At 47.5% G+C, this 288358-nt stretch overlaps 1 protein-coding gene across 1 annotated transcript; it reads left to right on the top strand.

Annotated features, from left to right (window-relative positions):
* Positions 1-111378: 111378 nt before the first annotated feature.
* On the top strand, positions 111379-275673 carry LOC147710180 (E3 ubiquitin-protein ligase TRIM39-like). The gene is made up of 6 exons (XM_086919325.1): positions 111379-111792; positions 173076-173171; positions 222605-222835; positions 240687-240709; positions 264699-264751; positions 274757-275673. The coding sequence occupies exons 1-6, from the start codon at positions 111379-111381 to the stop codon at positions 275266-275268; spliced, it is 1329 nt and encodes a 442-aa protein (XP_086775451.1). The 3' UTR covers positions 275269-275673.
* Positions 275674-288358: the final 12685 nt, after the last annotated feature.

Below are 288358 nucleotides of genomic sequence, written 5' to 3'. Positions count from 1 at the left end.
AGGCATCTCTGTGGGTTAGGCACGAGACCGTGGCGGGTATTTTTTTTTGGGCGTTCCGAGGAGGGTCTGATAAGAGGGTTTCCCTGTTGATTATTTCAAAATCCTGGCACGTCATATTTTGGCACAATAGGCCACATTCCTCTCTGCGAAGGGCGGGCTGCTTGCTCTTTGGAAACGGACAGAATGCAGAAGAGCAGTGAATAGATAGAATTAGGTTTAAAAGATTTGTCCAACTTATGCATTTATTTTTCTTAAAGGGAGACTATTGATTACCCTTGCAAAACTATTTTCTTAGAGACTCATTAAAAGTTTTGTATGACATTCTGCGCCACATTTTTTCTTCCTACATGTAATGCTTATATGCAGACTGTAATAAGTTCTGTACTAATGCTATTTTACCTGTTTTCCAAATTCTGTAACCTGATTGATGTTACTGATGAATAAAGGGTCAGAAAAACCTAACTTTTGATTAGAAAATAAAACCCTTTAAATACTCAACAACTCTCTTTATTGGCTTAAAATAATAATTGCATTTTTGACTGTTCATGATTATTAAAGTCTCCTGAAGGTAATACATGGTGTGAAGGGCCCAACACCTTTTGAGCGGTAAATTAGAGGTAGCATGAGGGTTTTTGCATTGAGAAATTACCAGAAGAAATTACCGCTCCATCAGTTTTTGGTAATCAGAGGATGGTTATTATTGATTAGTTTGGTGATTAATGATTATTGATTTCACCATCAACTACTCAACTAATGGATCATTGACCTTAGAAGGGAAATAAAATAATTACCCAAGTTAGATAAATGTCCAAGTCCTTATTCCTGACTCCAATGCTCAGAACCTGAAGGCTGGCAAAGCAGTACTGGAAGGTGATGCAAGAAGTGGTGTGAGTATCAATAGGGTTGTGAAATGTTGTTAATATGCTAGCATGTATGTATTTTTGAAGTGTTGAAAATAGTAAGGATTTTTACTGTTGGTGACATTTTGCTCATTTTGAATTGATGGTGTTATTGATTATATTGGTAATTTCATAGGACATAATTTTTTGGTTATTGATTACATGTTTTAACTCTTTATGTTAAGTTAGTGTTGTGTTCTTTGTTGTCTGAAACACGCAGGTATGCACACCTGTGGAATCCCGGGAAGGAATAGCGGGTGGTAAATGGAAGCCACACTGCACTGAGGTTACTCGTCTGTTGGAATAACACTGAGAAGCTAGGTAGGGCTGGCAGTGTTAAATTGGGACTATTTTCTGTGTGAGTGATTGTAGCAAAGAGTTCGCTGGTGAAACTTTAGTCTGATATCACCTAGAAAGGGTCACACTGAAGGAGTAGCAGGTTCTTCTGAGCTTGATTGACAGCAAAAGGGTTCGCTGGTGAAACTTTGGCCTAAGATATATCCTGAAGGATAAGTCCAAAGGAGTAGCAGGTTCTTCTGAGCTTGTGTGAAGGGTAAGCGGAAGGAATTTACCTGTAGTGTTTGAAGAGTAAACGGAAGGTCTTACTTTGTGAAGGGTAAGCGGAATGTGTTACTCGCAGTGAATATAAATCTATCCTTTACTTAGCACAACAGACAGAGTAGCGAATGTATTTATGTTGTTACTAACAGAGTTATTGATTAAGAAAATATTGCAGTAAGGTTTTGTGGAGGGTCAGCGGTAGGAGTAAAACTGACTGAAATTGAGACTGACAGCTTTGGAGAAAAGAAATTGCATTGAACTATTGCAAAAATGAAATTGTTTGAAGGCTTAAAGAAGCTGTTAGGAGGTAAAGTGAAAAATTCGTTTTTTATTGGTGATGCTCCTGAAGGAACACCTGTGCATTTTATGTCTACCAATTTGGGACAAAATACATGTATGTGGGTTAACCAATGGTGCAAGATTACTGAAAAAGAGGGTGTTTTGAGGTTTCCAAAACATGGTACTTTTGAATTGCAAATTATTGACAAATTAAGGGAAGTCTTATGTGAAATAAAGACACCATCTAAAGCTGCACAATTTGAGGCCTTAAGCATGTGGGAAAAGACCGCAAGAGAGAAAGCAAGTGAGGATAAAAAGGTGAAGCACCAAATGCAGGAGAAGAGAATTAATGATGATAAAGTGCTTCAAATAAATAATGATTCAGGGGATAAAATAATGGATGCATTGTTAACTGAGTGTCCACCACTTTATGTGGTTCCCATTAAAAATACTGAAAATAGTGTACTAGTAAGCACTACAGTGGCTACTGCTTCTGTTGGACAGAGAAAAACACAGATTGAGAAAAATGTGCAAACATTTCAGATTGACCCATCACCTGTTGATTCAGCACTGACAGTGATACCTCCAGGTGTTACTGCTTCAAATGTGCCTTATTCAGTCCAAGAATTGCTAACTGCAGATGCACAGATAATGCATAGAAAAATTATGACTGTCTCAATTAATATGGTCCCTACTGAAAAGGTTCAAAGAGCTGCAGAAGGAGTGATTATGGCAGGGTTTATTTCAGAAACTCAGAATTCACAGATTATTGACCAGAAATTACCCCAAGCACTGAAAGGTGAGGGAAAAATGGTATTTACAACATCTGCAGCTCAGAATAAAATAAATATATTTGAAAATGTTATTTTTCAAACCTGCTTTGAGGAAGCAGCAGTGATTAAAAAGATTGAAAACATGGGAGAACATAATAACACAGGCCCTGAAAAAGAGAAACAGCTTAGTGTTTTAAATTCAGCACTTGAACATGGAGAAAATAACAGTCCATGCTGTTTAAATCATGAAAATGTGAACCAGTGTCAGGAAAACGAATTAATTTCCCTGAGTAAGGAAACAGTTGCATGTGCATTAACTACACATAATGGCCTGGCAGATTTGGCTTAAAAATATGAAACTGATGTTTCAGGAAATTTTCCTTCTCAGAAAGGTGTTAGGGTACATATGGATGATGACGCAAATGAGAAAATGTGTTCTTCAGGAATGAAATTGCACCTTGAAGAAATAAAATATATTTTTAAATGCAATGGGTTTGAGAAATTAGGAGACAAATGGGCAAGAAAACATGAGAAGAAAAAGAAACTACCAGACCTAGCAAGGAAACTGGAAAAGGAAAAGAACCACCAGATTTAGTTGAGAAAAATAATAAGCAGAATGAGGGAGAAGCTTTTGCTTACTCATTGAGAGAAATAGTGGGAGAAGTGCATGTTCCTATGCCACAGAATAAAAGTGAACTTGCAGCATTTCTGAACACATTCCCACAATTGAGAGACAAGATTGTGCTGTGGTACTCACAAGTTGATGGATTTGATGAAATTTTAAAAGAGTTGTGTATTAATTTGGAAATGTTCTTTTACATTGCCATGCAGAATGAATTGTGGTTTGAATCTAAAGTTTTGCAAAGCTCAGGTGAGGAGACAATGAAATGGGTTTGCATGAATGCACCATCATTTTCTGTTTATATGGAGGAAAACATAGCAGTGATTACTTTCCTGAAGGGTGGAGTGCCAGCAAAGGATGTTGATTGGGTACAGATTAAAAGAACACAGGATGGAAGTAAAGGTGTTTTGGTTTGTGAAAATTCAGGTATGGATGTTGTACTGCTGGAAAATGTGTCCTTTTGCCATCTTTATAGCAGATTTGAGCATTGGAAGAAGAAATATAAATTTAAACTTGATGCAAAAAAACATGGAGAAATGCAGGTGCAAAATATGCAAGCTAAGCAAATGCAAATGTCAGTTCAGAGACAGGTACCTATGGCAGGAATGTTTCAAGCAAAGATACCACAAAATATGGAAAATGCTAAAATTAATTTAAATAAGTTGTCTAGAGCAAATGTGAATTATTTCCAGAGACAAAATCAGAACCCAGTCCAACAGGTTGCTGTGTTTGAAAACGAGAGTTTTAACCCTCACAATTCTGAATTTACCAAGTCCATTGTGAAGGCAGAGGAAAGTCCAGATTTAGTTGCAGGAGTTTTAAACAAAGAAATTATAAACCCAGTTTTAGAAAAATTTGCACCAAAATTAGGCCCATTTGAGGAAGATTGCAAAACTGTTGTCTGTGATTCAGGTCTAGCAGAAAAACAATTGTTTTGCAAATTAAACAGCACAGAATACTGTACACCAGATAATGTTAATTTTCAGATTCCTGATGAGGATGTACATTTTAAAATGGCCCAACAAGAAACAGCTGTAGCATTATTTTCAGAAAAGACAGTTGAAAAATTACCTTCTGATTTTGAAAAAATAATAAACACAGAAATAAGAGAATTCACAGAGAAGGATGCCAGATTAATAAAATGTGCAGAACATATCTTATTAAAATTAGAACCAAGTGACATGTTTTCAGGAACACCATCAGTTGCAGAAATTTTACCAATAAAAGGATTTTTGATGGAATTGATTAGAAGTTTGTGTAACTTTCTGATCACAGGCTCACAGAAAATAAATGAAAAGAACAGAATAGGGCAGGAGATTAAAAGCATAATTTTTCCATGTTGTCCTGTGGTACCGAATCCAGCCAATGTATTTTTTCACATTTCATGTGCTGAAGAATGGCTTATTTTTATTGAGTTTTGCCAAGTTCATTTCACAGTGCCATTGGATGAGAATAGTCAGGAGTACTGTCAAAAAGAAGATGAATACCTGGGACACAAAATTGGAAAGGGAGGTAGAAAGGTGTCACCAGAGAGGGTGGAAATGTTTTCCAAGAAAAATCCACCTCAAATTCAGAAAGAAGTCAGGACATTTTTGGGAGTGGTTAGCTGCTGTAGAGAGTGGTTACTAAACCTTTCCCTAGTGGCTAAGCCTTTACTGAGGCTGACACATGAGGATGTGTCTGATCCGCTTCCATTGGACAACAATTGCACAAAAGCATTCCTAGAGTTGAAAGAGAAAGAATGTTGCGCCCCAGCACTAGGAATGAAAGTTTATTTAAAAGAAAATACACCAATTTGCAGTGAGAGGGAGGGCTGCACTCTCTCATTGCCTATTCAAAAAGATGACTATGTTCAAAGGTCTGTGATGTATTGCCCAATGACCTTTGACCCTAACTTCACAGAAATGTCGGCAAATGAATTGGTTTGTGATGATAATGAATATGAGTGTCTAAATATCATGAAAATATGCATAAAGCCAAAATCAGACTTTAATGATGAATGTCTGAGTCAGCCCAACAATGTCCACTTTGTAGATGGCCCATGTTTGAAAGGTGACACATTAAAAGCAGCACATGCTGTGCTCCTTATGCATTATGTTGTCAAAGCTTCAGGGCTCTCAGTACTTGCCCCAACGCAAAATTCGAAATTGATTGCCCTTACCATAACATGCAGTATATCTGCTCAAATGAGAGTCACTGTTGTCATGGGAGAGAGAAATGCTTATTCAGTTGCACACATTTATGTTCTGTTAGCATGTACATTCTATGGAATCTTCACAGGTGAATTAAAAGAGGCTCAAGAAAATGTATTTGAAGCAGCACAACAGGGTTGCATCAGAACTGTTTTTGAGAAAAGTGACAACTGCATAGTGGCAAAAGTGTTATTGCAAAGACTGATGTCTAGGTATAGATTGCCAGTTTCTCTGAAATCAGATCATAAGGTGGTCACAAAGATAATGAGTGCAGAACAACAGATTGGGCAAGAAATGGATTGCAGCTATCTGCCTGAAGTGTCAAGCATAATAAAGCAACACAATGGCAGCACCGAGTTACCTTTTGCAAAAGACGGTGTCTCACCAACACCAAAGTGGCTTGAAAATGCATATGCAAATGCACTTGTGGAAAACACTGAGGAGAACACTAGCCATGGCTGTGTAGGTCTGGTTGATGTACAGTGTGCAGTTTCTCACCAGATTGGAGCTGCTACACAAGATCTGCATAATGGATGGTGCAACGGCTTTGATTTGAGAGATGCTGTGGTGAATCATCTGAATCTGATCAAAGTGAAGATAAGAGTGAAAGGCATTGATTGAAAAAGTGCCAAGGATTGATGGTGCTCTGTCCGAGTTTCTCAGCACCTAAGTAGTCTAATTTGCATTGAAAAAGGTACAGAATGCCAATGAGCCATTCTGATGGCAAGCTGATGACAAAGAGAAAAGAAATGCTGAAACTGTCCTGTTGAATTCTTTTTTTTTATTTTAGTTACTTGTTTTAAAGAAGACTAACTGTTCCAAGGAGCTACTTACAGAACTCTGCACTAAAACAATTGAGCTTGGCTATATATGATCTGATTACAGATAGACTTGTGTTTGCCTTAGAAATAGATTTAAAATTGTTATATGCTCAGCTTTTGTAATTTTAAAAAATGTCACTTGTGAAAATGAAATATATGTGATGAATTATAAATCATTTTATTATGATTTGAATTATCAGAAGGGTGGATTGATGGAGCAGATTTCATCTGCAGTCAGGCATTGTTTTATTTTTTGTGCTTCAGACAGACTGCATTTAAATTGCCATGCACCTTTTGGTGCAAGTTAAAACCAAAGGCACATGAAAAATATAAAAGTGACACCTAGTCTTTCTGAAATGCTTGTGCTGAATTAACATGTGTTTTTGCAATGTAGAGAAAAGTGGCCTTTTAGCTTTGAAGATTAATAGAATATGTTTCTCTCTTCCCAGCTCATCCCATGCAATCTGAATTCACTATTTCCTGTTTTAAAAGACTTTAGCTTGTTACATATTTAATAAACGTGTTTAGTTTAAAACACCTCTTTTTATAATGTGTGAAAATAATAATGCACCAAACACTACACATGGTGCTAAAATGCTTTGTACATGAAAAGGTATCTAAAACATTTATAACATGTTTCTGTGTGTGTTACATTAACTGTTTGTGCTTTTAAATTTTACACTAAAGCATAATATGCTTTATTATACATTGCACATTTATTTTGCATGTTATTATAAATAATAGAAAAAGCTGCTTTAAAATTAGTAGCTGGGTTAGGTAAACATTATAGTATTAAATGGTATACTTTGTACACATTAGTGCTGTATCTAGAGTATGTCCTCTTTTTATTTTTATTATGTGTTTACATCACATGACCAACCCACGTGACCTAAGAACTGGGCCTTGCAGCATTGGAACCTAGCCAGTTGGCTACCAAAGCTGGAACTCTCCTGGAACGCTCACCTTCGCCCCTGAAAAGATGCTGTTTTTACGTCTAATAATGATACAATGTTGCACTCTTTTGCATGCTCTATTGTCCTTTCCCACACGTATGCCTGGGAACCCAAACTCTAAGGGGAGGGTACTGTCACGTGAACACGTACTATGGGAACGAAGAATTATAGGTGGTGACAATGACTTAACCACCTCCTTTTACCAATCAAAAGATGGGACCTTGTCACTTGCAACATTTGTGGGTGGTCTAGGGGTCCCAGTAGAGTATAAATAGCCTAGCTTAGCTTAAAGAAATTGTCCGCCTGGGCTGACTAGCTGACCAGACACTGACCCACCGCTCTACAATAGGCCCCATAGATAGATGCTGCGAAGCACTCTGTCACCCTGCCAGAGGACCCGGGACGAGATCTCTGAGCCTAAGTGCTGCGGAGCACTCTGCCAAATTTTCTAAGTATAGCACCCAGATAAGGAGAAGTGCTACAAAGCTCTTTGTCATTTTTTCCCCACCGGCTCCTTTTAACCCAGCTGGCACTGGGCACATTAGGGAGGAGGGGGCGTGTGAGCCTTGACAGGAGACGCAGATTAGAACAGGCATCTCTGTGGGTTAGGCACGAGATCGTGGCGGGTATTTTTTTTTGGGCGTTCCGAGGAGGGTCTGATAAGAGGGTTTACCTGTTGATTATTTCAAAATCCTGGCACGTCATATTTTGGCACAATAGGCCACTTTCCTCTCTGCGAAGGGCGGGCTGCTTGCTCTTTGGAAACGGACAGAATGCAGAAGAGCAGTGAATAGATAGAATTAGGTTTAAAAGATTTGTCCAACTTATGCATTTATTTTTCTTAAAGGGAGACTATTGATTACCCTTGCAAAACTATTTTCTTAGAGACTCATTAAAAGTTTTGTATGACATTCTGCGCCACATTTTTCCTTCCTACATGTAATGATTATATGCAGACTGTAATAAGTTCTGTACTAATGCTATTTTACCTGTTTTCCAAATTCTGTAACCTGATTGATGTTACTGATGAATAAAGGGTCAGAAAAACCTAACTTTTGATTAGAAAATAAAACCCTTTAAATACTCAACAACTCTCTTTATTGGCTTAAAATAATAATTGCATTTTTGACTGTTCATGATTATTAAAGTCTCCTCAAGGTAATACATGGTGTGAAGGGCCCAACACCTTTTGAGCGGTAAATTAGAGGTAGCATGAGGGTTTTTGCATTGAGAAATTACCAGAAGAAATTACCGCTCCATCAAGTGAAACTGTCATAAACCTCAGATTTCTAGGTTTTCAACTGAGGTGTTCTAGATTTCATACTAATTACTGCGAACACATATTCTAAAATTATTAACTCGTTTTGTTAACAATAGCGTAGCACTCTGTAGAACTACAGCACTGGAATAAGTTGTAATTATCCAAAGCAATTCTGCTCACATCACCAGCTCCAAATATTGAAAAGTAGAGTTAGCCCGGATGGAACTTGTATCCTATGAGGGGCATGGAGATCACTTCAAAAAGTGTGTGTATCAACATAGCGGTCATAAAATAGTCAAATTCCCCTAAGTACCAAAACATTTAACTTTGCTTTTGTGGGCAGTGGCAAGATTTTCTTGTGTCATGCTCGACAAACATATCTCCTATAACAATAATAAAAAAAATGCCACAGAATATAAAAAACTGCAACTGCTAAATTCCTTTAACTGGTTTTCTTAAGTACTCACACCTGCAAGCCCGGTTGACCAGGATCGTCATGCAAACGTGAAAACAATTTACACAATTGTAATACTTTTAACCCGGGTTTACAATGTCATTTCCATCTACCAATAGGTTATATAGTCGTTGTTTCTATAGGACTGATATATGTTGGCTCAGTATCGCCCAGGCGAAACCAACAAAGGGAAGTGGCTTTGAACAAAATGTAATGCAAGATTCAGGCGACCAGTTTTCAGACGCTAAACACGGAAACCAGAATAAAATTCCTCTCTCCACCTCGGGGTCTTTCAAGACCTGACCATGAACGCCAAAAACCGCTAGACTTTAAACTTGCTACAGTCATTTCTCTGTGGAGTTTTCCCATGCAAACACTGCTAGGTGGAAGCTGATTGAGAGGTGTGTAGATAGTCATAATATACACACAATATCTACTCGACTTCTCAATACAATGTGTGTTCTCCGTGTTTTTATTTTTAGAATTGTCAAGAAAACTTACACATTTTACAGTAGTTCAGAAGAACAGTCAGGTGGATTCCTGGCTATTTTCAAACCGTACATTTTTACTCTTCAGTTTACGGACTTTCATTTGCATTATTAGATCACTGGCGCCAAGGCTATTTCTGTAATTGAGTTACTGTTTTATACTTTGCTACCGCTGCTTGCAGATGTGCCTACACATTACCAGTCCTTCATGCATTCTGTTGTGATTCAAAACTAAGTGTGCCTACCACCACCAAAGGACAGGGGCGCTTCAAAAGAGGACATCCGGAGAGGCTACTTACTTGAAAATCTGTACTCATCCTCCCGTCTTCTGATCTCTAACTCTACAAAGAGAGGATGGAAATAGGATATATATAAATAGAATATATTATTTAGAGTTTAACTACCCAACCTCATGCCCTCTTGAAGAAAGAAGCATGTATATTTAAGCTCCTCCTTTGTCCAGGACTACACTATTTAAAGCTTTTATTAGGCAGCTTCCTTTCGGCTCAATGGCTCAGCTTGAACTCCTCATATTCCTTTTATTTTGGTTCATGCTATCGCAAATCTGTGAATGGTCAAATGTCCCCCCCCCCTCCCCAAAAAAAAACTGTATTCACGTTGCTGAAACTAAGCAGCAGACAGAGCTAAGAGCCACAAAAACAAACAATGCTTGACACGCTACAGAACATCCGTGTATTTTTGTCAAGTGGAAGACTGGACGGGAATAACATTTTAAAAGTAAGTAGAGTGTTAACGATAATGTACTCCTAGTGAGTTTAACATGGATTTCCTCAAAAAATCCATAGGTCAAATGCACTACGAAAGGAGCAACAGTCTTTTTTTTAATTTATTTTTTAACTATAAGCAGCAACTTTCAAATGATCACAGAAAGTAAACTGAATAGGGAAATAGGATCAGTCGGACACGTCGAGTCTGTCGTGGCAAATATGCTAATTAATTTGAGTATACTATTTTAATTTTAAATAGAGGCCTTATGCTTTCTTATTTTTTTTTTGCATTACTAGTGTTTTTACTTTTCTATATGGTTTGCAACGCGATTGATATACTACGTTGCATCCACTACTAGCAAGGAACTTATTTACATTCACTAATTTCACTTCTGAATGAAAATAATGCTATATTCCTAATGAAACTCCCAAAATATTCCTCTAATGTTTATTATTAGATTATTTAAATCAACTATCCTTCTAGAATGATTACAATCCTGAACAAGATCGTTCCTACTGGGGTTGCGGTTGTTACACAGTTCTCGTGAGACTCGATCCACCTCCTTTATTTAGAATGACCCCCCCCCATGTACATGGAGTGCGCCAGCCTTAAAAAAACGGACCTTGAATCCCAACCTGAAGATCTCAAAACGTCAGCCTCGCCCCCCACCCCCGTCCCACTCTGCCCCCGCCCACTCCCACCCCAGTGCTTCTCCTTCCCTCCTTTTACCACTGACTAAAGAAACGAGGGGGCTGGTTGAAATTCTGCACTTGAAACGCCACGTGAGCGCTCGTGCCGATTCAGCCACAGGCACCAGCATCCTTCCACCCACTCCGCACCAGGGCCGCCTCACGCTGCACCCACTGCTTGGTGTAGGCTCCCCTATTCCCACGTGCACCCAATTTATATAACCCCACACGTAAGACGCAGCGGGGCCATAGAGTGCCAACCACACGAGCTCCTGGTGGAGAAGTGTGGCTCAGGGGTTAGAGGCGGCAGACCCGGAAGCTGAGATCGGCCCTGGACCAGGGTTCAATTCCCCGCCTCGACGGGGGTTGGGCTCAATAATTCCACGGACTAGATAATTCTCGCTCCGGTGCCTACTCGACTCACGGGTTCACACTCTGCGACTCTGGGCAATAGCTTGCTTAATCTCCACAACGTCCCCTCGCGGCGGGATGCCTGGCTTTCACCTTGTGGATACCCTGCCGGGGTTATCTCACAGGGGAATACCAGGACGGGTTCCCTAAGCAAGCGCATAGATGCCTGCGATGTGGGCGATTTGCGCTATATAAATACATGTACATTTACATTTACATTTGTCAGGAATCAAAGTTGGTGCCTGTTGTGGGCACGGTGCCAGTTGTAGGTGGCACAGTGCCTGTGCCCACCGCCCTAGTTTCACGTCTGTACTGACACACGAATAAGCAGATGTGCTGCACTGTAATGGCCTTTAATTTAAGAGCGGTACAGATGGCATTAACTCGGGCTCCCTGGCATTAGGAATGAGCCGGCCTGCAGTGAACACACCTCGCTGGACAGTTCAGGTGGCATCACCTCCATGTTATGTAAAGTGCCGAATAAAGGGGCAGGGTGGCACCAGCTCTCTCCGCGTCCTGCTCCCAGCGCACTTATCGCACTACTGAGGGGGCTGAAGGGTTCCTTTTGAACCATTTCACAAGCACTGCAATACATACATTGTCGCCCCTAAGGTGCATGCGGTTGTATGCAGTTTACTCGACATTCTCGAATGCAGTATTTTAAAAAACCATGCTCAAAAACATGTGTCCTACTTAAGGCGAATACCCGATTCTGCCCCAAACTTGCAGTTATTTACTCAACAGAGAACCATTGTTCACATTAGATCATTTAAGCACACCGTGTAATGCATGCATGCGATACACATCATTTTTAACACACAGCACTATACATGCATGGGTTTATACATCATTTGTGCACACAACACTATTCATGCATGGGTTTTTTAGTGTACCACATCCCGCGTAAGCTAAGAAAATGTAATTGTGAATACAGGCACCGAGGATGTGATGAATATTAAATACAGGTCAGCTTGAGCATGCGCCTCACGAGAACGGAAGTGCAGCATGTATGCACTAAACGAGGGGGTGCACGGACGCTCTTACATGGAAGGCCCACACTTAATTTTAATCCGGACACGATAATATGCTATTGGCTGATTAGCGCTGGTGCCTGAACTGCATTCCTCATCAGACGGCTATGTTCAACAATGCTCTCTCTCTTTTAGCCGCCCCCCTCCGTTACACCCGCACAAAAGATCCACAGGAAAATATAATCTCAGAAATCGCTTACTGCCTCCGAATCTCCAAATCCATGCATGTACAAATTATCGTACATGGAGGTTTAACAGCCCAAAACACGGCGCAATGCAAAACCAGTTTAAAGCTACAGCTCCGCTGCCAAATGTCTCCACCCCCTCGAAAAAACTCTTCTGGAAACCTCCTTCCAATTCAACGCACAGCAGCAAGCACGCGCACGTATATTACGAACGCAGGCGAGAGAGGCGGGCTCTGCTTTGAAAGGCAGGAAAGTTCTTTTGAACCTGCGAGGTTCCGGGAGATGCCCCGCCTCTGAGCCAGGCTCGCGTGATGTAGCTTGTCCGGAGCGGGCACCTTAGAGGCAGAGGGGTGTGGGTAGCGGAGAGCCCAGAAGAAAGCAGGGATCCCGGAAGTGCTGGCGTTCTCGGGAGACAGCAGGAGGAGAGAAATCCGGTGATGCGACGGAATGAAGGAGCCAACGACAAAAGAGCCCAGTAAGTGGTGCGGAGTGTGTGTGTGTGTGTGTGTGCCTGTGTGTGTGCACGTGTGGGCGTGTGTGTATGCAGTGTGTGTGTGCCTGTGTGTGTGTGCGCGCGCGCGTGATTGTGAGAGGCTGTGAATGTGGAGAAAGATGTGCACGGCTGGGGGTGGGGGGGGGCTGGGCGTGCGCGGCCACGATGTGCAATCTGCGCTCGTACCCAGATCTAAGTCCCTTGAGGCGCGACTCCACAGCAATAGGTCTCGAGCGAGACCTAAAAAGGACCTTTGTTTGACTGGGAGCCAGTGGAGGGATTCAGAACCATACTCAAGTGGGATACTCCGACCTCGGCTAGCAGGGCGTTGCCATAGTCTAGCCGGCTATTGATTGTCGCTTGGGTAAGCGTCCTTCGATAAGTCATGGGAATAAAGGGGAGTATTTTTCGCAACAACTTTAACCTGAAATACTGTATGTAAACTCGTACACATTCATACACACACCTGTTGATTCATCCATATCTCTCAATATCCATCCGTCTATCTGATCTCACGACCATTCCCCAGTCCCTTGCGCACACATTCAACCTTCGAAGTACTCACTTCACGAGACATCCATTTAGCCGTCCAACTATCTTAAATCAAGTACTCAGCTAACATTAGGTAAAACACTCAGTTCAGTTCAAAAAGCCTCATTCGGTTTGTTTTATACAACCATATAAGCTGAACAGTTTAAAAGAAATCACAGAAATAAAAAATGATCAATATACATTTACAAGATAAACATCACAGGCACAAATACATTACGCTCCACTTGCTCAACAATTTAGAGGAAATTACTCCACGTGCCGACTCTCATAATGACTCTAGTACTGAAAACGGAGAACACCGCTATATAAATATTTAAAAACAGTACTACAACAATCATTTAAAAATTCAACAGAAATTAGTACACCAGATTAAAGTTCGTAGTGCAAAAGATAACATGCGGGAGAGACCAAACGTGCAAAGTCGCAGTCATCAAGCGACTATATTTCCAATCGTTGAAGAGCTGAACTTGTTCTCCTGGAGTTGACAATTACATAATTCAACACAATAAGTTTCAGGATACTCCATTAAAGAACTATTATTCTCTTACTCTATATTCCATTTCATTATAATTTCTACCACATAATAAAACAATAACTTTACAAAACATCAAAGTATTCCTATCCTGGCATAAAGTGACAAGTGCATAAGGTATCCACAGAAAGACTCATTAGCATTGTTTATGAATAATTCCATTTTTATTTTGTTTTAAGTGCATACTGTAGGTGTGCAGGCACGGCGCCCTTTACAATGCAGGGGCCGTGACGTCAGTGTTTATAGAGCGAAGGGAGCAAGCGACATTAGATCTAGAAAGGCAAATAAAAATGTCAAATGAATGGCCAGAATAGATGCAGGTCGTGCAGTGTCGCCAGCACGGTGGCAGCAGTGGCATCAGAAGGAACAGGACTCTACCGTGAATGTAAAGAAGAGGTGAAGGTCGTGGAGGCGACGCAGCACCAGTTGTGGAGGCCGAGGGGCGAGCGCTACATTAGAAGCCAGCAGCAATCTAACATTAGGTACAGACTACATGTAGGTCGTGCAGGCATCATTCGTTGGTGCGCGAGGGGCGAGTGCTACATTAGAAGCCAGCAGCAATCTAACATTAGGTACAGACTACATGTAGGTCGTGCAGGCATCAGTCGTGGAGGCCGAGGGGCGAGCGCTACATTAGAAGCCAGCAGCAATCTAACATTAGGTACAGACTACATGTAGGTCGTGGAGGCGACGTGGAGGCCGAGGGGCGAGCGCCACATTAGAAGCCAGCAGCAATCTAACATTAGGTACAGACTACATGTAGGTCGTGGAGGCGACGTGGAGGCCGAGGGGCGAGCGCCACATTAGAAGCCAGAAGCAATCTAACATTAGGTACAGACTACATGTAGGTCGTGCAGGCATCAGTCGTGGAGGCCGAGGGGCGAGCGCTACATTAGAAGCCAGCAGCAATCTAACATTAGGTACAGACTACATGTAGGTCGTGCAGGCATCATTCGGTGGTGGCCGAGGGGCGAGCGCCACATTAGAAGCCAGCAGCTATCTAACATTAGGTACAGACTACATGTAGGTCGTGCAGGCATCATTCGTGGAGGCCGACGGGCGAGCGCTACATTAGAAGCCAGCAGCAATCTAACATTAGGTACAGACTACATGTAGGTCGTGCAGGCATCATTCGTTGGTGCGCGAGGGCTGCGTGCTACATTAGAAGCCAGCAGCAATCTAACATTAGGTACAGACTACATGTAGGTCGTGCAGGCATCATTCGTTGGTGGCCGAGGGGCGAGTGCTACATTAGAAGCCAGCAGCAATCTAACATTAGGTACAGACTACATGTAGGTCGTGCAGGCATCATTCGTTGGTGGCCGAGGGGCGAGCGCTACATTAGAAGCCAGCAGCAATCTAACATTAGGTACAGACTACATGTAGGTCGTGCAGGCATCATTCGTTGGTGCTCGAGGCTGCGTGCTACATTAGAAGCCAGCAGCAATCTAACATTAGGTACAGACTACATGTAGGTCGTGCAGGCATCATTCGTTGGTGGCCGAGGGGCGAGCGCTACATTAGAAGCCAGCAGCAATCTAACATTAGGTACAGACTACATGTAGGTCGTGCAGGCATCATTCGTTGGTGGCCGAGGGGCGAGCGCTACATTAGAAGCCAGCAGCAATCTAACATTAGGTACAGACTACATGTAGGTCGTGCAGGCATCATTCGTTGGTGGGCGAGGGGCGAGCGCTACATTAGAAGCCAGCAGCAATCTAACATTAGGTACAGACTACATGTAGGTCACGCAGGCATCATTCGTTGGTGGGCGAGGGGCGAGCGCTACATTAGAAGCCAGCAGCAATCTAACATTAGGTACAGACTACATGTAGGTCGTGCAGGCATCATTCGTTGGTGGCCGAGGGGCGAGCGCTACATTAGAAGCCAGCAGCAATCTAACATTAGGTACAGACTACATGTAGGTCGTGCAGGCATCATTCGTTGGTGGGCGAGGGGCGAGCGCTACATTAGAAGCCAGCAGCAATCTAACATTAGGTACAGACTACATGTAGGTCGCGCAGGCATCATTCGTTGGTGGGCGAGGGGCGAGCGCTACATTAGAAGCCAGCAGCAATCTAACATTAGGTACAGACTACATATAGGTGGTGCAGGCATCATTCGTTGGTGGGCGAAGGGCGAGCGCTACATTAGAAGCCAGCAGCAATCTAACATTAGGTACAGACTACATGTAGGTCGTGCAGGCATCATTCGTTGGTGGCCGAGGGGCGAGCGTTACATTAGAAGCCAGAAGCAATCTAACATTAGGTACAGACTACATGTAGGTCGCGCAGGCATCATTCGTTGGTGGGCGAGGGGCGAGCGCCACATTAGAAGCCAGCAGCAATCTAACATTAGGTACAGACTACATGTAGGTCGTGCAGGCATCATTCGTTGGTGGGCGAGGGGCGAGCGCTACATTAGAAGCCAGCAGCAATCTAACATTAGCGTACAGACTACATGTAGGTCGTGCAGGCATCATTCGTTGGAGGCCGAGGGGCGAGCGCTACATTAGAAGCCAGCAGCAATCTAACATTAGGTACAGACTACATGTAGGTCGCGCAGGCATCATTTGGTGGTGGCCGAGGGGCGAGCGCCACATTAGAAGCCAGCAGCTATCTAACATTAGGTACAGACTACATGTAGGTCGTGCAGGCATCATTCGTGGAGGCCGACGGGCGAGCGCTACATTAGAAGCCAGCAGCAATCTAACATTAGGTACAGACTACATGTAGGTCGTGCAGGCATCATTCGTTGGTGCGCGAGGGCTGCGTGCTACATTAGAAGCCAGCAGCAATCTAACATTAGAAGCCAGCAGCAATCTAACATTAGGTACAGACTACATGTAGGTCGTGCAGGCATCATTCGTTGGTGGCCGAGGGGCGAGCGCTACATTAGAAGCCAGAAGCAATCTAACATTAGGTACAGACTACATGTAGGTCGCGCAGGCATCATTCGTTGGTGGGCGAGGGGCGAGCGCCACATTAGAAGCCAGCAGCAATCTAACATTAGGTACAGACTACATGTAGGTCGTGCAGGCATCATTCGTTGGTGGCCGAGGGGCGAGCGCTACATTAAAAGCCAGCAGCAATCTAACATTAGGTACAGACTACATGTAGGTCGTGCAGGCATCATTCATTGGTGGGCGAGGGGCGAGCGCTACATTAGAAGCCAGCAGCAATCTAACATTAGGTAAAGACTACATGTAGGTCGCGCAGGCATCATTCGTTGGTGGGCGAGGGGCGAGCGCCACATTAGAAGCCAGCAGCAATCTAACATTAGGTACAGACTACATGTAGGTCGTGCAGGCATCATTCGTTGGTGGGCGAGGGGCGAGCGCTACATTAGAAGCCAGCAGCAATCTAACATTAGGTACAGACTACATGTAGGTCGTGCAGGCATCATTCGTTGGTGGCCGAGGGGCGAGCGCTACATTAGAAGCCAGCAGCAATCTAACATTAGGTACAGACTACATGTAGGTCGTGCAGGCATCATTCGTTGGTGCGCGAGGCTGCGTGCTACATTAGAAGCCAGCAGCAATCTAACATTAGGTACAGACTACATGTAGGTCGTGCAGGCATCATTCGTTGGTGGCCGAGGGGCGAGCGCTACATTAGAAGCCAGCAGCAATCTAACATTAGGTACAGACTACATGTAGGTCGTGCAGGCATCATTCGTTGGTGGCCGAGGGGCGAGCGCTACATTAGAAGCCAGCAGCAATCTAACATTAGGTACAGACTACATGTAGGTCGTGCAGGCATCATTCGTTGGTGGGCGAGGGGCGAGCGCTACATTAGAAGCCAGCAGCAATCTAACATTAGGTACAGACTACATGTAGGTCGTGCAGGCCTCATTCGTTCGTGCGCGAGGGCTGCGTGATACATTGGATCCCAACAGAATATTCTGGCCTTCCACCAGGGTGACGTCAGTGTTTATAGAGCGCCTAGAACCCAGTAACGTCCAGAACTAATGCGGGTCGTGCAGGAACTGGGGTGTGGAGAGCCCATGTGTGACGGACATACATGTCAAATGATAACACCAATCAGATAGTTATCGAACATTAATATTCAGAATGAGCACAGGTCAAGCTGGCTCACCAGGAGGCATGGGTGTCATCAGCACATATGGGGCGCAGCGAGCACAGTGTACTGTAATCAAACAGAAAGCCTGCATTTCTATCAGCAATGCAGATTATGCATAATGTACATGATAGCCTTGTTTCCATGCGGAAAAAGAGCGCTATGCATGAAGATCAGATAACATTCTAATGTTAATGTGATCCACAAATACAGACGATGCATCCAGACGGCGGGACTCTCTCAGCAGAGTCCCCGCTTCCCTTCCCTCCCTGAAACATAACATGTGTATTTGGTTTTTTTTATTTTTATATTTGTATTGATTTTTACATAGACAGAAGTATGAACATATATAGCTTCACTTGCACATAGAGCACTGCGCCGGTAAATTGCATAGCTTATTTTACGTGGGTGCTCTGTGCGTAGTTCTTCATCCTTGGGTGCTTGGTTCAAGTCCGTTGTGGTGGTTATCATTGTAAACATACCCATGGAATGGCTCTGGTGGCGCTGTGTTGTTCATACACATATAACATAAACCATGTAACATATAGGTGTTGGCGGTTAGTTGGTGATCGGCGTGCTACATCCTGCCTGGTACTTCCCTGCCGTATACGTTGCCTAAGGTGGTTTGAAAGGGTCTAGCGCTTTGTCTAGTGATGCCCACATCTGTCTGGTTGGTTTCCTCCATGGAGTGTTTCTCAGTGCTGTGTTGTCTGCCCCTCTCAGGAATATCACCTAGTTTATCCACCCCTTAAATGTCGCTTTGGCGGTGTTCTTCCATTTGGACAGTATAACCTTTATGGCACTAGTTAGGAGAAAGTCTAGAAGGTTCCTGTCTTGTTGTGTGGTGATCTCGGTGTTAAGGAGGGCTGTTGTTAGCGTGTGGAACTGCCTCTTAAGGTTGCATCCTATTGTTTGATTGGTGAAGTCGAGAACTTTGTCCCAGAATTTCTTGACCTTGCTACACCAGAAGATTAGATGGGCAAGGTCCCCTGTTGCCTTGTAGCAGTTCCAGCACTGGCTGTTTTCTCTGAGGTTCAGCTTTGTTGGGGCCCAGTGTGCTTGGTGCAGTAACCAGAATTTGCTTTGTGCGAGTACTGGTGAAATTATCTTATGCGTGGGGGAGGTCCACATGGTCATTTCTTCTTGTTCTGTGAGGGTTCTGCCTATCTGGGTTTCCCAGTACTTTATGTTTTTGTTGTTGAGTTTTGAGGCCGATGGGCATAGGAGTTTATATATGTGTGATATGTGGTACCCTGTGTTGTTTAGGTTTTCTGTGAATTTGAAAATTGATGGGGTTAGGCTGCTGAGGTTGGCCTTTGTGATCGCTGTTTTAATGGTCAGGAAGTTGTATACTTCCGCTTCTGGGAGTTCAAACCTCCTCTTTAAGGTGTTGAAAGTGAGGGGGTTGACGACTTCTTCTAGGTGTGCTGGGTGTGGGATGCCTAGAGCTCTCCATGTTTTTATTTCTAGAGTTTTCCCTCTGTATCTTATGTTCGGGTTATTCCATAGTGCTATCCACTTCGAGTTTTTTTTAATGCTTACTTCTAGTTTCTGATCTAGCTTGAGGAGGGCCGATCTAGTTGCCTTGAATATCGGGTTACCTTTCTTTGTCAGTTTGTTGGATGTGGAGTCTGAGTTGTATAGGATAGCTTTTTCTAGGGCTAGCCATGTTGTTGTATATTTCTGGTTTTGGGAAGCCCAGTGCAACCCTTGTCTGGCTATGCAGGCTGTCTGAAATGTCTTTAGATCCGGTAAGTTTAGGCCTCCTAGTTCTTTCCTTAGTCTAAGTTTTGATAGGGCTATTCTGGGTTTTTTGTCCCTCCAGATGAATTTGTTTATTGCCTGTCTATCTTCTTGTGGAAGTCGTCAGTCAATGCTAGGGGGAGCATGCTAGCCAGATAGTTAGCTATAGGTGTATCCATTATTTTAACTGTTTCAATTCTTCCCCACCAGGTGATAAATTTGGGTGACCAGTTTTCCAGCATGTCTCTTATCTTTGTCAGTGTCTTCTTTTTGGTTAGGTCTAGGGAGATCTTTAGGTCTGTCCCAAAGTTGATTCCTAGGTATTTGATCGATTGTGTTTGCCACACCAGCCCCGAGTTCCCTAGTACATCTCTGGTCGTGTATATGTTCATGGGCATGCACTCTGACTTGTCTCAGTTTAGTTTGTATCCGGAGTGGGAGGCGTAGGTGTCAATGGTGGTCATGAGTGCGGGTATGGATATTGTAGGGTCTTCTGTTATTATCAGTAAGTCATCTGCGTAGGCCGCTAGTTTGACAGTGGTTTTGTTGATGGAAATGCCTGCTATGCTCTCGTTGGTGAGAATATCTTTGATCAGGGGTTCTAGAACAAGTAGGAACAACAGTGGGGATAGGGGAAACCCTGCCTAGTCCCTCTTTGGAGGTCAAATGGGACTGAGTTTGTGCCGTTAATGGCAATCTGTGCCTTCGGGCTTTTGTACATGGCCATGACTCTCCTGGCAAACGTCTCTCCTAGGTTGTATGCTTGCAGACATTCTTTTAAGAAGTGCCAAGACACCCTGTTGAAGGCTTTTTCTGCATCAAGCATGATTGTGACAGCTGGCTTTTGTGTTTGTAAGCAGTGTCCTACAGAGACGTGCTGGACACTGCTGCAGAGGGCTTATCGTGCCTTTTCTTCCCAGACCACGCGGAACCCGCTTCGCGGGTCCCGCAGCGCTATCTTGGACTGCTGGGAGCTACGGGCTGAGAGAGAGGATCATCACCGAGCAGGCAAGGCTGCGAGCGTCAGGGGCCGGACTTCGTATCCCAGAAGTCTCGGCTACCCTCGCCTCCCGCCATCGGGACGCTCTCCTTGCTTGCCAAGCCCCCCTCCCATTGTAAAAAGGACGCTGCACCTGGACGCAGCGGGACACTCCTACAGAGACGTGCTGGACACTGCTGCAGAGGGCTTATTGTGCCTTTTCTTCCCAGACCTCGCGGAACCCGCTTCGCGGGTCCCGCAGCGCTATCTTGGACTGCTGGGAGCTACGGGCTGAGAGAGAGGATCATCACCGAGCAGGCAAGGCTGCGAGCGTCAGGGGCCGGACTTCGTATCCCAGAAGTCTCGGCTACCCTCGCCTCCCGCCATCGGGCCGCTCTCCTTGCTTGCCACGCCCCTCTCCCATTGTAAAAAGGACGCTGCACCTGGACGCAGCGGGACACTCCTACAGAGACGTGCTGGACACTGCTGCAGAGGGCTTATCGTGCCTTTTCTTCCCAGACCTCGCGAAACCCGCTTCGCGGGTTCCGCAGCGCTATCTTGGACTGCTGGGAGCTACGGGCTGAGAGAGAGGATCATCACCGAGCAAGCAAGGCTGCGAGCGTCAGGGGCCGGACTTCGTATCCCAGAAGTCTCGGCTACCCTCGCCTCCCGCCATCGGGCCGCTCTCCTTGCTTGCCACGCCCCTCTCCCATTGTAAAAAGGACGCTGCACCTGGACGCAGCGGGACACTCCTACAGAGACGTGCTGGACACTGCTGCAGAGGGCTTATCGTGCCTTTTCTTCCCAGACCTCGCGAAACCCGCTTTGCGGGTTCCGCAGCGCTATCTTGGACTGCTGGGAGCTACGGGCTGAGAGAGAGGATCATCAAGGAGCAGGCAAGGCTGCGAGCGTCAGGGGCCGGACTTCGTATCCCAGAAGTCTCGGCTACCCTCGCCTCCCGCCATCGGGCCGCTCTCCTTGCTTGCCACGCCCAATTCTCTTCTCATTGGCCTACATACTTAAGGAAAGACATTCCCCCGCGGCGCGGGAGCGCGCGGGAGCGTCCCGGGAGAAGCCCGGGACAAGGGCGGGACCGTCTGTGGCCGTCAGGGGCCGAAGGAGGCCGGGCTGGGCCACCCCTCTGATAAGTTGACTATTTCTGTGGGATTTTGTTATTATTCTTCGTTACCCTTATTGGTCATTTCTGCTCGGAATAACAGATTGTTATCCTATTAGTATATCTAATTTTAACTTTATTTTGTTCTAAAATGTCTTCCTCAACTCCAAATTCCCTTCCTGACCGTGTGAGTATTTCTATACTCGGCCCTCTTGATAAATTTTTTGCCAAAGCAACTAAGGATATTGATCGTGAATTGTTACTGGCGGAAAGAAGGGCCGAACGGCGCTTATCTGTTGAGGCACTTAAGAGACAGGCTCCTTCCTTTAATAAAGCGACACTTTCCGCATCCACAGCAGAACAGGCATACATGGATGCAGAGCTTTTTAATACAGATAGTATTCCTCTAATTTTCCAGGAAAGTCAGCCACCCCTGGGGGCTCGAGATATGACGGTGGAAAGTTTGAGCGACTTGTCCACGGTAATATCAAACAATCTTATAGACCTTAACACCCCGTTGCCCCCGAAAATCGATACCCATAGTCACAGCAATGTTATTCCGCCCCCCCTGAAGATACAAACAGAGGTTATTACGTTGCTTCCTTCTCCGCCCTCCTCTATAACGACCGATGTACATCATGATCAAAAGCGTAAAAGTGATGTATCTTCCCCAGTTAGGAAAAGAAGGAAGAAGGGAGGGAAAAATAAAAGCAGGTATACCAACCCGTGGAAACCTTCCGAGATGGTAACCCCCCAAACCAACCTTGCCAGCAGATATAAGGCATCAGAGGGGATAGAAGCAACACAAAGGAATGCAGACAGGGAGCACAAAAATATTTCTAATGATGAGCTCCTGGAAGCGGTTGAAAAACTGTTAAAGGTTCTTTTCCTTTCTCTTGTAGAAAGACTAAAAAGGTTGGATAAAAAGCTAGACTGCCTCCTTCCCCAGACTATGCCCCCAGAGAACGTAACACCAATTACCCCAGCTATCATGCCTATGGAAAAAAACACTAATAAGCCATCTAGCCAACATAACTCCCCTAACAAATCAAAAAAGTTATCTACCAATAAAAACCCTGTTCCCTCATCAGATACACCAGTAAATCCAGCTTCAAAAAACACGGCTAAAGAAAAACCTCCTGCTGTGGTCTTGAAGCCTACCCAAACTAATAAAACATCCACCTCACAAACAACTCACACTAATAAAGCTAAATTACACTACAAAAATACGGTACAATTACCGCCAGAGTCCTTTGGCTTTGTTATTGTTTTAACAGGAGTTCCAGTTGTTGTGGAGGGTGAAACTGAATCGAACACAAGTTTAAAAAATAAAGTGATTCATTGGTTGTGCATGAACAGGCCATTACCTGTACATTTGAATGGTGATATTGTATCAGTTAAAAGGTGCTAATGGGTAGGCATACGCCCTAAGGATATAGATGGTGACCTGATTATAGTGAATTTTAAGGACCGTAGGGTGGTATCTTATATAAATGATTGGTTTGTTAGTGGCAATGATGGTGGAGTTTCCACACGAAATCTGACATATTTCTATCCACAAACAAACACCGGCAGAGATATGGTTTAGATTTCATCCATCATCAGAAACCACCCACAAACAACCCAACTTTCAATTATTCTAATAGAAACACTAGATTCTACCCTAGGGTAAACCACCCAAATTTGTACCCTGGTTCAAATAATCACTACCCCACTGATCCTAGGGAATTCTGGAATATCCCATTGTCAAACATGTTCTATCCCTTGACTCCAATGAACTTAAACGATTGACTTCATTTGACTGAACAACAAAATACATTAGATGGGGATAATAGATCAACCTTTTCCCCTCTCATGGAAGAGAATATGTCCATGCAGGCCTCGAACTATCACCATCGTATCCTAGGTAGATATAGGAAACTAACAGCTAATGATGATATTAATTGTATAGAGACTTGTGCAAACTCTCACCTGGACCCAAGATGGGGGGACAATACAGATACTTGTAGAGTTGTAAATATGGGCGATGATGTGGATGTGGGAAATGATGATAAAGATATTCATATATATGAGGCTGTTGATCTGGGAACTAATGACATAGGAAAAAGGGCAGATGAATGTGCCCAACCCCTTCCCCCAGATAGATTGCAAGTGGAAAAAGGGTAACTGTGAGAAGGCTTGCAATTCCTGTGAGAAGGTTAGCAATTTCCGTGTACTTTCTTGGAATATAGCGGGCTTTGGCCAAAGGTTGGAAGATCCGGCCTGGGTAGAATTTGTAGATTCTTTTGACCTAGCCTGCTTACAGGAGACTTGGAGTATTGTGGATTTGAGTTTGGATGGTTTTCAAGCTTTTAACATCCCAGCAATACCATCACAATCTGGGCGAGCTAAGGGTGGGCTTATGACAGCAATTTCGGTAAAACATAATTTAAGAACTGTTAATACAGTGGTGGAAACACCCTGGTACCAATTACTTACCATTAAGAATCTTTTTATAGAAACTGTTCTTCTTATTAATTGGTATTATAACATACTTGATCCTAATGAAACGGAAATTATTGATAATTTACAGGAAGAGATTGCCAATGTGAGAAATAGAGTCTTCCCTCTCCTTATTATATGGTTAGGTGATTTTAATTGTGAGTTGTGTAAGTTTAGTGGGTCCAGAGCCTGTGGCATGATGGACTTAAATGACCATCCTATGGCCCATTTCTCTCACACAAAACAAGGGGAGGCCATAAACAGTATTCTAATAAATAATAATTTATGCATTCTCGATATGATTAGTTTTTCGGGTAATGTGAATATACCCACCTTCCAGGACACGAGGGGCAGAACAAGCACAATTGATTTTGCAATTGTATCTATGGGATTTTTTAACTATTTGAAAGATTTTAAAATTGAGGCCAATCCATCTAGCGACCATAACCCCCTAATTCTGAGTTTTACCATTGTTTCTGACTTAAAACTGCACCAGGAACAACCCATAGTATACACTCAGAGCCAGGGTGTCACTGTAAAGTGGAATAAAGTAGCCGTGAGGAAACTGGAGATGGATATTTTCAAGGAAAATGTGGCCCAGATAGATACCTGCCTATCACTCAATCCTGACCCAGTCCATATAATTACGAGTTTCGAGAAGCTAATGGAAAATGTAGCTACCCATCTACTTGTAAAGGTAGGGGGGAAGAATCAACACCAGGGTCCCAAATGGTTCAACGCTGAATGCTCTGCAGCACAAACTTCCTTAACTAAAGCATTGCGCCAAAACCCAAGAGATAGAAACATGGTTATACTGGCTAGGAAACAATATAGGCAGGCAATTAGAAAAAGGAAAAATGAACTGAAGACCAAAGCATGGGAAGACCTGGACAAAGCAGTTGATTTAAGGGATAATAGACTCTTTTGGGAAGTAATGAATAGGCCCTTTTTAAAATCAGGGGAAGAAAATACTATTTGAGTTCATTTACCAGAGGAAACCTGGGTAACTCATTACAATAAAATCTTTAATCCCAAAGAGATATTACAGATTGCTACCTCGGAGGAGGATGATTCCTGTTATATTAATATGGAATCAGCTAAGAAGCTTAGCGAATCACTAATGCTCTCAGAAGTAGAGCTAGCTTTGACTAAGGGGGCGCCTTCAAAGGCCCCAGGCCCTGATTCAGTACCTTTAGATCTTTTTAAACATAATCGAGAGGTTTGGTCTCCTCTACTTATGAATGTTTTTAAGGCATTAATACTTGGGCCTATTCCGACCTCTTGGAAAGAGGCCGTTTTGGTTCCATTTTTAAAAAGTTTTACAAGTATGATCCACGATGTTATAGGCCAATATCACTAATAGACTCAACATGTAAGCTAATGGGTAGGGTGATATTGGCACGGCTGGAAACATGGGCTGAGTCGTCAGGGGTTATTGTAGACTCTCAATATGGTTTTAGGAAGGGGAAAGGAACTATCGAGCAGTGCCTGAACCTGGCATTGATTATGGGCAAGTACATGGGTGCCAAGAATGGTTCTATACACTTGGCATTCATGGACTTGTCCAGTGCCTTTAACACGGTATGCAGGGACAAATTATGGCGCATGATGGACTCTATGGGTTTTGAAGAACCACTGGTCACCCTGCTCCGCAGGTTACATACCGCCACAACGGTTAGGATTAGATATGGCCGTGGTGGAGAGAAATCAAAACCGATATTATCCACTGAAGGTGTCCGACAAGGATGTATTTTAGCACCTTTTCTATTTTTGGTCTATACGAATGGCTTAGAGGGCTTCTTATTAGAAACGACTGCTGATTTCCCAAAAATAAACGGAAAAAGAATCCCAATGTTGTCTTATGCAGATGACACTGTTTTAATGGCACTTACCCCCAACAGCATGCAGATTTCTCTGAATGCTTTTGATACATTTATGGGCAAACTAGAACTAGGTGTCAATTTTACTAAATCTTTTGCCATGACTTGTGGTCAAAAAAAATTTAAAATACGAAAGTATGTGGTGAAGAACGCTACTATTGAGAAAGTGGATAACTTCTGCTATCTGCGTAACCTTTTTAACAAAAAATTGAATTGGGAACCTTTGTTGACAGCCCGGGTTCAGAAGGTTGCACAGTTAATTGAAGCCCTCTTCCGTTTTGCCAGCAAATTAGGCCAGCGACGTGTAGCGGAAATTACATTGTTATACAAAGCTAAGTGTGTTTCTGCCTTGACCTATGGTGCAGGGGTGTGGGGTTCACAAAACTGTGAAAAAATACAAATTGTGGAAAATAAGTTTGTAAAACGTTTATTATCTGTCCCATTGGGCACATCTAACATATTTTGCCACGGAGAAGTTGGAATTGAGTTTATAAGTGATATTATTCACGTTGCCCCTTTAACATTATGGGCTAAAGTTTGGCGATCTGAAGAATTGAAATTAACAAAAGATATTATTCAAGATTGCCTTAAACTTGAACACTACACCCAATCCCGTGGCTACGATATGTCAGAGAGACTTTTAATAAAATAGGTTTAAGTAAGATGTTTGCAAATCCTGAAATGCTTGGTAAGGATGCTAAGGAGATTATCAAAAATGCCTATAGTGTCAACTTAGGTTCTTTTAAGACAAATGATCATGTACTAAATGTACGGGGAAAACTAGTTCGCCAGTTTTATTTGTCATATATTATGAACACGCAATGGCGTTTTTATCTTACAAGATTTCGCCTTGGCACTTTACACTTTCTGTTTGCATTCCCAAAGCAGGGGGGTTGGTGGGAGAAGCTACCCTGCTGCCCCTGTAACAATAGGGTTTCGCAAAATACTCTTCACCTTCTTCTTTTTTGCACTTTGTATAACGTTTCAAGAAACACTTTCCTCAAACCATTATTAGAATCATTTGGAACGCGTTATTACAAAGAAGCGTATGACCTCTTGTTATCTTTGTCAACTGCACATATTTGTAATGCTGTTTTAAACTTTATCAGATCAGCTTTGGTGATTAGAAATAGATACTGAATCTTGATGGAAATTAGTTTAAAAAAATTGTGTAAACATGTACTGTGATTTTATGGTGGATTAATTGCAATGTCTTTTAAAATTTTCTATGTACACTTTTATGATTTCTATATGGAATCGAAATAAAGTTATTTGACTTGACTTGACTTGGACTTGGCAGAGGAGTCTGGTGTTGTCGCTGGACATCGCCCTTTCATGTACCCTACTTGTGTATTACCTATCAGCTGTGGTAGCAAGCTGCTGAGCCTAATGGCTAATATTTTGGCGTATAGTTTGCAGTCTAGGTTAATGAGTGATATTAGGCGGTAGTTCTTTGGCCATTGTGGGTCTTTATGCTCCTTTGGAATGACTATAATGTTTGCCTGTGCCATTGTGGCGGTCACCTCCCCAGTTCTCCCGCAGAAGTTGAATGTTTTTGTTAGAGTGGGTATTAGTTGCTCTTGGAATGATTTATAGAATGTTGCTGTGTAACCATCTGGTCCTGTGGCTTTGTTATCTTTGAGTGACTTGATGGCTGTCCTGATCTCCAGCGGCTTGAAATCTTGGCCTAACGCCTTTGCTTCCTCTTCTGTGATTTTTGGTAGTTTCAGGTTATCTAGGTAGGCTTTTGCTCGTTCAGTATCTAGTCCCTCCTCTTTTTCGTACAGCTCAACATAGAATTCTCTGAAGGTCCGTACAATGTCTTCGTGACGAGTGTGTGGTTTGCTTGTGGTGTCTGTGATCGATGTGATGTTGTGCTGTCTTTGTTTGCACTTGAGGTATGATGCTAGTGAATTACCAGCCCTGTTTGCTTTGCAGAGATTGATCTCTTTGTATTTTTTATCCAGAGGCCCGCGCGTTCGCGGAGGATTCTATTGAATTCGTATTTCTTTTTTGTGAGTTCCGTTAGTGCGTTTTGGTTGGTGGTATCTCTCATGTGTTGTGTTTCTAGAAATTTGATATCTGCTTTAAGTTGAGCTAGCTGCGCTTTTGTCTCTTTATCCCTTCTCGCCTTTATTTCTATTAGTACCCCTCTTATAGTTGGTTTGAGAGCTTCCCACAGCATGCTTGGGTCTGTGTCTGGTGTCTCATTTTCTGCGATGTATTCTGTGATGGCTTTCTGAATCCTGACTTTGTCTTCCTGCTTTGCTAGGGTTGTGGGGTTGAGACGCCATCTTCGTGTAAGGTGTTCATTGTGTCTTCCTGCTAAGTGTAGGCTGATGCAGGCGTGGTCTGATATAGTACTGGCTGCGATGTCTGTGTGTTTAGTTAGGTGAGTGTGGGATTCTGATTTGAGGATGTAGTCGATTCTGCTATAGGAGTTGTGTAGGTGCGAGTAGAAGGTGTAGTCTTTAGTGTTGGGGTGTTGCAGTTGCCACAGGTCTGCCAGGTCTAGTTTATTACACAGGTTCATTAGCGTCTTGTGCGAGGTCGGCGTTCGTGTCTTGTTTTTGGCTTGCCTGTCTAGCGTTTGGTCTATTGCCATATTGAAATCTCCCGCTACTACCATCATGCCGTGTGACGCGCTGGTTTCCAGGTCTTTGGTTACCCTTTCCCAGAATGGTGTGTCGTCTGTGTTGGGTGCATAGATATTTGCTACTAGTATTGTCTCCTCTCCCCTTTTCATTTGTGTGATCAGTAGTCTGCCCTCCTCATCCTGTTGTACAGTTTCTATGGTTATCTTGGATTTGCTGCTGACCAGGGTGATGACTCCTCTTTTTTTCGCTACAGCTGGTGAGCAGGCAACTTGGCCTATCCATCTAGCCCTACGTTTGTCTGCTTCTTCTGAGGATAGTTTTGTCTCTTGCAATAGTATCATGTCTCCCTTTGTTTTGGCTAGGTAGTCTAGTACTTTCTTCCTTTTGACTGGATGGTTGAGACCCTTTACATAAGTGAGATGACCTTGAGGTCTGTTTGAAGTAGTGTGCTACTCGGCTGTGTCATCATTGGGAGTGCAATGGTGAATGTGTGTTATGGCACTGGATGCCTGCTGTGTGGCTATGCGGTGCTGCCTGCTAACACTGTGGTTAAAATTTAGGAAGTAAAAAGAGAAAGGGGAAAAGGGAAAGAGAGAAGCCTATAAAGTCATATATTCAAAATAAATTTATACAGATTTCAAAAAACATTATAATTTATTACATATTATAGAAAATATAAAGGAACAGTTACGCTCAAGACAGAATGTTGGCATACAAAAAAACACCGACCGACCTCGGTGGGTTTCGGTTTCGTTTTTTTGTTCCGGTGATCTGTGCTGTGCTATTGCACCCTCTTCTCGGAATTTTATCTTTACGCTATTGGCTCCTGCTGCGCATCGTTCTGTTAGTGTTCTGTGCTCGTCGCCAAATTTCCGCTCAATGCTCCTCCCTCAAACTGTACGCCATGTACGCCATGTCTGTGCGTTTTGTTTGCCTCGCTGGATCGGCTGTTGTCTGGCACCTCTCGCTTTGCTGCTTTCGTTCTGATAGGTAATGTCGATATTGCGTCTCATGCGCTTCCTGCCCCCCTCGTTTATCTGCCACCTTTGTTTGTTTGCTCCACTCGGCCGCGCCTTAGTGTTCTTATTCCCGCTCTCAATATGGCCGCGCCCTCTGTGGATTTCGCTTTCGCTTTGCTGCGTTTATCTTTATTGCTTAAACAAAAGGCGCTATCGCATATATTAGGCGGTGGGGTGCAGTTCTGTGTCGGCATTACTGAGCGACTAACCTTCGGTGCTTGGTGCCCTTTGTGGTGCTCTCCGTGGTCCTGCACAACTCCCATAACCGTTGCGCCCTTTGTTGGGTGTCGTGCTGTTCGTTCACGCCGTTAGTTTGGCTGTTTTCCCGGGGTCGGACGGAGCTCCGGATTTAGGCTTCTCTTCCCCTTGCCATCCAAGCCACACCCCTACATAGATATTCCTTTAACATATTTATTGCCTGGCTCTCAGTAATTCTGAGCAGCATTGCTATACTGTACATAGATATTCCTTTAACATATTTACTTCCTGGCTCTCAGTAATTCTGAGCAGCGTTGCTACTCTGTATATAGGTATTCCCTCTATTTGTTACCTTTACTTGCTGTTACAATATAATAATGTAATGCAGTATGTCCTTCCTGTAGAGGTGACCTTAGATGGGAGTTGCATTTGAGGTTTAGCACTTGTGTGCTTGGGGGTTTGCCTTGTTGGTGACATTGTTTTTTACTTAATACATTTGGAGCTATTTCTTCCGATGTTAAGTTTCCGCTTCCATTTATATTATTTGGTGACTATCCTGCTGTCTGGATTAAAAACATTCTGGCAGAGTTCAGAAGTGTGGAGAGTAATGTTCTGGATCCGGCTTCTCCAACTTGGAGCTTGTGAGCTACTGGTAGGTCTCTGTCTACCTGGGACCAGCTCTCTGGCTACCTAGGACCAGCCCTCTATCTCTCTGGCTAGCTGGGACCAGTTCCCTGGCTACCTGGGAGCAGCTCTCTGGCTACCTGGGAGCAGCTCTCTGGCTACCTGGGAGCAGCTCTCTGGCTACCTGGGAGCAGCTCTCTGGCTACCTGGAGCAGCTCTCTGGCTACCTGGGAGCAGCTCTCTGGCTACCTGGCTACCTGGAGCAGCTCTCTGGCTACCTGAGAGCAGCTCTCTGGCTACCTGGAGCAGCTCTCTGGCTACCTGGGAGCAGCTCTCTGGCTACCTAGGACCAGCCCTCTGGCTAGCTGGGACCAGCTCCGTGGCTATCTGGCTACCTGGGACCAGCTCTCTGGCTATGTGGGAGCAGCTCTCTGGCTACCTGGCTACCTGGGACCAGCTCTCTGGCTACCTGGGAGCAGCTCTCTGGCTACCTGGGAGCAGATCTCTGGCTACTTGGGAGAAGCTCTGTGGCTACATGGGGGAAGCTCTCTGGCTACCTAGGACCATCCCCCTGGCTCTCTGGCTAGCTGGGACCAGCTCCCTGGCTACCTGGGACCAGCTCTCTGGCTACCTGGCTACCTGGGACCAGCTCTCTGGCTACCTGGGAGCAGCTCTCTGGCTACCTGGGAGCAGATCTCTGGCTACCTGGGAGCATATCTCTGGCTACCTGGGAGCAGCTCTCTGGCTACCTGGGAGCAGATCTCTGGCTACCTGGGAGCAACTCTCTAGATACCTGGGAGCAGCTCTCTGGCTCTATGGCTACCTGTGCGCAGCTCTCTGGCTACCTGTGCGCAGCTCTCTGGCTACCTGGATGCAGCTCTCTGTCTACCTGTACGCAGCTTTATGGCTACCTGGCAGCAGCTCTCTGGCTACCTGTCAGCAGCTCTCTGGCTACCTGGGCGCAGCTCTCTCTGTACCTGTGCACAGCTCTCTGGCTACCTGTGCACAGCTCTCCTGTGTGAAATAATTAGACGCTTTTACTTGGTTAAATTAATATTTGTATACCAAAATTGAAAAGTGTGTATCGGAGATGATATTTGAATGATAAACCATGCAGCATTGGGTCCTTGGTATTATTACCTCGGTGCCATGGGCACTGAAGCTGGTGCTGTGGTGTATTAGTCAGATTTTGTTACTTTACTGCTGCAATCGTGCACTGTCAAGATCGCGCGCTTGTAATCTTTCATAGCGCCACCACTAATGCAATCTTGCCTGATGTGTACAACCAAATATTAGTAGTTCTGCGTGAGTTTCATCGAACATAAGTAGCTCTTTTAGTAAATAAGATAGAGAGCCCTGTTTTTGGCTATTACCAATAGGATTCTATCTGCTAGAATGATGAAGAAACAGCTATTTGCCCACATATTTTTCAAAAACATTGCACTTTTTGCTTAATTTGATTCATTATCATAATTCATTTGAACAGTTAGTTAATGCAAACCACTCCGCCGTCACATCCTAATCCCCACTCCGCCTCCCACATCACCACCCCCTGCCACCACACCCGCCCCCCCCACATTGCCATCCCGCTCTCCTTCACCCTCACCCCCTGTCCCCATCCGCCCGTAACACCCCTAGCTCCCCCTCCTCTGACTCCCCTTCGAGCCCCCGCCCTCCCTTACAACCCTCCCCTACCTTGTCACTTCCCCCTCACCCCCCCACAATAGTCACCTATCTACCCACTACAGAAACCCCCACCTCACCTCCTCTCCCTCCACCTCCCACCCTAACTTCCTACACACCGTCGCCTAACACATACTCAACATTCTATCAACCTCCCACTCACACTCTCTCCAAGCCCCTCTCAGCTCTCACACCGAACCGAGCCATCTCTCCTCAACCTTTACCTCGTTGTACTACCCCCACTACTACAGTTCCTAACCCCACCCTTGACAAGATTATGACCACCCTTCTCCAAATTAAAGACAAGCTTCAAACTTTCAAAGTACTATTTGCTAGTCAACTTAGACACCCCTCTCCTCCTAGTACCCGCCTATCCCACAAACACTCCACCCCTCCCACGCACTTACACATACACAATCCCCCTCACTGGACTTCTATTCCTGCCCATAACTCTCTCAGCCGCCCTCGCCGATGCACCAATCATCTGACACGGTATGACATACGTGCCCTCCTCCACTCTTATCTTATCTTATCTTAAGTGACATTTGTAGAGCGGGCTGACACCATAAGTTTCCTGGCATTTCCTACGAAACATCTCCCATGACCCACACAGCCAACACACACCTTCCCATCCCCACCATCCATTCCAACCCACACAGGCCCCCCACTCAAAATAATAGAGGCACCATCTCTAACAATCTGGAAAAAGTCACCCTCACCCTGGACCCCTCCGCCTCCCTCACTACCCCATGGCTCAAATGCTCTGTACTCAACTGCAGATCTGCCCCCAGACACGCATCTGACATAGCCGACCTCATTATCGCTCATGACCTAGACCTTACCATAGTTACTGAAACCTGGCTAACAGAATCCTCCTCCCCCGCCTCGACATTCTGGTTCCTCCCAACTACCACATCACCAGACTAGACAGGACTGGCAGGACAGGAGGTGGAATAGCATGCATCCATCTCAGCAACCTTTCAGTAACCAGAGCCATCTCCCCCATATTCTCCTCTTGTGAACACTTTTGCATCGATGTCAACAGTGAAGGCAATCCAGTATGTTCTCTACATATCATTTACCTCCCACCAGGAGACAACCTCACATTTGCTGAACACCTCATGGACTTGATCACAACTAACTTGGGTCGACAAAACACACAAATATTCCTCGGCGACTTCAACCATTACTGGAACGATCACAATGACTCTGTGGTTAATTGTCTCAAAAATGTCCTTAAAACCTTAGACCTCACCGAAATCTGCAACAGTCCCACCCACGACAAAGGCTCTATCCTGGACCTCATTATTTCCAAAGGTGACGCCATCCAACTAGACTCAATCCAACCTTGTGACTGGTCCGACCACCACATTATCATATTTTTCCTCAATGAACATGTGAAACTTTGCCCAGCCCAATCCACCAAACCCAAGGTCTGGAAAACAGACCTGAAGAATCTCAATCCTTGCTCCGCACCCTCTCCCAGCTTTAATCTACTCATACCCCCCATCAGCAACGACGACGTCCAGGCCCTCACTGATCCCTATCTCAACTCAATGGCCACCATAGTCAACGAAGTTGCCCCCCTTCAGTTAAAGAGAGTCTCCTCCAAAAGCTCAAAACCTTGGTACGGCAGTCTGCTTAACAATGATAGACATGAGACTAGCAGAACGTATCTGGAGATCCACCCCATCAGCTATGCACCTCACTACTCTAAAAAAAAAAGAAAAGCTTATTTCAGGAAAATCAACCGATCGAAAGCGGACTTCTGTAGCCATCAACTAAACCAAGCAAAAAAGCGACCAAAAACACTATTCGACCTAATCAAAACTCAATCCAAAGACGTACCACAGCGAATACATAACAGAACCAGCACGCTACCATCCTGTGAAGAATTCGCTACCTTCTTCAATCTAAAAACAGATAACATCAAGAAGGATCTCCTCGCTGATCTAAGCCTACACTCCAACCCCATCAGCAAAGCACCCATCACACTAAAAAACAATGCTCCTTGGGCATCTTTTGATACCTACAGAGAAGAATCTATAGGCAAGATCCTTAGTCCCTGAAGCCCTCCAATTACCTCTCGGACCCTCTACCTGCAAACGCCGTAAAGGACCTAATTCCATGACTTCTCCCACTCTGGATCAAAATCATTAATAGCTCTCTTAAACAAGGATCTATCCCGGACTCCCTCAAAGTGGGACAAGTGTCTCCTATACTAAAGAAACCCACAGCTGACCCTACTGACCTCAATAGCTATCGCCCCATCTCCAATATCCCTACCTTAGCCAAATTGTTAGAGAAATGTGTTCACCTCCAACTGGCAAAACAGACCTCCTCGACCGACACCAATCCGGCTTCCGTGCAGGCCACAGCACTGAATCAGCCATGACGCACATAATTGATAACGCACTCCAAATTCTGGACCAAAACGGTACCTGCCTCCTCATCCTACTCGACCTCTCATCTACGTTCGACACGGTCAAACATGAGAACTTACTCGATCTGCTGAAACTCAGAATGGGTATCTCTGGGACAGTACTCAAATGGTTCACCTCCTTCCTCCAGAACCGGACCCAGAAATTCAAAACTAACAACACCATGTCCACACCCGTGCCTCTAACTCTTGGTGTCCCGCAAGGATCCTCCTTATCCCCAACCCTATTCAACCTAGTCATGGAGCCAATCACCACACTGCTTCATGCATCTAATGTGCAATTCCACATGTATGTGGATGATACCCAACTCTACCTCAAACTACAATCCCCTGAAGACCTCACTCTACTCAACTCTACACTTAAGGACCCACAGACCTGGCTGGCTGAGAACCATCACAAACGTAATGCTCTAAAAACAGAATTCCTCCTAATTGCACCCCCCTCCAAAATCCCCATCGCCAAGGATTGGCTGAAACACCTCACTGCATTCAATGTCCAACCAATCATTGTACACTCAGCAAAATCCTTAGGTATCACCATCGACTCCAATCTGAATATGCAGCGACATATCAGTAATGCAACCTAGGGAGCTAATTTCCAAATCAATACCTTGAGGAAACTGAAACTCTTCCTCCCAGCCAACGATTTCAGAACTGCAGTCCAAGCGCTAGTTATCCCCCAGATTGACTACGAAAGCGCCGCCCTCTGTGGCCTCCCCCTTTCATCAACTACACCATTAAGAGCCTCTATCAATGCTGCAGCAAGGCTCATAACTGGCTCGAAAAAACGCTCACACATCTCTCCTGATTTAAAATCGCTGAACTGGCTACCGTTTGAAGCTAGAATACATCTGAAAATCGCCTCCATCACTCACAAGGCCTTACACCACAGCTCGCCCAGTTACATCGCTCAGAAACTGACAATCTCCGGAGGCTCAAGAGCCACAAGACGCGCAGAAACTCTCCTTTTGAAACCGCAAAGATTCCACAAGAAAAAAACATACAAACGCTCCTTCTCAGGGATGACCCCCAGTATCTAGAACGCCCTCCCTCCAGAAACCAGACTTATCTCATCCGCTGCATCCTTCAAAAATGAAGTCAAAGCGATCCTCCTGGCTAAATTCACTTGAACATAAACTTTGCAAACTCCGTTGGCCTGTTTGTCCCTCCCGTGTTTTACTCTGTTTGTATTATTCTACTTTGCACAAATTGCCTTTTGAAGTGTTCTCTCATTTGGTCCTCTTTGCTTATGTATGTGAAGCGCTCTGATATCTGTTAAGGATCTTGTTCGCGCTATACAAAACCCTGAAAATAAATAATAAATAAATAAGTTTTTAGAATGCACCCTGCTTTTAGATCAACAGTTACTTCTAGCTTAAGTGGGATGAAAAAAGTGGGGTGTCTAAAAGGAGCATGATCTGTGTAATTAAGGCTGTGGCATAAACATGTAGACCATTTCTGTAATTCCCATTGCATATCTCGACTGGTATTTTGGTGCCTCTCTGAGCTGTCTGTTATTGCAGACAGATACATAACCCAACAAATGACACATCTCTGCCCCAGATAGGTGTATCAATTTTTTTTAAAGTTTCCATTCTCCTATTGCTTGCTAACTCTGAAAAGCATCTCCCACTATACGCCTAAATCCTGCATGGAAAATTGACCTCGACTTACTCTTGCTCAAGTCCTCTCATTTCTTTCTTCCTTGTGACCCTCTTGTGTCTTCCCTCCTGTGAACGCATTCTATTTCAGAGTGGAGCCTCCTCTCAGTCTCATGTCTACCCTCTCGTGTCTTTCATCCTCTGATCGCATTCTATATCAGAGTGTAGCCTCCTCGCGGTCTCATGTCTGCCCTCTCGTGTCTTTCATCGTCTGTACGCATTCTATATCAGAGTGGAGTCTCCTCTCAGTCTCGCGTCTGCCGTCTCGTGTCTTCAATCCTCGGAATGCATTCTGTATCAGAGTGGAACCTCATCTCAGTCTCGTGTCCGCCCTCTCGTGTCTTCCATCCTCTGAACGAATGTCTGACAAAATGTAGATATACAAAATATCGACATACAAAAAAATCGCAACAAAAATATCGATGTCAACAATATCGACATCCTATCCCCAACAAGGTAAGTACAAAAATATCGCGAAAAAAAATATCGATGACAAAAATATCGTAATTAAAAAATATTGTTTTTTTATTTAAAAAAAGATGTAAAATACATTAAATAATACTTATAAATGTAATAAACATAGTTAAAAATAAGTTATAATATGTAACATTAATAATTAATATACATAATTTAATAAAAATGAATTAAATATATACATATAATACATAATATATACTTACTAAATAATAACTTTTAATAATTATTTTAATAACATAAATAATTACGAATATAAATTACAAATACATCTATACACATAAAATAATATAAATAAAAATGTAAAACAAAAAGTAAGGAGAATGTTGGATAGCGTAAGGATAAAAATTACTATTCCCACTTCAAAGAGTGCAACAGTAGGGAAAGCGTTGGCTAGCGCTGGGGTAAAAATTACTATTCCCACTCCAGAGAGTGCAACAGTAGGGAAAGCGTTGGATAGCGTAGGGGTAAAAATGACTATTCCCACTCCAGAGAGTGCAACAGTAGCGAAAGCGTTGGATAGCGTAGGGGTAAAAAGGACTATTCCCACTCCAGAGGGTGCAACACTAGGGAAAGCGTTGGATAGCGTAGGGGTAAAAATTACTATTCCAACTCCAGAGAGTGCAACAGTAGGGAAAGCGTTGGACAGCGTAGGGGTAAAAATTACTATTCCAGCTCCAGAGAGTGCAACAGTAGGGAAAGAGTTGGATAGCATAGGGGTTAAAATTACTATTCCCACTCCAGAGAGTGCAACAGTAGGGAAAGTGTTGGATAGCGTAGAAGTTAAAATATAACATACTTTTAAATAAATAAATTAATATTTTAAAATATTTAAAAAATGAATTATTAAATACATCTTAATTATTTACAAATACCAATACATAATTATTAAAAACATTATTACCAATGAATAATTAGGTAACAATAAATTAGTAATAATTACCAATCAATAAAAATAAATTACCAATCAATAATTATTTAACAATAATATAATTAGCAAAAACAATGAATGGAAATAAATTATTACTTAATGACTTCCCACCCTATTCAACTATAAACCCATAACCCGCAACAGAACATAATTATCAATTAATGAATTAATTAAAATTATTACTAATTAATAAAAATGCATTACCAATTAATTAAAATGTATTTATAATTCCTAAAAATTAATCATTAATTGAGTATAATTAAATTACTTCCCACCCTATTCCCCTATAAACCCACAACCCGCTACGGTACTAAAATACAAAATTTACTTAAATTATATTTAAAAAAAACATATTGAATACATAATAATATACATAAAAGTCATAATAAAATAGATATTAGTAACATCGATATTACTAACATTGATATTAGTAACATCGATACTACTTACATTGATATTAACAAAATCGATATTACTTACCTTTTAATTCTATCCGATATTTGAAAAAATCGATATTAGTATTACTTACCTTCTATAGACTGTACCTTTGATATTTAAACATCGATATTATTGTATGCCTACTCCTCTGAACGCATTCTAAATCAGAGTGGCACCTCATCGAAGTCTCTTCTCTTGAGGTTCTGAGATTCTGCACCCGTTTCATAAATGTCGTCGTATCATGGCGATTTTGGTATCAGCGGACCGAAAATGTCGAGTGTTTTCGTCATGTTCGAGTAACGTGATCATCATGAAATCAGGGATTCCGTTCTGAACACTTGGGTTCCATTTTGTGTACGACAGCCATTTTGTGGTTGCCCTCACATAGGCCGATGACTAAGGCCGAACGAGTCCTTGGGACACGTACACCTTTAGCTGACTTCTGTGTGTCCTGGGCAAGCTGACTCCTTTGCTCGAGGCCAAACTTGTTGAGCCAGTTCCTTGTTCGGCAGCTGGTCAAGATTGAGGATCAGGGCACAGGACATCATAAACCTTTTATTGCACACAACTATGCCTAATCTTACTCACACCTGTCTCTGCTCCTTTCTTTATGGTCCGTTTACGATGGGGAGGTGCCCGTTTATATTAGGGATCCGTTCGACTTATCTGATGAAGAGTGTTGGGCCTTCCCGGATAATTGATTGTGGGCCGCACAATGAAATGTGGGTTTGTCATGCAATACTTTTTGTGGTGTACACATGGGATTGGTCAACTGTAAATAAGGAATGTTTGCCTGAAGCACAATATTTGGTATAAAAGGGATGGCTTGCTTTGTAAAATTGAGCAGTCTCCTACGAATATACAGCCATTGTACTTCGTGGACCTCTGTTTCTGGTTGCAGCCAATAAATTCGATCTTTGACGTCACCAAGAAGATTCCGTGTCTCTGTGTTTAGAAGACAGGTGAACTCGGAGACTTTGGGCGTGTCCCCTGATGCCGCTGGGTCTTAAATAACCCGGTTCTTCATTTGGCGCCCAATGTGGGGCGACTTCAGCGGTACCGGTCCAAGCCTGAGGATCGTGAGGAGCTTCGTGTGAAAATTCTGGAGGAAGGCCAACCACTTCATCGACCCCTGTATGTCGTCGTGGTCCGAAAGTCTTTGCTGCGAGGTTCCCCGCTTTCCGACGGCTACAAAGGACTGCTGCCCTGACTGTCGCCCTGTCTTGGAGCCTTTGATGATTTGTAGAGCGAGACGATAGACGGATCTTCTGGCGACGTCATCGATATTTCAGTTAAGTATGAGTGGAGTGTCTCCCAGTCCTTAGTTTTGGGTATCCCTTGGGATCTTTGATTTAGGTTCTTTGATTTGGGACTTGCAAGCTCCAAAGCCGAGGGACTTGTGTATTCACGAGCCTATCGTAATCGATACTCCCTTGAAGTTTGAAGCTAGACTAGAGACCGAAGATGCCTGGTCTTAGCAGACTCGGAAGAATATTTTGTTGTGGTAGAAATAGGGATTCCCGATTGGAGGACTCGTGTCCGGTTCCTCCGATTGGAACTCCAACCTATGAGCTGTATGTGAAACATGGCGTGGGCCCCATCACATATAATGAGGTATGGATCGGGTACACAAGGAAGGACGGTGTCCTCAAATGGTCCCAATACGGTAGTTTTGACACGGAAATCTTAGATAATCTGGAGGTCAGACTTTTTAAGAAGAAAGCCCGGCCGGCGATGTTGGACTCTTTCCGCCTATGGCGAAAGGAAGCCAAACAGAAAGAAATTAAATTAGCGAAGAAAAATAAAAGAGAAAAGGGTATATCGGTAATGCAAGCTGCTATACAGTTTAAAGATAATGAAGAAGAACAAGCGAGTGAGCAGTTGCATAGGCAACGTAAAATGGCGATAGATAAATGCTATCCAGCTTTGCCGTTTCTTCAGCAAGATGCGATGAAGGATCTTGTGAAAGATCCTTTGATGTCGCATTTGTTGACTTCGCCACCCCCTTATGCTCAGAATGCTACAGCACCTCCGCAACCTTTAGTTGCGCAACCACCGGCTGTTTTGCCTCATGCTGTTGTACAACCGCCAGCTCCTCTTCAGTTGGCCCCTACTCCTCTGGTGCAGCCTTCTCAAGGGCTGCCGACTTTGCTACCTGCTCCGCCTTTAATTCCTGCGACCTTTTCGCCTGTTCTCGCTGCCTCCTCTGCTACTGCTCCTACGTTAACCTTTTCTCAATCTACTTTATCTCCTGTTCTGTCAACTTCTCCTTCTGTTCGTCAGAGAATGACGGATACTGTTACTAGTCTTCTGTCCCCTTTCTTTGGGTCATTTAGTACGACCCCCGTTTCAGAGCGTAAACAGTTGCGTAGTCAACTGCCTGATTCCCGTGAGAGGGAAGTATTGGATCATTTGGCGCATAAATGGGTCACTCGTCCTTTGAGATATGATGTAGAGTCTGTTATGGATGTCTTTCGTCAATGGGAAGCGCCGAAGCAGAGATACGTCTTTGATAAGATGTGCACGTTCCTTCGTGAGGAATAGGAAGATGGTGAGCTGGAACGAACTCCGCCAGAGTTGTACAATGTGCAATCCGAGTTTGCAAAAGGCACGATTGTGGGTCCCGACGTCGAAAGAGCGGTAGCGACGCTGCTTTCGTTCAGGAATAAGTCTCCTTCTCGGTCATTGTTTGAACCTGATCCCTCTGTTAGAAGAAAAGTGCGGCAGTGTCCAATGAGAGAGGTTCCTCCTGTATGGAAGGAAGCAGTTCAGGCTGATGCCGCTCATAACATTGATGCCGTACCGGCTCATTTTCAACGTGTTTGGGTACATGTTCCGTGGAAACGTGCTGAAGTTTTGGCCCTTAAGCAGACTTTACCCGACCCCTGTAAAAATCCTGCAAGGTATTATAAGGAATTATCACAGACTGCAGACTCATGTGTTATGAATCTAGCTGATATAGATATGTTGTTTGGAAACGTGGTCCCACAACCTTTATGGGGTTTGATTCGTCATACTGATCATGCGCCGGAGCTAGGTGAAACATGGGCTAATATCGGTGCTGCGGATGTGCGACAAGTTGGTGGTGCTAAACCTGAGCCTTTAGTTGCCCTTTAGTTGCAGACCTTCCTGGTAAGATCATTACCTACATGAAGACTTTAATGCCCGCTATGCGAGTAAACTGGGACAAATTGTCTGCGTGTAAGCAGAAGAAGGATGAAACTGTATCTGACTTCTTCACTAGGTTTGAAGAAACGTTCATTGACCACAGTGGCCAATACATGAGTACCGAGGGTGGTCAACTGTTGTTTGTTGATAAGTTTGTGCATAATTTACTCCCTGAGTTATGTACCAAGTTAAAGGATTCAGAGAGTTCTTGGGCTGTTTCCTCCTCAGCGCAGATATTGGCTGCTGCACAGTACTACGAAAATAGGGATAAGGATGAGAAGGATAGAGCAGACAAAAAGACTAAAGATTTGAAGACAAATGTTCTTTTACAGCAAGCGTACCTGCCTCGTAATAACCAACGTGATTATCAGAAACCCCAGCAGTTTCAGAGAAACTCGCAAAGATTTGAGCCTTCTCAAGCGCGTTTTCCTGTAGGTCCTAATCAATGTGCATATTGCAAAGAAGAGGGTCATTTTAAACATAGTTGCCCTGTTTTGTTACAGCGTATGAATGGTGTCTCTGGTGCAAGAGGTCGAGGTGTTCCGCAAGCTTCTAGAGGTAGGGGACGTGGAGGGTTCCCCCAGAACGCGCGTTCCTTTCCTTCACAAAATTCAATGAATTGTTTCGATCAGCAGAATAATGCGTCTGGTAGGACGACTCAGTACTATGCTGACGACTACTATGTCGAAGGTGAGAATATGGATGGTAATGATTGCTAGGACAGCCATGGACAAAGAGAGGGAGTTGTTTCAGTTCCAGTAGATCAGAGTGGACCTTATGTTGAAGTGATTACATCGGGTGTGTCAGAACCTTTTCTGTTGGATACTGGTGCTACGAAGAGTTCTATTATGCATTCTAAACTCCCTGGCGCACCTTTGTCTGGCTTAACAAATGTTTCAGTAGGTTTTTCTGGCGCCCCAGTTAGAAACCCGATTTTGAATCCTTTGTCTCTTTCTGTTGGACCTCGTGAACTGGAAGCCCCCCTTATTCTGACGACAGGTTGTGGTGAGAACTTATTGGGATTGGATCTGTTGAAAAGATTGTATGCAACGTTGTATTGTTCTCCGTCGAGAGTACAACTTACATTGGGTAAGAAAGTGGTCTCTCCTATGTATTTGTCGAAGGATCAACTTCCGACAGAATTGTCTTCTCTTTCTGATACTATTTGGGCTACTGGTCCTAATGATGTGGGTCTGTTGGAGATACCGCCATATGTTGTGTCACTGAAAGCGAACGTTAAAATGCCACGCATTCCCCAATATAGGATATCTAGTGATGGTGAAAGAGCGTTGCTAGCGATTATTCATGAGTTGATTGAGAAAGAAGTGATTGAGGAAACGAGAGGTAATGTGTGCAACAGTCCTGTTTTGCCTGTCTTGAAACGCACTGACTCTTCTCGGCCACATGTTTACAGGTTTGTGATCGATCTTAGAGAGGTTAACAAGATAGTAGTTCCGCAATTTCCTGTTGTTCCGGATATTACTGCCTTATTGGCCATGATTCCAGCTTCAGCCACTTGGTTTTCGGTGATTGATTTGAAGAATGCTTTCTTCAGCATCCCGATTGCTGAGGAGAGTAGGGATATCTTTGGCTTCTCTTTAGGAGGTTGAAGTTTCCGGTTCAAGCGCGCTCCTCAAGGCTATTGTGAGAGTCCGTCAATCTATAGCCAGGCTTTGAAAACACAGCTTGGTACGATTGTTTTACCTGATGGTGCTGCTCTTCTTCAGTACGTCGACGATTTGTTAGTAGCTGCCGATACTGAGGAGATTTGTAAAGAAGCTACTTTGTCGTTGTTGCGTCATTTGTCTGCCTTCCATCACAAGGTGTCTCTTTCGAAGTTACAATATTGTCGACAAGAAGTGACCTACCTAGGTCATCTCTTATCGAAGGAGGGAAGAAGATTGACCCCAGAACGAATTCAAGCAATTGCGAAAATGAGTGTGCCAATTACACAGAGAGAAGTGCGCGCTTTCTTGGGTATCACGTCATATTGCAGACAATGGATACAACATTTTTCCCTGCTTGCCAAACCTCTGGTGGCATTGACTTGTAAAGATACACCGAGGCCCCTCCTGTGGTCTGAGGATTGTCAGAAAAGTTTTTCCGAATTGCGCGATGCATTGTATTTGGCTCCTGTGTTGGGTACCCCCGACTACAGTAAGCCCTTTACACTTTATGTCCACGAGAGAGAGGGATGTGCGTTGTCAATGTTGACACAATCTTTTGGGGACAAGCAGCGTCCATGTGCGTATTTCTCGTCGACCTTGGATCCGGTAGCTAGAGCGTTGCCGAGTTGTTTGAGAGCCACAGCGGCAGCAGCTGTTACTAATCGACAGTCTGCTGGTTTGGTGATGAATAATGCGCTAATTGTGATGGTTCCACATGCAGTGGATACCTTGTTAAACAGGACCAAGACACAGCACTTAACTAGTGCTCGATTGTCAGGTTATGAGCTGACACTCTTAGCGAGTCATGTGCACATAAAGAGATGCAATACGTTAAATCCAGCTACATTATTGCCAATTTCAGTTGAGACAGACGTTTCTGAACAGCATGATTGCTTTCTCAGGACAGAAGAGGAAACGAAAGGGAGAATAGACCTTAGGGACACCTCTCTTGTGAAGTGTGATGGTACCTTATGGGTGGATGGTTCATGCTTCAAGCTTCCGAATGGTGATACGACTGCGGCATATGCTGTTACGACTTTGCATACGATTTTTGAAGCTGCACGTATCCCACATAATTCAGCTCAAGCAGCAGAGTTGATTGCACTTACGAGAGCGTGTGTGTTATCGAAAGGGAAGAGAGTGACCATATATACCGACAGCCAGTATGCGTTTGGTGTGGCTCATAGTTTTGGACGCCTGTGGAAGGAACGTGGGTTCCTCACGTCTCATGGAGCGAAGATTCAGAATGGTCAGCTGGTGAACGAGCTGCTAGAGTCACTTACCTTGCCATTGCAAGTTGCGATTGTGAAATGCAGTGCACACAAGAAGGTTACCGATGACATTGGTTGTGGTAACGCATTTGCAGATGAAGTCGCGAAAGAAGTGGCGAGGGATGTGATGAGTTGAATGTATGTTTCAGGCCCTGCAAGATGGATTGGTGATGTTGGGATGTGTGAGGATACAATAGAAAGCGTGAAGTCTATTCAAGCTGAAGCTACAGAGAAAGAGTTGAGTGTATGGAGAGGGAGTACGGGTAAATTGGATGCGAATGGTTGTTGGGTTGAGTTGTCAGAGCATCAGCGATGGTTGTTACCCGATGCGTATGTGCTTGCAGTGGTGACGATGGCGCATGGAATGGCTCACATCAGTGTGACAGGGATTTGTAAATTGTTGGCTCCGGTATGGCAAAATGCTGGAATTCCTAAGTGCTTTGTGGATATAGGGAATGTGCACCGCCTTGGCTTTGTCAATGGTTTATACTGTGCTCATGGAAATCACTCCCCTCCTGGAGTGTTAAGAATTAATGCTACCGGTTGCACACCTATAGATCCATAGGTGCATCTCCCATGGCACCAGTGTATTTGCTGTACCAGCTAAAGTTTTGTTTCAAAAAAATTCCAATCAACCGTTATGTCTTTTTAAAGAAGAATTGTATTTCACATTGTTGTATAGTTATCACAATGTTTTTTCATTCGTCATTTGTAGCAACATAATCCAATGCATTTCGGTGAATTGGGTCACCTTCGTCAGGGATTTTCTACAAACAAAAATAAGAATATACATTGTAACTTTCCTTAAATGAACATTAGTTACATTCACATGTTGTTAGGACATTTGTATCTCTCACATAGATATCTGTGTGATTTAAACTAAATATTTGCCTACCACTCGTGTTTGCGCTAATGTGCAATCGGTTACCGTGATGCTGATGCGTTAAAGATTAGCTCTCCGTTAGGCGGCGGCTAGAAAAACAGAATGGACTTTAAAGCTGAAATGCACGCGGTATGAAACTCGCTTCCATTCCGGTTACCCTTAATCTCGCCCTAGCTCACCTTGTGCTACCTCGAAATATCCTTCCGCTCCTGCCTGCGGGTGGGTCTGTTACGGAGTAAGCTCCCTGACTCTGGGTAATAACTCTGACGCTGCGTGAGTCGCGCATGCGCAGTGTGCGAGTTTACCGTGTTTTTTTCTTCAACAAGTGTGAAAATAAAGTTTTCAACTCATATAACTTTAACCAACTAATTCTCATGGGTGCTCCTTTTAGTTACAATGGGTAGAGGTTAATCAACGCGCTCCAATGGTGATGTGGTGTGGTGTTGCTATACTAATTTCTGGTTCTGATGCGTGTGGCATGCTGTGCACAGTCTAGGTTATAAATAGCATAAAAATTCTGTTCGATCATTTAGGCCGTTTGGCTTAAGGCTGTTCAAATAGTAAATCCAGTGATTTTCACGTTTCAGCAAATTCTTTTTGTTCAATGTTCCTTCCTTTTTTGGTACAATTTCCAAAATACAGGCTCTCAATTGGTTTAGGTTGTGTCGTTTTTCTTCAAAATGGATGGCTATTGTGGATTTCGTGGAGTGGGTTCTTATATTGCTCTTGTGTTCTGTCAATCTTACTTTTAGTTTTCTCTCGGTGTGTCCCACGTATACGCTTCCACATGGGCATTTTAAAAGATAAACCACATTCGTGGTGTCGCAAGTAGCGTTGACCCTTAGAGGTATTTTGTGACCTTTCATGGGGTGACTGATGTTCGACCCCTTGATGATGTTGTGACAATTGGTGCAATTTAAGCACGGTACTGTTCCTCTGTATATTTGATGGGGCTTGGTTTGTTTAGGTTTTTTCAACAGTTCACTTAAGTTTTTGCCTCTTGAGTGAGCAAACAAAGGTTCCTGATCAAATATTCCATTGAAATCACTTTCCATTTTAACTATTTGCCAATTCCTGTAAATGATTCTTTTGAATTGGGAGCTTACATTTGAATATTTGCTGACGCATGTTATTCTCTGTGATTTGGTACTGGTCTTGTAAGTTAGTAGTTCAGATCTGGTTTTCATTTGTGCTCTGGCCTGTGATTTACGGATCATGTCTTCTGGATAGCCTCTGTTTGCAAATCTGTGTGCCATGATTTGTAATTGTTCTTGGCATACGTGATCCTCCGAGACCACTCGCCTGACCCTAAGAAATTGTGTATAGGGGAGGTGTGTCTTCAATGTGGGAGGATGATGGCTAGAGAAATGTAGTAAGTTGTTCTTATCGGTGGGTTTCCGATATAAGTTCGTCATGATTGTTCCATTTTTCAATGTGATTTCCACGTCAAGGTATTGGATAGTGGTATCGTTGATATTCCATGTAAATTTGATCCTCTGGTTTTTTTCATCCAATATTTTTAGTTGTTGTTCCAAAGATTCTTGGGTTCCTTTCCATATGATGAGCATATCATCAATGAATCTCATGTAGGCTAACAGGTGTGTAGCCCATTCCTGGTCATTATAAATGTGTTCCTCCTCGAATGCTCCCATGAACAGATTCGCATACGCCGGTGCGGCGCAATTTCCCATGGCGGTTCCATTTAGTTGGATGTACCAGTGTTTCTCATAGGTGAAGTAGCTGTTCATGAGTGTGAATTCCATGAGTTTCAACAAGAAAAGTTGTAGGTCTTGTGAATATGTGCTCTGTAATAATGCTTTCTCGATAGCATCCAGGCCTTCTCTGTGAGGTATGGCTGTGTATAATGTTTTTACATCAATGGTTGCCATGATGCAATCAGGTTCAATTTTGACTGCTTGTAGTTTCACCAAAAAGTCTGTGGTGTCTTTTATGTAGGAGAGGTTCTTGATGACTAAAGGTTGCAAATATCTATCTATGAATTTCCCCACTGGTTCATGGATACTCATCTTGGTGGATACGATGGGTCGGCACGGGGGTTTATGTGGATCTTTATGTACCTTGGGAACCAGATATATGGTTGGACTCTTTGGATTTTCTTGCGTCAGGTATTGTTTAGTTTTGTTCATTGATGGTTCCCTCTTCGGTGGCTTGTTTCAATATGGTTTGTAAGGTTTTTCGTATTTCCAGGGTAGGATCATAATTTATTTCCATGTAGGTGTTCGTGTCTCTTAAATGTGTTTGCATGACTTCCTCATAGAACTCTTTCTCCATAATTACTGTTGCACCTCCCTTATCTGCCTTCTGGCAGATTATTTGAGTGTTGTTAGCTATACTTTCAATGGCTCCGAATTCTTTTTTGGACATGTTTGGATTCTTTAACCTCTTGTTGGTGTTGATTTAGTTGATTTCTTGTTTACATAAGTTTTCAAAAAGGTCTATCATCTTGTGTGATATAGGAGGCATGTAGTTACTTGGAGTTTTCAACCCCTTCAATTCATCTTCTTTTGGTGGTGTTTTATCTGTGATGACGTTTTCAAAAAAATGTCTCAGTCTCATCTTGCGTGTGAGCTTAAAAAGACTGACTTCCAGTTCTAATAGATTTGTGTGACTGGTTGGTACGAACGATAATCCTCTTTGCAGAGTGTTTATTTGTATATCTGTGAGATTTTGGTTTGAAATGTTTAATATTAGATTTTCCTGTGTGGTTAATGTTGTTTCTTTCTCTCTTTCCTGGTTGTAGTATTCCTTGTTTGGGGCGGACTTTTTTCTTTTGTTTTTGTTGCGTCCCCTCCTGGGTCTTCTAGTGCTGTTTGGCCTGCGTCTAAAAAAGGCTCCGATGTTGTTGGTTTGTCTGTTGGTATGTTTTTGGTAGGTGCTTTTCTTTGCTCTGTTCTATCACTGTCTGTGGATGATGTATCTGTTTGGGAGGTATATTGTTTGGTTTGTCGCCTTCTGGCGTATACTTCCGCCCAAGTATAAACTTCCTGTAATTTATAGTCGAGGGTGTCTCTCCTATATTTTCTCAGTTTTCGTTCGTTGACTTCCTGTACATGGTTTGCTAATTGTGCATTAATGTCATCAATAATTTTTTGTAGTTCTTCCTCTGTGGCTCCCTTTTTGAGTTCCTCCGTTACTGTATCAATTTCTGTTTTTAGCTCTTCCAGTATTTTTGCCAATTCCTCTATAATGAGTAAAATCAAATCCAAACTGCATTTATTCAGTATAGCGAACCAGCGTTCGGTAAATGGTTTTGAATTTTTTGCACAAAGATGGTTTTAGGGCTATTCTGAGGCCTCTGGGGATTTGTTGTGCCTTGTGGTATTTAATCATGGTATTAGCATGGAGTCGTTGGTTAATTTCTCTACGTGTAAGGTACATGAGTTGTTTGATTTGTTGTTCCTTATTTCTGATGACTTTTGGTTCTGTGGTCTCCGCTTGTATTAATGAGTATATTTTTTCACTTGCTTCCGCCGTGTAGGCAAAAGTGTCTGCTCGTTGATCAGTAGAATGCATGATTTCTTCATATTGCATGTTTGCTATCGTTGGGCGTGCTACCTCCCTGTGGGGGGTTATGCTTCAAGCTTTGTGGATATAGGGAATGTGCACCGCCTTGGCTTTGTCAATGGTTTATACTGTGCTCATGGAAATCACTCCCCTCCTGGAGTGTTAAGAATTAATGCTACCGGTTGCACACCTATAGATCCATAGGTGCGTCTCCTATGGCACCAGTGTATTTGCTGTACCAGCTAAAGTTTTGTTTCAAAAAAATTCCAATCAACCGTTATGTCTTTTTAAAGAAGAATTGTATTTCACATTGTTTATAGTTATCACAATGTTTTTTCATTCGTCATTTGTAGCAACATAATCCAATGCATTTCGGTGAATTGGTTCACCTTCGTCAGGGATTTTCTACAAACAAAAATAAGAATATACATTGTAACTTTCCTTAAATGAACATTAGTTACATTCACATGTTGTTAGGACATTTGTATCTCTCACATAGATATCTGTGTGATTTAAACTAAATATTTGCCTACCACTCGTGTTTGCGCTAATGTGCAATCGGTTACCGTGATGCTGATGCGTTAAAGATTAGCTCTCCGTTAGGCGGCGGCTAGAAAAACAGAATGGACTTTAAAGCTGAAATGCACGCGGTATGAAACTCGCTTCCATTCCGGTTACCCTTAATCTCGCCCTAGCTCACCTTGTGCTACCTCGAAATATCCTTCCGCTCCTGCCTGCGGGTGGGTCTGTTACGGAGTAAGCTCCCTGACTCTGGGTAATAACTCTGACGCTGCGTGAGTCGCGCATGCGCAGTGTGCGAGTTTACCGTGTTTTTTTCTTCAACAAGTGTGAAAATAAAGTTTTCAACTCATATAACTTTAACCAACTAATTCTCATGGGTGCTCCTTTTAGTTACAATGGGTAGAGGTTAATCAACGCGCTCCAATGGTGATGTGGTGTGGTGTTGCTATACTAATTTCTGGTTCTGATGCGTGTGGCATGCTGTGCACAGTCTAGGTTATAAATAACATAAAAATTCTGTTCGATCATTTAGGCCGTTTGGCTTAAGGCTGTTCAAATAGTAAATCCAGTGATTTTCACGTTTCAGCAAATTCTTTTTGTTCAATGTTCCTTCCTTTTTTGGTACAATTTCCAAAATACAGGCTCTCAATTGGTTTAGGTTGTGTCGTTTTTCTTCAAAATGGATGGCTATTGTGGATTTCGTGGAGTGGGTTCTTATATTGCTCTTGTGTTCTGTCAATCTTACTTTTAGTTTTCTCTCGGTGTGTCCCACGTATACGCTTCCACATGGGCATTTTAAAAGATAAACCACATTCGTGGTGTCGCAAGTTGCGTTGACCCTTAGAGGTATTTTGTGACCTTTCATGGGGTGACTGATGTTCGACCCCTTGATGATGTTGTGACAATTGGTGCAATTTAAGCACGGTACTGTTCCTCTGTATATTTGATGGGGCTTGGTTTGTTTAGGTTTTTTCAACAGTTCACTTAAGTTTTTGCCTCTTGAGTGAGCAAACAAAGGTTCCTGATCAAATATTCCATTGAAATCACTTTCCATTTTAACTATTTGCCACTATTGCACCAATTGTCACAACATCATCAAGGGGTCGAACATCAGTCACCCCATGAAAGGTCACAAAATACCTCTAAGGGTCAACGCAACTTGTGACACCACGAATGTAGTTTATCTTTTAAAATGCCCATGTGGAAGCGTATACGTGGGACACACCGAGAGAAAACTAAAAGTAAGATTGACAGAACACAAGAGCAATATAAGAACCCACTCCACGAAATCCACAATAGCCATCCATTTTGAAGAAAAACGACACAACCTAAACCAATTGAGAGCCTGTATTTTGGAAATTGTACCAAAAAAGGAAGGAACATTGAACAAAAAGAATTTGCTGAAACGTGAAAATCACTGGATTTACTATTTGAACAGCCTTAAGCCAAACGGCCTAAATGATCGAACAGAATTTTTATGTTATTTATAACCTAGACTGTGCACAGCATGCCACACGCATCAGAACCAGAAATTAGTATAGCAACACCACACCACATCACCATTGGAGCGCGTTGATTAACCTCTACCCATTGTAACTAAAAGGAGCACCCATGAGAATTAGTTGGTTAAAGTTATATGAGTTGAAAACTTTATTTTCACACTTGTTGAAGAAATAAACACGGTAAACTCGCACACTGCGCATGCGCGACTCACGCAGCGTCAGAGTTATTACCCAGAGTCAGGGAGCTTACTCCGTAACAGACCCACCCGCAGGCAGGAGCGGAAGGATATTTCGAGGTAGCACAAGGTGAGCTAGGGCGAGATTAAGGGTAACCGGAATGGAAGCGAGTTTCATACCGCGTGCATTTCAGCTTTAAAGTCCATTCTGTTTTTCTAGCCGCCGCCTAACGGAGAGCTAATCTTTAACGCATCAGCATCACGGTAACCGATTGCACATTAGCGCAAACACGAGTGGTAGGCAAATATTTAGTTTAAATCACACAGATATCTCTGTGAGAGATACAAATGTCCTAACAACATGTGAATGTAACTAATGTTCATTTAAGGAAAGTTACAATGTATATTCTTATTTTTGTTTGTAGAAAATCCCTGACGAAGGTGAACCAATTCACCGAAATGCATTGGATTATGTTGCTACAAATGACGAATGAAAAAACATTGTGATAACTATAAACAATGTGAAATACAATTCTTCTTTAAAAAGACATAACGGTTGATTGGAATTTTTTTGAAACAAAACTTTAGCTGGTACAGCAAATACACTGGTGCCATGGGAGACGCACCTATGGATCTATAGGTGTGCAACCGGTAGCATTAATTCTTAACACTCCAGGAGGGGAGTGATTTCCATGAGCACAGTATAAACCATTGACAAAGCCAAGGCGGTGCACATTCCCTATATCCACAAAGCTTGAAGCATAACCCCCCACAGGGAGGTAGCACGCCCAACGATAGCAAACATGCAATATGAAGAAATCACGCATTCTACAGATCAACGAGCAGACACTTTTGCCTACACGGCGGAAGCAAGTGAAAAAATATACTCATTAATACAAGTGGAGACCACAGAACCAAAAGTCATCAGAAATAAGGAACAACAAATCAAACAACTCATGTACCTTACACGTAGAGAAATTAACCAACGACTCCATGCTAATACCATGATTAAATACCACAAGGCACAACGAATCCCCAGAGGCCTCAGAATAGCCCTAAAACCATCTTTGTGCAAAAATTCAAAACCATTTACCGAACGCTGGTTCGCTATACTGAATAAATGCAGTTTGGATTTGATTTTACTCATTATAGAGGAATTGGCAAAAATACTGGAAGAGCTAAAAACAGAAATTGATACAGTAACGGAGGAACTCAAAAAGGGAGCCACAGAGGAAGAACTACAAAAAATTATTGATGACATTAATGCACAATTAGCAAACCATGTACAGGAAGTCAACGAACGAAAACTGAGAAAATATAGGAGAGACACCCTCGACTATAAATTACAGGAAGTTTATACTTGGGCGGAAGTATACGCCAGAAGGCGACAAACCAAACAATATACCTCCCAAACAGATACATCATCCACAGACAGTGATAGAACAGAGCAAAGAAAAGCACCTACCAAAAACATACCAACAGACAAACCAACAACATCGGAGCCTTTTTTAGACGCAGGCCAAACTGCACTAGAAGACCCAGGAGGGGACACAACGAAAACAAAAGAAAAAAGTCCGCCCCAAACAAGGAATACTACAACCAGGAAAGAGAGAAAGAAACAACATTAACCACACAGGAAAATCTAATATTAAACATTTCAAACCAAAATCTCACAGATATACAAATAAACACTCTGCAAAGAGGATTATCGTTCGTACCAACCAGCCACACAAATCTATTAGAACTGGAAGTCAGTCTTTTTAAGCTCACACGCAAGATGAGACTGAGACATTTTTTTGAAAACGTCATCACAGATAAAACACCACCAAAAGAAGATGAATTGAAGGGGTTGAAAACTCCAAGTAACTACATGCCTCCTATATCACACAAGATGATAGACCTTTTTGAAAACTTATGTAAACAAGAAATCAACAAAATCAACACCAACAAGAGGGTAAAGAATCCAAACATGTCCAAAAAAGAATTCGGAGCCATTGAAAGTATAGCTAACAACACTCAAATAATCTGCCAGAAGGCAGATAAGGGAGGTGCAACAGTAATTATGGAGAAAGAGTTCTATGAGGAAGTCATGCAAACACATTTAAGAGACACGAACACCTACATGGAAATAAATTATGATCCTACCATGGAAATACGAAAAACCTTACAAACCATATTGAAACAAGCCACCGAAGAGGGAACCATCAATGAAAAAACTAAACAATACCTGACGCAAGAAAATCCAAAGAGTCCAACCATATATCTGGTTCCCAAGGTACATAAAGATCCACATAAACCCCCGTGCCGACCCATCGTATCCACCAAGATGAGTATCCATGAACCAGTGGGGAAATTCATAGATAGATATTTGCAACCTTTAGTCATCAAGAACCTCTCCTACATAAAAGACACCACAGACTTTTTGGTGAAACTACAAGCAGTCAAAATTGAACCTGATTGCATCATGGCAACCATTGATGTAAAAACATTATACACAGCCATACCTCACAGAGAAGGCCTGGATGCTATCGAGAAAGCATTATTACAGAGCACATATTCACAAGACCTACAACTTTTCTTGTTGAAACTCATGGAATTCACACTCATGAACAGCTACTTCACCTATGAGAAACACTGGTACATCCAACTAAATGGAACCGCTATGGGAAATTGCGCCGCACCGGCGTATGCGAATCTGTTCATGGGAGCATTCGAGGAGGAACACATTTATAATGACCAGGAATGGGCTACACACCTCTTAGCCTACATGAGATTCATTGATGATATGTTCATCATATGGAAAGGAACCCAAGAATCTTTGGAACAACAACTAAAAATATTGGATGAAAAAAACGAGAGGATCAAATTTACATGGAATATCAACGATACCACTATCCAATACCTTGACGTGGAAATCACATTGAAAAATGGAACAATCATGACGAACTTATATCGGAAACCCACCGATAAGAACAACTTACTACATTACTCTAGCCATCATCCTCCCACATTGAAGACACACCTCCCCTATACACAATTTCTTAGGGTCAGGCGAGTGGTCTCGGAGGATCACGTATGCCAAGAACAATTACAAATCATGGCACACAGATTTGCAAACAGAGGCTATCCAGAAGACATGATCCGTAAATCACAGGCCAGAGCACAAATGAAAACCAGATCTGAACTACTAACTTACAAGACCAGTACCAAATCACAGAGAATAACATGCGTCAGCAAATATTCAAATGTAAGCTCCTAATTCAAAAGAATCATTTACAGGAATTGGCAAATAGTTAAAATGGAAAGTGATTTCAATGGAATATTTGATCAGGAACCTTTGTTTGCTCACTCAAGAGGCAAAAACTTAAGGGAACTGTTGAAAAAACCTAAACAAACCAAGCCCCATCAAATATACAGAGGAACAGTACCGTGCTTAAATTGCACCAATTGTCACAACATCATCAAGGGGTCGAGCATCAGTCACCCCATGAAAGGTCACAAAATACCTCTAAGGGTCAACGCAACTTGAGACACCACGAATGTGGTTTATCTTTTAAAATGCCCATGTGGAAGCGTATACGTGGGACACACCGAGAGAAAACTAAAAGTAAGATTGACAGAACACAAGAGCAATATAAGAACCCACTCCACGAAATCCACAATAGCCATCCATTTTGAAGAAAAACGACACAACCTAAACCCCTGATTTCTCGGGCACATGTTTTGTCTCGTTCCTGTTGCCTCCTACCTACACAGCTGCGGCAGATTACCACAAGACGGTATACACCTGTTACAACGCAACTTTTACAACTACCTACCATTACAACGCAACTTTTACAACGCATACCATTACAACGCATTGCGCTGGGGGGCGCTCTAGGATAGGGAATAAGTTTAATTTACTATCCAACACCTTCCCTAGTGTCCACGGGGACTGGAGTTGGAATAGTAAATTATACTTACCACTATCCAGCACCTCTAAGCGCTATGCGTTGTAATGGTATGCGTTGTAGTGGTCGCGTTGTAATGGTAGGTAGTTGTAATGGTATGCGTTGTAACGTCATACATCCCCACAAGACGAGAGTTGTCAGAGGTGTCTTCAGTAAGGAAGATACTGCAGGACAAGAGTTAGAAGATTTCTTGAAGGGTTTTCTTCCGTTTTGGGGACCGATGGTTAACAGCAGGAACATACGGCAATTAACGAGAGTGGTTGAGTCCACCGTAGTTGAAACTGCCGGTGCCCTTAGTAACCTGACTGCTGAGCTCCAGTCGGATCGTCTTATGACTCTCCAGAACAGAGTTGCGTTAGATGTCATACTTGCAGATAGAGGAGGGGAATGTAAACTGATCCAATCGAGCTGCTGTGTTTTCATTCCAGACAATGCTCCGACAGTATACCAGGCCATTTCCAAGTTACACAAGCTCTCTGAATCTATACACATGGATAAAGGAGATTGGTCGTTTATGGGATGGTTCTGGGAACTGATATCCACATGGGGATGGAAGATTCTGATGGTCATTGGGATGATCTTAGCCATCCTTTTCCTGTTCTGTCTTTGTGTACAGTGTGCTCCTGCTATATGTGGTCTCTGTGCTACATCGTGAGTAAGGAGACCTGTATCACGAGACGTGCTAAGTAATAGGATGATGCTACAGCAACATCTTGAAGATCTGATGAGTATAGACCTAGATTCAGACTGACATGGGTTTAGGTTATTGCCTATGTAAGGGCAAAAGGAGGGTCTAAGGTTCTGAGATTCTGAACCCGTTTCATAAATGTCGTCTTATCATGACGATTTTGGTATCAGCGGACCGAAAATGGCGAGCGTAAGATGTACGAGTGTTTTGGTCATGTTCGAGTAACGTGATCATCATGAAATCAGGGATTCCGTTCTGAACCCTTGGGTTCCATTTTGTGTACGGCAGCCATTTTGTGGTTGCCCTCACATAGGCCGATGACTAAGGTCGAACGAGTCCTTGGGACACGTACACCTTTAGCTGACTTCTGTGTGACCTGGGCAAGCTGACTCCGTTGCCCGAGGCCAAACTTGTTGAGCCAGTTCCTTGTTCGGCAGCTGGTCAAGATTGAGGATCAGGGCACAGGACAACATAAACCTTTTATTGCACACAACTATGTCTAATCTTACTCACACCTGTCTCTGCTCCTTTCTTTATGGTCCATTTACGATGGGGAGGTGCCCGTTTTTATTAGGGGTCCGTTCGACTTATCTGATGAAGAGTGTCGGGCCTTCCCGGATAATTGATTGTGGGCCGGACAATGAAGTGTGGGTTTGTCATGCAATACTTTTTGTCGTGTACTCATGGGATTGGTCAACTGTAAATAAGGAATGTTTGCCTGAAGCACAATATTTGGTATAAAAGGGATGGCTTGCTTTGTAAAATTGAGCAGTCTCCTACGAATATACAGCCATTGTACTTCGTGGACCTCTGTTTCTGGTTGCAGCCAATAAATTTGATCTTTGACGTCTCCAAGAAGATTCCGTGTCTCTGTGTTTAGAAGACAGGTGAACTCGGAGACTTTAGGCGTGTGCCCTGACGCCGCTGGGTCTTAAATAACCCGGTTCTTCATTCTGTCCTCTCGTGTCTTTCATCCTCTGATCGCATTCTACATCAGAGTGTAGCCTCCTCTCAGTCCCATGTCTGCCCTCTCGTGTCTTCCATCCTCTGAGCACATTCTATATCACAGTGGAGCCTCCTCTCAGTCCCATGTCTACCCTCTCGTGTCTTTCATCCTCTGAACGCATTCTGTATCAGAGTATATCCTCCTCTAAGTCTTGTGTCTGCCCTCTCGTGTCTTCCATCCTCTGAACGCATTCTGTATCAGAGTATAGCCTCCTCTCAGTCTTATGTCTGCCCTCCTGTGTCTTCCATCCTCTGAACGCTTTCTGTATCAGAGTATATCCTCCTCTCAGTCTCATGTCTGCCCTCCTGTGTCTTCCATCCTCTGAACGCATTCTGTATCAGGGTATATCCTCCTCTCAGTCTCATGTCTGCCCTCCTGTGTCTTCCATCCTCTGAACGCATTCCGTATCAGAGTATATCCTCCTCTCAGTTTCATGTCTGCCCTCTCGTGTCTTCCATCCCCTGAACGCATTTTGTATCAGAGTATATCCTCCTCCCCAGTCTCATGTCCGCCCTCTCGTGTCTTCCATCCTCTGAACGCATTCTATATCAGAGTATAGCCTCCTCTCAGTCTCATGTCTGCCCTCTGCCCTCCTGTGTCTTCCATCCTCTGAACTCATTCTGTCTCAGAGTATATCCTCCTCTCAGTCTGATGTCAGCCCTCTCGGGTCTTCCATTCTCTGAACGCATTCAGTATCAGAATATATTCACCTCTCAGTCTCATGTCTGCCCTTCTGTGTCTTCCTTCTTCCATCCTCTGAATGCATTCTGTATCAGAGTGTAGCCTCCTCTCAGTCCCATGTCTGCCCTCCTGTGTCTTCCATCCTCTGAACGCATTCTGTATCAGAGTATAGCCTCCTCTCAGTCTCATGTCTGCCCTCCTGTGTCTTCCATCCTCTGAACGCATTCTGTATCAGAGTATAGCCTCCTCTCAGTCCCATGTCTACCCTCTCGTGTCTTCCATCCTTTGAACGCATTCTATATCACAGTGGAGCCCCCTCTAAGTCCCATGTCTACCCTCTCGTGTCTTCCATCCTCTGAACACATTCTGTATCAGAGTATAGCCTCCTCTCTGTCTCATGTCTGCCATCCTGTGTCTTCCATCCTCTGAACGCAATCTGTATCAGAGTATATCCTCCTCTCAGTCTCATGTCTGCCCTCCTGTGTCTTCCATTCTCTGAACGCATTCTGTATCAGAATATAGCCTCCTCTCAGTCCCATGTCTACCCTCTCGTGTCTTCCATCCTTTGAACGCATTCTATATCACAGTGGAGCCTCCTCTAAGTCCCATGTCTACCCTCTCGTGTCTTCCATCCTCTGAACGCATTCTGTATCAGAATATATTCTCCTCTCAGTCTCATGTCTGCCCTCCTGTGTCTTCCATCCTCTGAACGCATTCTGTATCAGAATATATTCTCCTCTTAGTCTCATGTCTGCCGTCCTGTGTCTTCCATCCTCTGAACGCATTCTGTATCAGAGTATATCCTCCTCTCAGTCTCATGTCCGCCCTCTCGTGTCTTCCATCCTCTGAACACATCTGTATCAGAGTATAGCCTCCTCTCAGTCTCAAGTCTGCCGTCCTGTGTCTTCCATCCTCTGAACGCATTCTGTATCAGAGTATATCCTCCTCTCAGTCTCATGTCCGCCCTCTCGTGTCTTCCATCCTCTGAACGCATTCTGTATCAGAATATATTCTCCTCTTAGTCTCATGTCTGCCGTCCTGTGTCTTCCATCCTCTGAACACATTCTATATCACAGTGGAGCCTCCTCTCAGTCTTATGTCTGCCCTCTCGTGTCTTCTATCCTCTGAACGCATTCTACATCAGAGTATAGCCTCCTCTCAGTCTCATGTCTGCCCTCTCGTGTCTTACATCCTCTGAACGCATTCTGTATCAGAGTATATCCTCCTCTCAGTCTCATGTCTGGCCTTTCGTGTCTTCCATCCTCTGAACGCATTCTGTATCAGAGTATAGCCTCCTCTTAGTCTCATGTCTGCCCTCCTGTGTCTTCCATCCTCTGAACGCATCCTGTATCAGAGTATATCCTCCTCTCAGTGTCATGTCTGCCCTCTCGTGTCTTCCATCCTCTGAACGCATTCTGTATCAGAGTATATCCTCCTCTCAGTCTCATGTCTGCCCTCCTGTGTCTTCCATCCTCTGAACGCATTCTGTATCAGAGTATATCCTCCTCTCAGTCTCATGTCTGCCCTCCTGTGTCTTCCATCCTCTGAATGCATTCTGTATAAGAGTATATCCTCCTCTCAGTCTCATGTCTGCCCTCGTGTGTCTTCCATCCTTTGAACGCATTATGTATCAGAGTATAGCCTCCTCTCAGTCTCATGTCTGCCCTCCTGTGTCTTCCATCCTCTGAACGCATTCTATATCAGAGTGGAGCCTCCTCTCGGTCTCATATCTGCCCTCCTGAGTATACCATCCTCTGAACGCATTCTATATCAGAGTGTAGCCTCCTCTCAACCTCATGTCTGCCCTCCTGTGTCTTCCATCCTCTGAACGCATTCTATATCAGAATATCAGAGTGTAGCCTCCTCCAAGTCTTGTGTGTGCCCTCTCGTGTCATCCACCCTCTGAACGCATTCTGTATCAGAGTGTAGCCTCCTCTCAGTCTCATGTCTGCCCTCTCGTGTCTTCCATCCTCTGAACGCATTCTATATCAGAGTGTAGCCTCCTGTGAGTCTTGTGTGTTCCCTCTCGTGTCTTCCATCCTCTGAACGCATTCTATATCAGAGTATAGCCTCCTCTAAGTCTTGTGTGTGCCCTCTCGTGACTTGCATCCTCTGATCGCATTCTATATCAGAGTGGAGCCTCCTCTCAGTCTCAGGTCCGCCCTCTCGTGTCTTCCATCCTCTGATCGCATTCTATATCAGAGTGGAGCCTCCTCTCAGTCTCATGTCTGCACTCTCGTGTCTTCCATCCTTTGAACGCATTCTATATCAGAGTATAGCCTCCTCTAAGTCTTGTGTGTGCCCTCCTATGACTTGCATCCTCTGATCGCATTCTATATCACAGTGGAGCCTCCTCGCAGTCTCGTGTCCGCCTTCTCGTGTCTTGCATCCTCTGATCGCATTCTATATCAGAGTGTAGCCTCCTCTCAGTCTCAGGTCTGCCCTCTTGTGTCTTCCATCCTGTGAACGCATTCTGTATCAGAGTATATCCTCCTCTAAGTCTTTTGTCTGCCCTCTCATGTCTTCCATCCTCTGAACGCATTCTATATCAGAGTATAGCCTCCTCTCTGTCTCATGTCTGCCCTCCTGTGTCTTCCATCCTCTAAACGCATTCTGTATCAGAGTATATCCTCCTCTCAGTCTCATGTCTGCCCTCCTGTGTCTTCCATCCTCTAAACGCATTCTTTATCATAGTATATCCTCCTCTCAGTCTCATGTCTGCCCTCTCGTGTCTTCCATCCTCTGAACGCATTCTGTATCAGAGTATATCCTCCTCTCAGTCTCATGTCTGCCCTCCTGTGTCTTCCATCCTCTGAACGCATTCTGTATCAGAGTATATCCTCCTCTCAGTCTCATGTCTGCCCTCCTGTGTCTTCCATCCTCTGAATGCATTCTGTATAAGAGTATATCCTCCTCTCAGTCTCATGTCTGCCCTCGTGTGTCTTCCATCCTTTGAACGCATTATGTATCAGAGTATAGCCTCCTCTCAGTCTCATGTCTGCCCTCCTGTGTCTTCCATCCTCTGAACGCATTCTATATCAGAGTGGAGCCTCCTCTCGGTCTCATATCTGCCCTCCTGAGTATACCATCCTCTGAACGCATTCTATATCAGAGTGTAGCCTCCTCTCAGCCTCATGTCTGCCCTCCTGTGTCTTCCATCCTCTGAACGCATTCTATATCAGAATATCAGAGTGTAGCCTCCTCCAAGTCTTGTGTGTGCCCTCTCGTGTCATCCATCCTCTGAACGCATTCTGTATCAGAGTGTAGCCTCCTCTCAGTCTCATGTCTGCCCTCTCGTGTCTTCCATCCTCTGAACTCATTCTATATCAGAGTGTAGCCTCCTGTGAGTCTTGTGTGTTCCCTCTCGTGTCTTCCATCCTCTGAACGCATTCTATATCAGAGTATAGCCTCCTCTAAGTCTTGTGTGTGCCCTCTCGTGACTTGCATCCTCTGATCGCATTCTATATCAGAGTGGAGCCTCCTCTCAGTCTCAGGTCCGCCCTCTCGTGTCTTCCATCCTCTGATCGCATTCTATATCAGAGTGGAGCCTCCTCTCAGTCTCATGTCTGCACTCTCGTGTCTTCAATCCTTTGAACGCATTCTATATCAGAGTATAGCCTCCTCTAAGTCTTGTGTGTGCCCTCCTATGACTTGCATCCTCTGATCGCATTCTATATCACAGTGGAGCCTCCTCGCAGTCTCGTGTCCGCCTTCTCGTGTCTTGCATCCTCTGATCGCATTCTATATCAGAGTGTAGCCTCCTCTCAGTCTCAGGTCTGCCCTCTTGTGTCTTCCATCCTCTGAACGCATTCTGTATCAGAGTATATCCTCCTCTAAGTCTTTTGTCTGCCCTCTCATGTCTTCCATCCTCTGAACGCATTCTATATCAGAGTATAGCCTCCTCTCTGTCTCATGTCTGCCCTCCTGTGTCTTCCATCCTCTAAACGCATTCTGTATCAGAGTATATCCTCCTCTCAGTCTCATGTCTGCCCTCCTGTGTCTTCCATCCTCTAAACGCATTCTTTATCATAGTATATCCTCCTCTCAGTCTCATGTCTGCCCTCTCGTGTCTTCCATCCTCTGAACGCATTCTGTATCAGAGTATATCCTCCTCTCAGTCTCATGTCTGCCCTCCTGTGTCTTCCATCCTCTGAACGCATTCTGTATCAGAGTATATCCTCCTCTCAGTCTCATGTCTGCCCTCCTGTGTCTCCCATCCTCTGAATGCATTCTGTATAAGAGTATATCCTCCTCTCAGTCTCATGTCTGCCCTCGTGTGTCTTCCATCCTTTGAACGCATTATGTATCAGAGTATAGCCTCCTCTCAGTCTCATGTCTGCCCTCCTGTGTCTTCCATCCTCTGAACGCATTCTATATCAGAGTGGAGCCTCCTCTCGGTCTCATATCTGCCCTCCTGAGTATACCATCCTCTGAACGCATTCTATATCAGAGTGTAGCCTCCTCTCAGCCTCATGTCTGCCCTCCTGTGTCTTCCATCCTCTGAACGCATTCTGTATCAGAGTATATCCTCCTCTCAGTCTCATGTCTGCCCTCCTGTGTCTTCCATCCTCTGAATGCATTCTGTATAAGAGTATATCCTCCTCTCAGTCTCATGTCTGCCCTCGTGTGTCTTCCATCCTTTGAACGCATTATGTATCAGAGTATAGCCTCCTCTCAGTCTCATGTCTGCCCTCCTGTGTCTTCCATCCTCTGAACGCATTCTATATCAGAGTGGAGCCTCCTCTCGGTCTCATATCTGCCCTCCTGAGTATACCATCCTCTGAACGCATTCTATATCAGAGTGTAGCCTCCTCTCAGCCTCATGTCTGCCCTCCTGTGTCTTCCATCCTCTGAACGCATTCTATATCAGAATATCAGAGTGTAGCCTCCTCCAAGTCTTGTGTGTGCCCTCTCGTGTCATCCATCCTCTGAACGCATTCTGTATCAGAGTGTAGCCTCCTCTCAGTCTCATGTCTGCCCTCTCGTGTCTTCCATCCTCTGAACGCATTCTATATCAGAGTGTAGCCTCCTGTGAGTCTTGTGTGTTCCCTCTCGTGTCTTCCATCCTCTGAACGCATTCTATATCAGAGTATAGCCTCCTCTAAGTCTTGTGTGTGCCCTCTCGTGACTTGCATCCTCTGATCGCATTCTATATCAGAGTGGAGCCTCCTCTCAGTCTCAGGTCCGCCCTCTCGTGTCTTCCATCCTCTGATCGCATTCTATATCAGAGTGGAGCCTCCTCTCAGTCTCATGTCTGCACTCTCGTGTCTTCCATCCTTTGAACGCATTCTATATCAGAGTATCGCCTCCTCTAAGTCTTGTGTGTGCCCTCCTATGACTTGCATCCTCTGATCGCATTCTATATCACAGTGGAGCCTCCTCGCAGTCTCGTGTCCGCCTTCTCGTGTCTTGCATCCTCTGATCGCATTCTATATCAGAGTGTAGCCTCCTCTCAGTCTCAGGTCTGCCCTCTTGTGTCTTCCATCCTCTGAACGCATTCTGTATCAGAGTATATCCTCCTCTAAGTCTTTTGTCTGCCCTCTCATGTCTTCCATCCTCTGAACGCATTCTATATCAGAGTATAGCCTCCTCTCTGTCTCATGTCTGCCCTCCTGTGTCTTCCATCCTCTAAACGCATTCTGTATCAGAGTATATCCTCCTCTCAGTCTCATGTCTGCCCTCCTGTGTCTTCCATCCTCTAAACGCATTCTTTATCATAGTATATCCTCCTCTCAGTCTCATGTCTGCCCTCTCGTGTCTTCCATCCTCTGAACGCATTCTATATCAGAGTATAGCCTCCTCTCTGTCTCATGTCTGCCCTCCTGTGACTTCCATCCTCTGAACGCATTCTGTATCAGAGTATATCCTCCGCTCAGTCTCATGCCTGCCCTCTTGTGTCTTACATCCTCTGAACACATTCTGTATCAGAGTATATCCTCCTCTCAGTCTCATGTCTGGCCTTTTGTGTCTTCTATCCTCTGAACACATTCTGTATCAGAGTATAGCCTCCTCTTAGTCTCATGTCTGCCCTCCTGTGTCTTCCATCCTCTGAACGCATTCTGTATCAGAGTATATCCTCCTCTCAGTCTCATGTCTGCCCTCCTGTGTCTTCCATCCTCTGAGCGCATTCTGTATCAGAGTATATCCTCCTCTCAGTCTCATGTCTGCCCTCCGGTGTCTTCCATCCTCTGAACGCATTCTGTATCATAGTATATCCTCCTCTCAGTCTCATGTCTGCCCTCTCGTGTCTTCCATCCTCTGATCGCATTCTATATCAGAGTGGAGCCTCCTCTCAGTCTCATGTCTGCCCTCTCGTGTCTTCCATCCTTTGAACGCATTCTATATCAGAGTGGAGCCTCCTCGCAGTCTCGTGTCCGCCTTCTCGTGTCTTGCATCCTCTGATCGCATTCTATATTAGAGTGTAGCCTCCTCTCAGTCTCAGGTCGGCCCTCTCGTGTCTTCCATCCTCTGAACGCATTCTGTATCAGAGTATATCCTCCTCTAAGTCTTTTGTCTGCCCTCTCGTGTCTTCCATCCTCTGAACGCATTCTATATCAGAGTGTAGCCTCCTCTCAGTCTCATGTCAACCCTCTCGTATCTTCCATCCTCTGAACGCATTCTATATCACAGTGGAGCCTCCTCTCAGTCCCATGTCTGCCCTCTCGTGTCTTCCATCCTCTGAACGCATTCTATATCAGAGTGTAGCCTCCTGTGAGTCTTGTGTGTTCCCTCTCGTGTCTTCCATCCTCTGAACGCATTCTATATCAGAGTATAGCCTCCTCTAAGTCTTGTGTGTGCCCTCTCGTGACTTGCATCCTCTGATCGCATTCTATATCAGAGTGGAGCCTCCTCTCAGTCTCAGGTCCGCCCTCTCGTGTCTTCCATCCTCTGATCGCATTCTATATCAGAGTGGAGCCTCCTCTCAGTCTCATGTCTGCACTCTCGTGTCTTCCATCCTTTGAACGCATTCTATATCAGAGTATAGCCTCCTCTAAGTCTTGTGTGTGCCCTCCTATGACTTGCATCCTCTGATCGCATTCTATATCACAGTGGAGCCTCCTCGCAGTCTCGTGTCCGCCTTCTCGTGTCTTGCATCCTCTGATCGCATTCTATATCAGAGTGTAGCCTCCTCTCAGTCTCAGGTCTGCCCTCTTGTGTCTTCCATCCTCTGAACGCATTCTGTATCAGAGTATATCCTCCTCTAAGTCTTTTGTCTGCCCTCTCATGTCTTCCATCCTCTGAACGCATTCTATATCAGAGTATAGCCTCCTCTCTGTCTCATGTCTGCCCTCCTGTGTCTTCCATCCTCTAAACGCATTCTGTATCAGAGTATATCCTCCTCTCAGTCTCATGTCTGCCCTCCTGTGTCTTCCATCCTCTAAACGCATTCTTTATCATAGTATATCCTCCTCTCAGTCTCATGTCTGCCCTCTCGTGTCTTCCATCCTCTGAACGCATTCTATATCAGAGTATAGCCTCCTCTCTGTCTCATGTCTGCCCTCCTGTGACTTCCATCCTCTGAACGCATTCTGTATCAGAGTATATCCTCCGCTCAGTCTCATGCCTGCCCTCTTGTGTCTTACATCCTCTGAACGCATTCTGTATCAGAGTATATCCTCCTCTCAGTCTCATGTCTGGCCTTTTGTGTCTTCTATCCTCTGAACACATTCTGTATCAGAGTATAGCCTCCTCTTAGTCTCATGTCTGCCCTCCTGTGTCTTCCATCCTCTGAACGCATTCTGTATCAGAGTATATCCTCCTCTCAGTCTCATGTCTGCCCTCCTGTGTCTTCCATCCTCTGAGCGCATTCTGTATCAGAGTATATCCTCCTCTCAGTCTCATGTCTGCCCTCCGGTGTCTTCCATCCTCTGAACGCATTCTGTATCATAGTATATCCTCCTCTCAGTCTCATGTCTGCCCTCTCGTGTCTTCCATCCTCTGATCGCATTCTATATCAGAGTGGAGCCTCCTCTCAGTCTCATGTCTGCCCTCTCGTGTCTTCCATCCTTTGAACGCATTCTATATCAGAGTGGAGCCTCCTCGCAGTCTCGTGTCCGCCTTCTCGTGTCTTGCATCCTCTGATCGCATTCTATATTAGAGTGTAGCCTCCTCTCAGTCTCAGGTCGGCCCTCTCGTGTCTTCCATCCTCTGAACGCATTCTGTATCAGAGTATATCCATCCTCTAAGTCTTTTGTCTGCCCTCTCGTGTCTTCCATCCTCTGAACGCATTCTATATCAGAGTGTAGCCTCCTCTCAGTCTCATGTCAACCCTCTCGTATCTTCCATCCTCTGAACGCATTCTATATCACAGTGGAGCCTCCTCTCAGTCCCATGTCTACCCTCTCGTGTCTTTCATCCTCTGAACGCATTCTATATCACAGTGGAGCCTCTTCTCAGTCCCATGTCTACCCTCTCGTGTCTTCCATCCTCTGAACGCATTCTGTATCACAGTGGAGCCTCCTCTGAGTCCCATGTCTACCCTTTCGTGTCTTCCATCCTCTGAACGCATTCTGTATCAGAGTATAGCCTCCTCCCAGTCCCATGTCAACCCTCTCGTGTCTTCCATCCTCTGAACGCATTCTATATCACAGTGGAGCCTCCTCTCAGTCCCATGTCTACCCTCTTGTGTCTACCATCCTCTGAACGCATTCTGTATCAGAGTATATCCTCCTCTAAGTCTCATGTCTGCCCTCCTGTGTCTTCCATCCTTTGAACGCATTCTGTATCAGAGTGTAGCCTCCTCCCAGTCTCGTGCCCGCCTTCTCGTGTCTTGCATCCTCTGATCGCATTCTATATCAGAGTGTAGCCTCCTCTAAGTCTTGTGTGTGCCCTCTCGTGTCTTGCATCCTCTGAACACATTCTATATCAGAGTGTAGCCTCCTCTCAGTCTCGTGTCTTCCATCCTCTGAACGCATTCTATATCAGAGTGTAGCCTCCTCTCAGTCTTGTGTCCTCCTTCTCGTGTCTTCCATCCTTTGAACGCATTCTATATCAGAGTATATCCTCCTCTCAGTCTCATGTCTGCCTGCTTCAGTTTTTCGTATTGAAAAGTCTGAAATTGGCTCATACCTATGAAATGAGCTCACGTCTCCCCTTTAAAACCCTATCCCTGTAACTTAACATTACCTGATCTCCGCCAGCCTCTCTATCTCACCCACCATTCACCTGAAGCCACATCGCCCTCACTAATTACTACACCCACGTGGTATTAATATATCACCAAGTAGCTGGAGTAAATGCGTGCATTTATACTTGAGCGCCTGAGGAATCGCCTTCATTTCTACAGACGTATTTGTTGAGCGCCCACTTTTAATCCACCTCATGGTCATTTGTTTCTAGTACTCTTACGATACACCACAGTCAACCTGTTGGAACTGGCGCAATATTGAACTGACTCTGAGTTTCAAACCAGGAAATGTTTATTGAAAATAGTATATATTGATCATGCTGTTGACCTGAAAGTTTACTATTGTGCCCCGGGAATCCCTCAATGCCATTATTTAATACGTTTCTCTTTTTGTATCATGAGGGTGACCTGTTCCCAGAATCTGGTGCTTTTTGAAGGTTTCTTCAAATTATTTTTATGTGTTCGCTGCCACTTGCCATGCATGGCTCAACAGCCGGTGCTAGCCCCCCAAAAAATGGTACACTTAGAAAATCTACACTGGCAAATGACAAATCGTACAAGATACACGCAAATTTGCACTGGTACGTGAGATGTTGGACATTGGTTAGCTGAATTTCACTGTGCTGAGTCAAGTACTGAATTGAAGAGGGACAGGATAGATAAAACAGGCATAGACAGTGCCAATCGGTCTGGGATTGACCGCCAGCATTTGACAGTTTTGTTTTGTTTTGTCATAGCTTTTGTAAAACTTTCTTTTTTGGGGGGGAGGTGCTAGACCCTCACATTACATAAAATGGCTAAAAGCTAAAATATTTTTGTCTCAAAGCACTCATTACTGTAGTAGTCCATGGCACGGACATGAAGTCTTTTGCCTGTGGATATCCTCCTTGTGAAAGGGCAGAATGCCTTTTCTCACAGGGATGTCAGCCAATGGTTGAAGCGGGCTGACTCGTCGCTTCATTGATCATGCAGTAGGGGGAAGAAGAAAATGTGAACGATGCAACATCGGACCAGTGGATAAAGAGGGCTACCTGAAAGCGCCTATAGGTATATTATGTATATCATTTTAGTAAAAAAGTTTTGGATAATGTCAGATCCATAAATAGATTATGTTTTTTAGGTCAAGACTGAGCCGCGCACGCGCATGCGCTGCTCTGTGAACCATGCTATATTAGAGTACAGAATAGAGGCCCCGCCCACTCTCAGCCCATATTTGTCATTGTCCTTCGTAAATGCTGGCTTCTGATTCTTTTATTGGCTTGTTAGTCACTCCTTAGTACCGCCTTGTCTTCATTCATTACCTCCCATGAGGGCTGGCGCTTTTAGTTCGGTTTTTACACAGTGAGTCTTTTTAGGTCTCGGTACTATCTGGTTCATCAGAACCGGAAGTAGCGAGATCTTATGATTCTTAGAGGGGCTCTTCATCCCGCCTTTAATTTTGGCTCTCTCCCATTGGCTGGCTTCCTAAATGGAGGCCAGCCATTGGAGGAGAGAGCCTTCACTCCAAATAGGCTCCGTCTTTTTCGGATTTGGAGGTGTGTTCGGTGTTCTTCTTTCCACTTTTTGGCCACGCCTACTTTTGAGCACCGAACACGCCCCAAATCCTAAAAAATCTCGGAGCTTTTTTCTGCCATTTTGCAGCTCGCTTCCCGACATCGGACGTCTCACGAGGTCCGCTTTTTATGTCCCGCCCTCCTCCCGCTAAGTGCCCCCACAACCAGAGCAGAGCACACACGGACAACAGACGAGCCCGCTTTTGGTCCCCTGCATCGTTGAAGGAGGCTGCCGGAATACTTAAAGTAACACCTTGCAGTACCTCCCTTCGTCCCAAGAGGGCCGGGCCGGAGCAGTACATCTACATTGTTATTTAGCCAACCGGGAGTTATGCCACAGTGTTGATAATGTCAGCTGGGAACTGAGACGTTTTTAAAACAAGATCTATTTCGGCAAACGCTGCCAGTTACTACACCTAGTGTGTTATTTAGGCCAGGAACTCACACTATGCCACAGGTGAAGGTGACAGATTAGCTGGCATGGCTTAGTCAGTGGTACAGTCCTATCCACATGTCTCACGAGGTCCGCTTTTCGTGTCCCGCCCTCCTCCCGCTAAGTGCCCCCACAACCCGAGCAGAGCACACACGGACAACAGACGAGCCCGCTTTTGGTCCCCTGCAGCGTTGAAGGAGGCTGCCGGAATACTTAAAGAAACACCTTGCAGTACCTCCCTTCGTCCCAAGAGGGCCGGGCCGGAGCAGTACATCTACATTGTTATTTAACCAACGCGAAGTTATGCCACAGTGTTGATAATGTCAGCTGGGAACTGAGACGTTTTTAAAACAAGATTTATTTCGGCAAACGCTGCCAGTTACTACACCTAGTGTGTTATTTCTACCCTTCTCTTCAAAGCCGCCCTCTCCTACAAACCCTCGGGAACCAATTAGCGAACAGAGCTGCCCTGGGAACTGAGGCTGGAAACGAGCAAATACAGTAAGGCTGGCGAAACCGACCTTCTTTTTCTCATGCCTATTACTGAGGAGTAGTGTTGACAAAGTGAAGGTGGCTCCTTGCATCTCTCTGAGAAGGGGCATGCTGCTTGATTGAGGTGAGGGCAGTCCTTGGATGGAAAGTACAGAGCCCAGTCCTGTATGGTAAGGTGTTCTGCAGGACACTACAGTAACAAGTGGAGACTGCTACTGGCTGGCGGCCGAGTGCATTTCTTCTCGAGGTTTAGCAACGTAACACTGCCATGAACATCTAACTTCAGAGAGGAATGTCCGTGCACTTCTCACTGTGGACGTATGTGGACGTTGCTAAATCTGTTCTTCACAGACAGAACGGGCTCAGGAACGCAAGGCAGCGTGTCATTAATCTGGAACTCAGATCTCTGCAGGATTTCACAAAGAAAGGATGAGCAGCACAGACTATCACCCTGTTCATGTTTGAAATGTGTGGAAGATTTGGAAGCCCAAAGCACCCATCATCATATGCTTTCAATGCCTGGGTTACTCGAAGCCCACTAGAGAGGCAGGCCATCTTACAGGCCAGGAACTCACACTATGCCACAGGTGAAGGTGAGAGATTAGCTGGCATGGCTTAGTCAGTGTTACAGTCCTATCGAGGTTTTGGTTTCTTTCTTGCCGAAAAGAGGTAGTTTGTCAACATGCCTTCTAATTACATTTTGAGAGGGAGAGCGTACTCGCAGATTGGTTCCTTTAAACCGTTATAGGTAATACATGTATAAAAAAAAAGCTCTACACATGTTGATTCAATGTAAGTAAGTTTGTTGCAGCCATAGGGGCACCTGCAGCTACTCTCCAGGTGGACCTCCAAATGCCTGGGTTCAACAAGCAATCTCAAATTTAGAACATAGAACTTTACATCGAGCAAAAGTCATAATACCACCCTAGTCCAACGCAAACACACACCCAGGTCACACAAAACAACCACACACCCTTGAACAAAATGTAAGTTTAACATTAAGGCTAAATCAACGTTTATCTTTGACATAGAGGTTAAAAACAAGAATTGAGCCGGCACTGCACGCTTCCACCAGGCACACACACCTCCAGCCGGCACTGCACGCTTCCACCAAGCACACACACCATCAGCTATCAGTGCACAATTTTTGGAGAGTGAGTGTAGAGTGTATGCAGGTGCAAAGTGAGTGCAGAGTTAGTGCAGGTACAGAGTGAGTGCAGTGAGTGCGAGTGCAGAATGACTGCAGAGTGAGTGTGACTGCAGAGTGACTGCAGCGTGAGTGTGACTGCAGAGTGAATGCAGAGTGACTGCAGAGTGAGTGTGACTGCAGAGCGACTGCAGCGTGAGTGTGACTGCAGAGTGGCTGCAGAGTGAGTGTGACTGCAGGGTAACTAACTGCAGAGTGACAGTGACTGCAGTGTGTGAGTGTGCAAGGTAAACAGTGTGTGAGTATGCAGGGTGAACAGTGTGTAAGTGTGCAGGGTGCACAATGTGTGAGTGTGCAGGATGAACAGTGTGTGACTATGCCGGCTGAACAGTGTGAATGTGCAGGGTGAGCAGTGTATGTGTGTAGGGGCACTGTTTGAGTGTGCAGGAGACAAACACTCAAACTAAGTCCACCACACACATACATAGGACCACACACATAAAACCACACACCACACACATGCACCACACACACATACCACACTCACACACACCACAAACACACCAGCCTCTCACCATTACACACTCATCACCACTCACCCCCACAGACTCACCACAACACACTCACCACTACACACACAACCACACACCACCAGCTGTCAGTGCACGCTTTTACCAGACACAAACACCACCAGCCATCGATGTACGCTTTCACCAAACACAAACACGACCATGCATCAGTGCAGGTTTCCACCACGCACACACACACACACACCACCAGCTGTCAGTGCACACTTTCACAAGTCACACACAACACCAGCCGTCAGTGAACTCTTTCACTAGGCACACTCGCCACCAGCTGTCAGTGCACCCTTTCACCAAGCACACACATTACCAACCATCTCTGTACGCTTGACAGGCACACACACTACCAGCCGTCAGTGCACGCTTCCACCAGGCACACACACCTCAAGCCGGCACTGCACGCTTCTACCAAGCACACACACCACCAGCCATCAGTGCACAATTTCTACAGGCACACACACCACCAACCATCAATGCACGCATCAATTGTTAACGCATCCACAATTAACTATTGTAGCAATCGCACTATGCTGCACTTTACTTTTAAACATATTCATCTAAAGCGCATCATGCCACCGTTCTGTGTGTGTGTGTGTGTGTGTGTGTGTGTGTGTGTAAGTGTGTGTGTAAGTGTGTGTGTGTAAGTGTGTGTGTGTAAGAGTGTGTGTGTGTAAGAGTGTGTGTGTAAGAGTGTGTGTGTAAGAGTGTGTGTGTAAGAGTGTGTGTGTGTAAGAGTGTGTGTGTTTAAGAGTGTGTGTGTTTAAGAGTAAGTGTGTTTAAGAGTAAGTGTGTTTAAGAGTGTGTGTGTTTAAGAGTGTGTGTTTAAGAGTTTGTGTGTTTAAGTGTGTGTGTGTGTTTAAGTGTGTGTGTGTGTGTTTAAGTGTGTGTGTGTGTGTTTAAGTGTGTGTGTGTGTGTGTTTGGGTGTGTGTGTGTGTGTGTGTGTGGATAGTTTTGTTTGTAGGTGGCTCTGTGTGGGTGGCTCTGTGTGAGGGTGGCTCTGTGTAGGGGTGTAGCTATTGGCATTGTAAATGACAATGCCATTTATTTAACGATTAATCTATTGGCAATGTAAATGACAGTGCCATTTATTTATGATTTAAAAAAAAAAGAAATGTCACGAGCAATGCCAATAGCTCTACCTTTAATGATGCCGAGACCATTGCATTGTAAATGCTTGTTTTAGTCTGTAAGCACTATTTTATTTAAAGCGTTTCTCCTACTGCAGGCACAACATGCTTTTCTGCAACATTTACCGCGCCCTGCGCGCTTTCACTTTCTAAGCAGCTAGGGACAATGGTGGCCGCTTCTTTGAACAGGTCTCGCATTTACAAGAGTTTGAGCTATTGGCATTGTACATGACAATGCCTTTTATTGATGTGTTAATTATCAAAACATAAAATAAAAGGAATTGTCATTAACAATGCCAATAGCTTAAACTCTTGCAAATGCGAGACCTATTGCATTGCAAATGCTGGTTTCTTTAGCTATTGTATTTATCATGTATTTGTTTATTGGTTTTCATAATCATGCTACCATGAACGTGTCTTTTAGTTGGTCATGTAGCAATTCTGAAACTTTACACATTGGGGGGCTTCCTTGCTACTTTTAGTAGGATTGTACTACATGTGAAGCCCAAAGTGAATGAAAGGCAATCATGGTTATAACAATTTTGATTATTTTTTTTCCTAGTGGCCAATTGTGTCCTCCATGTAGTAGTTTGTGTAGCTCACTGCTTTCTCACTTTCATTTTGTTGCACAGGAGTGCATAAGTAAGACGTATCTTTGTTGGCTTGCTGGGCAAAGTTTTATTTTGTGAGGCAGAGAGCATGCAGAGAAAACGTATGTAGATTAAGATGGATTGTATTTCTTCAGTATTCGTTTATTGGTTTGCATTAGCATGCAACTGTTAGTACTGAGAAAACAGATGTCAATATGAAAAACAGTACATTTATGTATAAAAACGAAATCGCATTTTTATTAGCAAATTCACCCGTTGTGAATTCTGTCGTGACCTGACAGTGTGGGCGACGGACAGTAGGGCGTTAGGACCCTGTGGGTCCTCAGGCAGAGTGACCAGGACACCGGACACGAGATCCGGTGACGACACAGGAAAGGGGACAGACAAAGACCAGAACAGGGACGAGCAAGGACGTGCTGACGGGACGCTGTACAATATGAAAATAAAGGAAATACCCAACTAACCTGTGTCCAGTGTTTTGGTGTGCCGCCCAGCCAACAGCATGAACACGACAACTGGCGACGAGGGTCAAGAGACGGATTGACGCGTGTCCACCGAGGCGCCATCGGAAATCAAGGAGCACCCCTGGATGCGCAAATAGTGAGATTTAGATGGAGAAGAAGAAGGAACATGGGAGCTCACCTCGACAGCCTCCGAGAGCAGATCCAGCCGACCACGGTAAGCGCTGAAAAGAAGAGCGCGATTAGAAACTACTGGCGCGAGCTCTCGCGAGAGTCTCAGCGGCCATTAAAGAGTCAGGCGGCTGGGCCAATCAGAAGAGAGAACTGGAGTGGCGACCATTTTGGGGACAGGCAGGCGAAACTTCGATCGCGAAATCTCGCGAGAACTACGGCGGCGGCCATTTTAAATGAGACATTGACAAAAGAGGCCATAAGAAACAATAGAGGCAACCATTTCAAGGCCAGGCGAAGAGGAAATCAATTGAAAGAACGCTAAAAAGAGACAATTAAACGACATTTTGAGCTGAGGAAAGAAGGAAATAAAGAGGAAAAGACGAGGAAAGCCCAGGCACAGCGAGATACAGAAGAAAAAGTGCAGAAAAAGGGCAGAACAACACAAGAAAAGACAAAGAAAGCAAGAAAAAGCTGGATAAAAAGGAAAAAGTAGAAAAGAAGAAAGAAGATAAAGAGATAAGAAGAAAATAAAGAGAAAAGAAGAAAGAAGATAAAGAGATAAGAAGAAAATAAAGAGAAAAGAATAGAAAAGAAGAAAGAAGATAAAGAGATAAGAAGAAAATAAAGAGAAAAGAGAAAAGAGAAAGAGAAAGGAAGAAAGAAAAGAGGAAAATAAAGTAAAAAGAGAAAAGAGGATAAAGAGACAGGACAAAAGGAAAACAGAAAAGAAGAAGAAAAGAAGAAAGAATAAAGAGGAAAGAAAAGATAAAGAGATAGTAAAGAAAGAAAGGAAAGGAAAATAAAGACACATAAGAAAAAATAAAGACGATAAAGTGCTGACTAGCACAGGCGATAAAGAGAAGAGGACAAAAGGAAAAGATAACAGAAGAAATAACAAAAGAGTGCCAGGAAGAGCACAGAGAATAGAAGAGTGCCAGAAAGAGCACAGGAAATAACAAAAGAGTGTCAAGAAGAGCACAGAAAAGAAGAAAAGGAGCAGAAAGTGCAGAGTCAAAGGAAAAAGATAACAGAAGAAATAACAAAAGAGTGCCAAGAAGAGCACAGAAAGAAGAAAAGGAGCAGAAAGTGCCGAGGTGAGCACTAATGAGCACTAATAAAGCAGAAGCAATAAAGAACAGAGGACAAAAGGAAAAGATAATGGAAGAAACAACAAAAGAGTGTCAAGAAGAGCACAGGAAAGAAGAAATGACAGACCCCAAGCAAGGAAAGGAAATTGCACAACACAGAAAACCACCACCATTCAACTTGTCGGAGCTACAAGTAGGAACAAGGTGGGAGAATTGGATCAAACATCTGGAGAGATACATGGAAACGATTGATGTGACAGAAGCAAAGAAACTAGGTCTATTAATAAATTTTGGAGGCGATGACATTGAGGACCTGCTAGTGACGCTGGAAGAAGATGATGCTGCCACAAGCACCCCACTGAGGGGGCTAACAAGTAAAAGAAAAAGTTTCACATGGACTGAAGAACACCACAAAGAATTGAGAGAGATCAGATTTGATATGACGACCAAGGACGACCTAGCACATGCTGACCGGAGGCTGCACAGAGAGCCAAAATCAGATGGCAACGAAATGGAACTCGTAGCAAAGGTGACACAACACCAACAAGGAAAAGATCACCGAAGACAGGTGGTGACTGAAGAAAGCAGAAATAGAACGGCGATGAAGGAATCAAGAAGAATGAGACTATCACACACAAAAAAAAAAAAAAAAAAAAAAAAGAGTGGAACAAGACAGGTGACAAAACGGAAAAAGAAAGAAAGGAGGAATCGCGATGGTCAAAGAAGGACAAGCGAGGAAATGTGGCAACGAGATCCCTGGAGGCAAGTGGAGGAGGACAAAAGCAAAAGAACGAATGGCAAAGGCGGCAGTTTGGCCAGTGTCACGTCACAGGGCACCTTTCGCATGTCAGCAAGGCAGAAGCAAGAGAAGCGGAAAGGTCAAAGCAAGAACTTTAGAAAGACACACAAAAGGAAGAAAATCAAGCGGATGTCAGAAAACAGCGATCAAATTAAGAAGGAAAAAGATGGAACCAAAGAGACTAATTGAAGAGGTGTAAATGAAGAAATGTAGAATGACAAATACTCTCTCTCTCTCTCTCTCTCTCTCTCTCTCTCTCTCTCTATCTCTATATCTCTCTCTCTCTCATTCTCATTCGTTCACCTCTATCAATATAACTGTGAATGAGGACTATGGTAAATGTGTCACGAACATTTGTTTGCAACAAGGGGGGAGATGTCGTGACCTGACAGTGTGGGCGACGGACAGTAGGGCGTTAGGACCCTGTGGGTCCTCAGGCAGAGTGACCAGGACACCGGACACGAGATCCGGTGACGACACAGGAAAGGGGACAGACAAAGACCAGAACAGGGACGAGCAAGGACGTGCTGACGGGACGCTGTACAATATGAAAATAAAGGAAATACCCGACTAACCTGTGTCCAGTGTTTTGGTGTGCCGCCCAGCCAACAGCATGAACACGACAAATTCCATGTCAACCTCGACATGAAAATACGTTGTCTGGTAGGCTGTTCGTGATACCTGGTGACAGTGGACTGCCACGAGAACCAGAGGGCACTACACACCCTGTTGGTTAAAAGGATATTTGAAAGAGGCTGATGAAAACTGAAGTATGATGAGAAAAGGACTCTGGAGCAAACCCTGATCAGTTTCCCCAAACTTGAGACTGCCAAATAGCAGATCACAAAGAGAGTACGAAAAAGAGCGGTATACTGTGCTGTAGATGTGCTCAACAATCATTTGATCGACAGAGGAACGTTTCATAAGACTTTAAAAAGTGTACAAAGAGTCATCTGATGTGTGATTGAAGATAAGACTTCCCATAAAAGCAGATGATGCCCTGAAGAAGTCCCACACGAAAAGGGAAGAAACGCGTAGGCTGTTTCAGTTTTTTGGAATTGTCCTGTTTTATCACAAATTCTGCGAAATTAAAGAATAATGAGGATAAAAAACAATCTGATTGAGAATCTAACTTTTGTATTGTAGGACTACTAAAAGTCTTCTGCTGTCAAATGATCTAAATATCAGTAATGTACAAACGTTGTAAATTATAAGAAAATCTTTTCAGATCTTGTAGAGAAAGAACCTTACTGTGCTCCTCAAAATTGTAGACTTAGGCCTAAGGCCATTGTTTTTCTGCGGCTGCGAGCCACCCCACCTGTGACCTGTCAAACACATGAACAGGAAATTCCAGATCAATCCCACAGACATGCGCAGCAACACTTCAATGGTCCAGGGATATAGGCCCAATAAAGCACACACATGGCCAGAGAGGGGTAAGCGAGCTGCTAAAACACCATAAAGTCAGATACCACATAAGTAATGAACATACAGCCCATTAGGACACAGCACATACAGGACACACAGTTATCACACGATCGTCATGCCAGACATCTGGACATGTTACCCACTGGCTATAGTGTCCACGGAAGGTCGAGGCCCACCTGGATTCCCTTTCGAATAAATTAATTTATGACTCCAAAGGCAGCAACATACATTCCTTACCATACAGGATCACCTGAACCGTTTATGGCATTCAATAATGCCGTCTAGGTTCCTCGGTGCCCAGGCCTGGAATGCGCTCCCCGTTTCACTCAGAGCGGTGATGGATTTAGCCACTTTCAGAAAGCGTCTCAAAACTCTGCTTTTTAACCAAAAATTGTGAGTAATCTCCCCTCGCGCTTTCTTTGTTCTGCATCTTTCTGCATTGGTTGAATATAGGAGGGGTCTACTCCAGGGGTCTTTTGATGCGCCGGGACACTCTTCGGAATAGCTGTGAGCTATATAAATGCCTTTATATTCATATATTCATATTCATAAATTGTATATAAACACATCTCAGATCGATTGTAAGTTGACCGTCCTCAGTCCCTCTGCCTATAACTGTTCTCCCTGCTGCATTGTTTAATTAAACAAGCTGTTCCTGTCTTACCAAACTCCTCATCTCTTGCACTTTTTAGTAGGAATGTGCTACACAGCTATCACTACGCTTTTCGGCCTTATAACTTCATAACCAGTTCATAGCACCACTTGCAATAGCAGAAAGGGTAATCTAAACGGTCTAATGTACATTGCTGTGTAATTTCATTACAACCCATTCAGCCATTTTGACGCTATGCCCCATACAACAAGCGTTGGCAAAGCCATTAGGTCTAGCTTATGCAAAAGCTACTGGATTTGCATATGTGTTTTAGTCATGTTGTAAACCAACGTGGCTGTTATTCAGCATGCCTAAAAGTTAGTGGCATCGAGCAGAGGAACTTGGAGTGTCATAAAGTGGATTGGTGAAGAGTTGAGTGTCATAGAGTGTCGTGTATTGGAGTGGAATAGAGTGGAGTTGTGTAGGGTGGCGCATAGTAGAGTGGTGTAGGTTAAGACAGACCGGTGTAGAGTGCATTGGTATTAAGTGTTACAGAGTACATTGGCGTAGAGCGCAGAGGCATAGAATTCAGTGGCATACAATGCAGTAGCATTGATTAGAGTTTTGCATCGTAGAAGTGCAGTCCCGTAGAGAGCTGGAGTGCAGAGTGGCACAGAGTGCAGCAAAGTAAAGCGGTGCAGAATAGAGCATAGTGCAGTAGAGTGCAGTGGCGTAGAAAGGAGTGACACAGAGTAGAGTGGTGTAAACTTCAGTCGGGTAGAGTGCAGTGCATTGGCATAGTGATGCAGAGTATAGTGACGTAGAGTGCAGCGACACAGAATTCAGCAGAATACAATGCAGTGTTGTCGAATGCAGTGGCGCACATTAGAGTGGTACATAGTAGAGTGCAGGGGGTAGAGTGCAGAGAGCTCATTGGCATAGAGTGCTGCAGAGTGCAGTGGAGTGCTGCAGAGTACAGTGGTGTGCTGCAGAGCGGAGTGCTGCAGAACAGAGTGCTGCTGAGCGGAGTGCTGCAGAGAGAAGTGCTGCAGAGCGGAGTGCTGCTGAGCGGAGTGCTGCAGAGAGGAGTGCTGCAGAGCAGAGTGCTGCAAAGCGGAGTGCTGCAGAGTGGAGTGGCATAAAGTGCTTTGGCATAGAATGCAGTAGGGCAGAGTGTCAAAGTATTGTAGAGTGCAGTGGTGTAGAGTAAAGCACCATAGAGAGCAGTGGCATAGAGTACAGTAGTGGCGTGGAGTAAAATGGTTTAGAGTACAGTAGTGCAGAGTAGATTAGAGTGGCGTACAGTGGATTAGTGCAGGGTGCAGGGGCATAGAGTAGAGTGGTACAGAGTAGAGTGGTACAGAGTAGAGTGGTACAGAGTAGAGTGGTACAGAGTGAGTAGAGTGGTACAGAGTGAGTAGAGTGGTACAGAGTGAGTAGAGTGGTACAGAGTAGAGTGGTACAGAGTAGAGTGGTACAGAGTAGAGTGGTACAGAGTGAGTAGAGTGGTACAGAGTAGAGTGGTACAGAGTAGAGTGGTACAGAGTGAGTAGAGTGGTACAGAGTAGAGTGGTACAGAGTAGAGTGGTACAGAGTAGAGTAGAGTGGTATAGAGTGAGTAGAGTGGTACAGAGTAGAGTGGTGCAGAGTAGAGTGGTGCAGAGTCGAGTGATGCAGAGTAGAGTGGTACAGAGTAGAGTGGTAAAGAGTGAGTAGAGTGGTGCAGAGTAGAGTGGTACAGAGTAGAGTGGTACAGAGTAGAATGGTACAGAGTAGAGTGGTACAGAGTAGAATGGTACAGAGTAGAATGGTACAGAGTGAGTAGAGTGGTGCAGAGTAGAGTGGTGCAGAGTAGAGTGGTGCAGAGTAGAGTGGTACAGAGTAGAGTGGTACAGAGTGAGTAGAGTGGTGCAGAGTAAAGTGGTGCAGAGTAGAGTGGTACAGGGTAGGGTGGTACAGAGTAGAGCGGTGCAGAGTAGGGTGGTACAGAGTAGAGTGGTACCGAGCGAGTAGAGTGGTACAGAGTAGAGTGGTGCAGAGTAGGGTGGTACAGAGTAGAGTGGTACAGAGCGAGTAGAGTGGTACAGAGTAGAGTGGTGCAGAGTTAGAGTGGTTCAGAGTAGAGTGGTACAGAGTAGAGTGGTAGAGAGTAGAGTGGTGCAGAGTAGAGTGGTGCAGAGTAGAGTGGTGCAGAGTAGAGTGGTACAGAGTAGAGTGATACAGAGTAGAGTGGTACAGAGTAGAGTGGTACAGAGTGAGTTGAGTGGTACAGAGTAGGGTGGTACAGAGTAGGGTGGTACAGAGTAGAGTGGTATAGAGTGAGTTGAGTGGTACAGAGTAGGGTGGTACAGAGTAGGGTGGTACAGAGTAGAGTGGTATAGAGTGAGTAGAGTGGTGTAGAGTGGAGTGGTGCAGAGTAGAGTGGTGCAGAATGAGTAGAGTGGTACAGAGTAGAGTGGTGCAGAGTAGAGTGGTACAGAGTGAGTAGAGTGGAACAGAGTAGAGTGGTGCAGAGAGAGTGGTGCAGAGTAGAGTGGTCCAGAGTGAGTAGAGTGGTGCAGAGTAGAGTGGTGCAGAGTAGAGTGGTGCAGAGTAGGGTGGTACAGAGTAGGGTGGTACAGAGTAAAGTGGTACAGAGTAGAGTGGTGCAGAGTAGGGTGGTACAGAGAAGGGTGGTACAGAGTAGGGTGGTACAGAGTAGGGTGGTACAGAGTAGCGTGGTACAGAGTAGAGTGGTACAGCGTAGAGTGGACAGAGTGAGTAGAGTGGTGCAGAGTAATGTGGTCCAGAGTAGAGTGGTGCAGAGTAGAGTGGTACAGAGTGAGTAGAGTGGTGCAGAGTAGAGTGGTGCAGAGTAGAGTGGTGCAGAGTAGAGTGGTACAGAGTGAGTAGAGTGGAACAGAGTAGAGTGGTGCAGAGAGAGTGGTGCAGAGTAGAGTGGTGCAGAGTAGAGTGGTGCAGAGTAGAGTGGTGCAGTGTAGAGTGGTCCAGAGTGAATAGAGTGGTGCAGAGTAGAGTGGTGCAGAGTAGAGTGGTGCAGAGTAGGGTGGTACAGAGTAGGGTGGTACAGAGTGAGTACAGTGGTACAGAGTGAGTAGAGTGGTGCAAAGTAGGGTGGTACAGAGTAGGGTGGTACAGAGTAGAGTGGTACAGAGTAGAGTGGTACAGCGTAGAGTGGTACAGAGTGAGTAAATTGGTACAGAGTAGAGTGGTAGAGTAGAGTGGCACAGAGTGCAGCAAAGTAAAGTGGTGCAGAGTACAGTATAGTGCAGTGGCGTAGAAAGGAATGAGACAGAGTAGAGTGGTGTAAACTTCAGTGGTGTAGAGTGGTAGAGTAGTGTGGTACTGAGTTGTGTGGTACAGAGTAGAGTGGTACAGAGTAGAGTGGTACATAGTGAGTAGAGTGGTACAGAGTAGAGTGATGCAGAGTAGAGTAGAGTGGTACATAGTAGAGTGGTGCAGATTAGAGTGGTGCAGAGTAGAGTGGTGCCGAGTAGAGTGGTACAGAGTGAGTAGAGTGGTGCAGAGTAGAGTGGTACAGAGTGAGTTGAGTGGTACAGAGTAGGGTGGTACAGAGTAGGGTGGTACAGAGTAGAGTGGTATAGAGTGAGTTGAGTGGTACAGAGTAGGGTGGTACAGAGTAGGGTGGTACAGAGTAGAGTGGTATAGAGTGAGTAGAGTGGTGTAGAGTGGAGTGGTGCAGAGTAGAGTGGTGCAGAGTAGAGTGGTGCAGAGTAGAGTGGTGCAGAGTAGAGTGGTGCCAAGTAGAGTGGTACAGAGTGAGTAGAGTGGTGCAGAGTAGAGTGGTGCAGAGTAGAGTGGTGCAGAGTGAGTAGAGTGGTACAGAGTAGAGTGGTGCAGAGTAGAGTGGTACAGAGTGAGTAGAGTGGAACAGAGTAGAGTGGTGCAGAGAGAGTGGTGCAGAGTAGAGTGGTCCAGAGTGAGTAGAGTGGTGCAGAGTAGAGTGGTGCAGAGTAGAGTGGTGCAGAGTAGGGTGGTACAGAGTAGGGTGGTACAGAGTGAGTAGAGTGGTACAGAGTAGAGTGGTGCAGAGTAGGGTGGTACAGAGTAGGGTGGTACAGAGTAGAGTGGTACAGAGTGAAGTGGTACAGCGTAGAGTGGTACAGAGTGAGTAGAGTGGTGCAGAGTAGTGTGGTCTAGAGTAGAGTGGTGCAGAGTAGAGTGGTACAGAGTGAGTAGAGTGGTGCAGAGTAGAGTGGTGCAGAGTAGAGTGGTACAGAGTGAGTAGAGTGGAACAGAGCAGAGTGGTGCAGAGAGAGTGGTGCAGAGTAGAGTGGTGCAGTGTAGAGTGGTCCAGAGTGAGTAGAGTGGTGCAGGGTAGAGTGGTGCAGAGTAGAGTGGTGCAGAGTAGGGTGGTACAGAGTAGGGTGGTACAGAGTGAGTACAGTGGTACAGAGTGAGTAGAGTGGTGCAGAGTAGGGTGGTACAGAGTAGGGTGGTGCAGAGTAGAGTGGTGCAGAGTAGAGTGGTGCAGAGTAGAGTGGTGTAGAGTGGTACAGAGTAGAGTGGTGCAGAGTAGAGTGGTGCAGAGTAGAGTGGTGCAGAGTAGAGTGGTGCAGAGTAGAGTGGTGCAGAGTAGAGTGGTGCAGAGTAGAGTGGTACAGAGTAGAGTGGTACAGAGTAGAGTGGTGTAGAGTAGAGTGGTGTAGAGTAGAGTGGTGTGGAGTAGAGTGGTGCAGAGTAGAGTGGTGCAGAGTAGAGTGGTGTAGAGTGGTACAGAGTAGAGTGGTACAGAGTAGAGTGGTACAGAGTAGAGTGGTGCAGAGTAGAGTGGTGCAGAGTAGAGTGGTGTAGAGTGGTACAGAGTAGAGTGGTACAGAGTAATGTGGTGCAGAGTAGAGTAGTGCAGAGTAGAGTGGTGCAGAGTAGGGTGGTACAGAGTAGAGTGGTACAGAGTAGAGTGGTACAGCGTAGAGTGGTACAGAGTGAGTAGATTGGTACAGAGTAGATTGGTAGAGTAGAGTGGCACAGAGTGCAGCAAAGTAAAGTGGTGCAGAGTACAGTATAGTGCAGTGGCGTAGAAAGGAATGAGACAGAGTAGAGTGGTGTAAACTTCAGTGGTGTAGAGTGGTAGAGTAGTGTGGTACTGAGTTGTGTGGTACAGAGTAGAGTTGTGGAAAATAGACAAATTGATGTACATAAGCAGCGTTAATTTCCCTTTTTCCCACTCCTCTCCTTGTATGCACCATGAATACCATAAAATATTGACCGTATCACTCCCCCAGTAAAAGCCCGTGCCCATATGTACATGACAGCCATTTTAGGCACCTTGGCCTCTTGCCCACTCATTAGAATCACTGGCTTCCCTCCTGCGCGCATTTGAGCACCCCCCTCCCACTCTCACATGCATAGACCATGAAACCCAGCACTCTGCGCGACCCTGCTATAAAAGGCAACCCTCCTGCTTGACCCAGGCACCCCCCCCCCCATTTCCCTCTTGAAGAGGCATCCTTCGCCTCAGCTGACATAGCCCCCCAGCTGTATCTGACTGCCCCTGTTCTCTCATGTACGGGTCATAAGACCTCTCTCTCTCTGTGCGACTCTGACCCTGCGCGCACCCTGACCCCCTCCTTCTCCCTCACATGGACAAGTCATAAACCTTCTCCTTCTGCAAGACCCTGTCCTTGGGAGTCACGGCCGCGCCTGACCAACACCTCCTTTCCCTCCATGAATGCCCCTCTGTTGACAAGCCTTCCCTCCGCGCTCGATTGTCCACGCGGCATGAATACCACTCCTTTGATGACCCCTTCCCCCGAGTCCGACTGACCACACATGTCCGAGGCCATCGCCTAAGCCAGGAGATACCATTTACTGCCCTCTTTTGTATGAAGTCACTCCTCTTCAAAGGACCCACTATTGATCCTGGTCTCCCCACCCCCTGGGCTACGATCAGGCGCACACATCCTAATAATCAGCGGAACATTCAGCTGCGTCATTGCCCCCTCTCTTATCAGCAGGTCAAGGGTCCCTATTGTGAACACATGTGGGGTAGGATTGACACGAGGATTATGGGGTTATCTTTTCTTTGTTTCACAATGCTGTGACTGTAATGCCAAGTGTTTTGTAAGGTATAAAAGGCTGAGTCTCAGCTCAGTTGTTAGAGCACCTCGAGACGATACCTTGTTGTCTGATCTGATGTGTTCTGCTCCGTCGGAATAAACTTCTGTTTCCTGCCTTCTGGTCTCCGGCGCCTGCCTCATTGCTTGGTAAACTTGAACGGTACAAGGGCGGTTAGCGCCGGGCAAATCCTGAGAAAGGTCCTAGCCCTACCTTTTTCTACAATTGGCGTCCCAAAGCGTGGGGCCCATCAGCGACACGTGGATCCAGTGGGAGAGGTCCCGACGACAGAGTGAACGACTGCAACGATCGGGAGAGCTTGTGTCCGATAGACCCTCGTCTGACAGCCGATCATCCGACCTTCACTAGTTCTGAACAGACCTCTCTCGAGTGATCTACGGTCCTGACTGGGAACCATCAGGAGTGCCACGGGCATCACGAAGAAGAGAGGACGATCGGGCGCTGGATCCAGAAGACAGGAAACCGTCCATGCAGTCCGGGTAAGGTCGTGTAAACACGACAAATTGAGAAAAGATTGTTTTGTTTGGATAATACTAGTATTACGCTTTGTTGAAACCTCTGGAGATTCACTGTCTGCAAACGGGGAAAAACAAACAGGCTCTCTCTTTGCAAGCAGTGAAGGATAGGTAACGCAGACTTTTGTCCCCGTTGTAATCCGTCGTGCCTATCTTCCTCCCCCACTGTTTCCCGAACTGTCGTTCGTGGATTATTGTCTGGAGATTCTTTGTCTGCAAACAGGGAAGAACAAGGTCTCTCTTTGCAGGTAGAGAAAGAGTGGGTAGCGATAACTTTTCGTGCCCACTTATTCTCCCCACTGAATTGTTTGATTGGCCGATTATTCGGTATTGGTTCGTTTGAGGTATTCACCGCCGGCAAACAACGGAGAATAGAAATATTCTGTCTAGTCTTTGCCCGCCGTGATAAGATAGGTAGTGCAGACTTTTGTCCCCGGTGTAAACCGTCATGCCTATCTTCTCCCCACTGGTTGGTAGCCTGTTTAGCCCGGACCGCTTATTAGAGATGAACCATCCAGCTCCACTGGAGGGCACCCCTAATAAGGACATGTTCACTAAGCATGGACTAGTCGCTATAGCTTATAATAGGTTATGGCATAAAAATACAAGAAAAGGAGTTGAGCGAAATCAGTAGGCCACTGAGGAGTTATCAACTTCGCTAAAAATAAAATAAGAAACGCTAGAAACAACCCGTAATAAGAAACATACAAATGGCGAGGGAAGACAAGTTTGACAGCAGGCAAGCCACGAGGTAGCTAGGTTCCGTTGCCTATTCCTGCCCTAAACATGTCTGCCTCATTGCCCACCACGCCCAAATAACGGTCACGTGAAATAGATACAAATCAATAGGTACCTACCCCCATCCCGGAAACTCCCGAAGTGCCACAGGTCCGCGGTTACGCCCATCCGGTAGGCGAGGCCTCGAGGCATGCGGGGCTCGCCTGGACGCAGTCGGAAGGGGAGGCTGTGGGGCGGACGGCCCAGAAAACCGTGATGGCCTCTCCTTCTCTCCTCCTCTGCTGCCCTGCAGGCCACGGGGGGGGGGGGGCTGTCTTGCCTCAGCCACCGACCACCCCCCCCCCCCCTCTGTCTCTCGCCTGGTCCGACCCGCGAAGAAGGCCGAAGCCAAAAGCGAGAACGGCGGCGCTTGCAAGTAGTCCCGCCACATGTCAAATTCCTGGATAGTTACAGGTAGTCCCGCCACATGTCCACCTCTGGAGAGTTGGAGGTAGTCCCGCCACCTGTCAAAGAGGAAGGGGGGGGGCTGTCTTGCCTCAGCCGCCGACCACCCCCCCCCATCTTCAATAGCCGGCACGGCCAATACCGAAGCGGCGGAGCCGAGGAACGGCGCGGGGTCGCTGGAAGGGGGAGGCGGCGCGAACGAGCCTCCCCCACCTCCCTTCAGGTGGAGGCTTCCAGCGACACCCCAACGCTCTTACTTAATGAGGGTCCACAATGAAAAACGGTCTTTTGCCCAGGACGGGCACACGCCCCATGCCTTCTCTCCTCGACTTTGAAGATTCTATGAGAGCCGGGGGGCCCCCGACCCCTCCGCATGGGTGCCCCCGTCCCCCTCACTGGGAACCGCGACATCGACGCACTCCTGCCGGCGCCAGCCTCAGTTTGGAAATGGCTAAAACACAGCCAAGGTACAGACTTGTTCAGTTCCGGAGGAACACCAGAGTGACCCGGTAGGAAAATTGTTGCCGCCCTCCCCACTCTTTGACTAAATGGTCCATATTGTTAGACTGTTACCACATTGCGAAAAACTTTTTGAACTGCCAACGGAAGGTTCTGGTCCAACCATGAGTCATTGGAGACATTCTGACTATACCGGAACCTGCCTGACCTCGCCCAAAATGGCGCCGATACACGAAACGAAACTTTCGAACTCCCTGTTCACCCGGATTGCTCGAATATTGATGCTCTGAGATATGTATGCATTTTTGGACAATGAAAGTCGATAAGATGGATAGTGATTATGTGCTTAGAGAAGAAAAGCAATACCGATATTGATCATGTGTTTGGACAATGAACTGATTTAGGGTGGGTACTAATTATGAATGGGAACAATGAATTGGTGTAATTTAGACAGTGAACGAGCATCTGGATAATGAATTAATGAACTAATTAAAAACTGAATTCTTGATATGCATCATGCCTGCTTTGTAGTAAAAGTTCGATACGATTTTATTGCACTGCCGCACTTTATGCAATGAACTGCCATCAACTTCTTTCTTCCTATGTACAGTTCCAATCTGCTCCGTGGCTGGTCCACTGGGTTGTAGGCCTGTATTTTATACACCAGCACTTTTTATTAAAAGTATTTTGAAAAAGAAAGCATAGTTGTAGTGGTTGCATTAATGAGTTTTGAATGTATTACTACTGTGAGCAACGAGAAAATATGATGAAGGCTGAAGGTTAAAAAGGACCCGATATTTAGCAGCTACATTATGTGCGACAGACAGCCGGAAAAGTGTTTTAGACGCTTTTAAACGACACCACAGAAATGCCACCTGACCGCCACCCTTGCACGCAACCTAAAGGGGTCGCGACCAAGTAACTCATGTAGATACGCAGATCATCAATGATTATCTATCTGACGCTACGGGTCCCTCTGGGCTTAAACGCCGAGATGGCAAAGAAATGCACTACGTGGAGATAGGTCGAGTATGTGGTAGGTAAAAACATTTCCGGATTACTGCATGCTGATGAGGTTTGAATGCTGCCCCCCACCCCTTCTTTCTCCTCCCTTCTGCAGGTCGCGTTGAAACATCGGCTGAAGTATGGGAGAACGATGATCGAACAACCGACGAAAAAGGGAAGGAGGGAATATGAGCATAGTCCTTATGACGATAAGTTTTTAGAGACATAGACTTAAATATGACTGTTCCCCCATTAGAGCATAGCGACTGAGAAAATGGACTGACATAGAAACTCGACGGGTACTGTATGACGAAAATTGACTTGAGATAACACGTTAAAGAACGTAACTAGACGTTTGACTAGGTAGGGAAAGGACAGAAGAAAAATGCAAGAGTTAGGGTTACCAAGGCTGCTGCCGTCTGGGAAGTTAGAAATGTTGCTGATGTTCAAAAAATACTGCTCCCCCCCCCTTCTCACATTATAGATCTAGCCAAGCTGTCCGACTGTTCTCCCGATCAACACTTGCCGTTGCCTCAGCCTGGAGAACTTCCCACCAAAGGAAGAAACTGAAAAATGATTTAAGATCCAACCATGAGTAAATAGCGCGACCAGGTTAATTTCTGATCAACTAATCGAGGTGTAAGTATTGGCAAATGAGAAGGCTCGAAGAAATAACAAACGAAAAGGGAAATGAGAGGAAAAGGAGGAAAAAGGTAAAAAGAGCTCAGCACGTAGATAAATAGGATACTAAAGATGCGCAGCATGCAGAAGTTCTGTTTGGCCAATAACTGTTTTATGTTTTGTCGTGAACTCTTTTGTATGTAACACATGTACTGTCTTCCCTTGTCTGAGTTTGTGTGTATGTAATGTACGGGTTTATGTCTTCCCTCTGTCTGCGTTTGCGTGTTACCTGACCTCTGTCGTTCTGTGTTGTGAGCACACTAAATGACCTATTTTCGTACACGTCTCTCTCTCTCTCTCTCTCTCTCTCTCTCTCTCTCTCTCTCTCTCTCTCTCTCCCTCTCTCTACATGTCATACGTGTACCGAATGGCTCGTTTAGATTGCGGACGACTCTCACTCTCTGAGAGTCTCCCTATTTCCTCTTCCTTTTTATGGTAAAAACGTGCCTCACTGGCACCAGTCTGATTGGATACTTATTTGAACGCGAAGGTGTTCAGCGAAATTGACCGAAACTAAAATGATTGTATCTCGCCATATTACTACCTCTCCTTTCTACAAAATGAATGAACTCGAATTGGCTGAGAAGGAAAGGACAGGTGAGACGACTAAGGTCCCCTAATCTGGCCCTCTTAAAAAGGGGACTATATGTCAATGGCATCCTAATTTTTATTGTTAGAGACAAGCGCCAAGGTCCAGATTGACCCCCAATGCCCAGATTGCCCCACCCCCTTTGCACCCAAGCGCGAATGCCCGAAGCGTCCCCGCCCCACTTGATTGACCCCAGCTACTGTCCCCGATATATATATCTGATGACCATGAGTAACTGCCGCCCCTCGAGAAAAACCTGTTTGACCCTGTCTTTCAATGATTGCACCCCCGCTCTGTTTGAAAGAGTTTGCCAGCTCTAAAGGGAAATGTAAGACTGTTAAGGCTCGGGTTAGAAGGACGAGTCTCCCCTGAATGTTGTCAATCTTGGGGTTTTTGTTGAAATACGCAGGTGATAAGAGTCTGACCTCTGTCCATATATGTCATGAACGAACGCCGATTAGACTTGGTGCGAACGCAGTAGAAATACCCACCTACTTACTTCATGGTAATAGACTTCTGACTATGACCAATGAGCATAACGCCAGGTGCTAGGATTGCGAGTGGAATTCAATTGTAAAAATCTCTTCTCCTGCCAGGTCTCTAAAACTTGTTTTTACCCATTTAAAGATACTCAATCACCGGAGGAGAAGGGCCGGACGTGACGCACAGCGTGGCTGCAGATCATGAGACACATGCGACCTCGACCAAAGGTGGAGCCGCAGCACAACAAGAAACGAGACGAGGCAGCACTTTCAAAGGCGGTAAAAGAAAGGATGAAGGGCTGTCCTGAAGCTCTCCGTCCGCCAACCCACGTGTGCCTGGAGCCTCCGTCCCCCTTTTCAAGCCCGATTGATGGGCCTGTTTGCTTGTTATCCATTGCTCCCTTGGTCCCTTTGGTGTGTCCCAGGAAATCTGCCCCCACTCCGCCCTCTCACTCCCATCGACTATCGAAACAACACACCCTCTTTTCCATGCGACTCTCTGCTGAAAGGAAGAACAGCATCTAGATGGAAATGGGGTTACGCCACGGAAATATAGGTGCCAAACTTAAGGCGCCACTAAAAGGATTGGTTAGGGAACAGGACTGTGGTCTAACAGCAGAGGACTGACCGCACCCTGCAACGCGTAAGGATAGAACCGAGCTGGACCTATAGCTCCACCGCCGGTGCTCAACAGCGCCAACGAAAGGACACGGACTAGAGCCTACCAGTGATGGCTCACTACTAAAAAGACACTGTGACGAAGAGATCTTATTGGACTGAATTCCTCCCTCAACTACTTGGTCAAAATGTTCATTGGTCACATTCGTTTTTGAAAGTCAGAAGCATTTATGCTATGTAGTACGTTTACAAATGCAATTTCCTATGTACTGCATTTTGCCAATCGCACCAACTGTTCATGATTTTTATGCAATATGTTAGTATTGACAAATGCTATTTTTTCAACCACATGTTTATATGTACGCCCCTTAACTAGGAAGGATAGGAAAATGAACTTCATTGTTTATATGTACCCCCATCAACTACAAAAATGAACTCTGTTATGTAAAAAGGGGCGACTGTGGAAAATAGACAAATTGATGTACATAAGCAGCGTTCATTTCCCTTTTTCCCACTCCTCTCCCTGTATGCACCATGAATACCATAAAATATTGACCGTATCACTCCCCCAGTAAAAGCCCGTGCCCATATGTACATGACAGCCATTTTAGGCACCTTGGCCTCTTGCCCACTCATTAGAATCACTGGCTTCCCTCCTGCGCGCATTTGAGCACCCCCCTCCCACTCTCACATGCATAGACCATGAAACCCAGCACTCTGCGCGACCCTGCTATAAAAGGCAACCCTCCTGCTTGACCCAGGCACCCCCCCCCCATTTCCCTCTTGAAGAGGCATCCTTCGCCTCAGCTGACATAGCCCCCCAGCTGTATCTGACTGCCCCTGTTCTCTCATGTACGGGTCATAAGACCTCTCTCTCTCTCTGTGCGACTCTGACCCTGCGCGCACCCTGACCCCCTCCTTCTCCCTCACATGGACAAGTCATAAACCTTCTCCTTCTGCAAGACCCTGTCCTTGGGAGTCACGGCCGCGCCTGACCAACACCTCCTTTCCTTCCATGAATGCCCCTCTGTTGACAAGCCTTCCCTCCGCGCTCGATTGTCCACGCGGCATGAATACCACTCCTTTGATGACCCCTTCCCCCGAGTCCGACTGACCACACATGTCCGAGGCCATCGCCTAAGCCAGGAGATACCATTTACTGCCCTCTATTGTATGAAGTCACTCCTCTTCAAAGGACCCACTATTGATCCTGGTCTCCCCACCCCCTGGGCTACGATCAGGCGCACACATCCTAATAATCAGCGGAACATTCAGCTGCGTCATTGCCCCCTCTCTTATCAGCAGGTCAAGGGTCCCTATTGTGAACACATGTGGGGTAGGATTGACACGAGGATTATGGGGTTATCTTTTCTTTGTTTCACAATGCTGTGACTGTAATGCCAAGTGTTTTGTAAGGTATAAAAGGCTGAGTCTCAGCTCAGTTGTTAGAGCACCTCGAGACGATACCTTGTTGTCTGATCTGATGTGTTCTGCTCCGTCGGAATAAACTTCTGTTTCCTGCCTTCTGGTCTCCGGCGCCTGCCTCATTGCTTGGTAAACTTGAACGGTACAAGGGCGGTTAGCGCCGGGCAAATCCTGAGAAAGGTCCTAGCCCTACCTTTTTCTACAGAGTGGTACAGAGTAGAGTGGTACATAGTGAGTAGAGTGGTACAGAGTAGAGTGATGCAGAGTAGAGTAGAGTGGTACATAGTAGAGTGGTGCAGAGTAGAGTGGTACAGAGTGAGTAGATTGGCACAGAGTAGAGTGGTAGAGTAGAGTGGCACAGAGTGCAGCAAAGTAAAGTGGTGCAGAGTACAGTATAGTGCAGTGGCGTAGAAAGGAATGAGACAGAGTAGAGTGGTGTAAACTTCAGTGGTGTAGAGTGGTAGAGTAGTGTGGTACTGAGTTGTGTGGTACAGAGTAGAGTGGTACAGAGTAGAGTGGTACATAGTGAGTAGAGTGGTACAGAGTAGAGTGATGCAGAGTAGAGTAGAGTGGTACATAGTAGAGTGGTGCAGATTAGAGTGGTGCAGAGTAGAGTGGTGCCGAGTAGAGTGGTACAGAGTGAGTAGAGTGGTGCAGAGTAGAGTGGTACAGAGTGAGTTGAGTGGTACAGAGTAGAGTGATGCAGAGTAGAGTAATGTGGTACATAGTAGAGTGGTGCAGAGTAGAGTGGTGCCGAGTAGAGTGGTACAGAGTGAGTAGAGTGGTGCAGAGAGAGTGGTGCAGAGTAGAGTGGTCCAGAGTGAGTAGAGTGGTGCAGAGTAGAGTGGTGCAGAGTAGAGTGGTGCAGAGTGAGTAGAGTGGTGCAGAGTAGAGTGGTACAGAGTGAGTAGAGTGGTGCAGAGCAGAGTGGTACAGAGTGAGTAGAGGGGTGCAGAGTAGAGGGGTGCAGAGTAGAGTGGTGCAGAGTAGAGTGGTGCAGAGTAGAGTGGTGCAGAGTAGAGTGGTGCAGAGTAGAGTGGTACAGAGTAGAGTGGTGTAGAGTAGAGTGGTGTAGAGTAGAGTGGTGTAGAGTAGAGTGGTGTGGAGTAGAGTGGTGCAGAGTAGAGTGGTGCAGAGTAGAGTGGTACAGAGTAGAGTGGTACAGAGTAGAGTGGTACAGAGTAGAGTGGTGTAGAGAGTGTGGTGCAGAGTAGAGTGGTGCAGAGTAGAGTGGTGCAGAGTAGGGTGGTCCAGAGTAGAGAGGTACAGAGTAGAGTGGTACAGCGTAGAGTGGTACAGAGTGAGTAGATTGGCACAGAGTAGAGTGGTAGAGTAGAGTGGCACAGAGTGCAGCAAAGTAAAGTGGTGCAGAGTACAGTATAGTGCAGTGGCGTAGAAAGGAATGAGACAGAGTAGAGTGGTGTAAACTTCAGTGGTGTAGAGTGGTAGAGTAGTGTGGTACTGAGTTGTGTGGTACAGAGTAGAGTGGTACAGAGTAGAGTGGTACAGAGTAGAGTGATGCAGAGTAGAGTAGAGTGGTACAGAGTTGTGTGGTACAGAGTAGAGTGGTACAGAGTAGAGTGGTACATAGTGAGTAGAGTGGTACAGAGTAGAGTGATGCAGAGTAGAGTAGAGTGGTACATAGTAGAGTGGTGCAGAGTAGAGTGGTGCAGAGTAGAGTGGTGCAGAGTAGAGTGGTGCCGAGTAGAGTGGTACAGAGTGAGTAGAGTGGTGCAGAGTAGAGTGGTGCAGAGTAGAGTGGTACAGAGTGAGTAGAGTGGTGCAGAGTAGAGTGGTACAGAGTGAGTAGAGTGGTACAGAGTAGAGTGGTGCAGAGTAGGGTGGTGCAGAGTGAGTAGAGTGGTACAGAGTGAGTAGAGTGGTACAGAGTAGAGTGGTACAGAGTAGAGTGGTACAGAGTAGAGTGGTGCAGAGTAGAGTGGTACAAAGTAGAATGGTACAGAGTAGAGTGGTACAGAGTAGAGTGGTACAGAGTAGAGTGGTACAGAGTAGAGTGGTAGAGTAGTGTGGTACTGAGTTGTGTGGTACAGAGTGAGTAGAGTGGTACAGAGTGAGTAGAGTGGTGCAGAGTACAGTGGTGCAGAGTAGAGTGGTGCAGAGTGGAGTGGTTCAGAGTAGAGTGGTGCAGAGTGAGTAGAGTGGTGCAGAGTAGAGTGGTGCAGAGTAGGGTGGTACAGAGTAGAGTGGTACAGAGCGAGTAGAGTGGTACAGAGTAGAGTGGTGCAGAGTAGAGTGGTGCAGAGTAGAGTGGTACAGAGTAGAGTGGTACAGAGTAGAGTGGTATAGAGTAGAGTGGTACAGAGTAGAGTGGTACAGAGTAGAGTGGTACAGAGTAGAGTGGTGCAGAGTAGAGTGGTGCAGAGTAGAGTGGTGCAGAGTAGAGTGGTGCAGAGTAGAGTGGTACAGAGTAGAGTGATACAGAGTAGAGTGGTACAGAGTAGAGTGGTACAGAGTGAGTTGAGTGGTACAGAGTAGGGTGGTACAGAGTAGGGTGGTACAGAGTAGAGTGGTATAGAGTGAGTAGAGTGGTGTAGAGTGGAGTGGTGCAGAGTAGAGTGGTGCAGAGTAGAGTGGTGCAGAGTAGAGTGGTGCAGAGTGAGTAGAGTGGTACAGAGTAGAGTGGTGCAGAGTGAGTAGAGTGGTACAGAGTAGAGTGGTGCAGAGTAGAGTGGTACAGAGTGAGTAGAGTGCTGCAGAGTAGAGTGGTGCAGAGTAGAGTGGTGCAGAGTGAGTAGAGTGGTACAGAGTAGAGTGGTGCAGAGTGAGTAGAGTGGTACAGAGTAGAGTAGTACAGAGTAGAGTGGTACAGAGTAGAGTGGTACAGAGTGGGTAGGGTGGTACAGAGTAGAGTAGTACAGAGTAGAGTGGTACAGAGTAGAGTGGTACAGAGTGGGTAGAGTGGTACAGAGTAGAGTAGTACAGAGTAGAGTGGTACAGAGTGGGTATAGTGGTACAGAGTAGAGTAGTACAGAGTAGAGTGGTACAGAGTGTGTAGAGTGGTACAGAGTAGAGTGGTACAGAGTGGGTAGAGTGGTACAGAGTGGGTAGAGTGGTACAGAGTAGAGTAGTACAGAGTAGAGTGGTACAGAGTAGAGTGGTACAGAGTGGGTAGAGTGGTACAGAGTAGAGTAGTACAGAGTAGAGTGGTACAGAGTGGGTAGAGTGGTACAGAGTAGAGTAGTACAGAGTAGAGTGGTACAGAGTAGAGTGGTACAGAGTGGGTAGGGTGATACAGAGTAGAGTGGTACAGAGTGTGTAGAGTGGTACAGAGTAGAGTGGTGCAGAGTAGAGTGGTACAGGGTAGGGTGGTACAGAGTAGAGTGGTACAGAGTGTGTAGAGTGGTACAGAGTAGAGTGGTGCAGAGTAGAGTGGTACAGAGAAGAGTGGTGCAGAGTAGAGTGGTACAGAGTAGAGTGGTGCAGAGTAGGGTGGTGCAGAGTAGGGTGGTACAGAGTGAGTAGAGTGGTGCAGAGTAGAGTGGTGCAGAGTAGAGTGGTACAGGGTAGGGTGGTACAGAGTAGAGCGGTACCGAGCGAGTAGAGTGGTACAGAGTAGAGTGGTGCAGAGTAGGGTGGTACAGAGTAGAGTGGTACAGAGTGAGTAGAGTGGTACAGAGTAGAGTGGTGCAGAGTAGAGTGGTGCAGAGTAGAAGGGTACAGAGTAGAGTGGTGCAGAGTAGAGTGGTGCAGAGTAGAGTGGTGCAGAGTAGAGTGGTGCAGAGTAGAGTGGTACAGAGTAGAGTGGTACAGAGTAGAGTGATACAGAGTAGAGTGGTACAGAGTAGAGTGGTACAGAGTGAGTTGAGTGGTACAGAGTAGGGTGGTACAGAGTAGGGTGGTACAGAGTAGAGTGGTATATAGTGAGTTGAGTGGTACAGAGTAGGGTGGTACAGAGTAGGGTGGTACAGAGTAGAGTGGTATAGAGTGAGTAGAGTGGTGTAGAGTGGAGTGGTGTAGAGTAGAGTGGTGCAGAGTAGAGTGGTACAGAGTGAGTAGAGTGGAACAGAGTAGAGTGGTGCAGAGAGAGTGGTGCAGAGTAGAGTGGTCCAGAGTGAGTAGAGTGGTGCAGAGTAGAGTGGTGCAGAGTAGAGTGGTGCAGAGTGAGTAGAGTGGTGCAGAGTAGAGTGGTACAGAGTGAGTAGAGTGGTGCAGAGCAGAGTGGTACAGAGTGAGTAGAGGGGTGCAGAGTAGAGGGGTGCAGAGTAGAGTGGTGCAGAGTAGAGTGGTGCAGAGTAGAGTGGTGCAGAGTAGAGTGGTGCAGAGTAGAGTGGTACAGAGTAGAGTGGTACAGAGTAGAGTGGTGTAGAGTAGAGTGGTGTAGAGTAGAGTGGTGTGGAGTAGAGTGGTGTAGAGTAGAGTGGTGTAGAGTGGAGTGGTGTAGAGTAGAGTGGTGCAGAGTAGAGTGGTCCAGAGTGAGTAGAGTGGTGCAGAGTAGAGTGGTGCAGAGTAGAGTGGTGCAGAGTGAGTAGAGTGGTGCAGAGTAGAGTGGTACAGAGTGAGTAGAGTGGTGCAGAGCAGAGTGGTACAGAGTGAGTAGAGGGGTGCAGAGTAGAGGGGTGCAGAGTAGAGTGGTGCAGAGTAGAGTGGTGCAGAGTAGAGTGGTGCAGAGTAGAGTGGTGCAGAGTAGAGTGGTACAGAGTAGAGTGGTACAGAGTAGAGTGGTGTAGAGTAGAGTGGTGTAGAGTAGAGTGGTGTGGAGTAGAGTGGTGCAGAGTAGAGTGGTGCAGAGTAGAGTGGTGCAGAGTAGAGTGGTACAGAGTAGAGTGGTACAGAGTAGAGTGGTACAGAGTAGAGTGGTACAGAGTAGAGTGGTGCAGAGTAGAGTGGTGCAGAGTAGGGTGGTCCAGAGTAGAGAGGTACAGAGTAGAGTGGTACAGCGTAGAGTGGTACACAGTGAGTAGATTGGCACAGAGTAGAGTGGTAGAGTAGAGTGGCACAGAGTGCAGCAAAGTAAAGTGGTGCAGAGTACAGTATAGTGCAGTGGCGTAGAAAGGAATGAGACAGAGTAGAGTGGTGTAAACTTCAGTGGTGTAGAGTGGTAGAGTAGTGTGGTACTGAGTTGTGTGGTACAGAGTAGAGTGGTACAGAGTAGAGTGGTACAGAGTAGAGTGATGCAGAGTAGAGTAGAGTGGTACATAGTAGAGTGGTGCCGAGTAGAGTGGTACAGAGTGAGTAGAGTGGTGCAGAGTAGAGTGGTGCAGAGTAGAGTGGTGCCGAGTAGAGTGGTACAGAGTAGAGTGGTACAGAGTGAGTAGAGTGGTACAGAGTGAGTAGAGTGGTGCAGAGTAGAGTGGTGCAGAGTAGAGTGGTGCAGAGTAGAGTGGTGCAGAGTAGAGTGGTGCAGAGTAGAGTGGTACAGAGTGAGTAGAGTGGTACAGAGTAGAGTGGTGCAGAGTAGGGTGGTGCAGAGTGAGTAGAGTGTTACAGAGTGAGTAGAGTGGTACAGAGTAGAGTGGTGCAGAGTAGAGTGGTACAGAGTAGAGTGGTACAGAGTAGAGTGGTACAGAGTAGAGTGGTACAGAGTAGAGTGGTACAGAGTAGAGTGGTAGAGTAGTGTGGTAATGAGTTGTGTGGTACAGAGTGAGTAGAGTGGTACAGAGTGAGTAGAGTGGTGCAGAGTACAGCGGTGCAGAGTAGAGTGGTGTAGAGAGTGTGGTGCAGAGTAGAGTGGTGCAGAGTAGGGTGGTACAGAGTGAGTAGAGTGGTGCAGAGTAGAGTGGTGCAGAGTAGGGTGGTACAGAGTGAGTAGAGTGGTGCAGAGTACAGCGGTGCAGAGTAGAGTGGTGTAGAGAGTGTGGTGCAGAGTAGAGTGGTGCAGAGTAGGGTGGTACAGAGTGAGTAGAGTGGTGCAGAGTAGAGTGGTGCAGAGTAGGGTGGTACAGAGTGAGTAGAGTGGTGCAGAGTACAGCGGTGCAGAGTAGAGTGGTGTAGAGAGTGTGGTGCAGAGTAGAGGGGTGCAGAGTAGGGTGGTACAGAGTGAGTAGAGTGGTGCAGAGTAGAGTGGTGCAGAGTAGGGTGGTACAGAGTGAGTAGAGTGGTGCAGAGTGAGTAGAGTGGTGCAGAGTAGAGTGGTACAGAGTGAGTAGAGTGGTGCAGAGTGAGTAGAGTGGTGCAGAGTAGAGTGGTGCAGAGTAGAGTGGTACAGAGTGAGTAGAGTGGTGCAGAGTGAGTAGAGTGGTGCAGAGTAGAGTGGTGCAGAGTAGAGTGGTGCAGAGTAGAGTGGTACAGAGTGAGTAGAGTGGTGCAGAGTAGAGTGGTGCAGAGTAGAGTGGTGCAGAGTAGGGTGGCACAGAGTAGGGTGGCGCAGAGTAGAGTGGTACAGAGTGAGTAGAGTGGTGCAGAGTGAGTAGAGTGGTGCAGAGTGAGTAGAGTGGTGCAGAGTAGAGTGGTGCAGAGTAGAGTGGTACAGAGTGAGTAGAGTGGTGCAGAGTAGATTGCTACAGAGTGAGTAGAGTGGTGCAGAGTAGGGTGGTACAGAGTAGGGTGGTGCAGAGTAGAGTGGTACAGAGTGAGTAGAGTGGTGCAGAGTGAGTAGAGTGGTGTAGAGTAGAGTGGTGCAGAGTAGAGTGGTACAGAGTGAGTAGAGTGGTGCAGAGGAGAGTGGTACAGAGTGAGTAGAGTGGTACAGAGTAGGGTGGTACAGAGTAGGGTGGTACAGCGTAGAGTGGTACAGAGTGAGTAGATTGGTACAGCGTAGAGTGGTACAGAGTGAGTAGATTGGTACAGAGTAGAGTGGCACAGAGTGCAGCAAAGTAAAGTGGTGCAGAGTACAGTATAGTGCAGTGGAGTAGAAAGGCATGAGACAGAGTAGAGTGGTGTAAACTTCAGTGGTGTAGAGTGCAGTGTTACAGAGAAGAATTCAGTGCAGTAGAGTGCAGTGCATTGGCATAGTGCTGCAGAGTATAGTGGCGTAGAGAGCAGTAGCATAGAATTCAGCAGAGTACAATGCAGCGTTGTCGATTGCAGTGGAGCAGATTAGAGTGGTACATATTAGAGTCCAGGGGTAGAGTGCAGAGAGTTCATTGGCATAGAGTGCTGCAGAGTGCAGTAGAGTGCTGCAGAACGGAGTGCTGCAGAGCAGTTTAGAGTGCTGCAGAGCGGAGTGCTGCAGAGCGGAGTGGCCTAATATGCAGTGGCATAAAGTGCTTTGGCATAGAATGCAGTACTGCAGAGTGTTGGCGTAAAGCAGGTTGGAGAGCAGTGGCGTAAAGTACAGTAGTGGCGTAGAGTAAAGTGGTTTAGAGTGTAGTAGTGCAGAGTAGATTAGAGTGGTGTACAGTGGATTAGTGTAAGGTGCAGGGGCATAGAGTAGAGTGGAACAGAGTAGAGGGGTACAGAGTAGAGTGGTACAGAGCGAGTTGAGTGGTACAGAGTAGTGTGGTACAGAGTAGAGGGGAGTGGTACAGAGTGAGTTGAGTGGTACAGAGTGAGTTGAGTGGTACAGAGTGAGTTGAGTGGTACAGAGGGAGTTTAGTGGTACAGAGTAGAGGAGAGTGGTACAGAGTGAGTTGAGTGGTACAGAGTGAGTTGAGTGGTACAGAGTGAGTTGAGTGGTACAGAGTGAGTTGAGTGGTACAGAGTAGAGGAGAGTGGTACAGAGTAGAGGAGAGTGGTACAGAGTAGAGTAGAGTGGTACAGAGTAGTATAGTGTGGTACAGAGTAGAGTGGAGTGGTACAGAGTAGTATAGTGTGGTACAGAGTAGAGTGGAGTGGTACAGAGTAGCATAGTGTGGTACAGAGTAGAGTAGAGTGGTACAGAGTAGTATAGTGTGGTACAGAGTAGAGTGGAGTGGTACAGAGTAGTATAGTGTGGTACAGAGTAGAGTAGGTGTGGTACAGAGTAGAGTGGTGCAGAGTAGAGTGGTACAGAGTGAGTAGTGTGGTACAGAGTAGTGGTACACAGTAGAGTGTACAGAGTAGAGTGGTACAGAGAAGTATAGTGTGGTACAGAGTAGAGTGTACAGAGTAGAGTGGTACAGTGTAGAGTAGAGTGGTACAGAGTAGAGTGGTCTAGAGTGGTACAGAGTAGAGTGGTCTAGAGTGGTACAGAGTAGCGTGCATTGGCTTGGAGTATTTTCAAAGAGTTCTGTGGTACAGAGTAGAGTGGCACAGAGTGAGTAGAGTGGCACAGAGTAGAGTGGTACAGAGTGAGTAGAGTGGTACAGAGTGAGTAGAGTGGTACAGAGTAGAGTGGTATAGAGTGAGTAGAGTGGTGCAGAGTAGAGTGGTACAGAGTGAGTAGAGTTGCACAGAGTAGAGTGGTACAGAGTGAGTAGAGTGGTACAGAGTGAGTAGAGTGGTACAGAGTCGAGTAGAGTGGCACAGAGTGAGTAGAGTGGCACAGAGTAGAGTGGTACAGAGTGAATAGAGTGGTACAGAGTAGAGTGGTGCAGAGTAGAGTGGTACAGAGTGAGTAGAGTGGCACAGAGTAGAGTGGTGCAGAGTAGAGTGGTACAGAGCAGTATAGAGTGGTACAGAGTGAATAGAGTGGTACAGAGTAGAGTGGTGCAGAGTAGAGTGGTACAGAGTGAGTAGAGTGGTACAGAGTAGAGTGGTGCAGAGTAGAGTGGTACAGAGTTGGTAGGGTGGTACAGAGTAGAGTGGTACAGAGTGTGTAGAGTGGTACAGAGTAGAGTGGTGCAGAGTAGAGTGGTGCAGAGTAGAAGGGTACAGAGTAGAGTGGTGCAGAGTAGAAGGGTACAGAGTAGAGTGGTACAGAGTGTGTAGAGTGGTACAGAGTAGAGTGGTGCAGAGTAGAGTGATGCAGGGTAGAGTGGTGCAGAGTAGAGTGGTTCAGAGTAGAGTGGTGCAGAGTAGAGTGGTGCAGGGTAGAGTGGTGCAGGGTAGAGTGGTGCAGGGTAGAGTGGTGCAGGGTAGAGTGGTGCAGGGTAGAGTGGTGCAGGGTAGAGTGGTGAAGAGTAGAGTGGTGCAGGGTAGAGTGGTGCAGGGTAGAGTGGTGCAGGGTAGAGTAGTGCAAGGTAGAGTGGTGCAGAGTAGAGTTTTGCAGAACAGAGTGGTGCAGGTTGAGTGGTGCTGGGTAGAGTGGTGCAGGGTAGAGTGGTGCAGGGTAGAGTGGTGCAGGGTAGAGTGGTGCAGGGTAGAGTGGTGCAGAGTGAGTAGAGTAGTGCAGAGAAGAGTAGTGCAGAGTAGAGTGGTGCAGAGTAGAGTGGTGCAGTGTAGAGTGGTGCAGAGTAGAGTGGAGCAGAGCAGAGTAGTGTGGTGGTGGGTAGAGTGGTGCAGGGTAGAGAGGTGCAGGGTAGAGAGGTGCAGGGTAGAGTGGTGCAGGGTAGAGTGGTGCAGGGTAGAGTGGTGCAGGGTAGAGTGGTGCAGGGTAGAGTGGTGCAGGGTAGAGTGGTGCAGGGTAGAGTGGTGCAGAGTAGAATGGTGCGCAGGGTAGAGTAGTGAAGAGTAGAGTGGTGAAGAGTAGAGTGGTGCAGGGTAGAGTGGTGCAAGGTAGAGTGGTGCAGAGTGAGTAGAGCAGTGCAGAGTAGAGTGGTGCAGGGTGGAGTGGTGCAGGGTAGAGTGGTGCAGGGTAGAGTGGTACAGAGTCGAGTGGTGCAGAGTAGAGTGGTGCAGAGTAGAGTGGTGCAGAGTAGAGTGGTGCAGAGTAGAGTGGTGCAGAGTAGAGTGGTACAGAGTAGAGTGGTACAGAGTAGAGTGGTGCAGAGTAGAGTGGTGCAGAGTAGAGAGGTACAGGCCAGAGAGGTACAGGCTAGAGTGGAGCAGAGTAGAGTGGAGCAGAGCAGAGTAGAGTGGTGCAGAGAAGAGTGGTGGTGGGTAGAGTGGTGCAGGGTAGAGAGGTGCAGGGTAGAGTGGTGCAGAGTAGAATGGTGCAGAGTAGAGTGGTGCAGAGTAGAGTGGTGCAGAGTAAAGTGGTGCAGAGTGGAGTGGAGCAGAGTAGAGTGGTGCAGAGTAAAGTGGTGCAGAGTGGAGTGGTACAGAGTGGAGTGGTGCAGAGTAGAGTGGTGCAGAGTAGAGTGGTGCAGAGTAGAGTGGTGCAGAGTAGAGTGGTGCAGAGTAGAGTGGTGCAGAGTAGAGTGGTGCAGAGTAGAGTGGTGCAGAGTAGAGTGGTGCAGAGTAGAGTGGTGCAGAGTAGAGTGGTGCAGAGTAGAGTGGTACAGAGTAGAGTGGTGCAGAGTAGAGTGGTGCAGAGTAGAGTGGTGCAGAGTAGAGTGGTACAGAGTAGAGTGGTGCAGGGTAGAGAGGTGCAGGGTAGAGTGGTGCAGAATAGAGTGGAGCAGAGTAGAGTGGAGCAGAGTAGAGTGGAGCAGAGTAGAGTGGAGCAGAGTAGAGTGGTGCAGAGTTGAGTGGTGCAGAGTTGAGTTGTGCAGAGTTGAGTGGTGCAGAGTTGAGTGGTGCAGGGTAGAGTGGTGCAGAGTTGAGTGGTGCAGAGTTGAGTTGTGCAGAGTTGAGTGGTGCAGGGTAGAGTGGTGCAGAGTAGAGTGGTGGAGAGTAGAGTGGTGCAGAGTAAAGTGGTGCAGAGTGGAGTGGAGCAGGGTGGAGTGGATCAGAGTAGAGTGGAGCAGAGTAGAATGGAGCAGAGTAGAGTGATGCAGAGTTGAGTGGTGCAGAGTAGAGTGGTGCAGAGTAGAGTGGTGCAGAGTAGATTGGTGGAGAGTAGAGTGGTGCAGAGTAGAGTGGTACAGAGTGAGTAGATTGGTACAGAGTAGAGTGGTGCAGAGTAGAGTGGTCCAGGGTGAGTAGAGTGATGCAGAGTAGAGTGGTGCAGAGTAGAGTGGTGGTGGGTAGAGTGGTGCAGGGTAGAGAGGTGCAGAGTAGAGTGGTACAGAGTGAGTAGAGTGGAGCAGAGTAGAGTGGAGCAGAGTAGAGTGGAGCAGAGTAGAGTGGTGCAGAGTTGAGTGGTGCAGAGTAGAGGGTGCAGAGTTGAGTGGTGCAGAGTAGAGTGGTGCAGAGTAGAGGGTGCAGAGTTGAGTGGTGCAGAGTAGAGTGGTACAGAGGAGAGAGGTGCAGGGTAGATTGGTGGAGAGTAGAGTGGTGCAGAGTGGAGTGGTACAGAGTAGTGTGCATTGGCTTGATGTATTTTCACAGGGTGCAGTGTTATAGTGTAGAGTGGCCTACACTGGAATAAAGTGCAGTGGTGAAGATTGACTGGCGTAGAGTGGTGCAGAATAGATAGCGGTGGAGTGCAGTGGTGTGGAGTGGTGCATAGTAGAGTGGAGTATGTATGGTGTGGTAGAACACTGCCATTACAGACAACCCATTTTCAACTGAAATGATGATTACATTAGCACACATACAGTTTTACTAATGAAAGTAAACAGTTTATAATTACTTTCAGTGTTCATTTAAATGTTGCTGTGTTAGAAGAAAAAGCTGTTCCTACCCTGAGTATCCAGCAAGATTGTCAAATAAATCCTCTCACTTTGAAGTCAGGGAAAGAAAAGTAAACACCAAGCTCCCAAGGAAGACAGAGTCTGACCTTTGACCTCTATCTTTAAATGCAGAGAAAATGTGACAAGATAAACACAAAACACACAGGCCTGTTTACAGAAAGGAGAGAAGAATGCAAGGAACAGTAGTGGAAGAATGCTTTACTCCTTGGGAGGGACAAACCCATTCTGGGCAGCCGAAGACAAATCAAGGCAGCAAATAGAAAGCCAGAAAATGTGAGTTACAAAACACAAAGCCAATGGTAAGCAACGGGCAGGATGCATTCCAAGGGAAACGTTCTGAATGTCCCCAAGAGGTCTTTAGCAAACCACATCGAACAAAAAAGGTTATGTAAAATGAAATGGGGTCAAACCTGATTTGGGATTCACCCCCCCCTTTTTTTTTACCGCTTTGATCAAACACAGCAAAACTTTCCACCCTCCGCCAAAGTAACAGAGGCAATAGGCCTAGACAATTTTGCAAGAATTCGTTATATGGGTGCAAAGTTATTAAGGGGAAAAATCTGACTAGCTCTAACGCTAACTACAGAAACGCGACCACACACATATATATATATATATATATATATATATATATTCATATTCACAAATTTAAAAAAACAGTGGCGTTATAGTTAGGTGACATTTTCAGTGACAGCGTAACGTTTTAAACAAAAAAGAAGAGGAAACATAATGAAGTATAGCTCTCGGGTAACTAAAACGCATGCCCTAAAGTAACTACAATTTGCGCACTCGCCTTGCACATTACCTCACATATTACACAATTCATGACATGTTCCAGGACGCCATTGATGACATCACTGCAACACCTGAAATCACCAACTATTTTGGCTTTTTGTCCCCTGACACAGTTTAGAATCAGCAACAATCATTAGTTTTCTTTTATGCAATGTTGCATTTGTTCAGTATCTACAAAAAGCTGCAAAGCCAACACATCAGCTAATGCTTAGGAAGTGCGAGTCCTATCGGCTCCAGCCCACCCTCGCTCACCTACCCCATCTTTAGTCTTTTTTCCATCCCTCTCCTATTACTTTCTCTTCTTCCCTCTGCAACATTAGATTTATCTTCAATTCATCCTTTTTCCTCAGATTGCTGCTGTCATATCCACTTCTTTTCAGTTGTTCAACATTTACCTTTTCTCTTCTATGAAACGACTTATTTTCTTCATTTAACTATTGTTTATCTTGTATGAGGTACTGTCTAAATACATCACTACTCTCCTGAAGTTTATTCAGAACACTGGCTGCCTTGTGCCTTCTGTTCCACCCTTTTCTTCACCTTATCTATAACAATCACTCCACTTTTTCTTTAGTTACAAATGTTGTTTTCTGAAGGAAGTTGGCTCTCTATATAGTGTACTAAAAGAAGTTCACTGTGCAGAGTTCAGTGAACTTCCAAATGGTAAAAGCAGGCAAAAGCGAATTATTCTAATGCTTTTTTGTGGTAGTGTGGACAAGCGGTGAGGCTTATCAGAGGGTAGTGCTAAGCATTGGTGGCACTCCACAGAGGCAGTAAATGAGACACACGCAAAAGAATGAATCTGAGACCAATTTATAAAAATAATATCGGTTTTATTGAGTTTTTACTAGCAAGAGCTCAGTTCTAAGGTAAGTACTTTCAGGATTATGATTTTTGAAAGTTCGGAAAATATATCACATTTATGTGCAATTACGCACCATAGGAAGTAATGGGGGAAAAACAGAAAAATGCATTGAAATTCAGGCAATGCTTTCACGAACTTCACAATCACATTTTAAATCGATGTCAGGGCTAGGTCCAAAGTTACAGCTGTAGAAATTCGGGAGGGTCCCCAATCAAGCGGGAGCAGAGTGCTGAAGGTCTTGGAAACTGGTGAGCAAAGGCGAAGGGGTCCACTTGGAAACGCACTGCACAGGTGGACTTACAGTTGCGTCCCAGAGGGCTCCTTTGCGGGAGGAGGTCGCAAGGGCCTGGGGACCACAGGAGCACAGCGGGTTAATCAATACCGGGGCCAGGTGCAGAGTGAACAGGTCAACTGTGAGTCGTGTGTCTTTAGGTCTTCACGGTCAAGAGCAGGCAACTTGGTGAGGAGACATATCTGACCCTCTGAGCTGTTGTTCCTCTTCTTGCTTCGGCTCTGTGTCGAGATCGTTGAGGAGCAGCAAGTTGACAAGCCAGAATTCACAGGATCTGGGCCTGTGGTGTGCAGGGGAATTATATCTTCACTCCAAGGAAGATTATTGCTAATTTCTTGAAGGCTGGTAGGTGCCTCTGGGTTCTTTGAGTCCTCTCCGGTTTGAGAACAACACAGCAGCGATTGTTGAGCCCTTGGAGCAGTTGGTAGGGTTTGCACCGTTTTCTTGTGCAGCGGGGCTTTAGTTCTCGGGCAGCGGGTCTTCTTTGTCCTGGTCTTCTCTTGTTGTCGAATCTGATGTTCAGGTGTCGGGAGCCACCTAAATACTGAATTTAGGGGCGTAAGAAGGGGAGACAGGTAACAGCCAATAGAATATCCACCTTTAGGGGTCTCCACCCTTTAAAGACCCCCTCCTATGGGAAGAAGCATTACCCTAGCCCTTATAGGTTGTTTTTCCATCATTCCAGAATGGTGAATTTTCAGGAGAGGGGTTCACTTTGCCTGCCCCACCCCATGAGGTCAGAAACATGTCTGGTTGTGGCAAACCGTTGAAAACAAGTCAGGAACCACATCAGTGCTTGGTAGGTTTTAAGGGGACCCTCTAAAAGGGTCTCCTGTGTGAATTTATTAGTAAATCCCTAACTGGCATCAGTGATAATTTATTAAGACAAGATGTTTAGTGCCAAACATCTTAGAAATCAGTGAAGCCATCATGGAGCTGGGAAACCCGAGTTGACAAGTATTCAGCTCATGCACCTTCATGGCGTCCCTGTTCACTTACAACATCACAGAATGGACTGAGCATTGTAGGGGCATGTCTGCTCATGCTGATATGTCCTCACATAGGATATAGTGCACCCTGCTTTAGGGCTAAAGGCCTGTAGTAGGGGTGACTTACCTATATCTTATGCAGTGTGTGGAGGGCATTGCACACAGGGCTGTGTGTCATGTCAACTCTTTGGTTTGCTCTGCACCACGACACGCAGCCTGCAATAGCAGAGTGCATAGCCTTGGAGAGGGGTCGCTGGGGTGGCACAACCGGTGCTGCAGCCCTAGTGGACCCTCTTCAGTACCCATGACCTAGGTACCAGGGGTAAAACTTATTAAGGGCTCACAGGGGTAGCTGAAGTTGTTCCACTTTGTGTACAGTGTTTTGGGAAGGAAAAAAAGCACCAATTCTGCGATAGGCAGTGCTGGCTTTAGCGCAGTGCAGCCAATGCTGTCGCACCCCGCCCTGAGCTTGGGGCGCTGTGTTTAGAATTAGGATATGGGTTTAAAAGCCCCTGCTGCCGAGTCCCTTGTGTGTCCAGCAGGTTGCAGGCTGTAATAAAAATGTGAAGATAACTCTTGCGATTAATGTTCCTGCCTGAGGAAGATTGGAGTTTTCTCCTGTGACAGTTTTGACTCATCATAAAGTAGAAGAGAAGGTTAATGTGCTTGCTGCAAAGAATGTATACTATGCAGATCACAGAATTATATTTTATGAGGATAGCTCAGTGGGTTACTGCTTTTGTCACATAGATCCTTTTGTTATTTGCATTTCATAAGTTACAATTCAGTGAAGCCATCATGGAGCTAGGAAACCCGCGTTGACAAGTATTCAGCTCATGCACCTTCATGGCGTCCCTGTTCACTTACAACATCACAGACTGGACTGGACATTGTAGGGGCATATCTGCACAGTGAGTTATGAACCATCATGAAAGAGCCGCATGCAAACAGCCAGATAGAGCGGTTTCTTTTTCCCTGTCTTTCATTATCCTAATGTCGCCAAAATGGGTTAGTCTGGGTAGAAATACATTCTTATTAGTAAGCCAACCTCAGCCACTGAGGGAGGTTTTAAACACTGAGTTTGTGCTTCTCCAGACCAAACTCTCATACAATACACTGCCTACTAGTACGGATGACGTGAATCCTATGCCTTGTAATCCTCTTTGTCTTATGTAACATTTCCTATAGAATGATTTACACATGTATGATTCATGGTCTTTATATAATGTGTGTGGGATGTAAAGTGCTCTGAGACCTACATGGTATGAGTAGCGCTATAAACAAATAAAATGTATGTGAGTGAAGGGCTAGGGAGAGATCTAGGGGCACTGTTGGAGGGTAGGAGTGAGAGAATGCGTGGAGAAGGAGGTCATGGGAGGGGGTCCCAGCAAGGATTGTCACACCGGACGTAATCAGCACTCAAGCTGGTCCTAGAGACAGGGTTAGTAAGTTTTATATAAATGCAATTTCAATACAACACAGTACTAGGCCTACACTATGAGCCCCTTCCCTAACTGTTCAATGCCTCTTTTCAACCCCTTTCTCCTACCCGCAAGAAAATATTGTCTTCTGTAGTTTGGACGTTATGCTGCTCCCCATACTGTCACTACTACATGTTACCTTGAAACTATTCTCCTGCTTGCTTATGGTGGTTTTTACTTGGTTAATTATTCTGCACTTGTTTATTCTACACTGTGCCTAGAAGCTGGACTATGGACACTTGTTTCTACATGACAAATAATAAACAAGTATTGGTAAAACCAAGATCTCTGGAATTAGCCACCAGCCTTCTGGCAATTGTTTGTTTTGCTTTGCTATGGTTACTGTAAAACTTTATTGTTTGGAATATGTCAGGTCTTCAAAAGTCTAAAACAAATATTGAATGCATGATGAAGAAAAATGTGAATGACACCAACCACAGACTAATGGAGGAAGTATGGACGAAACCCAGTAACTAACTATGTTATACACATAATTTTAGTAAAATCAAAAGGTCTTGGCTAACACAGATCTAAAAAGGTCAATCAGCGTGACATTGGCTGCTAGCCTCTTTCCTTTGAGAAAGAAAGGGGAGAAAGAAAATAAAATAAAAAAAAGAAAGCAGGCAAGAAAGAAGGTGTTGGGTCGGAAACATCCTCTGCATGGCAGAGACGTGCACCTGTGCACTGAGGGCTCAACTGCACTGTTGTCTGGATTCCTGATGCTGATTTTGTTTTGTCTTAGACAAACACGGATCATGCGTGTGCACCATGATATAGGACTGGCTCATGGAGTGTGGTCTTGTTGGACTGGGAGGGGCGCCCTCATAATGGTGGAAGGCTACGGCCTTCACCAGGAGTGAAGCAGCACCAGCACAGTAGTGGCAGCACACAGTGTAGTGATCAGTAGTAGGGAACAGGACCTTCTTACCCTGTGTCACTGGAGTGAGGCCTACAGGCTCACTCACCTGTTTAAAAGTTCTGCTACTGGGTGCTTAACTCATCCTTTGCTTAAATCAGGTAGATGTGGAGTGCTGCGTGGTGCAGGAGTAGTGACTTCGCTGGGTGTATGTGTGCCTGGGAAGGGTACTTTACAGGCATGGAGAAGTACTGTGTAGGACATGTGAGATTAGTGCATGGCCTGAGTGTATGCATGCCTGTGAGGAATACATGACATGACAAGAAAGATGTAATGCTGCGCAGTGCGCGCTATGAAAGCTTGTACTGGTTGTAGAGGTCCGTGCATGAAGTGCAATACATGAAGTGCTGTGCAGGGCGCACATGGTGAGTGTGTGTGCCGGCAGCAAACTGGACACAGACTGTATTTGAGGTCAATCTAATTGCTCAATACGAATCTTAATAATCAAGAAATCTTGAGTAGAGAAAGCAAAAAAAATAACATTTGGGAGAATTTTATTTCTTAGGTTAACACGTGTTTCACGAAAACTCATTTAAGGAGCACAGAGGAATTTCACTTCACTCACGGTACGATGGCCGTATGCAATGGTAACGAGGGGCTGGTTCACAGACCCCCCGTTACCATTACATACGGCCGTCGTACCGTGAGTGAAGTGAAATTCATCTGCGCTCCGTATATGAGTTTTCAATATACATGAATATACTGTTCAATACTCAGGGGAATCTTCATTCCGATCATCACTGCACATAAAATATCTTTTCCACAGCCAGAGATTTAAATATTGCATTTTGTAATGTTAATATTTTGGCCCTGAAGAAGCAACAGGTGTCGTGAAACACATGATTGGCTATGAAATAAATTTCTCAGAAATTAAAAAACAAAAACTTTGCTTTCACTTCTCAAGATTTCTTGATTATTACGATTTGTATTGAGCAATTAGTTTGACCTCAAATACAGTCTGTGTTCAGTTTATTGCTTATACACGGCTGGAGGGAGTTGTCCTGTAAATATGTTTGAGGTCAGTGTTAAACTCTTAGAGAGCTTCCTTTCCACTCCCCCTCCTTGCGATAAGTATGTGTGCTGCCGGTGTGTTTGTGTTTGTAAATAGCACACCCTTGTTAAATATAGATAAGCTGCAGTATTGAACAGGTGCTCGTAGACTGAATGTGTGTACTGAATGTGTGTGTATGTGTAGTGGTACAATGCATGGAGGCACTAATGCTGGGCAGCAAGTGTGCTGTGAATGTACACTACGCAAGTGTGCCTGAAGTGGTACATTATATGGAGGACCTTGGGTTCCATTTTGGAAGCGCAGACCTGTCTGGAGAAGACACAAGGAGAGGAATCCCCCAGACAGATGTGTGTATTGCTTCATTCCTGTGAGGTGGGTGAGACACGCACTGGAAGGGAAAGGAAGCGACTCCCTTTACACTTCAAAGGATGCTCTTTGATTCGGTGAGAGATGAGACGGAAGGGGCCCGGACACATCCCAGGAAGAGAGTTGGGGCAGAAAAGGGACTCACAAAGAGAAGGGCTGGGGTTTGGGATTAACCTTTCGATGCACATATCACTCTGGGTGACATCCAGGTGTGAACTCTTGTCACTCCCATGAGTGGAGTTGTGGGACAATCCACTTCAAAGTCTTGCCTGCGGTTACAGACATGTGTCAAGAGGAAAGAAAAAAAAGAGAGGTGTGCACTTCAAAAGAAGCAGAACCCCAACATAAAACTACAAAGACTCAGACTCGAAATCCCATTTGGTGTCTGAAAAAGGACTATAAGAAGGGGAGGTTCGAGTCACCAAAAACTGGTCTTCTGCCAAGCAGCGGGCTGTGCGAGAGGGGAAGCTCTGCAAGTCGTCTGACCAGGACTAGGGGTCATGGCCTGCCGGTCTCCATGCTGGGTGAGGGGAGATCACCTCCCCTGGAGCACCATCGTCTGCCTGCTTGCCAAGACCAGTGTGCCGTGTCAGGAGGAGGAGAGTGTTGGAGGGTGCGAGGTCCAGTGGGGAGCGTGCGCGTGCATTCCCTTAGCGAGGTATGAGGCACCAATCGAGCCATAGCCCATGTGCAGTATCGCCTCTGCAATGTCAGTATGCCAAGAGAGGGGGCATCGTATCAGAAGCACTGTACACCAAGTCACACCTCCGCGGTCACACTGTATGCCAATGGGTCTCATAGTTGAACTGATTTTGGGCCAGGAGTGCCAGACTTGTGACTGCTGAAATTGGTCACTTCTTACGCTAGGAGGGGCCGCCGTAGTGAGGACGATCTCATAAGGAGAGTCTGCGCCCAGACCGTGAGTAAAGCAGAGCTGTCAGTATCACTTTGGTCAGGTGTTCGGGTCATTGCCTTGACCTAATCAATACTTCTGTGACCAGTGGGTCTAGCCGACACACACTGATCTAACCTGACGGATTCCCCGAGGATCACCAAGACACCGCCGAGCACTTCATACCCTCATTGAAGCCCCCGTTTGGAGCCAGAGGACCACCCCAGCCCCATCTACCCCTGCTAGGGGGCAGTGCAGTGTCTGCCAAGGAGGAGCAGGTCCAGTAACTGGAAAGAATTGGCAGCGCTGCGTGACAGAGAGAGACTGCGTCGCTAGGTGCCGCTACGTACACCGCGAGCAGCGCGTTTGCGTCATACATGATGCGGACTCTTGAGCTCCCCAGGAGAGGACACTCGCTGCACCATTGAGCATTGCCATAACGCCAGAGCGGGTAAGACTGGAACTGGGCCCTTGTGGCCCCGGGGGACTTGCTGCTAACGGTCCTGCAGCACCATGGACACTTTGACTAATTCCTCAAGAATCAAAGGTAAAACTGTTGAGTGCAACCTAATAGCTTGCATTACCAAGATGCAGTCACCAGTAAATGGGGAATAACCCCAAACAGATTACATGAAGGTGGGTGGGACAGGGATCTGCCTGACAACTACGCGAGCCCCGACCTCAAGTGGGCTTTAGTCATTGCTTCCGATTGTCATATACCTTTGCATGTGTAGCGTTAGCAATAAAATGCTTATTTTTCTATAAAAGTGAGTATTGGACTGGAGATTGATTTATTGCTCATACTGTGTGCACTTTGAGTCGTGTTCACTGACCTGTATCTACATCCCCCCAAGGGGGATGTAGTTCCCCCATCATTATCCCTTTCTCCAATCTTATCATTTTTTTCTCTGCATTTCTGTAATCCTTTTCCTCTCCTCCACTCATTCTCATCTATCTCCCACAGTTCTCTGCCCCAACTCCCCAAAGAGTAAACCAACAGGCTCTGGGCTTACCACTGTCTGAGTGGGTTCTAAAATCACTGCACTAGGTACAGGGCAGGCTCCCGCCTCTAGGCTGGTGTTACCAGGCAGCTGCACAATTGATCAATAGGCTATTATTCACGATATATTGTGTAAAGCTTCGAAACTTTACAGATTATAGGGACTGGAACAAATTAATTAGATTATTCTGTGAAAGATACTAAATATACGTTTGCATGCTAGGCTAAACCAACGCTAGAAATATACAAGCATTGGCATAGCCAATAGGTCTCGCCTTTGGGACCTTATAAGTGTTTAGCCATGCAACAGTTGATGCTGTTACACCAGGGATATTGTGCTGCATAAGTAGATACTTATAAGGTCCCAAAAGCGAGATCTATTGACTATGCCAATGCTTGTTATTATAGTCACTATTAGGTTTAAACCTCTGACCTTCAATGAACAGCTCCTTTTTGAGTACAAAAGTAACTAATATGAGCAGTGTAAATTGTGAATAGAAGGGAAATTGTATGGTGTTCAAATTAAAATAATATGCGCAGTTATAACCAGTAAAATATTTAGAAATAATTTTCCGAATTAAATATAGAATTGTTTTTGTACAAATGTCTTTTTGATCAAAGCCAATGGAATTACGGGATTTTGCACAAGTTAAATCGTGCCCATAATTATGGCTATGCCACATGTGCCACATAAAACTGTGCCTACCTCAAACAGATAAACAAGCATTTGCAATGCACAGGGTCTCGCATTGGTGAAAGTTAGAGATGTTAGAGGTGCAAAAGAGAACGCAGATCGCAGAATTGACAAGTTAAAAATAATGGAGGATGTTATACAAATCCCTATTTAGGTGACCGCTCCTGGCACTTTCAGAATCTAAGTACAAACCCAAACTGCTGGTATTTTAGCAGAAAAAGGAGGGAAACCTCGAGTCAGAGCACAGGCAGCAGAGGAGTCAGTTCTCTGCTCTGGGACTGTAACATGAACCCGGAAGTCCCGGCGCAGCCCGAGAGAGGCAGACGCACAGACACACCCACTGCACACAGAGGGGCAGACGCACAGACACACCCACTGCAGACAAAGAGGGACAGACGCACAGACACACCCACTGCAGACAAAGAGGGACAGACGCACAGACACACCCACTGCACACAGAGAGGGGCAGACGCACAGACACACCCACTGCACACAGAGGGACAGACGCACAGACACGCCCACTGCACACAGAGAGGGACAGACGCACAGACACACCCACTGCACACAGTGAGAGGCAGACGCACAGACACACCCACTGCACACAGAGAGGGACAGACGCACAGACACACCCACTGCACACAGAGAGGGACAGACGCACAGACACACCCACTTCATAAAGAGAGAAACTGAAACTTACCTTCACTTCCAGCATTTCTGCATCATGGCGGCAGCAGCTCAGCTCGGGAGCCTCAAGGAAGAGGCCACGTGTTCCATCTGTTTAGATTATTTTACCGATCCGGTGTCCATAGAGTGTGGACACAACTTCTGCCGCTCCTGCATCACTCAGAGCTGGGAGGGAAGAGATGGAAACTTCCCCTGTCCAGAGTGCAGGGAAATATCTTCTGGGAAAAACCTCCGACCCAACAGACTAGTGGGGAGCATGGTGGAAATTGCAAAACTGCTTCATCTGCCCCCCGTGAAGCCCCCAGAGGAGAATCTGTGCGAGAAACATGAAGAGAAACTATGGCTGTTCTGTGCAGAGGATCAGAGGATGATATGCTGGGTCTGCCGAGAGTCCAAGGAGCATAAAACTCACTCAGCAAGTCCCGTAGAGGAGGCTGCAGAGGAGTACAAGGTACGTCCGTGGGCCTTAAGGGATTTCAGAGTCACTCTTTGAGCCCCATTGAAGACCCTGCAGAGGAGCACACAGTGTGTGTGGGTGTTCTGGAACTACAAGTAAAGATTACAGGGTACTTCTATGGGCGTTCAGGGATCACAAAGCCGCTTGGTGAGCCACACCAGGGGGCAGTCGAAGAGCCCACGCTGTGTGTGAGAGTGTTCAGAGATCACAAGCCACTCTTTTTATAGGGTGGCCGGATGGTTCCATGTCACTGGGACAACGCATCTCCATTCCTGGATTTTGCTTTTACATATTATTTTCATCTGGTGTGTTGAAGCAATATGGTCAAGTAAAATGAACCAAGACTACAACTCCCAGAATGCACTGTTATGTTAAATCAAAAGTACAGAAATGGAAAAGTTGTGTCCTGGTGGTGTAGAGTCATCTGGTCGCCCTCCCTGTGTATGTCTTTGGGGAGGCTGCAGGTGGCCGCGGGTGTTCAGGGATTCAAAGGGCACCGGAGAGTCCATAGAGGAGGCGGCTGAAGAGCTCTAGGTATGTTTGTGGATGTTTATGGATCATAATGCACCCGGGGGGCCCCAAAGAGAAGTCTGTGCAAGGAGTGTATGTGGCTGTTCACGATTCACAAGTGAAGACAGTGTAAGTTCTACAGAGGAAGAAGCTGCAGAGGAGCACAAGGCATGTCTGAGGACGATCACAATTCCCAATTTAGGTGTATTAAGTGTCCTTGGAGGAGGCTGCTGAAAAATACAAGTTATGTTTGTTGGTGTTTAGGTATTGTAAGTAAATACACTCCATGAGGGCTTTATAAGAACCTGTAAAAGAGCACAAAGTGTGTCTGTCAGAGCGCTGGGACCATGGGCGGTATACTGTGAGCCACAGAGGCGGCTGCAGAGGATCAGAAGGGATGTGTGTGGGTGTTTTGGGACCTTGCACTATACTCAAAGGATTCAGTGTAGCACTGCAGTGTGAGTTGTCGGTGTCAGAAGACTTGATGAAACAATGCAGGGTGTGGCACACAGGCTCACATGGTCATTGAACACAGCAGAAGAGGTGCAGCGATGCAGGGTGTGGCACAGGAGCTCAGATGGGCATCAGACACAACTGATGATGCAGACGAAGAGCTGCAGCAATGCACTGTGACGCGAGGGCTTCGGCGCAAATGACTCCCCAGCAGTGCAGGGTTCATCAGATACACGGGGGAGTACGGGGTCCAGGCGCTAGACTTACATCATCATTGGGCACAGAGTGAAGATTTCCTGTAGCTCTGCTTGAATCTCGCCGGCTTTGGGGACCCCTCACAGGATAAAGGACCGTCGGGGGGGCTGCGATCACAGGCTCCTGGTCTTGGGAAGCTCAGAGTCTTTGACCTCCTCACCTCAAGGTGCTGAGCACTGGACTGGGTCTCTGGGTGATGAGGACAAGTGCTCTCCTCGCAGGCAGTCCACTTCCGGGGTCCTTTCTCAGAAGCAACATAGGTCCTTCCTGGGTCCTGGGGGTCCATCGCCTCCTGTAGAAGGGAGACGGCCATCATTCCCGTCTCTGGTCTTCAGCGTTCTCTTCAGTAGAGGTCCTTCCTGGGTCCTGGGGGTCCAGCGCCTCCTGTAGAAGGGAGACGGCCATCTTTCCCGTCTACAGTCTTCAGCGTTCTTTTCAGTAGAGGTCCTTCCTGGGTCCTGGGGGTCCAGCGCCTCATGTAGAAGGTGGGCGGCCATCATTCCCGTCTCTGGTCTTCAGCTTTCTCTTCAGTAGAGGTTTGTGTTCGTTCGCGTTCCTGGGGGTCCAGCGCCTCCTGTAGAAGGGAGGCAGCCATCATTCCTGTCTCTGGTCTTCAGCGTTCTCTTCAGTAGAGGTCCGTTCTCGTTCCTGGGGGCTAGCGCCTCCTGTAGAAGGGAGGCGGCCATCATTCCCGTCTCTGGTCTTCAGCGTTCTCTTCAGTAGAGGTCCGTTCTCGTTCCTGGGGGTCCAGCGCCTCCTGTAGAAGGGAGGCGGCCATCATTCCTGTCTCTGGTCTTCAGCGTTCTCTTCAGTAGAGGTCCGTTCTCGTTTCTGGGGGTCTAGCGCCTCCTGTAGAAGGGAGACGGCCATCATTCCCGTCTACAGTTTTCAGCGTTCTCTTCAGTGGAGGTCCTTCCTGGGTCCTGGGGGTCCAGCGCCTCCTGTAGAAGGGAGACGGCCATCATTCCCGTCTACAGTTTTCAGCGTTCTCTTCAGTAGAGGTCCTTCCTGGGTCCTGGGGGTCCAGCGCCTCCTGTAGAAGGGAGACGGCCATCATTCCCGTTTCTGGTCTTCAGCGTTCTCTTCAGTAGAGGTCCTTCCTCGGTCCTGGGGGCCCAGCGCCTCCTGTAGAAGGGAGACGGCCATCATTCCCGTCTCTGGTCTTCAGCGTTCTCTTCAGTAGAGGTCCTCGCTTGGTCCTGGGGTTCTAGCGCCTCCTGTAGAAGGGAGGCGGCCATCATTCCCGTCTCTGGTCTTCAGCGTTCTCTTCAGTAGAGGCCCTTCCTGGGGGTCCAGCGCCTCCTGTAGAAGGGAGACGGCCATCATTCCCGTCTACAGTCTTCAGCGTTCTCTTCAGTAGAGGTCCTTCCTGAGTCCTGGGGGTCCAGCGCCTCTTGTAGAAGGGAGACGGCCATCATTCCCGTCTCTGGTCTTCAGCGTTCTCTTCAGTAGAGGTCCTTCCACGGTCCGGGGGGTCTAGCGCCTCCTGTAGAAGGGAGACGGCCATCATTCCCGTCTCTGGTCTTCAGCGTTTTCTTCAGTAGAGGTCCTTTCTCGTTCCTGGGGGTCTAGCGCCTCCTGTAGATGGGAGGCGGCCATCATTCCCGTCTCTGGTCTTCAGCGTTCTCTTCAGTATAGGTCCTTCCTGGGTCCTGGGGGTCCAGAGCCTCCTGTAGAAGGGAGACAGCCATCATTCCCGTCTACAGTTTTCAGCGTTCTCTTCAGTAGAGGTCCTTCCTGGGTCCTGGGGGTCCAGCGCCTCCTGTAGAAGGGAGACGGCCATCATTCCCGTCTCTGGTCTTCAGCGTTCTCTTCAGTAGAGGTCCTTCCTCGGTCCTGGGGGTCCAGTGCCTCCTGTAGAAGGGAGGCGGCCATCATTCCTGCTTCTGGTCTTCAGCGTTCTCTTCAGTGCTGTGCAGAGCTCCATAAAGTTAGAAGGGGACCGTTTATATCCTGTCCTAGGATAGTTCAATCCAGCTGTCCAATAAGATTCATAATTAGCCCCAGACCCTTGGAGGGAACCTGTGAACTTGAGAGTGAACCACACACAATCCCTCCTTCCATCAGAATAGATATTCAAGGCAAACATTGTACTTGGCTTTAAAAACATCCTAATGGAGGACGGGGGCAGTGAGGGTGTGGGGAGCAGGGAATGGTGGGGAGGCTACAAAGAGAAGGGGGGCTGTAGGCGCTGACTACAACCAAGACTCTGATTCACCCTACAACAGAAAGTGTTTCACACACATCGAGGCCCCCGTCACCGCACATGGCAACCTCACCTCACATGTCCACAGGCACTGCATCCTATAGACTTGGGCCTGAAGGTACCTGAGCATGATAGCGCCGGGAAGCCCTGCTAATTGTAAAACAGCGCTGTACACATCTGTGCCAAAACAGGTATGCTCCACATACATATAGATGGAGCCCATATATGACATACTACACAGAGTCAGAAGGTAGTGTCAGTCGCTCCCCTCTCAGAGTTTGAGGCACCATCAACCCCACTACTATACTCGTCTGTCACAATCCTGTATTAGTGTCATGTGCTGGTCATGGGAGGGGGATCCACTCGGGTTAAAAGCAGGACCTCTCTGGGTGGACCTCAATCTGTACTCCGATGGAGAGGAAGGAAGACTCCAGATGTAAGGCTCTTGTCAGGGGGCTCGTGGTCCGGGTCTCCTGCACAAGAAGATATACCGGGCCAGGATAGTAAAACATAAGCAGTTTGTCAGAGGGACACTGCACCAAAACATTTGACCCTAATGTTCACGCTCTCAATCTGCCATCCTGCCATTCTCCATGCTTGGGGTCGCTGCCTGCTCTCCTGGCTGCCTGTTCCTTGTTGCAGCGTGCTGCCTGTTCTCTCACTATTCCTGCCTGTTCCCAGCTGCACTCCTGAATGAGGTTGGTGCCTGTTCCCTGTTGCAGACCTGGTAAAGGGCTGGTGTCTGCTCTCTCGTTCTAGCAGGTTTCTCTTCTCAGACCCTTTTTAGGTCTCGCTCGAGACCTATTGTAGCCAAGTTGCTTGTGAAGTGACCTAGAGCTGGGGACGAGCGCCGATTGCACCTCGTGGACGCCCCCCCTGGCCCCTCCCCCCCAGCCGTGCACATCTCTTGCTCCACATTCACAGTGGCAGCCTCTCACAATCACGCGCGCACCCACAGCCACACTCACCGAAGCCCACACACACACACACACACACACAGAGACACACACACCCCTCCCCCGTACTTCTGACGATAGTTAGATCTTACCTATTCAGGACTGCAATGGAAGTCCAGAGTGCAATCCCTGAGTGTAGCTTCTCGTTTTTTGTAGCCCCATGCATCCAGAGTAGTCCCTCTAGTCTCCTAGGGAACTCCGGCGGTGAAATCTGGAGCTGCGTACTGGTTTCGGTCGAGCTAGCGCTGGCGATTCTTGTTGGGATGGGGTGTAAAAAATAAAAAAAAAAGGTGTCAGGAGCTGGCCGCGCGCCGACAAGCGCTGTGAGCGTGTACGGCGCCGGCGTCAGCTTCTCTCGCGTTAGCACGGGATCTGTGCACGAGCCAGCCGACAAGCGCTGTGAACACATGCAGCAGCGTGCGCTTGTTAAAAAGTGGTATACAACTGAAGCACACTGCCCATCTGATCGAGCTCCGAGTTTGAAAGTCCAGCTGCGTGGTGGCCAGTCTCCTTACAGCTCCCTTCCTCTTTGAAACCGAAGTCCCGGATACGGCTGAAGCGAGCGAGCGGCCGCCGCACATTCCGCGCCTGTGGAACGCCTCTCCGCCCCCCACCGACACCTGCAGTCCATCCGCCCATCGCGCGCTGGGGGCACACCCCCTCCGCCTTCCAAGCAGCGCCGAACTTCGACAAGTTTGACTGCGCCGGGTTCGTTATGCGTCTAGGACCCGGGACACAAAGTATTGCTTGCGCTTCCTGTGGACAGCGCTGTGCAGTGGAGCTTGGAGTCTCTCCTGGTGCTTCCGAGGACTGGACATTTAAACCCGGCAGAGGGGAGCTTCATTCAGGTAAGCCCCGCTTTATTCGCACCAGTGGCCTCTTTTTCAGTGTGGTATGAAGCTGTGCTTGTTGTTTGAGAAACACCCTGCGCTGCCGGGTCTGTAGGGTCCACCGGTCTCTTTGTTTGGTAGTCAGATTAGTGTCCCCTCGCTGGGCAGATCTGTGAACTGCTCCTGCAGCAGGGAATATACATCTACACTTTCTGACTGGTGTCTGGACAACTGAGCACCTCACTCTGCTCCAGAAGTGTCCTTCTGTTGTGTCCCGGTGTTTCGCTTAGTTCTTGGCATTGCCAACGAGCTCGGCCGTTTTTATATCACATTTTATTCCAAGTGCCACCAGTGCCTACGTAACGTTTGTTCTTGTTCTATCGGGCATTTCTCAGGTCGGCCGGTGGAGATTCTTGGGGGCAGAAACTGCCGCTGGCGACTCTGGCACTTAACAGTTAATTTACAGCAGGCACCGAGGGTGCTTTAGAAGAGAGAGGGGAAGGGAGCGGGACTGGAGTGAATATTTTTGCCCTTTTTTGCAGTTTTATGTAGCGCTTACTCGACCCGAAGGCATTAGGGCGCTTTACACGCGCAGCAGTTTCCCGTAGGTCATAGGCCATCATGAACTGTTTCCGATCTACTCTCTGTACTCTGGAGGAGGGGGTAGGGCAAAGGAAGCAAATTAATGAAAGGTCGTATTCTCAAGTTAAAAACCCTCCACGCTAACGTGAGATTCACCCCAGGCCTGCGACCGTAGGCTACCGGCATCTGTGAAATAAGTTTTCACAGAAGCAGCCAGGTACTAAACTTATCGGATAACGGGGCACGTGTTTCTTTCTATTTTGTCTCATTGTGACTTCTGGTGACATTTGGCACATAATTCGTGGCTTTACTCTGAATATATCTGCGGTAAGAAAGGTATAACTTCCCCGAGCTTATTTCTGGAAATAGCTTTAGAAATACACTGTTTTTCTAAAAGCGAGTGTCAAATGTTGTCACGTCGTTGGCTAACAGCTAAGGCTAAACAATTTTTCAATACCCACGATACAGTCATGCTTCATGACTGCTTGCAGGGCGCTTCAAAGCACTACAGGGGATTCCAAAATAAACGGAGAGATCAAGGTAGAGACGGGAGAAGCTCTGAGGGGTTGACATTGAAAGTTGGATTTTCTTTTCTCTCTCTCGATACATCGAGTCTGCTGAGCTGACCTTTCACCCGAGAATCGCTGGGGTGCATTGTGGTGAAGGAGGGAGCACCCTCGGACTACCCCGAGGAGTAAGTTTCTCTTCTGTTCATTTATGTCACTGGAGCTCAGCGGTGCTAGGCGAATTGGCCCGCCATCGCCATCGATAATAGAAGACGGACAGACTATGGATGCAATGGGCTCCTCACATCTCTGGGGCCCTGTGCCACAATACCTGATGCACTAGGGATAGCTTCGTCCCTGACTGGGCAGGACTGGACGTTCAGGGGTTTAAGTGGGATGAAAAAACTGGGTAGTCTCTCAAAAGGGCGTTATCGATGTAATTAATGGCGTGGCTAAAACATTTCAGCTAAAAATCTGTGTTTTGCATAGTGTGCCGCCCGACTGGTATATTGCCTCTTCTGTCATTGTATCCAGATGTGTAATACAACATGTAACATTGCACTTACAAGAAGCAGGACTATTGACTTTACCAACGGTTGTTAGGCGCATAAGACAAATAAGACACAACAATGGCTTCGTTGTATAGAATATTCAAAATGCTTCAGTTCTGAAGTGATGAGATTGAGCAAGAACTAGAACAAGCCTCTTTGAAGTTACATCAGAGGCAGTGAAGGGTGGCACTGCTACAGAGTTACGATTTTTTTTACCACCCTGATGGAGAAGGCAAAATGGAGAGCCCGCTAGAGATGCGTCTCGGCACCTGCTTTTTAGAACTGCCAGTGCTGGTGCCAGTGCCTGTAGGACCCGGCCCACTTAAAGCCCCATGGACGTTGTTGTATTAGAGCGAGCGACAGGACGTCACGTAGGAGCGCAGTGCTTAGAAAAAGGGACTCAAGGCACCCAGTGTGATTTCCCTGATCCAGTGTATACCATGCTTGCTAAAGTGAAGTGACAATGAAACTTGTGTAGGGACACCTGGGCATGCGCCTAAAGTGAACTATGTACTTCAAAGGTTATTTTATCCATTGGTAAACTGCTGCATTTTGATGCATACACTGACATTTTATCTCAGTGCACAGTGCAATGGCCAAGCATTCTCGTTTGCTTTTAAATGTAATACATTGAGATTGATGTTTTAAACAATATAGTTTGAGTGGAATTTTAGGAGATGTTTATGAAATCGGAATGACCAACAGTTCTGCTGCCGAAGCCAACATGCTCCAAATCTGCTTTCTCCATCACTTGTAATGGCCATACAATATTGCACATTTTTTGTAGGCTATGAACTGAGAATGTACAAAGGGTCTTTTGAGAACGCTGCTGGTGGTTGCTTGCTTTACATCAGCATCCTGGTATTCTGAAAATCACACACTACTTTCAGATGTGGTCTCTAGTGATGACCTATTTGTAACATAATTCATAGGATGCCTCACCCTCACACCCCCGCACCATCACACCACCTCACACACCCTCACCCTCACACACCCTCATCCACTCACCCTCATACGCCCTCACACCCTCCCCGTACACCCTCACCCCCACTCACACACCCTCACCCTCACAGACCCTCACCCTCACACCCCCTCACAAAGCCGCACCGTCACAAAGCCTCACCTTCACACACCCTCACCCTCACACCCCTTCACACCCTCACCCACACCCTTTCACACCCCTCACTCCCTCACCCTCATACCCCCTCACCCTCGCCTCCCCATCACACCCCCTCACCCTCACACCACCTCACCCTCAGACCCCCTCACCCTCAGACCCCCTCACCCTCAGACCCCCTCACCCTCAGACCCCCTCACCCTCAGACCCCCTCACCCTCAGACCCCCTCACTATCTCACACCCCCTCACTATCTCACACCCCCTCACTATCACACACCCCCTCGCCTTCACACACCCCTCACCCTCACTCGCCCTCACACACCCTCACACACCCTCTCGCCCTCACTCGCCCTCTCACCCTCTCACCCCTCACAAACCCCTCACACCCTCACCCCCCCTCACCCCTCACCCCCCCTCACCCTCACACCCTTCACCCTCCCTCACCCACCCTAACCCTTACAGCCCCTCACCCTCACACCCCCTCACTCTCACACCCCTCCATCACACCCCCTCTTCTTCACACACACCCTCACCCTCACACACACCCCCTCACCCTCACACACCCCCTCACCCTCACACACCCTCTCACCCTCACACACCCTCTCACCCTCACACACCCTCCCTCACCCTCTAACTCTCACGCACCCTCCCTCACCCTCTCACACCCTCCCTCACCCTCTCACCCTCACCCTCAATCACTCTCACACCCCCTCACCCTCACACCTGGTGCTCTGTGTGTGTCGCTGTGTGTGTGTGTGTGTGTGTGTGGCGCTGTGTGTGTGTGTGGCATTGTGTGTGTGTGTGGCGCTGTGTGTGTGTGTATGTGGCGCTCTGTATGTGTTTGTTTGTGGCTCTGTGTGTGTGTCTCTGTGTGTGTGGCTCTGTGTGTGTGTGTGTGTGTGTGTGGCTCGATGTGTGTGTGTGTGTGTGGCTCTGTGTGGGTGCAAATGCAATAGGTCTCACATTTGCGAAAGATTAAGCTATTGGCATTGTAAATGACAGTGCCATTTATTTATCTGTTTTCAAAACAAACACATAAATAACAATTTTGTCATTTACAATGCCAATAGCTCTAACTTTTGCAAAGGCGAGACCGTTGCATTGTAAATGCTTGTATGAGTCTGTTGCCTGTTTTCTGTTCCAGACCCCGTAAGAGGCTGATGGCGGATTCTTGCTTCAGACCTTGTAAAGGCCTGGAATCTGCTCTGTTGCAGACTCTCTCTGCAGGCAACTGCCTGACTCCTGTCATATAGCATGAAAGGGCTTGATGGCTGCTCTCTCTCACTGCCTGTTTCAAGTCTTCTACTCTGTATGGTGTCTGCTGTCTGTACTCTCTCACAGACCCTGCCTGGGGTTGGAGCCTGCACTCTTCCTGTGTCTGTTTTCTATCACAGACCCTGCCTGGGGTTGGGGACTGCACTCTTCCTGTGTTCTGTCACAGACCCTGTCTGGGGTTGGGGCCTGCACTCTTCCTGTGCCTGTTTTTTGTCACAGACCCTGTAAGACTGGTGTCTAATTCCTGCTTCAGACCTTGTAAAGGGCTGGGACCTGCTCTGTTCCAGACCCTCTCTGAGGGCAAGTGCCTGACTCCTCTCATAGACCTTGAAAGGGCTTTATTGTCTGCCCTCTCTCTCTCTCTGGGTGCCTCTTTCTTGCCGTCTGCTCTGTACGGTGTCTGCTGTCTGTTCTCTCTCACAGGTACTGTACGAGGCTGTCTTGCTGTGACTGTCTGTTCTCTGTGGCAAACCCTGTATGAGGCTCGTGTTTGCTCTCACTTTGGCACTCTGTTTTCTCAGTCACAGACCCTTTATGTGGCTGGTTGCTCTTCTGCTGTGCCTGTCTATTCTCCGTCACAGACCCTGTAGGATGCCCACTCCCTCTGGTGACTGTTCTCTCTCACAGACCCTGTATGAGGCTTGTACCTGCTGTCTTGCTGTGCCCGTCTGCTCTCCATCAGAAACCCTGTATGAGTCTGATACCTTTATGTAGGTGGTTGCTCTTCTGCTGTGCCTGTCTGTTCTCCCTCACAGACCCTGTAGAAGGCTGGTACCTGCTCCCTTCCTGTGACTGTTCTCTGTCTCAGACCATGTCAACATTTGGTGCCCCTCTCTCGTTTTGGTTGTGTGCTCTTAGTTGTAGACCCTATATGGGGTTAGGGCCTGCACTATTCCTCTTCCTTTGTCTGTGTTCTATCACAGACCCTCCCTGGGGTTGGGGCCTTCACTCTTCCTGTGTCTGTGTTCTATCACAGACCCTGTCTGGGGTTGGGGCCTGCACTCTCCCTGTGCCTGTGTTCTCTCACAGACCCTTCCTGGGGCTGGGGCCTGCACTCTTCCTGTGTCTGTTTTTTCTCACAGACCCTGCCTGGGGTTGGGGCCTGCACTCTCCCTGTGTCTGTTTTCTGTCACGGACCCTGTCTGGGGTTGGGGCCTGCACTCTCCCTGTGCCTGTGTTCTCTCACAGACCCTGCCTGGGGCTGGGTCCTGCACTCTTCCTGTGTCTGTTTTCACTCACAGACCCTGCCTGGGGTTGGGGCCTGCACTCTCCCTGTGTCTGTTTTCTGTCACAGACTGTGATCATTTCTTTGATTGTCTGTTCTTTCACAGACCATACGTGTGGCCGGCACCTGTATAGGACAAGGTCTTAATATGATTGATCAGCCGAGGGGGTCTAGAGATGTAACATATTTAAGAACAATTTGGATGTGTGTGGCCAGAATTTACAATCTGGACATCAGTTACTGGTACTGACAGTCTTAATATATATGGGCAGTACTTACAGCCTGGATATATATAGAGCGCAAACCGAGGGGGCTGGCCCTGGGAAGATGCAGATGTTGGGGAAGGTCGAGGGTGGGCTGTCGGGTCAAGGATAGCGCTCCTTGAAGAGGTGGGTCTTCAGCATTTTCCTAAATTAGGGGAGAGTTGGAGCTGATGCCATATCGAAAGGGAAGCTGTTCCAGATCCTGGGAGCATGAACAGAGAAGGCTTGCCTTCTGGGTATTTCTTCTTACAATTTTTAGGTCCCGCACCTGGCAATACAGCGAGAAAGCGCTGTCGCCTGCGAGACCTATTGTTGTCAAGTCTGCTTCAAGGGCCCTAAAAGGGCGACAGGAGATGGGCACGCGCAGGTTGCAGGCGGGACTGGGGCACGCACGCGTTCACCACATACAGTAACGTGCTGTGCCCATCTCCTGTCTCCTTCTCACAGGCAGTAACGGCCAACACACACACACACATACACACACACACACACACGCGCACACACACACACACACACACACACACACACAGAGACACGCACGCACACACACACGAGCGCACAAACACAAGCGCACACATACAGAGACACACACGCACGCGCACACACCCCCGCCGCCACCCCCACCCCCAGTACAATGAAGCCCCACTCACCGCAACAGCGCCACTCCAGACTTCTGCAGCCTCCGCGGGGCTCTCCCTCAGGCATGGGAGCCCCGCGTCACCACTGCTCCTCTGGGCCAGCCACTGCGTGGGCTTCCCTCAGAAGACGGAAGTCCCGCCCCACGACAGGCGTGACGCTCCCGAACGTCCGGTTTCGGGATGTGCACGCTCACGGCTTGTCTTTTTTTTCCTTTGGGTGAGGGCTTGTTGGGTGAGTCACTGTTTTTGAGCCAGGTCTGCTGTGCCAGGTAGGAACTGTGCCAAAGGCGGATTTAATTGGATCAATTATTCACAGAATATGAGCGGTGAGTCTATTGTGCAGTGACAGAAGCGCAAGCATTTACTTCGGTGGAAGCGACAAGTAGAAGTGCAAGCATTTACTTGTGTTAATCGCAAGACTGAAGTGCCATTGTGCAGCAGCAGCATGGCAGATTCATCAGTGTTTTGCCATGAAAGGAGTTGCCAGGATCATTAGCGCTGGCAAAGGAAACGCATTTGTACCGCAAGGTTTGTGTGGCTGCTGCGTTAAAAAAGTTTAGACTTGCACGCACACAAAACTAATTTGAGCAGCGCATGCCATTACTGTTGTGTGCCAGGTGTACCGTAAGCCGGCAAGTTGCAAAGTGCGCTACATTGTGATGTTCCGTCATCTGTGAAGACCAGAACGTGGACTGCGTCAGTAATTAATAGCTGAGAATGGACTGTCGTATTGTGAAGGCAGCGTGATTGGAGCAGTCGAGCGCGGACAAAGCAGGAAGTGTTGCTTGGCATTGCAATAGGACCTGTGCGACCGCGGGGCATTCTGGGACATTGGAGCTGTGTTTGAAGACTCTTAAGCAGTCGAGACTCGAGTCACATGCAGTCCTTCATGAAACGGGCTTAAGAGGTGCGTTTAGTGTACAGGCACAGTCAGCGACCTGGATGTATAACTTGTGCAACATTAAACCTCACAAGGTATTTGGGGGTGAGGAGCCTATAAACAAAACATTATCTCCAGTGATCAGTAAAGAGATATTCAGAACGGAGAAAGGATTCCCACATAAGTTCATGCTGGTGCTGTGAAGTATTCAATCAATCAATCAATCAAAGACATTTATAGAGCGCACTACTTACCCGTAGGGTCTCAAGGCGCTGGGGGGAGGAGGGGTGCCGTTACTGCTCGAACAGCCAGGTCTTCAGCTTCTTCCTGAAGGAGAGGTGGTCTTGGGTCAGGCGCAGGTCGGTCGGGAGGGAGTTCCAGGTCTTGGCGGCCAGGTAGGAGAAGGACCTTCCTCCTGTTGTCGCTCTTCGAATGCGGGGGACGGCGGCGAGGGCGTGGTTGGCTGATCGGAGGTGGCGTTTGGGAGCGTAGAAGTTGATTCGGTTGTTGAGGTAGCTCGGGCCTTGGTCGTGTAGGGCTTTGTGTGCGTGGGTGAGGAGGCGGAAGGTGATTCTTTTGTTGACGGGGAGCCAATGCAGGTCTCTGAGATGTGGCTGGTTCGTGGGATGTCGAGGATGAGTCTGGCCGAGGCGTTCTGGATCCGCTGGAGTCTCTTCTGGAGCTTGGCGGTGGTGCCGGCGTAGAGGGCGTTGCCGTATTCAAGTCGACTGGTGACGAGGGCCTGGGTGACGGTCTTCCTGGTCTCGGTGGGGATCCACCAGAAGATCTTCCGTAGCATGCGTAGGATGTTGAAGCACGCCGAGGAGACGGTGTTGACTTGCCTGGTCATGGAGAGGGAGGAGTCCAGGATGAAGCCCAGGTTGCGTGCGTGGTCTGTCGGTTTGGGTGCGGTGCCCAGGGCGGGAGGCCACCAGGAGTCGTCCCAGGCGGAGGGCGAGGAGCCTAGGATGAGGACCTCCGTCTTGTCTGAGTTCAGTTTCAGGCGGCTGGTCGTCATCCACTCGGCTACCTCTTTTATCCCTTCGTGCAGATTGGCTCTGGCGGCGGCGGGGTCGTTGGTCAGGGAGAGGATCAGCTGGGTGTCGTCGGCGTAGGAGATTATGTTGAGGTTGTGTTGGCGTGCGATGGCCGCGAGGGGGCTCATGTAGACGTTGAAGAGGGTGGGGCTCAGCGAGGATCCTTGAGGGACGCCGCAGATGACTTCGGTGGCCTCTGACTTGTACGGTGGTAGGCGGACTCTCTGAGTTCTTCCGTCGAGGAAGGAGATGATCCATTCCAGAGCCTTCTCCTGGATTCCGACGTTGCTGAGGCGCTGTACTAGGGTGCGGTGGCAGACAGTGTCGAATGCCGCGGAGAGGTCTAGGAGGATGAGGGCCGCTGTATCTCCGTTGTCCATCAGGGCTCGGATGTCATCGGTGGCGGCGATGAGGGCGGTCTCGGTGCTGTGGTTGGCTCGGAAGCCAGACTGTGAGGGGTCGAGGGATCCATTCGTCTCAAGGAAGGCGGCCAGCTGCTTGTTGACGGTCTTCTCGATGACTTTGGCTGGAAATGGGAGGAGCGAGATGGGGCGGTAATTCTTGAGTTCGGTGGGGTCCGCTGTGGGTTTCTTGAGTAGAGCGCTGAGTTCGGCGTGCTTCCAGCTCTCAGGGAAGGTGGCGGTGTTGAAGGAGGTGTTGATGATGTCTCGCAGGTGGGGTGCGATGACAGCGTCGGCCTTGTTGAAGACGTGGTGGGGGCAGGGGTCGGTCGGAGATCCTGAGTGGATGGAGTTCATCGTGCGGACGGTGTCTTCGGTGCTGATCGGGGTCCAGGCGCAGAGGGGGGTGGTGGTTCAGTCGTGGTGTGCGTTGGTTGGTTGTTGAAGCTGTTGTGTATGTCCGCGATCTTGTTGTGGAAGTATGAGGCGAGGGAGTTGCAGAGGTCTTGTGATGAGGTGATGTCGTTGTTTCCTGCGCTGGGGTTGGAAAGCTCTTTCACGATGTTGAAGAGTTCCTTGCAGTTGTGTGCGTTGTTGTCCAGCCGGTCCTTGAATGCAGTTTTCTTGGCGGCGCGGATCAGCTGGTGGTGCTTCCGGGTGGCAAGCTTGAAGGTGGTCCTGTTGTCCGGTGTTGGTTCCCTTCTCCAGACTTTCTCGAGGGCTCGGCAGTTCTTCTTGGAGCTCTTGAGTTCGTCGGTGAACCATGGGGATTTCTTGCTGCCGGGTCTGCTGGGCGGGGTCCTCACCGGGGCGAGTTCGTCCGCGCAGTCGCTGATCCACTTCGTGAGGTTGTCGGCGGCCTGGCTGGGGTTCGCTGAGCTGGCAGGAGGGTGCTGGCTCAAGGAGGTGGCGAGCTGGTCGGCTGTGATCTTGTTCCAGCTTCTGCGGGAAACCTGTTGCTGGTGGTGGTGGGTCGTCGTTCTTTTGAAGGTGAAGTGGACACAGCTGTGGTCCGTCCAATGAAGCTCTGTGGAGTGGCTGAAGGCGATGTCTGTGCTGGATGAGAAGACTGCGTCGAGTGTGTGTCCGGCGAGGTGGGTGGGGGTGGACACCAGCTGCTTGAGTCCAACATTGGCGAGGTTGTCGAGCAGGGTGCTGGTGTTGCGGTCGTTGTTGTTCTCCAGGTGGAAGTTGAGGTCCCCCAGGAGGATGTAGTCAGCGGAGGGGAGGGCATGCGGGCTGACTAAGTCGGCGATGTCCTCGCTGAATTGGGTGCGTGGTCCCGGAGGTCGGTAGATCAGGGTGCCTCTGAGGGTGGTCTTCGGGTCGGTGTGGATCTGGAAATGCAGGTGTTCGGCGGTGGTAAGGGTGTTGTCGGTGCTGGTCGTGATGCGGATGGTGTTCCTGTGGATAATGGCGATGCCTCCTCCCATCTGGTTGGCGGTGCGATCCCTCCGGGTGATCTTGTAGCCCTCTGGGATGGCGATGGCGATGTCGGGTGCTGAAGAGGCGTTCATCCAGGTCTCCGTGAGGAAGGCAACGTCAGGGGCTGTGGTGTCGAGGAGGTTCCAGAGTTCGATGGCGTGTCTGTGGACGGAGCGGGTGTTGAGCAGGATGCACTTGAGGTGGGTGCTGCTGGTGTTCGACTTGGCGGGTGCTGGTGCGAGGCAGGTCCGGAAGCAGGTGAACTTGCAGGCGTGGCAGCTGAAGGGTCCGTGGGAGCGTCGTGGTGTGGCTTGGTAGCATCCTGGGAGTCGACCGGTGTTGAGTGCGTTGAGGTTGGCGGCGGTGTACGTCAGGCGGGTCGGCCGGGGTCTTCGTGGGCCAGGGGTCCTGGCGCTGGGCGTGGTCCGGTCGCGGACGGGCGCAGACGGGCTTACCTTTGGCGCGCCTTCGGCGCACAATCGGCGCGCCCGCTGCGCGTTCGCACGGTCGCCATATATGGCGAAGTGCGCGGGGGGGCGGAGCAGCTGGGAGGCGGGAGCGGGGAGGGTACAGAAGGCAAAAGGGGCGGGGTTAGCGGCAGTGGCGGGAAGCGGGGAGGGAGGGCGAACGGCGGCAGATAACAGGAGGGAAATACAATTTACAAATAATCAAGCAATACTAAACGACAAAAACTATCTAAAGACGGCAAAAAACAGCAGGGGCAGGGAAATACAATTACAAATAAACAAGCAATACTGAACGACAAAAACAAACAAAATACGGCAAAAAAACAGCAGGGGCAGGTCAGCCGAGCACGGACCACGCCGCTCGGGGGCAGGGGGCGTGGTCACGCGGCGGCAGGCAGCAGCGAGGCAGTCAGGCAGGGGAGGCACTCGCAGCAGCTGGTGGCCGTGCGGCGCGGGGGTGTCCTAGAGCTAGGTCACACTCACCTGCGCCGCACGGTCGCCATATATGGCCAAGTGCGCGGGGGCGGAGCAGCTGGGAGCCGGGAGCGGGGAGGGAAGTATTGGATTCATTCTCGGGGTACCGAGGTGAAATGTCGCTAACCAGAGTGGAAAACTTTGTGTTACCTGCCATGGTTAGTTTATTTTAATGTCATGCTGATTCGGGTGTGATATCGCTCACCGTAGGGAAGGACGTTGGGCTTGCCATTTTAAATAAATGTCTGTAAAGACGGGTCTCAGTCAGGGTTCCTTCTTCAAGTACTTTATTGGCAACCCTGCTTAACGAAGCAGGAACGATCTCAACAAGTCCTCTGTCTCACATCAACTGTCCCACCCTGGAACCCCACATACACGTTCTTATTCTAAGAACCTACCCACATTCCTAACAAGAATACTACAACACAACACATCTTCCCCCTTACAATAATAAATAACAAAAGGAAACTATATACAACAACAAAGGGGGGGAAATAAATAGTAAATTGATCAGACTAACATATGTCTAAAAGGTTGACTCTTCCTAATCTTCCCAGTTCCCTTACAGTTGTACAAGTTTGTTCACACAACTCTTCATTTTTATACAATTATCCCCTCCAGTTCTTACTTCATCTTCCACTACATCTTTCCACAACGAACCCAAGAACATAACTGAAGTTTCCACAACCAACCCAAGAACATAACTGAAGCTACCCCAACATCCTCCTCTTCCATTTTTAAAATTTTTACACTTTGACAAGAGACTCATAAGCCATATCAAACCACCACCAAATCTACCCTACATGGCTTAGAAGTGAAAGAAGGTGTGAGGCGATAATCCCACAACAACTTCTCCACCTCAACTTTCCAATGAGTAATTCCATTATTTTCAAAGAACTCCTCTACAAAATCAATGTCAAACCAATTCCAAACTTTCTCAGGACAACCTACAGATGACAAAGGTGTTAAACTTATACCCGAATCAGTACACTCCTTGTAGTCCCATACTACTCCTTCCTCCTCAAAATCCACCTCCTGGCATAGATCAACTACTCTTTTCCTCAAAGTACTAGGTGGTATGACTTTTTTCCACCTCTGTAAATAAAACTTGACTCAACACTCAACTCACATTCCACTTCCCAAAAACATCTAACTTCTTCTGCATCCGATTTCCTTCCACTCCAACCTTCTAAAATCTTCTCTTTAATTTCCTTCTTCAACTCATCTTTTCCATAATACAGAAACCACCCTTCAATATCAATTGACTTCACAAACTCTTCCTCTACAACAGCAAATTGATACTCACCCCTAGGTACTCTATTATCGGTAAGGGCATACTACTCAAATCAAGGGTCTTCCTTTCTGTTACATCATCATTTTTTGTTATAACTGCATCCATCCATACCAATGACTCATACTTCTCAATTATACCTGATGTTCCCAAACTTATTAAATCCTTTTCCAAATCATTCCTTCCTGTAAACATGACGTTTCCAACTTTACAATTTAAACGATCAGCATCTCCTTCCAATTTTATCTCATGTTTGAATTCACCCAACACCATAACTTGCTCTTTTGCATTCGGATTAAGTATTATATCCAAGCTTGCCTGATCTTTCCACCCTGAAATACTTGGTCCATATTCTGCAACATACATTCTTCCCTCTGCTACACTCCCTTTAAACTCAAAAGTGACATCTCTATACCCCACCATAGGAATGCTTTTCCCAGTGAATCCTCTAGGATTTATATCACTTTCCATTAGATCAACACCAATCTCCCTTCCACATATCTAGATTAACTATAGTATATGGCGATCCTGAATCTGCCACTAATATCACCTTTACCCCCGCCACTTCAATTTCACATTTGGGTTTACTTCTTCCTTTACTTTTTACATCCAAAATAAAATCTCTTATCATAAAAACGTCATCGTCTTCATCTGATTCATCTTCTTTGACTTGTTTCCTCAACTCATCTTCTCCCCTCATCACATACTTTATCCTTGTAGTTTGGTCTCTTCTATAACAAACTCTTGCATAATGACCAATTAATCCACAAACTGTACATTTTTGATCTCTTGCTCTACATGCTTGGCTGTTTGCTAGATGTGTATAACTTCCACACCTAAAACATGCTAAATTAGTTGTGCTTCCTCTTCTATATTCATTTTTGGTTGCTTGAAAATTTTTCTTCTCCGTCTTCTCTTCATCAAATTTATCTTCCTTCTCTGCACCAACGCTGCTTGCTCTTATAGTTTTCCTCACAACACACACTTCTTCTCTATCTTTACCTTTCTCTTCTTCCAGGGCTGCTTTTGCACATCTGACTGATACTTCAGCCTTTCTTACTACCGCTAGCACCTTATTCAGTGTTCCATCTCACATGGTCCATAACCTTTCTTGCACCCTTTTATTGTTTGTGAGCATAGTGATTTGATCTCTTATTAACTCTTCTTCTATCTGTCCAAATCTACATTTCTCTGCCATTCTTTTCAATACGCTTAAATAATCATCAATCTTCTCATCCTGTTCTTGCTTCCGTCTGAAAAACTTGTATCTGTCAATTGCCACACAAACCGTTGGTGCATATTATCTCTCTAAGTCGTCCAATGCATTCTCATATACATCCGTTTCATTTTCACCTCTCTCCTTCTGCATCCGCACATATTGTCTGATTCCTTCTGGTCCTAAGGAATGTAGCAATATCCCTTTTTTTATTTCCGGTGTCATTTCTTCATTTTTGATAGTGAACATGTAATTATTGAAATATACTTTCCATTCTTGCCATCTTATTTTTGGTTCTCCAGGTTCTGTTAAAAAAGGTATTGGTGGCGTTAATGTAAATGTTTGTGCCGCACACATTTTCAGAAGGTATCAATCAAGCTTCCAATAAACTTTCCCTTTTTTTTTTTTTTTTTAGAGTTGTTCTTCTTCTTCCTTTTCCTTCCTTTTCTTCTTCTTTTTTTTTTTTTTTTGCAATTCCATTCTTTTAAAACGACTTTCCAACTCTTAAACTGCTTCCCTGACGCTTAACAATAAACTTCTCTTCTTTGTTTTTATATGTTCTTCCTCTTGCTTTCTCTTATCAATCTTCTGTTCCAATTCATTCCTCAAAAGGGACTTTTCTACTTTTAAACTCCTTTTCTGATCCTTTACACACGTTATTTTTTTTTTACCTCCAAAATATCCAATTTAGAATATTCCTAAATATTTTATTATTTGTCTCTTTGAAATAAACAAACTCTTGCTTCCTTCTACACACTTGCCGTGTTTTCCTTCTTAACAATCTCCTCTTCGATCACAGTGCGTTTCTTCACCCTTGTTACCCATTGAAATGTATACATAACATCCCAATCTCTTAAAATGGCCGCCGAGCGTGATGACGTCACACGCAGTTGCCTGAGTCGCTCTTCACGCGCCTCTCCTCACGCGTCACAATCACCCAGACGCTGCTCTTCTTGCTGCCGGGCGCCGACGCGCCTCTCAGTGCTTCATACGCCGCACACGCTCCACAGCTGACATCACGCGCCTCTCAGACCTTCAATCGCCGCACGCGCTCCCCAGCTGACATGCGCTGCTTTAAACGGTAACAAGATACTTTCTTCTTCTTCCTTTTCTTTAATTTTAAAAGTCATTTACTTCTCACTCCGTCATTCCGCTCACCTCAGTTTGTCAATTTCACCATTTATGTCAATTTCACCATCAGTTCGAATTATCCTCGTTCGTCTGTATCTTCCTGCCACTTCACTTTATTTCTCTCCTTCAAACTCAGTGGGTCCACGCAGAGTTGCCAAATCCTCCGTCGCCAAAATTGTAAAGACGGGTCTCAGTCAGGGTTCCTTCTTCAAGTACTTTATTGGCAACCCTGCTTAACGAAGCAGGAACGATCTCAACAAGTCCTCTGTCTCACATCAACTGTCCCACCCTGGAACCCCACATACACGTTCTTATTCTAAGAACCTACCCACATTCCTAACAAGAATACTACAACACAACAATGTCACGTTGATTTTGCTGTCACAGTATATGTTTTCTTTTGCTTCGGTTTGAGTGAAGTTGTCAGTAGAAAGTTTTAAAGAGGGGTTGCATGTAATGTAATGCTGAATGGTTACACATGCTATCTGGACGTATTGTGACAATTTTGTGCAATGTTACGCTGAAGTTTTTCTGATGATGTCAGTTGCCAAACGTATTTTGCTAGTTTTGCGTTTCTGCTCCAGCAAGACTATGCAGTAGAGGGTAAGTGTATGAAATGTGACCTTGGTCCTGCAAAGTCCTACCAAGAGGGCATGTTATAGTGTAGTTATCCCTGGTCCTGCAAGAGGGTGTGCAGTAGAGGATGAGTGTTGAGTTCGCCGGTCCTGCAAGAGTATACACTAAGCGGTGAACGTGTAGTGCTATTCCCTAAGCCTACAAAAGTATGCAGTATAGGGTGTGCGTTTTGTTTCCTGGTAATGAAGAGTGTGCAGTAGAGGGGAAGTATATAGTATGTTTCCCAAAAGTGAGTGCAGTAGATGGCGTGTGTATTTCCCTGGTCCTGCCTATATGCAAAGTGTGCAGTTGGAGGGGCGTAAATGCTATGTCCCTGGCCCTGCGAGTGTGCAAGGCAGGTGGCAAGTGGTAAAGGCGTTGTTATATACCTCTATGAATAATTCATAGGACTTATCTATAGTACTATTTTCTATCTTACGTTTCCTGTTGTATTTATTATTTTTCAAAGAGGAGGAGATGTGATATACCCTGCTGTTTAGTTGCAATGGTTTCTCTCCATAACCCTCTGTTCCTTGCTGCTCAGCCAGTGTGTGATTTCTTTAAATGTTGATGAGTGCCTGTAAGAGTGTCAGTTAGAGAGAGCGGGCTGAGCAGGAAGGAAACTCCTCCTGGTGGGGTACATTACCATGTAACTTGTACCCTAAGCTGCATGTTCTTCCATAAACCTACAACCTATAACCCTACGTGAACTGGCTACATGACTCATGCCTACCAAGAGGGTATACCAAATGAGAGAGAGGTAATGAAGATTCTGTCATATTGAGAGGCATTCATAAGAAACTCCCAATTCACTCTTCACAGTGCCAATGATGTAGAGTAGGGGAACATTCTTTTGGTTCAGTATGCAGCCTCATTATGTCACGTGACCCATAACATTTACAAGACCAGAGCGAACGCCATCCTGATCCCCCCCAGAACGACTCTCTCATTCTGCCTCTTCCATTCATTTTTTCTTAGATCACTTTTGTATAACATGTATTATAATGTAACAAGAGCAACAGAGCCCTTCAGACAGACCCACAAACATCCAAATCTGCGGTAAGTTTTCCATCGCTGACCCACCCTACATTTGGCACAGAAGTGTGCAATCCCACCACATACGAGACATTCTGCACAGCTTGCATGTGCCAACACTGATTTAAAGCTCTGTTATCAGCGGATCCTAACAGTAACCACATGGCACTGCTGAGAGAGCCAGATAGTTCAGTTACTCACCGAAAAAAGCACTGTTAAACTGGATACTTCTGAATTTGGTTTTCCAAAATGATATATTTTCCTTTGCTTTTTGATTTCAAATATATATATGAGCTACAGTTATATTTATTGAGCTGTACACATTTACAAATAACGTAGGGGCACTGAAGGTTTGTGACCCCACGGTTATTAACATAAGTGTACCACAGTGAAACATACATTTTTCTTGACTTGATGCAAATGTCTAAAAGAGTGAGTGAAATGTGCAAGCCTACCTGGTGAAGGGAATGCTGGGAGTGGAGTCCAGGGTTGCACTGCGAACTCATTTGCCAACCCTTTTGGTGTTTAGTGGGATAGGTATTATTTATTTATTTATTTATTTACTAGCAGCCCGTCCCGACGTTGTCCGGGTAGGCTTTGCGAGGTGAAAGGTACTCACCAGCATTGCGCACCCCGGACACGGGCAGCTCCTTTCTCTCTCTTACCAATCACCCCTTTTTGCCCACTTCCCCTCAAACTACCTGGCCCTCTGTTCTGAGAGCCTCAGCTTCACCTGTCCTGGCCATCCAATTTGCAGTCAATCTGTTTGTTTACCTGACGGCTCTCACCAGAGAGGCAGTGTCCCCCCCCTCTCTCCCCCCATCACACTCCCCTCCCCCATCATCTGTAGCGGGAGGCGCCCCAGGCACATACATACCTGCCATTCCTCCCACGGGGAAGTCAGGGTGGAGGGAGAGTCCTGAAAACAAATGTGGCTTGAACATTTAAGTATTCCGCTGATTAGTCTACAGACTTCCCGCTATTGCAGCCAGTCTGTGTACGTTAAGGCATGCAGTGAGGTCGCATCTGCATTCCTTATCTCTAACTGTGCGCGTGTTGATGCAGGCAAATGAGTACGTGTCCAATGAGGCGATTCTTCTTGTTATCCGGCCCCCTGTGATTGTGAAAGGATTGACACAGTTGGTAAAAGTTGTTTATTGACGTCGATAAGAGAGCACACGCCACGCCCCCCAATTGTGATGAAGCGATGGTGTGCTCAGTTTGTAATTGTGAGCACTGTGTTTAACGTGCGGCGCTTGGAATTGTAATCCTTTTTCGCGCACATTGACACCTTCATTAGGCGTCCAATGGGGCCCCCTGTGAATGTGAAAGGATTGATACGATTGGCAACACTCTGTTTAACGTGCGGTTTAACGTGCGGCGCTTGGAATTGTAAACCTTTTTCACGCACATTGACACGTACGGCCACCTTCATTAAGGCGTCCAATGGGGGCCCCTGTGAATGTGAAAGGATTGATACGATTGGCAACACTCTGTTTAACGTGCGGCGCTTCCAACCACTGTAGTAGTGTAGTTTGAGGTCGATGAGAGAGCACACTCCACGCCCCCCAATGACGCCCACGCCACGCCCACCAACACGGCCACTGTCGTTTAGAATGCCCAGAAGGGACTACTTTACCCCCCTATGTTGTTTTACGTTTCTAATGTATATGGTGCCCAGATGTGTAGCCTATGTCCATCTGCATTCACTCCCTTTTCCAATGGTGTATTGGGTGTTATGATTGGTGCTGTACTTCCAGAGTTTACCCGCCTCAAAGGTTCACAGTTCTCTGTTTATAATAGTAGTATAGATTACTCCGTGCGTCCAGACCCTGGGCCAGAGATGGTATCTTTTAATTGGCGCGCGCGAGGAGGCCGCGCGGAACGGGCACCGTGGCTCACGCACCCTCCGCCGCCCAGTCTACTCCAGAGGCGTGCAACACGCGCCTGGGAGTGGAGAGCCGACATTTTGGGTGGATTATCATTAAGGCTTCCTGTATTCCGTTTTTACTGATTTTTGCAGATAAATACAGACAAAAATCATATATTTTCTTGTCTGTATTTATTTTTAAATGTGTATTAAAACGGAAGTTGGGTTGCTTCTTGAGTAATTCTAAATGCTGTCTGCCACAACTGCCAGGCCAATAGATATGTGATAGCTAGGGGTTTAAAAAAGAAAGAGATTTTAGTAAAGAGACTTTAACTGCAGTAGATATGCGCAAGGTTGATATTGAAATTTGCAAATTTTCATTTAATTGCAATGATTTTTCTTCTGCAGGTGTTCACAGTACAGAAACCTGGCAGGCATTCAAGTGTGACTGCATATTTATCGGTTAAATACATGTGGAAATATACTAATTTCAGCGTAATTTTTCCACAAAACCCAAAATAAATATGGATTAAATACAGATAAAATTAGCAAAAAATAAATATGGATAAATACAGACGGAAATGGCAAAAAAATAAATACGTAAAACCGGAAGCCCTAATTATCGTATATACAAAAGCTGTTCATTGTGCATCAGAACAAATATGCAGCCCTTGTCCGTAATATCATCGCCTTTAAAGGAGTGCAAGTTTATGATTCATCAGGTCTGCGCTGTGGTAAATAAAATTACCTGGTCAGTTTTTCCGTATAATTATCATTACAAGACAGCTCATAAAAATGAGAGGCAGAGTCCGTGGTATCTGAGTCTTACGGGTTTTAATGGAAAACCTCGAGGTTGGAGATCATGTTCCGTCACCACTAGGGTTCGGGAAGGGACAGTCAACGTTTTTATTAACATTACACATTATATATAGTAAAGTAACATAATTGAATCCAATACAGTAGGCGTAACAGGTGAAAAAGAGCGAGATAAGAACACATGTGCGTAATAAGAGGCGTGAAAATAGGCGTACACAAAGGCGTGCACTATACATGTCAGAGGAACGTCACAAGAATCGTCACATGTGGGTGGATGCATAGAGAAAGTTGCAGAATCAGCAGAAAGTGCGGATGCGCGCGCAGCTAGCATGACGTGACATAGATGTGGTAACTGGGGAGAACTTTAACACTAGTAGAGGAGACAGAAGTCTGGGATGTCAGAACGACCTGGACCTATAACATATCTGGTATCTTATGTTTGGAGGATGTATTATCTGGAGTAAAAGGTCTCTCGGGCAGAGGCTATTCTATACTGAATGCTAGTGCGTGCATATGTGTCTACGTGTCTACGTGCAGGGCCATGGGCCTACTATGGCAACGGGAACTGTAAATTACTTGCATGGAGACAGGAAGGCTTGCTCTTTGCTCTGCAGCCGGGGAGATGTTTACCTAAATCACTAGACAGGAATGTATTTTCGAGGAGGCTGAACAGATAACTTGAAGGCAAAATACTGTTGTGGCAGGCAGGCCAGGTTGAGCCAGGCACCGCTTCGCTTGGCAGGAAGTAAGGCAGAGGTCAGGGATACGTGTCCATGCTGCAGCTTTCAGAGGCAGGAGGCAGAAAGCAGAAAGGGCTCGGAGACAGAAATCAGGGCCTAGCTCGGCAGAGCCAGGAAAAACGTAAAAGTGTACCATGTAAAGACGTTGGCATGGTATGGTTAGGAACTGAATTATCGATCCATTCATGGTGGATCTGAAAGAGGACATGTTAACGTTGGACGCAAATGTATTTGCGTCTTCATATTCGGTCATGGAGGGAAATTACATGCACTTTAAGCACATACATGGAGACGTTGGGGTACACGTTAGGGGACATACTTGACCATAAAAATTTCAATTACCTCATTCCCTCCTTGTCCCCTACGTACCCTTCAGGATATATCAATCTTCATGAGTCCATCTATCTGTTCATATAACATCATTTGCTCATCTTTTTTCATTCGGGCACGAGAACGTGGACTTGGACGGGGAATACATGATGTGGCGCACAAGCCGCAAATCGCTGGCCCACATTGTAGACATAGGCAACAACTGAATACTATGAGTAGGGCTATTCCAAGGAAGGATAGGACTTTCCATCCCCAGGCGGATAACACGCTCCAGAGCCAACCGGACCAGGTCCAGGTGCCTGGATTCTGATGTATCTGACTAGCAATCTTCTGGAGCCGAGTTATGGCTCTGTATACTGACGGTGCATTATTTGGAATGAAAACACAACAACTGGATCCGATGACTCTACAAGCCCCGCCCCTATCTGCCAGGATGACGTCAAGGACGAGACGATTTTGAAGAACGACAAGTCTCATAGCAGACTGCTCTTCTGTTAAGTTACCTAGGGCAAAAGTAGTTTCATTCTCTACAGCTTCAAGGGTTCTGGTCATTTTACGTATCAGTTTACTGTTTGAGACAGTTCCTAAATAAGGAAAGAATCCTTTATTGAAATCTGTGTATTGTTCCCATGTTGTTTCAGTGTAATCGACAATTGGGAGTTCTCTCTTGGGTCTAACATGAATGAGATGAGAATTTCTATGGTAATCAGGTGGGGCTAGAAAAACAGGTGGCAATAGGAATGCAATATAACAAGTACCATCCCAGTCTGGAGGTAAACGTATATAAGCTGTATGGTCACAAATGAAATAGGAATGTTGGGAAGCTTTGAATGTAGACTTGCCTTTATCACTGAATTCAATAACTGTATTACAATCCCTGTGTCCTAAATGTACTGAACCATTCTTTCTAACGCATAGGTCACCTTTCACTGGCAAAACTGTAATTGAAGGTGAGTTCGAACTAGTTTCTGACTGGACATTCAAAATCATGAGGTTAAGTGTAAAATTACCTAATCCATATACTTCGTTTTCTAGATCGGTACCTGTCATTTGGGGAAGACCCTCCTTGTCAGGGAAACATGCCTTATTCATAACTGTGTTCAGGTCTCCCCATATCCAATTACCTTGGGAAACTTTGGACTTACTGTCTAACGAGAACATTAATGTAAACGATGTACCACATGAACCATTATGTGTAAACGGATAAGGAAAAAGAGGCAAGGCTCCCGTCATTTTCTGGTAGGGAGGGAGTCGGCCACATACCCAGCAATTAGTAGCATTGCTGGTCTGGTGAGAATGATGTAACATACGGATGAAAGAATTGTTACGCAGTGCAAGTCGGTAAGAAAGTTTGTGCGGGGGCAGATCACTAAAGGTGTGGTCTGCAGTGTCATTGAAAGAAGAATGTGCTTGTATAGGAAAATATACATGTAACATATAGCTTAGGCATATAATCGTAAGACTCAGAAAGAACATGATAAGTAAAGTAACGATACATCTGCTTCGGAGATTCTTGCAATATTTCTGTTTCTTGATCTCCTGTCTATCTCTCTCACTATGTGGGTCTAGCTTGTACATGTCAGGAACCTGTCTAACCGCTTCACCCAGGGGGGACTTAAACAATTATACTGTCTGACTTACTAGACCTCAACTTTAATTTGTACTCCTGGGACGGAGTTTTCTCTACCAGGGGGAGTTTAGTATCAGTCTCTGGAATGCGAAAGTCCTGGGAATCAGTTTTTGGCGGAAGTCCATAGCACTTCTTGACGTGGCTCGAGTGGAGCCAGTTTTTTCTTCCTTCGAGTTTCACGGCAGTCCTCGTTGTCATTAAAACGATCTTGGGTTCCTTCCAACGGGGCTCCAGAGGGCTTGACCTTTCAAAATTCCGAACATATACATAATCGCCAGGGACGATTTTGTGTGGCTTCACCTCGGTGTTGTCTGGAAAGGCTGCTGCGACCTGTGAACGACATGATTGTAGTGCAGACATCAAGGAAGCAAGGTAATCTGTCAGCATATTACTGTCAACATCGGTTAATTTACGAGGCAGAGGCGTCCCCCACATATTCGGTGGCCGGCCAAAAACCACCTCATACGGGGATAGCCCTGTCCTAGAATGGGCTACCATTCGCATATAGAAGAGGGCAACTGGAAGGGCTACTATCCAGTCTACTCCTTTTTCTGCACAGACCTTGGCAAGACATGTTTTCAGAGTCTGTGTCTCTCAACTAATCCAGCTGCTTCGGGATGCCGAACACAGTGGAACTTCCATTGGTATCCTAACAAAAGGGAAACCTGCTTCATGAGCTCGGACGAGAATGGCTGTCCGTTATCTGAATACACGACACGAGGCAAACCAAACCTCGGGAAAAATTCGCGAACCAACTGCTTGGCAGTGGTCACGGCAGTGTAATCTGGAACTGGATATGCTTCTGTCCATCGGGAAAGTGCACATACAACTACGAGGACATACTTGAATCCTCGACAACGGTCCATCTGGATATAATCCATCTGAAGGACTTCAAAAGGGTGATCAGGAGGATGAAATCCACCTTGCTCTACGGGAATGCCTTTACCTGGGTTGAACTGACAACAGATCATGCAAGTACGCACTTTCTGTTTTGCTGCTGCTCGTAAATGCTTATTGAACCAAAGGTTTTGAATACTGTCTAACATAGCTTTTTCTCCTAAATGTGCAGGACTATGTGCGGTGTTAATGATAACTTGAACCATAGAGTCGGGGATAAACCAAGTGGCTTTTCCCTTCGTCATCCATCCCTGTTCTGTCTGGATCCCTCCTAGTTCTGTCCATTTCTTGATTTCATCTGGGGTAGCATGTGTCTGTATGTCAATTACATCTAGTGCGGGATCCCTAACTGTCATGCAATGTGTTGGAACTACTGTCCTTGTCATATCAGTCGTATGAGTATGAGTCTGTGCTGTATGTTTGGCTGTTCGATCTGCCAGGTCGTTACCCTGGGAAATGGTATCTGTGACTTTCGTATGTGCCTTACACTTCATGATGGCTATGGCTGTAGGCAAATGTATTGCTTCTAACAGAGCTTGAATGAGGGGACCGTGCTGTATCTTGGCACCGTGGGAAGTTAAAAAACCTCTCTCTTGCCACATGACTCCGAAGTCGTGTACAACTCCGAATGCATAACGGGAATCTGTGTATATGTTAACTTTCTTGTTCTTGGCTCGAATACAGGCTTGGGTCAGAGCGATGAGCTCTGCTGCTTGGGCAGACAGGGTGTCAATACGATGTGTTTCTATGACTTCGGTTTCAGTGGTCACTGCATATGCGGCCACCAACTCTCCTGTACTGGTTCTCATACATGAACCATCCACATAAAGTGTCAGGTCCGGATCTGGTAATGCGATATCTGTCAGATCTTGTCTGGGCTTCGTCATAGTGTTAATGACTTCCACACAGTCATGTTCCAAAGGGTCTATTGTACTTAACGGTAAAAGTGTAGCAGGATTCAGTGTGTTGCAGCGTTTGATTTCTATGTGTGGCTGGAATAACGTTAATTCATAACCTGTCAGTCGTGCTATAGTCAAGTGCTGAGTCTGTGTTCGGTTTAAAAGAACTTCCACGGAATGTGGAACCTGTACTGTCAATTGGTGTCCTAATACTATGGAATCACTTTGTCTAATTGCTAGAGCTGTTGCTGCCACAGATTTCAAGCACGCAGGCAAAGCCTGGGCTACTGGGTCTAATGTACTAGAAAAATAAGCAAATGGCTTGTGTGAACCTGCTTGATCTTGGGTGAGTACTGACAATGCAGTACCTTCGCGCTCTGTGACAAAAAGTGTAAAAGGCTTGCTGTAACATGGTGTCGCTAGAACAGGTGCTTGACATAGGGCTTTCTTCAAGTCGTCAAAAGCTTGTGTATGTTCCTGAGTCCAAGGGAGGACAGTCGATGTCGCTGCCTCCTGGGTTGTCAACTGTATAAGGGGCTTGGCTAGATATGCGTACTGAGGAATCCATTGTATACAGTAAGAGGTGAGGCCTATAAAGCCCGTACTTCTTTTTGTGTCTTGGGTTGCGGCATATGTACAATTAACTGGATGTGGTCAGGTGTAAGCTGTCTCCCCCTCTTGGACAGCAAGTGACCAAGGTACACAACTTGCTGAACACAGAATTGCAGCTTCGAAGGAGACACTTTGTGTCCCTTGTCGGCCAGGAATTATAGGACTGTCAGAGATGCTTGTTCACATTCTTGTTCACTTCGAGCGGTGATCAATAGATCATCGACATACTGAAGTAGGGCAGTGTTAGCAGGCATGTGGATACTGTCAAGTTGTCTTTTCAGTGCTTGGCTATAGATACTCAGACTTTCCGTGAACCCTTGAGGTGCACGTGCAAATTTAAAGCTTCGGCCATTTAAACTGAATCCGAAAAGGTACTGGCTTTCCGGATCAATGGGAACACTAAAGAAGGCATTCTTAAGATCGATTACAGTAAAGAACACCGCTTCGGAATCAATAGCAGTCAATAGCGATGAAATATCTGGGACCACTTGGAACTGGGGTATGATACATTTGTTAAGCTGTCTAAGGTCAATCACCAGACGATACACAGGAGGTTCATTTGGATCAGTACGTTTGAGAATCGGAATGATTGGAGAATTACAAATATTGGAGTCAGTTTCTACTACTACTCCTTGAGCAATGAGCTCGTCAATGATTTTCAATAAGGCTGCTACAGCCTCGGGTGGCAATTTGTATTGTCGGATTCTGGGCAGAACAACACCTGTCTTGAGTGTGACACGATATGGTGTGATATGCATACAACCTACATCAGTCGGAGCTCGTGCCCATAAATGCTGCGGTACATTCTGTAATCGGGGATCAAAATCTCTCAACACATAGCGACCCTTGAAGTCACGTAAAAACAATCTCACTCCTTCCGGAGAACAACATATTACAGCTCCTAGAGCTTTCAGCGTTTTAATGCCTAACAGGTTTTCTGGACATGACTTCGTAAGCAATAAATCTGTAGTACGGGACAATGGACCAACTGCAAGGGGAACTGGTTTAGATACTTCATTAACAATAGGCTTTCCTGAAAATCCAAGGGAAACATTCTGTGAGCCTGAGAGGGGTGCCCCTGGAACCTCGTCATGACTAATGGTAGTTCTGCTTGCCCCTGTGTCAATCAGAAATTTTCTGTCTTTTCCTAATACCTGACTATGTACATAAGGACCGTCTTGATCTACAGGAATCTCGATGAGAGGCAAACCCACTTCCCTCTCTAGGCTGTTTCATGAATACTGCAGGTAATCTGGATACTCTGACTGTGCATACTGGTACATCTGCTGTGTAACTGTTGCGGCAATGGGTTGGGGCTGTGGTACCGCTACGGTCTGTTGCTGAACATGTTGTGGAGCAGGTTGCGGATTCTGTTGAATATTCTGTTGAACATATTCTGGCCTGGGTTGACGTGGTCTTTCTTTCGTTTTGCCTGTAGCAATATTATGTTTCAGAACGGCACAATCACTAATAAAATGACCTGGCTGTTTGCAATAATTGCAATTTCCTTTAACGGGACCTGTAGGACGACTAATCTGTGTGTTCTGCATGTTACCCCTCTTCTGGCCATCTGCTGGAACAGACTGGGCAACTAATACTTTCATTTTAGTGTCTTTCATGCGTCTCTGTTCATGATCGTGTTCCTCTCTGATTCTATTCTGGTGGTACTGTAACATTTGTAACATTTGGGAAGGCGTATTTGCTTGCCATGTACTTTCGACTTTCAATACTCTGTTCTTAACCTGGGGTAAGGAATTCTCAACTAATTTGGTTACGAAAAGATGGGGGAATGACTCACTACTTGTTTTTAGGCCACTATTAATAATAAAACATTTCTCGAATCTAGAATAAAAATCACTAGTGTCTTCATCTGGTTTCTGTTTACAGGCTGAAATTGCATCCCAATCTTCCTTTTTGACTGTCAATAATCTAGGCAAAACCTGTACTAACAATCCTGGTAATGCTTTGGTTTTGTCCCCAAGACCTAAACCTGGGGTAAGTCCTTTTTCTTCATCTTCTAATTCGGTCCAATTAATCTTTTTATCTCCCACCTCCCAATCCTTCTCTTTCAGTTTTTCGTAAATCCCTGCTGGCAATAATACTTTTAACATTTTAAGAATGTCTGAATATGTGTAATCGCCCATAAGTAACATATCTTTCAATTCACGGTGGAATCCTGCAGGGTCTTTATCGTGACAAGGTACAATTTTCTTCATTTCCAATAATTCCATTTTAGTCAAAGGAGTGTATACAAATACACGTTCAAGCGTATTATCTGGCTTCCGGATTGGATGTACTTCTCGTAAAGGATTCTGTCTATCTAGGTGATATGGCTGTCTAACTGGGGGTGGAACTGAAACAAGACGTGGAGTCAGGAACGTACTATATTTGTGACGTTCTAAAATGATATCAATTAAATCGGTACCTAGGCCTCTCCACCTTCTCAGGAGTAAGTCTTGTAATAGATTATACAGCGGACCTGGATCACACTGTTGGTTTTCATACTGGGTAATGAGATGTTGGGTCATGTATATACCAGCTAGTCGCTGTTCTTCTGGAGTAAGACTTAAAAACGTTTGCACTACTAGATCATCTTTATATATATTGTCATCCCCGGCCCATTGAACTGCTGACCGGGCTAGTTCCTGATCACGTAAGGTAGTGAGTTCATGATAACCTACTCTTTCTTTCAGTATTTTATCAGTAACTTGGAATATATGTTCAAGAGAACATTGCTCTGGTATCGGGGAAAGGTATCGTTTCTTGCTATCTAGACGAATGGGTCTGTCAAAAGGATTACCTAAAGGGTACTGTTTAGGAGGTTTCGCTCTACCTACATACGCTATCGTATCTTGCTGCACTTCCGGACTTTCTAATTCTTCTTCTTCTGAGGATTCATTCTTATCTGACTCGGCTGTCCTTTCGGCATTCTGTCGGGTATGTATGGCTACTATTTCTTTACGGATTTTTCTAGACATGGCATCTATACATTTCTCTCTGTCATGCTTACAATCTGCAATATTCTGACTCCTTTTAGTCAATACATTCATCTCTTCTTGATCAAAACCCGGTCGATCTCGTTCTCTTATCAAACAATTAATCAAGAACCGTAATATTAAAGCTTGTGTATCAACTTTCTGATATGCCATGGCTTCACGAACACATTCAGGGCCTTCTCCTGTTTGAATAAAATGATATATCCTGTCTAATTGTTCGGGCATTCCTGGTAGTGTAATCAGGTAATCTGCAACACGTCTTAAACGTAACGAGGCTAACATCATGGGTCCTGTCTTGCCAGGTACTGAATCATATCTACAATCTGTAAGATATTGTTTAAGCGTTTCAGAAGGGGTCGCTTTCGGGGTGCGCAGTGTAGCTAATTCTCTCATTGTCAGTCGCTGTACTTGCGGCGGGGTGTGATAGGGACCTCCTGTGGCCCCTCCTGAGGCGGAAGCATGGGCATAATCTGGCTGTAGGGTAGGCATATGTAACGGGACTGAACCTTGTGCTCCATCTGTCGAAAAAGGATTAGTAGGGGGAACAGTAGGGGAAGTGATACCAGGTGCGGGAAAATGCTGACGTGGAGGGATCGTGGCTTGTGGCAATTGATCAGCAGGAATAGGCTGTGGCAGATTATTATTAGCAGGTTGTACGGGAACGTTGGTATTTGCGGGAGCTACATCATCTAAATAGGAAGAAAGGAAAATATCTGCTGCGGTCTTATGGTGACGTACTTTAGTCGGAATCAATGGTGGTGGCAAGATACTGGATACTTCCTGGTTGGCCTTAGGCAGGCCCTCGGCAAGAACTGGATACATGCCTGTAATGAATGTATTTCTTTTACGGTCTAATTGTTCTGATCTGACCTGTTCTCCTTCTTCTAGTAACTCTTTTTCTTTGGCTTTTTCAGATTCTTCTCTACTTCTCTCTGCTTTTCTGAATTTGTTTTCTGTTCTTCTATGCGATTCTTTACGCCACAATTCTATGGCATCTTTCTGAGACTGTCTGGCTTTCTTTTTCCATAATGCTTCTTCTACTCTCATGATGCACTCGGCATCCCATGTCCCTGAGGCAGGCCATCTAAACTTCTCTTCTAAATGCTTAGTGTAGTCCACCCACAAATCTAAATACAACACAGCGTCTAAGCCGTGCTTGTGGTACATAAAATATCCTGGAGTGTCCCTAGGCGGGACAGGCACTGCTTCTTTGAGTATCCCTTTCCTAGTTCCTATCTGACGTAACTTTGAAAATAACGGCATTTTTACTTTGACTCGAACACAATAAACACGGCAATGAAAAGCAAACTGTCATTCATACCACGACATGAAACACATTTAAAACATCTCGAATAGATACTGTCTAGTACATAAAACGCAATACTTAGAATCACGTGAGAATGATGCTAGAAGGCTTGAATACTGAATCACTGAATCACTGAATTACTAGATGCACTGCTAAACAGTACAGACCGGTTCCATAAAGAGACACGTCATACCGCGCTCACCTAAGTGAACACGTGCGGACCAGGACTGTGTACCCAGACCTGTCTTGACCGGACACAAACTAATGTACCCGTCTAGATGCGTCCCTAGCAACGGTACTCACCGGGAGCAATACTTGAACTTGAACTTGAAGGCCTCGGACTGGACTGGACTTCTACTGGTACTGCTACTACGCATGCGCCTCGTCACATCGGAACAGGTGGGCCTCTGGATACCTCGGACACTGCTACTCTCGGCTGGGCTCTGGTCGGGATCCTCCGCACTCCTCAGCGCCTCGTCTGGATGTCGACCGCAGTCTCAGTCACCTTCGTAGGCCTGAGGGAGATACAGGAAAACCTGCAGATGCGCATAGGTGTCCGTCACGGCTGTGGCAGGGGGCAAGGCCTGCGACGCATCGCCGGCGCGTGGAGTGGGGGAGGGGTCCCTGTTCGGGCGCCAAATTATGTGGTAAATAAAATTACCTGGTCAGTTTTTCCGTATAATTATCATTACAAGACAGCTCATAAAAATGAGAGGCAGAGTCCGTGGCATCTGAGTCTTACAGGTTTTAATGGAAAACCTTGAGGTTGGAGATCATGTTCCGTCACCACTAGGGTTCGGGAAGGGACAGTCAACGTTTTTATTAACATTACACATTATATATAGTAAAGTAACATAATTGAATCCAATACAGTAGGCGTAACAGGTGAAAAAGAGCGAGATAAGAACACATGTGCGTAATAAGAGGCGTGAAAATAGGCGTACACGAAGGCGTGCACTATACATGTCAGAGGAACGTCACAAGAATCGTCACATGTGGGTGGGTGCATAGAGAAAGTTGCAGAATCAGCAGAAAGTGCGGATGCGCGCGCAGCTAGCATGACGTGACATAGATGTGGTAACTGGGGAGAACTTTAACACTAGTAGAGGAGACAGAAGTCTGGGATGTCAGAACGACCTGGACCTATAACATATCTGGTATCTTATGTTTGGAGGATGTATTATCTGGAGTAAAAGGTCTCTCGGGCAGAGGCTATTCTATACTGAATGCTAGTGCGGGCATATGTGTCTACGTGTCTACGTGCAGGGCCATGGGCCTACTATGGCAACGGGAACTGTAAATTACTTGCATGGAGACAGGAAGGCTTGCTCTTTGCTCTGCAGCCGGGGAGATGTTTACCTAAATCACTAGACAGGAATGTATTTTCGAGGAGGCTGAACAGATAACTTGAAGGCAAAATACTGTTGTGGCAGGCAGGCCAGGTTGAGCCAGGCACCGCTTCGCTTGGCAGGAAGTAAGGCAGAGGTCAGGGATACGTGTCCATGCTGCAGCTTTCAGGGGCAGGAGGCAGAAAGCAGAAAGGGCTCGGAGACAGAAATCAGGGCCTAGCTCGGCAGAGCCAGGAAAAACGTAAAAGTGTACCATGTAAAGACGTTGGCATGGTATGGTTAGGAACTGAATTATCGATCCATTCATGGTGGATCTGAAAGAGGACATGTTAACGTTGGACGCAAATGTATTTGCGTCTTCATATTCGGTCATGGAGGGAAATTACATGCACTTTAAGCACGTACATGGAGACGTTGGGGTACACGTTAGGGGACATACTTGACCATAAAAATTTCAATTACCTCAGCGCAATGGATTGAACGCATCACCAGGAGTACATAAAATGTCACATAAGGTTATTTTTTAAATATTTGGTTTGCTGATAGGTTGGGCATTCGCTCTGAGCGCAGTTTGTGGCATATTTCGTGATTTCTGTGGAACTACATTCTCTTCATGTCTCCAGTTCACTCATGTCACAATGTTGGTGCTTCATTCTCATGCATCTGGAGGGAGCTGACTACAGGGAGTACAATCTCTTCTTACTGTGGGTGGAAACTTGGGAATGTAAATGCCGTCTTTGTTCTTTCTGCTTGATTCTATCCGGTGAGTGAGATGTAAGGCTTGACCAGTCGCCTGCTCATGTCACCCTGGATGTAATTAGAATGCTTTTAATGAAGTTAATCGCGGTCCTTCTTTTGATCGGCAAACACACTCCCAAGTGATGTGGAAAGATTGGAATTTGTTCCTTTACCCTGCATCAAATTGTTTTTATCCTGTAAAGTGTTAGTTGTTGTGGGCAAATGCCCAAAAAAGGTTAAGAAAACGATCTGCCGAAGTGAAGGTGCTGAAGCCAAGGAAGTGGTATTTCTGCTCGGCAGCTGAACCCAGGTGATCTCAAATACAGGCAAGTAGGTATTCCGTCCCTTGTGGAAAAGACCTGCCTACAGATAGGCGGCACAGCTGAAAAATCCTTACGGGTCAGTATGCGAACAAAACCAGCATTGGCAGTGGGTGTACGGATTGCCGCCAGAGATGGTGAACTTGTCCCCAAGATAAGCGGCTTTTGGCCATTATGGCTTTGTAAGGGATGGATCTGGTTTTGGAGGTAGTGTGGGCTGGAAAGGGGAGCAAATGGAGTTCTATTACAATGGGGGCGATGTGATAATATATCTTCCACCCTTGGATGAGACGTGTTGCAGTGTGTAAGAAGCACTTACGTGGGGTGCCAGTGTGGAGTCTGGGGCGGCAATTGTCCGGGCAGGCTTTGCTCGGTGAAAGGTACTCACCAGCATCGCGCTACCCTGGGCATGTCGGTGCGGTTTTCCTTTCTATTTAAAGAAGTCAGTGGCCGGCTCACTTCCTGCTTTCACCTCCTTTGCCCATGTGTTGTGGGCACGCTGGAACACCGCCTGCAGCTCGCCTCGGGGTTAAGCATCGAACGCATCATGTCAGGCCTCACTCTGCAGTTATTATTAGAAGAGTCATCCTGCGCCGCCGCGCCCACAGACACGCATGGCGATAGCTCCCACAGACACACATGGCGATAGGGAATAGCAGAGGCCAATCAACAGACACTCACCAAGACAGAAGAAGGAAAGGCAGCGCGCTTCCTGTTCCTCTCTGGGGCTGCATTGCTATTTGCGCAACATTCTTTTCCATGTGAAGAGATTCTTACTTTTTTTGTACATTTCTGCCAACTCTCGACGGGCCCCGCTGTGCTTGGCGTGATCGCTCCAGCCCTCGCAGGGTGTTGCTTCCGGCTTCCGTGGTCCTGGCCGCTCCTCCCCTCGCTCATGGCCGCCGACTCGCAGTGTCAGCACGCACGCCGTTAGCTGGCACTACTTCGAAGGGACTACTTTTCCAAGAAAGTTACTTTACCCTTATAACATATATTTTTTTGACATATATAGCCTATGTCCATCTGCTTACCCTGACAATTCCAATGATGTATTGGGTGTTTGGATTGGCGCTGTGGTTCCCGAGTTTACCCGCCTCAAAGGTTCCCAGTTCTCACTTTATAATAGTAGTATAGATTTTGAACGTTTTATAGAGCGCGGACAAGACCCTTGTGGGTATCAGAGTGCTTTACAGTAAATGAGTTTAGTTATATCATACAACTCCAATGATTCGAGGGAGCGGATTCCAATTGATATAAATATCACAGGGTCAAAGTTTGTTGATTCCCAAATTCACACTTTATTCAAGTATCAGTCACAAAAATGACGACAGCTTCCACATTCCACTTCAATATTTCCAAATAAATCCAGACTAATCAAACCATCAAACAGCCGACGCGTTTCGTCCAATGACGGACATCATCAGGGCTGTTGAAAAATAAATAAAACAAAGAAAAATACATTACATTTGTTGTAACCATATTCCCATTAATCACTTACATTACAATGCTCCATGGAAATTACTATCAGATAGAAATGTGTTCAATTCCACCTGCCTACTTAACAATCTAACATGTAATAAGCTCATACATTTGTATTTATCAACTTCGAAAGCACATTTCCAGTACTCGCAGGGTTTTTCCGAAGTTTTAAAGTACTTGACTTCCAAAAAACTATTAATATAAACAGATTGCTTTCCCAATACATATCGAACCCAACTTCGTCAAAATGCCTACCTTCCAATAGCTATTTACAGATACAGTTTTCTTTTCCAGTGTATATCAAACCGAATAGCAACAATACTCGAAATCTGTAATGAAAACATCATATTGTTGTAGATGTATATGGTACATGTCCCATAGTCTGCATTATTACAGATCTTATTAGTCTCTCAAGAGCTCCTGTTTTCATATTTACACGGTTAAAACTTCCTAAGGCTCATTGCCCTCCTTAGTGTTTACCAAATATAGGGAAACTGTTGACTGCGAGTAAATATGAGAATAAAAACACCTATGTTCCGATGTTATACTTGCTCTAACTAAGAACCTGCACTTTCTGCTTATTGTTAAAGCACCAAACTGTTAATTCCCACTCAGTATAATCAAACTGCAAGTCCCTGTGCTGCTCAACATTTAAATAAAGTCTCACCTATAACGTCAATTCGGTTCACGAAAGGACCTCAACTTCCCTTCCTTCCTTCAAAAATTCTTATTATGTCTTCTGAAAAAAGACAGTTAATAACTATTAACATTGTCATGCTCATGTGCCATAATATCTCAAGGTGTGCCCACCCATAATTGCTTACCACTGAAACTACCAAAAGTTTCAATCCAGCGTTAACATCCCTCAAAGTAATTCAAATCTTATTCATGGTTTCTGTATCTGTAAAGAAGTATGTATACAAAAAATATATATATTGTAAGTATTGAATATCTATATGACATGCTCGAAACTTCACTATTACTATCGTATTGAAACAAACTTCATAATCTCACCTGATCCCATCCAATTCAACTCTCACCACTAGGTTCTGTTGTAAGCAAAAAAGATATAAAGATATCTTAATTACTATCAATACGCTAAGAAAACTCTTAACAAAAAGTAAACCACACTATTCTATCCTTAATCCCCCATTTACCTGAATCCAATCTCTTAAAGTGTTTACGGCGGGAAGTCTTCTGTTCGTTGCGACGGGCCGGTCCTTTAGCCTACGTGCAATTCCTGCTCTCAGATTCCCGTTATTTAAACTATATTATGACCAATCACTAACTTCCCCGTTTCGCGCTCAATTTTAAGTGTGTTCCCTATCTGGTCCGTTCCAAGTTACTTCCGCTACAATCGCATAATAGCCGCCCATTATTTTATCAAGTGTTTCCGGTTCCCTTTTTCCGATCGTATGATAGCCAATCGCCATCATTCCTCTAACGTGCTCCAGATAGTGTGTTCCCTATCTGGTCCGTTTCCAAGTTACTTCCGCTGAGAACGCATAATAGCCGCCCATTGTTATACAGTATTTCCGGTTCCCTTTTTCCGATCGCATTACAGCCAATCGCTGTCGTTCCTCTAACGTGCTCATTCCTAAACCCAGTGCCCTCTCTGGTCCGAGCCTAGTTACTTAACGCTAAACGTATGTGCCCGTCTTCATTCCTGCTTAAGTGTTTCCGGTTGCTTTAACACCAATCAAATCAGGGAAACACGAATTTCACTAAATTTTCCACATTAGTCCGCTGCCAAAATTATATCTCTAAAATTTCCTCCTCGTATTCTAATGCTATGTGTCCGATTGTGTTTAAATCCTCATCATATTAATATCTACTGTATCCGATCGGATCTAAAACCAATGTGCACACTATTAATACATTGATACTTATCCTAACGTGTTCTATTTACCCATGTCATATTAATTCTACCGTGTTGAAGACTACCCTCCTGACCACAATGACATTCTCTTGAAAAAAGAGAATTTTCTCAACAGAACCCATTAACTCTCCAAATTTGTTCAACATATCTGCCATATTTTATCGGCAGAAAGTAAATAATTCAAAACGCTCCCAATTGCACGTGACGTAATAGTGCATATCCTAATACTCTATACCAAATCCAATTACCAACTATTTATCCAATGCGAACTCCTCACAGTTAGAAAAGTTTAACCCTTGTCTGAGCCGTTGAAGCATATCAAAATCAAAAATAGAATGGACACTTGTAACCGTGACAACTGGTTAATTAAAAAACCCTCATAAATGCGGTATCAGAGTCGTGTGTAGCGGTGTATCTTTTTCTCCGCTCTCTACTCGCGTTATGGCACAGTCATTGGGTTTCTTAAATAGTCATATGCCAACCTCAAGCCTGAGGTGAACTCCGGTTCCACACGGTAGTGTCCAGAGATAGTGACTCGCCCAAAGAAACAAAAATAAAAATAACATAAAAAACAGATTAGTTCTCTATAGGAACTTTAATATGATTGGGAACTGGTCTGTTATTAAAACAAGAGTTGGATATACTTGAAGATCGTGTAACTAGATCTTATTATTCCACTTATAATTCGTCGACATGTTTCTGCCCATCTTCGCCCAGCCGGGTCTGTGGGGCATTCATCAGGACAATTAAAATGTAAATTAATACTTACACTATTTGGGTAGTATTGGGAGTAGTCTTTTTGCGCTGCTTGGTTTATGTATCAAGGTGTCTTGTACCTAAATTGTAGAAAAACAAGAACAAACACAAATACAATTGCGAGTGATTGCATATTCGTTAACAGTTATTGAAGCACAGGTGCGAGAATGATTTGAACACAAATTAATGTTGATGGGTCAAGCACGGCATATAATGGCATATATATTAATAATTATCAACAATGCAGATGCATCATATTTTGTAAATATTGCCTGGGTTACAATTGATCCAGGTACAGCGTTTGTACTGTATGTGTAGCTTAATGGAAGTTATACTAAAATGGTGACTATTTTGGAAAGAACTACTCGATCACTGTATATTCCCTTACATAGAGCGTAATTTGCACAATATATGTGACTATAATTCATAAAGGAATAAGTCTCGTAGGTTCATTGTGGTATGTTGCTTATCTCCCCTTAAATTACGTGTTGTAGTCTATCAGCTCGAATATTGAAGGGTGACTGAAGAAAAGCCGGAGTCATGACATTATTTTTGGAGCGTTTTTAGCGTCCTCGGGATGGCAGGCTGCAGTTGAGGAAAATTCATTATAACGGGTATTAGTTAGCGTTACGATTTACCGATGAAAGGGTTAGGAATTCACTCACCCGCGTTTGGGAGGATTGCTCCGATTGTGCTGGCTCTGCTCCCGGAAACAGTGAGACCAGATCGGGCAGTCTGTTTTCTATCTCGCAACGTGTAGAAGGAGAAATAGGACTGCGCGACAAGGGGAAAGCCGGTTCGCGATCGTTATACCAAGAGGAGTTAATAAACAATAATCATTAACTCAAAATACTCCATCATCAAGCAGGAGATAAAGTGGGAAATGTAATATAAAGATTGTGAATTAAAGCGTAGATATTAACGTTAAGCATTTATATAATTGTTAACTCCAGGAACAATAAAGTTTTTTGCAACATAAGTAGAGAACCTCTATACAGAAGGTGTTCTGCCCAGAGACATAGGAGGGTTTGTGCCAGGGGATCAGCAGTGTGCTAGTATTACACAATGTGATATTGGAAATTTATAAGCATAGACATATATATTTTCTGGAGGTTATCGAGAGCCAGATTGATTGGTAGGTAACATGTTGGAAGATCTGTTACAGTTTTATCATCTGTTATATCCAATGGGTGCATACAAATGTATTGCTGAGAGAGAAATTACATTGCTGAAAAGGGAATTTCAGTGAGCCCAGTTAGGTCTAGATGGACCACAGGTTCGAAGCTCCACTCGCACTTCAACTCAATTCATTGTATTCAAATAGGTGTATGGTTCTCTTAGCTGCGAGGGAGGTTACCATGATGGAAAGAAACAATGTGACCTACCTCTATTTCAGTGTAGATATAATATATACCTATTTGGAAAAGTGATGCCAGGGTACATTATCATTCAGACCATCAATATTCGTACCAAGACGGTCAACCCATCTTTTTTCTTTTTTGAATACGTTTTTTTCTGAGTTATGAGTTTTATTTTCTAGCATCTCAATCACTGTCCACCTCAAGTCTTCGGGTTGGTGCTGAAGTTCAATAAAATGTATGCAAAGTTTGGTTGTGTTCTTTTTGTTCTTGATGTTGCTCTTGTGCTCCCCAATACGTATTTTAATTTTTCTGGTAGTCATCCCTATGTATCGCTTCTGGCATGGACAAGTTACCATATTTGATATTTGATATTTGATATTTATGGGCATTTGTAAAGCGCAAGCGTTCGCTCCCAGGGGAGCATCATGGCGCTGGGCGAGCTGCAGAGGAATAACTGAAAAAGTGGAATGAATGGAAGAGAGAACTAAATGGCAGCCAGGACAGAGGAGTCTGGTAATTTGTAGACCCATGTCTTGAGGGGTTTTCTGAAATTGTTCTCATTGTCTATGGCTCTAAGGTCGGCGGGTAGGGTGTTCCAGGCTTTAGCTGCCAGAACATTGAAGGATTTTCCTCCTCTGGTCTTATATTTAAATCTGGGAATTTGAACGAGGTTAGTCCCAGAGGATCTCAAGCAACGCGAAGGGTTATAGCGCTTGAAACGGTTTACAAAGTAACGGGGTCCTGTGTTTTGCATGGTTTTATGGACTGTGAGAAGCAGTTTGAAAAAGATTCTTTTGTGCAGTGGCATCCAGTGAAGTGAGTTCAGGGCTGCAGACGCAGATGACCTTCTGGGGAGTTGTAAAACCAGTCGAGCTGCAGCATGTTGTAAGCTCTGCAACTTTCTGAGGGTTGATTTTTTTTCACTCCGGCCATAAGGCCGTTGCAGTAATCAAGTCGGGAAAGTAAAAGGGCTACCGCGACTGACTTTCTGGCTGCAATTGGGAGGAAATCAAAAAATTTCCTAAGAGATTTTATTAATCCAAAGCATCGACCGGCAGTGATCTTAACGTGGTCATCAAAAGTAAGGGAAGAATCGAATTGTACGCCCAGGTTTCTAGCTGATGTAACTGCACTAGGAGGGGCCTCGGATCCTGTGGGCCACCAATCTTTCGGGCAAAAGGAAGGATTCTTACCTATTGGGATGATCTTTGTCTTTGCGCTATTGCATCTAAGATGGTTAGTATTTAGCCACTCAAAGAAGTCAGAGAGGCAGTTTTTGAACCGGAGCTCTGCGTCAGTACGCTGTTTGTCAATGGTGACGACCAATTGAGTGTCGTCAGCGTAGGACGTGACCAGGATCCCATGTGATTCTATCACAGCTAAGAGGGGTGCCATGTAGATATTGAAGAATAGAGGGCTCAATATGGACCCCTGGGGCACTCCAGATGTAATTGGCTTTTCGCAGGATAGGTGTGGTCCTAGTGCCACAGTCTGGGACCTATTTGATAGGAATGATGAAATCCAGGCCAGGGCTGAGTCTGTCACGCCAATCTCTCGCATTCGATTGATTAGGATAACATGCGAGATAGTGTCGAATGCTGCTGTGAGGTCCAGCAGGATGAGGACAGCTTGCTTGCCCTCATCCTGTAGGAATTTGATGGAATCAGCAAGTTCGATCAAAGCTGTTTCGGTGGAGTGACCGGAGCGGAAGCCCGATTGCTGGGGGTGCAAGATGTTATGGGCTTCTGTGAAGGTTTTAAGCTCCTCATGCACTAAGTGCTCCGTGACTTTGCCCAGAATAGGAAGTAAGGAGATGGGGCGCATGTTAGTCAAATCTGTAGATGGTTTGTTCTGATTTTTCAACAGGGGTTTGACAGTAGCCTTCTTCCATTCGGCAGGTACAATTCCGGATTCAAGGGATTCATTAATGATTCCATTAATGTAAGGGTTGACTGTGTCAATCAGATGGTGAAGAATGATTGGGGGACAGGAATCCGTGGGTGCTCCTGATTTACAGGCCCGGATTGCCTTGCTTGTCTGTTGCAAGGATACTGGTTTAAAACTGGAGAGAGGAGGGTAGTTAACTGTTACTTCTACGATGGTTGTCGAGGGTGGGGGAAAGTCTATCTGAATGTTGACAATTTTGTCAACGAAGTAGTCAGCAATTTGGTTGCAAAGACTCTCTGAGGGAGGTACATCGGTGATGAGAGCTTTCGGATGAGTGAAGGACTTGACTATGGTGAAGATGGTTTTTTGATTATGGCGCGCTTCCATTATAAGATTGGTAAAATATTCTTTTTTAGCTGCTTTAATGTCAGAGAGATATACTTTCCTCTGTTGGACATAGCGTGTTTTGGAGGTCGTGTCATATGCTTGTCTCCAGTGTCTTTCTAGTCTCCGACAAAGGAGGTGGCTATCTGCCAGGGTCTGGGTGTACCATGGGGCATTAGGTTTTTTCTTCTTGGGTCCCTTTCCTTGATTGTTTTTAGGTTCAGTGTTAACCCCGGCTATTTGGTGCATCCAGATGTGGAAGTTGCAGGAGTCAACTTCGACATCTCCAGTTTAGTATATAGATAACATGAGTCGAATTACAATTTGTGTATTGTCTCTGGGTCCAAATCAGTGTCTCGGTGAGCTGCAAAGTCTTGGTTGCTGTAGTTAATTTACATTTGAAACACGACCCACAGGGGAAATGTCCCCTAATAGGGGCCATATGTAAATTTCTCTCTGCAGATGTTATTTTCCGTATTTGGGGCCTTGTGTGAACAAGAATATCCTTGATGTTCCGCGTCCTTCTATTGGCGAATCTTGGTTTTGGCCAATTAAATTGTCCTGTTGATAAGATCCGCCAGTTTTTGTTCATGATCTTTTGTACCTGGTATGTTGCCGGGCTGAAAGTGGTGACACATGTCATCAGGTCTTTGATAGGGTCTTTTATTGTAGTCTGAAGGAGGTTCTCTCTGTGTTGATTTTTGGCACGTTTTTGGCATTTTGCTATTGTCTTCAAGAGATAATCTCTTTCAGTAGTTTAGTACTGAGTTCTTGTGCTTGGATTTTGTAATCATGATTCCTACTACAATTCCGTTTCAATCTCAAAAACTGGCTGAAGGGTAGGTTGTCCCTCAGTGGTTTCGGATGGAAACTCTGATAAGAGAGAAGGCTATTCTTTGATGTGGGCTTTGAGTAGGTCTTGGTCTCAAGTCTTCCATTTTCTTCAAAAATGGTGATATCCAAGAAATCCAAAGTCTTGTTACTGGCAGAGAAGGTAAACTGCAGCCATCTGTCCCGTTGGTTAAGCCAGTCCATGAACATTTGTAGATTTTTATCATTGTCCTAGAGCATTACGATATCATCAATGTATCGTTTCCAAAAAAGGATATTCTTCACAAAGGGTTTGGTCTCGTTTAGTACATATTTTGATTCGAATTCGCTTACATACAGCCCTGCTACTGAAGGCACAAATGCGCTTCCCGTGGATGTTCCATGGCTTTGAATAAAAAGGGTTCCGTTATATTCAAAGAAGTTTTCTGTTAGAGCAAGGCGGCAGCATTCTAGGATAAAATGCCTTAGGGTTTGATAGTCCCAGTCTGCCATGAATAGAATGTCTTCTAGAGTTTGTAAAGTTTCTCTTTGTGGGAGGCTGGTGAAAAGTGATTCTACATCCAGTCCTACAAGTAATGAAGTTGACGAGTCGAAATTCATACCATTGATTGTATTCAATAAATCACGAGTGTCCTTCAAATAAGTCGGGGTCTGTTGTACCAGAGGTTTTAGAAACTGGTCAGCGAATTGGGACAGAGGCTCAAGAACTGAGCCTATGCCCGAGACAATTGGACGGCCAGGTGGAGGCATCTTATTTTTATGAGTTTTTGGTAACGAGTAGAAGAAAGGGGTTACAGGTTCTCGGGCTACCAGGTAATCGGCTTCCTTTTTAGAAATCCATGATTTGGTTTCTGCTTCGTGTATCATCATTTTGATTGTATTCTGTAGGCGGGGAGTCTGATCAATGTGGATCTTCTTGTAAAAATTGGCAGGAGGCTGAGGCATTGTAGATCATAACTCTCTTTGTTCAGGATGACAATCCCTTCCCCCTTGTCCGCTGGTTTAATCACCAATTGTTCATTATGTTGTAGCTCATCTAGGGCTTTTCTTTCCTTCTTAGTAAGATTCTGAAAAACTGGTTTGGTATTCTTCTTTAATTCGTCAACACTTTTTAGGATGGCCTGTTCGAATGTGTGTATTTCGATAGGGACCGTGTTGCTCGGAGGGTTAAATGTCGACTTATGTTTAAGACTGGTGTCACCATCATTCACCCTAGTTTCTTTGTCAGAAAAGAAGGCTTTTAATGTGAGTGTTCTGCAGAATTCAGCGAGTTCGCTCTTCAAATTGAAAACATCCAAAGTGGGCGTGGGGACAAATCCTAGTCCTTTATTTAGGACTTTAGTTTGATCTTCGGTTAGTTCCACATCTGTGAGGTTGACTATTAGTGACTCACCTTGCTTGTCCCTGGTTGTTCTGATGCCATGCTTCTGGTCGTCATATTTCTTTGGTCTTCCCAGGTCAGATTTCGTCTTCTGCGTCCTCTCCGTTGGTTTTGGCCCCTGGCTAAAAAAGGCTGCTGTTGTTGGTTTTCCATACTTGTCATGAGTGGACTCATCATATGGGACATTGGTGGCATTCCTGGGTTAAAATGGTTCATCCAGCCAGGGAATTGTTGCATCATCGGTTGGTAGAAAGGTACTTGCTGTCCTGGGTAACCCTCAAAGTTTTGTCTTGGCCACCTGTTATTTCTTCTAGAGCGTCGGTATCCATAGATGAAGCTGCCTCTCTTGGTTGGTTGTTCATCTAGACTAACATCCAAATTGTTTGAGGAGTTCCATCCTTCAGACTCATTGTCTGTATTAGTATCTGAGGCTTTGAAGTCTTCTTTTGTATATGGATGCATTTTCTCTTGACTAAAACGCTTTAGGTCTTTTCCCAGTTTTTGCAGTTTATTCTGCATAATGTAATCCTGTGTCTCATTAATCTCTTTATTGACCACCTCCAGTTTCTTTTTGAAGACCGAAATATGGATGGATTTCTTTAGATCATTTTCACAAATCGCTATTTGGGTTAGCAGTTCATCTGATAATCTCTTGGCGGTTTTTACTATTAAGACAAGGTAGTCTAAAGTACACTTCCATGATATGGAGGACCAATCCCTCCGGAAAGCCAAGTCATGTAGAAAAATACGTGGCGCATTATTCACCCGCAGTCCCCTTGGGGCTGATTTTGCTCTGAGGTACTCAGTCATTATTATACCATGTATTGCTGTTCTTATTTGTTCCCGCTTTTTTTCAGATAGTGTCTCCCAGTTGTCAGTTTGGGCAAGTGCTTGGGTCAGGTCTGTATTTTGTATTAATGGTTGTGCCATTAAAATTTCATTAATGTCCGTCTCAGAGTAGCTCAATCCGCAATTATCCTCCATGGTTCTAACTTCCAAAAATCCAATGAAAATATTCACTGGGTTTACACTTCAGTTAGAGTGAAAGACCCAATTGCTCCCGCAGCTGCGCGCTGCTTAACACTATTAATAATCAAAAGGTAGGGAGGAGGAATAGGAAATGCGTCCATTCAGTTCCCCATATCAGTATTTCAAAATCAAAAATAGAATGGCCACTTGTAACCGTGACAACTGGTTAATTAAAAAACCCTCATAAACGCGGTATCAGAGTCGTGTGTAGCGGTGTATCTTTTTCTCCGCTCTCTACTCGCGTTATGGCACAGTCATTGGGTTTCTTAAATAGTCATATGCCAACCTCAAGCCTGAGGTGAACTCCGGTTCCACATGGTAGTGTCCAGAGATAGTGACTCGCCCAAAGAAACAAAAATAAAAATAAAATAAAAAACAGATTAGTTCTCTATAGGAACTTTAATATGATTGGGAACTGGTCTGTTAATAAAACAAGAGTTGGATATACTTGAAGATCGTGTAACTAGATCTTATTATACCACTTATAATTCGTCGACATGTTTCTGCCCATCTTCGCCCAGCCGGGTCTGTGGGGCATTCATCAGGACAATTAAAATGTAAATTAATACTTACACTATTTGTGTAGTATTGGGAGTAGTCTTTTTGCGCTACTTGGTTTATGTATCAAGGTGTCTTGTACCTAAATCGTAGAAAAACAAGAACAAACACAAATACAATTGCGAGTGATTGCATATTCGTTAACAGTTATTGAAGCACAGGTGCGAGAATGATTTGAACACAAATTAATGTTGATGGGTCAAGCACGGCATATAATGGCATATATATTAATAATTATCAACAATGCAGATGCATCATATTTTGTAAATATAGCCTGGGTTACAATTGATCCAGGTACAGCGTTTGTACTGTCTGTGTAGCTTAATGGAAGTTATACTAAAATGGTGACTATTTTGGAAAGAACTACTCGATCACTGTATATTGCCTTACATAGAGCGTAATTCGCACGATATTTGTGACTATAATTCATAAAGGAATAAGTCTCGTAGGTTCATTGTGGTATGTTGCTCATCTCCCCTTAAATTCCGTGTTGTAGTCTATCACTCGAATATTGAAGGGTGACTGAAGAAAATCCGGAGTCATTACCTTATTTTTGGAGCGTTTTTAGCGTCCTCGGGATGGCAGGCTGCAGTTGAGGAAAATCCATTATAACGGGTCTTAGTTAGCGTTACGATTTACCGATGAAAGGGTTAGGAATTCACTCACCCGCGTTTGGGAGGATTGCTCCGATTGTGCTGGCTCTGCTCCCGGAAACAGTGAGACCAGATCGGGCGGTCTGTTTTCTATCTCGCAACGTGTAGAAGGAGAAATAGGACTGTGCGACAAGGGGAAAGCCGGTTTGCGATCGTTATACCAAGAGGAGTTAATAAACAATAATCATTAACTCAAAATACTCCATCATCAAGCAGGAGATAAAGTGGAAAATGTAATATAAAGATTGTGAATTAAAGCGTAGATATTCACGTTAAGCATTTATGTAATTGTTAACTCCAGGGAACAATAACGTTTTTTGCAACATAAGTAGAGAACCTCTATACAGAAGGTGTTCTGCCCAGAGACATAGGAGGGTTTGTGCCAGGGGATCAGCAGTGTGTTAGTATTACACAATGTGATATTGGAAATTTATAAGCATAGACATATATATTTTCTGGAGGTTATCGAGAGCCAGATTGATTGGTAGGTAACATGTTGGAAGATCAGTTACAGTTTTATCATCTGTTATATCCAATGGGTGCATACAAATGTATTGCTGAGAGAGAAATTACATTGCTGAAAAGGGAATTTCAGTGAGCCCAGTTAGGTCTAGATGGACCACAGGTTCGAAGCTCCACTCGCACTTCAACTCAATTCATTGTATTCAAATAGGTGTATGGTTCTCTTAGCTGCGAGGGAGGTTACCATGATGGAAAGAAACGATGTGACCTACCTCTATTTCAGTGTAGATATAATATATACCTATTTGGAAAAGTGATGTCAGGGTACATCATCATTCAGACCATCAATATTCGTACCAAGACGGTCAACCCATCTTTGTTCTTTTTCGAATAAGTTTTTTTCTGAGCTATGAGTTTTATTTTCTAGCATCTCAATCACTGTCCACCTCAAGTCTTCGGGTTGGTGCTGAAGTTCAATAAAATGTGAGCTAAGTTTGGTTGTGTTCTTTTTGTTCTTGATGTTGCTCTTGTGCTCCCCAATCCGTATTTTCTTAATGGGCTCTAAATAGTTACTGGTGATCATTTGTTTCACTGTGGGGCTTCTCCTGTAAATTACTGAAGGTCGCTCCCCCAACGATGATCCTAATTGTGGGATACTCTTGAGAAGATTCCAATTTTTTTTTTGTGCCTTGAGTATATCTACTCTGTTCTAACAATACTTGGTAACAAAGGCTACTCTACCCATAGATACTTTATTCCTCGTTTTCTTAGTCAACGTCAATTTCCTATTTACCCCCAATATTCTATTTCTTGCTCTACTTACATCTTGCTTGTTATAACCTCTCTGAGTTAACCTATTTTGTAAGGCATCCAGTTCTGATAAAAAATCACTGTCTGTTAGACGGGACCAGAAGGGTCGGCCGAGGACAAGGGGAGAGGTCTCCGGGGAGAGCCGTCTCCAGCGATCGTACAGACAAGTAGCTTCCCCCCCACAGATGGACACCACACAAAGATAAGATTTAACGTTCTTTATAAGCAATCTTGAGGTACGGTAGAATGGTACAAGGAGGTCTGGACTCAGGGGTCCCCTCGATTCTAGTCTCTTGGATGGGAAAGGGGGTAGCGGGACAGTCTTATTACCAATATGGTAGTTGCGATGAGATGATGGGTAGCTCACAATCCTCGAGCTCGGCGTTCTAGAAGGGCGGGCCGCGGCAGCGCCAGCAGGTCCCGGGAAGATCGAAGGTGGCAACGGTCTGCGGCAGCGCCAGCAGGTCCCGACGAAGATGGTGGTTACAACGGGCCGCGGCAGCGCCAGCAGGTCCCGGCGAGGATGAAGGTTGCAGAAGGCCGCGGCAGCGCCAGCGGACAAGACGACAGTTCACAAGGCAGGGCTGCGGCAGCGCCAGCAGTCCGTCAAGGATGAGTTCTTCTCGGTGTCTCTCGACTCCAGGATGCAACTGCCTTCCTGCTCTGGAGCTGCCCCAGTTATAGGTCTGGCGGTCTTTGATGTCCAGAGCCTCGCACTTGGAGGTCGGGAGGTCCGGGATGAGGGAGTCCAGACACCCAGCAGGGGGGTGGAGCCAGCGCCCGGGGAGGCTGGGGGCGATCGGCACCTGGCGGGGGAGAGCCATCGACACTTCTTTCTCCCATTGACCTGCCAAGTGGTCCGTTCACCTCCTGGGTGGATGGTGGTGCCGGGATGTCGGGGCCTGGCCAGGCCCAGGGTTGGGGTCGAGCTGAGGCCATGCGGCCTCGTGGTGCAGTGTCCAAGATGGCGGCCGGGCTGGGCAATGGTGCTGACGGTGGCCCGGGCCCATGATACAGAGATGTCCGGGGGTAGGAGTCCCGTAGGGGACGGAGTGTGGGTTGCTTCTGTGGGTAGCACCTGGAGAGCCGGTGCCCTGGCTCTGTCATGCGGGGAGGGAGCGAGCCCTTCATGTGGCCTGTCCAACATGCGTCCCCCCCCAGCTGAAGGCGGGGAGAGTCACCCATCCTCTTGGGGACTCTCCTCGTCGAGGCGGAAAAAGCGTGACAGGCCATCCGCGTTGGCGTGATCCTGGCCAGGGCGGTGCTCCACAGTGAAGTCCATCCCCTGCAGGGAGATGGACCATCGCAAGAGCTTGGGATTTTCCCCCCGCATCTGCATTAGCCATTGCAGGGGGCGATGATCTGTTTGCACCCGAAAGTGGGTACCGAAGAGGTAGGGCCGGAGCTTCTTGAGGGCCCATACTACTGCGAAGGCCTCCCTCTCGATGGTGCTCCAGCGCTGTTCTCGGGCCAACAGACGTCTGCTGATGAAGGCCACTGGTTGGTCGACTCCCTCGGGGTTCAGTTGGGAGAGGACGGCCTCAATGCCATGGTCGGAGGCATCAGTCTGGACGATGAACTCCCGGCTGTAGTCGGGAGCCTGGAGTACCGGGGCGGTGCACATAGCGACCTTCAACTTCTTGAAGGCCGCTTGACAGTCGGGAGTCCAGTCGACTCTTTTTGGCTGGTTCTTGGATGTAAGTGCCGTGAGGGGCCCCACAATGCTGCCATAGTCCTTCACAAACCGCCGGTAGTATCCGGTGAGCCCCAAGAAGGCCCGGACCTCGATTTGCGTTACGGGTGGCTGCCAGGACTGGATGGCAGCGATCTTGAGTTGGAGGGGGGGCCACCAGACCGCTCCCCACTTGGTGTCCGAGGTAGGTCACGGACCCCTGGCCAATCTGGCATTTGCTGGCCTTGATTGTGAGGCCGGCCTGTTGGAGGGCCTGCAGGACCTCTCGGAGGTGGCGGAGGTGGTCTGACCAGTGGCGGCTGTAAACCGCGATATCGTCCAGGTAGGCGGCGCTGAACTATTCGAGGCCCGCCAATACCTGGTTCACCAGGCGTTGAAAGGTTGCTGGAGCATTTTTCATGCCGAATGGCATCACTTTGAAATGGTAGTGACCATCCGGGGTGGAGAAAGCGGACCGTTCTTGCGCCCTGGGGGTGAGGCCGATCTGCCAGTAGCCCGCTGTCAGGTCGAAGATGCTGAGGTAGCGGGCAGCCCCCATGCGGTCGATCAGTTCATCGGCTCAGGGAATGGGGTGAGCGTCGGTCCGGGTGACAGCGTTCAGACCCCGATAGTCAACGCAGAATCGGAGCTCAGGGGTGGTGCCGGGGGCAGCAGCTTTGGGGACCAGCACGACTGGGCTGGCCCAGGGGCTGTCCGAGGGTTCGATGACTCCGAGTGTGAGCATTTTCGACACTTCTTCTTGGATGCAGGCACGTACCCGATCTGGCACGCGGTATGCCCGATGTCAGATGGGGGGACTGTCCCCAGTGTCCACGTCGTGCAAGCACCAGGGGGTGACCCCTGGGGTGAGGGAAAATAGGGCTGCGAATTGCAGCAGGAGAGCCCGACAGTCTTGGCGCTGCTCCGAGGTTAGGGCATCGGAGAGTCGGACCCCGTCTACTGAACCATCTTTCTCACGGGTCCTCAGTAGGTCAGGGAGGGGCTCGGAGTCTTCTTCCGCTCCACTGTCTGTAGTCATCAGTAGGCTGAGCTCCGAGCGCACAAAGTGGGGTTTGAGTCTGTTGGCGTGGAGGACCCGGAGGGGGTTCCGGGGAGATTCCATGTCGATGAGATAGGTGACGGGGCTCTTGCGCTCGATCACCTTGAAGGGCCCCGTCCACTTATCCTGCAAGGCACAAGGTTCGGTGGGGGACATCACCCATACTTGCTGGCCAGGTACGAACTCTATGGAGGAGGCGTTCTGATCGTACCATTTCTTCATGTCCTCCTGACTGGCTTCAAGATTGGCTTTGGCGATCTCACGGAATCGCCTGGTCTGATTGCGGAGGGTCAGGAGGTACTTGTAGACGTCTGGAGGGGCTTTCAGGGGGGCCATCTCCCAACCTTCCTTGACTAGGCTGAGGGGCCCTCGAACAGGGTGTCCGTACAAGAGTTCGAAGGGGCTGAAGCCGAGGGACTTCTGAGGGACTTCTCGGTAGGCGAAGAGGAGGCACGGGAGTAGCACATCCCACTGGCGGCGGAGGGGCTCTTCCAACCCCATAATCATTCCCTTGAGTGTGCGGTTGAACCGCTCAACCAGTCCGTTTCCTTGCGGGTGATAGGGGGTTGTGAATCGGTAGGTGACCCCGCACTGCTGCCAGAGGGATTTCATGTATTTTGAAATAAAGTTCGTGCCTCTGTCGCTGACGACTTCCCGGGGGAAGCCCACCCGGGAGAAGATCCCCATTAAGGCTCGGCCGACCACCGGTGCTGTTACAGTTCGAAGGGGGATGGCCTCGGGATAGCGGGTGGCGTGGTCCACCAGTACCAGGATGAATCGATGCCCTTGTGCTGTTCGGGGGTCCAGGGACCCCACAATGTCTATTCCCACCTTTTCGAACGGGGTGGTAACCACCGGGAAGGGTTGCAGGGGTGCCTTGAGTTTGCGGCCGCTCTTCCCGCTGGCTTGACAAGTGGGACAGGACCGGCAGTGGTTGAGTACGTCATTTCTCATTTTGGGCCAGTAAAAGTGGGTCACCAGGCGGTTGTAGGTTTTGTCCTGACCCAAGTGTCCGGCCAGGGGGACGTCGTGGGCCAAGTTCAACAGGAAGTCTCTAAAACGGAGGGGCACCAACAACACTTGAATGGCCCCCAACTCGGTGATTCTTTGTTCGCTGTACAATAGATCATTGTCCCAATAGATCCAGTGTGCCCCGGCGGTATGTCCCGCGCTCTGGGCGAGTGCTTGCTGTCATAGTCCCTCGAGGGAGGGACATGTCTTTTGCTCTTGACGGAATTGTTCCTGGGTGGGTCCCCCTTCTTGACGCCACTGAGCCAGGTCTGGGAGGTCCTGGGGCTGAGCGAGTTCTTCTTGGGTTTGTTCTGGGGGGTCGGCGGGGTCAGCGTCCCCCACTGGAGCGATCGGGGGAGGAGGTGCTGGCCATTCGGGTTCTTCGGGTCGGGGGATGGCGCGGGCCGCCATGGACCGGGTGGTTACGCACGCCCAGTCCGGGAGGCCCAACATCCCCAGGTGCTCTCTTCTTTCCACGGCGGCCCACGGGGAACTCTCGAGATTGTTCCCCAGGAGACAGTCCACGGGGGCATCATCGCGGACCGTCACCTTCAGCATGCCGGATACTCCTCCCCACTCGAAGGGGACGCAGGCCTTCCGACACAGGCTCTCCGAATTGTCGGCTGAACGGACGGGGCAGAGAACGTTCGGTAGGATTTGTTCTGGGGTCACCAGGTGACAGCGGACGGCCGTCACACTGGCCCCCGTGTCACGTAGGGCTTCAGCCTTGCGCCCATTTATGTTCACCCACTGATGTATTTTCTGGTGTTGGCGGGTAGGGGAGCCCGCGCGATCATGTCTCTTCCCCCTAGGCACGCCAGGACCATGGCGGCCGGTTCCCACTCTTGTTGCTCTTGTTCGTATTCTTCATGCTCTTCGGAGACTTGCTCTTCTCCTAGGGCGGCGGCAGCTACCTGGCGGGGCCTCGGAGTCTGGTTCTGTGGGCAGTTCGGGTCATTGGCGTAGTGACCGACTCGCTGGCACCGATGACAAGTGACATTGGCTCTGAATCCCGGGCGCATCGGGGGGTTGCCCTGGCCGGCCGGGGGCGGGGTGCTGGTAGTAAGCATGGGCGAATTTTGCGAATCTCGCGTTCGCGAATTTTGCGGATTTGCGAACTCGCAATCCGCGAATTCTCGCGAATTTGCGGATTTTTTTTTTTTGTGTTTGCGCGGGTTTCTGCCAGTTCGCGAGGGTTTTGTACAATGTCGCAAATTGCGAACTTACCTGTCGGGTCGCAAGTTTCGCGAACTTGTTGTTTCTATGTGTCCAGCCTGTTTGGGAGACTCTTCTTCATCACTGCCACTCTCTGTCACCACTGCCACTCTCTGACTACTCATGCCACCCTCTGGCCCACCCATGCCACCCTCTGTTTCATCACAGCACCCTCTGGTTGTCCAGTCAGTGTACATTATTGTGGCAACGCAAGCACACCTTCCCTGCCTCAAGTGACCTGAATTAATTTGGGGCTGATTAATGTGTCACAGAATATTTTTTTAGCTGGCACCTGCTTCCTTAGGGCTTCCTGATTAGTGATCTTTTGCACTTGCTAAGTGCTTTCATTGTTGCAAAATTAGTTACAACACCTGCCCTGCCCCAACTGACAATAATGAATTAGGGGCTGATTAATGGATTTGAACTTCCAGCCTGGCTCCTGCTTGTCTCCCTTAGCTGTAATTCAGGACCTTTGTGGCATATGTGTAACTATTCTGAGGTTCAGAGCAGGGTCACATAATAGTTTCAACTGGCAACTGAACTCTGGAGGGGCCCCTCAGGAAGCACTACAGGAAATGGCTACTAATGATGAGCCTGAACTTTTGAACCTGGTAAGTAGTTTCAGTTTTGCTAAGATCGTATTTCTGCAATTTTGCACTTATTCGCGGGGCGCGAACTCACGCGAACAGTGCGAACAGTGCGAGCAAAATCCGCTGCTCGCGGATTTGCGGATTTTGCGGGAGATTCGCAAATCTCGCGGATTGCGAATTTACCGAAAATCCGCAAAATCCGCGAGCGAAACGGATTTTCCGCTCATGCTTAGCTGGTAGTGACGGCGTCTTTCCCTCGGCCCTGGCCTCCTCCTCCTCCTCGGGGACGGTGATGGCCTTGGTTGTTCCTGTTCTGCTAGTTCGGGCCACCCCGGCCCACTCGGGTGCTTTCCCATCGGTCAGCCTCGGCGGCGAGCTGCCGTGGATCAGTCAATTTACTGTCGAGGAGGTGCTGCCTGAGCTCGACGAAGCAGTTGTTGGAGAGGTGCTCCCATACGACGAGGTTAAAAAGCTGCTCGTAGGTCGTTACGTGGCTCCCCTTGATCCATCCCTCAAGGGCTCGGCTGAAATAGTTTACATATTCCACCCAAGTTGTACCCTGAATTCGGGTGCAGTCGCGGAACCTCTGGCGGTACATTTCGGGTGTCAGCCCATATCGAGTGAGGAGGGCTGCCTTCATGTGATCATAGGACGTCATTTGATGGTCCGGGAGCTGTAACAGGGCATCACGGCCTTCATTGACGAACCTCCCCCATAGAACGGCTCCCCAGTCACTTCGATCGATCCGGTGTGAGGTCATGGCGATCTCGTAGGCCTTGAACCACTGCTGTATGTCGTTGTTTCGGTAATACTCTCGGACGACATCTTTGGGAATGTGGACCTTTGGTTCTGTAGCTCCTGGGGTGAGCGGTGGCTCGGGCATCCTCAGGTCTTTGTTTTGCTTTCGTAGTTCTATCTCTGCTAGTTTGCGCTCGTGTTCGTATGCCAGCCTTTTTTCTTCGAGCTCTCTTTGTCTTTGCGTTTCTTCCTGCTCTTCTCGGAGCCGTAAGTGTTCTAGGTTCAATTTTTGTTCCGCTAGTTTTAGTTCTCCATCCATTTTGAGCCGTGCCAACTCTAATTCGTGCAGTCTGCTTTTTTCTCGCTCTTGGATCTCTTCCCGGGAGAGACCCGTTCTCCTTTCTTCGGAAGGAGCGGTGCTAGTCTCTGGTGCTTCGATGCGTTGGTCCCGGGAACCGGCGGTATTTGCTTCTGCCCACGATTCTAGGGCGTGTTTAAAGTCATCTTTTGTGCTCAGACCGGTGGTAGGAATGCCCAGTTCCATACAAAAGTGTTTTAATTCTCGATGGTTGTACTCCTCCAGTTTTTCCATTTGGAATTTCTCCGTAGACCCGCTCTCTTGGGTCGACATTGTGGTTTAGTCGTGGGGTGAGTTGCTTTCTGTACGATTACGCGTTGGTTCGGATCGCGCCGCTGGCCACCAATGTTAGACGGGACCTGAAGGGTCAGCCGAGGACAAGGGGAGAGGTCTCCGGGGAGAGCCGTCTCCAGTGATCGTACAGACAAGTAACTTCCCCCCCACAGATGGATACCACACAAAGATAAGATTTAACGTTCTTTATAAGCAATCTTGAGGTACGGTAGAATGGTACAAGGAGGTCTGGACTCAGGGGTCCCCTCGATTCTAGTCTCTTGGATGGGAAAGGGGGTAGCGGGACAGTCTTATTACCAATATGGTAGTTGCGATGAGATGATGGGTAGCTCACAATCCTCGAGCTCGGCGTTCTAGAAGGGCGGGCCGCGGCAGCGCCAGCATGTCCGGGGAAGATCGAAGGTGGCAACGGTCCGCGGCAGCGCCAGCAGGTCCCGACGAACATGGTGGTTACAACGGGCCGCGGCAGCGCCAGCAGGTCCCGGCGAGGATGAATGTTGCAGAAGGCCGCGGCAGCGCCAGCGGACAAGACGACAGTTCACAAGGCAGGGCTGCGGCAGCGCCAGCAGTCCGTCAAGGATGAGTTCTTCTCGGTGTCTCTCGACTCCAGGATACAACTGCCTTCCTGCTCTGGAGCTGCCCCAGTTATAGGTCTGGCGGCCTTTGATGTCCGGACCCTCGCACTTGGAGGTCGGGAGGTCCGGGATGAGGGAATCCAGACACCCAGCAGGGGGGTGGAGCCAGCGCCCGGGGAGGCTGGGGGCGATCGGCACCTGGCGGGGGAGAGCCATCGACACTTCTTTCTCCCATTGACCTGCCAAGTGGTCCGTTCACCTCCTGGGTGGATGGTGGTGCTGGGATGTCGGGGCCTGGGTTGGGGTCGAGCTGAGGCCATGCGGCCTCGTGGTGCAGTGTCCAAGATGGCGGCCGGGCTGGGCAATGGTGCTGACGGTGGCCCGGGCCCGTGATACAGAGATGTCCGGGGGTAGGAGTCCCGTAGGGGACGGAGTGTGGGTTGCTTCTGTGGGTAGCACCTGGAGAGCCGGTGCCCTGGCTCTGTCATGCGGGGAGGGAGTGAGCCCTTCATGTGGCCTGTCCAACACTGTCCTTGCTACAGTTTCTATGTAATTCTGAAAGATGTTATCAGCAAATATCAAATACAAATTAAGGAAAAGAAGAAGATTAAGATCAAACGAGACGGTGAAACAAATGATCACTAATAACTATTTAGAGCCCATAAAGAAAAGGCAAGCGGATTGGCTATCTCAGACTCCTGCAGGTTTTTACACTTGCGGCTCGTGTAACATATGTGGATTAGGCATGAATAAGACTAAGAGATTCAGTTTTAATACTGAGCAAGTGCACTTAATCAAGGAATTTATTAACTGCAATAGTGAGGGTGTTATATACGCTATTCTATGCGAACGTAATAAAGTATACATTGGGAGTACCAAAAGAAAACTAAAATTGAGAATACAGGAACATGTCAGATCAATACAGAATCAAGATAAGTCACCTATTTTTCAACATATTAAAACAGACCATTACTTGAAGAATCAGATTAGGTTCCTTCTTTACCCCCCTCCTCCTGTTGTCTGTGCCTTCTTTATCCCCCTCCTCTCGTTGTCGTGCCTTCTTCACCCCCTTTCCTCCCGTTGTCCGTGCCTTCTTTACCCCCTCCTCCCGTTGTCCGTGCCTTCTTTACCCCTCCTCCCGTTGTCTGTGCCTTCTTTACCCCCCTCCTCTCGTTGTCCGTGCCTTCTTTACACCCTCTTCCCGTTGTCTGTGCCTTCTTTACCCCCCTCCTCTCGTTGTCCGTGCCTTCATCCCCCCCTCCCGTGTTCCGTGCCTTCTTTACCCCTCCTCCCGTTGTCTGTGCCTTCTTTACCCCCCTCCTCTCGTTGTCCGCGCCTTCTTTACCCCCTCTTCCCGTTGTCTGTGCCTTCTTTACCCCCTCCTCTCGTTGTCCGTGCCTTCTTTACCCCCTCCTCCCGTTGTCCATGCCTTCTTTACCCCCTCCTCCCGTTGCCCGTGCCTTCTTTACCCCCCTCCTCCCGTTGTCTGTGCCTTCTTTACCCCCCTCCTCTCGTTGTCTGTGCCTTCTTCACCCCCCTCCTTTCGTTGTCTGTGCCTTCTTTACCCCCCTCCTCCCGTTGTCTGTGCCTTCTTTACCCCCCTCCTTTCGTTGTCTGTGCCTTCTTTACCCCCCTCCTCCCGTTGTCTGTGCCTTCTTTACCACCCTCCTCTCGTTGTCTGTGCCTTCTTCACCCCCCCTCCTCTCGTTGTCTGTGCCTTCTTTACCCCCTCCTCCCGTTGTCTGTGCCTTCTTCACCCCCCCTCCTCTCGTTGTCTGTGCCTTCTTCACCCCCCTCCTCTCGTTGTCTGTGCCTTCTTCACCCCCCCTCCTCTCGTTGTCTGTGCCTTCTTTACCCCCCTCCTCCCGTTGTCTGTGCCTTCTTCACCCCCCCCCCCTCCTCTCGTTGTCTGTGCCTTCTTTACCACCCCCACCTCTCGTTGTATTACCTTCTTGCACGTTAAATAAAATATATGCGACATTTAGCCAGGAGAAGTGTTGTCTCACAAGTAGCTGCAAAGAGGGAAGTTATTTAAATGGTGCTTGCTTCACAGTCAGTAAAGGACCCGCCCATATCCGAGTTTTCTCTAATAGATTTAGAAGTCTGTAATGATACAGTAAGAGTTCTTTGATAATAAAACTGCATAGGACTGGGAGGAAGTGATGCCTGCGAGTGAAGAATAGGTTTAACGGGGCTGAAAACTGAGGGCGAATAAAGTGTGAACAGACCATAGAAACCTAGTTGGGTTGGCAAAGAGGTGTAGGCCAGAACTGTTCCCACGACAGCATCCCTTTTGACAAGGTGATTGCATCATTCTGACCGGAATGCACATTAGAAGATGGTGTTGTGGAAGGACCTTACACTCTTCGCCACGTCACAAAACCGTACCCGCTTATTTAATTCCATATAGAAAGAGGCGGGCTATTTGATTTCGAGTTTAAATGACCTCTTTTTGAGTTCACATTCCCTTCCCTGCTGTTTCATGTCGGGACACCACGAAAGGATTGTTTGTTTAAATGATTTTTTCCTTCTATGAACGCACTAGACAAGGAGTCAGATAGTCTTTGAAGCTGAGCCAGTTTTGTATAGGTAACATTAACCTAAACAGCAGTATTCTTGAAGGACACATGAATAACAAGCATTTGCAATGCGATAGGTCTCACATATGCGAGAGTTTAAGCAATTAGCATTGCAAATGACAATGCCTTTTCTTTGTTTTAAAAACCGAAACATAAATAAAAGACATTCAGGCAGATTCATCAAAGACCCGTTTTGCGAGTCTTTAATAGCGATTCATAAGGAATCGCTATTAAGGACTTGCAAAACGGGAATCATGTAGGAATCGCAAAAAATATTGCGATTCCTACATCTTCCTTATTTGCAATTAGCAAATTGCTAATCGCAAATAAGGAATAACTCCCCATTCATTCCTATGGGCCTAAAGGCCCATAGGAATGAATGGGGAGTATTCCTTATTTGCGATTAGCAATTTGCTAATCGCAAATAAGATAGCGATTTCAAGGGTGCCAGGGGTGTCCAAAGGACACCCTGTAGCACCCCTGAAATGCAAATTTGCACAGGTGTTGCGCACACACATGTCCAAAGGACATGTGTGTGTGCAACATGCAACTTAGAAAAATGCATTTAAAAGCATTTTTCTAAGTTTTCGCTATTTACCACGAGGTTTGACCTCGCGGTAAATAGCGGCCCGAAATTGCGATTTCGCAATTTCAAAATGGTTAATGAATTGCATTTAAGGAATCTCAGATAGAGATTCCTTAAATGCAATTCCTCTCAATTTAGCGAATTCGCAATTACCGATTTTTGCATTTGGGATGATGAATCCCAAATGCAAAAATTGCGCTCCCAAAGGGCCAGATTCTCAGAATCTGGACCTTTGCGAGCGCAATTAAGCTTCATGATTCTGGCCGATTGTCATTTACAATGCCAATAGCTCAAACTCGTGTAAATGCGAGACCTATTGCATTGCAAATGTTTGTTTTGTCTTGAGTCTGATGAGATCCACCCTCCGGGTCAGATGGTGTTCCTTGAACGTGTATAGTTTGTTTGTCAGGTGAGCTGGGGTCTTGTTGTTGAGTGCTTTATAAGGGATGCAAATAAATGATCTTGAATATGACCTGGGCTGGAAGGGGGAGCCAGTGTGGGTCCTTTAATGTGCAGGTGATATGATTTCTTCAAGCCCTTGATGAGCTGCGCCGCTTCATGTATGCTGCCTTTCAGGGGTGCTCGGGTGGTGTTAGGGAGACCGTTGACCAGGGCCTTGTTCCTTCACCCAAGGGAGAGGTCTTGTACGTTTGTTCTGAAGTCGTCTTCCAGGAGAAACAACCTCTTCAAGAGAGGACATTGAAATCAAGCTTTCTTGGCATTCTTTGTCATTCATTCAGTGTGTTGCTTGAATGAGAGGTCTGTGTCGAGGGTGGGGGTAAAGACCGATAGGTTTACGTTGGAGACCCAGGCTTAAGTCTGTGGCTGTTCTGCGCTGGTGGCAGACAGGAAGAGTTCAGTCTTTGTGGGGTTTAACTTTAATACATTAGTTGACATCCAAGACTGGCTGTGATCAGGGCAGATATGAGGATGTCATTGGGTGAGGATATTTAAGGTACAGTTGAGCATCATCTGCATATTGATGGATCTTGATGCTGCTGTCTGTAAGGATGGATCTGAGAGGTCCTATGTAGAGATTAAAGATGATGAGAGAAAGGAAGGAGCCCTGAGGTACTCTGCAGGAGACACAGAGTTTATGTGATCGTGTGGAACCTATTTGGATAAACTGGTGCCAGATGGTGAGGTAGGATGTGAACCATTTCAAGACAGCGTCTCAAAATCCCATTGGGTTTTTTATGGTGTCGATCAGAGCAAGATGGTCGCCTGTGTCGAAGGTTGCACACTCTACAGATCTACACTTATTTCTTTCACTCCAATCCCAACAGGTCAAACTTCAAGAGTGGCTGCGTGTTCTGAAGGAAGAGGAGGGATATTTTCTGGAGTCTAAAGTCAAGGAAGAGGAACAATATAAAACTATGAGGGTGAGTGGCTGCAGTGAGTGCTGTGTCTCTGTATATGTCTGTGCCCAGTCCTTTCTGTTTCCTCTTAAAGTTCAAGACACACAGAGGAGGGTGTGCCATAATACAGACTGGGTTATGGTCCCCACCAAATAAATCTACTGACCGGAGTCATTGCACCAGGACATTGGGGATGAAATCAGCAAACGGGACGCGTTTCGGCTTCACACCTTTGTGTGTCTCTATAAGTCTGTGAATGCATAGACTGAAGACATTCACCTGTGAGCTTGTGCAAGATTTGTGTGTGAGTCTGCAAATTAATATGTGCATCTGTATTAGTGTGTACCTCTGTGGGTGTGTGCATGTATGGAGCTGGAGTTATCTATGCATCCATCAGACTGAGCAAGCCTGGGGTAAGCCCCTTCCTAAACCAAGGTTTTAGCAATGTAGCCATGCTACTGTATTGTATATACATCGTCGAACCACAGAACATCCAACAGAGTGTATTCAAGTAATAAAGCAAGCATGGAAGCTCCAACATTGTATAGATGAGTTTTAACCTGCAAATAGTTCATTTAAACCAAATACCCTATAATCTTAACACGTTTCAGAACATTTACATTCCCTTCTTCAGGACATATGCATTTATAATTCTAGAAATTACATGGGCAGAGCTTAGCTTAAGTCATTACCTTGGGCATTCTCTGTTCTGCTCAGTCCTCATTGGAAGGTTTTCCTGCAACAGTCTCATTAATCGGCCATAGTTTGACCTGTCACATTTTATACCTTTATTAAAGTTCTCTTACAGGGATTGGACACAGCTGGCTGGAATGTCCCAGGATAACTAGTGCACTTAACCCTGCCTCCGGATGAAAGAAAGGGTAGGCCTGTAACGTGGAAGCCCCTTGAGCAGTGGTGCACATTTATCACCACTCTGACACTGCCACTGATCGCAATATTTAAGCGTTCAACAGTGGCATCTATAGTGCTAAAGTTAACATGGGTGTCATTTCCATAAACATTTCATGATATCTGATAAAGCCTTCCACAGTTTTAGAGAAGTGTTTTTCCTAATGTGCACTCTTCATTCTTTAGTGGTTGTTACATCACTTGTCGCTATACCCCCTGATAGTCTTGACAGCTGAGTGCCCGTTCATTAGGCTCAGGGTTGAGTAAGTGACCCGATTAAGGCCACCTGGGTCACTCGCGACCACCTCTCAGCCTTCCACACAAATGAAGAGTCAGTCAGACAATAGAGAATGCAAACCAAAGATATTTATTGAAGATACACTCGAGCGGAGTCCAGTCTGACCAGCCTCCTTGGATTGCTGCAGAGGGACTGACCTCTGCTAATCTAGCCACATCTAAAGTACATCTTCAGAGTTACTAAAACCGGCCCAACTGCAAAAATTCCAGTTGGTAGCCGGTGAACAAAGGAGATACAGAAAGATGAGTTACAGTCCTGAGATCGGGTACATGCTATCAATGCGTCAAGGTTACCCAGCCTGCTTTAAGTGTGGGAGCAGGTCTATCTAGACAGAAAGGTCTGCAACACAAAATATTATTCTATTCATTTGCACAGCAAAGTTCAACCTTGAAGAAATACATGTATTGAAGGCACATTAGCAGCTACTTTCGTTGGGGCAGACAGAGTGAGAGAGTAGTTAGTTTCGATCATGGTGGCTAAATACAAAATGGTGCAGCAAATGCTAACTTAAGTTGTACAGTGCATATATAATTCAGCAAAAACACTTTCCAATCCAACAGGCCCTCCTTTTTAGCATTTGTTGCTAACATTTTGTTCCTATCTATAGAAATAACTCCCTAAAGAATACAAGGGACCAGCAACTACTACCTAATACATATGATGTCTGTATTCAAAAATGCCCTCATCTATTGACATGCTATCTTGTATTTCCTGCATTATCATAGCTGTAGTCTTAGTGTCAGGTACCTGGACTTTTGTTTTTGTTGTCAGGGCCTTTGCACAATGAGCACAGCAAGTTGGGGGGCAATGTATACTGAGGCAACAAGTAAAAATTATACCAGCAGCTACAGCTAGGAAAATGAGGACCTTCTAACCCCAGAATGCAAACAGTCCCCAGAACCATCCAGAGAGAGACCACGTTCCATTCTCTTGGTGGATGTCAGATGCAAGCTTGTGCAACTTCTGAATGGCAGAGTGTACGGTAGGGGCATGGTCTGATATATATATATATATATATATATATATATATATGTGTGTATGTATATATATATATATATATATGTGTGTATGTGTATATATATGTATATATATATATATATATTACCTACTGGCGGTCGCCAGTAGGAAGTTATAGTTAGGATCTACTTTCCATAGGAAATACGCAACATTCTATTGGGAATAACTTTGGCGCTGGTGGACGAATCTTCGCGAATTTCTCAAAGTAGGTGGCCTGCTCCGCTCCTTCCCTGAAAATGTGGGGGGGATTCGTCAAGCGGGGGCCGATATAAAAGGGGGGTTGTTGGACTTGGCCCGTCTGGCAGGTCCACCCCTGAAGTTTGGTGATTGTTATATGTGACCTGGGAATGGTGATTCCCCTTCTGAGTGTGTGTGTGTGGTGAGGGAGACCTGCCTCCCATAGGGATGCATGGGGAATGTATGTGGCTCTGGTAGTCCCTGATGCGTGGGGCGTGCTGGGTCGAGTTTGGTATGTGTGCGCTCGTGAGGTTGAATGCTACAAGATGATGTATGCGGCATGTGTGTGACTAGAAGGGAAGTGCCACTTCTAGACCTTGATGCGTGTGTGCAGTAGGTGTGCTGGCGTATGATTGGCTGAAGCCGGCTGGGCCTTCCCCCACCAGGCTGGCTCCACCCCCCTGGGGTGCGTCCAGTGTCCCTAGCCTGGCCAGTAACAAGAAATTCCTTATAACCAGTTCTAGCTGGTTCTCTCCCTGCCTGCCCCTTTGGAGACAAAGGGAGCTCATGTATAAAAGGAGGGTGGGCCCTCTTCTCGCTCTCTTCTTCTTCCTGCTTGGGACCCTGCTAGGGTCGTGCTGCTGCTTGGGCTCAGGGAAGGGCGTGCCTCCCTGGGCCCTGCTCTGCTCCTGAACTACGGACTTCCTGGACTTCCTATGGACTCTGTTTTCTATGCCACTAGCCCTTGGGAGCGCTTTCCTGCTGTCCTAGCGCCTTGGGCGCTTCATCTATGCTCCTAGCGCTCGGGAGCGCTCTCCTGCTGGCCTAGCGCCTTGGGGCGCTTCATTGAGGTTTCTAGCGCTGGGAGCGCTATCTTTCACCAGCCGGTGCCACTCGGCAATTGGCCGTTCGTGTGAGGGGGCCCGAGCCCCCAGCAAGTGCCTACCTCGCTTGCCCCCGCCCTCGCTACATGATCGAGGGAGCCCGGCCCCCATCACTTCCCCCGTGATCACCGCCGCAGCCTGGAGTTAGCCAGGGAGGCGCTGCTCCCGCCTTCCTACCCGGGGCCGCGCTACCATTGGCGGCCCTGGAGAGAGCACTGCTGTCCGCTAATTGGTCCTGGCCGCCGGGACTCCCAGGACGTCATCGCGGGGCCGCGCAGGGATTGGCCCGGCCCTGAGGGCGTCCCCGCCTGTCCTGCAGCGAGGCTTCCCCCGAGGAGAGAGGGAGATCCCCGAGCGAAGGCGAGCCCGGGGAGAAAAGGAAAGGCCGCCCGCACGCCTGGAGGGTTCCATGGAGCAGGAGCTCCCCTCCAACGGCCGCCACCCGACCCGGTGAGTGCAGCTACGAGGAGGGGGCGTCGGGGCACATTGTCGGTGCCCGCCCCTCCCCTCCAACGACCGTCTGATGTGCTTTTGGGCCTGTGGGGCCCCCAGTGATGCCGGGTCCCCCGAGGGGGACCCCGCTTGCCCATATCTGGTCCCGAGCCCCGAGAGGCTCCATCTTTGGCCACTATTTTGTTCTAAGAGCCCCGAGATGGCTCCCACGTGGCCCCTTGCTTCTCGAGCCCAGAGGAGCTCTCCCATTTGGCGCATTTCCTCCTGAGACCGGGAGGCTCCACCCCGGGTCCCAGTAACCCGAGCCCCGAGGGGCTCCCCCATTGTCCCTTGCCCTCTCGAGCCTGCGAGGCTCCTACGTGATGCCCCCATCATCCACGGCTACCCAGCACTTCGTGGGCAGCCGCCACGTTTAGGTTGAGTGTAGGCTACCAGCAGCCTGCCCTGGACATCGAGACTGTGGGGTGCCCTTGCCCCAGAAAGGCCAGCTGGCCTGGGGAATGCTCTTGACCAATATCAATGTGATGCGGAGAATTATCATGTGTTGTCCTGCTGATGGGGGCCTCTGTCGGGTTATGTACCTTGTCCCTTCTCCCCTGAATACCCGAGGTCCCATGTATGTGATTCCTGGTCAGAGTGGGTTCTACTGCTAGTGCTAGGAAGTTCCCAGTTGATATGTCTACACCCGGCAGGGGCCCCTTGGCCCTGCCCTGTACCCTTTTTCCCTTGTAACTCCTGCCGTGCCCCTGGCACATTGTAAAGTGTATGTTCCTATGTGTCCTTCCTAATACAAAGATTCTTTGCATATATATATGTGGTGTGGAGTTCATTTTGTGGGTGGCCCGGGACGTTGTTGTTGGTGGGTGCATGCGCAAATGCTTCACACATGTCCTCCGAGATAGGCCTGACTGCTCGCGCCGCGTTACCTAGATGGGTGAGCAGGGGGTTGTTTTTACATAGGGGTGGCGGTCTCTGACTGGCTGTGGCGCAAGCCCTGGCCGGCCGGGGGTCCCATTTCCTACAGGGGTCCCAAAACGTGTTTTCTCCATGTTAATTTCCATAGGGCGGTCGAACTCACTTTTAGCCCGAACGGCTGAATGGATTTCCACCTAACTTTGCAAAATTGTAGGGACTGGTAGCCCGATGTGCCTTTGCTATGTCTCAAGATATGTGCTCCAGTGGTTTATACGAAAATTAACTTTGAAAAAATATATATTGGGCTACATTGGGCTATATATATGTTAGAGCCCAAATGTAGCCCAATGTAGCCCAATGTAGCCCAAAGATGGCCACCGGAGACAAAAAAAACCAAATGTAGCCCAAATATCAGCCAGATGTAGCCCAACTATAGCCCAATGTCAGAATGTCCCAGAGTGTTCTAAAGAACAACTAGAGCGCTAACAGTCTTAGTTATGACAAAAGTATGGCACACCTGAAGTCGTCTTGATTGGAATAAAGTGTTAACACTTAAAACATTTAATTTGCAAAGGAACAAAATGAGGGGGTTCATTTTGCCATAGAAATTATGATTAGTGCTGAATAAAGAAAAATTAGGGCACATTTTGAGTGACTTCTCAAATCCTCTTATATTTCATTAAAAAAAATTCTGATATGCAGTCTCCCAAGATGGCCACCAGAGACAAAAGAGCCCAAATGTAGCCCAAATATCAGCCAGATGTAGCCCAACTATAGCCCAATGACAGAATGTCCCAGAGTGTTCTAAATAACAACTAGGACGCTAACAGTCTTACTTGTGACAAAAGTATGGCACACCTGGTCATCTTGACTGGAATAAAGTGGTAACACTAAATACATTTAATTTGAAAAGGAAGATAATGAGGGGTTTCATTTTGCATAGAAATTAATTTTATATATATATATATATATATATATATATATATATATATATATATGTTAATTTGCATATGATTAAGCCTTGAATAGGCGAAACGCGTCATGCTATGCTGTCTCCATTAAAAAAGATCTGAATTACAGCGCGATTGGAGTGGTCGTTGGTGAGTTTGAATAACTTACTGTTTGCTGATATATATATATATATATATATATATATATATATATATATGTATATATGTATATGTATATGTGTGTATATATATATATATATATATATATATATATATATCCAACTTAGTTTCCCCGTTAAAGAGCCTCAACCTCACAGGGCAGGTGGCGCAGGGGCACGGAGCATCCCCAAAACATCCAACGTAGTTTCCTCCACACTCTGGAAAGGAATGCACCACACACTGGACTGTCGGAAAAAGCACTGGTTTATTTCTCATCAACGCAGAGTGCCAGCAAGTAGAAAGTCTCTTTGTAAAAAGTCTTAAACCTGACGCGTTTCAGCTGACTCAGCAGCCTTGTTCACAGGTAACTTTCACAGGATTTTGGCATTTCCTGCATGATTGCGCCTGCCTATTTGAGGACTACCGGTCTCCAATGTAGTCTTCAAATACTTCAATTCCCAAGATGCACTGTAACCCATATCGCATACTTGGTCTATTTAAAACTTGCAATTCGTTTTCCCTTTCTCTTTGTATTATGGGGACATTGCAGTCTTCTTTTAAAGTTCACAAAGTGCGGTTACATGCATCAGTCTGCTTCGATATTTTCACTTTTGCTGCCACCAGTTGCACTCAATTAAATACCAATGTTAGTCATTCAGTCCTTCGTGAATGAAACAGGTTTCTTTTCACTCCCTTGTCACGCAGATGCCTTTCTTATTCGGTCGAAATTAATCATACCTTCATTTCCTATGGCATGGTGCGGGCGGGTCTGGCTCTTTAGTTAATAACATCCAACGTAGTTTCCCCGTTAAAGAGCCTCAACCTCACAGGGCAGGTGGCGCAGGGGCACGGAGCATCCCCAAAACTCACTGAAAAAACCATAGGTTTCACACCAGTTATAGTTAGGTGGACATTTTACTCTCATAAAACCATTGAAATTCCCACGTTATAGTTAGTTGGACTCACTATAACTTGCGCGTACGATGCACTGCTGGTGACGTCACATATTACATCACTCATGACATGGTCAGTGACATCACTCATGACCTCACTGATGACATCTCAAATGACATCACTGATGACATCATCCAGTGAATGAGTATCTTTCTGAAAAATAAATATTTTTATATATGTATATCTAAAGGTTGATGGAAGAATAAATGGGTAAATAAATGTCTAAATGGATGTTTTTTTTGTGTAAAATTGATTGGTTAACTGACTTATTAAATGTATCTTAGTGAGTACATATATTAGCGAGTAATGTTTAAATATTCAAATATCTGTATCTGTGTCTCACTTTGTGTATAAGTGGCTGCATTGGTTGGTGAGTAGCTACATGAGTGTGTATATGGGTTATTAGTTGTTTTTTTGAGTAGCAGTATCAGTGTCTGTATGGTTCGGTAGGGGATATTACTTAGAGCACAGATGCATGAATGAGTGACTCACTATTTGTATGTATTTTGAAGACAGCATGTGTGCAAGACTATGGGTGGATGATTGTGTGTATGGTTGGATCAGTGAGTATGTGTTTTTATAATTGATTGTTTAAGAGAGTAAATATGTTTCAGTTTCTGTAGAAGTATGTGTAGTGGTGTGCATATAGCAGTATAATCAAGTAAATGGGTTTTTGATTTGCATGTGTGAATTTGTGTGTGAGTAACCATATGGATGAGTATTAGTGTGTAACAGGATGTATAGGTGTATGAGTACATATGATGAGTAAGTACATGCATGCGTGAATGAGTGGATGTGTATGTAGATGTTGGAATTACCTAATAAGTTGTTGTAATTGGTATTGGTTTCTCCTTTTTTAAGAAAATGTTAGTTTCTATTTTTGAATGTGTGTGTCAAAGGTTATTTTATGCTGATAGGAGGTCTGCCACTTTGTCACAAGGATGTTGTCATCAGTGATGTCATTTGAGATGTCATCAGTGATGTCATGAGTGATGTCACTGACCATGTCATGAGTGATGTAATATGTGACGTCATCAGCAGTGCATTGCACGCGCAAGTTATAGTGAGTCCAACTAACTATAGCGTGGGAATTTCAATGGTTTTATGCGAGTAAAATTTCCACCTAACTATAACTGGTGTGAAACCTATGGTTTTTTCAGTGAATATATATATATATATATATATATATATATATATATATATATATATATATATATATATATACTCTGAAAAAAACAAAGGTTACAGAGACATTATAGTTAGGCTGAGATTACACTCATACAATCCACTCCTAGTGAAATGTGTGCACGTATGATATTGTTCATTGCATTTAGTTATGTCCAGCGGGTCCCTGATTTCAGATTACACTTATGGAAACATTGCATAACCTTTATCTATAGGGGAAAAGTGGAATTGGCGTTTTTCAATTTGCAGGATATTCAAGAACCACAAAGGTTGCAGTTCTATACAACTGCCTCCTGGAATTCATATATAATGCATGAGAGGTATTACTGCAGTGTGTGGCATGTGAGGAAATATATATTTATTTTGTACACTGTACTATGAGTAGGCCATTGCCAACATGATATCGCTGCTCTCTACAACGGGCCATGTTCACAGCTTTCATCTTCTTGAGCTGCACATTTGGCTAACTTGTTTTCAGGAGCATTACAATTCGTTTTTCGTGAGGCACTTTTCACTTATAAGTTTTATAGGTACTGGATATCCAAATACACTGGTATACAATAAACCTCTGGATTTAACGTTCACTGACTGTATTCATTTCATTTTTTGCAATTGTAAAACAATTTCACGGCTTTTAAATTAACACAATCTTAAATTGTATGCTTGTGTCAGTGTACACTTAGGCACATAACATATTGTAACGATGCTTAATTAAACAGTGATTGGGATGTGAAATAGTGCCTTTTGATTGACAGCACGCATGCAATGACAGCTCTTTGTGACATTTATTTATATATTAACTAGCAGCCCGTCCCGACGTTCTCCAGGTATGCATTGCTGCCGGCCAGTAGTATATTGTTTTGTAGCATTTCGTTTCGATAGCATTTCTTATCTGTGACAGGCCTGTGAAACGCTCCGATTCACAGTGCACTGCTGATGCACTTAAGAGTGCGCGTTCAGTAGTGTGTGAACTCGAGTTTCCTTGCAATATTATATAGCGCAAACTCGACAACATGGCATGAGCACAATTTACATTACAGAAGAACACATTCATTTGTGGTAGGCACGGGGAGACAAAGCGATTTGCCTGGAATCACAGGATGTTGAGCTGATGCCAAGATACGAACGTAGCTCCCCAGCTCTAAAGTTCGCAATTCTAGAACTTGTGGCGGGAGGTGTGTCTAAAAGTGTATGTCGGTGCTGGCCATTGAGGAGAGAGACCTGTGCATTTTTCAAATGGGTGGTGAAAAAAAATGAGTATGTTGCTGGAGATGTGGGCCGCCGTGCCACCATTGTACTTACCGGGGGACGGTAAACCCCTATTATTCCGCAACTTTCTTTCCGCATACCATCACTCCGCATACTTTCATTGCGAAAGTACCATGACTCCGCAATGCCATTATAACGCATGGCATTGCATTTTATAATCTTTTACCACGCATACATTTACAACGAAATTCGTTGTAAATGCATGAATGGTAAAAGCATGTTTTTAAAAAAAGTTTGGATAAGGTAAGTATGGGTATAGGGGTATATGTTTTGGGGTACTGAGGTATATGTTTTGGGTTTTTTGGGTATTTTAAGGGTTCAGATATAGTTTTGGGTTATGGGGTACAGGGGTAGTTTTAGGGTTTAGGGATAGGTATGGGTTTCGGGGTACAGGGATATTTTTAGGGTTCAGGGGTAGGTTTGGGTTTTGGGGTACAGGGGTATTTTATGGGCTCAGGGCTAGGTTTGGGTTTTGGGGTACAGGGGTATTTTTAGGGTTCAGGGCTAGGTTTAGGTTTTGGGGTACAGGGATATTTTAGGGTTCAGGGGCAGGTTTGGGTTTTGGGGTACAGACTTATTTTTAGGGTTCACGGCTAGGTTTGGGTTTTGGGGTACAGGGGTATTTTTAGGGTTCAGGGGTAGCTTTGGGGTTTGGAGTACAGGGGTATTTTAAGGGTTCAGGGCTAGGTTTGGGTTTTGGGGTAAAGGGGTATTTTAGGGTTCAGGGATAGGTTTGGGTTTTGGGGTACAGTGGTATTTTTAGGGTTCAGGGCTAGGTTTGGGTTTTGGGGTACAGGGGTAATTTTAGGGTTCAGGGGTAGGTTTGGGTTTTGAGGTACAGGGGTATTTATAGGGTTCAGGGCTAGGTTTGGGTTTTGGGGTACAGGGGTATTTTTAGGGTTTAGGGATAGGTTTGGGTTTTGGGGTACAGGGTATATTTATAGGGTTAAGTTGGGTTAGTGTTTAAGGGTGTTGGGGTATTTTAAGGAGTAAGGGTGGGTTATGATTATGGGGTGCAAGGGTATTTAAAGGGAGCAGGGTGGGATTAGTACACGATATGAGACATGGCATGAAGGGTGGATCGTACCACACGCCCCCAGCATTTGTCACGCCCCCAGCACACGCCCACAGCACAACGCAGACACGCCCACAAGGGACTACTTTGCTGGCACGGTTCTCTTACCTTTTAAATGTATATGGTGGGCGTCTGCATAGCCTATGTCATTCTGCTGCAACTGCCCTTTCCTACGCTGTATTGGGTGTTGTGATTGGTGCTGTGGTTCCTGAGATTACCCGCCTCAAAGGTTTGGGCTCTCTCTTTATTATATTAGTATAGATGGAGCGCGTGAGCCCGTACAACAACAGGTATTGTATTGTAAGTACCTTGTGCAGTTCAAAATTCCACTATAGGCGTAGAAGGACAAATATTTGAAATCTGAGCCCGAATGAGTTAAAAATACACTTTTACCATGGCTGGATTTCGCCACGAATCACAAACATCCAGTATTATGATGGTTTTATTCTCCTGTATACAGTGGATTTCGAGTTATTTCACAGTCTCTTTAGTGTCCCAAAGACAGTTGACCAGCCAGCAGTGGAGTACCATAGCAAAGAAGGTTTGTGTAAAGAATCTCTTCAGTTTGCCATGAACAGCAGCAGCGCTCAGCTGATCTGATGAAAAATCAACAATTTTCAATGTTCCTCTGTGTCCTCTGTAGGAGACATTAATCAATCAAGCACGGGTGGGGGAGGGGGAAATGAGATGTGCACAAAATGCACCCAGATGCAGCAGCTCGCGGAGTCATTTATTATAGACCCTGGAAGGGATGAAATTTCAGCCCTTGCACCCAACGTAGATAAAGCCATACGCTTGTGAAGCAATAAATAGGTAACGTGCCTGCTGCTTCACATGGCATTCTGTTGTCGTTTATTTTCAACTATATAGCAAGTTTGATGTTCACTAGGAAATCTTGGCAGGTCTTACCTAACAACAGATGTCACTTTGGGAGGCCATTTATCTAGGAAGTGTAAAACTTTTTGAGAGGTCAAGTATTTTATGTCAATGTTTTTCGCACAAGTCTTTCACTCTTTTCCTATACCATCTCTTTTCCTATGCCAACGTTATTCTCTGCCCTTTATTCCTACTATGTCGGGGTACATTGAAAAATACAAAAGCACACATTGAAAGGAAAGCATAACCTAGAACTACCTTTTCTAGACATAATGGTTTGCCAATACTAGTGTCCGCATTACAGCAATAGTCCTTTTTCAAACGCCCTCGATCTTAGACGCTTAGCTAACATCGGTACATCAGGTACAGTGGCACCGGGGCCCAAGTGTGTGTAGAACTTTCGGCACAACAATTAACGCTGACCACAACCACATCACCTGCTTTTCCCGGGGCTCCCTCAGCACACGGGAGCCCTGCACCAGCCGGCAGCATCACCCGGTCTCCCCCTCGGCACGGGAGACCGGATAATTTATGGGACCACATCACCTGCTTTTCCCAGGGCTCCCTCAGCACACGGGAGCCCCGCACCAGCCGGCAGCATCACCCGGTCTCCCCCTCGGCACGGGAGACCGGGCGGGCACATCAAAGGCTTCCCCCAGGCAGGGGGAAGCGGAAACCACGTCCTCCCGGCCCCGCCCACAACCAGGCGGCGGCCATCTTAAGGCGGCTCGGGCCGCGGCGGTGATCTCGGGGGTAAAACGAGGGGTGGGCACCCTCGAGATTAAAATAAACTCATTAAAATACAAGAGACAAGCCCCCCACCCCAAATTCTTTTTTCGGAAAAATCGCGGGGTGCGCGCACGGTGCGCGCTTACAGATATATAATTTTCTTCTCTTTTAATTTTCTCAGGAACTACTGGAGGGATTTACACTATTTAACCAAAAGCGTGATCTGCGTACCAGACACTACCATTTTTACAAGTTTGGTGTAATTCCCTTCAGCGGTTCAAGCTGTAGCCGTGTCTAAAGGTCCTATGGAAATTAACATGGGGAAAACACGTTTTGGGACCCCAAGGATGACATCTAACATCCTGTTTTGTACAGCCACAAGTCTCGTAGCCTGGAGCTCATCTGTAGTATTAGTCAGAATCGAAATTTGCCTCGCTTACGTAACGGTAAGTTTCAATTCTATTAAGGACACGGAGGCGAGGATTATGCTATATCTTCCTTCGCTTTATTAACATAAAGACTCCACAGCAGCTTAGGAAAAGATATATAATAGTAACAAAATGCTTTAAAACATAAAGCATTGACGGAACGTTCTACAAATCAAAACAACAACTCCCAAGAGTCTCTTTGTATAATAATAGTCCATAGTCCTTCCACTCTGTCCATCACCGCTATAAAACTGGCCTTCTCATCCTCTTCCTCCTCTTTCTTCGCGCAGATCACGCCTGAGCCTCATTGATCCTGTTTAGCACCCTCGTTGCCTGTCGAAAAAGAAACAGCATCAGCGAGGTGGTCCAGGAATGCGACAATAAGGCGAGGAGCATTCAGTGATTAACACAGTACCGACAATGTAAAGGAAAACGCTTTACTTACTGCCATACGGGTGGGTAGAGACACCACTGTAGCCTGGGTGGGATAATCCTCGCCTCCGTGTCCTTAATAGAATTGAAACTTACCGTTACGTAAGCTAGGCAAATTTCGATTCTATGTCAGGACCCGAGGCTTCAGATTATGCTAGTTCAAAGCTTACTTACCACCAACTGGGCCAAATCCACCACCGGCTTAAAATAAAACCTCTTAAAGGTGGAATCCGAGGACCAATCCGCCGCTCGCATTAGGTCCTCCAAACGAGCACCCACTGAGAATGCCTTAGAGGCCATGGCCCCCCTGGCGGAGTGTGCTCCAAAAAGAGAAGTATTGATGCCCGCTTCTTGCATGACCCACCGAGCAATAGTGGGAGAGGAGACAGCTTTGTGTGGCTTTCGCAGGGCAATCAACAACTGACGCTCGCCCGGAGGGCGCAAATCCAAGGTCAGATCCTCATATGCTTTGAGGCATTGCACAACACACAACTTAGGAGTGTCAAGAAAAGCTGGATATGAAATGGACCGCAACGACGTTTTAGTGCGTCGGCCCACGGTAAAGGTAACCCCATCCGGGGAAAAAATGCGTGCAGAAACATCCAGCGCGCGCACATCAGAGACGCGTCTACAAGAAATCAAACATAACAACATGGCCAACTTCGCCGACAGTTCTTTGCGAGACAGATAGGAATTAGCCGGCCAGGACAAGAACAAGTTCAGAACCAAATTGACGTCCCAAAGGACGGAGTACCTGGGTTCAGGAGGCAACGCGAGGCGAATAGCCCGCAAAAGCCGGCAAACAAAAGGATGTTCCCCTACTGGGTGGCCATCGATGTTATTATGGCCCGCCGAAATCGCCGATCGAATAGCATTGATCGTTCTATAGGCCAAGCCCTTGTCGGCTAGGTGAGCCAGGAAATTCAGCACGGGAACGAGGCCTGCGACCAAGGGATCCAAATCCCTTCGTAGACACCAACGCATCCACTTAAGCCAAGCGGATCTGTAGCGCTTCGTCGTACTATCGGCCCATGCTTTGGAGAGCAAGTGTTCAGCAGACCCCGAAAGGCCTGGGAGCGACCAGCGTCTCCTGAGAGCCGCCACGCCACGAGGCGGAGAGAGCTCTGTGTGATGAGAGGATGCGGTTCCCGATCCGGATTTGTCAGGAGCAGAGGAAACAGGGGGAGTAGGATTGGAAAATCCCAAGAAAGTTCCAGAAGAACCGGAAACCACACTTGAGACCTCCAGAGCGGTGTAACCAACACCAACTCCGCTCCCTGGCGGCGTATTTGGGCCGCCGCCCGCATGATCATGGAGAACGGGGGAAACGCGAACGGGTGTTCCCGAATCCAATCCTGCAGAAAGGCGTCCGTGGCCTCCGCCAGAGGGTCCGGCCGCCAGCTGAAAAAACGCGGCAGCTGGTGGTCGAGACGGGACGCAAACAGGTCCACTGAAAAGGGACCCCAGAGAGTTTGTAGCCACCGGAAGACCTCCGGATCCAGTTTCCACTGGCTGGCGTCCCTGAGGTGTCTGGAGTGCCAATCCGCTACTTGGTTGGACTGACCCGGTAGATATTCCGCTGTCACCGCAATGTGGCGTGACAGGCAATAGTCCCAGAAGTCCTTCGCCAGATCCGCCAAGGCGCGGGAACGAGGACCCCCTAGATGGTTCACATAACGAACCGCCGAAATATTGTCCATCCGCAACAGGACACAGGCCTTGACCGAATCCTTGGTCCAACTGCGAAGGAGCCCGCCAGGAGCTCCAAACAATTGATATGCAATCGTTGTTCTTCTGAAGACCAGGCGCCGCTGGTGGAAAAATCCCCGCACCGGGCGCCCCAGCCCGACCTGCTGGCGTCGGACTCTATGATCAGGTCCGGGGCCGAACCGAAGATCGCCCGACCATTCCATGCCTCCATGTGAGACAGCCACCAGGACATTTCCTCCTTCACTTCATCCGTGAGGGGGACCCACTGATCGTAACTCATCCCACGACGCAGGTGTTGCGCCTTCAGGCGTTGGAGAGCCCTGTAATGCAGTGGACCTGGGAAAATCGCCTGGATGGAGGACGAGAGAAGTCCTACCACCTTGGCGAAATGGCGCAGGGACGTGCGATCCCTCGCGATCGTCTGCCGAAGCAGGTGTCGTATTTTCGTGACCTTCCGACCCGGCAGGCTCAAGACCGCCTGCACCGAGTCCACCACGAAACATAAGAAAACGATCTTCTGAGTGGGAACCAAAACCGACTTGGAGCCGTTGATCACGAACCCCAGTCTCTGGAGCAGACGGACAGCTTGTCGCAGCTGGCCCGCCAACACCTCCGGGCACTGCCCCATGAGGAGGATGTCGTCCAAGTACACTAACATACGGACCCCCTGACTTCTGAGGAACTCCACTACCGGGTGGAGAACCTTCGTGAAGCACCACGGGGCCGACGACAGACCGAACGGCAGCGCGGTGAACTCGAACACCTTGCCGTCCCATCGGAACTGAAGGAAACGACGATGAGGGGGATGGATGGGGACGACCAAGTAGGCATCCTTGAGATCCAGTCTCACCATCCAATCCCGAGGGAGGAGTACGTCTCGAAGGAGGTGGATACCCTCCATTTTGAAATGTCGATAGACCAACCACCCATTGAATTCCTTGAGATTGATCACCGGTCTCTTGCCCCCATCTGTCTTGTCCACCAAAAAGACGTTGCTGAGGAACCCGTGTGGGTGGCGCGTTGATAGACGGATGGCCCCTTTGCGTAGCAAGTCTGCGACCTCCCCGTCTATCAACCGCGCGTCGGACTCCGAAAAGACCATTGGGCGCGGGGCATCGCTTGCGTGGGCTGGTCGTAAAATTCTATGTGGAACCCTCGTACAGTCTGTAAGACCCAAGCGTCGGCAGTGAGCAATTCCCACTCCTCGTAAAAGGTTGCCAGCCGCCCCCCAATCGGAACTTGATCCAAACAAAGGACACTTACCGGGGGCATTTCCTTGTCCGGAGTTCTTCCAGAACCCTCTGCCGCCGAAGCGCTGCCCTCTGGTGGGGTAGAAGTTGTTAAAGTTCGCAGAGGTCTGGTACTGGCCTCTTCCGGAGCCTTGTCCTTTATTGTTGGTCTGCTGGCCACGGCCGATCGCGCGGCCCCTACCGCGACCGGCCCCTCCGGAGAAACGTTGGTGAAACACCCTTTTAATGCTGGACTGGGCCTTATCCAGCGACGTGAACGTGTTCACGAACTTGCCCAGCTCCCTGATGAAGGGTTCGCCAAAGAGGCCTCCCTGGGCCACAGCACCCGCCTCCGACGAGGCCAGGTCTCCCAACTTCGGGTCCAATTTGATCAGGAGCGAACGCCGCCTCTCCGTAGATAGGGCGCAGTTGGCATTGCCCAAGAACACTATCACCCGCTGGGCCCAATTCGAAAGCACCTCCGGAGAAATGACGGTGCCATTCGCCTTAGCCTCCTCAGCCATATCGAGGATCTTCGTGGCGGGCCCAACCGCATCCAGCAATTTATCCTGGCAGGCCCGCCAGGACCGATCGATGCCGTTCCTGGGGTCCTTCATAAATTTCGCCAGGAAGGTGGCCATCTTGGCATCCAACTCCGGGGTCATGGCCACCTTGCCTTCCAAAGTCGGCCTAGGGCACTCCCCACGCAGGCAACCTCTCGCCTCCTTTTCCAGGGGCTTGCGCAGCCTGCCCGCTACAAATTTTGCCACAGTCTCCCCCGGTGTCCAAGCCGCGGAGCGGGGATGGACGATCTCGTCCGGGTCCAGCATGCCCGACTCATCTCGAGGCATCTCCTTGGCCGAGGACGCCGGAAGCCAAGATCGGGTCGACTCCCCGTCGTCATCGGTATTCGGAGAGTCGTACACCGGAGAGGCGGGGGCCGTCGACACGTCCCCCGAAGCACCAGGGTCCACCAAGGGAGCAGGGGGCACAGCCGTTGCCTTCGCCAGGAAGGCGTCCCGAAGACGCTCAAACGCGCCCCTGTCCACTCCTTGGGCCTCCGATGATGGCCCCTCCTTACAAGGCCTCTTCGGGGCGGGTGGCAACCCGCCGGATGTCCCCAGGAGATCGGGGGTCGGAGGCACATGCGCTGATGCCAGCCTCGCGCATTCTTCCACGATGCGGGCGGAAAGGCGGTCCTCCATGGGGCCTACCACCTCCGTCACGCAGCGGTAAATCGAATTGTCCACCGCCTGGTAAAATTTGTCGTCCTGCAGATAGGAGCAGGGTTCCTCCTCGTATTCCCCTTCCATCCTGGATCACAAGGGCAAATCCGGGGCACCCTATAGGGCGGCAGTCGAGATAGAACTCAGATATGGGCAGGCCAACTGGCTGCGATCACGTTTTCGGCCAACTGACGTGGCAGGTGGGCTGCACCAACCCCCACGCGCGCAGACCCTCCTCGCCGGAACCGGGTCTCCGCACCCCTCAAGCGCGCTAAACCACACTTCAATCAAAGAGGTGCACAAAGTTCACCCGAAGGTGTTTCACGCGGTCAGAGCCGCAATACAGACCCCAACGGGGCGTCAGGAGCAGGGAGGTACAGACCCGGAGCACCAGGTGTCAGAGGGGTACGCGAGGGTTGGCTCCTGCGCAAGCAGACACCACGGCGCGGCTCCTGGCACTGCGGAGGCGCACCGAAGGGTCGGCGAGACGTCAGGGCGCCCCCTGGCGGCTTACTTACACACCGCACACAAGTGGGAAAGAAAGATCGCGTAGGAACGAAAAAGCGTTCCCGCGACCGGGGACTCTGTAAGGGAATAAACCATGTAGTGAGTCCCCCAACGATCGTACACACAATACAATCAGCAAACCGAAAAGGAAAAAACATGAAAAGCACTTATCTGGCTGCGGGAGCAGCGAAGAAAGAGGAGGAAGAGGATGAGAAGGCCGGTTTTATAGCGGTGATGGACAGAGTGGAAGGACTATGGACTATTATTATACAAAGAGACTCTTGGGAGTTGTTGTTTTGATTTGTTGAACGTTCCGTCAATGCTTTATGTTTTAAAGCATTTTGTTACTATTATATATCTTTTCCTAAGCTGCTGTGGAGTCTTTATGTTAATAAAGCGAAGGAAGATATAGCATAATCTGAAGCCTCCGGTCCTGACATAGAATTCCAGTGGTGGTGTTAATGACCCCCTCCACAACTCGTGTGAGGCGATGAATATTGAGACTATTAGACATGGGGCCCCAAAACGGTACAATACCGTTCATTGCGTCTGTGAACTTTTGCAAAGTGGAATCTGTCTGATCTATATCGTCTGTGTTAATAACCCTTCTAACTAGAAGCAGGTCTGCACTTCTACGCTGTAATCGGTGGTCCTTAAGGTAATTGGACGGTGCTATATACAGTGGGGGAAGAAGAAAGGAGAGTTCGCATATACCTTACCATCCCCTACGAAGCCAGACATAAGCTTGGGACCCACAGACAGGGTAGACATTCAATGGTGGAAGCAAAGGCAGAAATACTGCTTTTGTTCAAAACATAGGTGTAATTACAGTTGCTCTCTCCCACTTTGACAGGGCCTAGTCCCTGAACACAAAACTCAGCTGTCGTGTTAACTATTGGGATTGGTAATGTTTTATCCTTGGTAATCTTACGAGACTGAAAACATGTGAAATATTCAGTAGCATTGAACCCCTGGAAATTTCGTTCTGAAGCCATGTTGCATTTTTCTTCTGTTCATATACATTCATACAAGCTATCGGGGACAATGTATCAGGGCCCCCCTCCCTCCTTGGGGTAAACCCTTGGTGAACACGTATATATTCCAGCACTGTATTGTAATCAGCTGTTGTCATATCCATTGTAGAGGAGTGATAATGAATATACCGCATAGTGAACAATGTGAACCAGCCCTCACAGCTCCATAAATATGAAAAGGGCATTGAAATCAGAATGTCACTTCTATGTGTTACTGATGGCAATAGACCACATATCCAGCATTCTGTAACATTAGACCTATCATGTGCCTGGTGCAGCATCTGCAAGAATACATTGTTAACATACTTTTTGCGGTGTTCCCCTTTGTGAGGGGCCAAAGTAACAAACATGTGTTCGGGGGTAACAGGTGTCGTTCCAACCAAGGAATGCACTGGGTATTCCTCCTCCAAGAGCCATGCTACTCAGAGTAAAACTATCAGAAACACTACAACTATTACTGCAAAAAACGATTTTGTTTTTCATGGACCAACCTTCTTGTGCTAATCGTGGTGGAGCAAATGGTTGCTCTCTCTCAGCAATGGGGCGACCAAATGGGTACATTGTGGAACCAGAGGGGAAAGGAATAAAGGAGACCAGAGGCAAAAGGGAAAGTTCCCAGCGTCCTTTAGAGCCTCGCTGGCAGACTCCTATTGTTCATCTGCGTTGGCGCTGTTGAGCATCGGCAGTGGAGCTACTGGTCCGAGCTCTTCGATAAAATTCACGTTGCAGGATAATGTACTTCCCCTCCAGGAGAGCACATTCAACGAATCCCGTTCACCACTGTCCAGAACAGTGCACCTATTGCGCCTTTCCCTCAACTAACTCTGTTGGCACTATCAAAGTGATCCCTAACTAGCACAGTCCGTCCCTAACTAGTCTGATTTTTCCTTTGGTGCACCGTTCTTCCTCCGGGAATTCAAGTTGTACCTAGTCACTCCAGGCACAGAGGGGTCAGAAAAGAGGGGCTCAGACACAGAGGGGCCAATGGACTTGGATTCAAGCACAGATGGGCCAGCAGAACGAGACTCCTGGACGGCCCTGATCTCAGGTGGGACTGCCTCTTTCAATACTGCCTCGTTCTCCGCAGTTTGGGTCCAAATTAGCTTGGCATCCGAGAAGGGGACGAAGCAGGGCACCTGCTCCCCCTCACAATTCCTGATGTCCTCAGGGACCCAATGGTCAAAAGACCGGGGAAGAGGGATCCAACTGCAATGCTGCACGTGAATCCAGTTCTTCCGGCCATCGACTTTTACAGCACTGCGGGTGGCAAGGGGTACCTGGGCTGGCTCCTTCCACCTTGGCTCCAGGGCCTTCTTGCATTGAACATTTCGAATCAGCACATGGTCGCCAGGCTGAATATAATGTCCGGGCCCCTCATGTACAGGCGGTAGGGTGTCCTGGATCTGTTGGTGAATAGAACGCAGACTGTTAGTCAATTCATACAAATAATCCACCAACAGAGGATATTCAATTTCAGAAAACCTTTTGGGGCTTGGGACGCCCCAAACATTTCCCGGGTGTCCAAACACAACCGCGTAGGGCGACAGCCCAGTCCTGAAGAGGGCTGTCATCCTTGTTGACAAGAGGGCTAATGGTAAAGCATGTGGCCATTGCAACCCTGTACTCCTGTATCTTTGCCAATTTCAGTTTGAGAGTACCATTGTACTTCTCAACCAGGCATGCTGACGGGGTGGTTGCAGCATGAAACTTTTATTTGATATAGAGCCCCTCACAAACCAACTGTATCATTCTCGCATTGAAATGGCTTCGGTTATTACTCCAAATCAAACGGGGCAAGCCGAAGCGAGGCCAGAACTCCTTGATTAGTACCGTTGCAGTCGCCAAGGCTGTATTTTCTTTAGTGGGGCAAGCCTCAACCCATTTACTGAATGTGCAAATAACCACTAATACATAATTCAAATTGTTGACCCTGTCCAATTCAATAAAATCAATCTAAAGGACCTCCAAAAGGAAAAGTGGGAGGTGCCAAATTACCAGGTGGCGTAGGGGTATCCTTCCCGGGGTTGTGCATCATACACACCATAAAATATTTAACCAAATGGGCAACAGTCTTCAGAATATTGTCATTCTACCACACAGGGTCTAACAATTTGCCAATTCCCTTCGCACTGATATGGGCTGGCCCTTGGGCCATTGTGACAACGGGAAGAACATATGCATCTGGTAACATCCATCTCTGCCTTCTTGACTTATCCGTCCAGCACCTATCCTCATCAAAACGTGCTGTGCTTTCCTGCCATATTGCCAATTCCTCAATCGTTGCCTCACTCTGTATCTCCTTGACATTTCCTAGCGTATCCTCAAACATAGTGACGTCAGGCACCCACCTAGCGGGACCTGCTACAAACCTTCTTTTCATCTTTGTGTGAGCTGTCTCCTTAGCTGTCTGGTCCGCAAAGGCATTCCTCCTCACCCACATTGTTGGTAATTTCCTTGTATGCGCTGCACTTCACTATCGCTAGCTTCTTGGGAGTGTCAAAGCGGATACAAGTCTATGAATAAGGGTGGCATGCTGGATCCTCAATCCATGGGAAGTAAGGAACCCTCTCTCTGCCCAGAGCCGCCCAAAATAATGGGCGACCCCAAAGGCGTACCGACTGTCAATATAGATATTGACAGTCAGTCCTTTACTTAGCTTGCATGCTCGAATAAGGGCAACGAGCTCTGCAGCTTGGGCTGACTGATAGGGAACTCGTGACGTCTCAACTACCATGTGCAGTGTTGTTATTGCATCTGCAGCTGTGGTGGTGCTGTCTGATAGTTTAAAACAAGAGCCATCGACATATAGTTCCCCTTAGGAGTCAGATAAGGGAACATCAGTCAGGTCTACCCTCCCTTCGTCTCTTCCTCAGTCCGGAAGATGCAATTGTGTATGTCAATTTCCTCATTGTCAGAAGGGAGGAGTAGCAGCGTGGCTGGGTTCAGAGTGGCACATCATTTTATCGTGACATTTGGTGCAAACAGCGTTGGCTCATAGCCGGTCAGACGTGCACTGGTGAGGTGCTGTGTCTTTGTCTTGTTCATAAGGGTGTCCACAGCATGGGGCACCATAACTGTGAGGTCAGTATCAAGTATGAGCCCAGCCGATTGCCTTATTGAGATGGCCACAGCCGTGACCGCTCTTAGACAGCTCGGGATGGCTCTGGCGATGAGGTCAAGCAGGGCAGAAAAATAAGCACACCACCGTTGCTTACCTCCAAAGGCCTGTGTTAACAGAGAAAGCGCACAGCTAGCCATTTTGTGAACTTACAACACGAATGGTATCGAATAGTCAGGCTTGCCAAGCACAGGTGCAGATCAAAGCGCAACTTTCAATTACTCAAAAGACTGCTGACATTCATGCGTCCAAGGCAGGGGTTCATGCATATCTTTAGTGGTTAGCGCAAGCAGGAGCTTGGTTAGTAGGGTGTAGTTAGGGATCCATTGGCAACAATAAGAAGTGATGCCAATGAAAGTGCACACCTCCCTCTGAGTTTTGGCGATAGGCATTTTAACAATGGTATTGATCGCTCAAGAGTCAATCTCCTATCCTTCTTCGACAGTATGTGACCTAGATAGGTGACCTCCTGTCGACAATATTGAAATTTGGAAAGGGACACTTTATGTCCGTGCTGTGCCAAATGCGATAGCAATTTAACCGTACTGTCTTAGCATCCTTTTTTAGTGTCAGAAGCTATGAGAAGGTCATCAACGTATTGGAGCACTACATTACCAGAGGGAAGCGTGAGGGAGTATAATTGGGCTTTTAAATCTTGACTATAGATACTAGGACTCTCCGTATAGCCCTGAGGAGCTCGACAAAATCTAAAGCTTCTGCCAGCTAGTGACAAACCAAACAGATATCTGCTGCCCGTATCTATGGGAATGCTGAAGAATGCATTTTTAAGATCAATAACAGAAAAGAATTTAGCAGTAGAAGGAATCATAGTCCAAAGTGCAGTAATGTTAGGGACCATCGGGAACTGAGAAACAACTATTTTGTTAACCTTGCACAAACCAATCACAAAGCGATAAACATCTACATTATCGTCAGAGGAACCCGAAGGTGCTCTCTTAAGAATAGGAAGAATAGGACTGTTAAACACATTATCTGCCCTCTCCTCAACAACTCCCGACTTAATCTAATCCTGTATGATCTGCAACAAGGCTCGCTCCCCTGCTTACTGTATTTTATACTGGGAAATACGAGGCAGAACAGCATTGTCTTTAACTTTGATCGAGACAGGGGTATTCTGCAAGAGTCCAACATCTGTGTCATCTGTGGCCCAGTACCTGGGAGGCATGTCTTTGAATTCAACAGGGAGGGGTGCATCTTTTGACAGGCTCTGCCTAGCTCTGACTACATTCAGGCCCATTATCATATAGACTCCTTCCGGGGAACAGAACATGGTAGCATGCAACTTCTGTAATAAATCCAAACCCATCAAATTTTCTCCGCAATTGGATGTTAACAAGAATGGCGAATCCACGGTGAAGGAGCCTATAGTCGGCGAAAGAGGCTTGGAAATGTGGCTTACAACCGGCACATCAGAAAAACCTACAGAAACATTATTAAGGCCAGGCCGAGCTGCCCCGGGGACCAGTGAACCGGAAATTGAGCTATTCATTGCACCGTTATCCACCAAGAATTCCCTAGATAAGCAGTGCAAATCTGCAGTAACATAAGGGCCACTCTGATCTACAGGTATCTGAACTGGTCCCACACTCTGCCCCAGGCTGACCTAGCTGTGAGATAGCCCTGTCACCTCATCCATGTCATAATCATCATGATAGTACTGTCCGCCCCTATTGTCATCGAAGTAATTACTGTCAGGACAGTCCTTGGACGTCACAGCATCCTGGGGCCTATCCTGTCCACCTGCTCCACGACCCCTTCCACGAGAACCTCGTCCTCTAGGGGCCTCAACATTCTGCAACAATGGCGGACACTCGCTACGCCAGTGTCCCTCCTCCTTACAATATGCCCACTGATTTGGCCCTATAGGCGTAGTAGTCCTATTAGTACGCAGAAGCTGTCTATCCGTACCACCACGTCCCCACTGTTCCCCCCCCCCTCGAAACCTGCTGCAACAACTCTTACGTTTTCAAATCCTTGTGCTTTTTCTCTGTCTTCTCCTTGTCTTCATTCTCCCTATGCTCATAATACTGTACATTGTTCAAAATGGCAGAAGGGGGAAGAGGTGGACCAAGTACTTTCGGAAGGCTGCAATCGAGTCATAATCTCTGGAAACAAATGCGATACAAACCTATCAACAAACCATTGAACACCTCCGTCAACAGATAAGTCCTGCCCACTATAATACCGAAATACCCCTTCAAACCAGGTGAAAAAGTCTGACACACTCTCCTCTTTCTTCTGGCGACAAGCAGATAGCTTGTCCCAGTCTATCTTTCTTGGTGGGATAAGAGAATCCATATATGTAATAATATGGCCTGGCAAAGCTTGTTTCTCCACTCCAGCCTTTTCACCAGGCTTCCTCTCCTTATCTCATGCCCGTATTTGATCACAGGTACCCCCAATTCTTTAACATGGTCTTGTTTATGAACTTGCCTCCAAATGTTCACTGGGACCAACAAGCCAATGAACATTTCAATATCCGCAAAAGTCATAACTGTCGAGGATGCAGCCTCAGTCAATTCCTTATAATACGCAGTCGGATTTTTCCTAGGATCAGGCAGCTGAGTCTTAAGGGATAACATTTCACTCCTTTTCCAGGGAGTGTAGACCCACTGTTCCTGGAATCGGGCCTCTACCGTGGTCTTGTAACAGCGTTATGCTGATGCCGCAACTTCGGGATTTCAGGGTGGTCTATAGGGTGGACTTCCCTCATTGGAAACTGGGATACTGGCTTTGGGCTGCTTTCAATCAACCTACCTCTATACATGACCAGTGTTGCAATATTACCGAAAACCGGACCAGGTTCCATATCAGCAGCATATACATGGTCCCTAATATCATAGATATTCTGCGGTGCTGCATCACTGAAACCCTGTTCCGACAACCCAACCAAAGTTGCCGCAATTTACATCAAAGCATGTTGCTGCACAAAGGGCTCATAATCTTTCATCACATTCCACACTTCTTCCACACTGTAAATGGGGTTACGAGCCCACTGTGCTGCCTAAACTGCTACAACTTTCTACTCTTCATCTCCTACATCAGATCTCATCAATCTCTTTCCTAATCGGTCCTTAGCTGTCGCCCAGTCCCCACTCTCCATTCCATTTACAGGCGTTCCACTATCCACTAATGCCAGGGGATGGAGGAACAAAGAAGGAGAAGCTACGGAAGTAAAAGGTATCAATGTCGCTGCCGGCTGCGGTGCAGGCAAAATGGCTGGCGAAAGAGATGTTGATATGACAGGTGTAGTGGGGAGACTAGCAGTCATTACAGTTGCAGAAGGCGAAAACAAAGAAAGCATAGGAGGTGCAGTGGCCAAAGCAGCTTGGTCAATGGCAGAGGAAACAAGAACAACAGGGGCAGAAGAAACCGGTGTCTGAAGCTGCGGCACATGGGGGTACATTCTCTGCGGGCATATGGAGTTGGATGTCGATTATCTGGCAATCCCTCCACAAACTGATAATTTTCTTCTCGAGTGACATAAGACTTTTCACTTTGTAATCGAAACCTCCTATCAGCACACTCTAGTCCCTTTTCTATCTCTTCTCTATCATGCGCTACAGCTTTCTGAGTCACTGCTTGCATCCTCCCCCTTCTGAGCCTCTTTCTCTGCTTTCATTTGTCTCTAGCCTCCTTTTGCCATGTTCTGAGGGAATCAAACATCAACTGTCTACTACTTCTCGCAAACAATTTCTCCTGCAGGAAGTTATTATTATTATTATTATTATTATTATTGTTATTATTATTATTGCAGCTTATAGAGCGCATGGCTACCTCCACTGGAAGTGTCCCGGTGCTGACAGCGGGTGCAGAGTGGTAGTAGCTGGTAGCTGGTAGCATGGCTCTAAGGAAGGCCACAAAGCCAAAAAGGTAGGTCTTCAGAGTTTTCCTAAATAAATGTTCTGAATTGGCTTTCCGTATGTGCTCCGGCATGGAGTTTCAAAGAGAGGCGGTTTTAAGGGAGAACGGACGTCCGCCAAGCCTAGCTTTTGCGAAGCGGGGAATAACTAAGAGTTCCCGGTGATTCGACCTCAGAGTCTGGTGGTATTTCTGAAGTCTCCGCTTCAAGTGTTGAGGGACAGTCTCTCTAGCTGCCCTGTAGGCGAGGGGCAAAACCTTACTCTATCCTCCTATTAACAGGCAGCCAATGTAGGCTGCGCATTTCTGATGAGCCTAGTACATTTTCTGTTTATCAAAAGTACCTGTCAGTGGCCACTGGAACTCAGCATTATCCCTCGTATAAGAAGAACTGACGTCAGCGCGCGGAGGCGGCGTCTATATACTCCAGCGACGTCATCACGGCGCACGACGCCGACGACGGACGCAGAACCGCAGGGGACGCCTGCAGACGACGCCTACCGACGCGCAGGGGTACTGCTACGCAAAAGTTTCCGGATCCAGACTGACGCCTGGGGATATTCTAAGGTAAGGAATCTAACACTAACTAATGTTTCTTACAGATATATCGTTACCGAAGGTAAGTAACTTGTTCATTTGTGCCATAGTGTACTAAACATAATTGGACCAAGGCCATGCTTGACATACTGTCACGTATGCAGGAAGGGGGGGGTTTGAGAAGTAAGAAACTTAAGAAGAACTCGTGCGTTTTCACTGGTGGTGCTTTTATTAGCAGCAAAACGAACACCAGTCAACTGAAAACAACCCTCGTTACTCAGAGGGGAAAACACCAATCAAAAATAAACAGTCTCCTTCATTGGGACGTTTCAAAAGGAATCAAACAATATTCAAGGTCCGAAGTCCTTCTCGGGTCTTGCGTCGGATTTGTGCCAGCGACCGACAGGAATTCCGCAGTTAGGCCATGTGAAAAGAAAAGAACAACAACCCTGTGGTTACTGTTGGTTCTGGGGTCCTGGGCTTGATAGAGGGGGGAACGGGGAGTGAGGGAATCACCAGGGACTGTCACCAGTTGTGTAAGCTATACCGGTAAGGACTGTGTGTGTGTGCTCGGGTAGGTGAAAGGGAAGGAACGCACACAGACTCTGTCCCGTAGCCTCCCTCAAACCACCCCTAACTCGTCCCAGCCCGTGAAGTAAACAACCCCTTTAACCGGCCCGTACCTTGTCTAGCCACACTTCTCCAGAAGGGTGGCGGGGCGGCTCGCGATAACGTTGGCCTCCTGGCGTCTCCGTTCCGCTGGGCTGTCCGTCTGCTTCCTCCTCTCGACGGCGTCCCTTCTCCTTCATGAAGCTGCTTGGCTCCGGCGTCTCCTCACCCGTTCTCCGCCCGGCTTTCGCGCCATCGACTTCATGGAGGCGGTCTTTGAGCGCCGCCTCGGTCCCTGAGTGGTAGGAAGCTGGTGACGTCATCACGCCAGGGGTTTCCTCCTCCGGGAATGCCCAGGCAACGTTAAAGGGACCGCACGAGTCCTGTTCACGGGGCGGAAACGGAGAAGGGTTAAAGTCCACGTCCTGCCTGCAACCCTGTGACACATACATGTCGAAATTAGGAGTGCCTTCTGGAGGCGCAGCTGTACTTCCTCTAATCGAGCATCAGCAGAACAACAATGAAAACCTAAGCAAAATAACTTACTAGAACAAGACATTCTCATGAAACAACACGTTCACCATTTATACCAAGTAGATACTTGCAAATATCCTTTCCAGAGTCCGTTCCCAATCCACATCAAATACAAATCCAAAAATGGTACCATGTTCATAAAGAACACGAACAAATTCAAGCACTTGTTCCAAAAACAGTCCTCAGACCGTGCCAAATACCAAACCAAAGTGGTGCCACATCTACAAAGAACCAAAACAAACTCACCTAGTTCACACAGGTCAAACAAAGTTATTCTCCACTGTCGACTCTTCAGACCAATGGTCAGATTCAAGGGTTTTGCTGTTCAGGACCCCAGTCAGGATGACCACTGGACAAGGCACTACCAGGTCAGACAGACTGGGCAGCTGCGAGTTCGAGACTCTATCATGTAGGGATACCCGGTCCGCCCGTCTGACCTGACGTGGCCCCAACCTCCTCACACGTCCGCTGGCAAGGATGGGTCACTCACCCGATGGGGTCCCTGTTGGGCGCCAATTGAAGGAAGTGACCTGATTAGGGCTACCCGGCTCATTCGCGATCACCTATTAGCCTTCCACACAAATGAAGAGTCGTTCAGACAGTAGAGAATACAAACCAAAGATATTTATTGAAGATACATTCGAGCGGAGTCCAGTCTGACCAGCCTCCTTGGATTGCTGCAAAGGGACTAACCTCTGCTCATCTAGCCACACTTAAAGTACATCTTCGGAGTTACTAAAACTCGCCCCAACTGAAAAATTCCAGTTGGTAGCTGGTGAACAAAGGAGATACAGAAAGATGAGCTACGGTCCTAGGACTGGGTACATGCTATCAGTGCGTCAAGGTTACTCGGCCTGCTGTAAGAATGGAAGCAGGTCTATCTAGACAGAAAGGTATGCAACACAAAATAGTAGTCTGTTCATTAGCACAGCAAAGTTCGACCTTGAAGAAATAAACGTACAGAAGGCACATTATCAGCTGCTTTCGGTGAGGCAGACCCTGAGTGAGGGAGTAGTAAGTTTTGATCATTGCTAAATACAAAATGGTGCAGCAAAAGCTAACTTAAGTTGTACAGTGCACAGAGAATTCGGCAAAAACACTTTCCAATCCAACAGGGTTTGAGCACTGCCAGACCAAAGATCAGGGGGAGGAGGGACACCAGTCGGAGAGGTGATAAGGATCATGCTGGTTGTGGTCGTTTGCCTTTGGTGCCCTAAGGTCTGTACTACTATGGCTCGGAAAAGGCCAAGGATATCCCTTTTTGCACTGGACTCCCAGGATAGCAAAGTCTTGCATTCAAATGTTTCTGATGGAGCTAGAGTGCTGGGCAAGAACTCAGAACTCAGAAGTCATCAGTCATCCATCAGACACAATAATGTTGTCTAGCCCAGTACTTATTTTTAGTAGGAAAGAAAATGTTTTAAGCCCACAACAAAAAAATACCACCAGTTCAATAAATGTACCATTATATTGTTGCACTGTACAAGACCCAGATTGCGCAGCAGACCTGTTGATCTCTACCCTCTGTAGGAGTTCTAATGACTACGGTCCCTGGTGTCATATCAACATAGGTATTAATCAAGCACAGACTCTGGGTTACCCCACTGACTACTGTGTAGATCAATCAAAATCTTTATTTCGGTTGGTAAAACCATAAAAGAGCAACCACACAAATCACAGTTGTACATACTAAGCTAAAGAAGCGCATTCAGGGGACAAAAACGACACAAATTTGCATGATAAACCAGCATAGAAAAGACAGAAATAATTAATTTCCCGGATAATACATAGTTAAGAACATTCTGTCAAAGCGAGCAAGGGCTACAAGGCCACGGTCGTTTAAAGGCTAAAGTGCTGGTGCATTAGCAGATAGTATACAGATCAATTGCCAAAATTGCAGCCCATACATTGAACAACTAGGGATCTAAATCAACAATAGACACAAATTTAAAATACGTAAAATATAAACATAAAATTGGGTATTTACAATATAAAATATCTCATTAGGGATTAAAACATATTTGTCTGGTCAGTACAATCTCCATTTTTCAATCAGGGCCAGACAACGGTGATAGCTGCGCCCTCCTTCTAATCGCCCAAAAGTGGACCCGGAATTTCTCAGTGGCGCAGTCAAAAAGGGGTCTAGCATCTGACTTTAGTATGCGTAAGGTGTCTTTGGAGCTTCGAGTCCCTAATTGCCTGCACACAGGAGTTAGCCAGTTTCTCCTTCGTTTTGCATAGGCTGTGCTGGCAAAAAAGACATGGCCTATAGATTCCTGTGGACATAAGCAGGAAGCACAGCCCTTAGGTTGAGATTTGTTATCCTGCCAAGAATTAGTAAAGGCGGTAATTGGTAAGCTACCGTGCCTAAACTGTGTATACAGTTTCCTGTCAGCTGGTACCTTGATGATGTCGAAATAGATTTCTCAGTGACGCTTAGTTTTCAAATTAATGAATGCATCAGTTAGGCTGCCATTTTGTTTTTTCCGAAGATTATTCTGATCAACCCATGCCCACTACATACGTTTTATATGGCCCCTAGAATAGGGTGGTGGGTGGCCAATAGCCTGATTTGGCAAACCAATGCTGGACAGGAGAACATCTACATGTTTAATGCAGCCAATTTGTTTGGTGGTATCCAAATTTGAGACATCAATAAGGGCTGCGGCATCAACTGCCAGATCAGGGGTAGGGACCAATCTGTGCCAAAACAGTGGGCGGAGCCTTGCAAGGTCACTGATGGACTTAATACCCAGATCAAGCTTGAGAGGAAGTTGAGGAGTACTTTGTGGAAGGATACCAAATAACTGGGGAGCTTATTTTCCACAAGTGCGAGGTCATTTGCAGTTACTGTGCCCAACAACTCTGCCCCATAGAGAGCACTACTCACGGCCTTACAGCTGTACAATTTGAGAGCAGATGCCACTGGCTTAGTATATGATAGGCAATGCTCCCGCACTAAAACCCCGGTTAGTTGTGAAAATTTCCAAAAAGCCTTTCCTAGATGATTCCTCCAAGCCATTCCTTCAGACAGCTTGATACCCAAATAGTCGAATGAGCTGTCCTTCTCAAGCTGAACGTAGTCCAGCAACAAAGTACCCTCAAAGGATTTGTGAGGGTTCAGCATCATTAGCTTGGTTTTAGTGGTGTTAATGACCAAGCCCCTCTCCTCGCGAAAGGCCTTAAAATGGTTTAATCGTTTCTGGAGGCCCATGGGAGTTTTGGAAATCAACAGGGTATCATCGGCGAATAAGAGTGGGAATTATGTTTTTCGCCAAGGACGGAGAATCAGCAGATATGGAGCACAGGAGGCAGCTACCTGGTTGACATACAGGGAGAAAAGGGTTGGGGCTGAACGCATCCCTGACTGACCCCCCGCTGGATCTGAAAAGGCTCCGTGGTCTGTTCCTCGTTCCCTCATCTCACTCTGGCAAAATTATCTTCATGCAACCTGATCAAGATTTCCAGGATAGCCAGAGGCATTCCCATGTCCCTAAGCACCCGCCAAAGTAAATCGCTGGGCACGAGGTTGAAGGCTGTTTTTAAATCTATAAAGGCAAAGTATAGGCTACACTTGCCCAACACAACTACCTTCCAGTATAATGTAACAAGATGAAATAATTGATCGATTGTGCCAGTCTTCCGCTGAAATCCTGCCTGGAGTGGAGAGAGGATATCATTCTCATCCATCCAGTCCTGGATCTTAGTCCAGATGGAGCGACAGAAGACCTTTTGGGTACAATCGATCAAGCTAATTGGATGGTAATTGGAAGGCATTGACCTATCCCCTTTATTAAAGATTGGTATTACTTCGGCCCCTTTGCATGAGTCTGGGGTCCTCCCCCCGCCAGCGATGTCATTGGCCAGTGTCATAAAGTATATTGCCCAGTGGTCCCTATCCTCACGGAAAATATCGCCATGGAGGCTTGGGGCTTTTGCAGTTATAATTGCATCTATAGAAGACAACATTTCCTCTTTGGTAAATGAAAGGTTACATACTGGGTGACCTATATCATAAAACAACTGGGGTCCAACAGAGTTGGGAATCCTAGTCTCCCACACTACCAGGTCCAGGATCCACCTCCTGGTCTTGTGAGTGTCCCACAGAGAATCGGAAGGCGGGAGATAGTAGCAGCAGCGGTGCTGAGCGGAACCAGGAGCCGCGGCCGATATTTGCCGATAACCGTGAGAAAACAGCGGGAAAACAGCGGGAGAAGCACCGGGAAAACAGCGGGTGAAGGACCGGGACCAGGATCGGGTCTGGGACCCGCGGGGAGGGCCGAGTGGTGCCGTGGAGGGCTGTGAGAGAAGCAAGCAGCCCCGGGGGAGCATTTACTCGCCCCATTTACCCTGGACATTTACTCTGGGCACATCCATAAAGCCAAGTCCATCAAGCCGAGTGGGCAGATGAGTGGGCATTGGGGCTAGAGGATGCCGAGAGCCTGATAGGAGCAACACTCATCCCCAGCCCAGCCCCGTTCAAATGAGAGGTGCTAAGGCTCGGAGGCACAGCGGCATAGTGGTACAGCAACCAACAAGCGGCGAGGGGAGGCAGCACAGTACAAGCACCGGTAAGTGGGTGAGTAAGAAAGAACTCAGAAAGCCAGTCCGCTCACACTCACCGCCGCCTCCACCCACTCACCGGCACTTGCATATCCCTCATATCCACGCGCAGCTCGGACCTAGCTTGGCCCCACCAAGTAGTGCAGGGGAAATTAGAAAGGAGAAAGGGGTTATCGCCTCTTTGCGAAAAGATAAGGCTCAGGCCGGTGTTCGTTTTCCTGATTTTAGAGAATATCACCAAGCTTTTTCTCTGAAACAAACGGCTCGATGGCTTTCTTCTACTCTTCCCTTTCATCCTCCCATATGGCTAACCATGGAATCTTCCTTTATTTCTCCTTTCAATTTCCGTGAATTTTTGTCATTCACGTCTTACCCGGCTCGCCTTCACATCCCTATTATCTCTCATTGTCGTACTCTCCTTCACCCTTTCTTGTCCTCGTTGTATCCTTCCCTTCTTTCCTCTCACGAACAGCCTATCTGGTATAACTCACTTCTTAAAATTCGCAATCGCACCATCTATTGGAAAGTCTGGCACTCTTGAGGATTGTGTTGGATCTCTCAACTGCTCTCGCATGGTGTCCCTCTCTCCTTTTTGGAACTTAAATCCTCTTTCTCATTACCCCCTAGTGCTCGTTCCCAATATTACTTGCTTCACCCTGCTCTTACTCTTTACCACCAGGCACTACCGCCTTCCAGTGATATTCCTTTGGATCGCCAGTCCACTTCTTCATTAATAGCATCTTCTCCCTCTGCATCTTCCCTTTATAATTCCTTCCGCTGTACGTTGGATAGAGTAAAATCCAAAATTGAAATCGCGTGGGAATCTGATCTATCTCAGGATTGGCCGGTTCATCTCTGGGATAAAGTCTGGTCCAAACTTCATAAGACCTCTAGAGCTGCTCACACTACCCAAACTTTATACTTTATTTATACTAGAACTTTACTTACCCCTCTTGCTTTGTCCCGTTTCTCGCCAGAGACTCTTTCTATATGTTGGTCTTGCTCCTGTTCCTCCGCAGACCTTAAACACATGCTGTTCGATTGCCCGCCTATATCTCAATTTTGGAAATCAGTTTGGACTCAAATGCAAAAGATTTTCCAGTTTCAGATTTCTCTCTCCCCTTCTCTAATCTTTCTAGGTTCTTTTAACTGATCTCCCTCACTCTCCCCGCCATTACTAGCTCCTTGACCTATTGATAGCTGTCGCTTTCCACACTGTCACTTCTAACTGGAAACAAGCTATGAATGTTTCACATCGCTCCCGGTGGAATGCAGTCTGTTTTAATCACCACCTGGACACCAACTTTGTATCCCCCATCTCCTTGGCTGTTAAACGAGATCTCATTTGGCTTCCCTTGGTAACTTATCTTTCCTCCTCTGCTCCAGAGAGCTCCTCCCCAGACCCTGACAGTCGAAGTACGCAAACCACCATCAATCAATCAATCATTCAAATTTATATAGCGCGCTACTCACCTGGAAGGTCTCAAGGCGCTGGGGGGGAGGGGTCCGCTACTGCTCGAAAAGCCAGGTCTTGAGTTGTGTCCTGAAGGAGAGGTGGTCCTGGGTCAGCCGTAGGTGGATGGGGAGGGAGTTCCATGTCTTGGGTGCCAGGTAGGAGAAGGATCTTCCTCCGGCGGTGGCTCTGCGAATACGTGGTACGTTGGCGAGGGCGAGGCTGGACGATCGCAGCTGGCGGGTGGGCGTGTAGAAAGTGAGGCGGTTGTTAAGTTACTTGGGGCCCAGGTCGTGGAGAGCCTTGTGTGCGCGGGTGAGGAGTCTGAACATGATCCTCTTGCTGATGGGGAGCCAGTGCAGGTCTCTCAGGTGGTCGGAGATGTGGTTGTGGCGGGGGATGTCCAGGATGAGTCGTGCGGAGGCGTTCTGTATGCGCTGGAGTCTTTTCTGCAGTTTGGCAGTGGTTCCAGCATAGAGGGTGTTCCCGTAGTCCAGTCAGCTGGTGACGAGTGCCTGGGTGATAGTCTTCCTGGTTTCGGTGGGGATCCATCGAAAGATCTTACGGAGCATGCGGTGTTGAAGCAGGATGACGAGACGGCGTTGACTTGTCTGCTCATTGAGAGGGAGGAGTCCAGGATGAAGCCCAGGTTTCGTGCGTGGTGCGTTGGCTTGGGAGTGGAGCCCAGGGCGGGGGGCTACCAGGAGTCGTCCCAGGCGGAGGGAAAACGATCCCAGGATGAGGACTTCCGTCTTGTCTGAGTTCAGTTTCAGGCGGCTGGTCTTCATTCACTCTGCGACGTCGTTCATTCCTTCCTGGAGGTTGGCTTTGGCGGTGGCGGGGTCTTTGGTGAGGGAGAGGATTAGCTGTGTGTCGTCGGCGTAGGAGATGATGTTCAGGTTGTGTTGCCGTGCGATTGCTGCGAGGGGGCTCATGTAGACGTTGAAGAGAGTGGGGCTGAGAGAGGATCCTTGAGGTACGCCGCAGATGACTTCGGTGGCCGCGGATCAGAACGGGGGCAGGCAGACTCTCTGGGTTATTCCGGCGAGGAACGAGATGATCCACTCCAGTGCCTTCTCTTGGATTCCGATGTTGCTGAGGCGCTGTATTAGGGTGCGGTGGCAGACAGTGTCGAACGCCGCACAGAGGTCCAGGAGGATGAGGGCAGCTGTTTCCCCGTTGTCGAGCAGGGATCTGATGTCATCAGTGGCTGCGATGAGGGTGGTCTCGATGCTGTGGTTGGCTCGGAAACCGGACTGTGAGGGGTCGAGGGATCTGTTCGTCTCGAGGAAGGCGGTGAGCTGTTTGTTGACGGTCTTCTCAATGACTTTGGCCGGAAAAGGGAGGAGCGAGATGGGGCGAAAGTTCTTGAGGTCGGTAGGGTCCGCTGTTGGTTTCTTCAGGAGGGCGCTGAGCTCGGCATAATTCCAGCTCTCCGGGAAGGTGGCGGTGGCGAAGGAGATGTTGATGATGTCTCGGAGTTGGGGTGCGATGATGGAGTCTGCCTTGTTGAAGACGTGGTGGGGACAGGGGTCAGTTGGGGATCCGGAGTGGATGGTGTTCATCGTGCGGGTGGTGTCTTCGGTGCTGACTGGGGTCCAGTTGCGTAGGGCGTTAGTTCGGTGGTTGGGTGCTGGGCGGTGCGCCTAAGCTGTTGTGTATGTCGGCGATCTTGCGGTGGAAGAAGGAGGCGAGTGAGTCGCAGAGGTCTTGGGAGGGAGTGATGTCGTTGTTTCCCGCGCTGGTGTTGGAGAGCTCTTTGACGATGCTGAAGAGTTCCTTGCTGTTGTGGGTATTGTTGTCCAGTCGTTCTTTGAATGTTGTCCTTTTGGTGGTGCGGATCAGCTGGTGGTGTGTGCGGGTGGCGTTCTTGAGGGCAGTCATGTTTTCTGTAGTCTGGTCGTGACGCCAGGCTTTTTCAAGGGTGCAGCAGTTTTTTCTTGGATGTTTTGAGTTCGTCGGTGAACCACGAGGCTTTCTTTGCTGCCTGGTCTGCTGGGAGGGTTCTTTAGTGGTGCGAGGTCGTCGGCGCAGTTGGTGAGCCACTGTGTGAAGATGCGGGCTCCTTCGTTGGGGTCCATTGCGCTGGCTGTAGGGTTCTGGCTGAGGGAGGTGGTGAGCTGGTCGGCGGTGATCTTGCTCCAGCTCCTGCGGGGAACCTGTTGCGGGTGGTGGTGGGTCGTGGTTCTCCTGAAGCTGAAGTGGACGCAGCTGTGGTCAGTCCAATGGAGTCCGGTGGAGTGGCTGAAGGAGATGTGCTTGCTGGAGGAGAAGACGGGGTCAAGCGTGTGGCCGGCGTAGTGGGTGGGGGTGTTCACCAGTTGCTTGAGTCCGAGGTTGTCCAGCAGGGTGGTGGAGTTGTTGTCCTTGTTGTTCTCCAGGTGGAAGTTGAGGTCCCCCAGGAGGATGTAGTCAGAGGAGCTGAGGGCGTGCGGGCTGATGAAGTCTGCGATGGCTTCGCTGAATTGTGTGCGTGGTCCCGGGGGTCTGTAGATGAGGGTGTCTCTGAGGGTGGTGTTGGGGTCGGTGTGTATCTGGAAGTGAAGGTGCTCGGCGGCGGTGAAGGTGTCGTCGGAGTTGGTCGTGATGCGGATGGTGTTCCTGTGGACGATGGCGATGCCTCCTCCGGTCTGGTTGACGCGGCCCTCCTATTGCCTTTTCCCTAAAATTGCGATTTCCACTATTACTCTACGGTGCATATGCTTTCTATATTTTTTATTTTTGTTCATGTTATTTTTCATGCTCATCATATTTGCTTTTATGAACTTATAATGCATTGTTTATTTCCCTTTATGTATTTTATATTCTCTAAGGTTCTCCTATAAGATGTATTTTATTGTCATATCCATTTTCCTGTTTTTTCCTTTCTCTCCCCTCTCTCTTTTTCTTTTCTTTCTTCAATAAAATCAAACTTAAAAAAAAAAAAAAGAAAGGAGAGAGGGGAGAGACTGTCGCCAGGAGCAAAGGATGTCTGGCTGGTGGTGGCCATCGGCTGTAGGAGTCAAGGCTTTTCTTTGCCTCTGGCCCGACTGCTTGATGAGGAGTGCGTGCCCAAGCTGCGCCTAAGCAGCGCCTAAGCAGCGCCCAAGCAGTGCAAGTGGGAGAGTGGAAAGAAGCAGAAGCATAAGAGTGCTCACAGGAAACAGCACTCACCGAAACAAAAAAAAAACAAGTGAGTGCCTTTCACAAGTCTCCACGGGTTTTAAGACCCTTCCCTGTGCGCAGAGGGCAATGCTTAAGGGAAAACTGCTCAATCCAAATTCAGTCTTGTCAACAAGGGCTCATTACTCACTACTTTTAAACACCCGGCAGCTTACCAACCATTGATATGTCTGCCGGGAGGACTGAAGAGCCGGAAGAGGCCACAGTGGGCAACCCCCAAGCACCTCGATTATATCAGGCACTCATCCAGCTCGACATTTAAAGCTCCCCGCCTGGGAGAGGAAGCAACCTTCTGCCCAATGAAGGGGACCAAGACCAGGTTCAGGAATAAGACACATGGTCACAGGGAGATCAAAAGTCATCCCCTTCTGGCGGGTGTAAAATAATAATCATAGACGAAAACAGCACATCATGTAAAAAAAGGAGGACCGACCTGACTCTGACCTCGGGAAGCTCACAACAGCGACAGCCTCTCGGATCGGAACGAAGCCGAATGACCTGCTGCACACCCTCTCACAGATCAAAGCCTTGATCCATCGGCCCCAGGAGGAAGACATGTCAGAAGGCATCGAGGACAAAGATCCAATGCACACTAGTCCGCGCAACTCCTCACAACCAAGCTCAAAGGTCTCATCAATTGGAGGGCAAAACCTCGACTCACCAGAGACAGGAGATTTTACCAACTCCTTTTTACAAAAACTAGAGGAGACAATCTAAAGAACTTTGGAACTTACTCCCCTCCGTATTGGGAGAGGGGACGTGGCAGTTAACCAGGGCAAAGAAAGAGCAGCGAGGTTCCCATCGACAGGCCGAAAGGACCGAGATGAGCAAGACAACCAAGGAAACATTTCCCCTCTGACAACCACCAGAGAAGCTCAGAAATCATAGCTAAGGCCCTGATATGGCAAGCAACTAAAATGGAGCTCCAAGTTGACCTTCTACTATCAATAGCCCAGTGCCTAGAGAAGCAGGGCCGCAAACTGGATGAATTGGAGGCAACAATCAAATATAATCAGACCATGATAGCTTGGACAAGCCCAATCGCAGAAATAATAGAAAAGTGGGCTGAATTGCCAGAAATTCTGAGGGATATAGTGGCACTAGCCAAGAGCAGGGGTGAATCATCAAAAACACCAGGAACAATGGAATCACTGGTAAATGGCAATCTTAAAGTGGACTTCAAGGGCGAACACGTCGGAACGAGGGAGATGGTAACAAAAACTCTAGAGAATGAGAAGCACAGCCAAGTTACACTGGCATCCCCGACAAAGAGCAACATCGAGGAAGCACTGGCAGCATCTGAGACAAAGGAAGTCGAAGAACAGTAAAAAAAACATGGAGGGGAAACAGAAGCCAGAACAGAACCACCACTAAAAAGGAGGGCAAACGAAAAGCTGAAGAAACAGCTGAAGAGAACAAAAATGAAAAGAAGATCCATCCTACCAGTAATGTTGAACAGTCGCAGATCTGAGGAGAAAAGCAACTCACTACCACTCGACCCGATTTTTAATTCCAAACAGAAGATCATGAGCCAGAGTGTATCGGGAAACAAAGGAAAAACCGAAGAAATAAGAAGGGAAGGTGTAATACTTCAAGGCAGGGTTCAAGAAAACCAGGCGGACCAGGCTGACCTATCACACCCCGCAGTGTCATCATCAACAACAGCCCTGGTAACAACAAAGAACATCAGTAAGGGCAAGGAGGACACTGCTACACAAATAAGGCTCAACGACCAATTGCAAATGGATGGTTGCAAAGGTCGTATAGAGCACACCGCATCATCACAGATGGAGCAAAAGCATATTGTTATCACTCTGGGTAACAACATCCGGGCAGATGATGAACACCATTGGCGAACCCTGATCAAACCCCACCACAGTTTGAAATCAAGTAGCAAGCGCAATTGGGGGGTAATACAAACAAGCAATCATGCGGACCCATCTTCATTCTATGAGGTGGCGCTCACCCCCAGGTACCACATGACAGGGCCTCACGACATCTTAAATATAACCAATATCCTCCGACTCTTTGGCCACGTTCAATCACTATCTCAGATCACTTCGGAAAACCTAGAGTGGGTAAAGTTCAAAAGGTCCCTAGGAGATAGCCACGGCGATTCAACTATTCTGGGCTTCTGCGAGCAATCCCTCCAACAGGCAGTCCTCGGTGAAGCTCAACAATTCGCCAGTTTGGGCATAGAAGTAACAGACCCACTCAACCTAATCACCCCTTTGTCCTCATACCTCAAACCTCAAACATAGGGGCAGGGGCCAATATCCATCCTGAAAGGTACCATTCACAATAGGAAACTAGGTGAATTTACCAACAAACACCCTAAAACACCAATAAATGTTTCTATCTTTCAAAGTGACAACTTACGAAGAGTGCTAATGGGGCAAACGAATCAGCCAACAAGAAGTGACAGCTGGCAACAGCACCCCTAGCAAAAACCAGCTGGTGTGGGAAGATCAATACCAAGGCCAAATCTTGGATCTCCACCCTGACTTAACCCTCATATCATGGAACATCGCAGGGTTAAATAAAAAAGCAGGGTTTAAGGAAGTACAGGACTACTTTGCAAAAGGGGACATTATCTGCTGTCGGGAAACTTGGTCAATGACTTCAACACCAATAGTGGGCTTTCACGAACATCGGATTAATGAAACAAAAAAAACATCTTCGGACGTCCATCGGGGGTCTTTCTATTTTTATAAGCCACGCAAGAAAACTAAAGCCCACAGAAATAAGAGTAAACTCCCCAGACCTGCAGGTAATGACAATAGCTGGGCTAAGGGAGGGCCATCTGCTGCTCATTAACTGCTATTTCAACCCTGCTCTGACTGCGGCCAGTATGACATCTTTCACCAACACGCTGGAGGATATATTAATAAAATATGAGCACTACAACATAATCATCGCAGGAGACTTTAACTTGAGAGGCTTGGAAAACGCCCCGGGCAAACAAAATAAACAGCAAAAGGCAGGCACATTGCTTGGTCTTCTTAAAAATGTTAAACTCCACTCAACCCACTTTCTGATGAAATCAAGATCACCCTCGCGGTGCTCCAAACCATCGTTCCGGAATATATCGACTATAGATTACATTTTAATCAACGAGAAAACAGCGGAAAGGCTGGAAGATTTCCAGGTCGATGACAGAGGGGAAAGCGAGCACAGGTCTCTATGTGCAAGATTCAATTTAGGTATGGAAGCAACAGACCTCCAGAAAATGTTGGGAGAAACCACAGGGGATGAACGCTTCAGAGATATCAAAAGAATAAGAGGATCACGGGAGACCGACTTAAAGATGGTTGGTTGCTTGGAGGAACAAACAGAGGATCTGTGGCAGAAGCTGGGTAAAAAACCCTGAAAAAATAAATCTGTCATAAGGCTCACTTTTCATAGAACCAACAGACATCGTACAGCCTGAGACAATGCAAAGGTGCGCTGATGAAGGCACTTAGAAGAAGGAAGAAAAGAGGAACATCGGCAGAGGGAGCCTCCATAGCAACACTAAGAGCCGCTTTCAGGAGTAAAGTAAGGGAGCAGAAGAGGAAAGAGATGGAACAAAAATGAATCCCGATACTTGCCCTGCTAAAGGAAAAGAATAATGCGAAACTATGGAGGTATATTAATCGCCTGAGCGCTCAACCCAGGAGCAAGGAGAACAACATTGAAAGCAACGAGCGGGAAGAGTACGTCAGGGGATTATATACCAAAGGTACATTAGTTACTCAGCACGACCCTTTGAACATTCAGGAAACAGGCTCCCACATTGTCACTCCCCCCAGGCACACAGAAGTGGGAGGACAAAGTTTCTTGAGGACGGGGATTCACAGAAGCTGAAATAATGATGGAGATCAGGAAAATGAGGAATGACGGGGCACCAGGCCCAAATGGCATTCCAGCCATGGAGTTTTAAAACAGCCCAATCATTCTTTACCACAGCCCTCACCCCCTTACACAATTTTTCATATGCAACGGCAACAATTCCACACTCATGGAAAGGATGCATCCTCTTCCCCATCCACAAAAAAGGCGACCACTCTAACCCCGCAAACTATAGGCTAGTAGCCCTGCTGGATGTAGAAGTCAAAGCTTTTGCCAAACTACTACTGAGAGAGTTAGAGGACTGTGCTAATAACAACAAAATATTACCATTCTTTCAAACCGGCTTCAGGAAAAACAGTGCAACAACCGATAATATTATGGCCCTCGCCTACCTCTCAAAACGGGCTGTTAAACTCAGGCACCCTCCGCTGTTCTGCTGTTTTATTGTCTACAGTACGGCTTTCAATAAAGTCGGTAGGGGCAAACGCTGGAGAAAAATGTCATCCTGGGGTGTACCCCCCAAGTTATTGAAAGCCATCATATCCCTTCACGAGGGACCTGGGTACAAGTCAAATTAAGCCCCACAGCTCTATCTGCAAAAGTCTAAACCAACAACGGACTGAAGCAGGGATGCCTCCTGGCCCCCCTATTTATACGGCAGATATGGGGAGAGCCCTGAAAAAGGCAAGTCTAGTTCCACCATACTGGGCACGACGAGCATGGCAATTCTACAATATGCAGATGATACTGTAGTGATGGACCATACAAGAGTGGGCCTCCAAAGAGCACTTAAAGAGTTGGGGGAGTATAACAAGGAGAATCACCTGACAGTTAATCAAGGCAAAACAAAGATAATGATATTCGGCAGATACCCGCACAAAAAACAAGTAGTCTGGAAGTTGGGAGATCACCAAATTGGGACCACTTCAGCCTATAATTATCTTGGTGTTTGGCTAAATGAGAGGGCAAAACCGGCAGCTCATTCAAAACATCTAACTGCTAAAATCAACAACATCATTTTATCAATGAGGCACTAAGTCTATGCTTGACTAGCTCCACAGCAGACCCCATGCTGAAGGTCCTCAGGGCAAAACTAATCCCGGCTGTTAACTACGGTCACTTGGCGTTCCCAGGAGCTTTAGATAAACTTATAGCTGCAGCGCAGGTCAAAGCCCACAAGATTGTGCTGCAAGCACCTAGGAATCCAAGATTACGACTGGAATTAGGCCTCTGCAGACCTGAACAGGCCCTCCAGGGAGATCTAATAAAATATTATATCAGAGTACTCAAAGCACCGCACAACTCTCTCATATACCATCTTGTAACAATTTTTAGAGAAGAGGACTCCCCCTGGTTCACCAAGCTGGACAAAGCAATAGAGACCCTAAACATAGATTCCAAGTTTGTCCTTAACAGACATCCCGCTTAAGGCTTGGTCAAACACCATGAGACGGCAGGTCCGCTCCATCTCGTACGAAAAGGATCTAACTGCACTCCGATACAACACCTACACGAAGGTACTGAACGAATCTTACATCTTGGGGAAAGCCCAACCATACCCAAGTGAAGCACTAGGGGCCCAAGCACGCAAAAAAATCCTCTTCATGAGGCTAATGTCACTTAGAATTGGGGACTTCAACCCGGCATGGGCACGAACAGATGGAGCTGTTTCATGCCGCCTATGCAATTACCAACGGGAATCCTGGCTCCTCTTACTATGCTGTTGCCCCAAACTCGCCTGTGACCGACAGAGGCTGCTTCGTCCCATTTTCAGAGCTCTTGGCATTAGAACCTGCAAGGAGGCGTCAGACTGGTGCTTTTCAGAAATAAAAACCCACCATCTGGCAAGAGCGGCAACATTCACTTACCAGATTGGTCAAGCACTAGACACCAGACTATAATCATTTCCTTCCCATGAAAGTCAGGGCCAGATTAATGCGCCATCAAGGTGTCACCGTAACACTCACGAGCGAAGAAGACCTTGGCTTCCACCTCAAGCACTATGACCGGAACAATGCCACATTAAAATTAAGCTCCTGGACTACAAGCAGAAAGGTCCTTGCAACACAGGTCTGACTGCTGGAAACGGGGTTTTAAATTTCACAGGAGGTCCTGGGAGGGGGGAGGGGTGGGAGGGTAAGGGGGGCTAGGTTTTAAAATTAGTTTTTACTGTAATGGTTTTAAATAATCGAACAGTCAATAATAATAAATCAATCAATCACTAAAAAACTGGGGTCTGTCATGAGTGTTGATAAGGAAGTACAGGTCACTAAAGTGCTTGTGCCACTCAACAGCTGGGATTGTTATTAGCCAAAGGGTGCGATCTTTCGAAGTTGCCCCCCTTGGATAGAAGGGACCAGAACATCTTGCCATCAGAATGCAGGATGGCCTCTCATTCTCTCTTCTAGATTGAGCCTGTTCATATTCCTTTCTGACTTCTCGTATCGTGGGTGTATCCCTATTTCTAACAGCTGCAGAGAGTCTCCCTCTTAGCACCATGCATTGTACCACAAGTTTGAACCTATGGTCTCCCCTGTTTTGGCCTGATCTTGTGATCGTGAACATAGAAGAAACTGGCCAGATGGTCGAAAAAGTCTCTATGCTGAATACTGCAGCTCGTCTGTATAATCGTGTCATCTGTTGCTGCTGACAGAATCTCCAGGTGCTTTTCTAAATAATTTTTAAGTACGGTAGTTTAGTCTTGAAATAATCTGCCATTTGAGCTGACATTTGTCATTAGTAGGTATAAGCTCCTTAGTACTCAGTGGAATCACAGTAACCCTCCCCCTCTCGTCCCATGGGTGTTCGATGGTCAGGCTAAGGGGATTGTGGTCGCTTTCACAAGACGGGATAATGACCATAGATCAGTTAAGTGGCCTTTGCCTCAAAAGTAAAAACTATATTGTTCAGCCTGCAGATTTCTCCTCCCTGCAATACCTACTCAGTGGTGGCGTGCTTGGAGTACCCGTTCCTGGATCAGAGGCGTCTGTTGTGCGGAGCTGTAGGGCAGCCTCATTCGAGCCAAGGACTGCTAGCACTAATCAGATCCTAAGGTCTCCACAGCGCCACTTGTCTTTGACAGTTTTGGGCTTCCAGGACAGGTGCTCACAGATTCTTTGTGATAAATGTTACAACCGCAGGGTCGAGTCATCAGCAAAGGGTCGTCCTTGGCAGTTGCGACTTCCCAGCCCTGGTCAGTGATCGTTGATGGTGGGTCTTCTAAGTGCAGTTCTGACGTCCGGCATCAACGACACAATGTTGATTCTTCTTGAATGGTTTGGCACAGCTCACTGTGGGAACTGCTCAGGGAGACTGGGAGACCCCAAACCACACAGATCGCCCCTATCCTCTCTCCGACCGGCAGTCAACTTTCTCTGAGTGTTTCTCTTGCTGAGAATATACTGGGCTTCTCTCTTGGACAGGCTGTACTCTCATCACGTGACGCTCTCCTTCCGTCTCTCACCTGGCAAACTTCTAGGTGCTAGACTGACCCTTGGCTCTTCCAGCAAACAGTGCTGACATCAGGTGCTGTTCCCTCACCTCTGTTATGCAGACACCAGCCTTGGTCACACAGCAATCCTAGTACCGTACAAAGCACTCCCATCCTTGGTCAAGAAGAACTTGGAATTTGAACAAAGTGGGGTGAATGGGGTCCTACTTTATTGTACTCCTTTTGCAGACGAAGGGCCCAGATCTACTCTCTAAAGCTTTAAAACTGGTTTGGTTAGATCCTCTTGCAAATTTCATTTTTGGATGTTTCTCAGACACAGCCTTTGTGCAAGGTGATGACAATCACAATAGGCAGCATGATGCTAGATTCAACAGGAGTACCCAAAACAGGGGCACAATGAAGTGTGAGATCTCTTCACCGGAAGTCATCAGCCTTCCTGAAGCTGTTGTAAAAGACAAATGAAAGGACAGGCTCTGCCTAGAAATTTCCACAGGAATGCAGCCAATACACGTCCATTGTCTTGGAAAGCTGTATCCATCCTCCACCTTGTACCATGCTAAACCAGAGGGTATGGGAAGTAGTGTCATCTTGTTATGAGGGCACGCTTGGTGTGCCTTTCCCGGTCACCAAATGGGTACTGTTCTGGGCTTCAGGGAGCTTTAACATTACAGTTTTGCACAACACAGGAACACATTCCTTATTAGCACTGACAATACAAGTACACAACCCTCTACCAAGGAGAGAGGTAAGAAGTGCAACCATCTGCCAGGACTAGTGCTACAATACAAGAACACAACACTACCAGGACTGGTGTCACATCACTGGAGATACACCTCTCTCCACTGCTGAAACCCCTATTCCTGCTGGGGTGAGATATACCACACCTGATACAACACAGGCTCCTGCTCTAAGCCGCAGTGTGACATACATCACCTGATAACACACAGGCTCCCGCTCTAAGCTACAGTGTGACATACCTCACCTGATAACACACAGGCTCCTGCTCTCAGCCACAGTGTGACATACATCACCTGATAACACACAGGCTCCTGCTCTAAGCTACAGTGTGACATACCTCACCTGATAACACACAGGCTCCTCCTCTAATCCACAGTGTGACATACCTCACCTGTTAACACACAGGCTCCTGCTCTAAGCTACAGTGTGACGTACCTCACCTGATAACACACAGGCTCCTGCTCTTAGCTACAGTGTGACATACCTCACCTGATAACACACCGGCTCCTGCTCTAAGCCACAGTGTGACATACCTCACCTGATAACACACAGGCTCCTGCTCTAAGCCACAGTGTGACATACCTCACCTGATAACACACAGGCTCCTGCTCTAAGCCAGAGTGTGACATACCTCACCTGATAACACACAGGCTCCTGCTCTAAGCCACAGTGTGACATACCTCACCTGATAACACACAGGCTCCTGCTCTAAGCCACAGTTAGACATACCTCACCTGATAACACACAGGCTCCTGCTCTAAGCTACAGTGTGACATACCTCACCTGAGAACACACAGGCTCCTGCTCTAGGCCACAGTGTGACGTACTTCACCTGATAACACACAGGTTCCTGCTCAGTGTGACATACCTCACCTGATAACACACAGGCTCCCGCTCTAAGCTACAGTGTGACATACCTCACCTGATAACACACAGGTTCCTGCTCTAAGCCACAGTGTGACATATCTCATCTGATGACACACAGGCTCATGCTCTAAGCCACAGTGTGACATACCTCACCTGATAACACACAGGCTCCTGCTCTAAGCCACGGTGTGACATACCTATCGTGATAACACACAGGCTCCTGCTCTAAGCCACGGTGTGACATGCCTCATCCACGGAGCCACGGCTAGGGTCAGTCAAGCACTGGAAATCTCCTGCTTTTGATACTATTAAGCACTACAACCCCACCGTACTGAAGGCTCATGATGCTAACATTTTGTTTGGCAGCAAGTACTCATTGCAGACACTTGTGAAACAAAGAAAATTAGTAGGCACATATTAGTCCTTCTAGCCTGACTAAACATAATTTTGTTTAATAGTTACACCATGACGTGAGTAAGGTGGGGTTCTGTGCACCCTGTCCTGAAGAAGAAGCCTAGCTTCGAAACATGTCGAAGCACACGTGAGGTGTTATACTTTAACATACAAAATACCTCCACCACACCCCTTTTAACAATACCAGCACGGAGGCCCATTAAATTTAGCAGACCTCACGTGCCAGGTATTTTTTAACGTTCACTTTTTTCACTTTCGACCCCACAACTCACTTAACATCCAATACCTCCACACACCACACATAGCCAAAAATTTAGTGGTCCCACGTAATCGTCGGTTAGTAGAACGCCGCATCCCGTAGAGGGGTGCGAAGACCCCAATGATGAAGCATGACACCAAGGGCCCTTTTGGTGTGTGAGGGGTATTTAAAGAACACTGTGTGCTCCATACCATTGTAGGGACCACCTCACAACATCCTTGTGTGGATTCTTTCTGTTTAAGTATACCTCATCTGATAACACGCAGGCTCCTGCTCTAGGCTACATTGTGGGGAAACAACCTTTACAACGCAGACATTACACGGTGATACCTTCACAACGCGGTTGTTACAACGACTGCGTTTTTGCAATGCAGTGCCATTACACCGTCTTGCTCTAGATGGCGCTCTAGAATAAGGAATAGTATGATTTACTATTCCAACACCTCTTCTCGTTTTGAACCGGACAGCAAGACAAAAAGTTTGGGAGATACATATCCCATTCACTTATTCTACAATTTCTCCTCCTATTTTGAAACTATATGCCAAGATATTGTGGAACTTTACAGCTATATGCTAATACTCATCTGACAATTTTTCACGCTTTTTCAATGCTATACGCCAAGAACTTGTGGAACATGTCTGTTACATTTTAAAGCTCTGAAGAAGTCCCAGGGACGAAACGCGTCAGCTATCAAATGTGTGCTGTGATTGTAAGTGTCCATAATCTGTCCCAGGTAAGAAGATGGTATCTCCCAAATGAAACACGTTGTTAGGCGAATGTTGTTCTTTTATTCAGTATAAATCCCTTTCAAATCATACATCCTCATCATTGATATTCCTTCAATCAATATTTAAACATTGCAGTTTTCTTATTCGGCCCTATGCATTTCGGTACGCATAGGTACCTTCATCAGGGGCCAATGTCTGTACTATCTGTTTAATGTACTTGAGATCATTTTTTATCGTTTTATATCGTCAAATAAGCTTTTGGACAGCTGAAACGTGATCAATTTATTGTTGATCCTCGATTTACAAGCAAAATGATCTTGTGCCGTGTGTATCACCGTCCGTAATTATCCCGCGTGCAGTGTCGCGTTGTAGAACGCAACACTGCACACGGGATTATTGCATAGGGCCGAATAAGAAAACTGCAATGTTTAAATATTGATTGAAGGAATATCAATGATGAAGATGTATGATTTGAAAGGGATTTATAATGTCATTGAATATGTCGATATGATGACAATCGATATTGAGTTAAAAATGCACAGCATAAAATGATGAATAAGAATTAAAATGGTTAACAGTTTCATTGGTTGAGAATGTGAAAGAAATTTCTTTTTGAAGTGGTTAAGGTGAAGACACACCAAGTGCACAGTGCGCGCCTAGGTAGGTTTGTTGACCTGCCATAACTTACTAAGCTACAGAGTGACATACCTCACCTGATAACACACAGGCTCCTGCTCTAAGCTACAGAGTGACATACCTCACCTGATAACACACAGGCTCCTGCTCTAAGCTACAGAGTGACATACCTCACCTGATAACACACAGGCTCCTGCTCAAGGACACAGTGTGACATACCTCACCTGATAACACACAGGCTCCTGCTCAAGGACACAGTGTGACATACCTCATCTGATAACACGCAGGCTCCTGATCTAAGCCACAGTGTGACATACCTCACCTGATAACACACAGGCTCCTGCTCTAAGCTACAGAGTGACATACCTCATCTGATAACACACAGGCTCCTGCTCTAAGCTACAGAGTGACATACTTCATCTGATAACACACAGGCTCCTGCTCTAAGTCACAGTGTAACATACCTCACCTGATAACACACAGGCTCCTGCTCTAAGCCACAGTGTGACATACCTCACCTGATAACACACAGGCTCCTGCTGTAAGCCACAGTGTGACATACCTCATCTGATAACACACAGGCTCCTGCTCTAAGCTACAGTGTGACATACCTCACCCGATAACACACAGGCTCCTGCTCTAAGCTTCAGTGTGATATACCTCACCTGATAACACACAGGCTCCTGCTCTAAGCTACGGTGTGACATACCTCATCTGATAACACACAGGCTCCTGCTCTAAGCTACAGAGTGACATACCTCATCTGATAACACACAGGCTCCTGCTCTAAGCCACAGTGTGACATACCTCACCTGATAACAAACAGGCTCCTGCTCTAAGCTACAGAGTGACATACCTCACCTGATAACACACAGGCTCCTGCTCAAGGACACAGTGTGACATACCTCACCTGATAACACACAGGCTCCTGCTCAAGGACACAGTGTGACATACCTCATCTGATAACACGCAGGCTCCTGATCTAAGCCACAGTGTGACATACCTCACCTGATAACACACAGGCTCCTGCTCTAAGCTACAGAGTGACATACCTCATCTGATAACACACAGGCTCCTGCTCTAAGCTACAGAGTGACATACCTCATCTGATAACACACAGGCTCCTGCTCTAAGTCACAGTGTAACATACCTCACCTGATAACACACAGGCTCCTGCTCTAAGCCACTGTGTGACATACCTCACCTGATAACACACAGGCTCCTGCTGTAAGCCACAGTGTGACATACCTCATCTGATAACACACAGGCTCCTGCTCTAAGCTACAGTGTGACATACCTCACCCGATAACACACAGGCTCCTGCTCTAAGCTTCAGTGTGATATACCTCACCTGATAACACACAGGCTCCTGCTCTAAGCTACGGTGTGACATACCTCATCTGATAACACACAGGCTCCTGCTCTAAGCTACAGAGTGACATACCTCATCTGATAACACACAGGCTCCTGCTCTAAGCCACAGTGTGACATACCTCACCTGATAACACACAGGCTCCTGCTCTAAGCTACAGTGTGACATACCTCACCTGATAACACACAGGCTCCTGCTCTGAGCCACAGTGTGACAAACCTCACCTGATAACACACAGGCTCCTGCTCTGAGCCACAGTGTGACATACCTCACCTGATAACACACAGGCTCCTGCTCTAAGGTACAGTGTGACATACCTCACTTGATAACACACAGGCTCCTGCTCTAAGCCACAGTGTGACATACCTCACCTGATAACACACCGACTCCCGCTGTATGAGGCTCATAGTAGGAGACACCCTCGGCGTCTCCTGGGTGAACACATCCATTGTGTTGGCAGGACTGAAACTTCCTGTCCCCACTTCTTTTACATTCTCTCCTGTCAGTCACATCGACTCACACTTGACTTCAGCCAGTATCTCCCCTCAGACTGTCTCTGGGTCTTTGACTGTCTCTGCCTGCGGTGGGTTTCCTTCCTTGCACTCTCTTCATGGATCGAGCTTCTCTGCAGCTTCACAAAGTCTGACCTCTCTACAGTTCAAGAGATGTCTGAGGGAAGGTGGAGGGAAGGAGTGTGAGAAGGACAGAAGATGGTAAAATGGAAGGTAGTAAGAGATTGCAGTTCAGAAATTGGGAGAAGCACACAAGTGTTCTCATTTTTGAAAGAATATATCAGCCCCTCCATCCTCCCCCTGGACTCCGACGATAAGGAAAGTCTGCTAGGAAGCTTTTTAATATCTAACCAGCTTTTCTTTGCTTCTGACAGAAAAAGCTAAGAACTGAGAAGAAGAAAATTGAATTGGAGTTTGAAAAACTGAGGCAGCTTCTGAAAGAAAAAGAGCAAACTCTGCACGGGAGACTGAAGGGAATGGAAAAGAGAATTACCATGATAGAACATGCAAATATCACCAAACTGTCCAATCAAATCACCTCTCTCAAGGCCCTGATAATGGAGATAGAAAAGAAGTCTGAGGCGCCAGCGTGGGAACTCCTGAAGGTGAGATAAGATACTGTTTGTGTTTGGGAATAAAACAGAAGGAGATGAAATATTCATTTATTTGTGCAGCATTAAATGTATTAGTGGAACACACATGATCTCCTGGCTGGGTCAATGCACAGCAGCCCTATGCACTCTGACAGCCGCAAACAATATACAGAAATGGGTAATTTACTTTGTCCCACTTGATGCTGAAAGCCCAATGCAATAAACAAACAGTGGAAAGTGCAGTTACCTCTTAAAGTGTTATATGCAAGTTAATGCAGCACACCAAGCACTTCTAGTGGCAATAATTAATATATGAAGACCAAGGAGAAAAATGTGTTAAAAGTTAGATAGAAATCTTACTGAGAACATAACCTGAGAGAATTCGAAAGAAACCAAATTCCTCCTTTTCAAAGAAGTTTGAAAACATTTCTGTGGATACTTGTCTCCTGATGCTGGTGGCGTGCTCTGAACCTCTTGTTGGGGTGAACAGCTGTATTACTAGTCATTTGAATAGGTAATGGCAGCTCGTTGGGTTTTTTGTCACCCCAGATAAAGATAGAGATTGCCACAGAAAACTCTTTAGTTTGAAGAATAGTGACAGTTTTATATGACGTGTAACCCTTGATTATAATAGTGTGCAAAATGAAAGTCCGCAAATTGCTGCCCAGAAGCATTAGAAGTTTGATTGACAACTGGATTATCTTAAAACCATAAACGGCAACCAAATTCCTCCACAATATGGCTTAGTGTGAGATTAGAGGTGTAAACCTCCTTATTGTGTTCATGCACTGTCACTTTAACAGTGATGCTCTACCCAGATAGATTGGTTGGTTTATAGCCAAGAAGCTTCCTGAGAAGTACCTCCATATGAAGGGCATCCTTCCCAGGGTGACAGAGAGCATCCCTCGGAGGGTGACAGTGAGCATCCCCCTAAGGGTGACAGAGAGCATCCCCCTGAGGGTGACAGAGAGCATCCCCCTGAGGGTGACAGAGAGCATCCCTCGGAGGGTGACAGAGAGCATCCCTCGGAGGGGGACAGAGAGCATCCACCTGAGGGTGATAGAGAGCATCCCTCGGAGGGGGATAGAGAGCATCCCTCGGCCTAGGAGGGTGACAGAGAGCCTCCCCCTGAGGGTGACAGAGAGCCTCCCCCTGAGGGTGACAGAGAGCCTCCCCCTGAGGGTGACAGAGAGCTTCCCCCTGAGGGTGACAGAGAGCATCCCCCTGAGGGTGACAGAGAACATCTTTCCCAAGATAAGAGAGCATCCATCCCAGGGTAACAGAGAGCATCCATCCCAGGGTAACAGAGAGCATCCATCCCAGGGTATCAGAGAGCATCCCTCCCAGGGTGACAGAGCGCATCTCTCCCAGGGTGACATAGCGCATCTCTTCCAGGGTGACAGAGAGCATCCCTCAGAGGGTGAAAGAGAGCATCCCTCAGAGGGTGACAGAGAGCATCCCTCCCAGGGTGACAGAGCGCATCTCTCCCAGGGTGACATAGCGCATCTCTTCCAGGGTGACAGAGAGCATCCCTCGGAGGGTGACAGAGAGCATCCCTCGGAGGGTGACAGAGAGCATCCCTCGGAGGGTGACAGAGAGCATCCCTCGGAGGGTAACAGAGAGCATCCCTCGGAGGGTGACGGAGAGCATCCCTCTTAAGGTGCTGGAGAGCATCCCTTGGAAGGTGCTGGAGAGCATTCCTCGGAAGGTGACAGAGAGCATCCCTCTAAGGGTGACAGGGAGCATCCCTCCAAGGGCGACAGACTGTTTCAGAACTGGCTGTGGAACCAGTGAGGGATGCTCTCTGAGTTGAAGTTGTTGATAATGACCATGACCTGTCAATGTTGGTACAAAGGTGTAATATACCAGTTGGTCTAAACACATGTTTAAATGCCATTTCGGCTTCGTGGAACATGATAGATCATAAACCTATGTTTCCTCGGGTGACCAATTTGGGAATCAAGCCCACGTAGCTGAAAGCTTGGGGTATAGTTTTGCGTAAGTGTTGAGAAATATAATGGGACCAGTAAGACCCACAGTCCAAGGGAGGCTCATCCTTATTACAAGAGAGGACCACTCTTGCCACCTGCTAGAATGAGAGACTGTGACCCGTTGGTGTGACCTCGTGACTCATTTTAGAATGATCTCCCATGACCTTTTGATGTAACCTCTCTTACAATTATAGAATGATGACTCCTGACCTGTTGATGAATCTCAAAGGGTCCTATGCGTTTGGTTCATCTGTTGATAGTGGTCCTCTGCTTGCTACCACCCCTTACGTCAGTAACTCTACTGACTTGTAATTTCAATAGACCAGGCTTCTCCAACGAGTAGCATGTGAGCTACTGCTGTCTCTCCAGATACCTGCAAGTAGCTCTCCGGTGTTTAGCCCAGCCTACTAAATTAGACATTTTTGTTTGGTTGAATTATATATGTATACTAAATGTCTGAAGCATGTATTTAAAATGAGTATGTATTTAGTTTCAGAACTCATGAACTGATGTGTAGATGAAAAATGAATTTCCAAAATATATTTAAAGCTGGTATTTGAGTGATAAATCATGCAGCTTTGGAGAGACGTATTATCAATATTATTACCATGGGCCGAGGGCATTGCACCTATGGCCATCATGTATTACTCACACAGCTTCGGAGAGACGTATTTTTAATATTATTACCATCGTCCAGGGGCATTGCACCTATGGCGTCATGTATTACTCATTCAGAGGCATTCCAAATTGCAGGTAATCGTGCACGGGACGACTACTACTGTAATCTTGTCTGACGTGGTCACTTACATACTATAGGAGTATCTCGGGAGCTTTTCTTTGATCATAAGTGGCTCTTATTACAGAAAAGGTTGGAGACCCCAGCAAAAAACAATACACAGATGTGGGGAGCAATACCCTCAAAGATGGTAGAATTTCAGAGAAACATGTAAATAGAAACAATATATATTTTTTATATTTAAAAATGTTTACAAGAAATATATTTTTCTTTCACACATTCTGAATCATATTTAACCTACAACACCATTTACATCTTTGATAGTCATGACTTACTATAGTAGTCTTATGTTCAGTGTGAGAAGCCGGCTTAGTATGTGGTGTACACTTATGTAAGTTGGCACCCTGCCCCCGTCCGTACATCCCATATGGTGATTGTAGTGGTCTTAGACAATCCTAGGAAGCTCTCTTAGTGGGAGCTGGGGAGAGCAGCCTTCAGGCTTAGTCCAGAAGAAGTGTTAACTCCATGGCTGCTAAGGCAATTCCCCTCCTGTGCTGGGAATTGCTATTTTATATTGTTTTATGACGAGCTGGGCTCGTCATCAGTGTATGAGGAGGCTACACCATGACGAGCCCAGCTCGTCATGAGTGTGGAAGGGGTTAAGCAGCTTGTTTTACCAGAACGTAATCTTATAGGTATAAATTAAGTGAAAAAGAACCACACAGTGTGTTTACAAAAACATGTATTTATTATAAGACACTAACACATACAGATATCTCCTAGCCGAAGATATACATAATGCACACAATACTTTGCAATAGAAACAGGTAAATAGCACGAAATGCAATACACAGTGGTCACCAGGGGGAAACAAAACCATATACTAAAATAGTGGTATGCAAACCACGACTCGAGACAAGTCTATACCCAGAAGCCGTAGATTTGTTGGGGACTCAAGGAACCACTCAAGGTAAGTAACCAGTAGCCCACGGAAGCTGTGTGCAGAGTGGGAACACAACCGCATGATCAATACAGGTCAACGGGTAAGTCGCGGTTTCAATTTTAAAGAAGGAGCCTTCCTAATGGACCCTGAAGAAACCCTGTGGCAGACAGAAGGTTGGAGTGCCACCCCACCCGTGGTTACGTTGAGAACCAGGATACCTACCCCGGAAAGCCAGTTGCATAGTTGGGAAGTTGCGTTGGAAACATCAGTTGAACCCAATGAAGGACTTCAGAAAGATGCTGCTGCTGGAGAAGGTGAAAGTGTCCAGTGGAATCCAAAGGATTATTCAAGTTGTGAAGAACCTGCAAGCAAAGGGGACAGAGTCTATGCCACTAAAGAGTGACCAGGAGGCACTGAAGATGAATGCCCACCGATGTCTGGTGTTGCAGGGAAGCTGAGAGTGACTTTCAAACTGCAGCTGTGTTGAACGGGTGATGCTGAGGACAACCAAGAGCCAGGTATGAGCTGTCCCAAGTCGGATGTCGAGAGTAGAGGAGTCTGTGTCCGACAAGAGGACCAACAAGCCTTGGCAACCGCAACCAGCGTGGAAGTTGAAGAAGGTGCAATTTCAGGACCCACAAGGTCCTGGAGTCTCACCACAAGCAGGGAAGTTGACCCTCAAGAAGACCCACAGGCCGAAGGCACTGGAGTCGCAAGAGAACCTCGAGCAGCTCACCAAAGATGCAAGCCTATGTTGTAAGAAGATGTGGTTAGGGTGAAGATCTTGGTCACTGAGTTGCTTGAGGTTGGGGCTACTTAGAGCCCGAAGATCTTAGTGGAAGGAAGCCAACAAGCCTTTGCAACTGCAAGTCGACGCGGTGCACAGGGGTTTGGTTCCTGCGGCTTTGACGAGGGATACTGGCCTCAAACTTGGTGAGAGGACAGGGCTGGCCTCGAGGGACATGAAGTGCTACCACCTGTGTTGCCGAGCCTTTTGGAGTCCGTGGGAGCTCAGGACCAACAGACCAGTCACTTTAGTTGCAGTGCCTGCAGATGCAGGGAAGTGACTCTTTCACTTCAAGGAAGACTCCTTCAGATGTCTTGGATGCCCACAGGCCTTGGAAGGTTCCTGTATGGTGCACAGACACGGATGTTGCAGCAGACGAGCAGGGCGACCAGATCAGGAGCAGCAGGAGTTTACCTGGTTGCAGCCTTGATGCCCAGAGCGAAGTCCAGCGAAGTTCAGAGTGCCCAGACGGTTGAAGAAGGAGTGGTGTCGAATTGTATCTTATCCCTTGATGAATCTAGGGACCTACCCTCAGTTAAGCCCTAGGGAAAAGGTTGGGATGATACAGGGGGCCTTCACTAAGGAGGTCCTGGACAAGAAATGAAATGAAATGAAATGAAAAGGGGTTTTGTTGAGCGTTACAGCTGCCCTGAGGCGTCCAGGCGCTAGGACTAGAACAATGCCTTCCAGAGAGTCAGTCCAGAGATGGTCTAGTTAGTTGAAAGTCTTGAGCTGTTTACGAAAGCTTCACAGCTTGGAATTGGTTCTCAGATAAAGGGTGAGTGTATTCCATAATTTAGAAGCATTGTAGGCAAAAGATCGGCCTCCTGCTCCAGCTCTCTGAATCCTGGGGACTTTGGCCAGGAAGGCATGTGATGAACGGAGTTGTTTGTTGGGTTGGTAGGGTGAAATCAAGGAGTGACTGATTTCTGGGTGTTGGACCCGGCCTCGTGGCGTGGCCCTCGCTGATACCCACAACCCCAGAACGACGGATGGAACTGATTCCCGTCCACCCAGAACTATATATGAGACTCCTACACCGGACCGGAGACGACCCCCAGACCGCGTGCCTGCACCCGTGCACGTGACCATCAGACTCCATGTTTGGCTACCCCGGCCAGCCGGCCACCTTCTTCCCTTTCAGCAGCCTCTGGCCGCTCCTGGCTGCAGCTAGGCGTGTGCGTCCGGCGCGCCCTGACCGCCGGGGGGTGAACGATTCACCAAGTACCCGAAACCAAGGCTTCCATCACACCTGCGGCCCCCTCCCGAGGAACTGGTCTCCCTCACACCTCTGAACCATTCCTGGGGGCTGGTTTCGATCGCACCCCTTGCCTCCTAGTGAGCTGGCCCCAGACCGTGATGAGCATCTGGGATCCCCTGGACGCATGGTCCAAAAGCATCAAAGCCCCAGCAGCCCAGACAATCGGACGCCTGGCCCTCGGACCTCCGGCCTCCTGCCTCCTGCCTCTGAGAGTCCGGACATCAAAGGGCTCCTGGACTATAAGACAACCTGCCTCCCATCTAGCCGGCAGTAGTATCTTGGACAAGAAAGCCCTGCTGATCTGATCGCGGCTGACCTTGATGAGAACAGACTCTGACCCACCGAGCCCTGCTGACGTCGTCGCGGCTCATCCTCGAAGCTACGGAACTGAACCACCGAGCCCTGCTGACGTCGTCGCGGCTCATCCTCAAAGCTACAGACTTGAACCATCGGAGCCCTGCTGACCTCGTCGCGGCCCACTCTTGAGAACAAGAGACGCTTGCTAACATCTAGAGCCCTGCGGACGCTGTCACGGCTCCACCTGCCTACGAGTACTACGGAGTACTCCTGCTAAAGCCCTGCTGACCTCGTCGCGGCTTAAAGAACCCTCTGGTCCGGCTGGACCATCGACGCTACCTTCACGACAATCTTGAACAGAAGTGAGTCGGACAGCAAGTACCATCGCCAGCCCCCGTACCCCCAGTTCGAGGATTGAGAACGGTGCGCAGGGTGCGTGGCGTGCCTACTGGCCCTCTAAGACTGTCCCGCTTCCCCGTTCCCCTGTTACGAGACTTTCGCGATCCCTGGATCGCTGTATATTGCTTCTTACTTTTACCTTGATAAAGTTCATACTTGACAAAGATTCACGGTGTGGTGTCCGTTCGTAAGTGTGGTGCGTCGACAGTGTGTACGATCAGTCCTCCCCCGCGAGGACTTCCCCTCGATAAGACTCGGCAGGCATTGTGGGAGAGGTCTCGGGTAGTTAAGAGAGCATCTTGGCCCCTGGGGTCCCCGCCTTCCAACATTGGTGGCAGCGACGCGATACGAACCTACGTCTGGAGATTGTACCACTGACACACTACCTGAACCCACACGCAGCAAACGCACGAGAAAAGAAGAGCAATAATGTCGTCCACAGAATCCGGTGAGAAGATGACATTCGATAAAGACCTATTGGAAGACTACACCCATAGAGAGCTAAAGCAGTTCTGCAAAGAACTAAGTATCGCGAGTACCGGACTAAGTACTAAGGAGGATTTCCAGAAAGCGCTAACCGCTTGGGTAGAGTCCGGAGCATCCCTTCCCCCGACCGAAGACAACGAGGGAGGGAGACCACAGACCGAACCCAGTACACCGGCCAATGAAAGAAACCAGCAACCAACCCGGAGCCCAGCAACCGGAAGTGATCGGTCGTCGGAAGAGATGGCCGACCGAGAACGTGACCGAAGCCATGAACTAGAACTGGCGTGCCTCAATTTGGAGGGCGAACTCAAACTGGCAGAGAAAAAGTTGGCAGTCGAACAATTGCGGCTCCAGGGAGAGCTGGAAGAGAAGAAGCTCCAGAGGGAGCATGAAGGCCGTAAACTCCAGCTCGAGCACGAGCATGAGTGCAGCCTCAAAGAACTAGAGCAGAGGCACCCGGACCACCGGGACTCGGAGAGCAGGTGGTCCCCCGAGAAACGAAGGTGCACATTCCCAAAGACATTGTGAAGGAGTTTTACAAAGGAGACGACATCCAGCAGTGGTTCAAGGCCTATGAGGTCGCCATGTCGGCCCACCGGGTCCCCGAGAAGGACTGGGGGGCCGGCCTGTGGAGCCGCTTCCTCAGCGAGGGAAGAGACACCCTGCTGGACCTACCGACCGCACGCATGGACGCCTACCCCCACATGAAAGACGCTCTCCTATTCCGCTACGGCCTAACGCCAGAAATGTATCGCCAACGGTTTAGGGAGTGCAAGAAGATTCCTGGCACCACATGGGTGGACTATGTGAAGTACTACACCCGGGCCTTAGATGGGTGGATCAAGGGCAGCAATGTGACCACTTTCGAAGGCCTAGTCGACCTAATCGCTTACGAGCACCTGTCCGCGAATTGCTTTGTGGAACGGAAACAGCATCTCCTGGACAGCAAGCTCGCCAATCCACGAAAACTGGCTGTCGAAGCCGATCGCTGGGTGGCCACCCGAGTCCAGAAGGGGCCCGGGGGAGACCACCCACGGAACGACCAAGGATCTTCCCGCCAGCGGGGTGGGGGAGGTCGAGGTTAACAGCAAGGATCTCAGTCAGGGCCCCAGCGTAGCCCCCCCAGAAACCAGGCCCCCCGTTCTCCCTCGACGAGAGCCGCCCCGAGCATAGGTCCCCCGGGGCTCCGCCCCAGCACAGCGTGCTTCAAGTGTCAGCAACCTGGGCACTATGCCGGTGATCCCCGATGCCCCATGTCCCAGAAGTCCACTCTCACTGGCCCCTCCACCAGACAGATATCCTCGGTAGCCCTAGAAGAGGAAGAAATAGAAGAGCAGGGGGAGTGGGAGCCCGCCGCCATGGTCTTAGCCTCCCTGGGGAATAGCGAGATGGTCCCGGGAGATTACCTGCCCGACAACACAGAAAAGGATCGTCAGACAGTTAAGGTTAACGGGCGCAGCATAGGAGCCCTTAGAGACACAGGAGCCAGCATCACGTCCGTTAGATACACGCTAGTCCCTGAGTCCATGATCATCCCCCACACCTCGTGCAGAGTGATAGCCGCTGACAATTCCGTCCGCACCTGCAGGATAGCACAGGTCCCGTTTGAGTGGGAGGGAGTTTCGAGTGATCTACAGGTAGCGGTCCGCACGGACATGCCTGTAGACTGCATCCTGGGGAATGACCTAGAGAGTTCGAAGTGGAAAGATGTAGAAAGAAGGACCCATCTAGAGATGTTGGGTCTGCCCCACTGGGCCTGTGTGAGCACCCGAGCAATGACCGCCAGAATGACCAACCCCGGGATCGAAGAGTCCGAGTTCCTCAGTGCAGCCCCTGATGCCCCAGAGGGAGGCGAGCGCCCCACGGTCCTCGACCAGCCCTCCAACGAAGGAAGAGAATTCGACGAAGGTCCCCTCGGAACTACCGTCGATCCGGTCCCCACCCTAACCGATATCCCCGAGTTGGCCCAGTGGCGCCAAGAAGGAGGACCATCCCGAGAAGAGTTCTGCCAGGAGCAGACCTGCCCTGCCCTTGAGGGGCTTCGGCAACAGGCCGCAGCCCGGCTGCCGGAGACCAGTCCGGCTCCCACTACCTTTACTGGGAAAACGGCCTACTTTACAGCGAACAGAAGGCCGCCGAACTAGGGTCAGCCCGAGTGCTGGTGGTACCCCTATGTTTCCGCGGCCTCCTCCTCAACCTGGCCCACGATGTGCCCCTGGCAGGACACTTGGGCCAGGATAAAACCTACCAACGACTAGTGACCCATTTCTACTGGCCCTGCATGCGGGCCGATGTGGAACACCACTGTAAGTCCTGCCCCACGTGTCAGGCTAGCTGCAAAAGCGGAGGTAAGGGCAAGGCTCCCCTCCAGCCCTTTCCAGTTGTCAGTACCCCCTTTGAAAGGGTGGGAATCGACATTGCCGGACCTCTGGAAACCTGGCCCTCCTTAGGTCACAGGTTCATTCTTGTCTTGGTCGATCACGCCACCCGATACCCCAAAGCCATCCCCCTCCGGACAGTGACGGCCCCGGTCGTGGGCCGGGCCCTCATGGGGATCTTCTCCCGGGTGGGATTCCCGCGGGAAGTGGTGAGCGACCGAGGCACCAACTTTATTTCCTGGTACATGAAGTCCCTTTGGCAACAGTGTGGGGTGTCGTACAGGTTCACCACCCCATACCATCCCCAGGGTAACGGTCTGGTTGAGCGGTTCAACCACACCCTGAAAGGAATGATCATGGGTCTCGAGGAGCCCTTGCGACGCAAGTGGGACGTCCTCCTGCCCTGCCTCCTGTTCGCATACCGAGAAGTTCCCCAGAAATCCTTGGGGTTCAGCCCTTTCGAGCTGCTCTATGGGCACCCCGTCCGGGGTCCCCTCAGCCTGGTCAAGGAAGGCTGGGTGACAGCCCCCCCGAGCACACCCCCCGATGTGTTCTCCTACGTCCTGGCCCTCCGGAACCAGACGCGGAAATTTCGCGAGCTGGCCGAGGCCAACCTGGAGGCCAGCCAAGAGGAGAAGAAACGCTGGTACGACCAGAATGCCACTCTGGTCGAGTTTCAGCCCGGCCAACAGGTTTGGGTCATGTCCCCAGTGGAACCTTGTGCCCTTCAAGACAAGTGGACTGGACCCTTTAAGGTGATAGAGCGCAAGAGCCAGGTCACATACCTCGTCGATACGAAATCGTCCAGGAATGCCCTGAAGGTTCTACACGTGAACCGGCTCAAACCCCACTTTGTGCGTTCTGAGTTGGGATTACTCCTTGCCACCGACGAAGGAGAGGAAGAGGAAACGGACCCTCTACCGGATCTCCTGTGTGTGAAGGACCAAGATGGCTCCGTAGAGGGAGTGAGTCTCTCCTCCTCCCTCACCCCGTGCAGCGTGAAGAATGTCACCAGTTGTTGGGACAGTTCTCAGACCTCTTCTCCCTCACCCCCGGCGTCACCAGTTGGTGCATCCACGACGTGGGCACCGGGGACAGCCCTCCGGTACGGCACAGAGCCTACCGAGTCCCTGACCGAGTTCGAGCCTGCATCAAGGCCGAAGTCGACAAGATGTTGGCCCTGGGAGTGGTAGAAGCCTCCGACAGCCCATGGGCTAGCCCCGTGGTCCTGGTTCCGAAGGCGGCCGCCCCCGGCGCTGTTCCTGAGCTAAGGTTCTGCGTAGACTACCGCGGACTCAACGCAGTCACCCGAACCGACGCACACCCCATTCCCCGAGCCGACGATCTCATTGACCGCCCAGGGTCGGCTCAGTACCTTCGATCTCACCAGTGGCTACTGGCAGATCAGCCTCAGGGAGAGGGCCCGAGAAAGGTCTGCTTTCTCCACTCCAGGTGGCCACCTCCACTTCAGAGTAATGCCCTTCGGCATGAAAAACACCCCTGCCACCTTCCAGCGACTGGTCAACCAGGTCCTGGCCGGGTAGGAAAGTTTCAGCGCGGCATATCTCGACGACATTGCCGTGTTCAGTGCCCACTGGCCCGAGCACCTGCACCACCTCTGGGAGGTGCTGGAGGCCCTGCGCCGCGCCGGGCTCACCATTAAAGCTAGCAAGTGCCAGATAGGACAACGCTCCGTGGTATGCCTCGGGCACCAGGTTGGCAGCGGCCTCGTAGCCCCCCTCCAACCCAAGATAGACGCAATCAATGCCTGGGAGACCCCCACGACCCAGACCGAGGTGCGGGCCTTCCTCGGACTCAAAGGGTACTACCGTAGATTCATCAAGGGCTACTGGAGTATTGTAGGCCCCCTCACCGAGCTATCAGCCAAGGCAAACCCCAAGAAGGTTAGTTGGACCCCCGCCTGTCAGAAGGCGTTCGAGGAACTGAAAAAGGCCATGTGCACCGCTCCAGTACTACAGGCCCCTGATTACTCCAGAGAGTTCGTGGTCCAGACCGACGCCTCCGAACATGGCATTGGAGCCGTGCTCTCCCAGGTGGACGACCAGGGGATTGATCACCCAGTAGCTTTTAACATCCGGAGGCTACTACCCCAGGAGCGGAGATGGAGCACCATCGAGCGAGATGCCTTTGCAGTAGTCTGGGCCTTGAAGAAGCTGCGGCCCTACCTGTTCGGTACCCACTTCCGGGTCCAGACCGATCACCGCCCTCTCCGGTGGCTCATGCAGATGAGAGGAGAGAACCCTAAACTGCTATGCTGTTCCATCTCTCTCCAAGGGATGGATTTTACTGTGGAACACAGGCCTGGTGCTGACCACGCCAACGCCGACGGCCTATCCCGCTTCTTCCGCCTCAGCGAAGAGAACCCCCAAGAGGATGGGTAGTTCTCCTCGTCTTTCAGCTGGAGGGGACACATGTTGGACCCGGCCTCGTGGCGTGGCCCTCGCTGATCCCCTCAACCCCAGAACGACGGATGGAACTGATTCCCGTTCACCCAGAACTATATATGAGACTCCTACACCGGACCTGAGACGACCCCCAGACCGCGTGCCTGCAGCCGTGCACGTGACCATCAGACTCCATGTTTGGGCACCCCGGCCAGCCGGCCGCCTTCTTCCCTTTTGGCAGCCTCTGGCCGCTCCTGGCTGCTGCTAGGCGTGCACGTCCAGCGCGCCCAGACCCGCCGGGGGGTGAACGATTCACCAAGTACCCGAAACCAAGGCTTCCATCACACCTCCGGCCCCCTCCCGAGGAACTAGTCTCCCTCACACCTCTGAACCATCCCTGGGGGCTGGTTTCGATCGCCCCCCTTGCCTCCTAGTGAGCTGGCCCCATACCGTGATGAGCGTCTGGGATCTCCTCGACGCATGGAGTATTGTAGGCCCCCTCACCGAGCTATCAGCCAAGGCAAACCCCAAGAAGGTTAGTTGGACCCCCGCCTGTCAGAAGGCCATGTGCACCGCTCCAGTACTACAGGCCCCTGATTACTCCAGAGAGTTCGTGGTCCAGACCGACGCCTCCGAACATGGCATTGGAGCCGTGCTCTCCCAGGTGGACGACCAGGGGATTGATCACCCAGTAGCTTTTAACATCCGGAGGCTACTACCCCAGGAGCGGAGATGGAGCACCATCGAGCGAGATGCCTTTGCAGTAGTCTGGGCCTTGAAGAAGCTGCGGCCCTACCTGTTCGGTACCCACTTCCGGGTCCAGACCGATCACCGCCCTCTCCGGTGGCTCATGCAGATGAGAGGAGAGAACCCTAAACTGCTATGCTGTTCCATCTCTCTCCAAGGGATGGATTTTACTGTGGAACACAGGCCTGGTGCTGACCACACCAACGCCAACGGCCTATCCCGCTTCTTCCGCCTCAGCGAAGAGAACCCCCAAGAGGATGGGTAGTTCTCCTCGTCTTTCAGCTGGAGGGGACACATGTTGGACCCGGCCTCGTGGCGTGGCCCTCGCTGATCCCCTCAACCCCAGAACGACGGATGGAACTGATTCCCGTTCACCCAGAACTATATATGAGACTCCTACACCGGACCTGAGACGACCCCCAGACCGCGTGCCTGCAGCCGTGCACATGACCATCAGACTCCATGTTTGGGCACCCCAGCCAGCCGGCCGCCTTCTTCCTCTTGGCAGCCTCTGGCCGCTCCTGGCTGCAGCTAGGCGTGCACGTCCAGCGCGCCCAGACCCGCCGGGGGGTGAACGATTCACCAAGTACCCGAAACCAAGGCTTCCATCACACCTCCGGCCCCCTCCCGAGGAACTAGTCTCCCTCACACCTCTGAACCATCCCTGGGGGCTGGTTTCGATCGCCCCCCTTGCCTCCTAGTGAGCTGGCCCCATACCGTGATGAGCGTCTGGGATCCCCTCGACGCATGGTCCAAAAGCATCAAAGACCCAGCCGCCCAGACAATCGGACGCCTGGCCCTCGGACCTCCGGCCTCCTGCCTCTGAGAGTCCGGACATCAAAGGGCTCCTGGACTATAAGACAGCCTGCCTCCCATCCAGCTGGCAGTTGTATCTTGGACAAGAAAACCCTGCTGATCTGATCACGGCTGACCTTGAGAAGAACAGACTCTGACCCACCGAGCCCTGCTGACGTCGTCGCGGCTCATCCTCGAAGCTACAGACTTGAACCATCGGAGCCCTGCTGACATCGTCGCGGCCCACTCTTGAGAACAAGAGACGCTTGCTAACATCTAGAGCCCTGCGGACGCTGTCGCGGCTCCACCTGCCTACGAGTACTACGGAGTACTCCTGCTAAAGCCCTGCTGACCTCGCCGCGGCTTAAAGTACCCTCTGGTCCGGCTGGACCATCGACGCTACCTTCACGACAATCTTAAACAGAAGTGAGTCGGACAGCAAGTACCATTGCCAGCCCCCGTACCGCCCAGTTCGAGGATTGAAAACTGTGCAAGGGTGCGTGGCGTGCCTACTGGCCCTCTAAGACTGTCCCGCTTCCCCGTTCCCCTGTTACGAGACTTTCGCGATCCCTGGATCGCTGTATATTGCTTCTTACTTTTACCTTGATAAAGTTCATACTTGACAAAGATTCACGGTGTGGTGTCCGTTCGTAAGTGTGGTGTGTCGACAGTGTGTACGATCAGTCCTCCCCGGCGAGGACTTCCCCTCGATAAAACTTAACAGGAATTGTGGGAGAGGAGGGTCTCAGGTGGTTAAGAGAGCATCTTGGCCCCTGGGGTCCCCGCCTTCCAACACTGGGCCAGATTTCCAGTATGCTTGATGAGCAATACACACAGATTTAAACTTGACTCTCTCCCTAATGGGAAGCCAGTGCAGAGCTCTCAGGCCAGGCTTTATCGAGATTCTACGTGGAATTCCAAGCAATGTGCGGGCTGCACAGTTCTGAGTCCGCTGGAGTTTTTGCAGACTGTACTCAGGCGCCCCAAGGTAGAGGGCATTACTGAAATCAAGGCGAGATTGAATTAAGCCTTGTATCACTATCTGCTTCGCCTCAAAGGGAAAAAGTGGGAGGATTCTTTTTATCATCCTAAGGAGGCCAAAGCAGGTCGCTGACACCTTGGTCGCCTGTGTATTGAAGGTCAATGATTTGTCCAGCCACACCCCCAGACTTTTTATGTTATCTCTCGTAGTGGGAGGCGCGCCCATGCTCAAAGGCCATAACAGCTCCAAGGTGGAGGGGCTGATGAGCCGAGGAGCATAAGCTCCATTTTATCGTCATTGAGTTTCAAACAGGACTTCGTCATCCAACTCTTGACCTGTTCCAGGCATGTTGTTAAATTGGACTGTGGTTGAAGGCCTTCCTTTTGCACAAGGGAGACCACTAGCTGGGTGTCATCCACATAGGAAATGATGTTAATACCATGTGGACGAACAATCCCAGCCAGCGGTCTCATGTATGCATTGAAAAGCGTGGGGCTCAGTGAAGAGCCCTGCGGCACCCCACAGCCTAAAGGCTTGCTTGAAGAAGGGGGTCCTTTGTCCAGGTTCACGCCAGAGTGGGAGCCAAAGGCTCCCTGAACTAGTTTGAACTGGGCTATTCATGGAGGGCACCAAGTGTGCCCTGCACACAGACTATGTGGCCCTAGCAAGCTCTCCCACCCTGCCCCAATACACTAACCCTGTCTGGGACGTGGTCATATCTCCCTGTGACAGGATACCTATTGTTCTGCCTTTCCCTGCTCGAGCTTGGCTCAGCAGCAGGAGGGCAGAAATGTGTCTATGTCCGGTAGCAGCCCTGGCTGGCTGTCCGGGTCCGGAAGACTGGTGCCGGGAGCACAGAGGGCCTCCCAAAGGAGATTTACGGTGCATGGAATCATACCTCCCACACTGTTTACGGTGTGGGGATATGATTCCAACATGTTTGATACCAAACATGATAGGGTTAATTACAGCCAGTTTCAAGATGGTCATCTCATAATTACGTGGTGCCCCTCTGTATGATATATGACTTTCTCACTTACAACCCGGGAGAATGGACTCCATGGGCTTTAGGGGTGCCCTGGTCATGCAGGGGCACCCTCACACTTAGAACCAAATACCCTGCCTTCAGGATTGTAAGGCCTGCCTTAGGGGTGACTTATAGATTTTAAGTGTAGTGACCCTAGATCTAGATAAACATATCTTTTGTAAGTGGTGCTAGAAACAGTTTACACCGTCTGTAATGGCAGGCCTGTAGTTACAAATGGAGTGGTCTTCCATGGGTGGCATGAAGCATGCTTTAGGGCATGGGGGTCCGTGATGTAGCTATACCCTGGGTACCTTAGTACCATATACTAGGGACTGACAAGTGTACACCAGTGTCCAATCTGGGATTTAACTAAACACTTACTGAAACCAATTTAGGGGAGAAAGCACAGAGACTGGGGTCCTGGTTAGCAGGATCCTAGTCAGACTATTCAGAAACCGCATTAAATCAAGCAAAAAGTGGGGATAGCTATGAAAGCAGATCCTACTTTCAGCTCTTCCTAAAAGCTCTGATGTCACAGAGTATTATATCACAAATGCTGGTTCTCTGAGTGTTCATCAATGTGTGGTCATTTGCTGTGAATCAGTATAGCTGCTACAACCAACATGTGTTTCGTGGTTGTAAACATTTAGCCCAAAATCGTTGCCAACTATTTCTTGAACAGTTTACATACTCTCTGAGAATTGTTCTGTAGTTCTAATTAAGACACTTTCCATTTGCCTGTTGTGAACCTGTTGTTTTCCTCTAAACAATGTGTTTGAGTCCTTATACTGATATGAACTTGTAATTTAGCCACGGTGCATGCGGGTCATAGACGACTTGTCATAAAGAGTTCAATATTCCAAATCCTTTGCTCATTCCTGGTTCTTCTTTAAACTTTAATAGAGGGTCTCCCATCTCAGCCCCTTCAATCCACCAGCTCACCCCATGCTGGGATGAATTAATCCAGTAACTGGCAGGAGCCTCACACAAACAGATCATTTAAAAGTCCAGAACAGCACAAGTGGTGCTCACAGTTCTTTGTTCTTCCTTTGCAGCTGTGATCTCATTTGCTAGATGGCTGCCACTTACACGCACTCCTCTAGTGCCCCTTCTGCCTATACCTCCTCCCCTTGCAGGGCACTCTTCTAGTACCCCTTCTTCTTGTACCTCCTCCTGCAGGGCACTGTTCTACCCCTTCGCCTCTTAACTACTCCTTCATGGCACTCTTCTAGTACCCCTTCCTTGTACCTCCTCCTGCAGGTCACTCTTCTAGTACCCCTTCTTCCTGTACCTCCTCCTGCAGGGCACTCTTCTAGTACCCCTTCTTCTTGTACCTCCTCCTGCGGGGCACTCTTCTAGTACCCCTTCTTCTTGTACCTCCTCCTGCAGGGCACTGTTCTACCCCTTCGCCTCTTAACTACTCCTTCATGGCACTCTTCTAGTACCCCTTCCTTGTACCTCCTCCTGCAGGTCACTCTTCTAGTACCCCTTCTTCCTGTACCTCCTCCTGCAGGGCACTCTTCTAGTACCCCTTCTTCTTGTACCTCCTCCTGCGGGGCACTCTTCTAGTACCCCTTCTTCTTGTACCTCCTCCTGCAGGGCACTGTTCTACCCCTTCGCCTCTTAACTACTCCTTCATGGCACTCTTCTAGTACCCCTTCCTTGTACCTCCTCCTGCAGGTCACTCTTCTAGTACCCCTTCTTCCTGTACCTCCTCCTGCAGGGCACTCTTCTAGTACCCCTTCTTCTTGTACCTCCTCCTGCGGGGCACTCTTCTAGTACCCCTTCTTCTTGTACCTCCTCCTGCAGGGCACTCTTCTAGTACCCCTTCTTCTTGTACCTCCTCCTGCGGGGCACTCTTCTAGTGCCCCTTCTTCTTGTACCTCCTCCTGCGGGGCACTGTTCTACCCCTTTGCCTCTTAACTACTCCTTCATGGCACTCTTTTAGTAATGCTTCTATTCGTACCTTACTCTTCTGAAGAACACTCTTCTAGTATCCCTGCTCTTCATACTTCTCCTGCAACACCTATTACCTGTAATACTCTTAGTATAATAAAACATGGCGCACCAGGAACTACAATGAGGACTTCTAGCAGATTATTCACTGTTAATGTAATAAAAAAGTGGCAGAAAACGAAGGTGGAGCACAACTCCCATAAGGGCGAGCTGCCTCTGTCTTCTTGGCATTGATTTTAGTACCTCTGAACCCAGGGGTCACACAAGCAGTGACAGGGGTCACTAGGAGCAATCCAGAAGTCACAGCTGCGACCCCTGGCAAGCCCTAAATAATGCCCCTGCATGTGACCCTGTTGAGAACATCATACAATGTGTCAAGTGACTCCATTCAGAATATCAGAATGTGCTGTGTTTTGTGACTTCATTCAGAATGACACTGTGCTGTGTCATTACAATTGAGAATATCAGTTTCTGCTGTGTCATTTGACGTCATTCAGAATATCACATTCTGTGCTTGGTCATGCGATGCCACAGAATGTGCCGTGTCATGTGACCCCAGCCACTGTTTTCTAATCGTAGATAGATTAAGGTGTTTCACTCCTAAAAATACTGCAATAACTTTAACATCTTCTTTGGAAACTCATTTCACTTTGCTTGTTTCTCTGTTTTGCAGGATGTCAGAAGCACCCTAAGCAGGTAAGGCTGGTTTATTATTCTCCTCTCAGTGTGTAAGGCGCAGGTCTCACTGCTGCAGTGTGTAAATGCCACAACTGAGCTCATACAAAGTGCTAGGAAACTTTCAGATCCTCATAAAATCACTTTATATCCCCAAAAAACCCTTAGGTCCTAAGAAAATACATTTGATTCCTCTGAAAACGAATTCTTCTTTAAACGTCCTTTGTATCATCAGGAAACTCACTGAAATTTTCATAAATCCCTGCGAGTCATCAGAAAACTCCTTGGAATCTTGAAATAATTGCTACAGAAATGAGTTGCTGTCCTCACAAAACAAATTTGTATCTTTAAAACCTAACTTAAGTCCTAAGAAAAGTACCTTGAACACACAGAAAACTCAAGCACATTCTGGAACAACTCCCCTCACATTTTCCTCAATTCTGAGTTGTGCAAAAACTCATTCAAAGTTTCCTAACTACAATGCAAATCTTTAAAACATCCCTTCTGTGCTTCCAAACAGCATTGAAAAGTAACTAAAGCCATGCTAAGGCCTCATTCATTAGTAAATTCCCTCCAATTTTAAGAGGTCTCATCTAGTTCTCATAAACCTCATTGTAATCCTCAGATCTGCTCCTAGTCCTAATAAATCTCTCACTAGTCTGCAGTGACCTCCCTCCAGTCCGTATCATCTTTGTGAGTCTAAAGAAGCCTCATTTCAATCCTCAAACCTCTGCCCAGGTCACTGACCACTCATTCCAGGCACCAAATCCTTCTTAAAGTCCTCCAAGACTTCATTGTGTGTCTTCCAAAGCATAATTTCAATCATCACTCAGGGGAGCCTGAGTGCTTCCTGCTTCTGGCTGGAGCAGAGTAGTGACTAGGAGGGACGATGAGAAGAGACGTGGTGGAAAGAAGGTAGATGCAAAGAAAAAGGGCTTCCTAAAGTGAATAGGGTACACATCGGTACTTTGCGTTGAGCTGCCTGCTCTTTGCAGTCCTTTATCGATATACAGCAGGGGCTTGATGAAAATACGGGATTAGCAGCTCGTCCCCATATCTTCATCCTTGATACCTCAGAACAACCAATGACGACAGAACTCTGAGGACATCAGGCTAGTGTAGCCCTATTTTCGAGCTTTTAAGGATAAAGCTCTGACTATCCCAATAATTGTTTTTACTACCCACAGTCCCCAACATTTTTCAGCATCGCCTATCCATAGAATATACTTTTTTGGAGGGGGAACTCCTGAGGAAGGCAGCGTGGGCTGCCGAAACGCATGTTGAGACAGAACTTGGAAACCACCAGATAAACTGTTGTTCTATGGACATTGTTCTCAACAACCTGAATTGCTGATTAATTAATTGTTTTTTATTTATATGAATTATCATATTTGAAAGACTGAATAATTGACTGAAGTACATAATATTGCTCAATCAATCAAATACATTTGTAAAGCGCGCTACCCGCTGGGGTCTCAAGGCGCTGGAAGGGCGGGGGGGGGGGGGTTTGGGGGGGGGAGTCGTTACTGCTTGAACAGCCAGGTCTTGAGTTGTTTCCTGAAGGAGATATGGTCCTGGGTCAGCCTTAGGTGGGTGGGGAGGGAGTTCCATGTCTTGGCCGCCAGGTAGGAGAAGGATCTTCCTCCGGCGGTGGATTTGTGAATTCATGGGACGGTGGCGAGGGCGAGGCTGGTGGATCGGAGCTGGCGGGTGGGTGGGTAGAATGTGAGGTGGCTGTTGAGGTATTTGGGGCCCATGTCATGGAGGGCCTTGTGTGCATGGGTGAGGAGTCTGAACGTGATCCTCTTGCTGACGGGGAGCCAGTGCAGGTCTTTCAGATGGGCGGAGATGTGGCTGTGATGAGGGATGTCCAAGATGAGTCGTGCCGAAGCGTTCTGTATGTGCTGGAGTCTTTTCTGGAGTTTGGCTGTGGTTCCAGCGTAGAGGGTGTTCCCGTAGTCCAGACGGCTGGTGACGAGGGCCTGGGTGACCATCTTCCTAGTTGTGGTGGGGATCCACCGGAAGATCTTTCGGAGCATGCACAGGGTGTTGAAACAGGATGACGTGACAGCGTTGACTTGCTTGGTCATCGTGAGGGAGGAGTCCAGGATGAAGCCCAGGTTGCGATGCGTGGTCCGTTGGCTTGGGTGCGGTGCCCATGGCCGGGGGCCACCAGGAGTCGTCCCAGGCAGAGGGGGATGTTCCAAGGATGAGGACTTCCGTCTTGTCTGAGTTCAGTTTCAGATGGCTTAGCTTCATCCATTCCGCGACGTCTTTCATTCCTTCCTGGAGGCTGGCTCTGGCAGTGGCGGGGTCGTTGGTGAGGGAGAGGATCAGCTGGGTCGTCAATCCTTGCCCAGAGATGTATAATCATTATACAACCTCTTTTTAGAAACACTGCCATGTATAACAAATACATTTATTTTTGCACTTTTCTTTGTATTAGTTGCACTATTGATTATTCGCTTAATTTTATGTACTAATTTGCTACTGTTGAGCTGTTTATTTAATTGAAGTTGCCCAAGCCCATTTACAATAGGAAAGAATGTAGATGACATGTTTTTGTTTTTACTACCCTGCTCCGTGCCAGCCGCCACTGGGTGTCACTGGATTAGAAAGATTTTTGGGCCTGTGGGTAGGGGTGCATTACCCATTGCCTGAAGGGGGCGCCCCCCCTCCAAATATAATCCCTAGTAGTCTAATGGGCTTTCTGCTGCCTGCTGGGGGGAAGAGTGGAGGAAAGACCTCCTATCTACGACTGATGAGCGGGTACAGGCTAGGCCCAGGGCCTCAGAGGGCAGCTCGCCCCCATTTTGTCAAGAGACCCGATGACCAAACGCTGCTTGTGGGGCCACCTCCGTCAGGGCAGGACTGCTTGATGCTGCAAGATATCATGGCCTCTATCCAGGGGATAAAGTCCTCGCTGGAAGTACTTATGGACTTGGTCACGAATGAGGTATCCCTAATGAGGGCGGATCTGCGGAACATGAGCTCATGAGTGAAGGAAACTGAAGACACTACCACCTCTCTTGGCCTAGACACTAAGGGTCATATGTATCAAGCAAAAGTGCATTCACAAACGCCGAAATTCTGCGAATTTCGGAGTTTGCGAATGCAATTTTGCTAAATGGTATGTATTAAGGCAAATCTGTGTGCAAAATAAGGAATCGCAAAATGTAAGATTCCTTAAATGCAATGTAAGAAGCACCAAAAAAGTGCAATTTGGCCTTAAGGAATCGCAAATTACCACCAACTTTAAGTTAGTGGTAATTTGCGATTTCTTTGAAAAATGCACTTTTTTGCATTTTTCAAAGTGCAATGTGAAGCACATACATGCCCTTAAGGCATGTATTTGTGCCACATGTGCACCCATGCATATTTCAGGGGTGCAACAGGGTGTCCTTTTGACATCCCTCCACCCTTGAAATTGCATTCTCAATTTGCGATTCACTAATTGCAAATTGAGAATGTCTTCCCATTCATTCCTATGGGCCTCTAGGTATTCCTTAATTGCGAATCGCAATTTGCAATTAAGCAATATGTAGCATTAGCAAAATGTATTGCAAATCCTACATACATAGCATTTTGCGATTCTCAAATAGTGATTCGCAAAAAATTGCTATTTGAGAATCGCAAAATGACTTTTTGATACAAATGGCCCTAAGACCCTCAAAAGCCATTTCACGATCTATGAAAGGCTAATGCCCGAATGGAGGCCTGACTGGAGGACTTTGAACGTAGATTGTGACACAACAACATACGAATACTGGGGGTTCCGGCGGGCCTGCAGTAGACCTCTTTGTTTAAGATCTGGTGACCAAGGAGCTACAGCCTGGAGGCCTGTCTAAATACTTTTTGGTGACCTATCATAGCCTTAATTTTTAACTGCAGAGACCGGAACGTGATATTACAAACTTCCCGCAGGGCACCCCAAGTGACTTTACGCTCAAAGTTCAGAAACAACGTCCAAAAAGTGTTGAGGGACAACGCAATTAATTGTGATCTGCTCTTCCCTGCTAAATTACGAGTGGAAGCAGAGGGAAAAACATAGTTTTTCACGTCCCCAGAAGAGGCCTGGGTGAGGTTGAGTGGTTCGAGAACTGTTGGCAAGCAGGGGACTACGAACCAGCGTGCATGACGCCGATGCCGTTCAGGAGATTCATCAGGACAACAGACCCGGGTAAACACATCAGGAGGAAACAAGGGAACCTCCTGAACACAATCCATGAACAGAATGCAAAGAGCTGATTTGGGCTATTTTCGCACTATGAGACATCTCACATGGCGACATGGAACTGTGTATGGCACAGGCCAGGATTGAAGCACAGACCCCAGACTACTGAGATATGGGGGGCAGGGAACCTATGAAGATGGCTGAAATATATAGATGCAATGGAATGATACACGAAAATTCTATTTAAATGTTTTGCACTACTGTGGGGTTTAGTTGTGCTCTTTGGTACCAGTTATGGGAGAGGCCGGGGGTGCAGTTCGTTGGGTGGTCCACAGTTCCTTTACTTGTTTCATGTTGGAGTGGGGTGATGGGCACTCTGCAGAGTTTGGTGGCAGGCAGTTTTGAGTTTGCTGTGCAGTGAGGCGGGATAGAGGATTTCAACATTTGGGTGGGGGGGAGGGAAGGCAATGTGTTGTGTTGAATTTAATGTTATTTCTCTTGACAATGTGCTCCATATTGTAACACAGTGTTATGTATATATGGACAAGCCCAGCCCCGCATGGCTACCGACCACACTAGGCCCCTGGAATGACGATGCGAGCAGTCTCTGATATCTGCATCCTATCCTGGAATGTGAATGGTTTGGGAGACGGGATCAGTGGGTAGTGTTTGTTAAATGGCTTTCACCTGATGGTGGTCCTCCTACAGGAGATGCATCTGATGGGTAACACTAGCAAAGCCCTAGACGGCAGGGGTCACAAGTTGGTGATACATGCAGGTTTCACGACAAGCTTAAGAGCAGTAGGCATTCTGTTAAATAACTAATTGCACTTGACAGTGAAGCAATTCCCCTACAACCCCCTATGTAGATACACAGCCCTCTCTGGGATATGGGAGGGGGAACCGATAAATATCCTATCAGTGTATATCCCTCTGGCCACACACAGCATCACTCTTCTGGACTTGGGTGAACTCCTATTAGAGGGTGACTTTAATATGACCATGTGTGATTCACTTGATGTTCAACCATCACGCCACGTGACCACTTCCCGCACACATTTGATTGACTTCTTTACAGCAATGGGGTTGGTAGATGTATGGCGCACATACAATCCCATCACTCAGAATTTTACATTTCACTCGGACGCTCATGGGCGTATCTCCCGTATTTCCCTCCTACTCACTTTGGCCCACCACGTCTTGTGATTCCGAGAGATACACCATTTGGCTAGGGGGATATCTGACCACTCTTCCATTTGGGCTATACATATGGCATTGATAAATGGAGCAAACACAAGAAGGTGATGGACGGAGCGCCGAAACAATTCAGACACTCGCCACCAGTCACAGATCTGGGTTGAATCTATCATCATTCTTTAGTTCACCTCAGTTCAGACCCAGTTATATGCAAATCATTCTAGACCCTGTGCCTCATGGGAACAGTCCATCCCGGTCTTCCCTGAACCGGTCACAAGCATCTTGGGACCGGTTTCTGGGTAACACCCTTCATCAGCCAGGTAGCTTGAATTCAGTGGCAAAGTGAACAAAGGATCCGCGTTTGGGCATACCCTGCCAACTTAGGCTGAATAAAGCAAACACAATGAGATGATGGACGGAGCGGCAAAACTTTTCAGACACTCACCCCCAGTCACAGATCTGGGTTGAATCCATCATCATTCGTTAGCTCACTTTGCCACCTCAGTTCAGACCCAGCTATATGCTAATCAGTCTTGACCTTGTGCCTCATGAGAACAGTCCAGCCCAAATTGCCAAGCCAGGGCTTCCCTACCGGAAAGTTCCTGGGACAGGTTTCTGGGTAACACCCGTGATCAGCCAGGCTTGCTTGAATTCAGTGGCAAAGTAAGCAAGGGACCCACGTCTGGGCATACCCTGGGTAACACCCTTGATCAGCCAGGCTTGCTTGAATTCAGTGGCAAAGTAAGCAAGGGACCCACGTCTGGGCATACCCTGCCAACTTAGGGCGGACAAAGCAAACACAAGGAGATGATGGACGGAGCGACGAAACGTTTCAGACACTCTCCCCCAGTCACAGATCTGGATTGAATCCATCATTTTTTAGCTCTCTTCGCCACCTCAGTTCAGACCCAGCTATATGCAAATCACTCTTGACCCTGTGCCTCATGGGAACAGTCCAGCCTGAATTGCCAAGCCAGGTCATCCCTGAACTGGAAACAAGCATCCTGGGACCGGTTTCTTGGTAACACCCTTCATCAGCCAGGCTAGCTTGAATCCAGTGGCAAAGCGAGCAAGGGAAAGTCTGGGCATACCCTTGCTCACTTTGTCCAAAAGTAACATGGCAAGATTGTTGGGAGCAGAACCACCACCACAGTTCAAGGATTGGAGGTGTGATACGGACTGATGATGGTGGCGGAGAAGGTGAACTATGAGGTTCGCAGTTGCCTTTATAAGTGGGAAAAGATTTGGGGTCACTGGAATGAACACCGGGGTGGTTTATGCTCTGCTCCAGGAATGAGGTCCTCTGCAGTAGCCATGGGCGGGAATGTAGTCACAAATGTGTGTAGTGATGTGGACTTATGATAACGTCGAGTTCCAACTTGTGTGAAGCAAGGGATCCTGTCTCTATTATGTATATCTACAAAGCCTGATGATACTGATTGGAATGTTATTTCCCTGTTGTCACATATTCAATAAAAAGATATGATTAAAAAAAAGAGTCTACACTCTGTAAGCCTGAACTGTGTTAAGATCGACGCATCGTATTAAAGGGGTCTGCACTCCATACGCTATACCATGTCATGGTCCAGGCGTTGTAGTACAGGAGTTTACAAACTGTAAGCCTGTACCTTGTCAGAAACCAGGCATCCTATTACAAGGGTCTACACTGTGTACACCTATACCATGTAAGCATCTATGCATCATATTACAGGGGTCTACACTCTGTAAGGCTGTACCATGTCAGGAGCCCTGCGTTTTATGATAAGAGTGCACAGTCTATAAGGCCTACAGGCCAACAGCAGGCTCGGGCAGATCAGGTTGGTTCTGGTCAGCAGGGCAATTGCAGGGAGGTCTTTGGAAGCTTGTGGTGTCAGTGTCGCTAACACAGGAGGTCAGCCGACTAACCCTTGGAGTCACTCTGGGTAGCCTGTGATCCAGATAAGTAGGTCCAGCCCTTCCTCTTCAGCAGCGGGGCAGTCCTTCCAGCAGCAGGACAGTCCTTCCAGCAGCGGGGCAGTCCTTCCAGCAGCAGGGCAGTCCTTCCGGCAGCGGGGCAGTCCCATCAGCATCAAGGGCAGTCCTTCCAGCAGCGGGGCAGTACTTCAAGCAGCGAGGCAGTCCTTCCAGCTGCAGGGCAGGAGATCCAGCAGCACGGCAGTCCTTCCAGCAGCGGGGCGATCCTTTCAGCAGCAGGGCAGCCCTTCCAGAAGCAGCGCAGTCCTACCAGCAGCGGGGCAGTCCTTCCAGCTACAGAGCAGTCCTTCCAGCAGCAGGGAACCTTCCTTCCAGCAGCAGGCCATTCCTTCCAGCAGCAGGGCACCTTCCTTCCAGCAGCAGGGCACCTTCCTTCCAGCAGCAGGGCACCTCTTACAGCAGCAGGGCAGTCCTTCCAGCAGCGGGGCAGTCCTTCCTGCAGCAGGGCAGTCCTTCCAGCTGCAGGGCAGTCCTTCCAGCTGCAGGGCAGTCCTTCCAGCTGCAGGGCAGTCCTTCCAGCTGCAGGGCAGTCCTTGCAGCAGCAGGGCACCTTCCTTCCAGCAGCAGGGCACCTTCCTTCCAGCAGCAGGGCACCTTCCTTCCAGCAGCAGGGCACCTTCCTTCCAGCAGCAGGGCACCTTCCTTCCAGCAGCAGGGCACCTTCCTTCCAGCAGCGGGGCAGTCCTCCCAGCAGCGGGGCAGTCCTTCCTGCAGCAGGGCAGTCCTTCCTGCAGCAGGGCAGTCCTTCCAGCAGCTGGGCAGTCCTTCCAGCAGCTGGGCAGTCCTTCCTGCAGCAGGGCAGTCCTTCCAGCTGCAGGGCAGTCCTTGCAGCAGCAGGGCAATCCTTCCAGCAGCAGGGCACCTTCCTTCCAGCAGCAGGGCACCTTCCTTCCAGCAGCAGGGCACCTTCCTTCCAGCAGCAGGACACCTTCCTTCCAGCAGCGGGGCAGTACTTCCAGCAGCAGGGCAGTCCTTCCAGCAGCGGGGCAGTCCTTCCTGCAGCAGGGCAGTCCTTCCAGCAGCAGGGCAGTCCTTCCAGCAGCGGGGCAGTCCTTCCAGCAGCGGGGCAGTCCTTCCAGCAGCGGGGCAGTCCTTCCAGCAGCGGGGCAGTCCTTCCTGCAGCAGGGCAGTCCTTCCAGCAGCGGGGCAGTCCTTCCAGCTGCAAGGCACCTTCCTTCCAGCAGCAGGGCACCTTCCTTCCAGCAGCAGGGCACCTTCCTTCCAGCAGCAGGGCACCTTCCTTCCAGCAGCAGGGCACCTTCCTTCCAGCAGCAGGGCACCTTCCTTCCAGCAGCACGGCAGGTCTTCTAGCAGCAGGGAACCTTCCTTCCAGCAGCAGGGCAGTCCTTCCAGCAGCGGGGCAGTCCTTCCAGCAGCGGGGCAGTCCTTCCAGCAGCAGGGCAGTCCTCCCAGCAGCAGGGCAGTCCTCCCAGCAGCAGGGCAGTCCTCCCAGCAGCAGGGCAGTCCTTCCAGCAGCAGGGCAGTCCGTCCAGCAGCAGGGCAGTCCTTCGAGCCGCAGGGCAGTCCTTCCAGCAGCGGGGCAGTCCTCCCAGCAGCAGGGCAGTCCTCCCAGCAGCAGGGCAGTCCTTCCAGCAGCGGGGCAGTCCTTCCAGCAGCAGGGCAGTCCGTCCAGCAGCAGGACAGTCTTCCGGCCGCAAGGCAGTCCTCCCAGCAGCAGGGCAGTCCTCCCAGCAGCAGGGCAGTCCTTCCAGCAGCAGGCCATTCCTTCCAGCAGCAGGGCACCTTCCTTCCAGCAGCAGGGCACCTTCCTTCCAGCAGCAGGGCAGTCCTTACAGCAGCGGGGCAGTCCTTCCTGCAGCAGGGCAGTCCTTCCAGCAGCGGGGCAGTCCTTCCAGCAGCAGGGCAGTCCTTCCAGCAGCAGGGCAGTCCTTCCAGCTGCAGGGCAGTCCTTCCAGCTGCAGGGCAGTCCTTCCAGCTGCAGGGCAGTCCTTCCAGCTGCAGGGCAGTCCTTCCAGCAGGGTAGGGCAGTCCTTCCAGCAGCGGGGCAGTCCTTCCAGCTGCTGGGCAGTCCTTCCAGCAGCAGGGCACCTTCCTTCCAGCAGCAGGGCACCTTCCTTCCAGCAGCAGGGCACCTTCCTTCCAGCAGCGGGGTAGTCCTTTCAGCAGCAGGGCAGTCCTCCCAGCAGCAGGGCAGTCATCCCAGCAGCAGGGCAGTCCTCCCAGCAGCAGGGCAGTCCTTCCAGCAGCAGGGCAGTCCTTCCAGCAGCAGGGCAGTCCTTCCAGCAGCAGGACAGTCCTTCCAGCCGCAGGGCAGTCCTTCCAGCAGCGGGGCAGTCCTCCCAGCAGCAGGGCAGTCCTCCCAGCAGCAGGGCAGTCCTTCCAGCAGCGGGGCAGTCCTTCCAGCAGCAGGACAGTCTTCCGGCCGCAGGGCAGTCCTCCCAGCAGCAGGGCAGTCCTCCCAGCAGCAGGGCAGTCCTTCCAGCAGCAGGGCAGTCCTTCCAGCAGCAGGCCATTCCTTCCAGAAGCAGGGCACCTTCCTTCCAGCAGCAGGGCACCTTCCTTCCAGCAGCGGGGCAGTCCTTACAGCAGCGGGGCAGTCCTTACAGCAGCGGGGCAGTCCTTCCTGCAGCAGGGCAGTCCTTCCAGCAGCGGGGCAGTCCTTCCTGCAGCAGGGCAGTCCTTCCAGCTGCAGGGCAGTCCTTCCAGCTGCAGGGCAGTCCTTCCAGCTGCAGGGCAGTCCTTCCAGCTGCAGGGCAGTCCTTCCAGCTGCAGGGCAGTCCTTCCAGCAGCGGGGCAGTCCTTCCAGCTGCAGGGCAGTCCTTCCAGCTGCAGGGCAGTCCTTCCAGCAGCAGGGCACCTTCCTTCCAGCAGCAGGGCACCTTCCTTCCAGCAGCGGGGTAGTCCTTTCAGCAGCAGGGCAGTCCTCCTAGCAGCAGGGCAGTCCTCCCAGCAGCAGGGCAGTCCTTCCAGCAGCAGGGTAGTCCGTCCAGCAGCAGGACAGTCCTTCCAGCCGCGGGGCAGTCCTTCCAGCAGCGAGGCAGTCCTTCCAGCAGCGGGGCAGTCCTCCCAGCAGCAGGGCAGTCCTCCCAGCAGCAGGGCAGTCCTTCCAGCAGCAGGGCAGTCCGTCCAGCAGCAGGACAGTCCTTCCAGCCGCGGGGCAGTCCTTCCAGCAGCGGGGCAGTCCTTCATGCAGCAGGGCAGTCCTTCCAGCTGCAGGGCAGTCCTTCCAGCAGGGTAGGGCAGTCCTTCCAGCAGCGGGGCAGTCCTTCCAGCAGCGGGGCAGTCCTTCCAGCAGCAGGGCACCTTCCTTCCAGCAGCAGGGCACCTTCCTTCCAGCAGCAGGGCACCTTCCTTCCAGCAGCGGGGCAGTCCTTCCAGCAGCGGGGCAGTCCTTCCAGCAGGGTAGGGCAGTCCTTCCAGCAGCGGGGCAGTCCTTCCAGCAGCAGGGCACCTTCCTTCCAGCAGCAGGGCACCTTCCTTCCAGCAGCAGGGCAGTCCTTCCAGCAGCGGGGCAGTCCTTCCTGCAGCAGGGAAGTCCTTCCAGCAGCGGGGCAGTCCTTCCAGCAGCGGGGCAGTCCTTCCAGCAGCAGGGCAGTCCTCCCAGCAGCAGGGCAGTCCTTCCAGCAGGAGGGCAGTCCTTCCAGCAGCAGGGCAGTCCGTCCAGCAGCAGGACAGTCCTTCCAGCCGCAGGGCAGTCCTTCCAGCAGCCGGGCAGTCCTTCCAGCACCATTTAAAAGGATTCTAAATTGAAAGTCATTTGAATGTAAACACTATTTTTCTATTTGTTTCAAACTGAAGTTTTCTCTTATTAAGTTTAATAAGATAACCCAGTGTTAGCCTATGGGAAAGATAGGCCTATGCAGTGAAAAACGACTTTTGGAGTTTTTCACTGCTTGGAAAACACACATGTCCTACTTTATAAATACAATGCATCCTGCCCTTGTAGGTATTAAAAAGTAAGTTTGAGGCCTGATGCAAGGTTTATTTTTCCAGGTTGAAATGTCAGTTTGAAGCACAGTGGCAAGCCTGAGCCATGTTTTAAAAGGCTACTTTAGTGAGTGGCATAACAAGTGCTTCTGCCCACTAGTAGCATTTAATTTACAGGCCCTGGGTAGAGGTAGTACCAGTTACTAGGGACTTGCAAGTAAAGTAAATATACCAATCGGGTGTAAACCAATGCCAATATGTTTTTAAGGGAGAATCAGTGGGAGCTGGGAGGCTTTGACTGCAGAATCCATGGAGATAAAGCGCAATGGATTGCACCCCACATTTGACCCATTAAAGTTAATCAGATGGATGCATTTTATGTGTAAATAACCCCAGCCTGGGATTGAATAAAGGGCTTTGAATGCGCATCCTCGTGCACCTTAGGACTTCCAGTGCACAGTGGGTTCTTATGTAACACGTCATAACAACAAAAGATGTCTGTGGGTCAAAGGAAACAAGGGTTCAAATGCTTTGTACAAATTTGTGGCACATCTAAAAGTGACAAAGAAGAAGTGATAGTGCAAGTGTGTGACAAAAAGCACTAAATTCCTTGAGTTGGGAAAAAGTACCCATCAGTTCCCACTCGGTACCGCCCTAGTTATCATTTGGGCTCTCCGTAACCCAGGAGAGAGTGCTGTCCGTCACTAGATGTTGCTGTAACGGACAATCCACTCAGGATGAATATGTGTTTTTGGCGGTGATACCGAAAATAATGTCAGTGCAAAAAGGGGTAACTGAATTGCAGTGCAAGACTGTATGGTGAAAAATTGTGAGATATTATAAAATTGGATAGAAATGAGTAGAAGTTAGCAAGTTTAATGGTTCCTCTCAGTTCTCCCAACATTAAAAACAATATAGTGCGCCAACAGATTTAACAGAATATCTGTTTGCAGAAGGGGTCAATATGTTTCAGCATATGTGGCAAAGAGATCCACCACTGCTTAATTCAGGACCAGTATGTTAAAGCTACTGCAATAATAACAGAAATGATATCACCTGTATGTTTCAGGTCATATTCAATGTCCTCCAATACTCTGAGGAAAACGTTGCGCCCAAGCAGGAAACACAGAGAACCACAAGGGAAGGGAAAAATACAAACATTACTATGTTGTCAAACCACATAATACAATTAGTACAATATGCCACATGAGTATGGTGAAGTATCCCATTACCCAGGTTGAAAAAATCGCTTACCTAGTAGGTAGGAGAAAAATGCATCACCCCACCTGGCTGCAGCACCGGCGAGTGGAGCACCGCTCTAGTTAAAAGACAAAACAGGACAAACACATTCACATTCACAAACTTACTGGTATAGAGAAGATAAGGGGATGATTTTTCTGAGTGGTATTGGCGCTTTACAAAGTATCGGCAAATCGGTATTTGAGTCACTATTTTAGTTGTTGGGTGCCTAGGTATGGGTCATCATCCTTGCCCACGAGTGATCAATGGATCCAAAATGTATATTCAGTCCTATCACACCAACTTTGAGTATTCACAAGAACAAAATGTCACAATTAAATTCACAAAGTCAAATCAGATTGAGATTATATATATGGTTCATTTAATCCTTAAGGCTTTCTCCAAGTCCAGCCAGAGGTTGTAACTGTCTCACCTCTTGCTAGACTGTCAAATAGCTCTGCCGCCTCTTTACCTCTATCCATTTTGTGTTATTCAGTATATCCTAATGCCTTTGTAGGTAAAGAGGCGGCAGAGCTATTTGACCGCCTTAAGGATTAAATGAACCATATATATAATCTCAATCTGATTGAGTGATGAACCAGGCCCAGCAGTGGGTACTGGGCCCAAACAAGACACTCAAAAACTTTCAAAGGCTCAGGTCGAGGCATCGCCAAAAGGTCTTAGCCAAGATCATGTCAAACATTCTATAGCCCCGCATCTCGGCCCGGCTAAGAATATCTCACACGAAAAAAGCGAAACCGAAAGCTATCAAGCCAAAATCGAAACCGAAACTGCTAAAGACAGCTTTCGGATCGACAAGTGCGAAAACATCGGATTTGACGTCGACGAAAAGTGTTGATGACCCTGCGGGGTCCACCACAAAGGGTGTCGAGCCGAAGATTGGTGCGCTAAAGTCCATCGCTAAAGCCAAGAACGTCGAACCGACGAGGTCGGCGTCGATAGACAGCAACACAAACAAAGGACTCGAGTCTAGGACGGTCCTCGAACCGAGGCACCGAGTCGAAAAACAACAGGTGGTCAAAGCCCTTGAGCCGAAATCCAAAGGGGCCTCGAAGGAGCAAGTCGAATCAAAGAAAAGGAGCGCGCCTCCATCGCAACAAGTGCCGAAGTCGACGCAAGGCCTGAAGCACGACAACAAGGCGAAATCCGTCGGCCCCCTCTCAACACCGGCCTCCAAGCCACCGATAAAATTTGGACTGCCCCCGACAGCGCGGCCTAAAATGGTCGATCCGAAAACAGGGATCGAATCAACCAGAACCGTGTCACTTGGAAAAAGGACTCATCCTCTAGAAGAGGACGTTCTGTACCAGGAGCCATCCTATAATGATCAGTCAAAGCTCCATATCGACGCCGACACCGGCAGACTTTCTGTTTATCAAAGAAAGATCAGGTCTGAAAAACCTCTGGAATCATATAAAATTCCCCTAAAAAAGAAAAAAGATTCTTCAACATCGCCTGCCCATTTCGAACGGGTGAGGTACCATGGCCAGGACACTTCGGCATACTCACCCACACGCTCTAATGAGGATATGGGGTATGACTATGGGGAACAATATACTTACCCTGCGGACAATGATCAAGATGACCATACTCAAACCTGGACAGACCCTGTCGACCAGGGGAAGTCACAAACGATCCCTGATACTCCATCTTATCCTGTAAAAACTTCGCCAACAGAGGATACAACAGCGTTTAACGCATTAATAGAGAGGGCAGCCCATAATCATGATGTGGACATGCATGCTGACCCAATTGGGGAGGATTTCTTGTTTGACACTTTCTCCACTTCTGAAAGATCAGTTAAAACATTACCAATGTTAAAGGGTGTCCTCAAACACGCCGGAGACATCTTTAAGGAAACCACAAGAGCAAGGGTTGTTAACCCTAGAATTGAAAGAAAATACAGACCGGCGCCTGTGGACCCTACATACATTAAGGGACAGCTGCCGTTGGACTCTTTGCTGGTCTCCAATGCTCGTAAACGTGCCAACTCCCAAGCTACTGGTGATGCTCCTCCTCCAGACAAAGAGTCTAAAGTATTAGAAGCTTCTGGGAAGAGGGTGGCTGCTCAAGCAGCTAACATCTGGAGAATTTCAAACACACAGGCCCTATTAGCCAGATACGATAGGGCACATTATGACACTCTAGAGCAACTGCTACAACATTTGCCTGATGCCTACAAGGAAGGTGCAGAAACACTCATACAAGAGGGGAACTAATATCCAACGCTTCCATTAAATGTGCGTTGGACGTGGCAGACACTGCAGCCAGGGCCATCAACACAAGTGTTATGCTCAGAAGGCATGCTTGGTTGCGCATCTCGGGTTTCAAACCAGAGATTCAAACCACATTGCTAAATCAGCCTGTAAACCCTGATTTTTTATTTGGTCCTGATGTGGGCACAATCTTGGAGAAGATTAAAAAAGACACAGAGACAGCCAAATCTATGGGGGCCTTGCAGTCACAGCAATTCAGGGGAGGTTCCTTTCGTGGCTCCAATAACAGAGGAGCTACAAGAGGCCAGGCATCCCAGCAGACTCAATACAATAAAGGGAACACGCAAACCACCTATAATAAGACTAACAGAGGTGGATACCGTGGCAACAGCAGTAAAGGCAGAGGACGAGGAAATAACAACTCCAGATCCTCCGCCAATACTAAACAGTGACGCCTTGTCGCTGCCCCCAGACCATGTAACACCAGTCGAGGGCAGATTGCAACAGTTCCTGCCAGTCTGGGAAAGCATTACCACAGACAGGTGGGTGAGACAGCTTACTCAGTACGGTTATTGTCTAGAGCTAACATCCACTCCACCCAATATACCCCCAAAAAACCGTCCTATGTCCGCAGAGCACATAGACTTATTGCAGCAAGAAGTTCTCAGTATGCTGCAAAAAGGGGCCATAGAAATCATCCCTATACAAAAACAAGGTACAGGGGTGTACTCTCTGTACTTTTTAATCCCCAAAAAGGACGGGTCTCTCAGGCCAATACTAGACCTCAGGCCCCTAAACCAATACATCTTATCAGAACATTTTCACATGCTCACTTTACAGCAAGTTCTACCACTACACAGTTAGGGAGACTTGCGTATTTCCACATACCAATACATCAGCACACAGGAAGTATCTCAGGTTTACCATCCAAAATCAGCACTACCAGTTCAAGGTACTGCCTTTTGGGGTGACAACAGCCCCCAGGGTGTTTACCAAGTGCCTAGCGACAGTAGCTGTGCACCTACGGAGGAACCATATTCATGTCTACCCCTATCTGGATGACTGGCTTATCCAAGCAAAGTCAGCCCAGCAATGTGCCAGCCACATGTCAGCCTCAGCCGCACTTAATGCCCTGCATTGGCTCCCAATCCACAAACACATCCTTTTCAAAATACTGGTCATCACTTTCAGAGCATTTCACTCACAAGGGCCAAAGTACCTGTCAAGGGGCTTCAAACGCTATCTACCAGCACGGAGCCTTAGGTCCGCTAACCAAAACCTATTGGTGACCCCCAAATTTAGGCTAGCTACCAAAGGGGGAAAGTCCCTTGTTGTCCTGGGCGCTAAGGCATGGAATAAACTGCCATTCCAGCTTTGGCAACTCCCCACAGAAATCCAGTTTAGGAAAGAACTCAAAACCTGGATCTTCGCCCTTACTGATACTGCCTGTAGAGACTTAGTTTAAAGTGTATAGGACCCTCCAAACTTTGTCAGTCAGCTGGCCTATCTCCATCTGGCTGGGGTACTTGGCGCCAAGATGCTCCCCGGAGTGGTAGTCGCGCTTTATAAATATACTTTTACATTACATTTACATTACATGTCCCACACTACTCACCTCCTACACAACCTCGGTTTCTCATTGAACTACCAAAAGTCTCATCTTCAACCCGCCCACGTACAACAGTACCTGGGAGCAACAATAGACACTCCGGCAGCAAAGGCGCAGCCAAACTCAGCAAGAATCAACAGCATTCAATTACTGATTCAGAAATTCAGACCCCAACACTTGCTCACAGCAAGGGTGTTTATGCAGTTAATAGGCATGATGGCCTCCTGCATCTTCATAGTCCCTCACGCGAGACTACACATGCGTCTGCTTCGGGAGTGCTTAGCACGGCAGTGGAACCAGTCTCAAGGACAATTGAAAGACCTAGTGTTGGTGACCGGTCGCGCATACAGCTCTCTGCATTGGTGGAACCCACAAAACCTTTGCAGGGGACGACCGTTCCAAGAGCCTGTGCCACAATTAGTGCTGACGACGGACGCATCTCTCCTGGGATGGGGAGCGCATGTCCTCCATTACACAGTGCAGGGCCTATGGACGACACAGCAAAAGAGGATGCACATCAACCTGCTAGAACTGATGGCAATCTTTATGGCAATGAAGGCGTTCAAGGTACATTTGTGCAACAAAGTCGTGTTGATCCGGACGGACAACATGACTGCCATATACTACATACAAAAGCAGGGAGGGACACACTCTCCACAGTTGTCACATCTAGCGCAAAGCATGTGGAAGTAGGCCATTCAGAGGAACATATTCGTCATGGCGGAACACCTCCCGGGCTGGGACAACCAGATGGCGGACCTGCTCAGCAGACACAGCCACCAAATGCACGAGTGGGAGATACATCCCTCGGTGCTGATACCGTACTTCCAGCGGTGGGGTCACCCAGAAATAGACCTGTTCGCCACAAGGGAAAACGCAAAATGCCAAAGCTTCGCCGCCAGGTTTCCACATCCGCAGTCTCAGGGCAATGCGATATGGATGAACTGGTCAGGCAAGTTTGCGTACGCTTTTCCCCCGGCCCCGCTCATACCGCTAGTGGCACGCAAACTGAGACAACACTCACTGACACTGATCCTAGTTGCTCCAACATGGGCGCGGCAACCATGGTACACCACGTTCCTAGAACTTTCTGTGGTTCCTCATCAAAGGCTGAGATTAACACCCAGTCTTTTAACGCAGAGCCATAGCGGCATTCAGCACCCAGATCCGCAACAGTTGAACCTTGCGGTCTGGCTCCTGAGGTCATAGAGTTTGGTTACCTAAACTTGCCTCCCGATTGTATGAATATTATCAAAGAGGCAAGGAGACCTACAACCAGAGCATGCTATGCGGCAAAGTGGAAACGATTTGTCATCTATTGTACCAATAACGATCAAAATCCGCTAGATACATCTACTCAAAACATCATATGTTACCTCTTACATTTACACAGATGCAATCTGGCTTACAGTTCCATCCGTATACATTCAGCTGCGGTGGCAGCTTATCTTCAGAACAGGCAGCACCTTTCACTCTTCAGATTACCTGCTATTAAAGCTTTCCTAGAGGGACTCAAACGCATCATTCCTCCAGGACACCCGCCTTCACCTCTCTGGAACCTCAATGTGGTTCTAACTAGACTAATGGGACCACCATTTGAACCTCTACACTCCTGTGAGATACAATTCCTAACGTGGAAAGTGGCTATTCTAGTGGCGATCACGTCACTCAGAAGAGTTAGTGAGCTGCAAGCCCTGACTATTCAGGAGCCATTCATACAGATTCACGCAAATAGGGTAGGGCTGCAAACTAACCCTAAATTTATGCCAAAGGTGGTGTCCCAGTTTCACATCAATCAAGCTATAGAACTGCCAGTATTCTTCCCTAATCCTGATTCTGTGGCAGAACAGGACAAAAAATTTTCAGAAAGACTAAGCAACTGTTTGTTGCCTTTTCACCACAGCACAAAGGCAACCCCATTTCTAAATCGGGTATAGCCAGATGGATTGTTAAGTGCATACAAATCTGTTATCAAAAAGCTAAACTCACATTAACAGTTCCCTCAAGAGCGCATTCAACACGCAAGTTAGGGGCATCCATGGCTTTCCTAGGAAACATTCCTCTAGAAGACATATGTAAGGCAGCCACGTGGACTACCATACATACATTTACCGAACACTACTGTGTAGATGTACACTCCAAACAGCAGGCAGCTGTCGGGCAGGCTGTACTCAAAACTCTTTTTTTAAACTGCTGCAGCTGGCACGGACAACCGCCGCTAGGAGGAGACTGCTATACATTCTATGCACAAGATGTGAATTCAGCAGCCCACATGCCTCGAACGGAATATGCTACTTACCAGTATGCATCTGTTCTTGGCATGTAGGGCTGCTGATATTCACATCGCCCTCCCTCCTCCCCGGTGCCCATCACAGCTGTTGCATTCAGAATTACTCTCTGGCATGGACATCACTTACTGTATCATACTCCATCCCTGCCACAATGGCGAAAAACAATCTGGGGATGGAGGCGATGCCCATGCGCACTGTAGTCCAGGGGAGGAGCCACCTATCTCGTGATACTTCGAAGACTCTTCCAGGACAACAATGTGCAATCATACGGACCCAACACTAGGCAGCGATCTATGCACAAGATGTGAATATCAGCAGCCCTACATGCCAAGAACAGATGCATACTGGTAAGTAGCACATTCCTTCCTTTGACCCACAGACATCTTTTGTTGTTATGACGTATTATTGGGGCACGTGTCTGTATGTAAAGGTAAAGGTAAAGGTAAGAATACTTGTCAAGCGCACTGTTACTCCATCTCGTAGTGTCCTGGCGCTGTATACCGCTGGGGAACCCGCCCTGTCCTTTCCCTGTGAGATGGTCCCTCCTGGGCACCTCCAAGGTGAAGCCAGGCATCCCCGGCGTTGATGGGGCCGTTGTGGAGATTAAGCAAGTTATTGCCCAGAGTTGCAGAGTGGGACCCATGGTTAGCGTAGGCACCTCGGCGAGAATTATCGAGTCCGCGGACATTGACCCAAGACCCCGCCGCGTCGGGAATTGAACATTGGTCCCGGGCCGATCTTTGCTTCAGGGTCTGCCGCTCTAACCATTGAGCCACACTTCTCCACACGTAGGTCGTTATTCCTGCCCTTGGATTCTCGTTAAAACCTTTGTTTCTTGTTCTTATTTAGCACACCTCGTTCTACACAACTATATACACAAATGAGGAGTCCAGACGGTAATATTTTATATCAATAATAAAATGAATTTCCATGCTGATCCTATGGATCGCCCATAGAAGAAATGCACAGATAGATCCTATAGATGCCACAGACAGGTTCAGCCAGAGATAAAGGAAGAATCCTAAGAAGTAACCGTGCCTCGAGGTCACAGCGTATAGTGACATGAATTCTCCTCTCTACAGAGATAGTATGGTACGCTAATCCCATTAAAAGTTCTAGATCAGGAAATATGGGGTTTACCGTGGCAGTGATTGTGTGTTTATTAGCCCATGGTTCTAGAGCGGCGATGAAGGGGTTTAAAGATATAGGTATTGCGTGCTAATCCCTTCAAGGTTCTAGAGCAGTGATGATGGTGATTACAGCTGCAGGGATTGTGTGCCTGTCTCCCTCTGTTGTGAGGGTATGTGGGCAGAGATCTGTGGGCAGGGTTCAGTGGGTAGAGATCTGCTAAGGGCAGAGATCTGTGGGCAGAGATCTCCCAAAGTACTGCAGCTTTTGAATATTCCTTATTGCTGGTAATAAAATTGAGGTTACCCACTTTGATGGTGAGCAGCATAACAACCCGAGAAGGATGAAAGGGTGAGTTTGCCTTGCTGGAACCATAGTTGTGTCTTACAGGTCAGACAGTTGCCAGCAGTGAGCACTTACCTCACTGAACCCTCTTGTAAACTTGAATATGTTTTTAGAGGGACTTGTGCTCTAAAGTTCTAGAGCAGCGATGATGGAGTTTGCAGTAACAGATGTTGTGTCATAATCCGTCCAAGGTTGTAGAGGAATGGCTTACATTTTTGTCCTCAAATCACCATCCAGCTAAGTGAGCTGTGAGCCTAGACGCCTCCCCCCGGAGTGACTAGCGTGCATGCATGCTGAATATTTCGTATAGTTTTGCCCTTTTTAAGAAAGGAGAACTGCCCATTTCTCAGCAAGATAGAGGTGCAATCATAGGATGTTACAATTTACTTTGCCATATCACAAAGCAACACCATATTTTCTCTTCTGAGGCCAACTTGCACTCCAAGTCCAGTCTACTGACATCTCTTACAGATCTGAGCCTTTCTGATACCTTTGGCGGGTTGGGGGTAATCCATTTCTTACAGATTTCCTTTCTTGCTATAAATATCAGCAAACATATCAGCAAGGCAAATTTCACAAAACATCACAATTTAAACCAGCCGCCCCCGTTCTTGAGATATACAGAACCCAGGCAAGGTCAGCAGCTATGTATGGTGCAGAACTTTGGGGGCATAAGAATGCACTGAGTCTACTAAAGGTTGAGCAGGCCTTTATGAGAAATCTGGTGAGTTTACCCAAAAGCACCCCTCTCATACCACTGCGACTAGACTTGGGCCTTGAGTCCATTAAAGAACTGATATCCGCACGACCCCTGCTCTTCTGGAGAAGGCTCTGGTCCATACCGGAGCTTGTCGATTACAGAGCGGAATTTGCTGCAGTTTTGGGGCGGATAAAGAACAAAAATATTCCCTGGTTACTTCACATCAAGGCCCTTTCCTACCAAATTGGCTTGCCTCAACAGTGGGAGTCTCCTGAGGAGAGTTGCCCGAGGTTGCAGAGGTCTGAGCTGTTGGCCTCTCTTAGACATTATAGTTTTAAAGTGTTACACTCTTCGACAACTCTGGGTAAGCTGTCCACTGAATTCCTGCAAGTGAAAATTGCACCCATGAGGTAGGAATTTTTAGATTTAGTGCAGCCTCCCCTTGCAAGGAAATTGTACACCCAACTAAGACATGGCTGCCTGCCCATTGGGGCACTGACTTCAAAATGGGCTGATTCAGAGGAGGGAACCTGCCCAGCTTGCAACAACAGTACAGAAGATATTGCGCATGTTCTGTTCTTCTGCCCGGCGTATACTAAAATACGGAAATGCTGGTTGACACCGCTGTGCAGAAACTTGGGACTTAAACAATGCGCACAGGCTTGTAGAGTTTTAACATAGTACACCTCCCCTCCTATTGTTTTTTCGGTTTCCAGCTTCCTACATGGTATGTGGCGCAGAAGGACTACTTTTGTTATAAGGAACTAACTGGGGTACCAGTCCTCTTTTTGATAACTTACTGTTTAATAACTTTTTAAACTGTTTTAATATTGGATTTTATCATTGTGACTGTTTGTATTTTATTCGCACTTTTATGGTCAACGACCAAAATAAAGTTATCAAAAAAAGTTTTAATGGATAATCCAGGTGGGCCTCGACCTTGCATGGACACAATGAGGTCAGTGGGTAACGTGTCCAGATGTCTGGCATGAGGAGCACCTGATTGCTGTGTTCTGATTGGCCATATGTTCCTAACTAATGTGGCATCTGAATTTTTGGTGTTTTAGGAGCACGCATACCCCCTCCAGCCATGCGTGCTTTATTGGGTCCAATCTCTGGCCATGCGTGCTTTACTTGGGCCTATCCCCCTTGACCATTGTAGTGTCGCTGCTCTTATCTGTGGGATTGATCTAACGTTTAATGTCCATGCATTTGTCTGCCGGCTGCTTGCCACCCCACCTGTAACCTGTCAATCAATAACCTCAGGCCTAGGTCTCAGTACTTGCTTGACTACATATTTGCGAGTCAGGTTGATGTGGAGTTCACAACGGGCAAAATCGGTAAAAATTACGCAATTTCGTTGGCATAAATGAATGTATTGTTTCTCATATCAGCATTGATTTCTTTCCATATTCACAATGGCATACCTTAGTTAGGGTTACGTCTGGTATTTCCTCCAAACTCTGAGTTACCTTGATTCCTAGATACCTAACATGGGTTCCAGTTTGAAGCCATACCTTCTCTTTAGCCCATGTCATAATCTCTGTCTTTCCTTTTTAGATTAAATACCCTGAAAGACCCCCAAATCTCTGGCATGCATCTCAAGCTTAGGAACAGAGAGCTCTCGGTATGATGTATACAGAACTATGTCCTCAGCATACAGCGCTATTTTGGTTGGTAACCCTGCAGCTTCAAAAGGAAGAATGGTCTTATCCCGCTGATCATCTGGGGAAAGGGCTCAATGTATACTCAGAGCAGAATTGACAACACAGGACACCCCTGCCTAGTTTCCCTGGATATCTGAAAAGAAGCTGTAAATTCGCCATAAACCAAAATCTTGCCTGCCGGCACCTTATTTTACATTTGAACAACTCCAGTAACATTGCTGCTGAGACCATAATTCTGCAATACCTCCCAAAGATAGACCCAAATAACCCTATCAAATGCTTTAGTAGCATCAATTCTTACAATTGTAAACAGGAGATTAAATGCCTCGGCCGTATCATTTGCAGCGATAATGCGATGGGATAATCCATACAGCTGTCTGTCAGGCACAAACCCCTTTTGATCGAAATGGTTTGAAGGATATCTGACAACCTCTTAGCCAAGATTCCTGTGATCATTTTGTAATCACAGTTCTACCACGATATAGGTATATAGGAATCTGCTAACCTAGCATCTTTACCCCGCTTATGGATCATAACTACAGTTGCCTCATACTAGGAAGGTGGAATTTAACAGCTCTCCAGAGAGATCTCATTAAAACAAGACACCCAGAAAGGGACCAACGAGTTTAACAATTTTTTTTATAGTATTTCGATGGGATCCCGTCTGGTCCAGCTGCTTTCCCTTTACTGAGCCTCCTAACCTGTTCCCTTCTCCCTCTGTGATCCCCTCTGGGCCAGCTGCTTTCCCTTTACTGAGCCTCCTAACCTGTTCCCTTCTCCCTCTGTGATCCCCTCTGGGCCTGCTGCTTTCCCATTACTGAGCCTCCTAACCTGTTCCCTTATCTCTCCCTCTGTTTTCCCGTCTGCTGCTTTCCCATTACTGAGCCTCCTAAACTGTCCCCTTATCTCTCCCTCTGTGATCCCCCCCGGGGCCTGCTGCTGTCCCTTTACTATCCCTCCTAACCTGTTCCCTTATCTCTCCCTCTGCGATCCTTGCCCTAAGGTCTTAAATCTGCTGTTCCGTAAGATGAGGGATATCTTTGTTTTGCTACCAATCTTTCATTACTAAGGGGTATGGGTTCAAATCTGCCATATATATCCCACTAAGACAACCCAAGATCTTGGTTGTAGAGGATGGTGACAATGTTTACACTGGCAGGGGTTGGGTGTGGCAGTGTTGTGTTGTGGGTACTGGCAGGAATGCACGTGGACCTCAGTTAAGAAGGTATTTATTAAGTATATACACAAGACTCCACCAGGAGCAGATGTAACCTGTTAGTCAGCCCCCCTCACAATGAGCTAACCGCCGCTCCTAGAAGACCCACGTGTGGCACTCCATAGCATCACACGAAGCACGCTTCTCTCACTGAGCTATCTGCCTTAGAACACCCACATCCTGTCACTGTTGTGTATGAACAGTAACTCACACTAAGCACTGGTCCGCAGGCGCTGCTCTTAGTACTGAATATTATTTCAAATATAAGTCTTTTGTGATGCTCATACTCTGTTCCTGTAGCGGTCATTGCTGTTTAGTAAAAAGATGTTGTGTGTGTTTTTACAGGTGTAAAAATGTGAAGATTCAGAGCCCAGTGATGGCGGTGAAGAGTTATAAAGGTAAATATCATTGGGACGATTAGCTCTGTATGTTACTGTTCATGAAAAGCGTGTGGTATGGCATGGTATGGTTTTGTGGTATGGTATAGAATGTTATGTTCGTTTGGTATGGTATAGTGTGTATGGGATGGTATTGTATGGCTTGGAACGTTATGATTGGATGGGAGGGTGTGGTGTGCTATGGGTTGGGATCATGGTACAATATGGTATGAAGGGATGGTTTGATTTGGAATGGGATGTTGTTAAATTTTAATTTGCTTTCAATTGGATGGCCTGGCATGGATTGGTGTGGTATGCTATGGAATGGTATGGCGTGGAATGTTCAGGTGGTATGGTATGGGGTAGGAAGGGATTAGATGCGATTGGATGGTATGGTATGGAACTTTATGGAATGGTAGGTTATGGGATGTTATAGTGGTATGGTATGGAACGTTATGATGGGATGGGATGGTGTGATGTGCCATGGGGCAGGATTATAGTATAATATGGGATGCCATGGAATTACACCTCAAAATTTGGAATTTACTGCGTAACACATTCTGTGTTCCAGAGTTCTAGCTCCAACAGTGACCTAACACATGCTTCTGCACTGACCCAGCGCATGCACCTACACTGACCTAGCGCATGCACCTACACTGACCTAGCGCATGCACCTACACTGAACTAGCGCATACACCTACACTGACCTAGCGCATGCACCTACACTGTCCCAGCGGATGCACCTACACTGACCTAGCGCACACACCTACACTGACCTAGCACATATACCTACACTGACGTAGAGCATCCACCTATAATGCAGTGTAGTATGTGACTAGTACGGTTTACCTTGGAGTAGATATGTTGCTCTGTAACCTTACCTAGATTGAAGAAAAGCCACCTATCTGTCATGAATTGTGTGCATATAAGCCTGGAAATACTTTGAGTTCCTCTCATTTTTAGGTTTCAACTGGTCGAAAGCTGCGCACTGCGCAGCTTTTCGGCGCAGCCGAAATCTTATGTCTACAGTATGTGGCTTGGGAATCCGCCCTCTGTTCCATTGGCTAGCTCCATAAATGGGGGCTAGCCATTGGAACAGAGTTCTGTCCATCAACTGCGGAGCAGATTCGGGGTCGTTCCCGAGAATTTTAGGCTATCTGCTCACGTCATGCGGCTGGGGGCGTGTTTTTTTTTTTCTTCTTCAAAGCTTTGTTTTGCCATTTCGGATGTGTCCTTTGCAGGGGTGGGTTGCACGATGTCCCGCTGTCCGTTCCCGTCTCTGCCTCTCTAAACCTGTTCCTCAAACTCTCTCCCTAGTTGCATATGGGGTCACACAAGGAAGAGATACGGACTGGTAGAGGTGTTGCGGAGCTATGGGCTCCATCTTTGTCATCTCCGGTACCTTTTCTTTAATTAGTGACATTTTATATAGCGCGACCTTTGGCCGAGGGTGCCAGAGCGCTTTACATAAGAGTTTGTTACAAAACATAAGGTTTTAGGATTAGACATGTTACTTAAAGGTACAAACTGCATTAGGAATTGTAAAAGAAATGTTGCGGAGCTCTGGGCTCCATCTTCGGCATCTCCGGTTTATGTTCGTTTACTCAATGCAATTTATGTAACGCGGATTTTACCCGAAGGTTTCGGAGCGCTTTACATAAGAGACTGTTGCACAGGATTGCAGGCGTAGAAGTTGTAGAGTCGCACAAGGAGGAGATACAGGCAGAGAGAGGTGTGCGGAACTCTGGGTGTTTTCGGTCACGGTTAATGATTCTGCAGTGGGGGGAAGGCTCGCTCACAGAGTAAGTCACTGCCATTTATGTCTATCTAGCGGGCCGAATGATTATTTGTGTGTGGTTGGCTTGTGGGTTTAAAGCTGGCTTTGCATGGCGCGAAGGTTGCCAGTTCGGTTCCCCCTACGGGCATCAGAGATGATTGAAATAGATGCGCTCATGGTGGTGGTTACAATCAGAGTTATAAATTGCAAATGTACGAGTTGTGAAGTCACACAGGGCGGAGATGCAGACAGAGAGAGGTGTTGCGGAGCTCTGGGCTCCATCTTTGGCCTCTCCGGTTCATTTTCATTTACTTGATGCAATTTAGTATAGCGCGAACTTTGCCCAAAGGTGTCGGAGCGCTTTACATGGGAGCCCTCTTGCAAAGCATAGGAACTTAGGAGTTCTGACACTGTTTACTTTGTAAATAGGCTTTTCGCCTGTCATTCTTTTACTGCATGTGTGTTAAGAGACAGGCACAGGTCCCGGATAAAGTATCCAGGTGGGTTCGTGCACTGTAGCAATGAAGGAACGACATCAAGAGAAGCTGTGTATCTAAGGCACTAAATCGAAGGGTGAGGCGGCTGTAGCCCGATTCTGTGCTAGCCTGCATGTCACGCATTCGGTTTCGGGTGCATTACATCTGTAGGACAGTAGCAGCTGAGATGAGGTAAGGACGGGCTCATGGCAGCCTTTTGGGATATCTGTATGGTTGTAAACCCCGCTGCATTTCACACAGTGCTACTGTCCTATAATCAATGGGGAACTCGATAGTGCTGTGTGGTGTAGAGTGAGTGCAGCGTGAGTGCAGAGTGACAGTGAGTGCAGCGTGAGTGCAGAGTGACAGTGAGTGCAGAGTGAGTGCAGTGACAGTGAGTGCAGAGTGACAGTGAGTGCAGAGTGACTGGGTGCAGAGTGACTGGGTGCAGAGTGAGTGCAGAGTGACAGTGAGTGCAGAGTGACAGTGAGTGCAGAGTGACAGTGAGTACAGAGTGACAGTGAGTGCAGAGTGAGTGCAGAGACAGTGAGTGCAGAGTGAGTGCAGAGTGACAGTGAGTGCAGAGTGACAGTGAGTGCAGAGTGACAGTGAGTGCAGAGTGAGTGCAGAGTGACAGTGAGTGCAGAGTGAGTGCAGAGTGCCAGTGAGTGCAGAGTGAGTGCAGAGTGCCAGTAAGTGCAGAGTGCCAGTAAGTGCAGAGTGCCAGTAAGTGCAGAGTGCCAGTGAGTGCATAGTGAGTGCAGAGTGAGAGTGAGTGCAGAGTGAGAGTGAGTGCAGAGTGAGAGTGAGTGCAGAGTGAGAGTGAGTGCAGAGTGAGAGTGAGTGCAGAGTGAGAGTGAGTGCAGAGTGAGAGTGAGTGCAGAGTGACAGTGAGTGCAGAGTGACAGTGAGTGCAGAGTGAGTGCAGAGTGACAGTGAGTGCAGAGTGAGTGCAGAGTGCCAGTGAGTGCAGAGTGAGTGCAGAGTGCCAGTAAGTGCAGAGTGCCAGTAAGTGCAGAGTGCCAGTAAGTGCAGAGTGCCAGTGAGTGCAGAGTGAGTGCAGAGTGAGAGTGAGTGCAGAGTGAGAGTGAGTGCAGAGTGAGAGTGAGTGCAGAGTGAGAGTGAGTGCAGAGTGAGAGTGAGTGCAGAGTGAGTGTGAGTGCAGAGTGAGTGCAGAGTGACAGTGAGTGCAGAGTGAGTGCAGAGTGACAGTGAGTGCAGAGTGAGTGCAGAGTGCCAGTAAGTGCAGAGTGCCAGTAAGTGCAGAGTGCCAGTAAGTGCAGAGTGCCAGTGAGTGCAGACTGAGTGCAGAGTGACAGTGAGTGCAGACTGAGTGCAGAGTGAGAGTGAGTTCAGAGTGAGAGTGAGTGCAGAGTGAGAGTGAGTGCAGAGTGAGTGTGAGTGCAGAGTGAGTGTGAGTGCAGAGTGAGTGTGAGTGCAGAGTGAGTGTGAGTGCAGAGTGAGTGCAGACTGACAGTGAGTGCAGAGTGAGTGCAGAGTGAGTGCAGAGTGACAGTGAGTGCAGACTAGGTGCAGAGTGACAGTGAGTGCAGACTGAGTGCAGAGTGACAGTGAGTGCAGAGTGAGGGCAGAGTGACAGTGAGTGCAGAGTGAGTGCAGAGTGACAGTGAGTGCAGAGTGAGTGCAGACTGACAGTGAGTGCAGAGGGAGTGCAGAGTGAGTGCAGAAACAGTGAGTGCAGACTGAGTGCAGAGTGACAGTGAGTGCAGTCTGAGTGCAGAGTGACAGTGAGTGCAGACTGAGTGCAGACTGACAGTGAGTGCAGACTGAGCGCAGAGTGACAATGAGTGCAGACTGAGTGCAGAGTGACAGTGAGTGCAGACTGAGTGCAGAGTGACAGTGAGTGCAGAGAGGGCAGAGTGACAGTGAGTGCAGAGAGAGTGCAGAGTGAGTGCAGAAACAGTGAGTGCAGACTGAGTGCAGAGTGACAGTGAATGCAGACTGACAGTGAGTGCAGAGAGAGTGCAGATTGAGTGCAGAAACAGTGAGTGCAGAGTGACAGTGAGTGCAGACTGAGTGCAGAGTGACAGTGAGTGCAGGCTGAGTGCAGGGACAGTGAGTGCAGACTGAGTGCAGAGTGACAGTGAGTGCAGACTGAGCGCAGAGTGACAATGAGTGCAGACTGAGTACAGAGTGACAGTGAGTGCAGAGTGACAGTGCACTCACTGTCACTCTGCACTCACTCTGCACTCACTGTCACTCTGCACTCACTGTCACTCTGCACTCACTGTCACTCTGCACTCACTCTCACTCTGCACTCAGTCTGCACTCACTGTCAGTCTGCACTCACTCCGCACTCACTGTCACTCTGCACTCACTGTCACTCTGCACTCACTGTCTCTGCACTCACTCTGCACTCACTGTCTCTGCACTCACTCTGCACTCACTGCCACTCTGCACTCACTCTGTACTCGGAGTGAGTGCAGAGACAATGAGTGCAGAGTGAGTACAGAGACAGTGAGTGCAGAGTGACAGTGAGTGCAGAGTGAGTGCAGACTGACAGTGAGTGCAGACTGAGTGCAGAGTGAGAGTGAGTGCAGAGTGAGCGCAGAGTGACAGTGAGTGCAGTGAGTGCAGAGTGACAGTGAGTGCAGAGTGAGTGCAGAGACAGTGAATGCAGAGACAGTGAATGCAGAGTGAGTGCAGAGTGACAGTGAGTGCAGACTGAGTGCAGTGTGACAGTGAGTGCAGACTGAGTGCAGAGTGACAGTGAGTGCAGACTGAGTGCAGAGTGACAGTGAGTGCACTGGCCGCTTTGTAGAAGGCCGAGATAACATTTTTGTTCTGCTGGCATAATCTGACATACTTTTGATAAACTCATGTTGCACCTGTTATGACATTTCCGAAGTTATGCAATTACGCCACATTGCTCAATATGCCCCTTGATTTTACCTAAAATTTGTAGTAAGGTCCCTAGATGAATATTTATCCCTTGGTATAATGTATACTTTGAGTTTCTTACCCCAAACATAGGCCTTTATAGTAGAAGACATGGCATGATTTATGTGCCTTATTTATAGGTTTTGGTGCATTGATGCATTGATGTTATTGCGTTTATGTATAATGTTTAGAGTTCAGAAATCGAACTAGTGTTTTAATAATGCCAATATAGATTTATTTTTTTTGTAAGTGTGCAGCATGATTCGGTTTTAGTTTTCCTATTATTATTTGCATGCAACAAATTATTTAGGAGTTTGTTGAGCATAATTGTGTTTTGGCCCTGCACGACGTTCACTCTTGCCTTTTTTTAAGCTTTCTGAAGCTATTTGCATTGTAAATGACAATGCCATTTATTTATTTATTTTCAAAACAAACACATAAATAAAAATTTTGTCATTTACAATGCCAATAGCTCAAACTTTTCAAAAGGCGAAACCATTGCATTGTAAATGCTTGTTATTTCTTGGTATTGTATGACATTGGGAGCATTTTTATTGTTAATTTGCCAAATCGTTTTAAAATACTGCCACAATTGATGTAAAACTCATAGGCGCTTACCTGCACTTAAAATTGACTAACATTTTGCCACTTTGGCGGGAACAGAAAATCGCCATCCCTCCCCAGCGCCATTTTGGGTGTAGGGACCCGTGTTTTGGGGCACTTCCGGGGTTGAGCACTAGTTTTTTGGCCACCAGCACTTGCCTGCCTATTTAGAACAGGCAATGCAAGCGCGCAGCACACGTGCGCAGCGGGCGCGCCGGAGGCGCACCAGAGGCAAGCCCGGCCGCGCCCCGGCCGCGCACAGTGCAAGCTATACTGTCCGCAATAGCCAAAGTCAGGGCAGGATAAAGTATTCCCGGGAACAACTTTTGAAGCTGGGCAAGAGAGGTGAGGGGGGGACTTGTCCACTGCCTGTAGCTTCGGGTTACTGTAAAAGCTCTCTGAATTGTGGGATGATTAATTGTAGATCCCTGATAAAACACTATCAGGAGGTATCTGATGCATTAGAAAATATGAACCTGGAAGTCCTCTTCTTAACAGAGACCTGGACCAGCACTGACTCACTGGTTCAAATGGGCCTCGCATATCCGGATGGATACAGAATCTTCCATAAACCAAGAACCGCTGGGAGAGGAGGGGGAGTTGGGGTGATTTTTTGGGAAACATGGGATTTTTCACCCCTACAAGTAGACGACGTCAGTGGAATTGAACTATTAGGTTTTTCACTCCAAGAGGACAAGGGCAGGCTACTCACAGGGGTGGTCTGCTATAGACTCCCAAGCGCAGATACCCAGTTCCAAGCATTTTTTAACTCCATCACAGACTTGAGCTTAACCCACTGGAGAATGATTTTCATAAAGGATTTTAATTTATGGGATAACGGTAGTTTAGACCTCCATCTGAGAGACTTAAAGCACACTTGTGAGAACCTTGACTTACATCAGATGGTACAACAACCAATGCATTCAGGAGGTCATGTTTTGGATTTTCTGTTTGCGAATCAGGCAGAAACCGAAGTGTTCAGTATATTGCCCCAAAGCTGGACTGATCACTCTTTAATTGAATTCTGCATTACGCTACCTAATTTAGAGGTTAATAATAATCAGTCTATGACTTATCGTAAGGGAAGAGAATGGGCTAAGTTTGTAAAAAATAGGGCACTACGGACCTTCCCTGATCAGAATCTCTTTAATACTCGTGTCTCTGTCGGGGAAAACAATTAAATCTACTGTAAATATATAGTTGGAACCCTTGATTTACTAGCTCCGGTAAAACGTCTTAAAAACAGGAAAAAAATGTCTGCCCCCTGGTATAATGATGAGCTAAAACAACTACGGACAGTATGCAAAAAGGCCGAAAGAAAATGGAGGAGGGCCTATTTAGAATCAGACAAAAAAAGACCTGAGATTAGCACAGACTCAGTATAAGGAGTCCATTGCCAAGGCCAAAGCAGATTATTATGCTAAGTCTATCCTGCAAGCTCCAAATAGCACTAAAGCGCTTTTTAATATCTTTAGGAGTTTATCTAATCCCGCCTGCACGAGCAATAAGGTGGGCGCGACACAGAAACTTTGTGACGAGATTGCCGTTTTCTTCAGAGAAAAAATAAATACAATTGTTGGAGAACTACGTCCGAGCAGCAGGGAGGTTCCAGCTCGGAAGTCTAATACAGGACCTCAGGTAGATGCCTTTATGGAAATCTTTCCAGTCCTAACGGAGGATTCTTTTAACCAGCTTGCCCAGAGTGTTTCCTCGGGTTCCCCGTTAGATCCCCTTCCACATAAAATCTGGAAAACATTTGGACAAGAAATCTTCCCATGGCTATGGAAGATCTGTTGTCAGTCGCTGGAGGAAGGAGAGGTACCTGAGGTATGGAAGCAAGCAGTGGTGACCCCACTGTTAAAAAACGCATCTCAGGATCCCACTAATCCAGCAAATTTTAGACCGATTTCCCTCCTGCCATACCCGATCAAAATTAGAGAAGTCAGTTAGCAGAATTCTATCATGCTATCTTGAGGAAAATTCTTTGCTGGACAGGGACCAATTTGGCTTCCGCCCGGGACACGGCTCTGAGACTGCTTTGGTAACCGTAATGAATAATCTGTGAATGCGTGCTGACAATGGGAACTCCTCTGTCCTAGTGTTATTGGACATGTCAGCCGCATTCGACACTGTGAGCCATAGAGTGCTAGTGGAGAGACTGGAAAGCATAGGGGTTAAGGGATCTGCATTGCAGTGGCTAATTTCCTACTTGTGAGGAAGACAACAGGTAGTGCCTTTGACTCCATTCATCTCGGGCAAGGCCCCAGTATCGCATGGGGTACCACAGGGCTCTGCAATTAGCCCAATTCTTTTTAACCTCTACCTGCGCCCCCTATTTCCTATTATTAAATCCTATGGGGTAGACCTGATCAACTATGCAGATGACACCCAACTGGTGTTCTCCCTGGAGGGAAAACATGCAGTATCTATGGATACCTTCCAGGAATGCATGCACCAGACTGCTGGTTGGCTCAGGGAGAATTCCCTACAGTTTAATGTGGGAAAAACAGAGGTGGTGTACTGTCCTGCCTCTAGAATATCCTGACACCTACTAGTGGAGTTTAAACTTACTCCTGAGGATGAACCCTTGACTCCGGCCAAAGTGGTGCGTAATCTAGGTGTTATGGTGGACAACAATCTCCAAATGGAATCACAGGCAAATAAAACTGCCAGTGTCTGCCTGTCCCTGTTGCGCATGCTGCGGGAGGTTCTTCCACTACTTCCAAAAGATACTCGATCTCTTGTTGTGAGAAGTATAATTCTGAGTAGACTGGACTACTGCAACTCCCTGTACTTGGGAGCACCACAATACATTGTGCAGGGGTTGCAGAGAGTCCAGTCCATGGCAGCAAAACTGGTGCTGAACAGACAGCGTGGGTCATCGACGACGGTGGCCCGGAGAGATCTTCACTGGCTGCCTATCAAGGAGAGAGTCCGTTTTAAATCTCTTTGTACTGTTTACAGAGCTGCATATGGCCAGGGCCCAGTCCCCTTGCAGGAGCTATCTACCTGGTATAATCCTTGGAGACAGCTCCGCTCCTCAACTGCAATTCTGATTACAACCTCTAGATTTAAGACATCTCGGATGGGGGCAGAGCATTTAGCGTGGCTGCTTCACGCCTATGGAATGAGTTGCCACAGAACCTTAGACAGGCTAATTCTTTGACCTGCTTTCGAGTGATTTGAAAACCTGTCTATTTCCAAGGGAGGGTTCGTAGTCTCTTTCACTGACAAATCTGACTCTGCTGTGGTGGTTATTCATCTTTCTAAGCGGCAGGATACCCGTAGGGTGGCAGTTATGCGAGATATAAGTTCCAAATTCAATTCAATTCAAATGTACTGTACTGACTTCTGCAGTTTACCTTCTAGTAGCTCTGTCACTCTGTACCATCTACTACAGTGTCACTGATAATGCACTGTGTACCATATAATGCAGAGTACTGAGTAGTACTCTATACCTTGGAGTAGCTATGTCACTCTGTGCCATCTAATACAGTGTTCTGACTAGTCCTGTATATCTTGAAGTAGCTCTATTAATCTGTGCCATGTAATACAATGCCTGGTACTGTATACCTTTGAGTAGCTCTGTGACTCTGTAAATATATGCAGTGCACTCAGTAGTACTGTATGTCTTGGAGTACCGCTGTCACTCTGTGCTGTCTAATGAACTTTACTGACTTGTACTGTATTCATTCTAATAGCTCTCTTCCTCTGTACCATGTAATATAGAGTACTGACTTGTACAGTACACTTCTTGTATATGTTACTCTGTGCCATCTAATGCAGGGTACTGAATAATACTGTATACCTTCTAGTAGCTCTGTCACTCTATACTATCAACTGCAGTGTGTCTTTGAGTAGCTCCGTCATTCTGTACCTCTGTCGTTCTGTAATATGTGCTGCAGTGTTCAGTCTAATGTGGTGTAATGTAGTATGCTGTATGGTGCAGTGTACTTAGTATTACAGTGAGCACAGTGTCTATGTGTAGCATGGTGCGTGGTGCAGTGCAGTGTGTAGTTGAATGTCCTGTCTGTAGAGCTGTTTGGTGTAGTGTGCATCGTAAATGAATGTGTGCTTTAGTGTAGTGAGCGGTCTAGTGCCTCGCTCTCTAGTGCTGCACGCTGTAGTGAGCATTCTAGTGCCGTTCTCTCTCCAGCACATGGTGCTCCTTCCAGATGTGGTGTAAATTAATCATATGTAAAAGAGAAGCAGTAATTACAGCCTTAATTTGTGTCATTAAATCTCTAATTCTGAATCTCTTCTCTGCAGTGATGGTGACTCTGGATCCTGGCACAGCTCATCCTGGGCTCCTCCTGTCTGACGGGGGGAGATGTGTGAGAAACACAGGCACAGTAAAGACTCTGCCGGACACTCCCAAGAGATTCACCCGCTGGCCCTGTGTGCTGGGGAGCGAGGGGTTCACCTCAGGCAGACATTACTGGGAGGTGCAACCGCTGCAGGAGGAGGGATGGTGGAATGTGGGGGTCGCAGCAGAGCCTGTGAACAGGAAAGGAGGAAACACATGGTCACCCGAGGGGGAAGTCTGGGCTGTGTCAGGGTGTAATAATCAGTACAAGGCTCTCACCTACCCTCCAACCTCTCTGTCCCTGTGTGAGAAGCCCCTGAAGCTGGGGGTGTATCTGGACTACGAGGCGGAGCGGCTGTCCCTGTACAATGCTGACTCCATGGAGCTTCTCTACACCTTCCCGCAGGCCCCCTTCACACAGAGGCTCTTCCCGTACTTCTTTCTCTGGAGAGGAGCGGAGCTGAGGCTGGTGTGAGAGCTGCAGGGAGCTTCAGACCCTCATCCTTCCCTCACCCCCCTACAGGGGAGGAGCGGAGTTGAGGCTGGAATGAGAGCTGCAGGGAGCTTCAGCCCCTCATCTTTGCCCCCGCGTGTTACAAGTGAACAGAACTCTGCAGCTGTATCTTAATGTTACAGCATTATAGAAATTATTTTACTTACTTTCTGTCTGAATGTGCCCGAAATGTGCAAAGAATCGTGCATTCATGTATTCAAATGGTTATCACTACTCCTGTATCCTTGTTCGTTAAGAGGAATGTTCTTTAGTGACAGTATGATGCATAATGGTTTAATTGTTGATGTTGTTCTATAATAAGAATATTACTCATAAGTAACACTGCCTTTTCACTTATATACAGTATATTAAAGATTAAACTGCAGTTAAACATGTGCCTTTCCTCAGGCTGAAACATTTCCATGATAATAATATGTAAAAAACTAAACTGTCAAGCCAAACGTGCCCTTGAAATGTGCAACTAATGAGGGAAGCAACGTGACACATGCAAACCGCTTCCTACAGCACGCGTGTAATTTGGAGTCTGAGCAGAGTGCTAAAACTATTTAAATCGACCTCGCTCTTCTCCACATGCTTCGCTTTCCATGAAAGCTCAACACTCACCTGACTTCAACGTCGTGCTCCAGAGAAGACTCCTGTCGCGAAGATTTCTGTTCCGGTGCTCCCATACCTGTGTTCCTCTGCAATATCTTGCGGCCCAGTGCTCTCTTCATTCCGGTGCTGCAACTCGATCCTCAACATCCTGAAAGAAAAGAAAAGACGAGCAATTCAAGGCCAAGCTGGTAACATAAGTAACACTATCTCTGAGCCCTTCAATATCGCGGTAAAAGTTTATTACTGATTCCTTTACAAACACTTGTATTCAAGCAATATTTCATGACTAAGGGCCATATGTAGGTAGCCCAATAACGGTCAGTAATGGCCGCAATTACCGATTTTTGGCCGTTATCGACCGGTATTTGGCATATGTGATGTAGGGGGCTGGATTTAAGTAATTACCGAATGCTTAATGTAGGAGGCACTCAAGGGAGTGCATTTTTGCATTCAGGATTCAATACCGAATACCTTTGAAAAAGCAATGTTTTGCTTTTTTCTCAGTGCCATGTGGCAGACATACAGGCCCTTAGGGCATGTATGTGTGCCACATGTGCACACATTCACGATTCAGGGGTGCAACAGGGTGTCAATGTGACACCCTGCACCCTTGAATATGTGCCCTCTATTACCCCCTATTAGCGATTCGGTATTTACCGAATTGGAAATAGTGAATGGCTTCCCATTCATTCCTATGGGCCTCCAGGCCCATAGGAATGAATTGGAATTACCGAATCGGTAAATACCGATTTTTAAATACCGAATCTTACCGATTCGATAAAATTTAACGTTTATTTTCCTACATACCATTTACCGATTCTGAAATACCGAATCGGTATTTTAGAAACGGTAAATCTAGATTACCTACATATGGCCCTAAAAGCGGTAAGAATTTATTACCAATTTATTACCAATTTCATTTAAAAGACTTGCAGTCCAGGAATATTTCCTCATGAACCAAAAAGGAAAATAGTGCTAAAGACTCTAAGAACACTTGTATGTAATTTACAAGAATTGAGGAAATGCATAAGACACTGTGAGGATGCGGACACCCCAGACCCCTTGGACATGCATAACCCAGATCTTTCGGACAGTCAACTAGGACGTTTTCTCCCTTACCTTTCTCCGTCTCCTCTTCTCTGTTTCCAGACCATACCTGAAGAGTACTGTACCTTTAATGCTTCGGGATTTCCGGGTCACGTGACAGAGTCACGTGATGACCCGGGCTTCAAGACTGGAGACGCCAGAGAAGGAAGTCGTTCGTTTGGACCAAGCCACACTGCGAGTCGGGAGGAGACGTTGGTGAGGACCTTCCTGATACCGCCGCAAGACGACGCAAGAACTCGACAAGAGGAAGCGGAGGACCCGAGGACACCAGAGAAACCCGGCTATGCCGAAGGAGCTGTCGGAGGAACAGATGGCCCCCAGACCCTAACTGGCAACGCGACTACTCCAGCCACGGCCCAGGAGGGACATGGCTGCACAAGGTACGGGGGCGTTTTAGACTCTCCTGGGGCCGCGCACTTGAGGGCAAGGGAGGGGATATAAAAGAGTAACGCAACAGTTTCTTTGGGGCTATAAAACGCGCCGCATACCACCGCCTATTGGTATGAGCACATGAGTACACTTGGTGACGGTAGTGGTGTTGAAACCCCTCCACTCCCTGGCTTCCCGCGACACTGGATAAAACCTAAGTCATTGCCCTTACGTTGCCTTCTTTGTTTTTTTTGTGTTTCTTGCTACGTGTTCTGGCTTCCTCTACACGGACGCCCATCCTGAAAGCCACCAATCCTTGAACTAAAGAAGTATCCGAAGAAGAATAGTAGAGGCACGGTTTTGATAGACTGCATATCCCAGAATCCCTGTTTTGTTATCCTAATAAAACAGTAACAAGTAAAAACCAGCCATATTTGTCCGCCTCTGCTTCTCCACCACCTCACAGACTCTTAGAACAATTAGCCTATAAAAGTCAACAGGAAATAGAAAGACTTGATTTAGAGAAGTGTGTTTGTTTTGTTTCTTCTCACTTTATTTCAGCTCCCATCTTATTGACATTTGAAAAGAGAACGTAAGGTATGATTTGTTGGCAACTACAGTTAAATCTAATGTAAGAAATATTCATGTAAATGTTTATTCTTGCTAATTGTGTTCCTAATTTAGATATTACTCCAGAAGTTGCCATAGACATAAGTGCGCAAAGAGAACCTTCTAAGAAAATCCTTTTACATGTGATTTATGTAGAACGTGGTAGGGAACTTTATGTATTTAGTATATATAATTGACAAGTAGTCTAGATAAATACAAGTCTGAGTCTATTCATATCTCTTATAGGTGAATCATTTAATCACTCACACACAAAAGAGAAATCCAGAGAAGCTCCCCCAGAGAGATTCCTAGGAGAAGACACGCCTGGCAAAACAGACAAGATATTTTGTTTCTTTTGTCTCTAACTCCCTATTCCTCCTTCCCCCTCACCCCCCCCAAGACCTGTCAGAACGGCAAGAGTTTCTCATCGTTGTCGCTTCGGTAGTTTCTGGAGGGCCCTATTAGCGTCAGAGAAGAAACAACTGGAGTACAGGTGGGTGTAGCCTAACAGAAAGCGATAAGCGAAAGCTGATAATCATAGAAGAATTAGATCAGGACAATTTGGGCTCTGCGCAAAGGCGATCCTTCTTCAAAAATTAACACATGAAATGCAACAGCTTAGACAGGAGAATCATGCACTTAGACAAGAAACAGCCCGAGTAAAACCTGAGTTTTCTAGTTGGAGAGATCCTCTTATGTCTGACACTCGAACCATTATTGCCCAATCCAAATTTGGTCTCGTACCTTCAACCCCACTCACCGATCAGAATCTGCAGGTTACTGTAGTTTCACCTAGCCCCATTCCTTTAGCTCACCCAGAACATTTCTTGGTCCTGTACCTTCAAACCCACTCACTGATCAGAATCTGCAGGTTTCTGTAGTTTCACCTAGCCCCGTTCCTCTAGCTCACCCAGAACGTTTCTTGGCAATAAGTTTGCTTCCTTTATGAGCCAATGTCATTCACATTTTTGTGTAAACCACAATTTTTTGTTTCTGATACCCCCAAAGTAGCTTTCATTATTTCTTATTTGGGAGGAGTAGCAGCTAATTGGGCTATACCCTTGGTTGATTCCAACAACCCATTACTTCATAACCTTGCTGCCTTCAAGACAGCTATGTCACGTTTATTTGCCAAACATGTCTTTGATTCCGGGGCAACGAGCAATTATTTTGATTTAGAACTAGCTAGAAGGTTAAGAATCAACCAGATTCCTAAAAAAGAACCAGAACCAGTCCGAGCTGTAGATGGTTCGGCCCTATCCTCAGGATTCACAGAGTACCTATAACCTAGGTGGGAGAAAATGGTCATACTGAAGAAGCTATTTTTAATTTAACAGATACACCAACTTTTGGAGTTATACTTGGAGTGCCTTAGCTAGAATTACATAACCCCAAGATAGACTGGGTTAAAAGGACTGTCACTTTAGATTCTCCATTTTGTAGGAATCAATGTTACAAGGAGACGCAGACCCCATAGCTCCTTTGTTTTGTTCAGCTGTTCATCAAGACTGTCCCGAATCAATACCTACTAAGTATAAAGATTTTTCAAAAGTCTTTGATCCTGTTCAGGCAACTAAGTTACCTCCTCATAGGGTGTTCAATTGCAGGATAGACTTGGGTCCCTGGTGCTGTTCTACCCTGTAGTCGCCTCTATGCTCTGACCGAGCCTGAAACTCAGTATTTGAAAACCTACTTGGACGAGCTGCTGGAACGTGGCTTTATCAGGCAGTCCACATCACCTGTTTCTTCGCCACTTTTCTTCGTGGCAAAAAAATCTGGCATTCTTAGGGCTTGCATCGATTACTGTGCAATCAACAAGGCAACGACAAAAAATAGCTACGCCCTGCCATTGATTCCAGTCCTGTTAAATCAAGTCAAAGGTTCGACCATCTTCACCAAGCTTGACTTACGGGGTGCTTACCATCTTATTCGCATAAAAAGAGACGAATGGAAGACCGCTTTTTGTACAAAATTCGGTCTTTTCAAATATACAGTCATGCCATTCGGTCGCTGTAACGCCTTAGCTGCGTTTCAGCACTTCGTTAATGAAGTACTTCATGATCTACTTGGCGTTTGCGTCATCATGTACATTGATGACATACAAATTTTTTCCAAAAACAAGAAGGAACATGTTCAATATGTTCGAGCTGTTCTACAAAGATTGCAAGAAAATTCCTTGTATGCAAAACTTGAAAATGCGTCTTTAACACTCACAAAGTGTAATTTCTTGGTTACTGGCTCTCTCCTGAGGGTATTACTATGGATCTTAAGAAGGTAGAAGCTGTTTTAAATTGGCCTGCTTCATCATCTGTGAAAGATACTCAGCGAGTGCTGGGATTCGCAAATTTTTACAGGCGATTTATTGCTAACTTCTCTGAAATAGTCACACCCATTACACAGCTTCTACACAATGGAAAATCATTCCAATGGAATTCAGCCGCTGGAGCAGCATTTAACAAATTAAAACTGGCCTCCACCTCAGCACCCATCTTAATTCGCCCAGACCCAGATAAACCATTCTTTGTTGAGGCGGATGCCTCTCAAAAAGCACTTGGAGGGGTGCTAATGTAGAAAGACGCAAATTCTGGTCTTTTACATCCTATAGCCTTCTATTCTCGAAATTTGTTACCAGCCGAGCAAAATTATACCATTGCTGAACGTGAATTGCTGGCAATTAAGGCTATATTTTAAGAATGGAGACATCACCTGTTAGGAGCTAAGCATACCATTACTATTTTCACAGACCACAAGAATCTGCAATTCTTTTCTTCAGTCAAAGCTCTTACCCCCAGATAAATGCGCTGATTGCATTTTTTTTGTGAATTTGATTTCCTAATCACATATCATCCAGGACAGAAACAGCTCATCTCAGACACTTTATCTAGATTGACTAAGGAGGGTCCGTCAGATAATTATATTCAAGCTCAACACATTATTCCACCTGAAAAAATAGTGGCAGTAACACAAGTTGATGATTGTTGGACAGGCCACATGAAGGGCCGCTCTCCCCCGGCCCAACCGGGCCTGGGCCCAGTCCCGCAAGTACCACACACCACCATTGCACGTCCTCCGTCCCCTCAGGGACCCCTGCCCTCGAGCCTGCCGACCTCGTGGGTCCGATCCACTGCCGGCCCACGCGCCCAGCCTGGGGCGCCATCTTGGACACTCCACCACGAGGCCGCCTGGCCCCCGATCGACCTCAACCCTGGGCCTGGCCCGGCCTCAGACATTCCGGCACCACCCTCCACCCAGGAGGTGAGCGGGCTACTTGGCAAGTCAATGGGAGAAAGAGGTGCCGATGGCTCTCCCCCACCAAGTGCCGCTCGCCCATCGCCTCCCCGGGCGCTGGCTCCACCCCCCTGCTGGGTGTCTGGACTCCCCCATCCCGGACCTCCCGACCTCCAAGTGCGAGGGTCCGGACATCAAAGCACGCCAGCCCTATAACTGGGGCAGCTCCAGAGCAGGAAGGCAGTTGTATCTTGGAGTCGAGAGACGTAAAGAGGAACTCATCCTGGACGGACTACTGGCGCTGCCATAGCTCTGTCCTGTGCACCATCGTCCTGCCTGTTGGCGCTGCCACAGCCGTCGTAACCTTCATCCTTCATCGTCGTCGGGATCTGCTGGCGTGGCCGCGGACCGTTGTAACCGTCATCTTCCACCGGGACCTGCAGGCTCCGCCGCGGACCGTCGTCCTTCCTTCATCCACCTCGGGACCTGCTTGGCTCCTCCACGGCCCGATCATCTAGAACGCCGAGCTCGAGGATTGAGAGCTATTTTGTACTCATTGGTAACTAAGACTGTCCCGCTACCCCTTTCCTAAACCAGAGACTAGAACCGAGGGGACCCCTGAGTCCAGACCTCCTTGTATCCATCATCGTAACCTAAGAATTGCATATAAAGTCTCGTTAACCTTCAACCTTGTGTGGTGTCCGTCTGTGGGGGGGAAGTTACTTATCTGTACAGTCGTTGGAGACGGCTCTCCCTGGAGACCTCTCCCCGTAACCTCGGCCGACCCTCCCGGTCCGTCTAACATTGGTGGCCAGCGGCGCGATCCGAATCACCGCATAAACGTACAGAGAGTAGCTCACCCCACGACGAAGTCACAATGACCACGAAAGAGAGCGGATCAACCGAGAAATTCCAAATGGAGAAATTGGAGGAGTACAACCATCGTGAACTTAAACAATTCTGCATCGAACTGGGTATCGCTACCACCGGACTGAGTACCAAGGACGATTTTAAGCATGCCCTAGAATCTTGGGCAGAAACCGGGGCTGCCGGAACCCCTGATCAAAGCACCGTAGAAAAAACGACCACGGCCCCGGAAGGGCAAAGAACGGGTCTCTCGCAAGGCGAGATCCAGGAAAGAGAAAGGACCCGACTACACGAACTAGAAATGGCCCGACTTAAAATGGACGTTGAACTTAAGTTGGCCGAACAAAAAATCAACTTAGAGCACCTGCGTCTCCGAGAAGAAAGAGAGGAGAAACAGAGACAAAGGGAGCTCGAGGAAAAAAAACTAGCGTACGAACACGAACGAAACCTAGCCGAGATCAACCTACGCAAGCAGAATAAAGAAGCAGGGGTGCCCGAGCGACCCCCCACCCCAGGGGCCACAGACAAAAAAGTACACATCCCCAAGGATGTTGTCCGAGAATACTTCAGAGAGGACGACATCCAGCAATGGTTTAAAGCCTATGAAATCGCTATGACTGCACACCGGATCGATAGAAGCGACTGGGGAGCCGGTCTCTGGGGAAGATTCCTCAATGAGGGCCGCGACACCCTACTACAGCTCCCGGACCACCAGATGACCTCCTACGACCATATGAAAGCGGCCCTCCTCACCCGCTATGGTCTCACACCCGAGATGTACCGTCAGAGGTTCCGAGACTGCACCCGCATCCCGGGTACAACTTGGGTGGACTATGTAACATACTTTAGCCGAGCCTTCGAGGGCTGGATCCGAGGAAGCAACGTCACGACCTACGAGCAACTATTTAACCTGATGGTGTGGGAGCATCTGTCGAACAATTGCTTCATTGAACTCCGATAACACCTCCTCGACAGCAAGTTAACGGATCCCCGGCAGCTCGCAGCCGAAGCTGACCGGTGGGAGATCACCAGAGTGGGCCGGAATGGGTCCTACGAACAGAACCGGAACAACAATGGTCAGCACCGACCCAGAGGAGGAGGAGGGGGCCAAGGGCGAGGAAGAGACAACGCCCCGGTCGCCCCCGCTACCAACACCACCCCCCCGGCCAACCGGGGCAGCACCCCAGCGCGACCGGGGTACAGAGCCAATGTCACGTGTCACCGATGTCAACGAGTCGGCCACTATGCGAACGACCCAAACTGCCCGCAGTACCAGAGCCCAAGACCCCGCCAAGTGGCCGCTGCAGCCCTAGGGGAAGAACAGATCTCCGAGGAACAGGAAGAGTACGAACAAGAGCATCAAGAGTGGGAGCCAGCCGCCATGACTCTAGCCTGCTTAGGGGGGAAAGACATGGTCCCGCGGGTCCCCCTACCCGCTAACACCCAGAAGTACAGCCAATGGGTGAGCATCAATGGACACCAGGCCGAAGCCCTCCGTGACACCGGGGCCAGTGTAACAGCCGTCCGCTGTCACCTGGTGACCCCAGAACAGTATCTACCGAACATTCTCTGCCCTGTACGATCAGCCGATAACTCGGAGAGCCTGTGTCGGATGGCCTGCGTCCCCTTCGAATGGGGGGGGGTCTCCGGCATGTTGAAAGTGACGGTCCGAGACGATGCCCCCGTAGACTGCCTCCTGGGCAATGACCTGGAAAGCTCTCCGTGGGCCGCCGTGGAGCGAAAGGAACACCTGGGGATGTTGGGCGTCCCAGACTGGGCGTGCGTCACCACCCGTTCCATGGCCGCCCGTGCCAACCACCAGCCAGAAGAACCCGAATGGCCGGCGCCACCGCCTCCGGTCGCCCCGGCCGAAAACACCGACCGTAACATTCCCGCCGAACCAGCTCAACCTACCGACCTCGCTAACCTCGACCAATGGCCTCAAGAAGGGGGGCCCACGCAAGAACAATTTCGCAAAGAACAGAAGACCTGTCCCTCCCTCGAGGGACTCCGCCAGCAAGCGCTCGCCCAAAGCGCAGGGGATACCCCCGGAACTCATTGGGTCTACTGGGACAATGATCTGCTGTACAGCGAGCAAAGAATCGCCGAGCTGGGAAGCAACCGAGTACTAGTGGTGCCCCTCCGTTTCAGAGACTTCCTGTTAAACCTGGCCCACGATGTCCCCCTGGCAGGACATCTGGGACAAGATAAAACCTACAGTCGCCTAGTGACCCACTTCTTCTGGCCCAAAATGAGAAACGATGTGCACCAGCATTGCCGATCTTGCCCCACGTGCCAAGCCAGTGGGAAGAGCGGCCGCAAACTAAAGGCTCCCCTGCAACCTTTTCCCGTGGTCACTACCCCGTTTGAGAGAGTCGGCATAGACATTGTGGGGCCCTTGGACCCACGCACAAAACAAGGCCATCGATTCATCCTGGTGCTAGTGGACCACGCCACCCGCTACCCTGAGGCTGTTCCTCTGCGAACTGTGACAGCCCCGGTGGTCGGCCGGGCCCTGATGGGGATCTTCTCCCGTGTGGGTTTCCCCCGAGAAGTCGTCAGCGACAGAGGCACGAACTTTATTTCCAAATACATGAAGTCCCTCTGGCAACAGTGCGGGGTCACCTACAGATTCACAACCCCCTATCACCCTCAAGGGAACGGACTCGTTGAGCGATTCAACCGCACACTAAAGGGAATGATCGGGGGGTTGGAAGAGCCCCTCCGTCGCCAGTGGGATGTGCTGCTGCCGTGCCTCCTCTTCGCGTATCGAGAAGTCCCCCAGAAATCCCTGGGCTTCAGCCCATTTGAACTGCTATATGGACACCCAGTGCGAGGGCCGCTCAGTCTCGTCAAAGAAGGCTGGGAGATGCCTCCGCTAAAGAACCCTCCAGATGTCTTCCGGTACCTCCTCACCCTCCGCAACCAGACCCGGCGGTTCAGAGAACTAGCGAAGGCCAACCTAGAGGCCAGTCAAGAGGACATGAAAAAATGGTATGACCAGAATGCCTCATCCATTGAATTCGAACCTGGCCAACAGGTATGGGTGATGTCCCCCACTGAGCCATGCGCCCTGCAAGACAAATGGACGGGGCCCTTCAAAGTAATAGAGCGCAAGGGTCCTGCCACTTATCTCATCGACATGGAATCCTCCCGGAACCCTCTCCGGGTCCTCCACGCTAACAGACTAAAGCCCCACTTTGTGCGAACAGAGCTCAGCCTCCTGATGGCCACAGACACTGGGGTTGAAGAAGACTCCGAGCCTCTCCCTGACCTCCTACGGACTCAAGAGCAAGACGGATCCGTGGATGGGGTCCGGCTCTCAGAGGCCCTCACCAGAGAACAACGCCAGGAGTGTCAAGCCCTCCTATCACAGTTCGCCAGCCTGTTCTCCCTCACCCCGGGTGTCACTTCCTGGTGTGTGCACGATGTGGATACCGGGGACAGCCCCCCTATCCGCCACCGGGCCTACCGCGTGCCAGACCGGGTACGGGCCTGCATCCAGGAAGAAATAGCCAAGATGCTCACGATCGGGGTCATCGAGCCCTCAGACAGTCCCTGGGCCAGCCCTGTCGTACTGGTCCCCAAAGCAGCTGCCCCCGGCACCACACCAGAACTCCGGTTCTGCGTCGACTACCGGGGCTTGAATGCGGTCACCAGAACAGACGCGCACCCCATCCCCCGGGCAGATGAACTAGTCGACCGAATGGGAGCTGCCCGCTACCTCAGCATCTTCGACCTGACAGCAGGCTATTGGCAGATCGGCCTCACACCCCGGGCGCAAGAACGTTCTGCCTTCTCCACCCCCGATGGCCATTACCATTTCACGGTCATGCCCTTCGGCATGAAGAATGCCCCAGCAACATTCCAACGGCTCGTCAATCAGGTCCTAGCGGGGCTCGAAGGATTCAGCGCCGCCTACCTAGACGACATCGCTGTATACAGCCACCATTGGACCGAGCACCTCCACCACCTCCGAGCAGTGCTGCAAGCCCTTCAGCGAGCTGGCCTCACGATCAAGGCCAGCAAGTGTCAAATTGGGCAAAGGTCTGTAACCTACCTCGGACACCAGGTGGGAAGCGGCCTAGTGGCCCCGCTACAGCTGAAAATTGCCGCCATCCAGGCCTGGCAGCCCCCCATCACCCAAACCGAGGTACGAGCCTTCCTGGGCCTCACGGGCTACTACCGAAGGTTCGTAAAAGACTATGGTACCATAGTGGGGCCCCTCACAGAACTCACGTCAAAGAACCAACCCAAGAAAGTCACCTGGACCCCAGAGTGTCAAAACGCATTTGAACAATTAAAGGCCGCCATGTGTTCCGCCTCTGTGCTCCAGGCCCCCGACTACAGCCGGGAGTTCATCGTCCAGACGGACGCCTCCGACCAGGGCATTGGGGCAGTCCTGTCTCAAGTGAACACCGAAGGCCTTGATCAACCGGTGGCCTTCATCAGCCGGAGACTCCTACCACGGGAGCAACGCTGGAGCACCATAGAGAGGGAAGCCTTCGCTGTGGTATGGGCCCTCAAGAAGCTCCGGCCCTACCTTTTCGGCACCCACTTTCGGGTGCAGACCGACCACCGACCCCTGCAATGGCTGATGCATATGCGGGGGGAGAACCCAAAGTTGCTACGCTGGTCCATCTCCTTGCAAGGTATGGACTTCACAGTCGAACACCGGCGACGAGGAGAGTCCCCAAGAGGATGGGTAACTCTCCCCGCCTTCAGCTGGGGGGGACGCATGTTGGACAGGCCTCATGAAGGGCCGCTCTCCCCCGGCCCAACCGGGCCTGGGCCCAGTCCCGCAAGTACCACACACCACCATTGCACGTCCTCCGTCCCCTCAGGGACCCCTGCCCTCGAGCCTGCCGACCTCGTGGGTCCGATCCACTGCCGGCCCACGCGCCCAGCCTGGGGCGCCATCTTGGACACTCCACCACGAGGCCGCCTGGCCCCCGATCGACCTCAACCCTGGGCCTGGCCCGGCCTCAGACATTCCGGCACCACCCTCCACCCAGGAGGTGAGCGGGCTACTTGGCAAGTCAATGGGAGAAAGAGGTGCCGATGGCTCTCCCCCACCAAGTGCCGCTCGCCCATCGCCTCCCCGGGCGCTGGCTCCACCCCCCTGCTGGGTGTCTGGACTCCCCCATCCCGGACCTCCCGACCTCCAAGTGCGAGGGTCCGGACATCAAAGCACGCCAGCCCTATAACTGGGGCAGCTCCAGAGCAGGAAGGCAGTTGTATCTTGGAGTCGAGAGACGTAAAGAGGAACTCATCCTGGACGGACTACTGGCGCTGCCATAGCTCTGTCCTGTGCACCATCGTCCTGCCTGTTGGCGCTGCCACAGCCGTCGTAACCTTCATCCTTCATCGTCGTCGGGATCTGCTGGCGTGGCCGCGGACCGTTGTAACCGTCATCTTCCACCGGGACCTGCAGGCTCCGCCGCGGACCGTCGTCCTTCCTTCATCCACCTCGGGACCTGCTTGGCTCCTCCACGGCCCGATCATCTAGAACGCCGAGCTCGAGGATTGAGAGCTATTTTGTACTCATTGGTAACTAAGACTGTCCCGCTACCCCTTTCCTAAACCAGAGACTAGAACCGAGGGGACCCCTGAGTCCAGACCTCCTTGTATCCATCATCGTAACCTAAGAATTGCATATAAAGTCTCGTTAACCTTCAACCTTGTGTGGTGTCCGTCTGTGGGGGGGAAGTTACTTATCTGTACAGTCGTTGGAGACGGCTCTCCCTGGAGACCTCTCCCCGTAACCTCGGCCGACCCTCCCGGTCCGTCTAACAATGATTTTTTGAATACCGTTAAACAAAGTGTGCAGAATCAAGACCAATAAACTTGGTTAGCTAACGATCAAAATTCCATTCATGATGTTGTCTTCCTTCACAACAATAAACTCTATGTTCCTTTAAAAGCACAACAACTTCAGGTAATCCAGTTGAACCATGATTCCTGTATTGCCGGACATCCCGGAACAAGCAAAACAACAGAACTGTGTTAAAGAAACTTTTGGTGGAAAAATATTAGACAAGACATTCAGCAGTACATAAAGGCTTATCCAGTCTGCGCGAGAAACAAATCACTTCATTTTACCCCTACAGGTCTTTTACAACCTCTACCAATTCCTCCAAAACCTTGGCACACCATCAGTTTAGATTTTATTAGCAATGTGCCTCAATCTAATGGATTTACAACAATTTTAGTGGTTGTAGATTTGTTATCTAAGATGGGCCATTTCATTCCATTAAAAAAACTCCCAACTGCAATC

The sequence above is a fragment of the Lissotriton vulgaris genome, chromosome 5 (assembly GCF_964263255.1).
Source record: "Lissotriton vulgaris chromosome 5, aLisVul1.2, whole genome shotgun sequence".
NCBI lineage: Eukaryota > Metazoa > Chordata > Amphibia > Caudata > Salamandridae > Lissotriton > Lissotriton vulgaris.
The sequence above is the reverse complement of the archived record's forward strand: the minus strand, read 5'-3'. Positions and strand labels throughout refer to the sequence as shown.

Coding starts and splice junctions, on each gene's coding strand:
- LOC147710180 (XM_086919325.1), top strand. CDS start 111,379: ATGGCGGCAGCAGCTCAGCTCGGGAGCCTCAAGGAAGAGGCCACGTGT. Junction 111,793..173,075: donor AGGCTGCAGAGGAGTACAAG/GTACGTCCGTGG, acceptor CAATCCCAACAG/GTCAAACTTCAAGAGTGGCT. Junction 240,710..264,698: donor GTCAGAAGCACCCTAAGCAG/GTAAGGCTGGTT, acceptor GTGTTTTTACAG/GTGTAAAAATGTGAAGATTC.